Source organism: Triturus cristatus, chromosome 6, assembly GCF_964204655.1.
Source record: "Triturus cristatus chromosome 6, aTriCri1.1, whole genome shotgun sequence".
NCBI classification, from domain to species: domain Eukaryota; kingdom Metazoa; phylum Chordata; class Amphibia; order Caudata; family Salamandridae; genus Triturus; species Triturus cristatus.
In genome coordinates, this window is record NC_140589.1 from 730045200 (window position 1) to 730333557 (window position 288358).

General features: G+C 44.2%; 1 protein-coding gene across 2 annotated transcripts; it reads left to right on the forward strand.

Annotated features, from left to right (window-relative positions):
* The first annotated feature begins 50693 nt into the window (after positions 1–50693).
* POPDC3 (popeye domain cAMP effector 3) lies at positions 50694–199179 on the forward strand. 2 transcript variants are annotated; one of them, XM_085611251.1, is made up of 4 exons: positions 50694–50913; positions 52500–53366; positions 162620–162728; positions 196818–199179. In XM_085611251.1, exons 2-4 carry the CDS (start codon positions 52726–52728, stop codon positions 197106–197108), a joined length of 1041 nt encoding a protein of 346 aa, XP_085467377.1. In that variant the 5' UTR covers positions 50694–50913; positions 52500–52725; the 3' UTR covers positions 197109–199179. The 2 variants fall into 2 exon arrangements, with proteins under 2 accessions (XP_085467377.1, XP_085467378.1); XM_085611252.1 differs by lacking the exon at positions 50694–50913 and adding an exon at positions 51192–51308.
* The last annotated feature ends 89179 nt before the right edge of the window (positions 199180–288358 follow it).

Consider the following 288358-nt stretch of genomic DNA (forward strand, 5'->3'; position numbering starts at 1 on the left):
CCAAATAGTGATTAATTAATTTATGCATCAATGTTTTAACATTAAAATCCAAGGGCAAAATATTTCACCAAAAGTTTTATGGCAACAATAATAGATATTGTTATTACTAGTAGTTGTAGTAATTCCAGTATCAATGATAGCTATATTATGTAATACTGCTAGTAGAACTAGTCAACTATAAGTGCCAATAATAGTAATGGTAGTAGAATTAATAGCAACACTGTTAGTTTTGTAGAAGAGTAGTACAATAGTGCTCGTAGTAGTACTAGTTATGACGTAGTAAAATAACTAGTAGTAGTGGTGGTGGTAATACTACTACTAGGAGTAGTACAATAGAGGGGCTAGCAGTAGACATGCAATGTAGGGCTAATAATAACAGTAGTAGAAGGAGCTGGAGGAGTATAGAAGTAGTAGTAGTACAGTAGAGGTGGCAATAGAATCTATGCAGTGTAATGGTAGTAGCAGTATATGTTAAAGAATAAAAACTCTTATTAACAAATACTCTGCAGTTAAATGCTGATTAGAATAGGGGATACGATTTGTAACAAGAAAAATTATGAAAAAAGTTATGTAAGCAAAAAAACATGTATGCAACACAATATACAATTAAAAGAGACTGAACGAGAAGGTGTGGCTACATTTGTTTTTTTAACCAGTCATTTTTCATCTTATTTTGGGGAATTATTTTATTAATGGTGTTGCCATGATAGAGGTTCACAAGGGCAGAGGGAAGTAGGACAGTCTAAAGGTGTTACATTCTTGTGGTTCTCCAACTCTGTGCTGGTGCATTTGAAAACACAGGACCTGATGTACAAAATCATTTTGCTATTGCAAAGCCTGCGATTGGCAAAATCACATGGTTTGCAGGTGCAAAGTGACTTTTTATTATGTACTAGACACATTAACATATTACTAAATCGCAAAGTGGGTTTAGAAACCAATAATCCCTATTTGGGGAGGCTTGTTTTGGCGCCACTTCCAAACAGTGATTCGACAATTTTTGTATCAATGTTTTGCGATTAAAATCCAGGTGCAAAATATTTAAATTTCACTAAAATTTTACTTACACCCCAAAAGAGGTGCTATCCCATTTGGAAATGGGAAGAAGTCCTTATAAGACCCCCTCCTCTTGTGAATGTTAAACAAAAGTTTATTTTGGAGTAGGCAGTGCCCCACAGGACCACTGCCTACTCTCAAACAAACAAAATAACCTATTCTTTTTAAATGCAGTCCTATTTCCATTAATGATAACAGGATGCATTTTAAAAAATTAGACTTTCTTTAAAATGTGATCCTAGACGACCACCGTGTCTGTGATTGGCATCCTGCTGTAGTGAGTCATAATTTACTATCTACCTCCTGAATGTTGACGATGTAGGTCGGATTGCAACCCATTACAAATTGAAAGTACATAGGTCGGTGCGCAAAATTCCTTTCCATGCGCAAAACGTGGGTGCACAATTTGCAATCACTTTTTGCAAATGGAAACTTCTTTCATCAGGCCCATAGTTCTAAAATATTGATTTAAACTAGGTTCCTCTCCCTTCTCTTCTCCTCTTATTAGACTATGTGCCCAAATGTCCACACAAAGTGTAGTGGACAAGGCCTCCCTAAAACATCTTCACGTATTTGTCTGCATTCACGCTAATCCAGCTTGTCCCACAAAAAGAGGCTGGGCAGGGCATATTTGCATCAGTAGCTAAAGTAAGATGTGTTAGCAAGTATGTATGATTCTTACCCTTATTGCCTTGGAAGCATACAGGACTGCAAACAAGAACAAAAAAAAAGGTTAAAACAGCATTGTAGTTCAAGAAGGCTGAGTTCAGTGATGATGGCAAGCTGGTCAAGTAAGCATCTTGTACCTTAAATCTGGTTATCCATTGTTACTCCATCACATCAGTAGAAAACATGAGTTGCTTTCTCCAATTGTGACTTCAGCTTGAATTCCAGGCTGCCCCAACAGGCTCTTTGAGAGACTGCCATCAGCAGTATCCTCCACAATCCTACCCACCTGCAATATTGCATTTCTCTTCAAATATCAGCCCTGTGATTCCACTTTAACTCTCATTGCAGAATTGCACTGAGAAGCAATATTTTGGTTTCAATCAATTCTAAAATTATTTTTAAGATAGAACACCAAGGGTCTGATTAGGATGGCGGGCGGACTTAAGTCCACCCGCCACCCTATCAGAGATGGGCACCGCCCGACATGCTGTCTGTGGTCCCACAGTGCAAATTAGGACGCGACCGCCACAGCGGCGGTCGCATTGCCCATGTTTTACATTGCGGCGGGTGCTGCTAGCTGCAGCACCCACCACAATGTAAAAAAGGGATGTTTTACATATCCCTGCACTACGTGACAGGCACCATGAGGTATGTAGGATATGTAGGGGGCACCATAGCTGCCACCCCTGGTCCCATTTCCACCAGCCTTTCCATGGCGGGTGAAAAGGCTGGCGGGGAGGGACATCGTTATCCCTATGGCGGTGCCTCGTAGGGGATGTGGAGCGGTCCGACAGGCAATCGGAATGGTTGCTACTGCCGTAACCGTTGGGGTCGGGCTTTCCGCCCGCCAGTATACCGCCCGCCAGGAAAATCTGGTGGTTGGAAAAGTTGCTTAGAATGGCGGGGAAACCGCCACTGACAGCCTGTCAGTGGCAGTCTCTCAGCCATACTAATCCGCCCCTAAATACTACAAAGGATGACAGAAATCTCTGAACAAGAAGAAGTCACAACATAGCAAATATGTTCTGTCTTAATGCTTTTTATATCCAACAGCATGTGTGAAATGTGCTATTTTGATATGCATATAACTGCTTACTATATCTGCAAAATGTATTAGTAACATATTATTTTAAGATTTGAAACATTTTGAAATAACTAAACTAATTTGCACATTACTGCATTACCCATTCATGTTGAACATTGGCAAGAGTAAGGGGACTGCCTAGCACAGAACAAATAATAGAAAATCGTATTGGAGGCTAAAACATAATAGAAGTGAAAACGGCATTGGCGAAGCCAATAGGTCGGTCTAAAATGTGAAGAAATGTGTGACTATTGAGCACTCCAGTATGCAAAATGTGGGGCTTTACCAAAACATTTGAAAAAACGCCTGCTGAAGTGAAAAAGCAAACATATTAGCCAGATTCCTAATGACTGTGCTGGGTCTTACCCAAAAATCAAACCAACCAGCATTTCTTCTGCAGGGGCATGGCCTGGCATAAGAAGCAAACTCTGAGAGCTCCCATCAACCTGCAGAGGTTGCGTAGCTGGAGTTTTGTATCTCCCACTGAAAGATCAAAGCTTTAGCGGCATTGGAGGACTCTCTTCCCTGACTCACAATCCATCTGTAGTAATGCAGGACTCTGACCGCAGAGGAGAGCAGTGACTGCTGTGGTGTGGGAATTACTCGAAGGCTTGGCTAGAACAGATTTGAGCCAGTTTGGTGCATCCTACTACTGCAGTAGTGTTGGATGTATCTTTGATGAATTGCAACTGACCATTTTGTAAGTATGGTTTTATGTTTGCATGTCCCTTTCCCTTAATCTTCCCTTTCCTTCTCCCACTTTGAAGTACATAGTGCCAATTTTCCAGTCACTTCTGCTTGCTCCTCCCATATTTACAACCAAAATGAGGAACTATGTGTGTGGAGTTCCATGCACTCTCAGCAGAGAACTCCACTTAATAGAAATAGGCAGGGCATAGATCTACGATTGTCCCATCAGGAATTGCAGTTAAGACTGTGCAAAGCATCCCTAGCAGGGCATATACAAAATGACAGCACCCCTCAGAGTGCTTTATATTGTCCAAAATTTCCCTTACAACGTACACCAATCTTTTTTACCTCGCTGCACACACTGAACCGAAAATTTGTGCAGAGGGACCAACAGCCTAGTGTCTCCTTTACCAGATAGTATATGATGTTTTGGTGGGGATTACAGACATGCTTTACCACTGGGCAGTTTAGCTTATCCCCATTAACAATTGACTGGGAGAAACGATCCAGCTAGATTTAGACCTATCCGGGAAGACATGCAAGGGCAATATCGCCGCTTTAGCTAAAGCGGCGATATTTTTATCGCCCTATCAGCAAGCTGTCGCTAACAGCTGTTAGCGACGGCTTGCTGGCAATAGCGCCCGTGTCAATGCCACTTTGCATGTCAGCGATAATAATCACTAATGACATGCAAAGTAGGCATTCCCTAGGCGTTCCCTCTGGAGACAGCCCTGGAACAGTCTCTAACCGCACATCGCGGTATCATCAAGCCGGACCCTGATTCCCATAGCGACATAAAAAAACGGAGCTAACCGCGGTTATCGCCATCAGCTAACGTCTGCTAAATGTCAGACTTAGCCATATTTATAATGGGAGGTGGATTCTAAGCCTAAATTCACATCTCCAAATTAACAAGGATTCCCATAGCTCTTGTACTTGCATCGCTGGATTTTCAGCGCTGTTTCCTCATAAGGCCGCTATCTCTGGAATTTTTAACGCCGTGGAGATAAGCGTTGATAATAACGCGTTATCTCGGCGATTAATTCCGGCGATAGCCGGCGTTATGCAAATTCGCGCTATGTGCGCTCTGCGATGTTTATCGCAGTTTGTTGGTGAAATGCCCCATGGTCTCTTGTTTAACAGTTTCTTACTCACTCCCCACTGTCTCAAATTTCATGCTCTATGCATGGCACGTGGCCTTGAAACATACTGGCTGAGACAACAAACCTACATGTGAAACCCCTCTCTGGCAGGGAAACAGGCTTGTCTGTTTGAAAAAACTGCAGGTATTTTCAGCATCAGACTGTATTGGGATCTCCAAGCTCGCTAACATATGGGATGGGAGCCATATAAAGTAATTTCATGAACTGAAGACAGAATTCACATTGCACAATTTCTAATTGTTCAGGTTCCTACAACTAAGACATGAGTAGAGCCCTATCAAATGTGGCTAATACTGCTCCCAGAATTTGATCTACTGGAGGAAAACCTGGCAGTGGTTTACCAAAATATCGAGTTTGAAATATTGCCTTGCCATAAAATTGTTGCCTTTATATCCTGATATCCAAAATATCGTCATTTAGAATAGCACAGGTAAGAATATTGTTTTATAGTGGTGTACCTAATATTGTTGTCAAAAATATTTTTACATAAAATATAGATATTTGTAGTATCATGTTTTTTCTGTATTATTGCCATATTATAAATGTTATATATAGTATATATTTTTTATTTTAAAATGTTTTAGGAGCAGGATGTTGATTTTATAGGGATAAAGGTTGAGTACTTTTTTTATAGTTTTAATTATGTTTTGATGTGTTTAATTTTAATTTTGCATTATTATACATTTTTAAATATTGGTTTAAGTTATATTAATATGTTTAAATTATTTTATTTTTTGTGGTTGTTTTTAGTATGGGAATGTAGGGGCTCATTACAATGGCGGAGGGATTGTCATCTGTATGCTCATTTACCCCCGCCAGATTAGGACGGCGGGGGGAATCATTCCGCAAGCATGGCGGGCGCAAATCCCGCCCGCCACACTTCTGCCATAGGCAATTGTAACGATTGCCTGGCGGAGCGGATACGGCCGTGGATATGGGGGCGGGGCCTCAAAGGCACCGCCAGCCCGATCACAATGCTGGTGTTAGCCAGCCTTTCTATGGCGGCTTTGGGGGGCCCATTGTGGGCCCCCGGGGGGGTGGGCAGATGTGCACCGAGCGGTGCCTGCCACGTTGTGCAGGGAAATACACAACATGGCCACTTAATATTGCGTCGGGTACTGCAGCCAGCAGCATCCGCCGCAATGTTAAATTGCCAGATGCGACCGCCGCGGTGGCGGTCGCATCATGATTAGGGGTGCGCTACCGCCGCATGACAGGCAGGTGGTCCCGTTACCACTAGGATGGCGGGCGGACTCAAGTCTGCCCGCCATCCTAATGACCCCGTTAGTATTTGTATAGAGAAAAAGGGTGCATAGGGTTTTAATATTTAAATACTCTTCACAATACTTATAAATATATATTTTTTTAAGAAATTATACATTTTCATGTTTCATTTTATATTCATGTAAATTAGTTTTGTTTTTTCATTATATTTTTATAAAGGCTAAGGGGTTGATTATGATGGCGGACTGAGGCACATCTGCGGTGCTGGCGGAAAATGGCCTTTTCTGCACTCCAGCGCGTTCCTCGCGTCCACCATATTACAATGGGCAAACATAGCCCATTTTCCGTCCGGAGCGGAGTTACGTGAACCGCCAGAAATCCCCTTCCGCACCGTTAGCGGACGGAGCCAATAGAGAGGGACCGCCGTGCGGAATGCGGTTACGACCGCCGGACATATCACGTTGCCTCAAACAGCCCATCACACCGCAGCGGAGAATCCAATGCTTTTCCGACCGCCATCGTAATCAGCCCCTAAGTATTTAAACCTAATTTTGTGTTCGAAATATGTTTTAAAAAAATGTATATTTGGTTTATGAAATTTATTTTTCATGAAAATATGGAGTATGTTATTATTTTAAGTTGTATGTTATTTTTGTTTTAAAATTAACTGTAAATGTAAAAACCATTTTAACTATTTCAATTTAATTTTATGATTTTACTTATTTAAGCCAATAATGTTTAGTTGTACAGTTGATGTTAGTTGTTTAAACATTTGAAAAGTTAGTTTTAATATACATTTTTGTAAATTTAAAATGGTAAAATTACAAAATTAAAAAAGGCTTTTAGGCATTTTAACACTGTTTTAGTAGTAAAAAATATTCTCTAAAAAGGTTTATTGAAACTTTTAAAATGTATATTTATTTTTACACTTTCTCCAATGTAGCTTAGATTGGAGTTGGAATAAACAGTAAATCCACCCAGCCCTCAAACTCCAGTCATTTCTTCAATTTAGTTCAGATTGGAGTAGGAATAGTAAATCTATTCCCCTACCGCAAAGTCCAACATTTTTTCCCAATGTAGCTTTACTTGGAGTGGGAACACCAACTTTTTCCCAATATAGCTTTGCTTTGAGTAGGAACAATAAATATACCCCCCTCAACATCCAACCTTCTTCCCAATATAGTTTAGATTGGAGTGGGAGTAGTAAATCTACTCCCCTTAATGTCCAACACTTTCCCCAATATAGCTTAGACTGGAGTGGAAATAGGAAATAAAACCCCCTCAATGTTCAATATTTTACTTAATGTACTTTAGATTTGAGTGGGAATATGAAATATAGCCCCCTCACAGTCCAACGCTTTCCCCAATGTAGCTTAGATTGGAATGGGAATAGTAAATCTACTCCACTCAAAGTTCAAACCTTTCTCCAATGTAGCTTGGATTGGAGTGGAAATAGCAAACCCACTCTCTTCAATGTTCAACGCCTTCCCCAATATAGCCTAGATTGGAGTGGGAATGGTAAATCTAACCCCCTGAATGTCCAGTACTTTCCCTAATGTAGGTTTGGGAATAGTAAACCTAACTCACTCAATGTTCAAAGTCTTTCGCAATGTAGCTAAGATTGGAGTGAAAATAGTAAATCCAGCACATCCAATGCTTTCATAAATGTACCTTAGGTTGCAGTAGGAATAGTAAGTGATCCCCTACTCCCTAAAGTCCAACATTTTCCCCCAAAGTAGTTTAGATTGGAGTGGGAATAATACATACAACCCCTTCAATGTCCACCACTTTCCCCAATGGAGCTTAGATTGGAGTGGATATAGTAAATCCAATCACCTCAACATCCAATGATGTGCCCAATGTAGCTTAGGTTGGAATCGGAATAGTGAATGAGCGCCTCTTAAAGTCTAACACTTTCCCCAATGTGGTTGAGATTGGAGTTTGAAAAGTAAATATAAGCACTCTCCACAATGTAGCATAGATTGGAGTGGGAATAGTAAATCTATCCCATAAAAGGTCCTACACTTTCCACATTGTAGCATAGATTAGAGTGGGAATAGTAAGTCTACCCTCCTTAGTGTCCAATGCCTTCCCCAATATATCTTATATTGGATTGGGATGAGTAAATCCAACCCCCCATCTTTTTAAAAAAAACAACTTTATTTATCATTTTCTAAAAACAAGACAAAGACAAAACCCCAAAGGGACGGGTGTACATCAGTACAGTCAAATTGAAGTGATTTGGAAGGGTTGTAAGCATAGACAATACTTGCAGAAATATTCAAACAGAACATGTTACGTGTGGGCGAGGCACATATGTACAGCCATTCAGGGGCAAGTCTCAACAGTTGGTTTATAAATCCTAAGGGTACAAGACGTACAAGGTGTACAGTAGTGTGCATTCAGCAGCTAAGTGGAGGTGACAGAGTCAAGTGTTAAAAGATAGTCTCTGAGAGGCTGGCAGATATCCTTCAGCCTGGAGGTAGGGGGTTGCAACGTCGCATGCACTTCACTTGTGGTGTCACAGTAGATCATATTGTTTAGCCAAGCCTTAACAGTTGGGCAATTACTACTTATCCAGTGCAGTGCTAGCTCTCTTTTAGCCAACAATAATGCCATACCAATAAATCTGCGGATTGACTTTGGGACATCTGCCACAAATACCAATAGTGCCATAAGAGGGTCCGGGTGGAACGCAGCATCTACCTTCAAGGAAAGATGCTCTGCTATTTTTGCTCAAGTATGCATAATAAGTGGGCACGACCAAGTGAAGTGTGCAAAGTCTGCACCTGGTATGTTGCTTTTTGGGCAATAGGAAGATCTGGTGGATTCTATTCTGGCCAGTGAACTAGGGGTTATTTATATACGCCCTGTACAGAAATTTAAAGTGAAGTAGTTTGTGCCAGTGATTTGGGGACACTAATTTAGTCCATGCACAGCAGTAGGTCCATTCCTTATCAGAAAGGCACAGCCCAGATCAGTCCCCCATTTCTCTCTAGTCTTCCCATGTTGAGCAGTTTTCATGGACATGCTGGCTTAGTGGAGTTTAGAGATCAACCTCCCACCTTCGGAATCAGATATGAGCAATGTCAACGGGGGAAAGTCATTGGAAGCAATGGGTTTGAGGGAATGCATACGTGCAAAGCACCATGAAGGCAGCGCAGGAGAAAATGGCCCATATGAGTAGCGTGTTCAAATCTGTCATCAGTATGTGTGAGGACAAGGCAGTTTGGAAAAATATCTCTCACTGTGTGTAGTCAAAATGTACTAAGTGTTTGCTGGCCCACCCTCTCTCGGGTCGGGGGAATCCATGTATAATTTGCAAATGGAAGCAGTGGTGAGTAAAGAGGATCCCTCCAAGGAGACAACTTAACTTCCTCCACGTCCAGCTCATCGTTGGTAGGTTATATATATCGGTGGGGTCTAACTTGATTCCCTGCAGTGGGATTGGTGGTTGTGGCACATCTTCAGCCTGGTCATGCTCCGGGATACCATATGGCAAGGGAGAGTCTGCATGAAACCAGTGAGACGCAAACTGGGATTGTGCAGCTAGGTAGTACATTTGATAATCAGGAACACCAAATCTGCCTCTGTCATAGGGAAGCACAAGTGTATCCCAGCGAATTCAAGGCCTACGGTCAGCCCAAATGAGTCGTAGCAGCAAACCTCGGAGGGTAAGTAAGACAGTATTGGTCAGGGGAATAGGAATGTTAAAAAATAAATAGAGAAAGCAGGGCAGGACCACCATTATAACAATGGCTATACGACCGGCCATGGAAAGCATAAGATGCAACCACCTCTCGATCTGGACTGTGAGTCTGTCAATGGCAGGGCCGTAATTCAGATGGATTATCTGCTCCTTGTCACCATGTAGCATGATGCCAGATATTTAGTAAATTCCTCGGACCACTTAAGCGAATATTGGCATGTCAGCATGGAAGTAGACTCTGTAAGGGGAAACAACTCCAACTTCACCCAATTGATGTTTAGACCTGAGAACCTCCGAACCAGATGATCTCTTAAATAACAAGAGCAAGATTTTCAGCGGGTTGACGGATAATCAGCAAAATATAAACCACGCACATGAGCAGGGGCCCTGAGTAAAAACGGAGATCACGGTGCATATGTTTTTTGGGAGCTAGCACACTAGGGGGTCCATGGCAATTATAACAAAATAACGACACTAGGAGGTATCCCTGTCAGGTTCTCCTGGCAATCACGAAATGATCAATGAGTGTGCCATTCACCCGGAGCCGCGCCCCCGGTTGGAAGTAGAGGAGCATAATCAAAGTAATGAAGTGCTGCGGAGGCATTCGTTTTTTAACACCAGTTTCGTGTTTACAGTAGCAGTTTTTTTTTAGAGAACCTAATGCAGTTTTACTAATTTTGCTATGTTTTTATTTATTATAAATTCTTTATAAGAATTTTTTACATTCATATTTTTAAACAAACATTTAAACATTTGTTTTCAGATTTTGGTGGCGTGTTCGCATTTTTACTTTTTTATATGTACATATACGTTTTACATTTGTACATGTTGTACAACTTTTGTAATATTTTTATACAATGGTTTTGTAAAAAAGGAATACATTTCTGACAAAAACTTTTCTACACATTTTGACAGACATGTTTAGTTTTTCTATATTAATATTATGTCAGTAGTTCTTAATATATTTTCACTTTTGTAATTTTCTACATTTTTGGTAAATTTTTAAACATTTTATAGCTTATCTTCATCATAGAAAAATAAATATTAACAAGTATTTACAATGTGGTGTTTTCTATGGATAGTCTTCTTTTATGTTCATTTAGCAGCTATTTTTGCTATTAGCTTTATTTTTCAGTCTGTCAGCCTCATTTTGGGTCGTTCAAGCGTCCATCTGGCCATGATTCACCGCTGCTGCTCTATCAATCAGGTAAGCGTCATATTGAGTTACCTTTTGGAAATGTAGTAGTTGAGGGTCTGTTTAGGTTTAGTATATTTAGTTTAGGATAATGGTTTGTTGTTATTTAGGGTTAAGTGTTAGGCTATAGTTTTAGTATTGGTTGTGTTGTGGGGTAGGTCTTAATGTATTATGTATGCTTACTAGTAATGTTTTAGTAAAGTGCATTAAATGTATGTATTTGTAGAGTTATTTTTATTTGATTTATTATGTTTATGGGGCTATTTGTCTTGTGTGGTTGGGCATTTTGTGTTTATTTGCAGGTCATTCATAGGACTTGTAGATTTCTTCCTGTTTCTGGATGCTTTTTTATTATAAAGGATATCAGATTGGTTTTAAGTTAACCACTGTTATTTTTAATGTCATTTAGTTGTAGTTTTTCCTGGAGTGTTTTCTTGGATGACTCCCGAGCATTATGATTTTTCCCTGGGTATATCTTTTTTCATTCACTGGTTTTGTTTGCATTTTTGGATGATTTTTTAATCTATTTTGTGAATGTATTTATGTGCATTACTTCGAGGATCATAGATGTCAGCTACAGAGCTGTAAGTTATATTTTATTTGAATTTTAATGGGTGAGAAATGTTTAATTGCTTTCAAGTTGCTTCTGTTACTATACTGTTTTTATTTTTTGTTATGCACTTTAGTTATTGCTAATTTGTATTAGGTATTGTGTTTTAAGAGGTGTTATTTCAGTGATCTACTGTTTAATAATTTATTTACTCCTATTTATTTCAATAATTTTTACTTTGAAGTTTGAGTGGCTTTTTGTTCATAATAAAAGTTTGACTGAATAGTAAAAGTATTAAAATAATATTTATAAAGTCATTAATTTATAATGTTTTATTATTTAGAGTTTTGTTTTAGGTTTAGTTTGGATTCTAGGGTAGTGTTTTTACAATGGATTCTAGGTACTGTGGGCTTTGACTGTCGGCAAATACTTTTTATTGTAGTATTTTTTACATTTCTTTCCCTGTTTTGATACATAAGTTTTAGTTGGGTTATAGATTGGTTATAGATTGTTTAATATTTATAGGAATTGGAAGAGTCCAGGGTGGCTTTGCCTAATGTCGCTTGGAAGGACTTGTGCCACCCTTCCACTGCATCATTTGTTTTTGCCTGCTGTGTCATGGTATAGTCATAAACGTTCCATCATTCTATGTGATACTTGGCTTGGCATCTGTGACCAGAATGGGGCAGTCTGCTAACCCAAGTATCTCCAAAATTGTCCATTAGGGGATTTAGTTTGTCTTCCAGTCTTTGGTAATAGGGTGTTTCAATTAGGAGGTTGTAGTGGTTAGCTACTTTTGTAACTGGGACATATGCTAGGGCAATTAATGTTTTATTTCATATGAAAAGTCAGCATTTGTTGAGTACTCAACACTAAGTCAAATATTACTCTGGTTGAAATGATAGCAACAGCCCTGTATAGTAAGTAAGTTAACTTTATTGTTTGGTTAGTAAAGACCATAACAATGTTACATGGTAAACATTTGAAATATTTAAATGTAAAACCATATAGTACATGTTTCCTTCATGAAATATGGTTAAAAGAAATCATTTAAAAAGTTACAAATTGCAACTAAATATGTTGCAAACGTTCCATTTGTGATATTGATTATGCTGGGGGGGGGGGGGGCTAGGCCATTTTTTTTTTAGGGCAAGTTCTTAGAACTTTAAAAACTTTAGCAGCTTACAGTTCCATTGGGGATCCGATGGATAGAGGCACTGAATGATGGCGGCCCTGCATGTCCTGATCTTTCTAGATTTAAAGACTGGTCTCAAAGAGGTGACAAATGCTTAATAAGAAAATTTGCAATTACAGAACAGATGAGTAAAGTCCTCTTTTTTTGTCCACAGAATCTGCATGCTATGGGTCCATTGTATTTCCAACTAGGTTTGTCCGCTGTTGGTGGTAGTTCACCAAACCGAAGTGCCATCAACCGTTTCTTTAAACATACAGAAAATGTAAGGCTTAAATAACATGCTTATTTTAAAGTGTCATAGTTGTTAATAACCATCCTTGCATGTGTTCACTGGTTAAACTGATTGAAGTCAGCGATGAAGTCTTGCCATTTGGTTGGTAAATCGCCTAAAAGCTGGGAAAGACACGTTCTTGTTCCACAGATCTCCCATCTTGGTGGTTTGGAGCGTTTTGTGTAGATATTTATGGTATGAAGATTTTTGTTCTTTTTCCGCTTCTATCTAAAGTGCTTTAGTGATTTGTGAGTGTTCTAGATTGAGTTTTATGTTGTAGCAGCTTTTAATGGTGGAGAACATCCTTCCTAATGATTCGTTAATTAGTCCAAATTCAAGCCACACCTGTGCTGGTGATGCTCTTTTGGGTATCTGGAAGGTCTGTTTATAGGTGATAGTAAGCAACTTGTTTAGGAGCGGTGAGTCTTTTCCATATTGGGTGATGCTACAATACGATAATGTTGGCAAGAGCCTTGCAGCTATCATGGATAGCAATGATTTAAAAGACGGGCATTCCAGTTTTTTTGCTAGTGTACTGAAGGCAAATGTTAGTGCGGCAGCACTTTTTTCATGCAGTTCCTTTATTCTTGTTGGTTGAATCTATTATCTATGTAGACTCTTAAGTATTTGTAGCTTGTAACTTCCTCCAGCATCTTAACGTTCAGCCAGATCTTAAGTTTGCAGCCAGGTTGGTTTGGGATCAGCAAGGTTTTAGACTTACTGGAGGCCGACTTGTGTGTGTTATTCATTAATACCACATCATCAGCATATGAGAGGTGTGACAAAGATGAGCCTAGTCGGGGCAGATAAGAGGATAAGAATTAGTCTGTTCCAGCCTTTGTGCTAAATCAGACGTGACTAGGTTAAATAAATAGCACACATCCTTGTTTCAAACCCCTATTTGTTAAGATCTTGCTCGAAACCCTCATGCCATCGACCAATTTGCATTATTCCTTGCAGTATGTGTTTGGGGATATTCCAATCTTTTAATTTTATCCACAGCCTGTGTCAGTCTACGCAGTCAAAGACTGCCTTTAGATCTATAAAGCAAAGGTGTAATCTTTTCTGTTCCCTTTTGCATTTGTCGGCGAGACTGCTAGTATGTTTGTCGTTGTTCTGGTCCATTTCTGAAATCCTGTTTGATTAACTGGGATCAGGTTTAGCTTTTCTGACCACTTCGATAAAGTGTGCCAGAATCATTGATTCGTAGTATTTTGCTTTGACATCAAGCAGTGCAATGAGTCTCTAATTTGCCGGGTTTGTTCGGTCTCCCCCTTTATAAATTGGGTTTATTATTGAACCTAGCTAGCTTGGTAAAGTGCTGCCTAAAAGATCTGCTTCATTGAATAACTTAGAGAGATGAGTCCCCCAATTGTTGTATCACCTTCAAAGATGGCTTGGGGGATGCCATTTGGTCCTGGTGTCCCACCTCTTCTTCCTCTCTTTATGGTGTTGATGGTGTCTTCGGTTAGCTGTAGGTGATATATTTTTCTTTTGAGGTAGTGCTAGCTTCCCTGAGGTCTTGTAATACATTTCTAGCTTTGATATCTGTAACGTTAAGTGGGTGATTATGCTCTCTAACAAGTCCCACAATTTTAGTTTTGGTGGGATCCCTACCATAACATGCATTAGAATTGCACTTTGTATGTTTTTAATGTGTTTTTTAAGTCCTTAAACTTTCTTGACTTTACGTAAATCCCTTGCGAGTCAATAACAATATTCCTTTCTGAAATTTGATGTATGTGGCTATTTCCAAAATTTTAACTGCAGGTTTTAGAATGATACATTAATTATATGTTTATAATAATTATATTTTAGGTAGCATTACTATTTTAACATGCATTGCATTTTATTTATAATTTATACTTACAGATTTGACGTCTGTATTTTGTAGATATGTTTATTGAGGTTTTCATTTTTGTTGGAAGGTTATGGTAAAAATCAATTTTACTTTGTTTAGGATTTATTTTATTTTTCTTTAATTTTTAAAGTATACAATGTTTTCATTTATCTAATAATAAGTTATATTAACCTACTTTTTAATTATTTTTGTCCAGTTTGGACTTTAGAAAAGATAATATTCTTTTTTTTTTCTTGTAATTTTCTAATTTGCTTTGATGCTGTTTGCTATATTAAGGAAAATATATATAAAGGTTTATAATAATTTTTTGGTTCAAATTACAAGTTTGGCTGAAGGTATTAATTAGTTTTTAGTAATTTGTTTTATAATAATTACTTTTTTTAATTTATTTTCTTTTTGTTTCAGATTACATTTTTTGCTTCTTCTGTGTAGAATCCGGCAGAGTGTCACATTCTTAAAGTGCTGACCATTTTGTTATAAATTATTGCACATTTTTGTTTCTTTTTATAGCACATTTTTGTTTCTTTTTATAGTATTTAATATGCAATGTGTTTGTAATGGTTAGTTTGTTTTATATTTATTTTATTTGTTGTTTTGTTTTTGAATTTGTTTAAGTTTTTTTCCTTATTGTGTGTACCCTAATTAGTTTATATGTGTTAATTTTATATACATGATCAAGACCGGTAAACGCGTCATGGCAGATGTAGCTCGAATAAATGGAAAAATACTTGCACTTATTTGCGGTCTGCACTTTCGACGAGAATTGTGGATATATATATATATTTCTATCACCAACACTCTCCGAACCTCCGCACCGGCGAACAGATAGAATATATATATATATATATATATATATATATATATATATTTAGGTCATATTTATTAAAGTGTATTCATGTATAGTTAAAGTTTAAACAAATAGTTATTTTTTTATAGTTGTTGTGTTGGTTGGGCTATTGTGTATTTTAAATGTAAAGTTGCTTTAATGTTATTTTTTGCTTAAGTAGTTTAATTTTACTTTGATATATTTTTATAATATTTAGAAAAAATGTATTTAATATCTTTGAGTCACCCTTTCAGGCCCCTTGATGCTGCCTTCTGTAACAGAAGTCCAGCATCTTGCTGATCTTCATGCTAGCTGGATCTAAAAGCTCAAAGAGGCCCTGTTTTCCTTATCTGCGCCATTTATGCTTGTAGGACGACACTCCAGATTCCCCTGAGGATCAGACCACCTGTATGGATTTTTTAAACAAAGTTTAGACTGCATATAATTTTATCGTATACTAATGACAGTCAGCTAGAGATGGCAAACTGCATAGAATGATATACAGCTTCTGAGTGAATGGTATGGCTCTTCCACTAACGGAATACAAATGTGTGACTGTTCATAATTATTTAAGAACAGTCAGACATTTGTAATCAGTTAGTGGCTGTGAATAATGTATTGTGTGTAACATGAGCAACCACTGTTGCATACATTTTTCTCTTGTGATATTTTGCGACTTTATGGAAATATGTGATTTTCATTGTTTGATTCTCTTTATTGTAAATATATTTTTCTAAGGTGTGATAATGTTGTTCTTTTTGTACAAAAATAACTTCAATTTCTGGACATTTAACCTTTATTTTAACTGTGTTTATAGCGTTATACTGTATCTACTTTCAACTTTTATGCCACCCCTTTTTGAGAGACCCTTTGACAGCTTGATCTATCTTCCTAGGAGAATCAAAGAGGTTTGAAAGGCAAACCTTCTATTCCAGATTGAGTGCCATATACCCTGATTTGTGGGAAACACTTGTGACCTTCTATTTGATGTTGTATGTAGCCACTGTTACTGCAAGGATTAAAGAAAAACTTTTTGACAGTGGGGAAGGCTACAAGATTGAACAGCCTTTGCTTGGTTTCCTTGTAAATCCACAGAACATGGTGCTCAGCCTCCTATATATAAAGAAACATTCCAATCTTGGTTGTGGAGAATCTAAAGGCTTTTAGTCTGCTGGAATATCTTTAATGTGGCCAGGATACTTTTTAACTTCAACGTTTATTCCAGCATGAATAAAATTCCACTTTAATTTGGGGTGATTAGCACAAAACACTTCCAAATGCACATATTTTTACAAATAGCAACATGAGTTTTAGGGTACTGAAAGGATACACCCCCTGAACTTTCAATACAATTATCTACCAGTTAAGTAACCCTCATTGGCCCACAACTTCCATTAACAGGAACAGAAATGTGTTGTAGTGGTGGGGAGCTACAACAACTGTAGTAGAATCAAGAAAAACAAGATGACAGTATTGGAGTTTGAATCAGTGGTATTGATCTCAAATACACAAAAACACACATATATACATACTGAATATATATATAAAATGTATGTCCATTGACATCAAATATTGCACTGTTATACAGTGTTAGAAACGGGGTCTCTAGTTGGCAGGGGTATGCACCCTAGTCCAAGTAGGAACCGCCGCGTCCGACAAGGTAGGGCCAAAAACACCCTGGACCACCCTCTGGTAGCTTGGCGCAGACCGGTAAGGCCTAACTCACGAGGCAATGTTTAAAGTATTCGTGTGTCACACACCCACAATAACACAGTGAGACACCACAAATGAACACCACACAGGTTAATTAGAAAAATATAAATATCTTTATCCAATTTTTAGGCAATATTAAAACAACATGAATCCAACATACATAAGTAGATTTCTCTTCAGGATTGGTCTTTGATAATGTTAGGAAAAAGGAAAATCAGCTTGCAGGTATTGTAGGGATGACCCCTGTCCCAGACCTGGGGAAAGTCACGGGGAAAACAAGTTGCGGGCTCTGAATAGGGTGGTCCTTAATGTCGGCGCTGATCTCTAGTGCGCAGGACCCCTTACACTCCTCGATAGATTATAGCCAAACTATGGAGCCCCCGGTTGCGCCGTCAGCTGAAATGCTGACTTCGCCGTCAGCGGTTGTTCCACAAGTTAAAAATATGCCCCAGATATACTTTTGGAGTACTTCGATCACCTTGGTGCACAGGCCCCTGTGTTTATTCCACAAAGGCAGGAGGCTCCGAGCGCACTCCCGCAGACCCGCACCCCACACTAGATGGTAACACCACATGCTCCCTGGACTGTCCCGTGCGGGTCGGGACGCCTCGCGCTTCCTGGGCTCCACCGCGGCTTCTCTGGACGGCGAGCCCCTCGTTGCCGGGCAACAACCCGCGCTGGCTCCAATCCCAGCGCGGCCCCCTTCTGACATCGGCGGGAAAATCCGAACAGTGCTCACGAGGCTCCCGGGCTGGCGGTGGTGAAATGGGCACACACAGTGCTTTCCTCCAGTCACGGGCCGGCAGGCACATGGCGCTTTCAGGCTCCCGGGCCGGCGGCGGTGAAATATGGCTCAAAGCTCTTTTCTCTGCAGCGCTTTCAGGTTCCCAGGCCGGCGGCGGTGAAATTTGGCTCACAGCGCTTTTCTCCGCAGCGCTTTCAGGTTCCCGGGCCGGTGGCGGTGAAATTGGCTCACAGCGTTTCTCAATACTGCAGTTTACACGTAGGTCCCCAAAGGAGGTGCAGGTACCCACGCACAGCGTTGCAGGGGCAGTCCAAAAGTTGTGGAGACACTCTGGAGATGTTCCTTCAGGTCCCTCTGGCAGGGCAAGATCAGCAGGCAGTAGGGCAGCTCAGCAAGCTGAATAGGGTGGTCCTTAATGTCGGCGCTGATCTCTAGTGCGCAGGACCCCTTACACTCCTCGATAGATTATAGCCAAAGGCAGGAGGCTGCGAGCGCACTCCCGCAGACCCGCACCCCACCCTAGATGGTAACACCACATGCCCCCTGGACTGTCCCGAGCGGTTACCTGGGGGGGCCGGGCTCTCTCCTTCCTTTCGTCTGCAGCAGCTGGTCGCGGGGACGGGTCGGGACGCCTCGCGCTTCCTGGGCTTCACCGCGGCTTCTCTGGACGGCGAGCCCCTCGTTGCCGGGCAACACCCCGCGCTGGCTCCAATACCAGCGCGGCCCCCTTCTGACGTCGGCGGGAAAATCTGTACAGTGCTCCCGAGGCTCCCGGGCTTGAGGTGGTGAAATGGGCACACACAGTGCTTTCCTCCAGTCACGGGCCGGCAGGCACACGGCGATTCAGGCTCCCGGGCCGGCGTCGGTGAAATATGGCTCATAGCGCTTTTCTCTGCAGCGCTTTCAGGTTCCCAGGCCGGCGGCGGTGAAATGGGCACACACAGTGCTTTCCTACAGTCACGGGTCGGCAGGCACACGGCGCTTTCAGGCTCCTGGGCCGGTGGCGGTGAAATATGGCTCACAGCGCTTTTCTCTGTAGCACTTTCAGGTTCCCAGGCCGGCGGCGGTGAAATTTGGCTCACAGCGCTTTTCTCCGCAGCGCTTTCAGGTTCTCGGGCCGGTGGTGGTGAAATTGGCTCACAGCGTTTCTCAATACTGCAGTTTACACGTAGGTCCCCAAAGGAGGTGCAGGTACTCACGCACATCGTTGCAGGGGCAGTCCGAAAGTTGTGGAGACACTCTGGAGATGCTCCTTCAGGTCCCTCTGGCAGGGCAAGATCAGCAGGCAGTAGGGCAGCTCAGCAAGCTGAATAGGGTGGTTCTTAATCTCAGCGCTGATCTCTAGTGCGCAGGACCCCTTACACTCCTCGATAGATTATAGCCAAACTACGGAGACCCCGGTTGCGCCGTCAGCTGAAATGCTGACTTTGCCGTCAGCGGTTGTTCCACAAGTTAAAAATATGCCCCAGATATACTTTTGGAGTACTTCGATCACCTTGGTGCACAGGCCCCTGTGTTTATTCCACAAAGGCAGGAGGCTGCGAGCGCACTCCCGCAGACCCGCACCCCACCCTAGATGGTAACACCACATGCTCCCTGGACTGTCCCGAGCGGTTACCTGGGGGGCCGGGCTCTCTCCTTCCTTTCGTCGGCAGCAGCTGGTCACGGGGACGGGTCGGGACGCCTCGCGCTTCCTGGGCTTCACCGCGGCTTCTCTGGACGGCGAGCCCCTCGTTGCCGGGCAACACCCCGCGCTGGCTCCAATCCCAGCGCGCCCCCTTCTGACGTCGGTGGGAAAATCCGTACAGTGCTCCCGAGGCTCCGGGGCTGGCGGTGGTGAAATGGGCACACACAGTGCTTTCCTCCAGTCACGGGCCGGCAGGCACACGGCGCTTTCAGGCTCCCGGGCCGGCGGCGGTGAAATATGGCTCACAGCGTTTTTCTCTGCAGCGCTTTCAGGTTCCCAGGCCGGCGGCAGTGAAATTTGTCTCACAGCGCTTTTCTCCGCAGTGCTTTCAGGTTCCAGGGCCGGTGGCGGTGAAATTGGCTCACAGCGTTTCTCAATACTGCAGTTTACACGTAGGTCCCCAAAGGAGGTGCAGGTACCCACGCATAGCGTTGCAGGGACAGTCCGAAAGTTGTGGAGACACTCTGGAGATGTTCCTTCAGGTCCCTCTGGCAGGGCAAGATCAGCAGGCAGTAGCGCAGCTCAGCAAGCTGGGGCAGCAGTTCCTGGGAGCAGTCAGCCTCATCAAAGTGGCAATCCTCCTGGCGCAGCAGTTTTTACTCTAGCAGAGTTTCTTCTTGATCCAGTGGTGTAGCCAGGCCCAGCCTATTCAGGTGGAAAGGTGTGAATCAGCACTCTCTCCTCACAGCCCAGGGAGGGCATCAGCATACAGATGGGAGGAGGGAGTCTGCAGTGCACAGACTAAGTGCAGGGCAGGAAAATGACTTTCTAAAAGTGGGATTCCTAAGACAGTAGTACCCAAACCCAATATCCCACTAGAGAGGACTCCCCACTACCATTCTAACTATACCAAACATGACATACTTATTATGTCCCGGTTAGTAGTTATCCCATAAGGGGGGTTCCCAATGTTAGCCTATGGATGTGTAGGCCTTACTGCGGTAGCAGGGGCCTGCGGCGGGGATGTCAATGTCACCGTGTTTTTAGGGGAGAGCACCTGCACCTTAGCACTGTTGAGCAGTGGTAAGGTGCCCAGAGTCCTAAGTCCAACAAAAATGTACGGTCAAAGTGGGAGGCAAAAAGGGCAAAAATGTAGGGGGAGACCGCCCCAAGGCTGACAGATCCAACAGACAGTATTCAAAATGTCCTAGAGTCCTTGTTTGGGTCTTTACATAAAGACAAACAGCCAACATGTGTTTATGGGACAGTATTTCCACTTCTACATTGCTGTATAGTTATATAATGTGTGGATAATCAAATGCAACGCAAAAAGAATACTTGAGAGATATTAGCATGCAAAACATAAAATTCAGGGAAAAGTGTTAATAATTGAGCTGTGCTGCCCTTTAAGGCTTCTGATAACGCTAAATGATTATCCTTGTGGTGCATGATTCAAAACGCCAATTTGCAGAACGGAAGGCAGAAGTAAAGTATACTGTGTTCTGAAGTTGACTTTTGACAACCACTTCTAGAAATAGAATAGTTGAGCATTATAACAATATAAAAAATATATTATCACACTTTGTTACTTGCTGTGTTCTCAAGAGTTGTAATGTTCAAGGCACCACCCACCAAGTGTGAAATATGGTAAGAGATTTTATATTAATATTTCATGTAAATGTTTTAACGGTCATTGTTTAAGCTACCAATGTTTCAATATATATATATTTTATGTTAAACATTTGTGACTGCTAGCTCCTTGTTCCTGCTTTTTTATTTTCATTGCTCACATGTATACATTCACTCTTTTGCCAATTTGACACTAAGGGCCCGATTCCGATCCCGCTCGGAAAACCCTCCGTAGGGCTCGGATCCGGAGGGCTTTCTGACCGACTCGTGCTCCGAGCACCCGAGTACGATGCGAGTATGCGCGGACGGACTCGGGTCGCTCGGAACCCCATTGAAGTCAATGGGAGCCTGTTGTACGTAGCGTACATAGGCTGCCATTGACGGAAAAGGTACGTTGTGGAAAAGGGCGCCCCCTGTCGTGGGGACGCGTCAGTACCACCCACACCGTACATGCATGTGTAGGGGGGACCCTTAGGTCCCCTTCTGTGACCGACTCGTAAGGCTACGGGGGAAGGGGGGCCCTCTACAGCCCCCCAAAGTCCGCTTCCCAGAGGTTTTGCAGGTTGGAGGCTTCGACTCGATCCGGCTGTCCGAATGGTGCATCGTGCTTGCTCGGTCAGAAATCGGCTCAATTGCACAGCACGGTTTGGCCACAGATGAGACATACGGAGCAGTTCGGTCCCGGATACGATTCGGTCGGCAATTACACAATTGTCGCATCGTACTTGCTTGCTCGTACAGCTGTACGTATCGTTCGGAAATCACGCGTACAGCTCAGACTTTTTCCGGCCGGATCGCATTCGGAGCCCTTTCGAGCGAGATCAGAATCGGGCACTGAGTGTTGATAGATTTTCAAAATTATGAATTAAGGGCCTCATTACGAGGTCGGTCAGAAAGCATTCCGACCGACTCCTTGTCGGAATCGTTTCCGACCGACTCGGGTTCTGGGAGTCCGACCGATTACGATGTTTCCGAACACCGTTCGGTGGAACTCCCATTGACTTCAATGGGAGCCTGTGTTCCGATCGACAACACAGTGTCCCACTGAAGAAAAAGGTGGTTGCGGAAAACCTTGCACACTATGGGGGGGGCACCCCATGGTGCCTGTCACACTGTGCATGGTTGAAAAGAGGCGTCTCGTGAGTATCCCCACAGGCCCCAACAGGAGGCAGCCGGGTGAACGGGGGCCTGCTACGGGGCCCCAAAGTCGGTTTCTGACAGCTGTTCCATGTCGCACAAACTGAGTCAGAAAGGCTGTCCGAATCCAACTTCGTAATACATCGGTCGTAAAAGCGATCCATAGACCTGTATGATTCAGCTCCAACCGATTTGGTTTCTCCGAATGCGATTGAAATGAAACCGACTCGGAAACATTGCATCGTAATCAGTCGGTCAGAAGAGTTTCCGAGTTGGTTGGAAACATGGGTTCCGACACGGATTAGGACAAACCGAATGCCGTTCGGAGCCTTTCCGACCGACTTCGTAATGAGGCCCTAAGTGTGAATATCCTTCACTGACAGTCTTTTGAGAAGTCTGGAATTTTAGAATTCTAAAGTTGAGAACACATCTTAGATTCAGATGTACTAAGATACAGATTGCATAATTTGGTCACAAATTGTGCACCGACTTTTTGCAACTGCCTCTGATTCTGTGAAGTAAGCTATGTACTAATTTGTTGCATCGCAAAATCTCCAATCACAGTGGTAGCAGAATGATGTACCTAATGAATATTAATTAGGCAGGTCATTATTTACGACCCCCTGTGATTGGTTTCAAATACTGGGATGGTGGTCTGCACAGAACAGGAGGCCACCATACCCGCGTTTGTCTTCCCAAATGGTGAACATTTTTTTGTTAAGAAGCCCATGTTTGTTAAAGGAACCAGGGCTAATTTTTTGTAATTGAAAATTCCCCTTTACCAAAATTTTGGGAGAACAGGCAGTGGTCCCTTGAACCACGGCCTTCCAGTCTCAAGGTCACCCAACACTATTCACAGAGCAGAAGGTGCCTCATGGGGACACCTTCCCTATTACAAATCAGTTACCAATTGAGCTGTTGGTAACTGATCAATGCTTTGCAACCATAATTGCGGTTGCAAACCATTGATGCATGAATACAAAATTGAAATTAGGAGGGGGATGTGCCTTCCTAATTGCAATTCGGTATGGACCTCTTAACCTATTTTGCCAATCGAAAAAGCTTTTCCAACTCGCAAAATGAGATTAATACAAACCTAAAAGCCCATTTGTTGTTGTAAATGTTGTGATTTTACAAATTGCATGGTTTGTTATCCCACAATGGCTTTGAACTTCTGCCTCTTAGCCCTTATGACTGTAATTGTATCCTTAAATCATGAAAAACATTATGCCAACACAGTATTTTACAGTATTGTCTCTTTCTGCTTCTTGTAGCTTATTGCACTGGAGACTTCTTTACATAATAATATCATAACAGCTGATAAATGAAAGATCTGCAGTCTTAGGACCTGATTTAGACTTCAAAAATGGTATTTACTCTGGGCAATGGAGTAAAATACCCATCCTCCGAATTTAGAGTTGGCTGGCCCAGAAGGCAAATCTAGACATTGACAGAAATTGCTGTCAAGGCGGTTGCTGTTAATGAGTTAAATGTTTGAAAAACTGCTCCGTCAAACATGATGGACACCCATCAAACTTTAAACCTGTTTTTATTTCTTCGAAAAAACAAAATCTAATGATTCCCATGCCATGGAAGTTTTCTCCCATGATGTGAGGGTCACTTAAACGATTTTACTGTCCTGTACCTCCAGGTTTATCATGGTGGTAAGGGACAGTAAAAAACTGGCCATTTGAGCACTGACTCTCAATCGAATGGGCAGTTGAATGTCCAAACCTCCAAGGGCCTTTACTCAGTTGGGCAGTCGGAGGAGTATATCAGTGACAGAGACAGGGTAGGCTCCATCGCTAATCTACTTAAGGCTACCTGACTGTAAATAAGGTGGGCAGACCTTCAGTTCAGCCTAGCGGGTACTCTGTCACCATTGTGACACAGTACCCTCTCTGCAAAACCCTAAAGCAGCCCTTAAAATTCCTTCTCTAAAAAACAATATACCACTGTATTTTAATATTTTTATAATTATGAGTTTAGTATATTTAATGTTATCTTAACTGAGAAATCCAAATTACAAATACATTTTAAAAACAATAATTAAATTACAATGTTTCTTATTGAGGAATATTATTTATTTTGCTCTTGTGATGGCACTGAATAATAATGAACACACTAATTTTTTGGGGACCAGCCTTCAATCTTTAATCAATATTTAGTTTTTCTTGATTCTATTGCAATTGTTGGTGCTCTCCACCACTGAAAGCACATTTGTGGATTATGCTAATAAAAATAGATTTTTGGTGTCACTCCTTGGGCCAGGGACGCGGGGTTAGAAAACAAACCAATGCGAGTCGAACATGGATGCTGGACCACCTCAGAGGTTAGGGGCTTAGGGCAGGAATGTAGGGGCAATGATCCTGAAATAAGACAGTGACTCTGTTACTCAATGATTGTTGCACGCAGACTCCAAGAAAAATGGCAAAGTACATACAAAAATCGTGTGGAAGACTACAACCAAGAAGTGTTGTGTTTGAGGATGCTCAGCCACCTGGGTGCCCAAGAACCATGATACTTTATGGGATCCTGTGACTTCCGGAGCTCAGACGATGTGGTACAAAGCCCACAGCTGCAGGCTGGGAGAGTTTCTCACCAGAGCTGCTACCTTTTTTTCTCCTGGACCCCTGTCTGCTGTTCCTTCTCTTTTGAAATCCAAAAATGGCAATCGCCTGCCTCATGGTTTGCAGCTACCTTTTATGATGACTCCGCACGCAGCTAGTCCCCTTCAGGTTTTCATTCTCTTTTTATTTCTTTTGACTTATTGGTTTCTTCCTGACTTTCCCAATCCATTAAATTTCCTGTCATGTATGTTTGATGTCATTTACTTTTTATGTTCTTTTACTATTTAAAGGCACAATTCTGGTGCATTGCAACAAAGCCATGTTCCTTTTCTTGTTTCCTTACTCTTTCCACTTGCTGATCCTTACTCTTCGCTCTTGAGATTCCTTGCCTGGATTCCTGACTTCAACCCTATGAAGACTTCATCAGCAAAGAGGTTTTTTTTATGCCTTTGGCATTTTCCTCCTGAGAAGGTGGTGGTTTCTCAAGGACACATACCTACCACATATTCCAGTGTGTTGTGACATTGTGGCTTCTCGAAACAGTCTATCTTACCTCGGACAGCAGAAGGCCTGGATCTGGGTTACAGGTAAGCCTCCAGAACTGAACAAGAAGAAACACCTGAACACCGGCCATGGAAAATGTAGGACACTTGTGGCTTTCATGCATATCACATGGACTGTTAGGGGATACCAATTCTTGGTAGTTTCAAAAATACACTGCAATTTCCAAACACCCAAAGCAAGCTTTCCACTCAAAGCACACCTGTTGGGTTTTGCTAATATGTATGGTGTCCGACTTCACAGAGTGAGGGAGCTTTGCTCAGACATAGATATTGGCAAACTCCAGAGACTTTGCAGTTCCACAGTATGCACTTGTTAGCCATTGCCCAGGTTTTAAAGCACATATGCAGTTCTTACATTGGACCACGAAACATTAGTGGGTGAAATGCAAAATTTCTAGGTGGTAGTCTCAATGGGTTCAGATTACAGGTGCCATGTGCTAGTCTCATTAATTTGGGTACACAGATGCCAAGAATCACCAATTGTGCTGCAGGGAATGAACATGAGTAACTGGCCGCAGTCACTCCTACATTGATGCTACATTCAGTGAGGGGTTGCTCAGGGGTTGTATTGCTCAGTAGTTGCTTCCTTGACCCAATCACTACAGGGTCGGCCAAATAATGGAGGTCTGTTAAAAAAGTCAGAACATTACATCTTGAAGAGAGAAGTCTATTTAAATGGGCAATGGGAATTTAAAATGAGCACAGAACCATTCTTAAACACCTTCCAGAAAGTTCCTTAGTTTAGCCTTCCTTCCAGAAAGTTCTGGAACATTCTTAAACCTTCCAGAAAGTTCCAGAGCCTTGTTTTAATTTCTAATCTAAGATGAAAGAACTTCCTGTTGACAAATTCCTGTTTTCTGTTCCAGACCTATATAAAAAAAACTCTAGAACAGCTTACAGTTGAAGTTCCGATCTCAACAGCTTCCTCACCTTGTTCTAGAATTCAGGACTCTGCTGGGAATCCAGGTTTTCAAGTACATTATTTTCTGCAGTCTACTCTGTCCATTCTGAAGTACTTTCCTCCCTAACTTCAGTCCTTTGTCAATCCTCCATCTGCCTAGCCTGGTATTTTTTTTGCCCTCTGTTTTTTATGTCCTATTTTGGGAATTCCCTCTAGCAGAACAGTAGTTAACTGAGAGTGTCACTGGTAGAAATGGGGTTTCTGGTTGGCCGAGATATGTACACTGTCCAAGCAGGAACCACCACTCTAGTCAGGGTAAGTTAGATACACCCAAAAAGATATGCTCACCCTCTGGTAGCTTGGCACAGAGCATTCAGGCTTATCTAAAGAGGCAATGTGTACAGTATTTGTGCAACACACACACACAGTAATACAATGAAAACACCATAAAAATACTCTGCGCAGGTTTAGAAAAATAGATGATTTTATGTCTAAAACAAAAACAAAAAAAGACAAAAATCCAATAAGTAGAACTGGTGTGGAAATCGCAAATAATCTCTGTTAGCATAATCTGAAACCATCTTGTTTGTGGCATCCATTTTGCTATGTAATTCTTCCATCTTCTGCTGCTTGTCTTTTTCCCTGCCTGTGCTGTCTATTTTAGTTAACTTCCTGACTCAGCTAAAAGCAATATGCATGCTAAAGAGTTTGTAGCTGCCAGAACACCTGGTGTCAGACTCAACTGTCAATCTCTTAATGCTGCCATAAGCACTCCTGCTCCCCCTCCCACTTTGCTGACTAAGTGATTTCCCATTTGCCCATGTTTGTCGGTAGTTATTCCTGTATAGGCCTGTACCTTCTATTTGTAACTACATGCTTACCAGTGCAGAACACTCAGTATAAAAGGCCCATGGTCTGTGTATTCAAGCCACTACCTCCTGGAACACTTGAGGGTGTTGTATGGACGTGGTCTCACTCGTGAGTGAATAAACTTGTTATTTGATATTCCAGCTTCCGTGCCAATCTCTATTTTGTTGGTCTAAGGACCTGTGGACAGATAAGGGTGAACCCCTGCACTGGTGGGCCCCTAAAAAGGCTCATTTCCACAGTTTGGCACCCAACTCGTGGGGCTCATCGGAGACGCGGCCGTCCGAAGGAGTGGTCTTCATGGAGGACAGGAATCTTACTGAGGAGGTACCCTGCACGAGGAGACCCTTTGACTTTGCAGACCAACGTGCTTTTCTGGTTTTCACGATCTGACCCTCCAGGTGGTGGCCGGTCCCGACTGAGATCTCCTTTGGCGTATGTTTTGCAGTGACCATTAGGTCGACCCAGAGCTTTGCAGATGGAGGTTGGAGACTTTGGTTTGGTAAGGTCGCTGAAGCGACACTCCTGTTTTGGATTTGCTTGGCCAAGATTCTGGTTTTGTTTGTTTGTTTATTGCAATAAATGAAGGCAGGCAATGAGGAGATTTTTCTCTACTTTTGATATATTTGGGATAAGTACTATTTTATTATAATATTATATTTAACTATAATATTTTTGGCATGCTTGCTCCTAGCACACTTCGTAGAATGTGTTGCTGTCTTGGTGGTACCAATATGGATCTTGAAAGTAATCAGCCGGCTCCCCTAGAGGGGACACCTAATAGGTTTATGTATATTAAATATGGTATTTTTCCATAATGTATTATACACTGTGGAACAAATATACGAAAAAGGATCCTGATCAACGAAGGCCAGTAAATGGGCCATTTGATTTTAAAAAGATTCAGTATGTTGAGCAGTGTCTGTTTAAACGAAAGAGTCGACAAGATATGTTTGATTGTGTACGAATGTGGGAGAAAGAAGTGAATGAGAGAGTGAGGAGAGAAGAAGCTATAGCAGAAAAAGAACAGTGCAAAACAATATATTAAAAAGCATTGGAATTGAAAAATAAGGAAATGAAAGAAATAAAAGAAAAAGAAGATAGGGAGCGTCATTTAGAGGTAACTGGCCAGTACGCTGTTAGGCACCCCATTTATCCCATATTTAATAGACCTCAAGATGATTCTATTTTGTTAGACAGACCTCCGCCCTCGTATAAATTCCCTAGTGCCCCTGAGAATGAAGGTTCTGATGAGGAGCATTTTTCTCCAGAAGAAAAAGATGAAGATAAGGAAGTGGCTGCTGATACCCGTGAACAGTGTGAAGAAGGAACACTGTCATTGCTATCATTTCTTGCATCTCATCATCACAAAGTCTCTCGAAAGAAATTTCAATATTGTAGGCAGCAGGTTACCTACTTAGGTCACCTCCTGTCTAAGGAGGGACGTACACTCACACCAGACCGCATTCAAGCTATTTTAGACATGCCTGTGCCCTGTATTCAGAAGGATGTTCGTGCACTGATTGGTCTTACTTCTTTCTGTAGGCAGTGGATCCCTAGTTTTTCCTACATTGTTAAGCCCTTGTTAGCCCTTGTAACTAAAGACACTCCAATGCCCCTCCCATGGACTACTGAATGCTAGAATGCTTTTCAACAGTTACGTCAAGCTCTTTGTTCTGCACCAGTAATAGGAACGCCAGACTACACTAAGGCTTTCACACTCTATGTACATGAGTGGACGGTTGCGCTCTCTTGGTTTTAACCCGGATACACGGTGATAAGCAGCACCCTTGTGCATATTTCTCAGCTGTCCTTGATCCAGTTGCTCGTGCGTTGCCTGGGTGTTTCCGAGTGGTAGCGGCGACAGCTGTCAAAGTGAGGGAATAGTCTTGTCACATAGATTGCTTGTGCTAGTGCCCCATTCAGTTGACTCCCTTTTAAATCAAACAAAAACACAACATTTGCCTAGTGTTCGCTTGACAGAATGTGAATTGACACTTTTGACCCCTCATATCACACTGAAAAGATGTTCGACTCTGAATCCTGCTACACTATTGCCATTTCCAGCAACTCAGTCCCAGCCACAAGAGTCACATGATTGTATATCCCTTGCTGAAGAACAAACAAAGGGTTGTGTTGACCTACAAGATACGACCCTTTCTAGTGTTAATGGGGAATTGTGGGTCGACGGGTCCTGCTTGAAATTGCCCGATGGCACAACATCTGCTGCCTATGCAATTACAACACTTCAGACAGTAGTTGAGACAGCTCGTATTCCACAGAAGTCAGCTCAGGCAGCTGAGTTGATAGTGCTAACAGGAGCATGTGAGCTTAGTACTGATCTACTTGTTAACATCTATACCGATAGCCGATATGCTTTTGAAGTGGCTCACGATTTTGGGCAACTCTGGAAGGAAAGAGGCTTTCTTAGTTCACATGGGACACAAATAGTGCATGGGGAATTAGTACACAATCTCCTTACTGCCTTGACATATCCTAAGAAGGTGTCAATTGTCAAGTGTAGCGCACACAAGAAAGTGACTGATAAAATAGGACAAGGCAATGCCTTTGCGGATCACACAGCCCGTGAGACTGCAATGCAGCGAAGTACTTCATCTATGTATGTGGTCAAGTCACAAGCTGAACGTTGGCATGCTGCCAGGCAAGAAGTACTGGACATGCAACGATCTGCTTCTGTTGATGAAATAGACCAATGGTCTAAGGAGGGAACATTGTATGATGAGGGCTGTTGGAGGAATAAAGAAATGACAAAATGGAAGCTACCCACAGCCTATTTACATCCTATGATTCACATGGCACATGGGCCGGCACATGTTGGAGTGTCTTCAATGATGAAGCAACTTATGCAAGTTTGGGATCATCCAGATATTGCCGGCACAGCTAAAAAGATAGTCCAGTCTTGTCTGATTTGTCTCCAGTACAATCCTGGAAAGGGAACACGAACTCCAACAGGAGGGTTTGCCATACCTACTGCACCTTTTGAGGTTCTGCAAATGGATTATATCCAGCTTGAACGCTGTAATAATCTGAAATATGTCTTAGTGGTGGTCTATGCCTTCAGTAAGTGGATAGAGGCAAACGCTATGAAAAATAATACAGTTCATACTACAGCAAAGGTGCTCCTAAAGGAGTTTTTCTCTAGATTCGGCATTTGTCGAGTTTTGTGGAATGACAAAGGACCCCATTTTATTGGGCAAGTTGTTGATTACCTCATGAAAGGATTGGGAACTAAGCAGAAGTTCCATGCTGCTTTTCACCCACAATCAGCAGGGCTAGTGGAACGATACAACTCTACCTTCAAACTTATGTTGGCCAAAATACAAGCTTCCACAACTCTGAAATGGCCTGATGCACTGCCCTTGGCATTGCTATCCATACACAATCTGGCCTCACACCATATGAGGTAGTTTTTGGGAGGCCAATGAATATTTGGGGGATTCCTAAGCCACGCCCTATACATGATGTACCTTATGTATTGATGAACGACTATTTGTCTCAGCTGACTGACAGTTTGTCTTCTATTTATCAACAGGTTCGGGAAACGCTTCCAGACAGGGTGAGGGCCATGATCTACGGCCCGTGTACTTTGTGGTGACAAAGTCCTTCCAGAGAGCCAGCTCCCTAGCACCGAGGTGGCGTGGACCTGAACAAGTGCTTTTGGCTACCAGGACTGCAGTGCGAGTGACCATCCAGAAGAACTGGGTCCACGCAATACATTGCAGGAAAGTGTTGCAGGACCTAGTAAGCCCAGCTGTGTTGGGAGATCATCGCGACATCCTGGACACAGAGAGAGGACAAGCCACGTCACCTGAAGAAACTGAGGAAGTCTTCTCGGACCTGGTATATCACGATATCAGCTGCAACCCCGGAAGAGAGACACGTTGTTGCTGAAAAAGATTGTTTGAGCCACTATCCTGGGTAGTGAAAGACTGAGTTACAAAGGGGGGCATTCTCTTAGTGGTTACTCGTCTCAACCTCTGCGAAGAAACCAACGTCTGCCCAGGACCTTAGGGCACCATCTGTTCTGTTGTTCAACGGCAAGATGAACATGCCTGCGGAGAAGAAATCAACTGCCGCAAGACTTTGTGATCGAAAGAGTATATTCATTATTGGACTCCCTTCAATTGTTGTTCTGATTGCTACAATCAGGTGGGTTGTAGAGGGAGTAACTCTTGCTCGAAATCTATTGATATTACTACTCCTGTCCCCATTGAGCACCACTATTTCACTCTTCCCTATCATGAGCAACAGCACAGGATGTCTTACCTCAACAATACGTTCATTCAAATGTTGCATCACACCCACAATGCTACGAACATCACCAACTGTTGGGTGTGTGGAATGATGCAAGCTCATCAGAAAAAGGAGGGAACGCCTTTCATTCCTCTGCCATTTTCACACAATGGCTCTTGCAAAGCCTGGTTTGCGCTACTATGAGCATCTGAAGTTGCTAATATTACTTATGCTGATGTAGGTGGACTGAATGCCCAGCTGAATAGAGCCTGTTACCCTGATGAGGAAGGAGATCCGCAAGCTAAAGGAACTGTATGGGAAATGGAGGAGTATCGCTGAGGAAATTCCTCCACACACTATGTTTTCACAAACACTCGAACTGTCAAGGGTAACGGACCTCCTGTTATAGCTGTTACTAGAGCTCGAGCAGACCTTTGTGTGAACAGTATTGGTAGCATCCAAGTGGGAAAAAGTAACTGTATTTGAACACTAAATATTACTGGAATAAACAATAGCAGTTGTTGTCATCACACAACACCTATTTTATTTGTGGAAGTAAAGGGTATTACCACCTACCTATTGAGTGGTCTGGAAGCTGTTACGTGTCCTTTTTGCTACCACCTGTGATTTTTGGCACCTGCATCCTACTATAAACTATATAATGACATTTCTAAGAGCCGATATAAGAGAACAGTAAATCATGATGAGGGGGATCAGACTGATACTGCACTACAGCAATATGTTGACTTTAATTTGGGGCTGTTCTTCTTTGTTGGTGCAGCCTTAAACAGTAGGAAGATCAGGCGCTTAACACGTGTTGTAGAGGCTGTAACCAATCAGACAGTTTTGGCCCTTGGGAATATCATGGAAGAACTGCAAATTGCGAGGATTGTGGTGCTCCAAACAGGATGGTTTTGGATGTAGTCCTTGCGGACCGTGGTGGAGTATGCCGCATCATCGGGAGCAGTTGCTGCGTCTACATCCCTGACCACGCCCCTTCAGTTTTTGAGGAAATTTCTAAGCTGCACAAAATAGCCACTGAAATCCATCAGGATTCAGGAGCATGGACTTTGACTGGATGGCTATGGACTATGTTTACTGTCTGGGGCTGGAAACTAATATCAGCCCTACGTATATTTGTTGCGATCCTTTTTACCTGCTGCTTATGTATTCAATGTGGCCCGATGCTCTGTTCCCTTTGTGCTTCTAGCTGTACCTCATTTATACCAGCTAAACGAAATGTCACAAATGTAAATGCTCGCTTGGCAATGGACCAAGAAATTACTAAATTAATGCAGATAGATGTGCACGATGTTTACCGTACTCCCTCGAAAGTATAGAAAGATGTCTTCAGCATATGCTAAAAGGAACGTCTGTGTAAATCGCAAATAATCTCTGTGAGCATAAGCTAAAACCATCTTGTTTGTGGCATCCATTTTGTCAGCTATGTCATTCTTCCATCTTCTGCTGCTCGTCATTTTCCCTGCCTGTGCTGTCTATTTTAGTTAACATCCTGACTCAGCTAAAAGCAATATTCATGCTAAAGAGTTTGTAGCTGCCAGAACACCTGGTCTCAGACTCAACTGTCAATCTCTTAGTGCTGCCATAAGCAGTCCTGCTCCCCCTCCCACTTTGCTGACTAAGTGATTTCCCATTTGCCCATGTTTGTTGGTAGTTATTCCTGTGTAGGCCTGTACCTTCTATTTGTAACTACATGCTTACCAGTGCAAAAAACTCAGTTTAAAAGGCCCATGGTCTGTGTATTCAAGCCACTACCTCCTGCAACACTTGAGGGTGTTGTATGGACGTGGTCTCACTCATGAGGGAATAAACTTGTTATTTGATATTCCAGCTTCTGTGCCAATCTCTATTTTGTTGGTCTAAAGACCCGTGGAATGATAAGGGTGAACCCCTGCATCGGTGGGCCCCTAAAAAGGCTCCTTTTCACAGCGGCATCATGAATCTTTAAAGAATACATCCAAATGTAGTGCTTGGATTCTTAAAGTGCCAACCTGGGATATCTGGTCATGCTAGACCGGGGTAAATCCAAACTTCAGGCCAACCGTGATTGAGGGCAGGCCGGCTACAGAACTCACACAGGTCCCTCTGAAAAATTACTTGGATGGAGGAAGCATCGACTTTGAAGACTCGATGCGAGGAGCAGAGGAGGCGAGGCGTCATCTCCGATCCCATAGGTGGAGGCGATGCGTCATCGAACCGCACTGTCCATCGTCGTAGAGTTGTGCAGTTCGTCAAAGCGATGTAGTCAATCACCAACTGTGTTGGCGTCAATGGGCAATGAGTGGTTTCCGATTGGCGCAAAGTCGTCAATGCATCGGTTTTACTAGATCAGCACAGAATAAGCTCACTATCAAGGGCCCAGGCCTGGATTGACACCACTTGGCAGGCCAGGGCTCACAGATGGCAGAGTCCAGGTGCTGTTGCAGGGTTGTAGGAGGTCCTTGATGTCCCTGAGACTTTAGAACAGGGGGCAAGTCAGCAAGCCCTTGAGGCCACTCTGGGTTCAAGTGAGATGGGTCCAGTCCTTGTTCTCAACATGCAACTCATCAGGGTAGAAAAGCAATTCCTCCAGATCAGCAGTCCCACAGAGTGGCAGTCCTTGTAGCAGCACAGCAGTCCTTCTTCTTAGCAGAGTTATTCACAGGTCCAGAAGTGTACTGTCTTGGTAGGGTCAGAGCCCCAGTACGTATACCCAGTTGTGCTTTTGACATGGGGGTAACCTCAAAGCAGGCCCTTGAAGTGCACAGGTCCTCTTTCTTCCCAGCCCTGGCTCCAGACTATCAGTAGGGGGTAATCTCTGTCACACCCACCCTTCCTGTGTTTGTGGCTCTCTAGAGGGAATGCATGAAGTGTAGCTGTCACCCACCCCAGACGTGTATTGGAGACAGGCTGTAAGACACACAGAGCAGTACGAGCAGAAAAATGTCCACGTTCTAAAAGTGGCATTTCTAAAACAGTAATATTAAAACAACGTTACCAGTAAAGAGGATTTATCATTACCATTCGAAAGATATGAAACATGATGCAGCTACTCCTTTCTAATCAGCAATTACAGATTTAAAGTGTTTTAAGGAATTCCCAAAGTTAGCCTATAAGAGAGTAGGTCTAATCGTGGTGAAATACAAATTTAGCTGTTTGTCATTACTAAGACATGTATAACTTAAAAGTACATGTCCTAACTTTTATTTACACAGCACCCTCCCCTTAGGGCTTCCAAAGGCCTACCATAGTGGTGACTTATGGGTAATACAAGGGGAGTTCAAGGCTGGCAAGTGGTTTTCAATGCCAAGTTGAAGTGGCAATAAACACGCACATACAATGGCAGGCCTGAGACAGATTTTAAAGGCTACTTGTAAGGGTGGTATAACCAGTGCTGCAGGCCAACTAGCAGCATTTAAAATACAAGCCCTGGCTATTTGGTATACCACTTTACAAGGAACTTTACTGAGTAAACTAGATATGCCATTTGGGTATAAACCAATGTCACCATGTTTAGGGAAGAGCACATGGACTTTAGAAGGGGTCAACAGTGGTAAAGTGCGCAAAATTCTAAGGTTAACAAAAATATAGAACAAAAGGAAGATGACAGGTCTAACACACAGATAAAGAGGATTCTATTGAATTTGGTAGAGAGGGAGCCCTGCTGTAAATCATCAGGCACACCCTCCCCCCAACACACTAAAATTCCAAGTTCCACTGCCTCATTTAGATGTGGAGAACCACTAGGTTTCTGGTGGTGCAGCTGACCATACTGTGGGAAACCTGTAACACAGCAGAACAGCTGACACAGATTAACTGAGTTAGTATGTTGGAAGGCCGTCCACTTTATGGTGACCTTCTGTCATTGCACTGGCATACAAAGTTTGGTGGACCATGCAAGAAAATAATCACTTGCCATCACCTACTCAGAGAAAAGTCCCTGCATGTCATGGCCATTGATTTTTTGTTTCAACAAACTGAGTAATGCCGAGTGGACAGCCATGACATAGAGACACTCCCAGCATTACAGTTTCACCAAAAGTCCTCCCACCACTTCGGTGATTTGGGTGGGCTGTTCTATGCTGGGCAACAGAAGATAAGGGCCTTGACTGCACTGGCATGCTGGTGGGCCACCCACAGAGTATTCTGTAGGCTCCATGTTCTTCAAAGGGGCCCTATGCAAGAAAGAGTAATGATTCAAATAGCAAAATGGTATTGATGGAGCAGGTAAAATAACATTTTGTATACCTCCTCTTTATTGCATGAAATTAATTATTTAACCATATTAAGTATTAAGTTGTACTAACTTGTGTGGAGTGGAACGACTAATCAACCTTTGCACTTTGATAAACACGAGATACACATGGGACTAAAATGCTAATTGCATGGCAAAACAATTAAAATTATTAACTGTGGTGCGCAAACTAACTTTAGAACGTGGTGAAACAGAAAACTGCATGATTCATGTTGCTTTTGTGATGGTTTGTGCTTCCAGTGCTGCTGAATGGTGAGTATTATTGCTTTAAATGTTGCTACAAGCTAGGAAATACTAATATATACTGGGATTAGTGTGGGATTAAACATTAGAATCTTCATTTTTATATTCTAATTACTGTTGGCATTCAGGCCTGCTAGGCCGCAGTACTTAAGATGGAGCTCCGAAGGTGCCGCCGTCATGTGAGCACGATAGCTACTGCGCAGAATCAAATGGCTCTGGAGCTCTCCAAGTGACCTTAACCCCGAACCAGAGTGTTCCTTGTCAAGGATAAGAGCATGGAGGACTGCCAAATGATGAACAGTGTGAACTACCAAGGGGACAATGAGGGACCTGTACGAGGAGGCTTGCTTATTGTTACTTCGGAACTTTCGCCTGTGACCCGCATTAAAGGATATACATTTGTTCTCTGCCATGCCCGGTCTCATGGGAAAACAGGCGAACATGAGAAAACTCCAAGAACTTACCAATTGAATTGAATTAGCCAATCAGAACACTGTCTACCACAAACATTGTTGCACATTGACCTAAAGTAAGGGGGAAAAGGGTATAAAAGACCCTCGTCCGCGAAAGGGGGTTGGCTTGTTGGGCTGATCGTCTATGGCGTTGGGTCTGCGTTGAACTGACGAAGATTTCCCTGGTTCACCTTGGGTTTCTTTGAAATTTGGGAAAGCTCTTCCATCTGATGCTTTATTATTACCGTGGGTTGGACAGTCAGTGCGGGAGAGTGCAGTCGTGATTTTGGATATTGTATCCCTGTGATCAGAGAGTCACCAACTTGAGATTTTTGGTAAATATAATGAAAGGTGAAATCGATGCTTATGCTCTAAAGATTTGATGTCGCTGTGAAATAAATGAAACCATGTTATTCTATATTGCCTGAATGTTAAATTAATATTAGATAAACAAAATTTGGATTAATAAGAAATTATTTTGCGGTTCTTTAATTAGGTACTGAGGATTAACCAAAGGGTTCCTAGGCTTTAATTATGTTTAGCGGGTTCTAAATCACCATCAACCAGTCCAACTAATTGGTCCATCGACCAAGTGGTGGAGTGCCTTGATATCAAAGTTAGGATTCTATAGGTGCAGATGTATATAATGTATATAATGTAAAGGAATTACTCCCGATAGGTAACAAGGTACCCCCATATGTCCAGTGCTTTTTCTCCTGTGTACAGATTCGAGTGAGACGTATGAGTGTTGGTGTTATGGGCCCCACCAATGAATGAATGTATGAATGAGTTAGTGTGATGATGAGTCTGTGACATAGGGAGAATATGTAAATTTGCCCTTTTCCACTGGAGCAGAATTATGCTCTTAACTTCTGCAAATGTGCCTCTGCTTTTTAGGCTCCATATATACACCTCCACTTCAACCACTGCACAGAGGAGTATGTGCTTTAAATTCAATGCCAGGCACCAAAACTTTCTTTAAGTTTATCCAGATTGTTCTCCTAATTAGCAAAACAATAAATAACATCACACCCACACACTTCTGTTGTGAGGCAAACAACATCAAAGTCTCTAGGTAAAATTTTAGAATAGGTTGCAAGGGTTGCAGAATACAATACAGCTTTGATACAGAGCATACTCCATGTACTGCCTTCGAGCATTACCTCTTCAGGTGCAGACGCCAGAATAATTCCTGCTTCGGTAAGACGCCTAAGGAGTTCAAAGCTGTCACCTCTTCCGACTTGCTCTTGTGTACTGACCAGGAATACTTTCAAGCTTTATTCACTAATTTCATGATATGTTTTCTTTTCGTATTCATAGTGACAGTATTCGTCCATGAGTATGCACTTACTGTATTGTTCACTTTTTAAAGGCATTAGGGACAGTAAGGTCATATCAATGGCACACAAAGGTACAGGCAAAACTAAGCTACCCACTCTTGGTCCCAAACAATTAACACATACTAAGTAAACTGATAAATCTGTCAGAAATGTGTTAACCAGACAAGTAAGGTGGCATATCCCTTCTCGGGCTATGTCCCTCCATACGCACTGCCCAAAACACAAAAGTTCAAAGGAGACTTTTTTTAGGATAGTCAATAAAGTTTTGATAGTTTCAAAAATGAATTTATTCAAACAATTCTTCGTGAGTCAAATCCTCATTGTATTCATGAGTTACATGAAATCCTTAAGAATGCGTTGGATGGGTTATTCATAGTTCATAGATACATCATTTGAATGAAAAAACCCCAATGCATTTCGGGAAATAAGCACAAGCATAAGAGCAACCCACTAAAAACCATGGTGTTAGAATAAAAAAGGAGCATGTGCTTGCTTTTTATTCTAACACCATGGTTTTTAGTGGGTTGTTCTGCAGTTTATTTTCTGCAAAATAGGTCGCCTGCTTATTGTCTATCTTTATTTTCTTTAGAAAACGTATTCCCTGACGAAGAGCATGCTTATTGCCCGAAATGCATTGGGGTTTTTTCATTCAAATGATGTATCTATGAACTATGAATAACCCATCCAACGCATTCTTAAGGATTTCATATAACTCATGAATACAATGAGGATTTGACTCACGAAGAATTGTTTGAATAAATTCATTTTTGAAACTATCAAAACTTTATTGACTATCCTAAAAAAAAGTCTCCTTTGAATGTTTGTGTTTTTGGCAGTGCATATGGAGGGACATATCCCGAGAAGGGATATGCCACCTTACTGATTCTACGACGCCTTGGTTTAGAGGACGCCACCTCCTTGCACGCCCACTGAAATAATACATATTTCTATAAACTCCTTATCAAACTGTATATAATTTGGAGTGCGTGATTTGCAAACCCTATCATTAATCAGACAAGTGTCAATTGAGCAACAGTATATCAGGCCATCAGGACTCAGAATCATTGTAGAGAAGTCCCTCTCCCTTAAACCTGCAAGCGGGTCCAAGTAATGGAATACAGTACTGTAAACACTAGGATCTGTCTTGGTGCTGCGCATCTTCTTCCACGCCAGCTCTTTGAAGACCTTGCCACAATTTCATGATAGGTCCACAGATCACATGCAAGTATTCTGATTCTTCCCAGTTGTGTAACAAGATGGTCCATGTGTTAGTATTGTCCCTGCATTTTGGAAAGAAATAACTCCTCTAAACCCAATTTGAGCGAGAGCCATATTGATAGTGATATTCACGGAGGTCAAACAATAACCTCAGAAATTTGGCAAACAGTTCCCTATACACTCTAATATAGTAATACAATGAGGCTCCATCAGTTCCTCTTTTGTGAAGGCAAAGGGTGGGAATACCATTCCAAGTCTCTAGAATGACAGCCCATTTTAGAGACTCATTAAATAACTGGGAAAGTAAAGCGGCCCACCAGGATACATTACATTTGAACACAAGAATCTAATTTTCAATTTTTCTCTACCGATTTGGAATGTTTAGCTCTATGTTACATTTTAGCTATAACAGCCAGAGTCACATTCACTATGGGACTCTTTTAAATTCTAGTGAGGGGGCATAACATATAACTTACCACAGATACCACTACGGAACATGCGCAAGGATATAAACGGACATTATATATTCTGCTGATCTTTTGCCCCCCGATAGATAAGTATAGTGGTATTTTCCTGCGAGTGGCTCTTTCCACTGGCTCTTCAGGCTCTTAGAAATCAACTGCCAATGCAACATTGCATTTTTCTGCATTATTGTTTCACAGGGCAAGGCAAATTTCTTCTCATAAACCTTCTTAATCCAATCATTTCTGAAGACGCAGTAAGGCTCCATAGTTGGTTTTCGTTGATTTTATTAATCAACCATGTGTTTGGCACTTTTATATGAGTATGTACCGCCAAAGGACATGCATTTTGACTTATCTGCATTTATCCATAAATTGTTGCCCCAGCAATATATTTCAAGCTCAGATAAATGACCACGCATTCCCATTAATGCACACTTATATCAGTGTAAAATGAGACTAGTAGTGTGATAATGCATATTCTAGCCAGTTGGCTATTAACTTGTAGGGCTATGTGATCCAAGTTGGCTAAAAAAAACTTTCAAGAGCAAAGAACCCACCAAACTTCCTTGCTTGACTCAATGATTTGAGGGTGCTGTTTTGTCAGCTTAGTTTCGACTTTTTTTCCTAGACTTATACCCGGGTTTTGGCATAAAAAAGATGTGTCATCTCTAATGGTAGTGCTGGGAAACTAAAACCCATCAATTTTCTTCACAACAATTAACTGTCAATAGTGTTGAACAGCAGATTGAAATAGATAAAAGTACAGCAGAGAATGGGGTTATTCTAATCCAGTGCATTTCTGCCAAAAGCGCTAAGAGTTCAAAATGTATAAGGCGTTGGCTGGTTTAGCCTGAACCTCAACTGCGAAAGAAGCAGGATTTCATTGAACTCAATGCTTTGAAGCTGATTGTTAATGTGGAGATTTTGTTAGGACTTATTGTTACCTGGTTCAACCCCCTTGTTATATATGAATACCAGTCAGCCTCCTCTCCTGGAGTCAGGAGTAGTGCCTACCTGAGCAGCTGAAATGCAAACATTTGCCCACTATATATTGTAGGCCACTACAGCCGAGCTACTGGACTTTTGAAGATTTAACGAAAGAATATTTTTTTCAAAACTGAAACTAGAAATGGATTTGGAATCATGGGCAGTGGCAGTATCAGATGACAGTTCATCAAGGTCACGATACAACTTTAGCAAATGGTTCACAATTCTAGGAGTATTGGCACTGCTCCAAGTCATTTTCCTAGATCATTATCAAACTGAAAATCTTTCAATCAGTCATGAATTGAAAACAAATTTAGCATAGAGAACTCGTCATATTCAAGTCTTTAATACTGTTTTTTTTTAATTCTGTCTAAATACTATATAATCTGTTGGGCCTTTATAGTTCAGTCCATTTTTTTTTAATGTAATCTCTTTCTGTATAAGAAAAATGTGATCAATGGCCATACACTTTTCACAATATATAAATTGTGTTTTGTTCCAATTCTGTCCCTTTGCACCCAATTACACGCTGCTATTAGTAAAAGATTTATTGTGCATTTTCTTTAGTGCTTAATGGATAGTTGGACAGTAATGTAAGTAAGTTACATAATTGCACAGCAAAAAAGAAAAAAACAATTCTGGTATAATGCTAAATATGTGTAGTAATGAATGGTTTGAACGGTTACGTCTGAGAATAGGAGTATGTTCGGGATGTCGCTCATTAGCTAAACCCTCAGAGTTAAGAGTTCAAAGACACTCCCCATAAATAGCTTTATTACCATCAAAAGAGAACAAAAACCATTATCATTAAATCCGTTCTAAGCTGACATTTTTCTCCCTTATACAGAATGGAAAAAGTTGGGAAGTGAGGTTGACAACCATGATTAGAGCAAAACAAGAAATTTTAATTTTTAACTGAACTTTAGAAATTCCTTGTACTCTTTAACTCCTACTACATTCCAGGATAATAAAGGCAATTTTAGTAAACTTCGCTAGGAATGACTGGCACATCATTAGTAAGCTAGGCCCAATCATTTGCTAACTCTATTCAATAACAGCTAATTATTTCTTAGACTCGGGGATTCGAACTCCTCACTGTAATATTTAGGATCATGCTTGCCATCTGCTAACTTGAAAGAAGTCAGCTAGCATTCAATGAGAAGTTTCCTAGTTGGATTAGGGCATCCCTTGATTACAAAAGACCTAGTGGCAATCACAGGAATAACATATGATGGAAACTCCATATGTTTCCTTATACAGTCCAACCTATGTCCAGAAACGGGGAGAAGAGGAACTGTTCAACTGGAAGCTAATTGTAACCATTATTTTGTGATGTTTCTCACAATGTCAGAAGCAAATAATACTTTATTGATTTCATAGAATTCAGATGCACTTTATTAAATGTTATAAGACTAATATCCGACAATAAATTGACTCTCACCTGGATAATGTGTGGCACGATTGATGTGCCTGGCTACGATTCTAATAACCTGTGCATCTTTTACGCAGAATAATGTGGGCAAACAATCACTGGGTAGAACCTACATCAAGATTTATTTTAATATTGGTATGGGTCCATGGGGAATTTTTCTACCAATATCTTCTGCATTTATATATTGTGGGTATGATGTTGTTGAAGTAGAGACGCTTTGTTGCATCTTAGGAGCCTCTGTCCATCTCTACAAGACTAGCTGTTTTACGCTAAAGACACAGCTTTAATTGGCCCCCTGGGTGCTTGAGTGTCCACACTCACAATGAATTTATATGTACATTTTTTCTATTTCCTTTCCTATTCTTACTTTTGTCCTTTTCATTACATATGGGATAAAACTTGAGTAATGTTTCTTTCTTAGATCAGATCTCCCCCACTTTCTTCACATTATTATAAGTACCCTAACACATGTCTCTCTCTCTTGAATCAGGATGTGGTCACTCTGAGCTTTGCCATTTTTCCCTCCATCTCCTTCAGACACCATGGGTTGTCTCTGAGCTCACTAGTATCAGATGCAACTGTGCTGCAGAAGGATCATTAACTAAGAGAGGCTAGCAGTGTACCCCTAGCTAGACCAATTTTGGAAGAGGATTGTATAGCCTTTAAATAAAAAGTTTCAATTCTAACATCCCCAGTACTGACAATGTTAAAATGAATCAACATATTCAGTTGGGACTTGCTGCTTGTGGTAATTTGTGCAATAGTGGAAGGATTTAAATATTCCAGGGCACGGGTGTGGTGGAAAGGGGTCTGCCAAATATTGTGCATTAAACTGTTAAAGTAGACAAAAAAGCCATAAGTGTGCTTGAAAATATGACATGTAATAATGATGTATTTGAACAATAATGATGGCCTGTTATACATATAGCAAATGTGTACGGTGATGTAAACAGTGGCTTTACATTGATATGGTTTTGTTGATTTTTATTATTGTGATACAATATGAGATGTATTTTCTATTTGATAATTTTAATTTTAAATCCAGGCAATTAAGCAACGCAGTTGCAAAATACAGAGTGGCCTAAAAACACAGAGGTATTTTCAGATTATCAACCAGTTCTCCTTTTGAGCTATTTCAGCTCTGATGTGGAGCTTTGTTCCTATGACAGCACCGGATGGATGCCCGTGTGTTCATTTTAATTAAGATACCCTTTAGACCCATTATCTAGGAACGAAATAATCAATTTTAAGAATGTTAAAAAATACATTATCTTCACAGGAACTCGCAACATTCCAAAGTTTAATGGATTTTCATCCACATATTTGTGATGAGAGACCCATCATAAATAAGGTTGATCTAATATACATTTTCTGCCAAATTTTACAGATTTACTATTATTTTGTTAAAAAACACAACTCTGCCTATTCTTGGTGTAAGAGAGCTGCTATGAATATCGATTGTGGCACGAGCATTCGACACAAGCAGCAACAATGGTTACATTGTCTACCCAACTTTTCAAAATTTCAGATAAACGTCATTCTGTGTGTTAACAATGAGTTGATCCACAGGTTTGCCTATTAAAAGTAACTGAGAGAAGATACATTACTAACATTTGCCTGGTGAAAATTCAATTTGATTAGTTAACAATATTTTTAATGGATCGAGTTGCAGGCAGCAATATTGTATCTACTTAACTGCTATGGAAAAAGTGGATTGCTGATTCCACTTGCATCTAATTGTTCCTTGTCACGTAATTGTGTGATTTGGATGTTGGTATTTAACTAGTGGGTTTTTCCTAATTTTTAACCGGGCTTCAATCATATAGTGTCCGAAATCTCACATAATAGAACATGATCTAGCACAAAACAGCTGTGATTGGTCAATAGGAATTTTCACCAGGGTCTTCCCGTAAAACTGAACATTTGGCTGCTGCATACATTCAAAATATAATGTAATCTGAAGAATTTAGATTAAATATTAATAATTAGATTCAGTTAGATTTTGTTTGCCTTCGGCCTTACAGAGGTCTTTGTGTACACATTTTAAGGGGGGACCCAGGGGGTGCAGGGCGCGAGCCAGGTCTCCCCCTGGGTGGCTTCGCACAATGGAGCGGCCACCCAGGTGTAGGGCAGGGTTTTAATTAGGAGGGCGCGCGGCGCGAGGGAAGGTATTAAGTAGTGGGAGGCAAGGGCGGGAAAATCACTGTGCCCTCGGGAGCGGGGAGGAGGGGCTGGTCGTACTTTTTGTCGTGCTTTGCTTGCCGTTGGAGCGATGACGTCGCAGGAGGCGGTGCGAGAGGCGGTCCGGGTGCTTTGTGAGGCCGGTAGAGGGGATTTGCTCCAGCCTGGTGTTGCTGGTCAAGCCTGGGTGGGCCTCGAACGCGCCCCCCGGAAAGCAAGAAGTGGCGTCGCGAGGGCGGTGGCGGCCTGTATGTCCCCGAGGCCCCAGGCGGCGGAGGAGGTCGCGCTGACATCGGAGGAGGGGCTCGACCAGGCCCGGCTCGTGGGGGAGGAAGCGCAGGCTGGCCCTGCTGACGAGGTGCACGAAGATGTGCAGGTATGTGGGCCCGCTCGTCTAGCTGTGGGCGGGCGGTGTGTGAACACGGGAAGAAGGAGGGGGCGGTCCTTAGCTTCGTCCGGTTTGCGTGGGCGAAGTGCTGGGGGGCAGGACCGGTGTATCGGCTGAGAGTGCCAGGCGCCGTGGGCGTGCTCAGAGTGTGGAGGCATTGGCAGCTCCTTTGCAGTGTAAAGCTCCCTCCCCGGCTTTAGGGTATATTGGTGTGTTGTGGCAGGGCAGCCCCCAATTGGTGCATGTCAATGGGCAGCAGTTTTTACTGAGCCCAGCACCTTCATTGCCAGAGTTTGTCACCACAAAGGCCTGTGAGGAGTCACCCCAGGTGGGGAAGTTGGGGGTTTTGCCCAGTGGGAGTGGTGTGGGGTTCCTGGGTGCGGACGGGGCAGGTGCAGCACATGCAGGAGGAGACAGTTTGGGGCTGAGCAGTGCGCTGGGAAGTGCGGACTACACACCGCCGCAGGCTGGTGCTTCCCAATTTTTTGGTACATGCCCACTTTTGTCTCACGACGAGTTCAGCTGCCAGGCAGCACAGGGGTTCCCAGGCACGTCATTGTTGCATGGACCATCGGGAACATGCTTGGAAGGGACGTCACAAAAGGGGGCACAGGAGGCACAGGCAGGTCGGTGGGTATGGGTGGGCAGTGAGGGTGCGTCGGTCACGGCGCAAGGTAGCAGGTTTCCGGGCCGCGGGCCTGCAGCAGGTGTGGCGGAGCAGTATGGCTTGAGCGGCTTTCAGGAAGATATGCCGGTTTTAATCACAAGGGCTGCGGCCGGCAAGCGCACAAAGCGGACGGGGCACGATACGGCTCTGTCTGGGGGGCCTTCTGAGGGAGGGCGATCTGGAGCGGATTCCCTTTCACAGATAGGTCACCCCTCTACTATTATGTCTGCTCAGTGGAATTTGGTTTCTGGACGAAGGGGGTTTTTGGATGTGACGGGGGACAGTGGGGCACCTTCTGGTGATTTTGGTGTTGTGGGGTGTCCGGATATGGACAGTGATGATTTGGAGGAAGGAGAATTGAGGGATGGGGACATTGGGGAACAGTTGGGGAAAGCTGAAAGGGGCACGAGGGGTTTGTCGGGGCAACAAAATGTGCTTAGTTTTTTGCAGACGTCAAGTGCGGACAATGCAAAGGCGCGGGCTCCAGCATCTGTCAGTCGCCCACAAGCAGACCGGGCAGTCATCAACAAGCGAACAGCTCCTTTGCCTACAGGTACGGCTGGGTGGTGGTCGGTTTGGCAGCCAGGGGGTCACCCGCAAAAATTAACCAGGTCTATTGGCATTGGAGGGGATACATTGGGGGACAAGGTATCTCCCGAGGTGGGGCAAGGTTCCTCTACGGGGAATGTGAGGGGGGGGTTGCCCCCGTCCCTGTGACACAGGATATGACGGCTCCGGGTAAAGGGGTCCAGGATGCAGGGGAGGAAGATACAAATATACACAAAAAACTGCCTTATATGGGGATTGCTATGCCGCTGGGCTCACATTTATCAGAGAAGACAAAAAGCAGGATTTGGCGTCATGAGTTTGTGGATGTTTTTAAATTGTTACACCGTGACATTCAGGCAAAAGAGGGGTCTAAGGAGGAAGAATGGGAGCTAGCTAGGCGCCCTAGGGTCCCCAAAACTATTGAGCACTGGACTTCCGCTTTTCTGATCTACGCCAGCATATATTGTGAAAAATATCCAGATAGGGCGGTAGCGATTTTCAAATACATGGATATTATTAGGAAAGCTCAGAGTTACTTTGGGGGTTTTGCATGGCTGTCATATGACGAGGAGTTTAGAGCTCGATTGAGCGTGTCTCCGGACAGACCCTGGGGTGATGTGGATTCTGAGCTGTGGCTACAATGGATGGCGTCTTCTCAGCCGCCTGCTACCACTCACACGGCTAGTGGGTTACCTATTGCTAATCGGCCCTTTCAATCTCGTCCCGCCCAGATTGGGGCGGGGTTGGGAGGCAGAGGTCAGGCAACCAATTTTGGGGCCTGTTGGAACTTCAACAGGGGTTTCTGCAACAGGCAGTTTTGCAGATATAAGCATGAGTGCTCGCAATGTGGTGGCAAACATCCCCTCACACAATGCTTCGCTCAGAGGTTTGGGGAACAGGGCAGGGGACAGCGGGGAAGAGGCCATGTTTTACAGTTTGCAGCAAAAGGGTCCTACCCCAGTTAAGTTTGACATTTTGGTGCAATGGTTGGAGGAGTATCCGGATGCTGAAGGTGCCAGCAAACTATTTTGGGGTTTCAAGGATGGTTTCAAAATAGGTTACCAGGGTCTGAGACTGAGTAGGTGGTCTGATAATTTGAAGTCAGCTAAAGAGTTCCCACAGGTGGTTCAGCAGAAGTTGAGAGCTGAAGTGGAGGCAGGTAGAATTGCTGGTCCCTTTGTATGCTGTCCAATGCCTAATTTGATTGTCTCTCCACTGGGGGTGGTACCCCAAAAGAAAGCGGGGGAGTTCCGGCTGATACACCACCTGTCATGGCCTTAGGGTTCCTCCATTAACGATTTTATATCGCCAGTAGATTCAGGCGTGTCCTACGTTTCAGTGGATGAAGCTCTGCGTTTGGTTAGATCGGCAGGGAGAGAGGCGCAATTGGCAAAGAGTGATATCCAGTCTGCTTTTCGGCTGCTGCCCATTCATCCTTCCGACTTTGAACTGTTGGGAATGCAGGTGCAGGGTGTTTTTTACGTGGATAAAATGCTTCCGATGGGATGTTCTATATCTTGTGCCCTTTTTGAAACTTTCAGCACGTTCTTGCAGTGGCGCTTTACGCATGTTACGGGTCATGCACTCGTTTGTCATTATTTGGTCGATTTTCTGTTCATTGGCGTTCAGAACACAGGTCAGTGTCAGGGGGCTTTGCTTTCTTTTCAGGCAATGGCACAAGAGTTGGGAGTGCCTTTGGCCCCGGATAAGACTGAGGGGCCGAGTACAACAATGGTGTTTTTGGGTATTGAAATCGACACAGTGGCTATGGTAGCACGGTTGCCAGCGGTGAAAGTTCAGGAGATTTCAGAATTTTTGACATCTGTGATAGCAGAGCGCAAATTGGAGCTCAGGAAAGTGCAGAAACTCTTGGGCTACCTTAATTTTGCGTGCCGGGTGGTCCGGGCTGGGAGAACGTTTTGCAGGAGGTTAGGAATGTCTATGTCTGGGGCTTTTCTTCCTCACCACAGAGTGCGTATCTCAGCAGCTACTAGGGCTGATTTGTCTATATGGTTGACTTTTTTGGCAGATTTTAATGGTGTGTCTTTGTTTTTTGCGGATGAAGACATGATTTGGCAAGTGCAGATCTACTCGGATGCGTCTGGTGCGCAAGGCTTTGGTGTCTTTTGGGAAGGGCGTTGGTGTGCAGAGAGTTGGCCACGTCATTGGCTGTTGAAAGGTCGCCGTATTGCTTTTCTAGAGTTTTTTCCACTTTTGGTTGCCCTGTATGTTTGGGGCGATGAGTTTCAGAATCGTTCAGTGCTTTTCCACGTTGATAATTTAACGGTGGTACAGTTGATTAACAAACAGAAAGCCAGGGATTTGAGAGTTTTACGCTTACTGCGCGCTTTTATGCTCAAATGTTTACAGCTCAATGTTGTTTTTAAGGCGCGTCATATCCCGGGAGTGCATAACGGTATAGCAGACTCTCTGTCTCGTTTACAGTGGGCGAGATTTCGCAGGTTGGCCCCTGGGGCGGAACTCACCAAGACTCCAATCTGGCAGTGTGTCTGGGAGTGGGGGGATTGAGACTTGTCGCCTTCGTGGAGAACTCCATAGCGGCTTCTACAAGACGGAGCTATCAGCAAGCGTGGAGAGAGTTCTTAAGCTATGGTAAACTGTGTGCTGAGAATAGGCGGAGTTTGACCGATGCTCATTTGGTACTAGGTTTGGTGTTACACTTGATTGACAAAGGTCTCACACATACTACTATTTCTGGCAAGTTGGCGGGGATTTCTTTTTACGGGCAGTTGTGGTGGGGGAGGGATCTGGTACAGGGGGTTTTGGTGAAGAGGGTCCTCAAGGGTTTAAGCAGGGTGCAGGCAGGGACGAAACAGTTACGCAGGGCGGTGACTTATGATTTGCTGCGAAGAATGCTGCTGCAGCTACCATTGGTATGTTATGATGAGTCTGAGTGCAGGCTGTTTAGATTATGTTTCCTATGGTTGTTTTTTGGGGCTTTCAGGGCGTCGGAACTGCTTGGGCTGCGACATAGGCCAGGTATCCGCAGTGATGAAGTTTTTCTCGAAGGGCACAGGTTGAGCCTTTGGTTGAGATTTTCAAAGACGGATCAGCTGGGCAGGGGTAAATGGGTTTTCTTAAGCAGAAGTGAGGATGGTTTCTGCTGTCCTGTAGGGGAATGGGAAAGTTTCAAGGCTTCTAGTGGTTTTGCTCTGGGACTCATATTTTGCCACGCCTCGGGCAACCAATTTCCGTGGCCCAGTTGCTGGCGGTGATGAGAAAGGTACTCATTATTTTGGGGGAAAACCCTTTCTGTTTTGGAACACATTCTTTTCGTATCGGGGCAGCCACAGAGGCGGCCAGGTTGGGGTGGTCCTGGGCAGACATACGCCGTATTGGGAGATGGAAGTCCAAGTGTTGTGAGAAATATGTTAGGAAGGTCTCTGCATAGATCCTCGTTTCTTTGGTTAATCATTGTTTTTCTTCTAGGTACGGCGCCGGGGCCCGTAAGTTCAACAAAAAAAAAAAAAAAAAAAATCAACATGGATAGTAGGACACTCCTTCGTTAAATGGGCTGCAGTCTATGCGGAACAACAGAGGTGCGGGCGTTCCCTTGGACTGCGCAGTGCCAGCCACGAGGTGGTATGGAAAGGCAAAGGGGGAATGCGTTGGGAGGGTTTGTTTCCGGTGCTGGCCACGATGTGCTCTGGAAGGGGACCGCCGAATTTGCTAATTATTCATTTGGGAGAGAATGACCTGGTTGATTTGTCAGGGCTGTCGCTAATAAAGTTGATGAAACATGATCTGGAGGTCCTCCAGGCTACCTGGGAGAGCACCCAGCTGATCTGGACAGAGTTCATTACGAGGTTGCACTGGAGAGGAGCACGCCATCATGCAGGTATGGAGAAAGCGAGAAGGAAGGTCAACCGTACTATGAGACACTTTTGTGAGGGTCATGGGGTGCGGGTCCTCGCTCATCCCAACATAAAATGCACCGAAGGGTATCTGTTTCGTGAAGATGGGGTACATTTATCTACAATGGGGCAAGCGTACTACCTTCTGGAGTTAAGGGATTTGATTGCGCAAATTTGGAAGGAACAGATATGGTGCTCTTGAAGAGGGGTTTGTTGCACTACCAAAAATTTTCATGGGTGGGGCAGGAAAACTCTGTTGGTTTTCCTGGGTGGCGGGGTTTTTTCTGGGGGGGTGGGCAGCCTTGAGCGGGTTAGCCTATCCTCCAACGGGGGAGGGGGGGGAGCAGTCACGTGAACAGGAAATGAGAAGTAGGGGAAAATGCACACAGGGGTCAGTATTCTGGTTAGGGGTGGGGTTTTACATTGGGGGTAGGTTTTGGGGAGATTTGAAGACAAACTTTGGAAAGTTATTTCATTGCAGAAAATTATGATTTGGCACCTGTCTTAATAAAGTGGCCTTTTTTGCTAACAAGTAAGTGGTGGTTGGTGATTTATTGTGCGAAGGCATGTATACGGTGCGAAGGAGCATTTGAGACTGTCAGGAGGGTTGAGTAGTAAGGAATAAAGGTATGGGCGTAAAATGGAAATAGTGATGAAACAGTTAAAATGTGGTCTGTGATGAGTGAAGATCCACCCAGTATTAGTTACTAGTCGACACGTGCATGTGTGGGACCCCCATATCATATGCATACGCGACAATGATGCAAGAAGAATAACACGAGAAGCACGCGGTGACGCGCTTGGGTGCCTACTGGGTCCCGTGCGCAGTTCTACGTTATTACTGTTGGTACAGTTCCCGCCGGTTCCTGGGAGAGGCAGGTATTCTACACCTGAGCTCCTTGTTTACTATCCGTGGCGTTGGTTCGTAGTAATTAGAAAGCTTGCTTTCGGCACAACTACGAGGAGATACGCCATCAACAATGAACAGTGAGCGGAAACTCGATCATGGGACACGCGTGTTCGTGGCGAAGGGGCTGTACCGTCAGCGGTGATGTGTGTCCCTTATAGCAGCAGCAGCACCGGGTCTCTTTCACCCAATCTCTCTCGGGACTGGTCCAGCCAGCGTGCGCGTGCTCCCTTCCTGCCTCTGAACGCGCGCTGCTGTTGGCGCAGGGGCGCGAGAGAGAGACTCAGGTGGAGTGCGCGCGCGACCCCGTCCTGCTCCCCTTTGAGCGCAGGAGTTCCTGCTGCTGTCAGTCCTGTGCTGGCGGAAGGTGCAAGATGGGACTCACACATCCTGGCACCCCATCATCTCTATAGAAGCCCAGCCAGTGCCGCTGCCGCCGCCGGGACAAGAGGAGAGGTGAGAAAACGGAAGCATCAAAGCGGAGAGCTGGCTGCGTTAATAACCACCCCAGTGTTTGCGGGAGATGGGGGAGGTGGTAGCTAGCGGCCTTTAAAGTTAGCATAGAGCGACAGCATGTATCCGGGGAGTGAGTGTACCAGCTCGCCTGCGTGTACTAGGTGCACCGAGTTGTTTGCGGCTCGCTCCCGGCTTGGCCAGAAGCGCCGCCGCCCTTTCCTCGCGCTGCTCCGCGCCGTCTGCAGGTGTCCGGTGTCCGCCGCTGCCCCTCGTGCAACCCTAGAACTGCGCGAGCGCGAGGACCCCGGGCGCACGTGGGCAGAGCTGACAGCTGCACTGCTCGGGGTCTGTTACTTGCAGCGCGATCCGAGCTCTTGGGATCTGCCCATGGACTGGTCAGTATGCGAGGCTGGGGCATCATAGATGTAACTTTATAATGGAGATGGGCGAGGGAGATAAGAGGGCAGTGCCAAGGGGGGTCAAAGTTGGCAAAACTCTCGTGAGGAGAATCCGGAAACTACATGCAGCAGCAGCTCCCGTGCCAGCTTGAAAGCGTGGCCACATGCACGGATAGCGGGGTGGCGTGCACCGCCTGGAGCTTTCCAAGGTGCTTACTTCAGACAGGATGGCCGCACTTTCAAAGTGGTGGGCGCCCTGTTATTAATCCAGTCATTTTTTAAATATAAATATAGAAGCGTAGGTATTCACTATTAAGAGTACCTGTTTGCTCCTGAGAAGTGCCAGATATTACACAACACCAGTACTTCTCCGACTCTGTGGCGTTGTCCCGCTCGCAAGCTGGCCCTCTTTAACGACGAGCAGCATGCCCGGTCGCCGAGCTGCACCCATTTCTGTTCCCTAAATGTCGCCCATACGTCCGTCACTGTCCTGGCGCCACCGCGCCTACTTCTGTCACAGGGAGAGCTGTTGCCTACCTCAGTTTTATATTTAGGGCTATTGGCCTCAGCCGCGTTCAGGAACCGGACCGTCAGTTTACCTCAGTAAAGGGACCCAATCCCACGAACCAGTGTGCACCATGCCACGAGTCCGTGATTGTGTTGGACACGACTTAATGATAATGAATCATTGTTGGTATGGATTAGCCGTTATGAACGTGTTCAAAGAGGGGGTCCCGGCCCCCTCCTCAGCCCCCTATCCTCAAACAAGATGGAGACTTCAGCAGTTCATGGTGGGAGCATACATGGACTCTCAGGGCTCATGGTCCGGTTCAGTGGCGCACTGGACCTGACCATATCATAATTTCACTGAGGCATAGAATCTGATTTATAACACTGCCTCCATGCCCCATTAGTATTTGAGGTTCAACTCCCTAATATTATTACAAGCCGGCTGCTTCTCAAGCATGGTTTTATGCTGTGTCTCAGTTATCCTAATAATTCGATGGGCATCAATTCTCTTTAACCTTCATTTACCCTGACCTTTGTACAGCCTATATTCCACTGACAACATAAGGACAACCATAGACTCAACTGGCCTGTTAAATGTTCAAGCAGCAGGGTATTGAACTTTGGTATACTCTTGTAAATCTAAAGCGCTTTTAATGCTGTTGCCTTATATGTTTTCAGATTCATCAAGCAGACGCACCTTGAATGCTGGATCCGCGTGAGGACGCCATGATGTCAGAAGTCAAGCGCGCAATGCATGGACTTCTTTCCTAGGCAGTCATCATTTTTGTTCTTTCCTCTCCCGATGACAAACTCAAGAGTGCGAACTCCCTGTCATCCAGACAACTTTGAATATTTACACACACTGAAGCACTCTCCTACTTTTTGTCAACTGTGGCCATCATAAATGCTGACAATCTTGTCTTATTCAGCATCATGTGATGTAGCACCATACACCAAGATAGGAGCATGGCGCATTCCCCGCATCCATTACAGAGAAAAAGCAGCGCAAGATAAAAGAAAACATGGAGTGAATACTGCTTCAAACAGCCCAGCCATGGGAGAAAACCTAACGTTTTGGGAGAGTTTAATAGTTGGACACCCGGTGTGCTCAAAGTGGAAACCTGAGGCTGAGGGATCTATTTATCACCTTGCTAGTGTTATGTTCATTTTGGGCTACATGGGAGGGAGCGGTTACTCCGGCCTCCTTTACGTCTTCATTTTCATGAGTTTTGGTTTTCTCTGTTCTTCGATCTGGGCTTGGCTGGACGCCTGTGCCGCAGATGTCTTTTCCTGGAACTTTGCCCTGTTTGTGATATGCATCGTACAGATCATCCACGTGGCGTACCAGCTGCGGAACATCTCCTTCGATAAGGAATTCCAGGAGGTATACAACTCCCTTTTTCAACCACTGGGGATCTCCTTGACTGTGTTTGGGAAGATCATGTCATACTGCAATGCAGAAGTGATCTCTTTGGAGAAGGAACACTGTTATGCAATGCAAGGAAAAACTCCAATCGACAAACTCTCCTTACTTGTATCAGGAAGGTTTGTGAAAATTTACTGTCTATTTTGATTGCTGCCTTAATCAAACCCTTGCATGTTTTCTCTCAGTGTGCAGAGTTTTCAGATCCAATGAACATATCAATCGCACAGTAGTTCTGCATTGCATAAGAGTAGAGTTGCACAATCATAATAATATGAAAGGTTGAATTTTGAAGCACAGGCATTTTTCATTAGAAACATTTTTATACATGTAACTCCTCATTCTTAGTCTGGTGGAAATCCAAAATTGGGATCTGAGTTTTGCAGAATTTACAGCACATCTAAATTTTTTCCTTTCTGTTTGCACCAGGAAAAAACTGAAATAATGTGTAAAGCAAAAACTGTTGAAAAAGCGGTAAAATCTGCAGTGTTGGAGAGACACAACTTTGATACTACTGTCATTCCAACCATATAATCTCAGTATTGGGACAGAATAGCACAGTCGGTAAATACTGCAGTCTTCGGTATTGGCATTTACCGGTTCTACTGCCCCAAAATCCAGGGTGCTTGAAATATGGCCTTCAGGTTCTTAAGCATTATTAACTGGTACTGTAGCTATTTTCTATGCTAATTGCCCATTATCCTAGTGAGCAGAGGCGAAACTAGAGCCAAATTTCGGGGGGGGGGGGGGGGGCTAAGAAATTCTTTCGGGGGGGGGCTGAATCTTTAAGCAATAGGCAGAGTGGAGCTGATTTCGGGGGGGGGGGCTGAATCTTTAAGCAATAGGCATTTTGGAGCTGCAGGTGCTCTCAGAAGGGGTGAAACAACAGCAAGACCTCATTAACATGCAAATGGTCTTTTAAAGACCTGTGAAGTGCTCAGGTGCGGCTGTGTGTGTGCCCGGGAAGCTGTCTCATCCCGGGCTGCCACACATGACGGGGGGGGGGGGGGGGCTGAAGCCCTTTGAGTCCAATGGGTGTTGCGCGCCTGCTAGTGAGGGTATATAATATGAAGACAAACACCCCATCAAAGGTGAAGTGCAATTATCTACATAGTAATGCCCGTTGTACCAGTCACTAACCCTATTACAACAGGTTCCCTTTGGGACACAGTGACTGTCACAAGACTCCTAAAAGTATGTAGTGCCTTTCTGTTGTAGCCCCAGTCACTGAATGGTGTTAGGAACATGAGTTTCTCATGATGGCTTGTGGTTCTTCAGTAACTCTGCACATGTCTTTTGATGTCATCAGCTGTGGTTGAAGGAAGCAGTTAGCTGACTCATCTTGTAAAAGGTCCCTGCAGATGCTGAACATTCACATCTCGCAGTTACAGTAGGAGCTATTCTTGCCTTGCTCCTGCTCTGTCATTCGATGACAGCCGGAGCCAGGGGAGAGAAAATAAACGCAAACATACAACTGGAGTCGCCTCACCCAAGACGGAGTGCTTAGAATGCTATTGATTAATGTCAATGACCATTCTACCGGGCATTACCATGATATAATTGACTGCCACATGGATCAAAATATGTCAGTATTGTGTATTGTCGAATAAAACATTTTTCTTGATATTTTTATAGCGCTAGTGTACGTTGTTTTAGGCTGTGTAATAAATAGTTTTATAGGAAGAAGCAAAGAAGTATCACCTGGAAACAAATTGGTATCAAGTGTACCCCAACATTGCGTTCTAAAAGTGATAGCCAAGGCTGACTGCTTCTCTTAACACCGGCGTGGACAGCTCTCACAATGAATGCATTGTTTTGTCACCAGTGCTGCCTTTACCGTCCTATAAATGATTAATGCTTGGGTAATCACATTGTTAGCTGTAACTGAATCTGTATCACAGTGAAAATAATGGATTAATGCAGTGTATACCCAAGTTATCCTACACAACAATTGATCCCCACACAGATCTTTTCCTAAAACACTGCGTGGAGTTGGGATGGGACCCGGAAATTACATATCTGCATATCCATGGCATTGGGATAACTGTTTCAAAAGAGAGTTTAAGTACACGCCTCGGTTTATTTCAGCATCACAGACATGGTCCATTTTTGCACCATGTTCTCTTATGCAAAGCAATCAGTCCCTCCCCCTTTCTACTTCTATTTCACTCCACAGAGAGCAGGCAAGCTCCAGGAGACGGTTGAATGAATGAATGCATATGTATCACACTACACACCATGCAATGGAATTTGTGAGTTCTCTCCAGGAATTCTAGGTAACCTAAGTGTGCTGGGGTGTATTTTTAAGCACACCAGAGAGTAACGTTGGTGAAATCCTGTTGGCACTTGAAACGGGGATTTTTAAGAGTTTGCCAAACAACTGTTTGAGAATTATCGTCGTAGAATACACATAGGATATTACATAAGGGGTATTTAAAGACCAACTTTGTTGGGGCTATGGTGGTGTGTCGTTTCCAGCAAGCTTGAGGGAACACTCCTAACTTTACAACATAAGCTTTGAATTTGTCTAGATTTCAAATGACCATCATATGTAGGATTCAGTTATCATCTTTAGTCACAAAATGAACAGGGCTCTTCTAGTCATGCGTATACGCAAGAGGCACTCAACAAACCATGCTGTTTTACTGGGATTGAGGCCTGCGACCTGCGTGCCCCGCAGTATGCCTCCGCAGTTAGTGCCTTAAACCAATGAGCTGTCTTACCGCTATTGGAATCAACAAGCTGGCGTATGCACATTGATCTGTGGAGCAGAGAGAGACACATATTCATTCTGTTCAGTGCCCATGAATGAAAAGTTCCATTTGAATCAGCATTTAGATGTAAGACTGATTTGACAGGTTGAGAGAGATGCACTGCTGTCAGTGACCTCTCTGGACTCATAATTTTCCATGCCACTTTCATTATACATAAGCGGTCAAGTGAACATTCTGCTCTGTGCCTGTCATGGCTTTTCAGACAGCAGAACTTTACTTTCTGGGATGTGTCGCTTCATGTTTACTATTACAAGTATTGGTTTTAACATTCCACCGTTCAGAGTGCTTTTTATTAGAAATGTATTGTACGGCATGTGACAGAGGGCCACATGGCAGCTGTGAGTGAGTTATGTCAAAAACAGATACGATAAAATCTAGCCCATCGCTATAGCTGGTAATAAAAACTATACATGCTACTAAAACGATGACATTTTAAGTGCTGAAAGTAGTTACATTTGATGGTTATCGATCGATATGGGCACTGTGACAAGCGTTTAGCTACTTGCAACAAAGTCAGTTATCTATTACTTTGTTTCTGTAACTGCTACAAGAGAAACAAGCATTGGCAATGGCAGTAGGTCTGGTTTATAAGTGACAGTGAAAGTGCCTTTTAATACACAAGTTAGATTGGGCACTCCTTTACTCAGTATACATGTACGCTGTTGCTCATCCTTGCTTTCATGCATCTGTTCACCCATCCATTGACTCTTTCTTGCATTCAGACACTCACCCATCCAAAGTTAAATATAGACACAAAAACTCAACAAGAGTGTGCAAGCGGAAATGGTGGAAAGACTATGCCCTGGAAAAGAGAGCACTTTTCAAAAAGCATCTTAAGGATTAATAAGTCTTGTTATTGCAGGCAAAGTCTTCCTTTTTTTACTAACAAGATAGTACAATCTGCAAATAAATCAAAGGAAATTTTCAAAATTGTGTCAGAATTATCCAAACACGACAGACTATCTATCGCTTTCCTTTTCTACTTCCAGAATTTGTGCGATATGTTAAACTCTTTCTTTTTTGAAAAGATTAAAACTATAAAGGACAGCATCCCTGTTGGCAAGGACAAGACGTTTATTAACTCGGAGGACAGGAACCATACTATTTTAGCTACTTTCCCTTCTGTTAGCGAAGAACGCTTTTCCGAACTGCTGTCTAAGATCAAATAATGCTCTCCAATAGACCGTTGTCTGTCTAGGGTTCTTAAAACAGTTTTTTCAGCCATCCCTGGTCCCTCATTGTGCTTACATAACTCTTCTTTTTCCCAAGGATGTGTGCCCAGATCCTTTATGGACGCAGTTGTAATCCCTCTTCAGAAGAAATCTGGCAAGATCCTTTATTGTTAAAAAATCATCGTCCCATCTCTCCTTTACCTTTTTTGGTAAAGCTGTTAGACACTCACGTAGTACAGTCTTTGTTCACATTTAGAGGAGTCACAATTCTTAGGTGTGTGTCAAACTAATTTTCAACCTGCACAATCTACTCAGGCATTTATCTTGTCAGTGGTGGATGATATGCATTAGAGTGTAAAGAAGGCTCCACTTCTGTGTTGGTTCTACTGGATCTGTCAGCTGCGTAAGACATGGTCCACGATAATATATTGGTAGACCGTGTCAAAGCTGCTGGGGTTTGCAGCGCAGCCTTGAACTGGATTAAATCTTTCCTAGATGCTCGGACCCAGTTAGTCTGGCTTGCCCCTTTTAGGGCACCAGAAATAAATCTGGATTGCAGGCTACCCCAAGGCTCCTCTTTAGCCCACACCATTTCAACAGCTGCATCCATCCTCTCATCCAAGCATTAAGAAACATGATCTGCACAATCTACAACTACACAGATGATTTACAGCTACTCTTTATGCTTGATGGCTGTTGGGCCTCTAAGGATAATTTCCAAAATAAGATGCATTTCCTACATGATTGGATGAGTAGCAATTATCTCAAACTAGATGCGGATAAAACAGAGCACTAAATTGAATTATTGGAATGACTCCATTTGGCCCATCGACATGAGGGATCTGCCGTACCCAAAGAAATCAGCCAAAAGTTTGGGAGTCATTATTGATAATGAGCTATCCTTAAGATCTCAGTTATGAGCAGTAATCTTGTCCTGTTTCTTATATATCCGAAGGATTAAAAAAATAGCCAGATTCCCTACTTTCGAAGCCTGACCCCAGTGATCATGGCTTTGGTTATTTCCCGTTTTGATTATGATAATTCTCTATATATTGGCTTACCAAAATTATCACTTATTGGACGTCAGATTGTTTAGAATCAAGCAGCACGCCCCATCTAGAAACAGCCTAGAAACTGTTACATTCCTCCTCTTTTGAGAGACCTTCATTTGCTCCATCTGAAGCAAAGAATTATCTTTAAAATTGGTTGCATTACTTTTAAGGCTCTTGCTGAAGAAGGCCTCTCTTTTATTAAATCCAGATTCAAGAAATATACTCCGAGCCTTCACTCTTCTTCTCAGAATCTTAAGTCCATTCCCAAATAAAAAAAGAAAAATATGGGTGGCATCAGATTCTCTGTGCAAGCTCAGCGGAAATGGAACTCCTTTCCTCTCATAATATGGCTGTCTCCAGACTACTTGAAGTTCAGGCAGGCGCTAAAGACCTGCTATTTTGGCAAGCGCATTGTTAGTGCAATCTTGATGGAGTTCTTTGATCGTGTTCCTTCTCTGTACCTTGGAGCCAAGAAACCTTGTGGTGTACGTGCGCTGAACAAGCTCTTACAACAGAAAGATTCAAACAATACAAGTATAAAAAACAAAAATGCCACTTTCTAAACTTAGTGAAATGAATGAAATGAAAAGAATTTTTATAAAGCGCGATGGCTACCCTAAGGCGTCCCAGCGCTAGCGAAACTGAGTATGCATGAATGGGTGAGGGACCTAGTCAGTGGTGGTAAACAGCAGCGTTTTTAACCCTTTTCGGAAGGAGAGATGGTTGGATTCTGAGCGCAGATGGAGAGGGAGGGAGTTCCAAAGTTTGGAGGAGTTATAGGAAAATAGTCGTCCGCCCGCTCTGGATCTCTTAATTTTTGGGACTCTAGTCAAGAACAGAGATGTTGACCTGAGATGTCTGGTTGGAAGATAAGGGGAGATCAGTGAATGGTTAATAGTGGCGCCGGTCTTCCAGAAGGCGCGATGGGCAATACATAAGCTTTTAAAGGCAATTCTTTCCCTGATTGGGAGCCAGTGCAAATTCCTAAGGCCAGGTTTCATAGAGACGAGACGGGGGACTTGCAGAAGCATTCGTGCTGCACAGTTTTGGATGATCTGCAACTTATTGATGGTAGACTGAGGGGCCCCGAGATAAAGGGCATTACCGTAGTCCAGACAGGAAAGTACTAATCCTTGTGTCATGATCTGTTTGGCTTTGAAGGGGAGTACGGGGAGAATTTTTTTGGTAAGCCTGAGCATACCGACACAGGTGGCTGAAAGCTTTGCCGCCTGGTAAGAGAAGTTAAGGGACTTATCCAACCAGAATCCCAGGCTTTTAATTGAGTCCTTGGGAGTGGGAGTGGGTCCAAGGCAAGATGGCCAGGGGAAGCTGTTGATGGCATTTGAATAGTTGCCCAAAAGCATCATCTCTGTCTTATCTCCATTTAATTTAAGACAAGAGGAGGTCATCCAGGAAGCAACTGCTTCTAGGCAGTCCCTCAAGTTACTGGTAGTCTGTGTCAGAGTTTGGTTAAGAGCGACTACTAACTGCGTGTCGTCTGCATATGTCACAATCTTTATCCCGAAAGGGCGGACGATTGCAGCCAACGGGGTCATATAAATATTAAAAAGTGTTGGACTCAATGAAGAGCCCTGTGGTACTCCACACCCTAGTGGTTTGCGAGGGGAGATAGCGTCATTCTCGAAGACCTGAAAAGAGCGGTTGGTTAGAAAGGATTTGAACCAGTGAAGAACATGGGCGGAGACTCCCAGATTAGAGAGTCTCTGAAGAAGGATACTATGGTTCACGGTATCAAAAGCTGCGCTGAGATCAAGGAGGAGGATGGCAACGGTCCCTCCTTGATCAATAATCCTCCTAGCCTCTTCCGTCACTGCGACCAGAGCGGTCTCAGTCCCGTGCAGGGGCCGAAATCCAGTTTGGGAAAGATCTAACAAGTGATTGGTTTCGAGAAACTCTGTCAATGCCTTGTTGACATGTTTCTCCAGAATCTTACTTATCCAGGGTAAGAGAGAAATTGGACGATAGTTAGAGGGATCATTACTATCCAAGTTAGGTTTCTTTAACAGGGCCTTTACCATCGCTTGTTTCCAAGGTAGCGGGACTATGCCGGTGGTAAGGGAAGCATTGAGAAGGTCCATAATAATCGGCGTAATGAGTGGGCTGACCAAGATCAAGGAACGCGGGGGCGCAGGGTCATTAGGTGAGCCTGACTTGATCTGGGACATCAAAGGCTGCAGGGTGGGCAGATTCAGAAGAGGGAGTTTTTCCAGAGTGGCTCGTGATAGTCCTTCTGACCCAGCATCTTTAGTAGGTGTTTGAAAAGACTGGGTAGTTGGGAAGGTGGAGTAAATCGTTTGGATCTTTTTATGGAAAAACTCTGCCAGATCGTTACAACGACGTTGGGCATCAGCAGGGTTGGGTATTTTTCCTGGGAGTTTGAGGAGGGTTTTTGCAATCTTATATATCTCTTTTGGCTTGGAGGCTGCTGCATTGATTTTAGTTTCGTAAAAAGCAGCTTGTGCAGTTATGATTTTCTCTTTGTAGGATTTTATGGCAGCTCTATAGGTCGTTTTTCTGGAGGGTGAGAAATTTAGTCGCCATTTCCTCTCTAATTTTTTACAGTGGCGCTTGCTTTCTCGCAATTCTTGGGAATACCACGGGGCAGTTCTTGTAGCACGTTTAGGCTTACTATATTGTAAGGGAAGTACGGCATCTAAAGAGTTCTGAATCCAGTTGTTAATATTGAGATTGGCCAGGGTAGGATCCAAAATAAGAGGTGGTCTTGAAGACTCAAGGGCTAATGTCCAGTCCACTAGGGAAAGTTTAGCCCAATTCCGCTCTGCTCGAATAGCAGTGAGCGGAAGGGGGGGTATGTGCGCAATGAGCAGCTTAAAAGGGATCAAAAAGTGATCTGTCCAGGGAAGTGGTACAGGGTTTTCCACCGAAAGGTCAGAGCAGTTGCTAAAGATAGGGTCCAACAAATTACCCCTACAGTGTGTGGGTTTCGTGACTAACTGTAGAAGTTGTAATGCGGCGAGGTTTTCGGACAGATCAAGGGCATTGTGGTCATTAGAGTCGTCAAAATGAATGTTAAGATTAGTTAGCCGAGCTACAAACTGAGTCGGCTAGTAGAGAGGAAAGATCATGAAGAAAATGTCCTATAGGTCCCGGTGGACGATAAATTAATGTCCCAGAGAAGGTGTAAGTGGCAGAGATGTCTAAAGCGAAAGTTAAGCTTTCACAATCAGGTAACGAGTTGTGCAAGCTCCGACAATTGAACCCTTCCTTATAGATAATAGCCAATCCACCTCCTCTCCTAGTAGGACGATCTACCCGCAAAATCAGATAGCCCTTGGGAAGGGCGTTAATAATATCGGGGTCAGAGTCAGAGTGGAGCCAAGTTTCCGTCAGAAATAAGACATCAGGTTTGTCATCCTCTAGAAACAGTGATATCTCCGTACTATGTTTAGGGGGAGACCTGCAATTCAGTAGGTACATGCGGACACGAGTGGTTTTGTTCGCAGGGGCACCCGGAAGTTGAAAGCCACAGTGTAAACATGTTGCGCCTTGATCTATGGGATTGCAGGAGGGAGCACACAGAGGAGAAACCTTCCCTCTCAATGACAACAGGGCTTGGGAGCTATACCTCCGTATCGAGGGGGAAAAAGGAACAGGGTTCCTGGCCCCGTGCCCCGGTCGGCCGCGGACGGGCGCAGACGGGCTTGCCTTTGGCGCGCCGCCGGCGCGCCCGCTGCGCGCCCGCACCATGCCCCTCCTTTGAAGCGTGAGGGGAGCAGACGCTAGACTGCCCCCTGCGCTACTACCAAGATGGCGGCCGGGCGAGGGATAGAGAGGTACTGGGGGAGCGAGGACTTGGAATGTACAAGAGGTAAGTACAAACAAGCAGTGACAGAAATTAAAAGAAGATTTCCTTTAAAAACACAAGTCACCAGAATAAAAGTAAAAATCAAGAATTAAAATCTGGATTAAAAAGCCACCAATTAAAAGCACTCTTGTTGTCGCTCCAGCCCTCACTTACACACTGTAACGCTGCAGCGACTGACTCCCGGCTCAAGCCTCAGGAGTTTACATATACTTGCAATAGAAAGTAAAAACAATTAAGCATAGCAGACCATGACCATGTTGAAATAGGATTATATATAGTGTATTAATGTATTACAATTCAAACTTGGTTCACAGATGAAATGTGTCCGTTATTTTGGAAAGGTAAAACAGTGATACATTATGACAGTGCCATTCCAGTATGGCCGTTTATAAAAGAGCACACTGGGTGGCCATCTTTGAAATGTATAGTGCATATTGTATCATTGTTATACTGATCGAAATTGGCTAACATGTTGTTTCTAAACATGGCAACCATTTTGGAATTTAACACAGTGTAAATATAATGCACCCAAATTTCTATTGGCTTTAATATATGCCTTTCACAATAAATAAGTCAAACCTACCGCCTTTGTCTCAACTTTATATAATAAACAGACCAGACCAATGACATCTGCCAAAACGTTTCCCAACTAACCAATGAGGCCTATTGTCTTGATTATGGACTTGCACCATAACCTACTTAGACCTACCGTTCTTAGCATACACTTTTGGAAAATGCAAACATATTATTCCTTTTCAGTGAAAACACACACCTAGTGCCTAATCAAAGGATTGCAGAGAAGAATACCATGTCAGAGCTTCAGCCCCTCTCTCAGTACTGCTTCTTAAAGCTCCCTTTCTGGTGACCACTTAAGTGCTGTCAAAACCTAAAAACAGTGGCATAGTCATTTCTAATGTGGATGTTTTAGTAGCACCAGGTAGCAGGACGTTTCTCTCGAGTATTTATTATTATGAAATCTGTTTATTGGCATTTCTTTGTTTTAAACAAAATACACAGTACATTTTAAGATCCGGATGACTTACATTTGAAAGAGACTCAATGGTACATATCTAGTCAGGTGTACATTAATTAATGGGAGCGGGCTCGTCACCTAATCTCTAATAAAAGAAAAACATTGTGGGCCTCTCAACTGAAACTACTAACACAACGTCCCCTTCGTTATCCTGTCACTGAGGGGCCTCACCATGGCAAGCCGCTAGTATTTCGCCCGCTCACCTTCTTCGCGCTTCCATTATTAGCTAATCTGTACATTGGCATTTCGTAGATATAATCACAGTACCTAGTACATTGGAGCAACCTGATGGCTGATGATTGAAATAAGACCAATGATACATCGTTAGGCATGAGCATGGTAACAAACAGGATCAAGTGCTACACGCACTTACTAGGGAAAATGCACATTATGGGCCTCCCAGCCAGCACCATTATCTCAGCATTCCCCTTTGCTCTCACGTCGCTGGGGGGCTTCCCCTAGAGGAGCCACTCATAATGCACCCGTACTTCCCTATTGCATTCCTCTAAACAGTTCACTTAAACAGCAAGAAGAGAGGGCAGAACAACAAGTGCCTCAACATAACAACAGCAGCAACTTCGGCATTCACTGTAACATCCCCATGTTCCGTCCCCCGGCCTGACCCCCCCCCTTCTCTCAAGTATTTATTAGCAAAATATTCAAGACTGTCACAGGGCACTGCACAAAAACAGAACTCTAGCTGTAGGTGGCAAGTTCACTTTCACTTTTTGCCCATTGGCGAATTCCTCTCTGGCACCTCACCATGGGCGCAACTACCACTGTAATGGGATAGTTCACAGCACAGTACCAGTAGTGGGCTGTGGGTGGGCACCTTTTTGTTTGATAATGTTGAAATCGAGCAAAGTGCAGCGAGCGACAGGTTCGAAGAGGAATGAGACATGAAAGAGGGCAGCAGTGCTGGCTTCTTTTCTAGGTTGTGGCTAGGCCAGGTCACCTCCATTACTGTGCAGTCTGCTTCCACAGCCCATCTGTCACTCATCGCTTTCTGCACGTTTTTGTTTTTAAAGGTTTGGGCAGGTTTACATTGATGAAAAGAAAAAGGAGCGGTCAGGTCAACATGTATGATAGAAGCATGCAAGGGACTTTAGTGCATGCTCCCATGTATGCTATAGAGACACCATTTTTGTAAAACATGTAAGCACCTGTGAGGAATTCACTGCAGGAACATCACCAACAGGTGAAATTAAATGTTGTCATTCTTCCAGTGAATTTACCTGGAACCAACCGTGACGAAACCAGCATTTACTATCTTTGTGTTGACAGCAGACTTCTATTACTAAAATGCACTAGAGCATTGTGATGAGCAAGTGTGCAACAAACATGCCTTCCCCATCTATCCATGCTTTGCCTTCCCATTGCTTGGAGGTATATGGTACAGTGCTTAATTAGTTAAAAAATGTGCCTAGGCTCAAATATTTTTTTATGTTCCCACCCTCAGTGCTCCCAAATGCTGCCATTGCCAAATCCCAAGCCTACCTACTTTTGATTCAACCTCATGCCTCTTTCTTCCATCATTCTATCGTTCTTGTCTTTCTATCTCACTTTCAGGTTCTTTTTTATCTCTGTGTCACCGTTTCCTATATGTCTTTTTTTTTGTTTCTTAATTCTTTATTGAAAATTAAAGATGAATATCTCAACATAAGTTATGCACAGTATAATTGATTCACAGGGTATATTGTCATCACAGGTGTATGTGTGCAATTGAGAAATAAAACTGTGCAGAACCAAGGTAGGAAAGGAAGGAGATTGAGGGTATACAAGGGACCAGGAACAAGTAGAGAGACAGAGGAAAGGAAGGGGAAGGAGGAGGGGAGAAGAAAAGGATGGGGGGGGTAATTGGTTATATATCAACATGAAAGAGGCAGACACTGTTGCATCCTTGTTCATTTTCTGCCTTTTTCTTCTGCTCTGGTTCAAAGTCTCATGATGATACATAAGTTCCGGTCCCAAAAACATGAATCTGCAGCCACATGCACAAACTAAGCATTGGTGGTGTTGTCCTTGGAGGACGTACTGCAGCTTGGCCAGGCCCAGCAGTGCAGGCCAGTGCTTGCAAGTAAATCATACCCAAATTGCATATTGCTACTGTAAATTGGATAAGGTTCCCACCAGCGCTTCACACTGTCTGGGCCAGGGATGGAACATGTTGCAATTTGCAGCTTTCTTATACTTGCTTAAAGCAAACGAATTCCTTTGCGCGCGCTGCATCGCAAAATGTGATGCAGCGCGCGCAACGAAATTCGTTTTATTTATTTAAATGTGTACTTACCTCCGTTCATCCATATTCCGGTGTTTACATTTCCCCACCCTGCCCCTCCCCCGCCCCGCCTCATTGCCCCATCGAACTCCCTCCACGGACCACTACTGGCGGTGGTGCCAGATGGGAGGGGGAGGAGGGGATTTCGACAGACAGCGAGGTAAAATTAATTATTTATTTAATTTCCCGTTGTCGTATGTCGAATTCCCCCCACCCGACCCCTACGCCCCACCGCTCTTACCTGCACAGGCCGCGGCTGATGGCGTAAAATGTAAACCTACATACTTGTAGCGCCGTGGCTAAGCCATCATAGCTTATAGATGCTTCTGGCTATTTAGCATTATTATTTGGAAAAACGTTAAGGAAATAAAACTGTTTATATACATCGGTCCTTGAAAGGCAAATGGTAGCACCAAGTAAACATTACCTTTTGGTCATACATTTAAAAAGATGTTCAGTTCGTAGAAATTACCCACTTTAGAGAAAAAGGCTCAAAAGGGGACAAACACCTTCGTGCAGTTGATTGTGAGACAGTCCTTGGTTTGTTTTCGGAGTTGTCTGACAGAATGAGGTGACTCAGCTGTCTCTGGAGGCTGCGCTCTAGCCCAAGTCATTGCATAACTTGAATGAAATGCAAATTGATGTAAACTGTGAAAATTTGGTAAAGGAAACAGATATAGAAAATTCAATTGTTCCTCTGCATTGCTAGTATCCATGCTCGTATGCATCTTACGACTGTTGCATTAACATTTCCCTCTTTTAAGAGTTTATTTCTGTGCTTCTTTGCATTACCTTGCTTTAATACATGTATCAAAATGTTCTCCCTTTGCCTGCTGGTCAGGTGCTCCTGCGCCCTATCAATGTGCACGGAGTAGATCACCAGATTCATTCGCTCGCATTACGAATGAATCATGAAAGTTGGATAGTAAAGCACTTTTGAAAAAAACTGGAAGATATTGCAGTACTAATTTGATCGAAGTAAATACAGTCAAGTTTTGGGATGAGGGCCTACTTCCTAACTGGAGTGTTAAGGCTTGTGGTAGTCTTTCTGAGTTCTAGTCTCATTCCTATCATGACCACTGACATTTATTGCAGACATTGTAAAATCTTCTGAGCTTTGCTTAAATCTACTCTGACTACTACACAGATTTATTAACTTGTTGATGTAGCCATATAGTCTAATGTTAGTACTTTACTAATTTTCACTACAGTTTCATGGTTTGACTTTCATTTTGTAGTTTGAATACATTTTGATTTTTAAAGCCTTTATCTGAAAAGTTTTATTTTGTTACAGCTTTTTCTTGAGAAAATGTAAAACATTATGCATATCCAACAAAATACATTTGTGTCAATTATGCAAATTGCATATTCTCATTAGAATCTATTTACTGGGCTGCTCCAGGATTTTTGAAACCCGTCAGCCCCAATCATATTTATCAAATTGTCACCCAAAATATATGAAGAATGTTTGACATATCAGTCTCAATTTGGTGAAAAGATTACCAAAACAACACATGACCTTTGAATATACGTTGCTAGTTTCGTATATGTTTTTAGTTAAATTACTACCCCCTTTTCTACAGTAATTAACTTTCCCTTTAATTTTGAATAATTGAAATTACAATGTGAGTTGCACCTTGGTTCAGCAGCGGTGCTATGCTAAATACTTTCACCATCTTTGGTTTCTGGGAGAAAGGGATATGACAATTCATTCAATAGGGCATAGTTATTTCATATTGTAACGAAAGACACCAGTGCAGCATATATTGTGTATGTTTGAGTACAAGAATTAATGAACAGATATCAATTATTGGACAAACATAACCATCCCTACAAGTAAAACTAAGGTTATCCACTTCCTTATGAGTATTTATGCAATGGACTAGATTCACAGAAGCACACACATGTGTGGCTGCGATTCTTTTGAGCTCAGATCCCTATTCCCTGTCCAGACTTGCTTTCACGGGAGGTCCAAGCTGGCAGAGCAGGTGCTTAGTCACATGGGTATGGTGAGATAACCTGATGCTGATTTCAGCATGGTCTCGTGCCTGTGCTCGCATCACCCATTTGAGTGCATTGCCATGTACCAGCCTTTAAAGGTCTACACGTCAACACACTGAATTATATATGTACCCCTCGGACGGGGGGGATACTGCAATTTAGTATTTCACGAGACGAGAGGTTTAGTCAAGGTCTTTAGTGAAGGCAGAGGGCATTCCTGTTCCCTGTAAGCATAGCACCTTTCTGAGCTAGTTTTGGAATGCCAATGGTGATCAGAAGGGGTGCCAGCTGCAGATCAATGTGCTTCATTCCGTGGATGGGGGATGTATTGAAATCTTTGTCTTCACTGCCCCTCACCAAAAAGAGGTACTTTTCTTGATTTGGTCATTAGTGAATAGAGGCCAATGAATTTGCAAGTGTAATCAAACCACACATACATTTCTGAAAGCAGGCTAACTTTGAAAGAGTAAATGCAATTCCCAATTCCTATGGCTCTTCCTATTTAAGAATGCATTCATTCTATGGTAATGAAAGAAAAACTTTTGGTCATACATACAATTAACATAGCATGTATTAACAAATGTAGTCCAGTTCCGTCTTTTGGGGTATTCACTATTGTATTGAGCTTAATTTTTATAGCTTCAATTTTTCTGTTCCTCTCCATCCACGGGTGACCACATATATGTCTTGCATTCTGCAAGAGTACATTTTACAAACGTTGCTTATAATCTGATTTTTGTTCTTACAAACAGTCCTGAAAAATCTATACCCATACATGGATGCAATTTAGGTGCTTAATGTTGTTTACTCTATCAAAATGTGCCATAAAATAAATATTGCCTCTAAAATGCGTCTCCTCCAGAATTGCACCTTGCAAACCTGCCCACAAATTGTCAGACTTCTTGGAAGCATTCATCAGAACTCAGCTGCTTTACTCATTTTCAAAAAATTCCTTCACATTTGAAAACTGGTTCTTTATGGAAAACACTCTTGGCCTAATTTCGATGGCATTGTTATGCAGGTGTTATCCTTTATCTCTATTTTCTTTTGCTTTTCACAATTCTTTATAAAAGTTTTCCAGTTAGCAGTAACCAAAGTATCAATGGAAAAATTAATGAATACAATCAATGTGCAGTAACGTCTTCTTTCTTTTCTTCACAACACAACCACATAGCGCTCAAGTGATATAAATCTGATTAAAGATTACATGTTAAATATACATTACAAAACTAAAGACAACATTTCAGCAAATGTCATCGCATACAGAAATCTAGTAGATGATGTCAGGAAATACTATTCACCTATTGCCCTTGGAAGGACGCAAACTTAAAAGTGTTTAGCAAAGGTCATCTCCCACAGTGAAGTTAAACAAGGTGTCATGAAAACGTGTTCACCAATTCCACTTTTAAGGAAGTGCACTTTATAATATTTGTTCAGTAAAGGTCAACTCCCACAGTGATGTAGGACATGTTGTCTGAAAATTCTGTTCACTCATTCCACTTTGAAGGAAATTAACCTACTAATAGTGTGCTAGGAAATTACGCATATCTCACTGATATAATCTAGTCTGCCTCTTGAATAAAGGTTACTCTTTCCAGTCTGGCAAGTTTAGAGAGCTCCTTTAACCAATCACCAATGCAATGCTACTGATTAGTACAAACTCAGTATCCAGGCTGTCATGATCAATCAATCAATCAGCGGTTTATAGAGTGCGGTTACTCACCCGTGATGGTCTCAAGGCGCTTGGGTTTTGCTGATCCGTCTGGGTGTAGAGGTTCAGTCGAAGGGCCAGGACTTGAGATCCTTCCTGAACTGTGTAAACGACACGGATTGCCTGAGGTAGAGGGGCAGGGTGTTCCAGGTCTTGGCGGCAAGGTAGGAGAAGGACTTTCTTCCAGTTCTGGTCTTGTGTATCCGTGGGACGGAGGCCAGGGCGAATTGGGCAGAGCAGAGTTCTCTAGCAGGTGTGTGGAAGGTGAGGCAATGGTTCAGATATTCTGGTCCTGCGTCGTGGAGAGCTTTGTAGGCATGTGTGAGGAGCTTGAACATGATTCTCTTGTTGATAGGGAGCCAGTGGAGTTGTTGGGGGTGTTGTGTCAGGTGGTCGCGGCGGGGGATGTCGAGGACCAGTCTGGTTGCGGCATTTTGGACGTTCTGTCATTTCCTGAGCTGTTTCTGTGTGACGCTGGAGTAGAGAGCGTTGCTGTAGTCCCGTCTACTGGGGATGAGTGCATGGGTGACCGTCTTTCTGGATTCTGTGGGGAGCCATCTGAAAGTCTTTCGAAGTAGGCGGAACTTGTGGTAACAGGATGAGGTTACTGCGTTGATTTGGCATTTCATTTAGAGCAAGGAATCCAGTATGATGCCAAAGTTGCATGCATGGTCCGTACCAGGAGTCGTCTCAGGCTGAGGGGGTGGGTCCAAGATGAGTACTTCGATTTTGTCTGAGTTGAGCTTGGGGCAGCTGTCTTGCATCCAGGTAGCGACTGCCTTTATTCTATTGTGAAAGTTGGTTCAGGCAGTTGTGGATTCGTTAGTGAGGTAGATGATCAGCTGGGTGTCGTCGACGCAGGAGTCCATGTCTTCTGACGATGGCTGCGAGTGGGCCATGTTGATGTTGAAGAGGCTGGGGGTAAGGGACGAGCCATGGGGCATTCTGCAGCTGATCTCTGTAGATTCCAAGAAGAACGAGGGCAGTCTGACTCACTGTGTTCGGCCGGTCAGGAAGGAGTGGATCCAGTCCAGTGCCTTGTCGCGGATGCCGGCCTCGTGGAGTCTCATGATTAGGATGCGGTGGGAGACAGTGTCAAAGGTGGACGAGAGGTCCTGTAGGATGAGGGCTGCGGTTTGTCCCCAGTCGAGGAGGGAGCAGATGTCGTCAGTGGCGGTGAGGAGTGCGGTCTCTGTGCTGTGGTTGCTTCGGAAGCCCAATTGGGAGGTGTCAAGGACGTGGTTCTCTTCAATGAACATTGACAGTTGGGTGTTGATGGCCTTCTCAATGACCTTGGTTAGGAAGGGGAGGAGGGAGATGGGTCTGAAGTTCTTGAGGTCTGTCGCGTCAGCAGACGGTTTCATCAGAATGGGGCTGATCTCGACGTTTTTCTAGTCGTCTGTGTAGGTGGCTGTTTCTTTGGAGCAGTTGATGGTGCGGCAAAGTTGGGGGGCTATGGGGGCGGCTGCTCTGTGAAAGATGTGGTACGGGCAGGGATCCGATGGCGCTCCTGAGTGGATGCTCTTCATGGTCTTGAAGGTGTGGTCTGCGGTGAGCGGAGTCCAGTTGAGCACGATTTGTTGGGGTGCGGCGCAGTTGCGTGCAGTGGTGGTGGGCATGGTGGCGGGCATGGTGGCAGGGTCTTGGGTGTTGAAGCCGTCGTAGATCTGCATGATCTTCTGGTGGAAGAAGGTGCCGAGTTTGTTGCAGAGGTTTTGGGTGAGTGGGACTTCCATGGTCCCGCTGTTGGGCCTGGCGAACTCCTTGACAATGACGAAGAGTTCTTTGCGGTTGTGTGTGTTGGCATTTATTCGGTCTTGGAAGGCTGTTTTCTTTGTGGTTTTGAGGAGAAGGTGGTATGTGTTGACAGCGGATTTGAAGGTTTCGTGGGTTTCTGGGGTTTTGTTGTTCCCTCATCTCTTCTCGAGTCATCGGCAGGTGCGTCTGGACTCGTGGATGGCAGGAGTGAACCAACTGGCTTTCTTAGTGTGTTGCGTGCCTGATGTCTTCTTGAGGGTTTCAAGAGTGTTGGTGCAGTTGGAGATCCATCGGTGAAGGTTGCGAGCTGCAGTGTTGGCCTCTGTTGGTGTTAGCGGGGTGGTCGTGCCAAGGAGAAACGGGGTTGAGTGCGTGTTCTCCAGTAGGGAGGCGGTGTTCTGGTCACTGGGGTTTTCTAGGTGGAAGTTGAGGTCCCCAAGTAGGATGTACTCAGTGGATGCGTAAGCCTGGGGTGCAATGAGGTCTACGATGGCGTCGGTAAACGGCAGCCAGGCGCGGGGGTGGTCCTGTAGAGGAGGGTGCCGTGGAGGGAGGTCTTAGGGTTGGTCTGGATCTGGAAGTGTAGATGTTCCATGGTTGTCGTTGGGTTGTTTGAGTGCTTGGTCATTCAGAGGATTTTCTTTTGGGCGATGGTGATGCCTCCTCCTGGTCAGTCGGTGATAGCTCTCCATAGCCATAACTTTGTTAGTGGACCTTAAGTAGTTGCGCTGTTACCTTATTTTATACCACAAAGGTTTTATGTGACATATGCAACTCAGCCAATCAATCAATCACTTTTTATTGAGCAACTATTCACCAGAGAGGGTATCCAGGCGCTTGCAGGGCCAGAGGGACTCAGTCGAATTGCCGGGTCTTGAGCACTTTTGGAAGGAGAGGTCCAGAGCTGCAGGGGTAGGCCATTCCATGTCTTCGCTGTGAGGTAGGAGAAAGAGCATCCTCTGCTCGTGCTTCTGTTGATGCGGGAAGTGTGAGCGAGCGAGAGGGAGGCGTAGTTTAGTTGTCTGGATGGTAAGGTAAGTTCAGGTGTTGGTTGATGTAGGTCGGTCCTAGGTTTTGTAGGGCCTAGTATGTGTGGGTCAGCAGCTTGAACTGGCATCTCTTTTGTACAGGGAGCTGGTGCAGTTCCATGAGATGAGTGGTGATGTGGGTCCATTGGAGAAGGTTGAGGACGAGTCTGGCTGCGGCATTCTGAATGGTCTATAGTTGCCATAGTCGAGTCTGGTGAAGGTTAGTGAGTGCTTGTGTCCTGATGCGTCAGGGGAAGCCACTTGAAAATTCAGGGGGAGCCACTTGAAAATCTTTCGTAGCATGCATGGAGTAAAGAAACAGGCAGAGGAGACTTCATTGACCTGGGACTTCATGGTGAGCATGTTGTCAAGGATCATGCCAAGGTTTCTGGCATGGTCTGACGGGGAGGTGTTGGTCCTAGTCCCGCGGGCCACCCGAAAGCGTTCCAGGAAGTGTTGTTGTTGCCAAAGATTAGTACTTCCATTTTATCAGTGTTGAGCTTAAGGCAGTTGTTTCTCATCCAGTTGGCGATGTTTGCCATGCACCTAGGGAAGCTGTTTCCAGTAGTGGTGGGGTCCTTGGAGAGGGAGAGGATGAGTTGACTATCGTCTGCATATGATATGATGTGGAGTCTGTGGGATCTGACGATGTTGGCCAGCGGTGTCATATATGTGTTGAAGAGGCTGGGGCTGAGCGATGAGCCCTGCAGGACCAATGGCTCATGCAAGAAATGCACCCATGCATGTTTTTTTTAAGTTGGATATAAACTCTAGAACTGACTCTGCAACTTAAGATAATTCCTCAGAAATTCAGTTTTGTGTTGAACAAAGCAAGTCGGTCGGCACAGGTCTGGTTTAGATGGGCACTTTTGACAGTAGTACCCATTCTCACACCTCCCTCCCTGCCAAGTACAAACTGCATTTTCGATATGGATGTCTCTAATTTCAGTTGAAGCAATGCAATCAGCAGATATTCAACCCTTCCCCCTCACTATCTCCCCCAAAATGAATGAAGTGGAGGCTGTTTCCTTTTCAGCATTGGGCCAACTCAAGTCAAGGATGGACATTATACTTCCAGTTGTACTATGTCGATAGGCAACATATGCATTGCGCATTGCCAGAAGCATCAGGGGGACAGCTAACTTATGCAAATTGCAGGTTTTACATGCTGCATCCTTTAGTTTGAGCAACTGGTCATTTTTGATGTACTCTATCCATGTTCTTGCTGTAATCAAGTGTAAAGATGGGCTTATGTGCTTCTGTCATCTGACCCCAAGCCCTGACAGGAAGTGTTTTAATCATGTACTACAATGAGCACATGTACTTTCCGCGTTATAGAATTTCAGCACTAGCAGTTCATTGTAATACCCTTAGGCACTACACTCACCTTTTTATAGTTTTTTTTAACAAATAAGTTCATGAGGTTGCAGTTGTTTTTAATTGACCCACAGTGCCAGAATTGTACAGCACAATACACAATGCTTCATCTTGCAAGACACAGACATACAGCCACACACACACATCGTGATCAGCATCCTCAAAAAAGGCAAATCGAACATCAACAAGCAGTATTAACTTTTAGTTTTACACTGTATGCTTGCTACAAAGAAAAACGGGAATACAACATTATTCACAAATTACTGACAGATATTGAATGAATGTGTTTCTGTTGCTTCCAGATCAGAAACTGAAATGTAATTACATTTACAAAAATAGAAATAGAAGCAACTAAACAAAACTGCACAGATCATGCAAAGCTCCTAAGACGCAAAACATTAGATTTCTGTTCCACTAGTTCTGGTTCATACTAATCGTATTTATACGTGCGCTTCTTTTCCTTCCTCAAATGTTCAAGTATAAAAACCAGAACGCAGAGTACAAAGGCAGAAACTGCAGTGGTCAATCTGTTTAGTCAAGACCAGCTGCACATCTCACAAGTGTGTGTTGAATACAAAGATATTAAGTAAATGTGATAGAGTAATTCTAGATGATATTTCAGCAAGACCAAGATAAGTGCATCCAGTTTTCATTCCACACTGTTGCAATCTCTTGACATGCCAGAAAACTGACTGTTTTGTAAAGTTTTGCACAATGCACAAAATAAAGGCGGGTGGCAGTTGGCAATCTTGCCATAATGCGAAGCAATAAATTCTCTTGCGTGATATCCCACTGCAAAGAGAAGCCCCTTCCCTTTCCAGTGCTACCTTTCCTTCCTACGGTTCCTTTGTGCTAAGAGTGACTAAGTGCCAGGGAATTATTGAAACAATTCAGCATCAATGATCAAGTCACAGATTGCTGCACTTGAGACAGAAATATGTATGGGAGAGGCAGCATTTAAAAGAGGAGCCTCTGTGCCCATCTGGAAAGGATTTTTGCTAAAGGACTGACACCCGAGCATTTTTCTTTACAGGAGGGCCATTAGTGGGCCTACAAAAGCATACATGTTCAGTTATCGGTTGTTGCCATACCACAGCATGTATTCTTTTCATTGGAGCACTGTGCAAGCGTCAGGGGTCTCAATGAAGACCATATTAGGACGTGACCGCCACATAATTACTTTTACTGAGATAGTACAGAGAACAAGTCAATCGGATCATCCACATTAGAAGAGTCAAAATAATTTTATACTTGGGTCCTCCTTATGATCGGGCCACACATTTTGTTGTGGGTGGAAACTTCTGTTTGTGCTCAAAACACAATTATCCTCTTCGCTGCGGCGCAAATTCCGCCGTAGCGCTGCCGCAGTGCTGGACATTCCATTTGTGGGCGTGGTCATGACGTCCCCCCCGGCCGTCGTCCACACACGCCCATCGTGACTCATGACGGCCGGGAGACGTCATGAGCATGGAAGAGGTTATGATTCGGGTGTAAATTTCACCGAACACTGAAGTTTACTCCCCTGATTTGCGGGAGGAAAAGCCTACAGCAAATCTAAGTGAAGAACAAAAAGTGAACATTTGTACTCCCAGTAATGGATAGAATCGTGCACAAATTACATCTGATTCCCCATTGCAGAATTCACAAACCATAAACCGATGCAGATTTCACACCTGCTAATGCTTTCAGTCCATTCTATCAAAAATGTGTGGGTCTGCAGTTTGCAGCCTTCAGAGCCCAAGAAATTCAACATGTTTATGTTTTACTGTCATTGAACATGTTTGTGCATTACTCTCATTGAATGTGTTTGTGCTTCACTGTCACTGTTCACTCATTTGTTACTTTTTTGCTTTATTGTGTCCTTTTTATTGGTTAATGCTACATTAATTAAGTGTACAAAAGAAACTGGGAGAGTTGCTGCCCAAACCATTCAGAAGGGGTAGAACTGAAAAAGGAGACTCTCACTTTTCCTCAATTACCTATCTTATCTCTCTCGCTGTCCGGGAGCGGCATTAGGCCCCCATGTACCAACCTCATAAAAAATGGCCACCATGACCCAACATGAATCCCCTGGTGTCTAGTGGGATTTTCACATCCCTGAGGGGCTGACTCGGGGGTGATACCCTCATCCCAGGAGGGAAAAATGCTTTGGCAACATTATTTATCCCATGGGGAAACCAGGCCCTTTGTCTGGGTCGCTGCCTCCAAAATGCCCATATAACACAAAATGGGAATGAGAGGAATATTTTAAGAGCGTGAATAATTGTCCTCCAAAAATACAACATATCACATGCTATGGAACTGTCAAACCCTGATGCGTGCTACACATAGACTAGTGTGGTTTAACTGGTCATGATCATTGTGTTCCCTAATGATGACTTGTGTATCAAGTCCTGTTGGGATTTCTCTTCAGGTTGAGTGAAAACATTAGTATAAAATTGGAAGCGCCCCTCACCCACCGACAGTGGCATGCCATCAGCATCTCCAACACGAGCAACAAACATGGTGCTCACCAGGCTCTAGGTGAGCTCTTGGAGATCTTTCATTTTGATATGTATTGAGTGAGATAAGTAGGGTCCAGAATTGATGGAATAAAAATTGCGTTGGGTTAGGGATTGTAAGTGTGTATGTTTCTTGAAGTAATAAATAAAAATCCTACCCTCTACAAGTTTAAAAGCAAACACCGAGAATCAGGATGTTGACTATTGGTCAATTGGGAGTCAGAGGAAAAAACCCTAGTAGTGTCTACATCCTGCCATGATCCCTGAGTAGGAATCCCTCAGGAAGGGGTATCTTTAGAAAGAGGAGACTTTCCCCTTAACAGTGGTGCATCTCCTGTCTTTTTGACTGCCCAGAGGTGGTGTTACGCCTCAGGTGTGGATAGTATAAACAATTGCTTCCCGCTCAAACACATCCTTGGTGTCTAGTGGACTTGTTCCTTCCCTGGAGTGCTGGGCTTCATTGCCCTCAAGGAAGTAAAAGGTTTACAGTAGGGTTGGTCCTTGTGTATGGGGTACTGCCCTACCATTCCAAACTCCATGTTGCCCCAGTGGATGGATCAAAAATCATTCAGTGGTGTCATTTCCATGTTCTTGAGTGATGTTATGCCCCCAGGTAGGATCTTATTAAAAGAATTGTGTCTGCTACACATCACTGGTGTCTAGTGGACGTTTTCCTTCCCTTGGGGGCCAGTCAGGAGGGAAAAGGCTTTCACTTAAGTGGGGGCTGGGGGATGGGTTGGCCCCATGCTTGGGGCAGCACACTCCAAGTCCATATCCTCTATTAGTCCAGCTAATCGATTCCTGCTCAGCTATAACAGTTCGGCAAAAATCCTGGAATCCATTTGAGAGGATCACCGCTGGAAAAGGAGAGTTTCCCCCTTCATAATAGTGCTTCTTCCTTCTTCTTAACTGTCCCAGCTTGGGCTGAATAAAAAGAAAAGGTAGGATCAATGCCTGATCAGCCGTCATGGGAAGGGAACATTTCAGGCTCAATGGTCCTACATTCCAATTACCATGGTGCTCCAGTGGTTAGATTCCTGCTTGGCGATTGTAGCCGTGTCATAATCCCCAAACAGCAGTCTATTGAGGATGGGTACCGATGCAAAGGGGTGATTCCCTGCTTTCCAATGGTGCCACTCCTTTGTTTGGAGATGCTTGGAGCTAGGACTTAATTTATTTCCCTCAAGGCTCACCATGTCTACAGATGTCCACATCATCCTCAAGTTAATGACAGCAATGCACCTTGACCAATTTAATGCAAGCATTAACCATTGGTCAGTAATATGAATATGGCACATTTGTCACCAATTATACATATTCTGAAATTTCCAAAGCCTTCATGGACCCATCCTGCAAATCATTTACATTAATTATTTTGTCAGGGTTCTTAATGTTGACGAATGTGTCGAAATCCGAACCAAACAAAACTTGGTTGCCTCTAGAAACGTCCATGTTGCCTACAATTTTAACTCCTTACAAATACTCACTTTAGGAGTGCTTAAAATGTTTCGAAATTGATCCAAATATTACCCATATTACAAAAAACAATGCAGAGGACGTTTTTCTCTCTCCCTAAACACATTCTAAATTGTCGACGGCTTTTGTTCAACCAACCTGCAAACGAATGACATTAAGCCCTTTTTCAGATCTATTTCAAGTTTGTGTGTTGGGATCCACATGTTTCCAAAACACTTACATATCCTGAAAAATGGCAATGCTTTCAGCTGCCCATCCTGCTAATATATCATATTTTGCACGTTTCGATCTGCTTAAGGTATGGTCATTGCCCAAAACATTAATCATTTACCATGAAATTTGAACAAGCCTTCCTTCCTCATAGTGCTCTGGGGACCCAACATCCATTTTTCGACAGCAATTTAACGTATCCTCTAACTCAGCTTTAAGCATGGGAAGGTCAGTTGTTAAAGAAGGACAGGTCTGAAACATGCAGCAGGTGTAGTTATTATCCAGCGGATTAATTTGACTGGGTAACAGTATCCCAAGTTGCATTGACCACCACCAGCAGCATATTGCAGTCTGTGTCTGCACGAATACCAATTTTTACAATGATCTCGTTCCCAAATTGTACCTCTTCAATGTGCAGCGAGTGAGTAACTTGTTCTTGCAAATCTGTGTTCCGTCATTTGACACAATAGGCTACAACTAGGGTCCGGAAAAAGCAATGAATGTAGATAACATGCATGTTTGGCAACCAAATGCTTGGACTATTCCGAATAGATTGAGGAAGAGAAGCCATGTCCTGGGGAAAGTTATTTGGCAAATGGCTGATTTTCGTAGCACTTTTGACACTTTAAGCAATATTGAGCTCTCTAAAACGTGCATAGTGTACATCACATGGTTTAAGGATGTCTTAAGAACGTGTGAAACATATTGGGGGTCAATATTTGGAGGCCATGTATTTATGTATGGTTTTAGTTGGACAAGTTAAGCGACATTAATGGTCATTAAGGTCTTGTTTGCATGATTCCCTTTCATCCTGATGGGGGTAGTAAGAGCTGTTTGATCCAGCTGGTACCTAGAATGTTCAAGGATTAGGACCACTGGTATAAACATCCCTGGCACACAGAATATGATGTGCCTATAAACAATCATCCTCCAGACCTTCTGCATCATCACACACTCCTACAAAACAGAAATTCTAGATCTAAATGCACTTCGAGCCTAATTTACTCATATACATACCACACGTGACAACAGACAGCCCACCACTTGGGAAAAACTTCATGTTCATACACAGATTATCAGGTAACAATACAATCTTTACCAACGTTACCAACCATGTTACTACCATGTCACTAAATAACACAGGTTTCATCCATTTGAGGACTTCGCATGCCTACAGTACACTACCATCTAGAAAAACAAAGTAGTCCTGTTCAGTCTTCTTTCCACCGAAGTTCACCCAACCTCCCACCAATCTCACACAACAGATTGGACCTGGCCGTGATCTCCAGCCGCTCATTTCATTGCACACACTTCACATCTGTATGGATCAGCCCTCTTTGCAATCCAACTCTCCATCCTCAACACCTCGCCCATGGCCAAATAGAAATCCATCAAACAGCCTTTATTCTCTTTTGAGATTTTCCTCCTTGAAGTGCGAGCTAGGATCTCACCGCCGAGGCACCTTCCTCATCTAATTTAATCAATATGGATATCCTGCTAGCCCAAATTAACTGCATTGTAAAGGTCTAACAGCGACAAGCACCCAACCCACAAATTCAGAGTTGGTAAGCCCACACCCTTTTCTCCAGGATGTAGGAACGAGGTAAATGAATACAAATGGGGTGTCCATAAATAAATGAAGCTAAAGGACAATTATCAATCAGTCACTGATCAGAAAGTGCATAAAAGCCCCAGAAAGTCAACCACTACATACAAAGTCGCTTGCTATCAGTTCCAATGACAAGAGCAGGGAACTTTTCAACACTTTCAAATCCATCTTTTCATACAGAAAACAATACATCATATCAGCAAAAAATTAATTACCACTGATGAATTCTTCATTAAGAAGATTAGCGAAATTCAATATAATTATACATGTAGCGTTCCAACCAACACAATTTCAAACAATCCTCCCCTGCAACAACGAGAGTTGGACTTCTTTCAAGCATCCTACACTAAGCCACAGTCACAACCTGCTCCATGATTACCAGTGAGGGGTCTGGCCTCTCTGTAGCATGGAAGCAGCCACCATTCATGTTACAGATGAAGGCTTTTCCATAATGAACTATGGTCACCAAAGTGCCATGGTACTGCTAGATTCATCAGCAGCTTTAAACACCAAAGACCAAGCAACAAGCTTAGAGCTAACCCAAATGGGGCTTCCCAGATTTAAAAGCGGGCATCAGACATGTCACGGTCCCCCATTTCCCTTCCTTGCCCTCGAATCTTCATCTTCCAAATAAAACCCATTGGCATCTTCCTTCATAACCACAGAAACCTATGAAATTGAACTGGATGTGAAAGTCTGGGTCGATACTGACATATATTGACATATGTTCTGTTTGTCATTCATCTAATAGTCTATGTCCGAAGGTCCAGGGTCCACACAGATCAGAGGAAGTTGGAATGCAAAAGAAAAATGCCCAAAACGGGACAGCTGATGCAGTTAATCAGAAACTTTCTCTCTTGGCAAAAATATTTATATAACTCCGATTTATGTTCGGGCACATTCAAATATAGAAGGAAAAGTAAGTGACCTGTAGAAGTGTTTAATTAGAAAAGTTTACAATTTGGAAAGATGCAAGCATTAGAACTTTGCCGATAGATTTAGAAAGGGAGAAATATGGTGGTACAAAAATTCAGTATTTTGCTATTTCCAGGATGACCAACTAAAAGCCATAGAATTAGGGAACTTTTTGAATGCTTCTTTAGAACACAAGTGGCGTTTATATTGGATAAGTTCACACATTAGGTCTAACTAAAAAAAAAGGGCTAAAGTGCCATAAGAAGCCATGGGATTTGCAGGTTGGGTCTGGAACATAGGAATGCGTGGAAAGTGCCTAGTCAAATGAGTTGTCTGCGTTCATTAATGCATATTAGCAGCAATCTAAAAAGTACTTGATGTGGATAATCAGCATTGTAGGTCACAAAAGACCTTTAGAATTTATATGAGAGTTGTAGTAATTGGGGCATTTTATCTACTGTGTCATAAACTATATTACGAACTTTGCATATAATCATTTTTCTTATTAATCGTTTTAGAGTTTCCTAACATTGCTTAATGTAAATTGTTTCCAGTTTTGGGCACCGAAAGCCATACACATTTATTTTGTGTTGAATTAACTTGTGCCCTGTGCAAAATGTAGAAGCAAACAAGTTTAGAGGAGGTGCATTTTGTCACATTACGTTTTTCCACATTAGGTTTGTTTTACATTGAACGTTTTTAAAAGCTAAGAAGTCTAATAATAATAATTCTCAATATGTATGGCCCAAAGCCCAGATTTTTTTCAGGATTGGTTTGGAGAATGGGGAACATGGTGGAGACAATATTTGCAAACAACATATTCATGTTCAGGCACATTTGCTTACATTAATCAGCAGAATGACGATTCTCCAATTATTATGCAGAGAGAATCTTGATTTCATTAAAGACAGACGGAGGCTAACATTATGCAAATACTTTTATTTGCTGCCCAAACATGCAGACCTTTAAAGAATGTTAATGCATCATAAAAACATAGCACGTTCATAACATCATGAGATAGCAGTGCACACTCCCATCTCCATCTTAGGCTGCGATGACCACAAAGAATGGAAATAGTGTGACATCCCGATTGCTCCTAAGCATTGTTATCTGAGGGTCAAGGGAAAAAACACTGTATAGTCAAAAGGTATAAAGAAAGTCAATACTGAAAGAATAATAAGAAAGCACAAATATATTAAATGTTAAAAATATAAATGTAAACATATCACAGAAAAACATTTCCAATGAGTAATAAAATAGTACCAAAGCCATGCTCCTCAGGGAGAGGAGGGTGGGATAATGTTAGCCTCCGTCTGTCTTTAATGAAATCAAGATTCTCTCTGCATAATAATTGGAGAATCGTCATTTCATGACAAGACCGGAGGCTACCATTATGCATGTTTAAAGCCATGTACGGCCACACTGCTTACATGCTCTATTGGTCTCAAATAGAACTTTGAAAAGGTACTTGCATTTGACCAATCAGCAGCTTTAAGTATTTCGGGCAGAGAACCACCTGCCCAAAATAATGTACTAGCCATTGCTCCTCTAGAAGAGTGAGCGCCAAATCTAGAGAGATCTACGCCAGCTTCATGCATAAACAGACGGACCCATCTGGCTAAGGTGGCTGAAGAAACAGGTCTAAAAGGACTAACATATGAAAGGAGAAGTTGATCAGTGTTAACAGGTCTGAATGTTGAAATTTTATTCTCATAACACTTCATACAATTAACGACACACAATTTTTCACACTCATGAAAAAAGGGATAAAAAATTGATTCTGAGATTGTTTTTGGTCTTTTCCAAATATCAAAGTGAAAACCTTCAGAGGAATAGAATCTATTAGAAAGTTCTAAAGCTTTAATGTCTGAGACCCTTCTAAAATTGATCAGACACAAAAGTGTCACTAATTTCTTGGAGATTTGTTTAAGGGAGAGTAAATGGTTAGTAGGCCAGGATAGGAAGAGATTGAAAATTAAGTTAACATCCCAAAGGGATTCGTAACGAGCTTTAGGGGGTCTCCTTAGTCTAACTCCTTTCATAACTCTTTTGATTAAAGGATTGCTACCAATTGGAAGATTATTAATCAAGGCATGACCCGAAGATATTGCCGATCTGTAACAAGTGATAGTTCTATAAGAGAGACCTGACTCAAAGAGATAGGCTAGATAATTGGCTATGTGTTGTAGAGAACTTTGTACGGGATCCAGATCCCTTTCCATGCACCAACAACACCATTTTCTCCAAACACCTCTATATCGTTTTCTAGTTCCTGGTGCCCATGAATTTTCCAAAAGGCTTTTAGCCTCTCCCGAAAGATCAGAATATCTGTCAGAACCCCTGAAATCTTCCTAACAAGACGGTTCATCCCCCCTTTAAAAACCAAGGATGTTCTTCTCCTAAGAGTAGACTTAATGATGATGGGATTAGCAACGGAAAATCCACCGCCAGTTCCATTACCCCGGGAAACCAAACCTGGGATTTCCAAAAGGGGGTTACAAGAATGATGGAGCATGACTCCAGTCTCACTTTCCACAACAGTCTCTGAATCTTTGAGAAGGGTGGAAAGGCGTAACCCATGATCCTCCCCCAAGGTTGGAGAGAGGCATCTACCCCTGATGCATTGGGACCTGGTCTCCATCTGAAATACTTCTGAACTTGGTAAGTTTATCTGCTGGCGAACAGGTCTACCAGGACTGGACCCAATAACATCTGGATTAGAGTAAAGACCTCTGGATTCAATTTCCAATTGCTGGAATCGTGGAGGAAACGAGAATTCCAGTCTGTCCGTAAATTCTGAATTCCCGGTATAAAATCCTCTCTGAGAGTAATCTTTTGATCCCAACAAAGATACCATATCTGTTTGGCAATATCTCAAAGAGTCTTAGATCTCGCGCCCCCTAGACAGTTTATATATGAGACAGCAGAGAAGTTGTCTAAGCGGATCAAGGTATTGGAGTTCTTTAGAAACGTTTTGAAACTCATAAGGGCATTCAGAGCTGCTAATATGTCTAGACAATTTATGTGTAGGGATTTTTCCTCTAAGGACCACCTCCCCCCGGTTTCTAGATTGTTTAGGCATGCTCCCCAGCCACGGTTGCTCGCATCTGAATCTAGAGTAAAGTCTGGAACATTTTCGAAAATAGCCTTCCCGTTCCTTGCTTGAAGGTTCTTTAGCCACCGGTATAGATCCTCTTGTGCGTCTTCTGAGAGGGGAACTGAGTCTTCGTACCATAAACCCTTTCTCGGATCTAGAGCCTTTAGTCTTTGAAGACCCCTGTCATGAAGAGGGCCAGGCGAAATAGCTTGGATAGAAGATGACAGAAGACCTAGAACCCTGGCAAGGTGTTTCAGACACATTGATTCTTTTGTTAGGATAAGAGAGACATGTTTCTTTATCTTGGTAACTTTCTTGTGAGGCAGAATTAGATTTGAAAGGATAGTATTTACCTGGAATCCGAGGAATTCTAACTTTTGTGTCGGAACCATGATAGATTTCTCTATATTTATGATGAATCCCAGATTCTGAATAAGATCTACAGTCATTTGTAAGTGTTTCTGAATTTCTATTTTGTCTTGAGACATAATGATAATATTGTCTAGGTAAATAATTAAACGAACTCCTCTCTCTCTGAGGTAACTCACTACAGGACGAAGGACTTTGGTAAAACACCAAGGGGCTGAGGATAGGCCAAAGGGGAGACATTGGTTCCTTTCCAAGTAATTCTCATGCGTTGGCTGGACACAGGCAACGTCCCTCTGGGCACACCATTTCAAGCGAAAGCTGAGAACGTTTTAAACCATCTGAGCGCTGCATTGAGTGGGGATGCAGTAGATACTTAGAGTCAGAATTTTTATTGAACAATGATTCTTTTCAAAGTGCTTCATGCGCTTTAGATGCAATGATGATGATATTATGTACACTCCATATCATCTGATTAACATGATCCCAATGCATTTCGGGCCCATCTGGCCCTTCATCAGGGGAATCTAAACAAAGAGATACACATATGTAACTAAACATTTACAATGGGAGATTATGCGATAAAACAAAAGCCGAAAGAGGACCCTGCCAATGAAGTAACAATTAGTGCCAAAATACTATAGTGGCCACTCTGTCATGTGCTACGATAGATAAACACAATAAAAAGCGGAAAGAACGTGCCGTGTGGAACGAGGGTGTATTACTTGAATTGCAGTGATCAAAAAAAACATAAAACATAAGGTGCCGACGGTAAGAGAAAAAAACATAAGGTGCCGACGGTAAGAGAAAAAAAGTGGACCCAAACAAAACCGTGTTCAGTGATCGTTAAAATGCAGGAGGAGAAAAGGAGAAGAATATTTGCAACGTCTATGCGCCATGTGCAAGTTAATCATATACAAACTACGGGCGGAAAAGTGAAATGAGTGATGTTAACAATTCGTGATGCGTGAACTGAGGTGAAAACAACTAAACGCACAAGTGCTCCGGTTAAAACAAGCATTTACCTTGTGCCGGTAGTCCAGCGTTTCGTGCTGTTTAATACAGCGATGCCGGTCAACGGTCTCGGGTTGAGTGTGTAGCTGCTCTAAATAAGGCACGTATATAAAAAGCAAAAGAGCCGGCGCAGACCGGAAGTGATGTGAGGTTGTTAGACCGCATAGACGTCTTACACCGACGGGAATAATCGGCGCCATGTTGCAAGGGGTGGTGAAGGAGCAATATAGATGGGGAAAAGTCACAACATATTATATAAACATGGTCCCACCATGCTTAATGAATGATACAAGAAAAGATAGAAAAGAAAAGATAACAAAGAAAGGATATGGGGGAAAGATAAACAATAAAGATGAAAAATGGTGAAATAAAGAAATGCAAACATGCACATGAAAGTGTCCTAATTCATAGATAACAAGCGAATTCCAAGCGGTCATTGAGACCCTTAGGTTTCAGAGAATCCAGTTTGTAAATCCAATAGTTCTCACGTTGTAGTAAGAAGGTGTCATTGTCTCTGCCCTCCATCTTTGTCACAGTTTCCAGGACCAGAAATTTCAGTTGCGCAATGTTGTGTTGTTTTTCAAGAAAATGAGTAGCCACTGTTGATTTCAAATTGCCAATACGTATATTACTTTTGTGCTCAAGTATACGTGTCTTGATCTTTCTTATGGTTTTGCCAACATATACCAGGCCACAAGGGCATTTTAGTAGATAAATGACGTTGTTAGTGTCACAAGTGGCATTGACATGTAGTTTAATGGGAGTACCTCTCATTGGATGTGCAACTGAATTCCCCTTGATAATACTATTGCAGTTACTGCAGTTTAGACAGGGGACTGTTCCTTGAAATGGTGTGATGGGTGCTTCAATCCTAGGTCGGATTAGCTCTTGAATGTTTTTGCTCCTGGTATATGCAAACATCGGTGGATTGCTGAAAATGCCATTGAAATCAGTTTCAAAAGTTAACATTGGCCAATGTTTTCTGATGGATTGTTTGAACTTATGGCTCATGGTGGAAAACCGGGAAACCATTACCATGCGATGCTGTTCTTTACATACAGTGGGTTGTAACAACCTTCCACGTGGTGTGTTGGCCACTTTTGTGATGGCATTGGAAACAACCTCCTGAGGATACCCACGGGTGGTGAAACGATGTGCCATGGCCTGAATTTGATCTTGTGATTCTGAATGATCTGACACAATTCTTTTCACCCGAAGTAGCTGTGAGAATGGTAGATGATTCTTCAATGCAGGTTGATGAAAGCTGGTGTAATGTAAAAGGTTGTTACGGTCGGTGTTTTTCCTGAACAAAGTGGTAGTGAGTTGATTATCACGTATTGTCAGCTGGACATCCAAATATGTTATAGATGCATCATGGAAATTGAAAGTGAATTGGATACGGTCATTGATCTGATTTAGGTTTGTCAAGGCTGTCTTGAGAGAATCTAGTGTGCCAAACCATAAGACGAAAATGTTATCAATATAACGCAAAAACAGGCGTGCATGTTCCTTCCATGTATCCAAACTCAAAATGAATTTGCTTTCAAATGCATGCATGAACAAATTCGCGTAGGTGGGCGCGGCACAATTGCCCATCGATGTACCGGTGAGCTGTAGATAAAAATTGTTATTCCATCTGAAATAACTCTGATACAGAGTGAAGGTGAGAAGTTCCATCAAGAACACTTGTAAATCATGGTTCAGATCAGAATGAAGTAGTACCTCTTCAATTGCTTCAATCCCTAGGTCATGAGGGATTGTGGTATAGAGTGACTTGACATCAATGGTGCACAGCCACACTTCTTCATCATTGGGCAGTGTAACCTGATTGATCTTGAGTAAAAAATCTGTGGTGTCCTTAACGTATGTGTTCATACGTGAAACAAACTGTTGAAGATGAGCGTCCAAGAACTTACCAATTGTTTCGTGTATGCTACCTCTTGTGGATACTATTGGACGTAGTGGAGGATTCATGAGGTCCTTATGAATCTTAGGTAACATGTGGAGGGTGGGTGTTCTAGGGTGCTTGGAGATCAAGAATCTCTTGGTTTTCTCATCGATGGTCCCGTTTTCCACAGCCTTATCAACAATGGTTTGTAGTAGGTTAGAGAAACTGACTGTAGGATCTTGAGATAAAATCATATATGTGTTACTGTCATTCACATGTAGATCTACTTGAGTCTGGTAGAAGGTAGTGTCCATTATGACTAGGGCCCCGCCCTTATCTGCCTTCTGACAGGTGATGTTCCGATTGTTGGCCAAATTATCCAAGATTGCTCGCTCCTTATTGGTGAGATTTTGGAGTTTGGAACGTTTCCTGAAGTTGAAAGAAAGTATGTAATTTTTTACCAAGTTCTCAAAAAGGTCCAAAGTCTTATGAGAGATTGGTGCTTGGAAAGTGCTCTTAGGGCGGAGATGTTTAAGTAGATGAGGTTCAGACTTGTGTTCGGATTGTACCACGTTTTCAAAAAAATGTCGCAACCGAAGGTTGCGCATGAATTTGAACAGGCAAATATCCAATTCCAATTTGTTGGTGTGGTAGGTTGGTACGAACGACGTGCCTTTTTGTAATGTTTTGATATCCATTTCTGTTAGTTGGTGCTTGGAAATGTTAATGACTAGTTGCTCAGGATTCATGGTTTCTTCCCTTTTTTCCGTCGACCTAGCGCTGGTAGAGACTTCGGGCTGGGCATGGTTGGTGGGACGTCTTTTGCCCCTCCTGGGTCTAGTTGGTCTTTTTGGCCTATCTCTAAAAAAGGAACATTGGTATCGGATTGAATCGGGGCGATGCTCACTGAATGTGTGGTTGCCAAGGGTTGGCTCGTCGTACGTCTGTCACTATCCGAGGATGACGTGTCTGTCTCGGTATTGAGATTGGAGGGTCTGTTCTGTCGTCGTCTTGCATAAACCTCTGCCCAGGAGTAAACCTCCCCTAACTTATAATCAAGAGTGTCTCGTTTGTACTTGCGGATTTTCCACTCGCTGATTTCTTCAGTGTATCTGTTGAGTTGTATGTTGATATCTTCCAAAGTTTTATCCCAATCCTCCGATGCGATTAACTCTTGGAGTTCTGTTTTAGTCTGGGCATTATCTTTGTTGAGTTCTTCCAGGACTCTAGATAACTCTTCAATGATTAGTAAGATCAAGTCTAGCGAACATTTGTTCAAAATGGCGTACCAGCGTTCCACGAATTTCGGACTGTTTCTGCATAGTAAAGGTTTCAGTGGTACTCGAAGGCCTCTCGGAATTCGCTGGGCACGGTGATATCTGATCAAAGTGCTGGCGTGGAGTCTCTGATTGATCTCACGTTTGCTGAGAAGTCGGCGTAAGCTGTTTTCTTTGTTTCTTTTGTTAATAAATGGCGTGCTCTCCTCATTGATAAGTGCATAAATCTTGGAGGCGTCATCATCTGCAAAGGCAAATGTGTCGGCCCGTAGGTCTGTTAGACGTGTGATGTCATCATAGGCCATTCTGCTCAATTCTGAAGGGGTCGTGCTACGAACCAGTGGGTTAGAAAAATTTTGAAGATCCAAAAAACGGTCGGGTCGTGCACAGACCTGGCAAGTGGTAAAAATGAAGGATTTGTTGGGTGGGTGGGTGGGTGTTCTAGGGTGCTTGGAGATCAAGAATCTCTTGGTTTTCTCATCGATGGTCCCGTTTTCCACAGCCTTATCAACAATGGTTTGTAGTAGGTTAGAGAAACTGACTGTAGGATCTTGAGATAAAATCATATATGTGTTACTGTCATTCACATGTAGATCTACTTGAGTCTGGTAGAAGGTAGTGTCCATTATGACTAGGGCCCCGCCCTTATCTGCCTTCTGACAGGTGATGTTCCGATTGTTGGCCAAATTATCCAAGATTGCTTGCTCCTTATTGGTGAGATTTTGGAGTTTGGAACGTTTCCTGAAGTTGAAAGAAAGTATGTCATTTTTTACCAAGTTCTCAAAAAGGTCCAAAATCTTATGAGAGATTGGTGCTTGGAAAGTGCTCTTAGGGCGGAGATGTTTAAGTAGATGAGGTTCAGACTTGTGCTCGGATTGTACAACGTTTTCAAAAAAATGTCGCAACCGAAGGTTGCGCATGAATTTGAACAGGCAAATATCCAATTCCAATTTGTTGGTGTGGTAGGTTGGTGCCCAGAGGGACGTTGCCTGTGTCCAGCCAGCACATGAGAATCACTTTGTCTTTTCACACTCCCAGGGTTACGAGAGTGATACCTCAGTGGCACCCAACAAATCCTTCATTTTTACCACTTGCCAGGTCTGTGCACGACCCGACCGTTTTTTGGATCCTTTCCAAGTAAAACAAAGGTACTTTTGGCTGTCCTTGTCCATGAGTATTGTAAAATAGGCATTTTTGAGATCCAATTTTACCAGCTAATCCCTGGCTTGTAAAATGTCTCTCTAAAGATGGATCCCCTCCCTCTAGAAATGTCTGTAAGTTAAAAACTTGTTTAGGTATTTTAGGTTTATGACAGGATGCCAACCTTTGTCCTTTTTTACTAGGAAAATAGTACTTATAAAACCCTTTGAAATCTCAGATAAAGGGATCTTTATGAGGGCTCCCTTGTCTAACATCTGGGAAATCTCTAGTTCTATTAGCTTTGAATTTTCTGAGTCTAGAGTCATCTCTCATGGGATCATGATTTGAAATGGTTGTTCCTAAAATTCTATTTTGAAGCCAACTATAGTTTCTAGAACCCAAGGGTCTTGTGTAATGCTTGACCAAGTGTGTGCAAAGTGTTTCAGTCTTCCTCCCACCTTTGAAAGGGAAGAAGAAGTCGGGCTTACCTTGGTAACTTTGATTTGAAGATCTGGGTTTCCCGCCACGGGATCTTGAACTCCTCCATCTCTGGGGGTAGAAATTTGAGTTTGATCGAAAGCCTCTGTTGAAGTGAGAGGAGCATCTCTGGTCTTGGGGGTAGAAATGGGACCTATAGGTGTTGTGGATGACAGCCAGTCCCCTCCTGTCGGCCCTTTCAAAAAGTGGGTGACCCCCAAAGACTCTCCGCATGCTAGACTGAGTCTTGCTGAAAGCATTGAAGGTTGAAATATATTTGCCCAAAAATTTCACAAAGTTATCTCCGATTAGGAGTACCTTGGTATCACTCATGTCTCCCTTAGAGGACAGGTCAGCAAGTTTAGGATTCATCCTTAGCAGGACCGCTGTACGACGTTCCATAATTAGATTTGCGTTAGCATTACCAAGAAAACAAATCGTACGTTGCGACCAACCCCTCAAAAGATCAATATTGACTGGAATGTTATTGGTCCTTGCCTCTTCAGTCATATCCAGTATCTTGAATAAGGGTCCAAGGACATCAATAAGTTCATCTTGGCACTGCTTCAAGCATTTCTCTATCCCTTGCCTGGGGTCCTTACCAAATTTGAAAAGGAATGTAATCAATTCCAGATCGAGATTGGGGTTGTTGCACACCTTGTCCTCTGAGGAGGGTCTAGGACACTTGTTACGAAAAAGGTTGTGAGTTTCTCTGTCCTGAGATTTTCTCACCCATTGGGATAAATATTTGCTAACGTGGGCCATTGGCCACCATTCAGAACTGTGGGGATGACGGATAGATGTAGGATTAAACATTCCTCCTCCGAGGGGGTCCTTAACGGAAGAAGAAGTGGAAGGTTGTTTCAAATCTTCATCAAGATTATCAAGGGTATCTTGAGGATCAAAAATAAATTCATCCGTGTCTAAGTCCTCATAATCTAAGGATTCAGAATGGGAATTAAAGGAATCCTCAAAATCATTTGTACCATGAAGGTTACTTCTCTCTGTCATGCCGCTACGGGCAACATTTCTCAAGGTCCCAAAACCGGCTCAGTGGATTAATGCAACCACTGCAGGGGCCTGTGTTCGACCTCATGGTCAGAGGTTCAAATCCTGGCGGGTCCACTCAGCCTTTCATCCATTTGTGGTCGATAAAATGAGTACCATTGAGTTGGGTAACAATATACATCTGTTATTCAGTGCCAAGATGCCCCGTTGCTGGGGTGAACGTGTGCTTTACAAATACATGTTATGTTGGGATTTATCATTTGTGCTGCTATGAGCACCATTATCTATTGTAGTGCGAGGGCAACCAAAATCATTAGCATGGGTGAATGCCTCCTTCAAATGTTTCCTCTTCTGGGAAACATTTCCTCTTTTTAGAGGTCCAGAGGTAGTGACACCCTCTCCCTCTTAGTTAAAGCTGCGTCAACCGCTTCCTTAATGGAAGATTCAAGCTCTTCCTCAAGGAACCTCCTAAGGCTCTCACCCATAAGCACCTCCTTAGGGGGCTGTTGTGGGTTATTAATATGCATTTTCTTAAAAAGGTCCTCTTTTTTATAAAGCAGTTAAAATAGATGGGAAGAAAGAAAGGCCTCAGGGCTTTCTCACAGTTAAAGCTGGCTTAAGGGAAGTTGTACACCCTTATAATCAAAATGCAGGGAAGTTGTACACCCTTATAATCAAAATGTAAGGAAATTATTTCCCCTAAATCAAACTCCGATTCCTTTACTGGAATAAAATCCTTTAAAAGGACAGTTATGCCCAAAAATGCCCACCGGGTGGCGATCGATTAGTTTTAAATGAGGAAACAAGCAGGAGAGCTCCAACTTGGCCAGGCACCGTTACGCGATCGAGTGAGGAGCCGTAACCATAACAACGTGCCCCCGAGCCGGAAAAGTCCATGCTTCGCGTCACAAAGGGCATGACTGGTAACCAGGCAATGACTCGCTCACGCGTCTCCCAGCAGGTTGCTAGGAGATGCGAGCAGAAACGAATCACGCAAGCGTGATTCCTTCAGTTTTTTTGGGGGGGGGGAGAACAATAAATAACAAGATGTAGAGAAGCCACAGAACGGGCTTAAATTAAATAAATCAGACGGCAAAATGTGCGTGTCGTGGGGCAGAGCCGACAAGCGGCATAACATGTAAGATTAACCAAGAAACATAACGCGGGTATCCTGTGAAGAAAAACAAACATAAAAACGATCGCTAAAACAAATAAAGATACCTACCATAAATTGGACAGGGTAAAATGGAGACTGAAAGGAAAATGGTTAATACAGGTGTTAACGAAATATTAAAAGCAAGACAAACTATATTAGCTGAAAAAGAATGATATAATAACCATAATACTAAGGAGATAAATTGTATTAGAACAATACAATAAACAAGCAATCGTTCCACGAATGTAAGAGATGCTTAGCTGTGTCAGCAGCAGGGAACAAAAGAGGAAGATGTTGTTTTGTAAAAATTGCATTTACATATACATAAATAACTATTGTTATTACCAAATATTGAGTTGTATATGGTTTTTCGCCTTTAGCTATCGACTTAATCCTTACCTGCATTGCGATTGCACATATTAGTATCACCATTTATTATATTTTTCCACAGGAACCACTGTTTCTGTTTATATAATACTTACCCTTGTTCCTTGTGAGTAGGGTTTCCCTTGTCTCTTGTTCTCACCTGAACATATTTATGTCAGATGGTATTGCACAAATGATCTTAGGTGATAGGTTTAGCCAGACGCACCAATTCCTAAAAACAGATCTGCTACCATTGTGTTTTGTTATTATGTCTTTCGTTTCTAGTTTTTCTAATGGTATGTAGATTGTAACAACACCTGAATGAATTTCTGTAGTTTCATTTTCCATAGAGGTCACCCAAACTGTAGGTTTGTGCTCCGCAGAATCATATGTTTGAGTGTACCCTAAGTAGAGAGACCATCCCTGGGTCTCCCCACCTGGAAACCCTGTCTCTGCTGTTGGGGTTCGCTGATCACAAAAATGTACTTTAAAGTAAGAATGGAGGTTATAGAGTGGAAGATGAATGCAGCCGACAAAGGACAGCTCCATGTCCCATGTCTTGTTCTCCTTCTTGTGCTATCCCAGAAGTCTCCCAGATTAGGGTAACCCTCCCTTATTTTGATGGCTGACCCTTTCAAATTGAATTATGCACTGGACATTGATTTGCGGAAGGCACTTGTCTAACTGTAGAGTTTTGGAAATATAAGCCGGAGCGGCCCTGAAGCTCACGGAATGTCTTTGGACTAGGACCTGCATGTGCCCCATAATGGCATATACAGGATGTGGATCCTTAGTTTGCCCACTTCCTCCTGAACAAGTCTAAGCCTCAAGGCTCTCTTTGCAGAACTGCCATGCTGCCAGTCCTGCCTCACCCAGAAGAAGCCCCCAGCCAGACCAAGGAGAACAAAGGACTGACATAGTACCCTGAAAATAGCACCACAAGACCTGAGTCTAGCTGCTGAAGAATTGACCTCTTGACTGGAGGTGGGCTGACTGAGAGACTGTTTGCTTCTTGTACAGGTAAGACAATGGTGGCTGCCTTGTGAACTCACCCTTTCCTGCACTGACTTTTATTAGCTTTATCATTTAAATGTAATGCTTCTTGACATGCTGAGTGTGGCAGTCCAGCACAGGGTTTGGTAGGTGGCTGGATCCATAGATCCCTCATGGTCTGTCCTGGGCCCAGTGTGCTCTTGGACTTGTTGCCATGTGTCTATCTTGAAAACCCGAGGTCAGCATGCCCTCCCATAGTCCATAAACTCAACACACACACATTCTGCCCCCTTCTTTTCCATGTACCCATGCACAGTACCATTTGAGGTGTATTCTGAGCTGTGCAAACTTTAGAGTTTTATGAACACTAGAAGTTTGTGAACATTATAGATTTGCGTACACGATACAGCCAGGATAGCTGGTTTTATTGCTCTGTTGCCATTACTTTATTTTGTGTTGTGATTACCATTTTCATTTCAAATTACTGGTTTCTTCGTGAAATTACAGTACTCATTGAAGCCTTCCTGTTTCATTTTGTGATTATCATTTCATATCAGGTATTGTGGGTTGCTTTGTGTTTTGTAAATTGCCACTATTCTGATTAACTGATTAAACTGTGGATATGATTTTATATTTTTATATTTTATTAAAAATGTTGTATTCTCATACAACCTTGATTGGACATTCACACTTTATTGTAACTTGTGTGCCTGTCTTGTAGTTTACCTAGATTCACCCTACACTTCTCCCTCGAGTTAAGCCTTAACTGCTTATTCACATCTATCCTCTGAACCAAGGGGTTTAAATAATGCCGCTTTCTGTAAGGACATTAGTTTCTTTAGCACTGGTTACCAGGAACCCTCAGCTTTTGGCCGTTAGGAGAGCAGAGTAAAACCCCTGTTACTGTCTATCTTGTAGAAACTGGCATGACAATTCCTTTATGTTGTTATAGGCTTTGTCAGTTTTGATAGAATTGAGTCTTTAGTCCAAGATTTCCATCCAGCTCTGTAACATTTAACTTTTAGTTTAATATTCTTTTTTTCAGTCTATATTTGTTGGTTGATACCATGACTAGTACAAACATGTATCTTAACCTGAACTTCTACTGCTAGTTGTAAATATGCGTTTAATGCCCATGCAGACCTCAACCTCTACCAAAACCTAACGATAAGTTACATTTCCATACATAGAAACTTCAGGACAATATTATTATCTTTAGAGTTCTAGGGTGTTTAAGAAACACCTCTAAATAGTGACCATTCAATTGTTTTTTAAGAAAAAGTTTGTTCCCCCTATCATGCAAAGTACTATGCCGATGAGGTTGTATTATTAAATAAGACCTAACATTCATGACAATAAATATTTATTCTGGGTACACCATTAGGCAAAAAAAGTAAACCATGTTTGAAAAATGACATAGCAAAGTTTTTTAAAATGCTTTTGACTCCGTTTTTCAGAAGCATTTTGGGGCAGTTAAAATGTGCCTTTAGTATGACTAGACAAGACAGTTCTGTGATAAGTGCTCATATTTTCCTAAACCTATGCTTACTGAACAGTGTTTAACTATATAAACTTTTCAGCTGCTGTTTTTTTACACACAATTTGGGATATCACAGTAAAGTTAAAAAAAAGTCTCATCCTGTAGATTGAAGGCACTTACGGCAGATTTGTGTTGGTAAAATCAATCTCAGTGACCTTTCCAAAAAGATTGAGCAGATCACGTGCCAATGCATTCCCTGTTCTTTCAATTATCTTAACTAAAAAATTTGACCAGTGTTGGACTTGGCCCTCTCTATAAGTCACCCCCAAACCTTTTGCCTTCACCCCTCCTATTTTCTGAATTTCGTTTTTGTTGGGATTAGGACTCTGTGCACTTTCCCACTCCTAACCAGTGCTAAAGTGCTTGTGATTGCTCCCTAAACATTGTACAATTGTGTTACATCCAATTAGCATATTTAATTTACTTAGACATCCATAGTATATGGTACTTCATGTATCCAGGGCGTGTAAATTAAATGCAACTAGTGAGCCTGCAGCAATCATTGTGCCACCCACTTACATTCCCCTTTGAAACATGTCTTTAAAGCATGTTAAAAGATGTAATCGGTCTTTGCAGCCTATGGTGCTGTTTTAAAATTACGACCTGGCAAAATAAACCTTTAGCTAGGTCTAAACCTTCCATTTTAATGCAGATCAGTCACCCCTATGTTAGGTCCTAACATCCTATAGGGCAGGGTGCATTGTATTTAAAAAGTAGGCTGTGTCTACTGTAAACTTATTGCATTTAATAAGGGCTAACGTTTGATGGGAGCAGGTGGAGCTATCATGTTTGAACTCAAATGAATTGTAATTTAAAATCCTCTTTAATAGTAAAGTCATATTTTAAGTCGCCATTCTGGAAAAGGCACCTTAGGAAGTTGACATTTTCTTGCCCTAACAATTTGGTGCCTGCTGTCAGTGCCCTGGGTCACATAACTGACTAGCTTAGCTGTTGGCCTTTATGTATTACTTCCAGACAGTGAGACAAAGGGGGACTAGTTATTGGCAGGATGGGCCATCCTGTCATGATGGTTGGGGCAAAGCTGTTCCCTGCTACACTTATATTTCCTAAGGCTTGCCTTCAGCACACACAAAAGACCCTGACACTAGTCATTTGTCGCCCTAGCTTCTTGGAGCCTTGGCAGGGGAAGTGACAGTCCTTTCAGAACAAGATGTGAAGGTAGTATAGGGAATCCCCCCACTTCAAAGGCTGGCACCAGGTATATATATATTGGACCCTAAGAACAACTCTTCGGTACACTCTTGAACCTGTGAAAGACTGCTTTGTCCTCCACAAGACTGGTATGCTGCTTGACCCCTGCCTTGCTGCTTGAAGGAGAGAGGATCTTCTCCTGGAACCGGGGACTACCAGAGTGACTCCAAGAGGTGTTTGGCTAGCCTCCTTTGTGCGCTAGTGACATAACAAGCTCAAGAGACTTTGAACCCTGCACCTGGCCTCTACTGGAGTGAGTCCTACCCACCCCCACAAGTGGTATCTGGCCTCATTGAGTCCTCTTCGCTTACGGTTTGCAGCTTCATCCCACTTGATGTTCTTGACATCCAAAAAGCTGCCTAAGTCCGAAGGTAAAAATCGAGGACGATGACATCTTCGGTCTGGAAATCCAGATTTTCCCTCAAGGAGTCCCCCCCCCCCCCCCCCCATATCGTCAATGGTTTCAGCAACACTTCATCCAGCAGCTTCCCTATGACACCTCCTCTGACACAACCTGCTGCCTTGCCCTACTGAACTCTATCTTCTCCTAAACTTTTCTTCAAAATTTCGTCTAAGTAAAATGGCAAGCCAAGACCAGACCCAATCCAACTTGTGTATCTGATCCGCACTCCATCGTGGTTGACCTTAAGTTTTGACTTTGCCTCAGTCTCACGCAACCAGATACCCGCGGTTGGCGCTTGGATCTTTTAGGTGCCAGATTTCACCAAAACCTTTCAAGATTTCATAACTCCGGTTCTACTGATTGGATTCAATCTGTTTAGTGTCATTTGATTTATTAAAATGTACCCTATTTTTCTAAATTGGTGTGGATTTTGTCTTGTGTTGTGTTTTTACTTTATTACTGTTTCTGTGCTGCATAAATACTTAGCACAGTGCCTCTAGGTTAAGCCGGACTGCTTTTATGCCAAGGTACCACAGTGTTAAGCCCAGGTCAATTTAGTGACTTTTGTGGTTCACTCTGACAAGGATTGTGGCTGTCGCTTGAGTAGGGTTTTCACCTCCTCAGTAAAAAACCCAATTTCTCACAACCAGAATGTGGTCACATTTGCAATATGACGGTCCATTTTGTTTTAACCTTTTTGGGTGAGTTACCACAAGGAGATACATTTATAAGTAACTTCTTCAGAGTTGACCCTGCACCGCACAGCTTCTGCCAAGTTTACACATCATTGACCATTCTACTTAGATAACAAATCTTCTGCTTTGCAATGATGTACCTGTTTATAGGTGTTGACGAGCAGCTACCTTTTTGATCCTTTTGCTCATTGTTAAACATGTCTTTTATTGATTTTCTCCACATCTTCAAGTACAATGCAAAGAAAGGTTGCTTGTGATTCCCTTTGAAAATGAATAGACAATGTCCTGTTTTTAGGATATTGTTACGGAAAAGAGCTATAAGATATCACAGCATGTGCTAATTTTATTATAACTTCGGTTGATAGTTAACTATGCCAGTCAAAGGGCCTGATGTAGAGTGCAGAAGAGGAGTTACTTCGTCACAAGTATGGTGGATATCCATCCGCCCCAGTACAAGTGTCATAGAATATAATGCACTTTGTAGAAGGTGGCCGGGATAGCCAATACATTTGAGACAATCAAAGCTATCCACCAAGCACTAAATCAGGACCCAGGTTTTCAGCAGAGACTGTCGAACGTCAGTGAAGAGGTCTCTAAGAGGGGGCCATTTCAACATCTTTATGTAACCCAGCTATAAAGTAGGGTCCATGTGTGCACCATCAGGACTGTTGACTGGGCCGACTTTAGACGTTATCGCTAGCGGATGCCCTAATTATGTTGGGATGTCTTCTGTTGTTAGCCATACTCAGGTGATAATATCCATTTGACTGGCCCATCTAAATGTGGCCCATCAAGCACCTCACAATTGGTGGCCATGTCTTCATGCATTTTTCACTGTTATAGGTCCATAGTATTTTTTTATGTATGATGTTTCTCTGTAAAAACCAGTCTCTCTTTTAAGGCCTCGGCCGGTCTGTTGTGGTTAATACCTGAAAAAGCATGTCCTCACACTGAAATGGTTCTTTCCTAGCTGTTGGATCACAGTGTAAACAAAGCATCATAACTTGCGCTTCGGCCTATTTTAAACGTGTCTAGTATGACTTGCTGCTGCTGCTGCTGCTGTTCAGGCCATTGCAGTTTGCCTCTTGGCTTCCACCGTTTTGAAGTCAATAACCTGATATTCTGCATGTGCTTTCTTGGGTTGTAGCATCAACTAAAGAGACAGATCTCGGACAAGACCAGCTTAGGTCTCCTTGTTATAGTATATACTTACTGTTACCTCCCTCCATAAGGGTGTCCCCTCGGTTTTACCCTTGTAGGAAAAGTTGGCTGCTTTCACCCCACATCTAGGGAATTTGCCAGGTACCTCACCATACATTCTGCTAAGGCATTCAGGGGTCAGTTAGGTATGTTGTAAGTAGTTGAATTGTAATAGTTTGAAACTTGTGTTTCTGGACACTGAAGGTCTGTAACTCTAGGTGTAGTCCCAATCCTTTTCAACTGTTTCCTTAACTAAATCTCTCTCGCTCAAAGGCTCTTATCCTACTAAGGTCAGCATTGTCTTGCTTGCACATTGTGTTTTACAGTTAGGTTATCACTTTTCGCCCATGTCCTATCTTTAGGAGTGTGTGTGAGCTTCTATTGTCTAGTGGCTCACTGTTTTCACAGCCCCATGTGCATCTCATGATGGCAAAAGGGAGACTGTAGAATATGTGTTTTCCGACGGGATCGTAAATTTGTGTCTACGGTCCTCCAAAGGGAAACGTGTGCTGACTTTGGGAACGTTGCCCACCCTAGATATGCATGCTGTTGTCCATTTTCCTTCCTTTGGTGACCTCCCATCTAGTTTCAATTTGGGAAAACACCACAGCAGTAGCTCTGGTGCATATGCTTTTTCACCTGACTCTGAACAAAACTTCTTTTCCATTATTATCATGCTCTGCTCACCAACAATAGGAGATTCTTGTTTTTGAGTACTGTGCCCCGCATTCTGGCTATGGTACTACCGTCATGCTATTCCCACCCAAAATTAGATCCACAAGTTGCAAAGACTTGTGCTTACAGACATTACAAGCATACGGCATGACAGAATGGTGTATTTAGCTGTATATTTAGCTGATATATTTGGTCTCTGAAATAATTGGAAATTTCTGGCCCCTATCATAGTTGGATAAGTGGGGAGGACTCGTTGACTGTTCCATACCTCGCCCTAGTGGGAATAGGCATGATTTGCTCTAATTTACCTTTAGGCCTGACAGGTCTACCAGACATTTCGAAGGAGCGAATTGCCGAAGTCACTTCTCCTGCAGGATCATTTAGCTTTTGAAGTACATCAAGTGCAGAGAGTGAAATACGACCCCTTCGTCACAGTTGGTCTCCCTCACATGACAAGCCAGTGCTCCATTGCTGGAGTGAATAGTAAGGCAGACGACGTGCATCCTTGTTGTGTGCTCCTCTTTACTGAACAGTAACAGCAGGGACAAATGTATTCAGCAAGTATTCCAGGGAGGAAGAGTTTTTAGGCAAACCAAAGTGCGCCTAGAGACACTACCATCAGTTACCAGTGTCCTGGTGAAATTGATATAAACCAGCGGCGTAACACAAGCCCCTGCGGCCCCTGCAGCCCAGGCCCCCCCAACCCTTCAGGGGGGGTCCTTGAGGGTAGTCCCCATTTATCCAAATGCCAATGAATAGCAGTGAGATATGGGAGGTTCAGTGGCCCCATTTCACATTCTACAGGAGGGACCAATTATGTTTCTTAAGCCACTGCTATTAACTCAAAGATGTCAAACACGTCAGCCTTACATAAAACAGGTATGCACAGTATGAAAAAATTGTTTTTTTTAAATATGTGCTTTAGCACATCTTAATAAAGCCAATTAGTGTTAAGACACTTTTTTTAACCAGTTCCACAATTGCCATTTTTAAGTTTCGCCAAAATAGTACATGCGCTGACTTTGTGAGACATGATACATCCCAAACCAGAGCTTACCATTTGAGCTACTTTTTCTTTTGCACCCAAGCACTCCACATGAGTGCTTGTGCCTTCCATCTGTCTCCACATGTGTGTCCATGTAGCTACTATACCGTCCCACATGTCCCCCTTCCATGTTGCTTCTTTTGTCGCACACATCTACCCTGTACTCTATGCCACTGCACTTTTATGCCACTGCACTGTATGCCTTTGCACTCTATGCCACTGTTCTTTACTCTGCGCTACTCTACGCCACTGCACAGTATGACTGCACTCTATGCCACTGTACTCAACTCTCACCACTCTACTCTATGAAACTGCAGTCTACTCCACTGCACTCTATACCGCTGCACTTTATGTCACTGTATTCTACCCCACTGCACTCTACTTTGCACCTCTCTTTGCCACTGCACACTGCACCACTGCACTTTAATCTGCACCACTCTACTCTACACCACTGCACTATACGCCTTTCTACTCTGCTCCTCTGCACTCTTCTCTGCACTACTCTATTCCGTTGCACTCTGTGCCACTGCACTCTACTCTGCACCACTCTACAACACTGCACTCTACGACTCTATACTCTACACCACACTACTCTACGACACTGCACTCTCACCACTGTGCTCAACTCTGCACCACTCTACTCTATGCCACTGCACTCTATGCCACTGCACTCTACTCTGCACTGCTGCCCTCTACGCTACTGTACTCTATGCCACTCTACTCTACTCTGCACCGCTGCACCCTTTGCCACTACACTCTATACCACTCTACTGTGCACCACTCTATGCTAATTCACTCTATGCCACTCCACTCTACTCTGCACCACTCTACTCTATGCCACTGCACTCTATACCACTGTACTCCGGACCACTCTACGCCACTGCACTCTATACCACTGCACCCTACACCATTGCATTCTACTTTGTGCCACTGCACTCCATACCACTGCACTGTAGACCACGCTACTCCATGACACTCCACTCTACAACACTTTACACCAGTGCACTATAGGCCATTCTACTCTACTCTTCTCTACTCCACTGTACACCACTCCACACCACTCTACGCCATGCCACTGTACTCTATGACGTTTCACGCCACTCTAGTCTACCCCACTCCACTCTACTGTTCTCAACCCTACTCTATGCAAATGTACTCTACGTCACAACCTGCTACACATCTCTACTCTACTCCAGTCCACTCTACTCCATGCAACTCAACTCTACTTTAGGCCACTCCACTGTATCCCACGGTACGTCACTCCACTCTACACCAATGTACTCTCCGCAACTCCATTCTAATCTCTGCCACTCCAAGCCACTCTACACCACACCACACCATTCTACTTTACTGCATTCCACTCTAGGCCATTCCACACCACTCTATGTCAAGCCACTTCAGGCCTCTCTACACCAAACCACTACACGCCTCTCTACTGTATTCCATGCTGTTGTATAACATGGCTAAAGACATTGGCAAAGCCAATAGCTTTTTTCGTAGGCAAAATCTGTTGGCTTTCCCAATGCTTGTTTCGTAAGTTTGAGAACAGACACAACTCCACAGTCTGACCCCTGTCTCCCACCCAAACTGAGGTAGAGAAACAGTAATAGGATAAGAATGTAAGTGGCACACCACAGTTACTTTACAAAGAACAGAGAAGGGTGACCAGGGAACAAATGCATGCCCATCTGGAGGTCAAGAAACTTTCTGGGAATCCAGAGAAAAGGGAGCACACCAACAATGAGAAGCCTAGGACATTGGTATAAAGAATTACATTGGTCTCCCAAGGAGCTCGAGTCTGAAGTAAATACAATCTAGGGATTCAGAGTAATAGTTGAGAGCTGTCAAGTTAAAAGCTGATGCACTTATTTACCAACTTGCAAAGTAGAAAAAATGTTCTCCAAACGAGCAACACAAGCCTGAGGGAAGCAAAGTTCACCTACGCTCCAACCAGTTTTATTTTGTTGTACATGGACTTGGAAAGAGGGTGCCATTCGTTCAATCTCTCATACTCCTTTGTTGGACAGTGGATTCTTTCTTAGCCTAAGAAAAATTTCAATAAGCGCTTGGCTCCTTATTGGGTCTCAGAATGATGTGTCACAGATATGTATAGTGACTTTAGTTTATTCCAAAGCTCACAATGCCCAGAGTTTACAATGGAGCTGTGGTTTGCAGTGGTTTTGTTTTCACTCTGTACTCACCAGGTATTATTTGCTCAACTCTAATGAATACATTTTTTTTCTGCCCAATGTACAAAGACTGCTTATCACCAGGATCGCATTTTGGACCATGATTTCCAAATCACTTTGGCATATTGTTTTGATGTTTAATAAAGGCATAGATTATGTATATGTGGTGAACAAACACATACCATGAGATACAAAGCACGACTGTAGCAACAGAGCATTTTGTCATCTATAGAAGATAGTGTGCTGTGCTCAAGATCTTAAGTTTCCTGAACAAGCAGCGGAGTGAGAATTAGGGGGGTGCCATGTTGCAAATCTCAGTATCCCAAGTCTAGTTTTGCCAGATGTAGTACGCCACTACAATTTAGGGGTTGGTGCGGTCCTATTGTTCTCCCATCATTTTGGTCATATGCAATAATTTGTTCATTTACCTTCCGCTTTAGTTTTAGGAGGGTACAAGGCCTGTGAATAAAGCAGTAACAATAAGAACATCTTCCAGATTGTGAGGTCCTCTTTTATCCATCTCACTAGTTTAAGGTCATGTATTCTGCGCTGGCCAATTTATCTATGTCCATTAATCTATCCTGGATACCCGGGCAGTCTGGACTTTACAAGGAGACTGGCCTTTTTGTCAGTGTGAGGCTACAATTGTCACCGCCTTCACATTTGCTTTCTATGGGTGTCAGTGAGATATCTAGAAAGCAGGTTTATATACTTTTAGACACCTGTCATTCAGTGAGTGTTACTTGCCTGCCTATAAACTGCTCCCACTGAAGATGTGTCCCTGGGTAGTCCAGTGTCATGTGTGTGGATGTGTTCACGGGTTGTGTTTCGTCTATACTGTGCATACTATGTGGAATCATATCTATGATGCAGGAAGTTAAATTGTGGCAGTGTAAAGCTGTCACCCTTAGATGCTGTAGTGTGCACATGCTGTAGACCATTCTTTGCTAAACAAGTCAATCCCTCACTCCATGACCATTTTTCTTCAACACGTCATTTTGTTTGCCGCTATATGTCCTTGAAGCTTTTTGTCATTTGTCACCATATGTCCAACATGCATCCGATATACAGTACCGCGGGATCATTGAAAAGATAAAAGAGACATTGTGGTATTGTTCGGAGAATTCTTTGTTTTAGAAATACAGAAGGGATCTCCGTGCAAGATAGGGGTACTTCCCCTCCTTTACCCAGATCTCATTTCGAATCCTTCTAACCCTGATCTATTGTGCATGATCTTGATTCATGTTTTTCCTGATTCCCTCTAAACTAGTGGTTCTTAACCTTGTGACTTCTGTGGAACCCCACTTAATCATTACTGGAATCCAGGGCCCCCGCTGAGTCACAACTGGAAGCCGAGGACCACGGCTTAATAACAAGTTCGATGATTTGAACCTCAGAACAATACATAAAATACTTTAACAAGCATTCATCAAAAAAATACACAAATGATTAAATATTTTATTTAACTCAGAAACAAATATAGTCAATTAAAATGTTCATTTTAATGGGAAGGTTGGGGCTTTTCTAAATTCAACTGAGGCCACCCATTGTCGGTGCTATAGTCTGTTTGATGCATTTGCACTGTTCCCACGAATCAATCTGTGGGCACTAATTACATTTTTTGTCTCCAATTGCAAGTCCTTTCACATTTACAGAACGTTTTACATTTTAAATGTTGCTTCTTTCTTTATATTAACTTTATTAATCTGTTAAAATTAATTAATTGTCTAAGCAGTTGTGGACCCCTGGGTAGGCGTAGTGGACTCCCAGGGGCCCCAGACCACAGGTTAAGAAATGCTGCTCTACACCACTCTGATGCTTTCTATTGAAGCCCACAATATAGGAATTTGACACACACATTTGAGTTTTACCCATGTTAAGTAGTTAAAACCGTGAATGAAATTGAGCTATGCCACTATTTCCCTGAGAGGCTTTGTGCAGGTTGTTGACGTTAGAACACATTCAGTTGCAACGCATGCCTTTATCACGCATGCATTACAAAGCGAATGTCATTACCATGCATCAACTTTCCCACAAATATGCCTTTACCACGCATACCTTTACAACAAATTTTGTTGCAAAAGCATGCATGTTCAGGCCATATTCATGGGTACGGTTTCCCCCGTCCCCGTGCCCCAAGTCCTAAAACTGGTCCCCTGCGGTCCTCCCACACCCTCCCAGCTGGAAAAAAATGATTAATTAATTTAAAATCCCCCTTACCTCTCTGCGGCGTCACCTCTCCAGCTCTTCTGAGGCGCGACACACGTCGTACAGAGGAAGCGGAAGGGTCCGTTTCCTCTAACGACGTCGATAGCCTCCACCACCCTAACCACACACATACCTTTACCACACATACCTTTACAACTTAATTCGTTGCAAAGGTATGCATGGTAACGGCTACGGTGATGCATGTGTGGTAACGCATGCGTGGTTAAGGTTATGCGGGGAAACAGCTGCGTTGTAATGGCTGTTTCCCCGGTGTGCAAGGATATACAGAAGATGCACTTGTGTTTTTACTTTGCTTCTGACTATTCAGATCAGATTCAAGCTTAAGATCCTTTTTGATATATGATCCATTGTGACCAAATCTCCAAATGTGCATCGGCAAATACCTTTTATGGATACCTACAACTCAAGCATTAGCAAAAATGACATTTGCAGTCTCTTCACTTTACTAGACTTTGTGTGTAGGCAACAGGGTATTATCACAGTAAGAGGTAGAGAATCTTACTGCAAGGTAGGGAATAGTGCATGGAGAGGGTACAGCTGGTAAACATGATCAACTCATACTTTTAAGCTCAAGCGTGCTACTTTAACCACAGCTGGCACTGCCACTGGGCACAAGCAAGCAACAATTCATTTCAGGTGTCCAGGAGGTTTAGATGATTCCTTAATATTTATCTTTTGCTTTTCTTGTTCTGCTTGCGTAGTTTATAGGAGGGTGTAATTTGAAACTTACTGCTTATGTGGCTCATAGAATAGTGTAGTTTGGTGGCATAACAGCCTGTGTGGTTAATAGATGGGTCTAGGCAGGCATCTTGCTACTTGTACAGTTTATAGGAGAGTATAGTTGGGCAGCTTACAACTTGTACTGTCTATGGGAGGGTATAATTGAGCTACATATGCTTGTATGGTTTCACATGAGGCTGCAGTAGGGCAGCTTGCTGCTTTTGTGGTTTACAGGCGGGTATAGTCTGGCGGCCTACTGTTTGAGTGGTTTATAGGAAGATTTAATTGGGCAGCTTGATTCTTGTGCCGTTTATAGAAAGTAATAGTCAGGGGATTGCTGCTGTATGGTTTTTAGGAAGCCAGGTGTCTGCTCCTCACAGCTCCACATCATAGCCTTCTCTTCCATAGTGATGATTGAATGGTTATTGAAGTTGTTCCCTTCCGTGCTAATTGCATTGACTATACCTAAAGCAAATATCTTGTGGGGCCATGAGCAGCCTCCATGCCAATTCAAATGTCCTTTAGGTTTGTTCACAATAGAAAGCTGTGTTTAATAAGAAGGGTGATCACTCGTGGCTGGCAATATATAATGCATGAATTTCCAATAAGCAATGAAAGACTTCTCAGTTGTTCGCTGATATCTAGAGGCACGCACTTTGGTATTCAGCTTTAGTCCCACATGAATCGCTTTTCAATTTTACAAGGAATTTCTTAGCCATTTGTTTTTGTATTGTGACTGCAATCGAATGTACAGGCTGCTTTTCAATCTCACACTGGCTCATGCAGCTCCATTTTCAGTACAGACAGTACTTCACAATGCATGCTTTCTTCTTCAAAGGTCTCACAATTTTAAAGCAGAGCTTTTAATATCATTCACTTTTTTCTTGGTAGAGATTTCACCGCTCCTGCTCAATAACTGTTTTTAAACCTTTTTTGCTCCCCTAAGTTTGTGTGCACGAAGAAGATCATGTGCATGTAGAAATGGACCTCTGATCTGAACGAGAGGGCTATCTAGATATTGTGGTTAGGCATGACTGCAATATCCAAGAAGCACCGTCATTGAAATGCTGTATCTAGATACTGTTCATGGTTGATTTATTAAAGGATGTTGCAGCAGGCAGTTCGTAGTACTCAATAATAAGTCATACATTCCAGCAGGTCACCTGTTTAGTTCTTCAGACATGCATCACAGGCATTGCATCTAACCCTGTCTCTTATTTCAGCCAGGACCACAATGCATGCTGCACTTTCCACAGCTCCTTGAAAGGTCTCAGCATGCACTTGCTGGGTGCACATCATATAAATGTCCATGCACAACCATCCCAGCACTGGGTAATCCTTACATTACCAGCCTGTTTCCCCAAAAGAGCTCTGACATACCACACCCCCTCTGAGTGGACTGACAATCTTATGCTGCTATCCTAGAGTGTTTCTTGGGTTAATGGCATCATGATGTACTTACTACATCTTGCAGCACCCACCAGCCCACATGCTGCTCATCTTCTGTCCTAGGTTGATTATCATCATTATGATTGATGCTGGCAAAGGCAAACCTTCTGTTGTACATGCCCTTCCTTTAAACGGGGTGTGGTTGTTCCACGCACAAATCTATAACAGAGGCCAGGGTGTTAGGGGCCGGATACATCAGGAATGCCTAAAGGTGGATGTTTATTTTTGAGGTTTTTTTATATATTATAGAGCTGATCGAACCCAAACAAAGGGTAATAGGATACAAACTTGCACAACATCTGCAAATACAAGAGAAATGTAATATTATTTACACTGGTGTGGCAAGTGTGAGCTATATTAATCGTTGGCATCAGTTTAACCCTAGAACATTTAAAAGATATATACATTTGTGGTTGGAAGCGATTAAGCATATATAGAAAAGAGCAGTACTGCAGCAAGATATGTAAAATATGTGTATTTTTAATATGCAGCTGGTGTTGGAAAGTGGCCAAGCGGGTGTGGAGTTAGCGCTGCTTGTGGTCCAGGTCTGTAACCATACACTTTATTCCAGGCAAGCTCACTGTGAGGGCAGATTTTTACCTAGTGCCAGGCTGCACAGTCCAAGCCTCCTAGTACAGAGAATGTGCTACTAGGCTGGATGTTGGGCTTTTCCTACTGTTGTGTAGGAGAGGGGGGTGGATCCTGTGATCATTGGGCAAAGCTTTGTCATTAGTGTGTGTAATTGGTCAGCCTGGGATCTTGTCGGACATCTGGCTGCTTGGGTAATGTGCTTCCTAGGTGTTTGTGAAGTACTTGTGTGTGTGAGGGGGGACTATCATGCCTGCGTATCCAAGATGTTTAAGTTGATTCAAGAGTTAGATTGCTGAGTTAATGGTCTGTTATATATATTACTAGAACATAGAGCAGAATGTTCCAGAACAAGATGTGGGGTAGCATAGAGAATCCCCCCACTTCAAAGGCTGGCACCAGGTATACATATTGGACCCTCAGAACATCTCTTCAGTACACTCCTGGACCTGTGGAAGACTTCAGAAGGACTGCCGTATACTCCAGCGAACTACCCTGCTGCTTGAGGCCTGCCTTATTCTCCAGAGGACTGCCGTGCTGCTACCAGATGACTGCCTGCTCCTTGAGACCTTCCATGCTCCCAAAAGGACCGACCTGCTGCCTGAGGCCTGCCTTGCTGCTTGAAGTAGAGATGATCATCTCCTTGAATAAGGTTTTCCAGAGTAACTACATGGGCTATTTGACTAGCCACCTGTGTGAGCTACAGCGACATTCAAAGCTCAAGAGACTTTGAACTCTTCACCCAGCCTCTGCTGGAGTGAGGCCAAACCCCCCAAGTGGTGCCTCAAGGTCCTGGAGCCTTGGAAGTGGTGTTAGAGGTGCAGCAACTGCCTAGCCTTAAAACTTGGGACTTGGAAAAATGTTCATCAAAAAGTGCCAGAAGAGCCTTTAGAAAACTGAAACCTACCTGCCATGCAATACCCCCAAGGTACGATCCATGGTCAGCCTGACTTTGCGGTAGCTCCCACTATGTTCTTCTCCTCAGCAGTAAATCTTGTTTTGCTGGACCCCCAGCGATAGTAGCCCTCTTTGCTGGCAGCTTGCAGCTTCGACCCCCTGGAGGTTTTCAACATCCAAAAAGCTGTCGAAGTCTGAAGGTAAAAATCTTCATTCTCCTTCGACAAGCTCCCCATCGAGGACCTTATCAGTATGTAAATTCAGCTTTTCCTGTGTGGAGCTTATTCCCGCCATCATCAATAATTTCACTGAAACTTTATCCAGCGGCTCGGACACAGCCTGCTGCTGTGCCCCTGTAAACTATCTTTTCCCGAACTTTTCTTTAAAATTTGATTTAAGTCCGAAGGTAAGCCGAGACCAGGCCCAATCCAACTTGTGTATCTGAACCACACTCCATCGCGGCCGACCTTAAGATACCAGATACCCGTTTTTGGTGTTTTGATCTTTTAAGTGTTAGATTTCAGTAGGAATGCTTTAAAAAAATCGTAACTCTCGTTCTAATGATTGGATTTAATTTGCTTTTGTGTCATTTTATTTATTAAAATGTACCCTATTTTTCTAAATTGGGGTGGGATTTTTTTTGTGGTGTGTTTTCACTTTGTTACTGATTGTGTGCTGCATAAATACATAGCAAAGTGCCTCTGAGTTAAGCCTGAATACTTTTGTGCCAAGCTACTGGAGGGTTAAGCACAAGTTAAGTTAGGGACATTTGTGTTTCAACCTGACGAGGATTGTGGTTGTCGCCTGAGTAGGGTTTTTACCCCCTCAATCAAAAACCCATGTTCTTACAACCAGAATTTGGTCACATTTACCATATGGCATTCGTTTTGTTTTAACCTTTTTGGGTGAGTTACCACAAGGAGACACATTTAAAAGAAACCTATTCAGAGTTGACACTGTGCCTCATAGCTTCTTTCAAGTTTACACATTATTCATTGACCATTCTGCTTAGATAACAAGGTTTCTGCTTTGCCAGGGTGTACCTGTTTGTAGGTGTTGAAGAGCCACTACCGTTTGGTCCTTCTTTCCTTTTTAAAAATGTCTTTTATTGATTTTTTGATTTTCTGCTTGTGTGGTTTAAAGGAGGGTGTAATCAGACAGCTTACTGCTTGTGTGGCTCATTGGATAGTGTAGTTTGGTGGCATAACTGCCTATGTGGTTAATAGATGGGTGTAGGCAGGCGTCTTGCTACTAGTACAGTTTATAGGGGAGTATGGTTGGGCAGCTTACTGCTTGTGTTGTCTATAGGAGGGTATAATCGAGCTACTTATGCTTGTATGGTTTTACATGAGGGTGCAGTAGGGCAGCTTGGTGCTTTTGTGGTTTACAGGAGGGTATAGTCTAAGAGCATACTGTTTGCATTGTTTATAGGAAGGTTTAGATGGGCGGCTTGGTTCTTGTCTCTTTTATGGAAGGTCATAGTCAGGGGCTTGCTGCTGTATGCTTTTTAGGAAGCCAGGCGTCCGCTCCTCTCAGCTCCACCTCATAGCCATATCTTCCATAGCGCTGATTGAATGGTTATTTAAGTTGGCTCCATTCCGTACTAATTGCTAATACCTAAAGCGAACGTCTCGCCGGGCCATGAGCAGCCTCCATGCCAAATCAAATGTCCTTTAGATTTGTTCACAATAGGAAACTGTGTTTCATAAAAAGGGTGATCACTCGTGGCTTGCAAAATATAATGCATGAATTTCAAATAAGCAATGAAAGACTTCTCAGTTGTTCCCTGATATCTAGAGGCATGCACCTTGGTATTCAGCTTTAGTCTCACATGAATCGCTTTTAAATTTTACAAGGAATTTCATAGCCATTTGTTTTCATACTGTCACTGCAATCGACTTTCTGTAAGAAGATTTGTACAGGCTGCTTACTGTTCAATCTCACACTGGCTCATGTAGCTCAGTTTTCAGTACAGGCTGTACTTCACAATACATGCTTTCTTCTTCAAAGGTCTCACAATTTTAAAGCAGAGCTTTCAATATCATTCACTTTTTTCTTGGTAGAGATTTCACAGTTCCTGCTTAATAACTGTTTTTTAAACCTTTGCATGTGCTCAAAGCCAAAGTGATTCGCCCATCAGAGGCAGAGACAAGCACTTAATACCACAACTGCTCCCTTAGGTGTGTGTGCACGAAGAAGATCAGGTCCATGTAGAAATGGACCTCTGATCTGAACGAGAGGGCTCTCTAGATATTGTGGTTTGGCATGACTGCAATATCCAAGAATCACCTTCATTGAAATGCGGTATCTACATGCTGTTCGTCGTTGATTTATTAAGGGATGTTGCAGCAGGCAGTTCAGAGTACTCAATTATAAGTCATAAATTCCAGCAGGTCACCTGTTTTGTTCATCAGACATGCATCCAGGCATTGCATCTAACCCTGTCTCTTATTTCAGCCAGGACCACAATGCATGTTATGCTTTCCACAACTACTGAAAAGTTCCATCATGCAATTGCTGAGTGCACATCATATAAATGTCCATGCACAACCATCCCAGCAGTGGGTAATCCTTACTTTACAAGCCTGTTTCCCCAAAAGAGCTCTGACATACCACAGCCTCCTCTTAGAGGACTGGTAATCTTCTGCTGCTATCCTAGAGTGGTTCTTGTGTTAATGGCATCATGATGTGCTTACTACATCTTGCAGCAGCTACCAGCCCACATGCTGCTCATCTTCTGTTCTGGGCTGACTGTCATCATTATGCTTGGTGCTGGCAAAGGCAAACCTTCTGTTGTACATGCCCTTCCTTTGAACGGGGGGTGGTTGTTTCACGCACAAATCTGTACCAGAGGCCAGGGTGTTGGGGACCGTATACATCAGGAACTCCTAAAGGGGGATGTTTATTTTAGAGGTTTTTTATATTGCACGGCTAGATCCCAAAGAGTAGAAGAGAGCTTCACCACAAAGTGTGATAGGGTACATACTTGCACAACATGTGCCAATAAAAGAGAAATGTAATTTTATTTACACTGGTGTGACAAGTTTGAGCTATATTAATCGTTGGCATCGGTATAACTCTAGAGCATTTAAAAGATAAATGCATTTGTATTTGAAAGCAATTAAGCATATATAGAAAAGTACTGCAGCAAGATGTGTAAAATATGTGTATTTTTAATATGCAGCTGTTGTAGGAAAGTGGCCAAGCAGGTGTGGAGTTAGCACTGTTTGTGGTTCAGGTCTGTAACAATGAACTTTACTGTCAGTGCGCTAACTGTGAGGGCAGATTTTTGCCTGGTGTCAGGCTGCTCTGTCCAAGCCTAGTACAGAAAATGTGCTACTGGGTTGTATGTTGGGGTTTTCCTACTGTTGTGTTCTGAGGGTGGATGGGTCTTGCAACCTGCCAGCCAAACCTATGTGGTGGTAAAGTGTCTCAGGGCGGTCTCTGCAGGTTGCATTGGCGAGGGGGGTGAATACTGTTATCATTGGGCAAAGCTTTGTCATTAGTGTGTGTAATCGGTAAGCCTGGGATCTCGTCAGACTTCTGGCTTCTTGGGTAATGTACTTTCCATGGTGTTTGTGAAGTTCGTATGTGTGTGTGTTGTGGGGACTATCATGCCTGTGTATCCAAGATGTTTAAGTTGATTCTAGAGTTAGATTCCAGGAGACACGGTGAGTCAGCACAGGGCTGAATAGACCTATCTGCATGTAGAGTGGTGGGAGGAGTAGCACCTGGGTCTGAATAGGGTTGTGCCTGCCTTCCAGAATGCTGGCTCCACCTCCTGTGGTGCGTCTGATGTCCCTGGCCCAACCTGCCGAAAGAAGGAGTCCTGTAAACAAAGTGCTCCAAGACTGCACATAACTGGTTTGGACTAGGTACAGGCCCCTCTGACCTCAGAGGACAAAGGATTTAGTAGTAAAAATATGGGGACCCAGATCCCAAGATTTTAGATCACTTCTGGAACAACAAGACAAACCTCTGCCAAGGAGAAGAACCAAGGAAGCTGCAGGAGTTGGACTGCCCCCCTGCAAGTGTGCTGTGTTGCTGGGTTGGCCTACAGTGGTGTCTTCAGTGCCAAGGAGAGGAGAAGGAACTTTCAAAGAACTTTCATCATCTTGCAGAATATTACTCCAAGGGCTTGAACTTGTGCTTGCCTCCTGCTGAAGTCTCAAGGACAAAAGATTTCACCACCAGCTCTCCTCTGAATTTCCTTGCTGGGAATTCAGCCTGCAGAACCCTGCGTGTCACTGGGAGCTGGAAGCGCGACTCAACGAGAAGAAGTGTGTCGCAGCTGTTGCTGTCGCATTGCAGGAGAAGCGTGTCGCGGCCACAGAGGTCGCCGCCGCATCACCAGAGAAGCGTGCCTTCGTCAAAGCTGTTACCGAACACATCACTGGAGAGGCGTGTTACTGCCGCAGAGGTCGCCGTCGCATCACCGGAGAAGCATGTCGCAGGGCCTGTCGCGGGTCCAAAGTTACAGAGTTCGCCGCACGGCTGCCGGGCGTGCACGCATCGTCTTCATATCGTCGCATCAAGGGCGCCATCTTATCGCATCGCACCGGATTGTTGCATCGCATTGAGGCGCCAATTTGTCGCATCGTAACTGGAACGCAGTACGAGAATCAACGCATCACCTCCTCTCCAGTAAGGACCAAGACGCATCCCCTACTCTGCGCAAGCATTGAGGCGAGACGCATCGTCTCCCCCGAAGTAAGGAACCAACGCATCTCCATCCCTGCGACCTTTTGTTTGTTTTGCATTACGCAACCAGGTACTTTTGCGAGAACTTTGTCGCATTTATCATCAACTTGAACTAAGTGACTTATACCATCTTTAAGTCTATTTTGAGTACAGTATTGTGGATTTTTGTCGTTTGTGGTCTTGTGTTACGTCTATATAAAGAATACTTATTTTTATAAAACCTGTGTGGTGTCCATCGTGAGTGTTTTCACTGTGTTACTGTATGTGTTCACAAATGCTTAACACACTGCCTCTGAGATAAGCCTGTCTCCTCGTGCAAAGCTACCAAGCGGGTGAGCAGGGGTTATCCAGTAGTGTAATCCCCTTTCCCTGACCTAGAAGCAAGGGTCCTTATTTGGTCAGAGGTACCTACCTCTGCCAACTAGAGACCCCCAGTTCTAACATGGAGCATGCAAGTGTGGTTCCCCGGAGTAATGGAACTAGCTGTGGAAGTTCCCTGAATGATACTAGGGACTCCAGGCCTTTTAGAAAGGTTAGAAATGAGAGGAACATCATTAAGTGCTAGAAGGAAACTTAAACCTTCTTGTCTGGAGGATTTCAGGAGATCTGATATATACTCCGGTCTTTCAGGAGAGACTAAGAACCTATTGGATACACCATGTGCACCAGGTACCAGGAAAAGATATACAGAAGTATGGAGAAAGTGGTGTGGTTGGTGCTTGGAAAGGAATTTAGATCCTGTGGAGGCTCCTACTATAGAAGTAGCAAATTTCCTAGCAGAGTTGTTCAAGTCTGGCCTGTCTTATAGAACTGTTAACAGTTTCAGATCCTGTGTTTCAGAAGGGAATTCCCTGGCTAATGGTTTTTCTATTGGTAGTGATCATTTGATCTACAGAGTAATGAAGGGATAACACCTAGGCGTCCACCTAGAGCTAGGTGTGAATCCTAATGGAATGTTAATCTTATTTTTGACCTGTTTGTCTCCTGGCCTGATAATTCCTATCTTTCCAGGACATAGCTATCACAGAAGTTGGCAAATTTACTCTGTCTAAAATCTTTTAGAAGAGTATTGGATGTTAAGGTATTAGAGGCTTGTTATTGGTTTTATTCCCCGTTTGGGGTCCACTTTGAGATCTGGAAGAGGACCAAAACTGTGACTGAATACATCTTGTATCCCTTTTTCAAAGGTTGTAAGAAATTGTGTGTGGTGAGTTGCATGAAAATTTATGAACAAAATATGCTGGAATTTAGACCAGATGGTGAGAATCAGTTATTTATTTCCTATGTTAAACCCTATAGGGCAGTTTCTACAGCTACTATTTCATGATGTGTGAGGGCAGGGATGTCTGAGGCAGGAATTGATTTATCCAAGTTCAGAGCTCACTCTTTTAGGGGTGCAATGGCCAGTAAAGTATTTTGGGCAGCTGGTAAACTTGCAGACATTCTGAAAGCGGCAGACTGGTCAAGTGCTAACACATGTGCACGTTTTTATCTTAAGCCAGTAGAGCATGTGGGCAGTGTGGTGTTGGGGAGCTTTAAACTTGCATAATGGTAGCCTACGGTCTTGTAGTGAAATGACGATTCTCCGATTAACATATAGAGAGAATCTTGATTTAATTAACCACAATGGAGGCTAACATTATCCCACCCACCACAAACATTTAATTATCTTTCAATGGTGTATTTGAAGTAGTTGTTTACTATGATTTATGTAAATATGTCAATAATTTGATGTTTTTCCTTATAGGAGTGAAGGATATACATTTTAGAATTACGTTTTTGGTGGGATCACTTGGTTTCTTCTTTTTAAGATAATTCTTTGCAGCAAGAATTTTCTGATTCAAGCCAAATGAGCATTGTTTGTTTCTACGCAGCTTAAAGAGGAAGATGCATAGTGACATGTAGTTATATATTGTATTGAATATTCTTAAATCAAATGTTTTATTTATGATGTAGTTTATGTTTTTTAAAGGGCTGCATGTTGGGGCAGCAATAGAAGGTTACTGCATAATGTTAGCCTCTATTGTCTTTAATGAAATTAAGATTCTTTCTTAATTGGAGAATCGCCATTCCCTCTACACCATTGCTTCTTAACCTTGTGACTTCTGTGGAACCCTACTTAATCATTACTAGAATCCAGGGACCCCGCATTGATTTGTTATAGGAATCCAGGGAACACCGCTGAGTCTTTTCTAGAAGCCTGGGCCCCGGCCTAGGCAATATTGATTATTTGAACCTCCGAACAATCAAAAATATGGAAACAAGCATTCATCAAACAAATACACAAATGATAAATTATTTAATTTAATTTACAAACAAATATAATAGATTAAAATATTCAGTTTAATGGGAAGGTTGGGGCTTTTCTAAATTCAACGGAGGCCACCCATTGTCCGTGCTATATTCTGTTTGATGCATCTGCACTGTCCCACTAATCAATCTGTGGGCACCAATTTATTTTGTCTCCATTTTCAATTCTTTAACAATTACAGAATGTTTTAAAATTTTCAATTTTACATTTTGCATCTTTATTTATATTTACTTAATTAATCTGTTAATATTGCTTAATTTGCTAAGCAATTGCAGACCCCCGGGGGCCACCGGACCATAGGTTAAGAGCCGCTGTTCTACACCACTCCAGTGCTTTCTATTGAGGCCCACAATATATGAATTTGACACATACATTTGAGTTTTGCCCATGTGTAGTAGTTAAAACTGTGAATGAAATTGAGCTATGCTACTATTTCCCTTAGATGTTTTGTGCAAGGATATACACAGGATGCCCCTGTATTTTTACTTTGCTTCTAGGTGTTCAGATCAGATTTAAGCTTGAAATCCTTTTCAAGCTATGATCCGTTGTGACCAAATCTCCAAATGTGCATCGGCAAATGTCTTTTATGGATAACTACTACTCAAGCATTAACAAAAATGACATTTGCAGTGTCTTCAATTTATGTGAGTAGGCGACAGAATTATCACAGTAAGAAGTAGAGAATCGTATTGTAAGATAGGGAATAGTGCAAGGAGAGGGTACTGCTAGTTAACATGATCACCTCTTACTTTGAAGCTCTACTACTTAAACCAGAGCTGGCCCTTCCACTGGGCACAAGCAAGCAACAATTTATTTCAGATGTCCTGGACATTTACATGAATCATTAATATGTGAATCTATTGTTCTTATGGCTCTGCTTGTGTGGTTTATAAGAGGGTGAAGTCTGACAACTTACTGTTTGTGTTGTTCATAGGAAGATATAGTTGGGTGGCTTCTTGCGTGTGTGTTTTATAGGAGGGTGTAACCTGAGAGCTTACTGATTGTGTGGCTTACAGGATAGTGTAGCTGGGTAGCATAACTGCCTGTGTGGCTTATAGGATAGTGTAGCTGGGTGGCATAACTGCCTGTGAGGTTTATAGGATAGTGTAGCTGGGTGGCATAACTACCTGTGTGGTTTATAGGATAGTGCAGCTGGGTTAATAGGAGGGTGTAAGCAGGCGTCTTGCTGCTCGTACAGTTTATAGGAGAGTATAGTTGGGCAGCTTACTGCTTGTGCTGTCTATAGGAGGGTATAATCTAGGTACTTATCTTTGTATGGTTTTAAAGTAGGGTGCCATAGTGCAGCTTTCTGCTTTTGTGGTTTACAGGAGGATATAGCTGGCGGCATACTGTTCGGTTTATAGGAAGGTTTATTCGGGCGGCTTGATTCTTGTGTCGTTTATAGAATGTCATAGTCAGGGGCTTGTTGCTGTATGCTTTTTAGGAAGCCAAGTGTCTGCTCCTCTCAGTACCACTTCATAGCCATATCTTACATAGTGATGATTGAATGGTTATTGAAGTTGGCTCCCTTCCATGCTTATTGCATTGACTATACCTATAGCGAACGTCTTACAGGTTTATGAGCAGCCTCCATGCCAATTCAAATGTCCTTTAGGTTTGTTCACAATAGGGAGCTGTGTTTAATACAAAGAGTGATCATTTTTGGCTTGTAAAATATAATGCATGAATTTCCAGTAAGCAATGAAAGCTTCTCAGTTGCTCCCTGATATCTAGAGGTACGCACCTTGATATTCAGCTTTAGTTTCACATGAATTGCTTTATATTTTACAAGGAATTTCATAGCCATTTGTTTTCGTATTGTCACTGCAATCGAAATTTTGTAAAAAGATTTGTATAAGCTGCTTTTCCATCTCACATTGGCTCAGGCAGCTCAATTTTCTTTACAGGCAGTACTTCACAATGCATGCTTTCTTCTTCAAAGTTCTCACAATTTTAAAGCAGAGCTTTTAAGATCATTCACTTTTTTCCTGATAGAAAGTTCACAGTTCCAGCTTAATAACAGTTTTTTTATCCTTTGCAGGTACTCAAAGCCATTAAGTTTCGACCACCGGAGGCAGAGACTAGCACTTAATACCATAATTGCTCCCCTAGGTGTGTGTGCACGAAGAAGATCATGTCCATGTAGAAATGAACCACAGATCTGAATGAGGGGGCTGTTAGAAATGGCATTTCTGGTTGGCTAGGGTGTGCACCTAAGCCAGGCAGAACCCACCACTCTAGTCAGGGCAAGGGAGTTACAGACCGAAGATAATCCTTGGTAGCTTGTCAGAGCAGTCAGGCTTATCCCCGGGGCAATGTGTAAAGCATTTGCACAACACACACACATGTGACACACTAGGCACACCACAAAAGAGACTCCACCCAAGGTTATATACAAATACCACTGTATTATATAAGACACATAGACCACAATCATATGAATCACTTTGCCATAGGCAATTGTCATAACCAGACATAGATCAGAAATCACTTTGCCCTAAGGCAGTGGTCATAAACATAACATTTAGTGCACTTATAAGTTTCACATGTCATAAAGAAAACATCATAAAAACAACACTCTACACCATCACTGTACATAGTGGACAGTTTCTGAAAAGGATGCTGGTCATCCTATCATTGGCAGGTGTAAATGCCATCACGCATAACAATAGAGCATGAAATGCTGCAGTTATTGGTTCATATACATCCCCAGATCTTTTTCTGCTAGATCACCAAATTCATATCATATACGCACCTGAAGCAACATCTACGCTCCTCCTACAAGCTCTATGGTGATATTGTTCCTCATGCGGCTGGTACTGAGCCACCGACCCCCAAAGTAGGTGTAGAAGCAGCCGCTTCCAATACAGTAAACAAATGCCCAGGTGATCTCAGGGTATCTGGGCCTCCGTCGACCTTTCACCCGTCCTGAAGACCAAGGTGCCGTACCCCTGGTCTGGGTCCAATCAAATAAAAGGAGGGGGAGGCACCCCCAATGGCCACATTGACTGGGAGACCCCCTCCCTCGCAAGCGACTGGTGGTCCGCAACCTTGTGGTGCCGATGCAGCCTCGAGCTATCCCGCTGCAACCCCAACACCAGCCTCCTGGGGTTTGTTGGAGGGCCACGTTACCCTCTGACCGCAGGCTCCGGGGCAAGGAGGGGGCCCACATTAGGGACGTCTCCCCTTTCCTGCCGGAGGGGCGACACCTTCCTTGCCAGCCCCGCCCACTGCAGGACGACAGCAGAGCTCATCCTCTCCCTTAGGCTACACACAGTGCGACTTCCTTTCCCAAGGGAGGGGGCCACGCTGAAGGGGGATTTTGTGGTGCAGTGCTGGAGCGACCAGCCCGCACTCTGTTGCAGGATTAGCCCACGCCTTAGCGCAGACTTTTAGCACCCTGGTAAATCGCTCCACATGCGATGTGGTGAAATAACCAGGGAGAGATGGCCAAATACGGCGCTCCACGCACTGGGAGGCAGTCAGCTCCCAATGCGGGCTATCTTCATGGAATCCAGTGCTTCCTATAGGCAAAAAACACTTTTGCAGATGAACAATACAGTGCTCACTACACAATGTATGGCAAATGCCGTAAGAACAGGCCAGTCCTTTCTCCTACTCAAGACAGGAGCAGCAACTGCAGGCCGTACAACCCCCACACACCTCCGGGGCAGCTCTCCTCACACAGTTCTTAGCTCTCCTTCCAGGGAGGACACTTTTAAGATCCAGCAAGGATCTTTCTTGGAATCTTTTATCTCCCCGGGATTTCCAACAGGAGGCCAGAACACCCAAGCCCTTGAAGAGTCCTTCACAAGCAGGATACCACAGCAGAGCAAGAACAGTCAGTCCTGTTCCTCCACCACAGACAGAAGCAGCAACTGCAGGCCAGCCCAACCCTCACTCAGAAAAGGCAGCTCTCCTCACACAATTCTTCCCCTCTTCTTCTTGGCAGGGACCTCTTGTGTTTTTTGAGGTAATATAAAGTCCTGGGGTTTTAGGTCCACTACTTATACCTCATTTTGTCATTGTTCTCTTTATGGCAAGGGTCTCTGAATCCAGTCTAAACCAGTCCTGTCCTCTCTGGTGCAGCATGACCACAGGGGGCGGAGACAGCATTGTGAAAAGAAGACACAGCCTATTCAGGTGCAAGCGAAACTCCTCCCACCACTCTAAATGCAAATCAGTTCTGTTCAGACCAGCGATGAGTCACCCAGGAAAGACAGGGCACACATCAACAACCCCCGTGACTTTCTAGAGTGAATGCACATCCCCAACTCCTGTCACTCCAACACTAGACGCTGAATACACAAACACTGAGAGGCACACAGGATGGTAAAGTAAGAAAATGTCCACTTTCTAAAAGCGTCTTTTTCAAACACAGAATTTAAAAACCATCTTCACCAAAAGGTGTGTTAATAAATTCGGAGTTCAGAGAGCCTAAACCCCATTTCTCTATCTTGTCACTATGGAAAGTTATACTTGTAAGATGTTACAAAGCAACTCCCATGTTAGCCTATGAGACAGATAGCCTTTCAATAGTGAAAAACGAAATTGGCAGTATTTCTTTATCAGGACATGTCACACACACCTGTACATGTCCCACATTTCACATACACTACACCCTGCTCATGGGAGTACCTAGGGCCTACCTTAGGGGTGCCTTACATGTAAGAAGAAGGAAGGTTTTGGCCTGACAAGTGGGTGCAATTGCTAGGGCAACATGGCAGTAAACAACTGTGCAAGCAGACACTACAGTGGTAGGTCTGAGACATTTCCAGGGCTACTCATATGGGTGGCACAACCAGTGCTGCAAGCCCACTAGTAGTATTTGATTTACAGGCCCTGGCACACATACATGCACTTTACTAGGGATTTACCAGTAAATCAATATGGCAATCATGGATAACCAATCATATCACAACGTAAAAAGAGAGCACATGCACATTAGCACTGATCAGCAGTGGTAAAGTGGCCCAGAATCCTATAGTCAGCAAAACCAGGGTCAGAAATATAGGAGACAAAAGGCAAAAAGTTTGGGGATAATCCTGCGAAAAGGGCCAATTCCAACAAGGGCTCTCTAGATATTGTGGTTAGGCATGAATGCAACATCCAAGAAGCACCTTCGTTGAAATATAGTGTCTACAGGCTGTCCTTCGTTGATTTATTAAGGAATATAGCAGCAGGCAGTACTCAACACTAAGTCATAAATTCCAGCAGATCACTTGTTTAGTTCATCAGTCGTGCACCACAGACATTGCATCTAACCCCATCTCTCATTTCAGCCAAGACCACAATGTATGCAGGGCTTTCCACAACTACTTGAAAAGTCCCAGCATGAACCTGCTGTGTGCACATCATATGATTGCCAATGCACAACCAACTGAGCAAAGGGTGATCCTTACTTTACCAGCCTGTTTCCTCAAAAGAACTCTGACATACCACAGCTCCCTCTTGGTGGACTGATAAATCTTATGCTTCTATCCTGGAGTGTTTCTTGTGTTAATGGTATCATGCTGTACTTACTACATCTTGCAGCGCCAACCAGCCCGCATGCTGCTCATCTTCTGTGCTAGGCTGACTGTCATCATTTTGATTGGTGCTGGCAAAGGTAAACCTTCTGTTGTACATGCCCTTTCTCTGAACGGGTTGTGGTTGTTTCACGCACAAATCTATAACAGAGGCCAGGGTGTTAGGGACCGTATACATCAGGAACTCCTAATGGTGAATATTTATTTTAGAGGTTTTTTTATATTGCACTGCTAGACCCCAAAGAGTGGAAGAGCTCTTCACAACATCGGTAATAGGATACAAACTTGCACAGCGTTCTGGAAATTAAAGAGAAACGTAATGATAATTACACTGGTGTGATAAGTTTGAGCTAAATTAATGGTTGGCATCAATATAACTCTGGTGCATTTAAAAGATATATACGTTTGTGGTTGGAAGCGATTAAGCATATATAGAAGAGATCAATACTGCTGCAAGGTATGTAGGATATGTGTATTTTTTAATATGCAGCAGTTTTTGGAAAGTGGACAAGCAGGTGTGGAGTTTGCGCTGCCTGTGGTCCAGGTCTGAAACCATGTGGGTTATTGCCGGCCAGCTCACTGTGAGGTCAGCTTTTTACCTAGTGTGAGGCTGTTCAACCCTTGCCTAATACAAGGAGTGTGCTATTGGGTTGTATGTTGGATTTTCCTAATGTTGTGCATACATGCCAACCCTCCCGATTCAGACGGGAAACTACCGATTTCAAGGCTAGTCTCCCACCTCTCGATTCCTGCATGCAAAAACCCGATTCCTCTGCGGGCTTCGGCTGACGGGGCCTGGCAAGGGCGTAGCTAGACCTTTTGTTACCCATGGCGGCAAAAGGCGTTTGCCGCCTCGCCATTTGGATACAAAGCAGAAAATGGCGCTTCTTTTTTCCCCGTAGTCAATAGAGTGACTACATGAGAAAATGAGAATTTAAATATGCCGCTACTGTTTGAATAAGATTGGACTTAGTTACATCGGTCCACATTCAGTCACAAATGAGTTTAAATATCAGAGACGGTAAGCTTACTAATGGACACTATTTCAAGGGCTGTTCTGTTGGAGGGAAGGGTTTCACTGGCAATTATAGAGGTGTAGGTGGTATTGATGCTCTGGAGGTTATATTTTGTTCACAGAAATGTGGGGCTCACAATTATGAGTTGTTTCGTTTTGTAAGAAGGATTCGTTTTGGGCTGGGAGATAAGTAGGTTATAGAATGTTGGTTAGGGAAATGCATGTGCTTATGTATACGCAGCATTTTTTTTTATTTAAAAACACGAAAAACATTGGTCACAGAGTCTGTATGTGTAGTAAGTGTCTCAGAACAGTCAAGGATGAATTGATCACACTGTTGTTTTTTTTTTTAAATGATTTTTTTAAGTTTAGATACCCTTGAAGAAGGGAATTATCCCGAAATGCATTGGGTACTTTTATAGAAGCCATGACAAGTGGAAATTGAATACTTTCTTATGCTACTGTGGATAGCATGGAAGGGCAATATGAATGTGAAAAAAGAAAAGAAGAAACGTGATAATTTGGGAAAACATATGGAGAAAAAGTGGATATAAAGTTGATTAAATGGTGATAAACTGTTGAAAAGATTTTGATTCATTTGATTCATGTATGGATTTGGCTGTGCAGCTTGATTGGAGTCCTAATCAGGCTCCATTTTTCTTACATTTAATAAATGCGCAAATGGGCGGAGGGCGCATCTAGCTAGCACGCCTCAAATGCCTTTGAGCATCTGTTGAAGGTTGGAGTACTTTGGAGTGCAATCTACCATTCTTGTTTGACATTGAATGATTTCTCGATCCACTGGTTTAATTGCACTCATTTCAAAAGTGGAACCATGGAACATTGGAAAGGGGAAAACGTAAAGCAACGTCAGTGTAATTAAAATCAGTAACAGGCACCATCCTGGAAGCATAATAGTACTACCACTGCATATGATTTTTCTGGTGTTAAATTCTGCATGGGTCTGTACATGCTGCTTTAACTGACAGGACAACAGATGAAATGTTAAACTCTTATGTTTATTTTTACAAGATTAACTGTTTATTTACACGATGAACTGTTTCTTGATTATTAAGTTTGTGGTATGTTTTAGTTGGGTATGTGGGAGCCGCGAACACCATGCAGCTAGATGGCTCAGGTATGCTGGGATATGTAGTACGAATGGGGGGGTTTTGAGAAAAACAGCATACCATGCACGGCATGCACTAAGTCTGTTGTTTGTTTTTGGTAAATACAGGTGGTGGTGCGCCTGGAGATACTCGAAGGGAATACAAAAACAAATCGTTCACATGGGAATCCATTTGGATACAATCGACAACGGGCTGCTTTTTTCCCTTAATCGATAGAATGACGACATGAGAAAATGATAATTTAAATATACCGCTACCATTTGAATAAGATTGGACTTAGGGGCTCATTACTATGTCCACCATGGTTTCGAATTTGGGACCGGCCGCCTATGAGGTGGCCTCCCCACAATCCGAAATACGATGCGACTGCCACCACAGCGTTCGCATCATCTATACTTTGCATTGTAGCAGGGATGCGGTCTGCAGCCTCTGCCGCAATGCAAAACAAAAGGCACTTGCATATCCCTGCACTATGTGGCAGGCACCATGTCATGCCTGCCACATGGTGCAAGGATATGTAGGAGGACACCATAGGTGCCCCCCAGTACCCTTGCCCCAGGCCAAGGGATGAAGGGGGAGCTACTACGGGCCCCCAAATATGTTCCCGTCTGCCTTTTTGTGGCGGGTTGACCACTGCGAAACAACCTGCGGAAAGGAATAACAGAATCCCAACGGGGGTGCCTGCCACATGGTGCAAGGATATGTAGGAGGGCACCATAGGTGCCCCCCAGTACCCTTGCCTCAGGCCAAGGGAAGAAGTGGGAGCTACTACGGGCCCCCAAATACGTTCCCGTCTGCCTTTTTGTGGCGGGTTGACCACTGTGAAACAACCTGCGGAAAGGAATATCAGAATCCCAACGGCGGTGCCTAGCAGACACTGCCGCAATGCTGCGCAATGTGAGTGCTTCGACAGGGGGTCGGAAAAAGACCGCCTGTGGGAACCATGGCGGTCGGTCTTTTCGTCCACCACGCTTCCCCAACACTTCCCCCACCCTTATAATATGGCGGGCGGAACAGCGCAGTACGATGGCGGAGGGCCCACCACCGACAGGCTGTCGGTGGCGGGCCTTTTGCCATCATAATCAGGCCCTTAGTTACATCCGTCCACATTCAGTCCCTAATGAGTTTAACTATCAGAGACGGTAAGCATACTAATGAACACTATTTCAAGAGCTGTTCTCTTGGAGGGAAAGGGTTTCACTGGCAATTATAGAGGTGTAGGTGGTATTGATGCACTGGAGGTTATTTTTTGGTCACAGAAATGTGGGGCTCACGATTATGTGTTGTTTCGTTTTGTAAGGAGGATTAGTTTTGGGTTGGGGGATTAGTATGTTATAGAATGTTGATTGGGTAAATGCATGTGATTATTATGTATATGCAGCATTTTTTTATTTGGAAACATGAAACACATTGGTCACAGAGTCAGTAGGTGTATTAAGTGTGTCAGATCAGTCAAGGTTATATTGATTACGCTGATGGTTTGTTTTATGAATTTTTATATTTTTCAATACCACTGAAGAAGGAAATTATCCCAAAATGCATTGGGTACTTTTATAGAAACCGTGACATGTGGAAATTGGATACTTTCTTATGATACTGTGGATAGCCTGGAAGAGCAATATGAATGTGAAAAACAAAAAGAAGAAACATGAATATTTGGGAAAAAAATGGAGAAAGACTGGATAAAAAGTTGATTAAATGGTGATAAACTGTTGAAAAGATTTTAATTCATGTATGCATTTGGCTGTGCAGACTGATTGGAGTCCTTATCAGGCTCCATTTTTCTTACATTTAATAAATGCGCAAATGGGCGGAGCGTGCATCTAGCTAGCACGCCTCAAATGCCTTTGAGCATGTTAAAGGTTGGAGTACTTTAGAGTGCAATCTACCGTTCTTGTTTGACCTGGAGCAAGAAACTGCCATCTTTCTAAAAGTAGCATTTTCAGAATTGTAATAAAAAATCAGATTTCCCCATTAAAGAAGGCTTTCAATTACAATCTATTAGGCACCAAACTCAAACGGTCTACTGGCTCCAATTGGAAGTTACAGCTTATTAAATGTAATAAGTTAACTCTAATGTTATACTATGGGAGAGGTAGGCCTTGCAGTAGCAAAAAACAAATCTGGAAATGTTTCACTACCAAGCCATGTAAAACTTAAAAGCACATATCCAACTTTTTAATATACACTGCACCCTGCTCTCTGGGGTGTAGGGCCTACCTTAAGGGTGACTTATTTGTATTAAAAAGGAAGTTTGTGCCTGGCAAAAGGTGTATATTGCCAGTTTAAAACTGCACACACATGCTGCAATGGCAGGCTTGAGACGTGTTTAAGGGCTACTTAAGTGGGTAGCACACACAATCAGTGCTGCAGGCCCACTAGCAGCATTTATTTTACAAGCCCTAGGTACATGTAGATCCACTTTACTAGGGGCTTATGAGTAAATTAAATGCTCCAATTGAGTATAAGGCAGTGGTAAAGTGCATAGAGTCCTAAGGCCATCAAAAACGAGATGAGCAAAAATAGGAGGGATGACGGCAACAAGTTTCAGGGAAGACCGCCATAAGGCTGACAGGTCTAACGGGCATTGCTACAAAAAGGAATTCAGAAGAATAAGAAACCAGATTGAGCATGTTGCTGGAGGCGTGAGTGTGCTATGTAACAAGTTGCTTGAGACTAACTTCTAAGAGCAAATCAACCAGCAATGAACACTCAGGTTTTGATGGCATGTCAATTCAAATATTGACATTGACTAAGACTGTGAAATTAGTAATACATAGTAGAAGAGAGGAGATGAAGGAATTAAAGTCAGGGCCAAAATTGGTATCAGAATAGAGAAAAGATAAATTGCCACAAAGGGCTTAGCGTGACTGGCATTGATGTGGAAAATTATTATTTCAGCAAAGAAAACAGACTTACAAGTGATCGCTGCTGCAGGGGACTGGTGAATAATAGCTAAATCTCCATCTAATTTATTCTGATGGTAAAGGCAGATAATCTTGTAATCTGGATGAACAGCCAAAGGAACACCAGAGCCTGAGAAATCACTAAATATCAAGTTAAAATAAATATGTCACACCCACACAGGGACAATATTGCATCCAAGCCACGTGAACAACTAATCAAATCTACTAACTAAGCAGTCAGCATAATTGAATCAGTCAAAAATCGTGCACCACAAAAGATCAAAACAAAGCCAAAGTCCTGAGCACATGCTTCATTACACATAATGACCTACACAGATCCATGGCAGGATAGATTTAGGCATCACTAGAGTCAGAAACTATTCAGTATGATTCATTACTAAACAATACATATCACAATCACATATAATGTCCACAGACCACCTTGCCTCCGGTCTACAAGCATCCCGGAATTGTGATTTTCTAGAGAACCATAAGCAATTCAAAAGTGCCTTTAGTCAGAAGCCGATTTCTAGTTCAGAGAGGAGCATGTTTGAATGCAAACAGTTGACTGTGCAAGTTCACAACAATCCGCTACTGACTATAACTAGCAATCAGCTTGTGATTAATATATTTTTTAAATGCCTATAGGTATTTTTTAAACATATCTTTATTTGATTATCTATCTATCTATCTATCTATCTATCTATCTATCTATCTATCTATCTATCTATCTATCTATCTATCTATCTATCTATATATATATATATATATATTATCTACTGGCGGTCGCCAGTAGATAGTTATAGTTAGGACCGTGTTTCCATAGGAAATCCGCAACATTCTATTTGGAATAACTCTGGCGCCGGTTGACGAATCCTCGCGAATTTTTCAAAACTAATGGGGCGCTACGCTCCGCTCCTACCCTGAAAGTCTCGGGGGGATTCGTCAAGCGGGGGCTGAGAAAAAAGGGGGGTCCCAAAACGCGTTTTCCCCATGCCCGAACGGCTGAACAGAATTACTTGAAATTGGGCAGAGAGGTAGGCCTCAGGTCAGCGATGTGCCTTTTGCAGGTCTGGTGTAAATCTGTTCAGTAGGTCCTGAGAAAATAGCATTTAAATCAATATATATATATCTGTAAGCGCGCTCCGTGCGCTTACGGTAAGCTTACCGTACGCGTATGGTGCCGTGCGCGAGCTCAATTCTGATTGGTGGTTACATGACTGTAAACATTCGAATCGGTCGAAATCAGAAAGTATCGGCCGCCATTTTCTGTCTCTCGCACTGAAAAACAAAGGTTGATAACATGAAAAGGGGGCAACGAAGAAAGTTGCAGACCCCCTAGCGTTCGTCAGGGGGTTCACGAAGGACCAAAAAGCATGAAAAATAAATTTAATAATTTTAAAAAAAAATCGCGGAGTGCGCGTACGGTAAAAAAAAATAAACAATAAAAAAAGAATTAACAATCACATTTAATATATAAATCTAAGGACCCCCAAGGCAGAAAAAAACAATTGATATTTTGTTAAAAATGGCGAGGCGTGCACGGTACGAAATGTGTAACGTGGGCGCTCGGTGCGCAAAGCGCACCGAGTGCCCACAGCGCACGCACGGTGCGAGAAACGCACCGTGCGCGCAAAAATTAAAAATAAATACATAACTTAGCATTTAAAAAACCGTACAAATTCACTGAAATAACCATAGGTTTCACACACGTTATAGTTAGGAATTAGCATTTAAAAAACCTTGCAAATTCACTTAAAAAACCATAGGTTTCACACAAGTTATAGTTAGCTGTACATTTCACTCGTAAAAAACCAATGAAATTCCACGTTATAGTTAGATCAGGTAACTATAACTTGCGCGACCGCAATGCACAATGTGTCATTTCAGATGTCATCATTGATGTCATGAGTGATGTCACTGACCATGTCATAAGTGATGTAATATGTGACGTCATCAGCAGTTTTTTTGTGGGCGCGCAAGTTATAGTTACCTGATCTAACTATAACGTGGAATTTCATTGGTTTTTTACGAGTGAAATGTACAGCTAACTATAACTTGTGTGAAACCTATGGTTTTTTAAGTGAATATATATATATATATATATATATATTTTCTCTCTTATATATATATAAATATATATATTTTCTCTCTTGGAGATCTCCAGTGGTAGTCAGAAGCATATGAATAGTACCACGGGAATCCGGGAGCACTTCTTCATAGAATATCTTCTTAAATGTAGACATTTGCCTTTCTTCTGGAAGGCCTGTAGAAACACTTAAGAAAGAGCATATTATGCAACCTAAACACAGGCTACAGTGGTGGAATAATTCTTCAGATTATACTCAGAAATGGGACATTATATATGTATAATTTTAGGTCAGTGTTATTACAAAACAGTTTAAATCTCTTTCAGAAACCCTTTTCTGTAAAAGTAAAAGATGAAGGATAGCAGAACAGAGGCACACTTATAGGGGGCACTGAAAGGAGGCAGGTTTTGAGGGAGGGGAGGCGTTGAGTGGATCTTTCTTGTTGAGCTGCTAGTGGTCAATGTTTTATACTAGGTAATAGGCCGTAAAAGAGCCACACTCGATGTGTATACACCCTTTGTTCTTGACATAGTAGATGTTTACTGCTGTAAAAGACAAGCGATATTATAAGTTAATTTCCTGTACATGCTGTATGATGAGAACTGTTTCAATAAATAGTGTTTTTTTTAAACAAATGATAGTAAGACAATGTAGCCCCATAGGCTGTCATGTTTGTACCTTTAAGGACCCAGAGACCACCAGTATCCCATCATGCCTAGCAGGTGGCAGTTGACTCATTTCTTTTTTCCACCACCTTTTGACAGGATCCTGGAGCATTGAGCTCAGCCTTTTAGACTTTGTAAAAACTGATTCATTTGAAGTTGTTCAACATTCTCTCACTATTACTGTCTTTTTCTGGTAGAAAATTGTGGCATTTTGTCAATTAATATGCCTTCTCTGTTTGATAAGTGTCCTGCCTGTGGGAGGAAGAAGGCCAAATTAGACGCTCACACCATCTGTATTCTCTGCCTTCCATCTAGTCATGTTCCAGAACATTGCCAGCACTGCAAGAAATGTTCACTATGCACCCCTAGAGAAAGGGAAAATATTTGTCTTCATGGCACGGAGGAACAGCGCAGACAACAAGTACAGTCTCAAGGTGAGACCCCAGAGCGAGGAGAGGGTCAGTTCTCTACCAGGACTCTGCCATCTATCTCTGAGGGACATGGAAGGTCCAAAGAAATGATTCTAGCCCAAAAAAAGACATCTTTCCTGGTATACGTCTAGAGGGTCGCTGTCAAGGCAAGGTAAATTGACGCCTAAAGTTCATACGCCATCGACGCGCACAGTAAGATCAATGTAAAGGTCTGCAGACTCATCGACGCCGAGGAGCAGTTTGACATTGAAGCATCGAAGGTGATCACCATCGTGGAGCAGATCATCGTCAAGGCGTGGACGGAGATCGATGTTGAGAAGCATTTCGATGTCGAGGACACAGTAAAGGAGGAGAAAGAGGAGACAAACCTATTCTTCTCCTGATTCTGAATACTCAAGGGTATACTCCGTCTCTTCACCGATAGTAATACCGGATTCTCCACCACCAACTCCTCCTCCCCCTTCTCATCTGCCTCCACCTCCACCACAACCACCCCTTCCTCCACAACCTCTCATGCCTCTTCTACCAGCGCCAATTCCAACGTCCGCGGAACCGCCAAGACCTGGATCGCGCAAAAAAACAAGCATCTTTCACACCATCACAGGCTTCATGTTAGGTGTTCTCGCCATCAAAGCCATAGATCTTGTTCAAGAACCAGAACACACACAAGATCTAGGTGTCGTTCAAGACATATAACATCCTCATCTTCTTCTACAGGGCTGTGTTCGCTAACATTGTCGGATTCTCCACAACCTCGCATTTCTCCAGTGGATGACATCACTACCTTCCAGGAGGTCTCGGTAAGAGGAGCTGCAAAGCTCAATAAACAGATGTCAGTCCCCACACCTTATACATCTGTTATTTATGAGACGCTTAACCAATGGTCAGCGTCAAGACCATTGCTTCCATTAGTGCCAAGACTCTTATATCCAGCAATGGAGCTTTTTCTGATCCCCGCCTCACATAAGACTGCTCTTTCAAGGCTACAAAAAAATATAGACCTCCTGAGCAAGATCCCCTCTTACTCCGATCAGATCCATATCCTGACTCAGTAGTCATATTGGAAGCCAAGAAGCACCTTGCTACCTCTCCTGCTTCCTCATTACTACCTGATAAGATAAGCAAAAAGCTGCACTCTGTAGGCCAAACATTTTGTAAAATGGCAGCAACCACCATGGAAGCGGCTAGTGCAACTGCCCCCCTTGGCAGATAAGATAGAGCACTCTGGGACTCTATTCAACAATTTTCAGACGATCTTCATAGAGACAAATGGGAAGACTTCCTGGAAGTAGTCAATGAAGGACTCATGGTATCCAATCAGGCCATCAGTAACACTGCTGACTCTTCCTTGTTGGCGGCACATGAATACTGTCATTGAATAGCCTTAAGAAGACATTCTTGGCTCAGACTTACAACTCTCAAACCAGAGTCTCAACAAAGGATCCTCATTCTTACGTTTTCTGGCTCTGCCCTCTTCAGCAGCCATACTAATGACGAGATGGCTTGCCTTAAATCGGAGACTCTTAAGGTAGTGGGTCTAGAAAGGCCAAAACAACAAAGACATTCGTTCAGGCCCTACCAACGCCGGTTCTACCCTCAGAAGGTTCAAACCCCTTCTTGGTTTCAAGGTCCCCAGCAACAACAGCAGCAGTGACCTTACCATCAGCAGCAGCAAAGGCAGTCTGGAGGACGATCCTTCCAACAGCCTGTCCAAGGGGGTAAACCTACAACAGGCACCAAACCATGAATCTTCCCTTCCCCCTCTTCCGTAACCCACTCTGGAAGGGATCTCTCATTTTATGGCAGAGTGGCAAAAAATCACAAAAGATGCCAGGGTTCTGAATATTGTTCAAAATGGGTAGTCTCAGATCCACAAATCCTTCTCTGACAATACCACCATAACAATCCAATCAACATCTGCACATGCTTCGGGCAGAAGTCAACATCCTGCTGCAGAAGCATGTGGTGGAGGTTGTTCCCCACAAACAACGGGGTAAAATCATCTACTCCAGATATTTTCTGGTGAAGACGAAAGACGTACAAATTCAAACCCATTCTTGACTTGAAAATAGGGAACAAATAGATTTGGGGAAAAATATTTCAGATGCTGGCATTGCATCAGGTCTACCCCCAATCACACCATGGAGATTGGCTCTGCTCATAGACCTCCAAGATGCGTGCTTTCATGTATCCATCGCCAAGAAACATTGCAAGTTCTTGAGGTTTGTAGTGGGTCAGGATCATTATCAGTTCCAAGTTCTTCCATTTGGCCTCAAGTCAGCTCCCAGAACATTCTTGAAGTGCATGGCAGTAGTTGCTTCTCACCGCAGGAAGCATTGAATCTTCGTCTACCCCAACCTAGATGAATGGTTAATCAAGGCGTCCACTCCACAGGAAGCCTAGAGGCTTTTCAACTGGACATGCAAGGTCCTTCAACGATTAAGTCTTCACATCAATTACAACAAGTCTATTTCCACTGTGGTTCCGACTCTGCAGTATTTTGGGGCTACCATGTAGGCAAGAGTGTGTCCTTCGGAGGAGAGACCTTTATCGATCTGTTGGAAGTGTCACTCTCTAATGAAAGCCTCTCATCCCATGGTGAGGTCAGTGTAATCTCTTCTCTGCTGCATGGCCTCATATATCTTCCTCACCCCAAATGCACGTCTCCACATGCATCTCCCTCAGGAACGTCTCGAGGACCAGTGGGACCAAGCAACAGGCAACTGGGAAAACAAGATCATTCTCTCCCTTCATGCAAAGTATTCTCTAACCTGGTGGTGCTCTCCAACCAACCTGCTTCAAGGAATGCATTCTCCCTAACAGGTTCCCTCTCAGACCATAGTGAAAGATGCATTATTACTGAGGTGGGGAGCCCACATGGATCATCTCCAAATTTAAGGCACATGCTCTACAAGGGAGATGACATATCTTATCAATCTCCTCAAGCTTTGGGCAGTCCCCCAAGTGCTAAAAGCATAAGACCCAGTCCATTTTTGTCCAGATGGGCAATGCAACCACCATGTACTAACTCAACAAGCAGGTGTGAACGAGGTCAGACCCTTATCCTACGAAGCCCAAGTAGTTTGGAAATGGCTCATAGCCAGGAACCTGGGGCTCAAGGCAAGTCACCTCCCAGGTGTACAAAATGTGCAGGCAGATGCCCTTATCAGGGATCTGCAAGAAATCCATGAATGGGTCATTTACAATGATATGGTGCAAGACATCTTCAGGCTGTGGGGATTTCCACACATCGACTTGTTCGCCACAACGGAAAATGAAAAATTGCAAAACTTCACCTCGAGATACTTCCAGCCATGGACTCTGGGGAATGTCATATGGATCGACTGGTCCAGCAAATTTCTCTATACCTTTCCGCCGATCCCACTGATCCCATCAGTCCTCATCAAGTTGTTCTAGTCAAGAGCCAGTCTCATCTTGATAGCCCCCAAAGTGGCCACATCAATGGTGGTTCACGGACCTTCTTCATCAGTCACAGCATCCACATCTCAAGCTGGCATGCAGACCAGACCTGCTAACCAAGTTTGGAAGCTAAATGGTTCACCGCAATCTCTCCTCCTTTCATTTGACAGCATGACTCCTGATCTAGTGCAAATTGGACACCTGAACCTGCCACAATACTGCATGAACATCCCGGAAGAGGCTAAATAGCCATTAAACCATTCAGCATATGCCTTCAAGTGGAAGGAACTTTGCCTTTGGAGTTCCTCCAAGAACATAGACCCTACATTTTGTCAGGAAGATGTCATTCTTCCCTGTCTTCTCCACTTGGCAAAATCTGGCTTACAATTCTCTTCCATAAAGGTTGACAGCCCTTACTGCCTACAGAAAATCTCCTTCACAATGTGAGAAGTTGGCCTGGTATATGCTGTCCACTAATTAAAGAGGGCACCTTGCACCAGTCCAAACGACCCTTATTGATGATAGGTTAAAGACAGCCTTTATTGACAGCTATCCTAGTGGTAGCTATGGAGAGCAGCCTTCAGGCTAAGTCTTGAAGGAATGTAAAGCAGCTTGGTTTACCAGTCTATAATCTCTTGAATGACCAAATGAAAGGAGAACCACACCAGGTATATATATAAAATATATGTATTTTTTTCTAAACACTCCCTACTAATCCCTTTATGAGATTAGAGGTCAAAGCACATATGTTACAATCAAAATATCAACAGTAAATAGCACAATATACAATAGGCCCCGGGGGGGGGGACCAAACCATATACTAAGTAAGTGGTATAAGAACCACGACTTGACTAGACATGGTGCCTAGAGCATGTAGAATTGCTGGGACCCCACGGAACCACCCAAGGTAGTGACACAGGAGACCCACGGAGGACGCGTGCAGTGTATGAACACAGGCGCAAGCCCCATGCAATGCTATGGGAAAGTCGCGGTTGGGAAATTAAAGATTAAGGACACTTACAGGAGGACTTGGAACAAACCCTTTTGGACTTAGAAGGTTCTAGGCCCAGCACCCTCAGGAGCACCAGAGTACTCGTGTTATCTAACCCAGGGAAGCCAGGTACATAGGTGTCAAATGGTGTCGGGAGTCTTCGTCCATTTCAATGGTGAGATGCTGCAAAGTGCTGCTGCCGTGAAGAGGAAAAGTGTCCGAGGAGATCCAAGCCTGGATCAGAGATGGGAAGAACCTGAAAGCAGAGGCGACCGAGTCTAGGTCACTAGCCAGTGACCAGGGGCACGATAGGCGAATGCCCACTGATGTCGGGTGCCTCAGGTGTGAAGAGGTGAAGCTTGACTCCGCTGCCACGAGGACCAGGAGACGTCGACGATGACCAGGATCTAAAGGCGAGCTGTCCCACGAAGGATGTCGAGTGCTGAGGGGGTCAGTTCCTGGATTGGAACCAATAAGCCATGGCAAATGCACCCATGCGGTGAGAGTAAAAAGGCTTCGGTGTGGACCAGCAAGGTCCTGGTGACTCCCAAAGTGATGGAGAGTCAGGAGTCTGGCGCAACCAGGAAAGCCCGCTGAAAGTACAAGTACCCTTCTCAGGGACCCACAAGTCGACGAACAAGGGATCGCGAAGGGACCTCGAGAGGAAACACTTGGAACCAGCCCACGGAACACTCGGGGAGTGTAGACCGGTGATCTTCGGTGGAATTACTGCTCGGGATCTGGACTACAAGCAGCCCAAAGCACAACCTCGGGGAATGCCGGGAAACGTGTGCAGCTGCAAATGGTCACGGTGTCCAGGGGTTCGGGTTGCACGGTCCCCACGAGGGCTACATGTCTCAGGTTCTCTGAGAACACGGGTCAGCCTCGGGTACACTTGGAAACCCAGCTCCTGTGTGGCAAAAGTCTTCAGAGTCCTCAGGAGCTTTGGAGATGCCAACCGGACAGATGCGTCTTTGATGCCTGCCAAGCAGGGGAGTCACTCCTTTACTCCAAGGGAGATTCTTCAGTCATCTAGCGCCTTGTAGATCGTCGAAGTTCCGGGATTACGTATCAGAGTTTCGTCCAGGTAAATCTAAAGTCCTGTAGTCAGGGGTTCCTACTTTATACCAAAGGAAGGGGTGGGACAAACTCTAGGGACCCACCTATGGGAGCCTCAGGACAGAGGGGTGGCTACACCCATGTCCTTTGTCCAGTTACGTGCCAGAGCAGGGGCCGGTAACCCCTGTAACCGGTTTGAACTGGACTATGCACAGGGACACCAAATGTGCCCCCAGTGCAGACTTCAAAGCACTCTCAGAGTCCACCCACCCATCCCCAATACACTAAAGCCTGTCTGGGAGGCGGTCACACCTCCCTGTGACAGGAAACCTATTGTCGAACCTTCCCCTGCCAGAGTTTCGTCCAGCAGCAGGAGGGCAGACTCGTGTCTGTGGCTGGCAGCAACCATTTTGTGGTGCCCGGGTTCTGTGCAAGCTGGTACCGGTGTACCGGTATAGTCATGTTTCTCCCTCTAGTAGGGTGGAATCATACCTCTCACGCCAGTTACTGGTGGGGAGGTATGATTCCAAAGTGTTTGACACCAAACACAACATGTTTCTGTGCAGCCGTTTGAAAGTTAGCATTTACAGCGAGGTTATAATGCACTTGAGCATATATGGTATGGCTGCATCACATACAACCCCGGAGTATAGATTCTGAAGGCTACAGAGGGGCTCTGCTCATGCATGGGCACCCTCTCACATGAAAACCAAGCATCCCGCCTTCAAGATTGTTAAGACCTGCCATAGGGGTGACTGATAGGTTTATATGTGTAGTGATTAGAAGAGATATAGTGAACCTATATCTCAGTAAGGGGTGCATGCACCACCTTACCCAGGCTGCAGTAGCAGACCCGTGGTGTCATTTTGGAAGGCTTCCCAGGGGTGGCATAATACATGCTGCAGCCCCTGGTAGGCCTCTGGGGTACCTATGCGTTTGGTATATCATATACCATATACTAGGGACTTATAAGGGTACCCCAGAATCCAATCTGGAGTGTACCTTAAGTACATGGAATCAATTTAGAAGAGAAAGCAGATAGGCTGGGGTCCTGATTAGCAGGATCCCAGCCAAACTAAGTCAAAAAACATCAAAACACCAGGAAAAAAGTGGGGGCAACCATGCAGTCAGATTCCACCTTCCTACATAACCACCCCCAAACGAAAGGAGATAAGGCTAACCTTGCCCAGTTGAGCCTTTATTGACTAAGTGGCCATATAAGGAAGAACCTGCACGACCATGGTTACCCCCTGTCTTATGGTCCACTAAGCGATCCCTCACCCTAAGGGTATGAGAGGGTCTCCACCATGGGGAATTACTACCTGTGGTGTTACATATGTTGTGTTATTAGCATTTGTGTAAAAAGAACAATTGATGGACAGAATGCAGAACAATGTCATACATTCACCCCAGTACAGAGATCTGGGCCTAAATCCATCGTTTTTCTGCTCACCCTGCCATTCCAGTTTGAACCCAGCCATATGCAAATCAGTCTTGACCCTGTGCCTCATGGTAACAGTCCAGCCCGAACTGCCAAGCCAGGTCCTCCCTGGTCTGGAAACAAGCATCCTAGGACCAGTTTTGGGGTTTAACCCCTCTTCTGGCAGGATAGCTTGATTCCAGTGGCATGGAGAGCACGGGACCCACGTCTGGGCATACCCGTCCCACTCGGGGTGACAAACGCAAAAACAACAGTTGATGGACAGAATACAGAACAATGTCATACATTCACCCCAGTACAGAGATCTGGGCCTAAATCCATCGTTTTTTTGCTCACCATGCCATTCCAGTTTGAACCCAGCCATATGCACATCAGTCTTGACCCTGTGCCTCATGGGAACAGTCCAGCCCGAACTGCCAAGCCAGGTCCTCAATTGTGTGTCTTTTACTTAAATTAAAAAGGAGGGATTTGCATGCCCATCTAGGTAATGGGGAGCCCACCCCGGGGTCGCATTCAATAGGAGGAGGAGGCAAGTGGCTGGAGTTTCAAAACAAGGATATGGACGTTGCTGTTAAAGATTTGACATCTTTAAAAGGCTGTGGTGACAGAAGGGATCCTTAAGCTTAATGTGAGGCTTCTGCAGTTCGATAACCTATGGAGAGGGTCGCTTCTTAGTGTTTGGGAGTCTCAGCAACAATACATTGAGGCCTTGTTGGATGAGATGTGCAAGTGTTTTCAGCATTCTTGAACTTAGATGATGACAATGTAGGACATATGGTGCGGTTTGCATTTCGCCTCCATAAATAATCATGAGGAAACAGTGTGGAGGCAGGCGACACAGTGATGGTTGCCCTGTGTTGCCCTCAGAGACGACATGACATTTTAAAAGATGCCATCGCAAAACAAAGGGGTTCTCCTGGGGGATCAACAACTCCTGATGTTCCCTGACCTACAACTGGAGACGCTGGTGAGCATAAGGGCTATAATCGAAGGTTAAAGAGATCTGGTGGCGAGAATCCTGGATGCTTCTGTGAGCTTCCCTGCACATGTGAGGAGGACATAGAACAAGAAGCAGTTTGTGTTTTCCCGAATGGTAACTTCGAAATTCTTTTTAGACAATTAATCTGTGGACATCGGGCAATGATGTGTTAAAGTCAGGCAAATAGGCTCCTGATTCCCAAAGGTAAACTTGCACTTTTGATTAAGTTACTATTTTGGCCATTCAAAAAAAATGTGCGGAGTTCTATGATTCCCCCCTCCCAAACTTATGTGTGCAGAGTTCTCCTCGCAAAACTCTGAATACAGAAGTATAGGGAGTGCGAAGTCAAAACACTTCGTACATAGTATGTGAATACCTAACAGTAGTGAGGGTACACAGATGTGAAAATGTACCTTTGTGAATCAGGGCCCAAGTGTTTGGCTGCTGATCTCTGGGTCTGGGACCTGAGTTCAGAATGGCCAGGGGCACTCCTGCAGCAAGAAGAATGCAGGAGCTGTAATGACTAAAATAATTCTAACTCCGTAGCGGCTGGCAGGGAATGAGGGTGGAGGGGTGGGGGGAGAAGTAGGTGGGGGTGGGAGGAGGCGGGGGTAGGAGGAGGCGGGGAGGGTCAAAATAAAAAATACCACTTACCTCTTCGACTGACACTTCTCTCCTCTGCTTCTCCTGTGAGACCGGAACAAGGAAGCATCCAGGCTCCCCAGAGCCAATCACAACTCTGCAATGCAGCGTTGTGATTGGTCTGAGCGCTGTGGATCGGCGCTCAGATTGGGACTGTGGTCCTGGGCATGTTCCCCAGGCTGTGTGACGGGCTGGCCAAGCAGTCAGGTGCACTTGGAATGTGCAAACCGCTCCTCCCTATCTGTCTCCTGCCCCGCCCCAACTCAGCCCCGAACCTGTTAATTCTTTTTTTCCTGCTCAAAGAGCTGTGGGGTGATGCTCCTCCACCTTAGCGTAGGAGCCGCCCCTGTTTTAACTCCCCATTATCTGTTCTGTCTCTGCTATTTTCGGTTCCACATTTTTCGGAGTCTCTTGGACTCGCTGGCACTGTATAGGCTTGGTTCCATATGTTTGAAGTGTGAGGTGTTGTCTGTGGTTTTCACATAACTTGTAATGTATAGAATCTATAGATTATGTTATGTTATGTTATGTTATTGAGTTTTATAGCGCGCACAGCTACTCCTAGGAGTGTCCCGGCGCGAGCCTGTAAGGTTCCAGAAAGGGGGAAAATTAAAACAGGAAAGTTTTGAGCTGTTTCTTAAACTGACTTAGGTCTTTAATAGCGCGCAAAGAGATGGGAAGCAAGTTCTAGGCCGTCGCAGCCCTGACAGCAAGTGATCTACCCCCCATTCTTTGGAGGCGCACTCGAGGAATTTTTGCAAGCAGCTGAGAGGACGATCTCAGATGCCTAGAAGGCAAATAGAAAGCAAAGCGTTTTCTGAGATAGAGCGGACCACCAGCATATAGGGCGCGATGAGCTATGACCAAGGCCTTAAACTCAACATGCTTCCTCATCGGGAGCCAGTGTAGCGTGCGCAGATGATGCTCCATACTCACCCTCGCTAGAATATTCAGCACCAGCCGGGCTGCCGCGTTCTGGACCACCTGTAGCTTTTTAAAAATGTAGTCAGGAAGGCCCAGATACAACCCATTGGCATAGTCAACCCAAGAGAGGATCAAAGCCCGAACCACTGTTTCCTTCGCTGATCTTGGCAACAGTGGAAGAAATTTCTTGAGAGACCTAAGCATCCCAAAACAGCTCCCCGCCAGTTTTTTAATCTGGGTTGAAAAGGACAGCTGCTCATCAAACTGGGAGGCCTGAACACAGGGGCAAGGGAAAATCAGATGGCCAGAGTGATTCCCTAAAACGAGGGGGAAAATTGCATAGAGGAGGATTTCAGTCTTTGCCTCGTTACATTTAAGTTGGGCCGCCGATAGCCATTGAAAAACGGCTGTCAGGCACTCCTGCACCCTTACGGTGGAGAAATCCGATTTGCCCCAGGTGAACAAAAGCTGGGTGTCGTCCGCATATGCAACGATCTTGGCACCTCGTTCCTCCGCCAGATGGACCAAAGGGGTGACATATATATTGAACAGCAGGGGGCTCAAAGAGGACCCCTGCGGAACTCCCGTGGTAACCGGCTACGGGGGAGACGAAAACGGCGGTAACCAGACCTGCTGCGACCGTCCCGCAAGAAAGGATTCCAACCACTTCCAGGCTCGTCCAGTGATACCAATGTCCGCTAGTCGGGCCAGGAGCAGAGCATGAGGGACAGTGTCGAACGCTGCAGACAGATCCAGCATTATGAGGGCTGCACTACCGCCCGAGTCCAGACAATCGCGAATAGCTTCCGAGACCTCAGGCAAGGCGGACTCAGTGCTGTAGGCAGCTCTGAAACCTGATTGGGCTGGATGCAGAAGACTGGACCCCTCCACAAAGTCAGTGAGCTGTTTGTTAACAGCCTTTTCGCAAATTTTTGCGAGTCAGGGGAGCAAGGAAATAGGGCGATAGTTCCCTGGGATCCCTGGGTCAAGCGATGGCTTTTTTAGTAATGGGAGGATTTTGGCCTGTTTCCACTCCAGAGGGACAACTGCCTCTTTAAGGGAGAGATTACCATATTTAAACATAAAAAATATAGAAATGCAGCACCAAGAGACATTTATATTGTGCTTTGTAGAAAGAAACAAGCCATCCATCCATATTAAATGGCCACAGGATACAGATCTGGTATGGTTCACTGTTCATGCAGAGATGATATTTCGCGTTATTCATCCGATTAACTATCTGGATTTCTGAAGCCTCCACCCTGCTGAGGCTTGCACATTTTTCATCAAGCTTTTCAGACTAATCTCCGCATCCTAGGACGTTCTGTATCTGCCGCTACGAATGTAATATTCAGGCAGGGTCATAAACCTAAGCATCCTTTCCTAAACGAATATCCGGGCCTACACAATACCCTGTACCTTTAACCCTTCCACTGTCCCTCGCATGCCCCGAAGCACCGATTCGCGTTTCTTTTGTCTGTATTCACCATCATCACTCTACCTGACTGGTTCTTTTTTCCCTCACAGTAAAATGGCAGCATGAATAGTTTTATTTTCTCATTTTCTTTCTTACTGGAGAGCAGGTAGCACCCAGGCTTCCCTGCCATGCCTTTGCTGCCTCTTCACAAGGCCCCCAATTAGTGCAGTGCACGGGAGAGTTCAAGAGTTCCCTAACCTTGTTTAGAATTGGTCTTCACTCACTTGGATCTGATCAGTATGTAAATTAGTATTCGTTCTTTGCTTTGCAAACATGACTTTTTGACCGCCTCTTAAAAGTGCGCATCTTTGTGTATCATTTCTGAAACCTTCTTACTGTGCGCAACTCTCTAGTTCGTTTTTTTCAGCCTCTGCTGTGTGAGTTTCTTTATTTCTGCTTTTCTCAATGCCACAGGGATGAGGGACATGTGCCACAGTCACTGTGTGTGTGCTGGGTCCGTGTCCATCCATGGTGCTACGCAGTTCGAATTTTTGTTTTGTTGCTTTTATAGTGCATTTTCACGCATGACGCGTGGGAATTGCAGGCCTGTAGCTGGTTTTCGCTGATTTTGGTATCGCGCTTTGGGGCATCTCAACATTTTGGGCGTTCTTGTTTCGCGTTTTTGCGGCGTGGCGTTGGTTTTGACGCGGCCATTTGACGCGTTGTCTGGTGACTATCACATGGTACGGCCTTGTTGTGAGTACTTGGTTAACAAGGCGTAAATTTCCCGCGATTGACTGCGATGTTGTAGGTTGCATTAAGTTACTTTTGCGATGATTATCACACGTTCTTGATAATATGCCCCTGACTGTATTATGGCTAGCAAGACTAGTGACCACGTAGCTGAGAATGGTGCCCAGAATGCTGCACCCAAATCAAGCCCTAAAGGAGACTCTGCAACCAGGATAGCGTAATCACCCCAGAAACGTATTCATGGCTTTATCTGGAATGATAATAGAGCCAGGTTCCTCTACAGACAGTCACCTTACTAATTAATGAGTGGTTAGTTGTACTAGATCTCATAAGATGCTACAAGGTGGACCAAGTTAGGTCTCCATTTAACTTGGTTTCATAAGGCACAGAGAAACAGTGGTGCTTTGTGGATTATATATCATGTAACCTCTCTGGGAAGGCCTTTTCGACCTGGAACCTGAGTCTGAAGAATGTATACAAGTCTCCCAATAACAAAGTTCACTTTGCAGGAATGGTCTAGAGAGGAGGGAAGATGAAATTAGCATGCTTCCCATCCTCAGACACACCGTTTTTCAGAAACCCATATTTCCTTTCAGTAGTATGTAAGGAGAAGTTCATTTAATGGGGAAAATGTAATTATATTAAGACAGTTCTCCTAAAGGAAAATTTAATTCTAATAGAGTCGTTTCTAGTAATCCCAACTGAAACACTAGGTAATGCAAATACCATCAAAAGGTACAGTGAGACTGATTATACAATTTGAAAAATTGCATACAAAATAGGAAAGTTTAGAGTCATCTGGTCTTAATGCTATATAAAGCGGCAGGCAAAGGGCCATTCCAAAGAACAGGAGAGAAGGAACCAGGGACAAAATGAATGACAAAACAAGGTCAACCTTAATTATTATAGCAATGCACTTTGCATGACATACTTAAGGAAAGGCACTTATGCCCAAGATCCTATAAACATACACTTTACCCCTTCATAGGTTGACGTAACTGGGGATGCATTTTATACCCATAAGATTTCAGCTAGCCATTAAGGCACTAATTACAAGTTTGTGGGAATTCGGGGTGTGGATATAGTTGGTCTGGAAATAACAATTCCAGCCAGTATCCCCACACCCTAATATAACTGTTCTGAGTGTGTGGTCACCGAGGTGCAGACACAAACTTACTAGGACCCAAATCCCTCATGGAGAGTCCAGCTTCGCGCAGGTGGCAGACTGGTTCTGGGGATCTGTGCGGGAGGGATGGGGAGCACGTTAGGGCAGGAGAGGCTGCACTTACAACCTGATCCGCACATGATTTTACCGGCTGAATTTCTGGCTACTAAAAACAGGCACAAAGTTCCTGAAACCAGAAAAGCTGGGGTGGAGGGGAGAGAGAGAACACCAGGCCTCTTGTGATTGGGCAGAGCAGTATCCCACCTAGGAATACCACTCCACCTAACAGATAGTCCCCCACCCCATGAATTATCTATCCTTTGTGAATTATGAGAATGTTGCTTTTTTCATAACATTTAATTGACTGATACAAACAACTATAAAATGATGTTATATATTGTTTTATTTCCACAATTTCACTATTCAGAATAAAGACAGTTACTTTCAATATCAATAAAATATTTGCATTGTTTTCACAGTGTTTTAGAATAAATGCACCTTGTTCTTACCTGCAATGGAATGTTAAGTACACGAGGGGAAGGTTGTCCCTTTAAGAAACTGGTTATTGATTTTCTGCTTTATCAAGTAGTATTTTTGTCTGCAGGGCTAATCATTTTACAGTTTATGAAAACTGAAATAGCGCTTGACAGGTAGATTTTGAATGTTAACAAATGGAAGCACATTCAGGATATATGTGTGCAGCCGTGTGTGCACTGAGCCCTGCAAATGAAAGACATTCATCCTCGTCTGTCAGGGAAATTAAAAATTAGTCAAAGTACAAATGATTATTGAATCCAAAACAGGGAATCGGTGGTGCAAAAATGAGACATTACATACTTCCAAACATCACCTTTTTTTGACACATCTGCCTCCCCCACTCCCTTCAAAGATACACACCTTACATGTTTATTTCCGCAGCTACATATCTGACACTCTAAATTAATCCGTGCAAATGTCTTGTGATAGATAACTGAGAATGGTCTGCTTTGTTGTAGATAATGGTCATATTTTCTGATTTTATAAACTGGGAGAGTGGGGAAGTTGAGAAAAAGGCTGTGGAAAGTGACTGCTGAACATATGTGGCTTATAACGACATGCACATGCTTATTTCTGTTATTCTTACTAAAATATAAGGTTCAGTCAAGCAGGCACATGACTCTAGGCCACGTCCCTTATAATGTCGGCCTCATCAGTTATAAAGGCTGCTTAGACATGCTTTTTAGATAGTGGCGATCGTCTTTTTGGAGATTGTCCAGTCCCCATTTCAGACACCACAGTTCTTCATTAAGGCGCCTGATCATTGCTTTCCAAACTTCATTGTATTTAATTATTTCCTCTAATTGAGTTCTGAGCATTAGATAGCTCCTCAATGTAAGTGCAAATTCTCCCTCAAATTCTTTGAAAGGACATATGATTTCATCTGTTTTCCATTAATATTTGTTCTGTTTGTATACTTTTCCACACTGTAGTTATGCTTAACACGCTCAGTCCTGTTTTTTTCACGATGCAGTTTCATTTTAACAAAAGGTGGTCAGTTGATTTTTATTAGCTCTTCCTTTAGAAACTGTGTAACGTACATCACTTACGTTTTTTTAACAGTTGCCATCTTTTAAAACATATCTGCATATGTATTGACAAGATTAGTTGTCTCTTGTTCATGTTTGAATCAATTCTGTTCTTCCATTTTATCCAGTTTTCAGATTTGTAAGCATGGTTGCACCTAGAAGTCAGAGCAAAAAGTGCCATCTGTAAACCTAAATAGCAGACCCTTATTCACAGAATTCGTAGTTTCCAGATATTTGTGTGTGTGCATATTGCGGGATACTTTACATTATCTTTAGTGTGGGAGAGGGAACTGGCTGTGGCAGAGTTTTGGTCCTGAGGAGACCCACTATATGTAAAACTGTGGGTCGAAATCACCACCAATAGTTTTGGTTTCTGGAAACAGCATTTAGGCTGGACTGATATGTTTGATTTATGGATACCCATATTGTATGTATTTATCATATGTTAACTACCACACTATTGCACTTATGAGCACTGTGCGTCTGTACTTTTTTAAATTTCTTGATCAACACCATTAATTCATGAATACAATAAAATTGTGAACTTTGTATATGATCCATAGTACTAACATGGATTTTTGCCTCATGGGATGACTGAAGTGAGTCCCACAAAACCATCTTGTCTTTATTTTACTTCAGATCTTTGGCCGAAAGTCTTTCAAATCTTGAAAACAAACGTTGGTCTTTTCCAAAGCAGCTTGACCTACATACCTCTGTGGGGCTTCACTGATAGAATATCGATGGTAAAAATATCGATCTTCAAAATATCAAGAAAAAAATACAGACTACAAAAATATCGATGTAAAAAATATCGATGTAATTATATATATAAAACAAAATAATATATTAAATATTAATATTAATTTTAACAAAATAAATTAAATTTAATAAACATTTTAACAAAATATAACACATAAACTTAATCAAAAAAAGATAAACACACAAACAATAATTTATACATATATATTTATATTTAATTTAAAATAATTAATAAACTATTATCTTTCATTTATTTTAAAACTTTAAATTATATACAAATAAAATATATATAATATCAATAATTTAAAAATATAAAAAAACATTCTATAATAAAATAAAACATTAAAGTATTAAAAATTATTTAAACTTAAATTTCCCAATACAATCAGTGCAACAGTAGGGAAAGTGTTGGATAGCAAAATAATTAAATTTACTATTCCAACTCCAGTAAGTGCAACAGTAGGGAAAGTGTGGGATTAGCGAAGGGGCAAAAATGACTATTACCTGTTAGATCTCACGCTTCCTGCACCCTTAGCTGGAGTACTTAAGCCTTCATATGCCTGTTCTGTAAAAGGCAAGACACTTTTTAGAGGATCCCTTACTTGTCAGGAAAGGTGGAGTTTATACACGCTCCCTGGGTTTAAATTCAGATCAGCTCAGGGAACCGGTGCTTTGCTTTCGGTATCTGAACCTGACACCACGCCCCTTCGCTTCCCTAGTTCCTGAAATCTCTCCTTCTTCATTTTAGTAGTCATAAGCCCCCCCTTCACTTTGCAGGAATGGTCTAGAGAGGAGGGAAGATGAAATTAGCATGCTTCCCATCCTCAGACACACCGTTTTTCAGAAACCCATATTTCCTTTCAGTAGTATGTAAGGAGAAGTTCATTTCATGGGGAAAATGTAATTATATTAAGACAGTTCTCCTAAAGGAAAATTTAATTCTAATAGAGTAGTTTCTAGTAATCCCAACTGAAACACTAGGTAATGCAAACACCATCAAAAGGTACAGTGAGACTGATTATACAATTTGAAAAATTGCATACAAAATAGGAAAGTTTAGAGTCCTCTGGTCTTAAAGGTATATAAAGCGGCAGGCAAAGGGCCATTCCAAAGAACAGGAGAGAAGGAACCAGGGACAAAATGAATGACAAAACAAGGTCAACCTTAATTATTATAGCAATGCACTTTGCATGACATACTTAAGGAAAGGCACTTATGCCCAAGATCCTATAAACATACACTTTACCCCTGCATAGGTTGACGCAACTGGGGATGCATTTTATACCCATAAGATTTCAGCTAGCCATTAAGGCACTAATTACAAGTTTGTGGGAATTCGGGGTGTGGATATAGTTGGTCTGGAAATAACAATTCCAGCCAGTATCCCCACACCCTAATATAACTGTTCTGAGTGTGTGGTCACCGAGGTGCAGACACAAACTTACTAGGACCCAAATCCCTCATGGAGAGTCCAGCTTCGCGCAGGTGGCAGACTGGTTCTGGGGATCTGTGCGGGAGGGATGGGGAGCACGTTAGGGCAGGAGAGGCTGCACTTACAACCTGATCCGCACATGATTTTACCGGCTGAATTTCTGGCTACTAAAAACAGGCACAAAGTTCCTGAAACCAGAAAAGCTGGGGTGGAGGGGAGAGAGAGAACACCAGGCCTCTTGTGATTGGGCAGAGCAGTATCCCACCTAGGAATACCACTCCACCTAACAGATAGTCCCCCACCCCATGAATTATCTATCCTTTGTGAATTATGAGAATGTTGCTTTTTTCATAACATTTAATTGACTGATACAAACAACTATAAAATGATGTTATATATTGTTTTATTTCCACAATTTCACTATTCAGAATAAAGACAGTTACTTTCAATATCAATAAAATATTTGCATTGTTTTCACAGTGTTTTAGAATAAATGCACCTTGTTCTTACCTGCAATGGAATGTTAAGTACACGAGGGGAAGGTTGTCCCTTTAAGAAACTGGTTATTGATTTTCTGCTTTATCAAGTAGTATTTTTGTCTGCAGGGCTAATCATTTTACAGTTTATGAAAACTGAAATAGCGCTTGACAGGTAGATTTTGAATGTTAACAAATGGAAGCACATTCAGGATATATGTGTGCAGCCGTGTGTGCACTGAGCCCTGCAAATGAAAGACATTCATCCTCGTCTGTCAGGGAAATTAAAAATTAGTCAAAGTACAAATGATTATTGAATCCAAAACAGGGAATCGGTGGTGCAAAAATGAGACATTACATACTTCCAAACATCACCTTTTTTTGACACATCTGCCTCCCCCACTCCCTTCAAAGATACACACCTTACATGTTTATTTCCGCAGCTACATATCTGACACTCTAAATTAATCCGTGCAAATGTCTTGTGATAGATAACTGAGAATGGTCTGCTTTGTTGTAGATAATGGTCATATTTTCTGATTTTATAAACTGGGAGAGTGGGGAAGTTGAGAAAAAGGCTGTGGAAAGTGACTGCTGAACATATGTGGCTTATAACGACATGCACATGCTTATTTCTGTTATTCTTACTAAAATATAAGGTTCAGTCAAGCAGGCACATGACTCTAGGCCACGTCCCTTATAATGTCGGCCTCATCAGTTATAAAGGCTGCTTAGACATGCTTTTTAGATAGTGGCGATCGTCTTTTTGGAGATTGTCCAGTCCCCATTTCAGACACCACAGTTCTTCATTAAGGCGCCTGATCATTGCTTTCCAAACTTCATTGTATTTAATTATTTCCTCTAATTGAGTTCTGAGCATTAGATAGCTCCTCAATGTAAGTGCAAATTCTCCCTCAAATTCTTTGAAAGGACATATGATTTCATCTGTTTTCCATTAATATTTGTTCTGTTTGTATACTTTTCCACACTGTAGTTATGCTTAACACGCTCAGTCCTGTTTTTTTCACGATGCAGTTTCATTTTAACAAAAGGTGGTCAGTTGATTTTTATTAGCTCTTCCTTTAGAAACTGTGTAACGTACATCACTTACGTTTTTTTAACAGTTGCCATCTTTTAAAACATATCTGCATATGTATTGACAAGATTAGTTGTCTCTTGTTCATGTTTGAATCAATTCTGTTCTTCCATTTTATCCAGTTTTCAGATTTGTAAGCATGGTTGCACCTAGAAGTCAGAGCAAAAAGTGCCATCTGTAAACCTAAATAGCAGACCCTTATTCACAGAATTCGTAGTTTCCAGATATTTGTGTGTGTGCATATTGCGGGATACTTTACATTATCTTTAGTGTGGGAGAGGGAACTGGCTGTGGCAGAGTTTTGGTCCTGAGGAGACCCACTATATGTAAAACTGTGGGTCGAAATCACCACCAATAGTTTTGGTTTCTGGAAACAGCATTTAGGCTGGACTGATATGTTTGATTTATGGATACCCATATTGTATGTATTTATCATATGTTAACTACCACACTATTGCACTTATGAGCACTGTGCGTCTGTACTTTTTTAAATTTCTTGATCAACACCATTAATTCATGAATACAATAAAATTGTGAACTTTGTATATGATCCATAGTACTAACATGGATTTTTGCCTCATGGGATGACTGAAGTGAGTCCCACAAAACCATCTTGTCTTTATTTTACTTCAGATCTTTGGCCGAAAGTCTTTCAAATCTTGAAAACAAACGTTGGTCTTTTCCAAAGCAGCTTGACCTACATACCTCTGTGGGGCTTCACTGATAGAATATCGATGGTAAAAATATCGATCTTCAAAATATCAAGAAAAAAATACAGACTACAAAAATATCGATGTAAAAAATATCGATGTAATTATATATATAAAACAAAATAATATATTAAATATTAATATTAATTTTAACAAAATAAATTAAATTTAATAAACATTTTAACAAAATATAACACATAAACTTAATCAAAAAAAGATAAACACACAAACAATAATTTATACATATATATTTATATTTAATTTAAAATAATTAATAAACTATTATCTTTCATTTATTTTAAAACTTTAAATTATATACAAATAAAATATATATAATATCAATAATTTAAAAATATAAAAAAACATTCTATAATAAAATAAAACATTAAAGTATTAAAAATTATTTAAACTTAAATTTCCCAATACAATCAGTGCAACAGTAGGGAAAGTGTTGGATAGCAAAATAATTAAATTTACTATTCCAACTCCAGTAAGTGCAACAGTAGGGAAAGTGTGGGATTAGCGAAGGGGCAAAAATGACTATTACCTGTTAGATCTCACGCTTCCTGCACCCTTAGCTGGAGTACTTAAGCCTTCATATGCCTGTTCTGTAAAAGGCAAGACACTTTTTAGAGGATCCCTTACTTGTCAGGAAAGGTGGAGTTTATACACGCTCCCTGGGTTTAAATTCAGATCAGCTCAGGGAACCGGTGCTTCGCTTTCGGTATCTGAACCTGACACCACGCCCCTTCGCTTCCCTAGTTCCTGAAATCTCTCCTTCTTCATTTTAGTAGTCATAAGCCCCCCCTTCACTTTGCAGGAATGGTCTAGAGAGGAGGGAAGATGAAATTAGCATGCTTCCCATCCTCAGACACACCGTTTTTCAGAAACCCATATTTCCTTTCAGTAGTATGTAAGGAGAAGTTCATTTCATGGGGAAAATGTAATTATATTAAGACAGTTCTCCTAAAGGAAAATTTAATTCTAATAGAGTAGTTTCTAGTAATCCCAACTGAAACACTAGGTAATGCAAACACCATCAAAAGGTACAGTGAGACTGATTATACAATTTGAAAAATTGCATACAAAATAGGAAAGTTTAGAGTCCTCTGGTCTTAAAGGTATATAAAGCGGCAGGCAAAGGGCCATTCCAAAGAACAGGAGAGAAGGAACCAGGGACAAAATGAATGACAAAACAAGGTCAACCTTAATTATTATAGCAATGCACTTTGCATGACATACTTAAGGAAAGGCACTTATGCCCAAGATCCTATAAACATACACTTTACCCCTGCATAGGTTGACGCAACTGGGGATGCATTTTATACCCATAAGATTTCAGCTAGCCATTAAGGCACTAATTACAAGTTTGTGGGAATTCGGGGTGTGGATATAGTTGGTCTGGAAATAACAATTCCAGCCAGTATCCCCACACCCTAATATAACTGTTCTGAGTGTGTGGTCACCGAGGTGCAGACACAAACTTACTAGGACCCAAATCCCTCATGGAGAGTCCAGCTTCGCGCAGGTGGCAGACTGGTTCTGGGGATCTGTGCGGGAGGGATGGGGAGCACGTTAGGGCAGGAGAGGCTGCACTTACAACCTGATCCGCACATGATTTTACCGGCTGAATTTCTGGCTACTAAAAACAGGCACAAAGTTCCTGAAACCAGAAAAGCTGGGGTGGAGGGGAGAGAGAGAACACCAGGCCTCTTGTGATTGGGCAGAGCAGTATCCCACCTAGGAATACCACTCCACCTAACAGATAGTCCCCCACCCCATGAATTATCTATCCTTTGTGAATTATGAGAATGTTGCTTTTTTCATAACATTTAATTGACTGATACAAACAACTATAAAATGATGTTATATATTGTTTTATTTCCACAATTTCACTATTCAGAATAAAGACAGTTACTTTCAATATCAATAAAATATTTGCATTGTTTTCACAGTGTTTTAGAATAAATGCACCTTGTTCTTACCTGCAATGGAATGTTAAGTACACGAGGGGAAGGTTGTCCCTTTAAGAAACTGGTTATTGATTTTCTGCTTTATCAAGTAGTATTTTTGTCTGCAGGGCTAATCATTTTACAGTTTATGAAAACTGAAATAGCGCTTGACAGGTAGATTTTGAATGTTAACAAATGGAAGCACATTCAGGATATATGTGTGCAGCCGTGTGTGCACTGAGCCCTGCAAATGAAAGACATTCATCCTCGTCTGTCAGGGAAATTAAAAATTAGTCAAAGTACAAATGATTATTGAATCCAAACCAGGGAATCGGTGGTGCAAAAATGAGACATTACATACTTCCAAACATCACCTTTTTTTGACACATCTGCCTCCCCCACTCCCTTCAAAGATACACACCTTACATGTTTATTTCCGCAGCTACATATCTGACACTCTAAATTAATCCGTGCAAATGTCTTGTGATAGATAACTGAGAATGGTCTGCTTTGTTGTAGATAATGGTCATATTTTCTGATTTTATAAACTGGGAGAGTGGGGAAGTTGAGAAAAAGGCTGTGGAAAGTGACTGCTGAACATATGTGGCTTATAACGACATGCACATGCTTATTTCTGTTATTCTTACTAAAATATAAGGTTCAGTCAAGCAGGCACATGACTCTAGGCCACGTCCCTTATAATGTCGGCCTCATCAGTTATAAAGGCTGCTTAGACATGCTTTTTAGATAGTGGCGATCGTCTTTTTGGAGATTGTTCAGTCCCCATTTCAGACACCACAGTTCTTCATTAAGGCGCCTGATCATTGCTTTCCAAACTTCATTGTATTTAATTATTTCCTCTAATTGAGTTCTGAGCATTAGATAGCTCCTCAATGTAAGTGCAAATTCTCCCTCAAATTCTTTGAAAGGACATATGATTTCATCTGTTTTCCATTAATATTTGTTCTGTTTGTATACTTTTCCACACTGTAGTTATGCTTAACACGCTCAGTCCTGTTTTTTTCACGATGCAGTTTCATTTTAACAAAAGGTGGTCAGTTGATTTTTATTAGCTCTTCCTTTAGAAACTGTGTAACGTACATCACTTACGTTTTTTTAACAGTTGCCATCTTTTAAAACATATCTGCATATGTATTGACAAGATTAGTTGTCTCTTGTTCATGTTTGAATCAATTCTGTTCTTCCATTTTATCCAGTTTTCAGATTTGTAAGCATGGTTGCACCTAGAAGTCAGAGCAAAAAGTGCCATCTGTAAACCTAAATAGCAGACCCTTATTCACAGAATTCGTAGTTTCCAGATATTTGTGTGTGTGCATATTGCGGGATACTTTACATTATCTTTAGTGTGGGAGAGGGAACTGGCTGTGGCAGAGTTTTGGTCCTGAGGAGACCCACTATATGCAAAACTGTGGGTCGAAATCACCACCAATAGTTTTGGTTTCTGGAAACAGCATTTAGGCTGGACTGATATGTTTGATTTATGGATACCCATATTGTATGTATTTATCATATGTTAACTACCACACTATTGCACTTATGAGCACTGTGCGTCTGTACTTTTTTAAATTTCTTGATCAACACCATTAATTCATGAATACAATAAAATTGTGAACTTTGTATATGATCCATAGTACTAACATGGATTTTTGCCTCATGGGATGACTGAAGTGAGTCCCACAAAACCATCTTGTCTTTATTTTACTTCAGATCTTTGGCCGAAAGTCTTTCAAATCTTGAAAACAAACGTTGGTCTTTTCCAAAGCAGCTTGACCTACATACCTCTGTGGGGCTTCACTGATAGAATATCGATGGTAAAAATATCGATCTTCAAAATATCAAGAAAAAAATACAGACTACAAAAATATCGATGTAAAAAATATCGATGTAATTATATATATAAAACAAAATAATATATTAAATATTAATATTAATTTTAACAAAATAAATTAAATTTAATATACATTTTAACAAAATATAACACATAAACTTAATCAAAAAAAGATAAACACACAAACAATAATTTATACATATATATTTATATTTAATTTAAAATAATTAATAAACTATTATCTTTCATTTATTTTAAAACTTTAAATTATATACAAATAAAATATATATAATATCAATAATTTAAAAATATAAAAAAACATTCTATAATAAAATAAAACATTAAAGTATTAAAAATTATTTAAACTTAAATTTCCCAATACAATCAGTGCAACAGTAGGGAAAGTGTTGGATAGCAAAATAATTAAATTTACTATTCCAACTCCAGTAAGTGCAACAGTAGGGAAAGTGTGGGATTAGCGAAGGGGCAAAAATGACTATTACCTGTTAGATCTCACGCTTCCTGCACCCTTAGCTGGAGTACTTAAGCCTTCATATGCCTGTTCTGTAAAAGGCAAGACACTTTTTAGAGGATCCCTTACTTGTCAGGAAAGGTGGAGTTTATACACGCTCCCTGGGTTTAAATTCAGATCAGCTCAGGGAACCGGTGCTTCGCTTTCGGTATCTGAACCTGACACCACGCCCCTTCGCTTCCCTAGTTCCTGAAATCTCTCCTTCCTCGCCGGCTTCCTGTTCCCCAGACTTTAGCTGTGTTTGTGAGCTTTGGATGAACTCCTTTACCTCTGAAACTCCCGGTTGGAGTGTCTTTTCATAGGAGTCTCTGCCGCGTCCTGTCTTTTGTTCGAGAAAGCGGTCGTAAGACTCCTCTTAGTTCCTGGAGTCTTTGGCTTTTGTACTCGCGCAGTGCGCGTCTAACTGGCAATTGATTTACACGCGCGAGGTACGTTTCTTTGAAGTTTGTATTTGATACGCGAGTTGCGCGTTTGACTAATTTCAGTTGTTTGATACATTGTTTCTTCGTACGCGCAGAGCGCGTTTAGTTTAACATCTTGCTGGATACTCTGTTATTATACGCGTGGTGCACGTTGATGAACTGTTTGTTTATTTGTTGCTTCTGTGTACACTGTATCCTTCGCACTCTGAGCGCATTTGCTGACCTATTTATTACAATACAAGCGAGAGACGCTTTTTTTTTCTTTCTCTTAAACAGACTGTGACATTCAGTTAAACAGAGAGACTCCCAGGCAATCCTTTAATTTTTGGGGGGATTCTGTATTCACTTTTCCACTGGCTCCTGACTGATTTCCCCCTCTCTTGACTCCTGACTGATTTCCCCATTTTGACATATATTCATGTACTGTGTTCATTGCCAGTTGAAGAGCAGTCGTTTCTTTTGACCAATCAGCGGAGTCACAATTCTACAAAGCCCCTGCTAAGGGATTGTCTTACTTTTATAGAACAGGCATTGTATTCTGTGAGGTGGGAGGGGACTTATTTCATAGTTGTTTGTCTGTCCCTTTCCACAAGTTATCGCCTTTCCCGCTTTCTGTCCTGTCCTGAGTACTGAGATAACCAGCTGGGGGATTGAGAGTAGTCAAACCTGAGTCTCTCTCCCCACATCTCCTGGAGTCAGCTTATTGGTATAAAGGGGATTACTGCTTTGTCCAAGTGCTAGCTTGGGGAGTGTCGCACCCGTGGCCTGGGCCCTGCATCTTGTTCAGGTTAGTGGTATCGGCAACATTACCACTCCAGTGAGAGCAACAGTAGGGAAAGTGTTGGATAGCGGAGGGGAAAAAAATACTATTCCCACTCCAGTGGGTGCAACAGTAGGGAAAGTGTTGGATAGGGGAGAGGAAAAAATTACTATTCCCACTCCAGTAAGTGTAGCAGTAGGGAAAGTGTTGGATAGCGGAAGGGCAACAATTATTATTCCCACTCCAGTGCGAGCTACAGTAGGGTAAGTGTTGGATAGCGGAGTGGAAAAAATTACTATTCCCACTCCAAAGAATCCAACAGTAGGGAAAGTGTTGGATGGCGGAGGATAAAAATTACTCTCCCTGACTTTGGTGCTCCTTCAGTCTCTCTGCCAGATTCTTCTGATGGTAACCTATTAATTTCTTTTTTATTTCATTTTTTTGTTAGGGTTTTGCATGCATTTCATTACATTGAACTTTTGCTTATATATGCTCCAATCATTTTATTACATCATCATCAACCTTTGTGTGATCTATAGTGAGTGGGTGCTGTAGTCCGTTAGTTGCCGAGGTTTCCTGTTATAATCAGTAAGACTTGTCGCCCCCTAGTGCGCTCTGCTTGGTCCCCGTGTATGTCAGCACGGTAATGCCTCCAGCGTCCGTCTCTATCGGGGTCAGCACTACCTCCCCAACTTAGTTTATGCAGCGTTCCCTTCTTTCCCAGATTCACTGTCAGGTCATGTATCTAGGACCACGGTGTGTGAGCCGTCAACCGGTGCAACTACCGCCTACGGGGCGGTTTGGAACGGGCCCTAGGGAGGGGGGGGGGGCCCTCGAACTGGGAAAAAGACGGGGAGGGGAGAGGAAGGGAGTAGGAGGTGAAGAATGGAAGGGGGGGTAGGGGTGCGGGACTGGTGAGTGCGAGGTTCTCGTGTCAGATTGTGGGAGGACTGATAGCTAGTGCGAGCGATCCGTCCTGAGGTCTACTCAGGAGAGGGGGGGGGGGTCGAGCCTATCATTTGTCACTTGTCGCGACACAGGGGGCCGGGTCCGCGCTCGCTCTCGCACCTAGGTGCGCTGCCTGCCTACGGAGTCGTCCGCGACCTCCACCAGGTCGGGGCGGCCAGGGGAAGCCGTAGAGGCGTGAGGGGTGGGCTGTGTCGCGTCCGGGGCGTCCCTCGACTCGTATTTTTGCTTAAAAAGGATGAGGAGCTGCGCCCATTCCATAGATATCGGGCGTTTACGGGCGCCCTTCGCCTCCTCCTCCCTCAACAGTTCCTCCTCAGCTGCTCCCCATTTGAGCACTGCTCCTGCCCATGCCGGCGTGGACGGTCCTCCCGGGGCCCTCCAATGCATCGCGATGTTCCTCTTCGCGAGGAGCATGGCCAAGGACATAAACTTCCATTGCACCTTCGCGGTTTTCTTCTTCGGGGATATCCCCAGTGCACATCCCTCCCAGGTGGCGGCAGCCGGGAGTTCAGTTGTAGCTCGAACGGTTTGGTACACCTCCCCCCAAAAAAGGTGTATGGAGGGACAGGCCCAGAACATATGCTTGAAATCGGCGTCCACCAGGTGGCATCGAGGGCAGTCAAATTGCGTATCGGGGTAAAACCGGTGGAGTTTGTCTGGAGTAAGATACGCCCGGTGGAGAATGTTGAATTGGATATTTTTAAATCGCGCGTTCCTGGACACCTTTTTGGGGGACTCCAGGGCTTTACGCCACTCCGCATCGTTGAATACGCGGCCTGCATCGTCCTCCCACGTTTCCCGGAGTTTGTCCAGGGAGACGTCCGCCAACTCCCGAATCGCTTTGTAATGCCAGGAGACTAGGTGACTGTCAGCTCCCATATGCAGCACTGCTGATGGTAACCTATTAATGATGGTTCTGTCAACCTATTATAATCTTTGGGCACATTTGATATCATTATTTTCTGGTGTTCAGCCCATGAGTAGTTTGGTATAATAAGTCTGCTCTACGTTTTTGCAGTCAAGTACTTCTCATTTGTTTTACGTTTGTACAAATACTCTTCAGTCATGCTGTGTGTAGAAGTCTGTAAATTCTCCTTGTGGTAGCTGAAATTAAACTTAGGCCCGAATTTACTAACTTTCACTCAACACAACAACTGAACTTTCTCCTCTACATTGCCTGTATGGGAGAAAGCGGAAATGTGCCATATTTTCAAAAATATATTGTGCTTCTGCTCTCTCCCTGCACTGGTTTTCTTGTTGCAGCCTAGCATCAAGGCAGCCACCCTCTGCAATGTCAGTCTTTCAAACCACTGCTATCTGTGATAGCTGAAAGGCTCTTGCCAACACTATCTATGGTAGCTTCACCCAATATAGAAAAGACTCAACGCTTCTAAACAAACTGCTTGTTACCACCTATAAACCGACCTTCCAACTACCCTTAAGTGCATCACCAGCACAGGTGTGGCTTGAATTTGGACTAATTAACGAATCATTAGGAAGGATGAACTCCACCATAAAAATCTGATACAAAATAAAACGTAACTCAAAACAGTCATAAATCACTAAAGCACTCAGGACAGAAGTGGAAAAAGACAAAAAGTCCCCATATAATAAATATCTATATAAAGGTCTCCAAACCACCAAAACGGGAGGTCTGTGGAACAAAACCCTATCTTTCTCAGCTTTTAGACTAATTACCAACAAAATGGTAAGACTTCAAACGCTGGTAGAAGATAAAAACACGTTAAGCCAGCAAACACATGCATGGATGGTAATCAACAACTATGGGGCTCATTAGGATGGCAGGTGGATTTGATCCGCCTGCCACCGTAGCCGTGATTGGGTCCGACCGCCATGCGTGCGGCGGTACCACCCATCCAAATATGATGGGACCGTTGCGGTTGGATTCTGCACCCTTAACATTGCGGCGGTGGCTGCTGACAACAGCACTGCTGCGATGTCAAAAAGAGTATGATGTGCATTTCGCTGCACTATGTGGCAGGCACTACAATGTGCCTGCCACTTGGTGTAGTGAAATGTAGAGGGGTACCCCCCCAGTGCATCCACAGCTCCCCCCAACACAAGGGGGGCACGCAACGGGCCCCAGAAGACATTCTCTGCCAGCCTTTCAATGGCGGTTCAACCTCCACGGAAAGGCTGGCTTCCGCCGGCATCATAATTGTGCCGGCGGAGCCTGCTTGGCTCCGCCGCCATTGTGAGCATGCTGACCGCCCAGCCGGGCAATCGTGATCCTAACTGTTAGTAGTCACCAAATGAGTCCAGCAAATTTCACTCCACTATTCTCATGGTAATGATCATAGTCTTTTTTAAATTAACTGGACATTTTTTCGTGATTGACATATTGTAGATAACAGAACGAGCATTTCATTGTGATGCCACCACACAGCAACATCATGCATGTTGTGCATTATATACAAAGTATGCGTGGTGTGATAGGGCCGAGCAAACAGTGGAAGTACAGCACAGCTGCCTACTTTGTGTATGTAATGTTAAGCACACCCAACCAAGCAAAGTTTCTCATCATCCATGTGATTAAAGGCAATAGACCTGCTGACATCCTCGTGCCCACTTTATGATTTTGGTGAGTACCCAGATGATTTTGATTAGCTAGATATATTCTGCACTCATGCAGTGACCATGAAGGTACTCCTATAGGATGCAATATAGGACTTTTCTATTACAAAAGCATTATCATTATCCTCTATGCTTTGTCCATTTTTACTTAATTTATGTTTTTCTGGCAAGAATATCATCAGTCATCAAGGCTTAAGCCTCTATTTGCTAGTCTCTTGTTTGCATCTGTTTATTGGTATTTTAAAAAATCAACTTTTTCCGCGTTTGATTATTTTCTGGCAAACGAGTGGCATTGCTCTCAATCTTTCTTGACAATAACGCGGTGAAAAATAACTATTATATGAAATAGAAATTGTTTCCCGGGACAGTTCTGGCTTTTGTTTTGAGGGCTCATTCAAAAATTCAACATCAATGGCCATTGAATATATTCAGGAGTTTGAAAGTGGTAATTTAATTTGGTAGATTATTGCTACTGTACCAAAATTACCACACATTCTGATATGGCAAGCTGCAACCAATGCTAACAATGCATTTATTTATTACATTTTATCATAATATTAAACGCTTTATGTTATGTACTAGCTGTCTCTAGTGCCTACCTAGTAATGATAAATGACAATATGCATTTAAAAAGCCAGTTATAGCTAACTGGTGGACACAAAAATTCATTCTGTAGCAATCGGTCAGTCTATAGTACAATGTAAGGTTGACAGGTACTGCTGTTTCGAAGAGCAAGGATACCACTGACGTAGTGGATAAGTATTTGCAAGGTACCAATGGGCACAATTGTCAAAAAATGTACATAAAATAAAAAGATGACATATTTGTATGAGAAATTAGGTCACTTGATCCAGTATAAAATACGAATAGTTTCAAATGCAAGCAGCACATACTTTTTCAGCTTGTTGGAATTGGTAGGATGAATCTGACGGCAGGTAATAATCCCACATATCACACACAAAAGGGAAAGCACAGTTTAGGGTCCTAGTGTTAAACCATCCACACAAGCACTCTCTTAACATATGGACCCTGGCTGCAAGAGTATACAAAAGGCACAGTTCTGTGACTCATTAGGTAGGTTTTCAGTCATCAACCTATGAGGGGGAAATCTTGGGGGGGGGGCTTATGACTACTAAAATGAAGTTGGTGTGCTCAAATGGATGTCATAAGGGCAAGGTTACGTAGTTGTATGGCCACTGCATTAATTCGAGCTTTTATTTCTGTGTCACTTTAAGTTCTGATGCTGTTATGTGCATTTATACCAGTGAGGCCACATTAGTGGAAAGATATATGCATCTGATTGAAGCTTTTACTATGAGAGATGCATAAGGGAAGAGGTGAGGCGCCGCGGCCAGGGTGACTGACGCTGGAATCTGAGGCTCACGGTTCGATCCCTGGCACCGGCGCCAGGTCAGCCCAGCACCATGTGACTCTGGGCAATAGCTTGCTTAATCTTCCCGACGGACCCCAGTGCTGGGATGCCTTCGGGTAACTGTTCGTGCTTTACAAATACTGGATTTAGTTATTTATTTTTTATAATGCCATCATCCTTGATTGTTGAAGGGACTTGCTTGGTAGCAGCCGCGGACCGTGCAGGTTACAGTGGTGGGGGTGGGGCCGTGTAAGGGGGGACTTCGAGGGACGATGCAGAGGTAAAATTAATTATTTATTTAATTTCCCCTCGGCATCATCCCTCGAAATACCCCCTTACCTGGCCCCACCGCCCACCACTGTTACCTGCATAAACCGCAGCTGCTTGGTAGGAAGAACAAAGATTGTTATATACACTCACATGCGTTCTGTATGGTTTAGAGCATGCCTTCGCTGCTTCTGGTCAAAGCGGTTTCTTACCTCACTTCTGAGGATTGAAATATGTTCTTTCCCAGGATCTTTCAGATTCTTTCAATGGCCATTTAAGTCTTTATCATTTCACAGTACCATAGAACTGGAGAGGAAAGAGTTGCATTTTGGCTGAACATTATACATGTAAAAGCTAAGTTAGATATCTGTATCAGAATCACACCTAATAGCCATTTGGGTGATTTGATTGATTGAGGTATAAACCTTTCTGTCGATATGTAATGTATATTCTCATTCTCTTTACATTTATATTATTTTTTAGATTAAACTACCATTAAGACTATTGAAGTGGCAGAGGGAGCCAGTTATTAGCTCTAGGTTAATTTTTAGTTTATCTCGAAAGTTCATCTGTTGCCAACTTATTATTATCAATTCCTTAAAGTATTCATAGAGTGGGCTTTTGCTCCACCCAGAGGAGTATTTTTCTTCCTTCTCACAATATTGGCTATTTGGTGCATCAGTCCACTTTCTATTTATTAGTTAAATTACAATGCATTATTTAAATAGAAAATATGTATTATCCTATTTAATATGTTATTATTGTTAAATTATTTTTCAAATACAAAATATATTAAATGTTAGAATTATTACATAATTTTTTTAAGCTGAAGTGGTTTAGTAAAAATATTTTATAATTAAATGTGTACTGTTTATATATTTTGTTAAATATTTATTTTTATTTATTTATATTTCTAACAATTTTAAATAATGTAATTGAATGTAACATTATTTCCAGTTGGGTTTTATTTTAAGTCCCTACCTCCATTATTTTCTATGGGAGGGTGTTGCAGTACCTTTGGTTGACCATGTGTAGTGTTGAACCTACTACAAAAGTGTAAGGTACTACAAAAGTGCAGTTTGTGAATACTGAAAAATCGTAAACTTACTCAAAAATGTAGTTGTGCATCAGGCCACTCCAATTTCACTCTAAGGGCCTGATTACGATGCGGTTAGGAAATCTTCCCAATCTAATCGGTTTGGAAATGGTTTCCGACCGCCTCGGATCGGGAGAGTCCGACCGACCGAGTATGATGAATCCGGATGCTTCCAGATACGATTTGGTTGGACTCCCATTGACTTCTATGGGAGCCTATGTTCCTAACCTCATCGTAATCTGGCCCTCGTTCGGGAAGACACCATCCCGATCCCATTCGGAAGGAGCAAATGCCAATAGGGGAGGCCTTCCTAACCACATCGTAATTAGGCCCTAAGTGTCAGTGAACTATTCACAGCCCTGCTGATGTTATTTAGCCTTCTGCAGTTTTATATATCTCATACACATCAACTGCACAATCCTCCTCAGTTGGCAGAGCCTCAATTGCTCAAACTGAGGTGTGTCTTCAGCTCTTTCTAAATCCCCACTCGAACACAGCAATAAAGACTGATCAAATATTACTTAAGTTCAAGTGTACTCCATTGTGTTACAATTAACCTCTTCCTATAGCCCCCAGTACACGCTTCTGAATCTGTAAGGAGGGGTACTGTTGAGAGGTAACCCATTAGACCCCTTATCTGTTGGTTAACCTCAATAGCAATGCAAGTTGCTGTTAAACCGGCTGATTCAGAAGCGGTGTGGAAAGTGTGTAGCTACAGTATTGGTTCTTTCCACAGGATTCATGTTCAAAACGACATTGCTTGGCACATGAGGTTCCATGCACCACAATGAATTTGCTAATTAACTTTCAATCTCCCACAGCTTCTGCTTGCATTACAACCTGTGTACCCCCCAAACATCTCCCCAGACCCGGGATCTGAGGCTTCCAGAACTGGCCACCATCACTCACAGACTACAAGGGAGGTCTCTAGATAGGGCGGGTAAGACCACATATGTTTATAAGTCTCCAAGTGTCAAAATAATCAAGCCTGACACATTAGGCTACTGTATCTTTCTTCCACTTTTAAGGGGCCGATTACTATGTAAGTCAGAAAGGCTCTGAATCGGATTCGGGTCTGCCGAATTCGATTTGGAATCTATCTTTCCAAATGACCGATTACGATAGTTGGATAGCGTTCGGACTTTCCGAGTCGGGTCCGACTCAGTTCCGAATGGCATTCAGAGGAATGGAGTTTGTCTGAGCCGACTCGTACACGTCTATAGATTGGGCTTCTGACCGAGCAAATACAATATCGCATTCGGACAGCCTTTCCAAATCGGTTGTTCCGGCATGGATTGGCTGTCGGAATCTGACTTTAGGGACCCGTAGCAGGCCCTTCTTCACCCAAAACCTTCCAAATGTGTCCCGTGGACACCCGAGGAACCCCCCTTTCCAACCATGCACAGTTTGGCAGACACTAAGGAGTGCCCGCCACAGGGTGCACAATGTTCCCCAGACACCCCTTCCTTCAATGGGAGCTTGTGTATTCGGTCGGAACTCAGGCTCCCATTGAAGTCAATTGGAGTCCGAACGAATCGTATTCAAAAGCATCGTAATCTGTCAGTTGGATTCACCAAATCTGATTCGGGCGGAAACCACTCAGAGACCGATTCGGTTGGAATGCTTTCCGACCGACATCATAATCAGACCCTTAGTCAAGGGGGCATCATGGGTATGGGTTTTTATGCACTTATTTGGAGCTCATGATGGCAATTTTACATAGTTGAATGATCAGTGAATTAAGCTTACTTTCTTTTCAGTCACATGCAAGCACAATATCTCTGTCACTTTTTTGTGGGTGTGGATTGACAATGAGTTTAAGGTAATCAGTATATCTCCAAAATTTAGCACATGTAGTGCCACATTACTTTTAATGGATACAAGCAGGTTAAAGTCAGATTTAGAGCATCAAGGAGCCAAGTGTCAGGTTTATGGTCCACGGAAACACTGAACCATGACTTCTAACAGGATATGTTATACATGCAGGCTTAATAATTGTGTTTGTGTATTAAAGCTAATTGAATTAAAATGAGTGCTGATTGTTCCACTGTGATGCCTTCCTCTGCACTAACACTACTCTGCTTATATCAAATTTCATACATTAAGAAGGTAGCCCTTAAGATTGCCTCATCTTGATTTGACTAAGCTGTTAGTTATTAATAAATGATTTGAAAGCACCTGGGCAGAACCCAGCCACTTAATAAAAAAACAAACTCAGACCTTGGTTTTAATAAAGCTTTTTGAAATTGTATAATGTAGTATTTCATGTTAAAACACCTTCATTGGAAAACAAATCATTGAATCAGACCCTAAAAGAATTTAATCTATCTATCTAGACCCTACACTAAGAGTTCGAATTCGATGTCGGACATACCTGAGCCCGTCTGACATCGATCTTGAACTGGGACCGACGACCTCCTGTCGGCTCTCCCAAACCAACAAGTAGGATGCGACCGAACAGTTCTTTACAATGGGAGCATGCATTCTTGTAAATAGCCGAGGTGCTGTTCATCCCTGGACCCCATGGCAGGCACCTCAAGGTGCTTGCCACTGGGTGCAGGGATCAACGGGGGGCACCATAGGTGCCCCATAGGCCTTGCACCCATGGGGGCCCTGCTGGGGGCCCCCAAAGATTACGATGCCGTAGAAACGGCTCCGACCAAGGGTCAGAGACATTTCCCACGGCATCGTAATCTGCCCCTAAAAAGGAAAATGAGCTACATAGAAGTAAACACCTGATCTGCGTGGCCGGTGAGAGTAATAGAAGAGTTGAAGCTATGATACATAATGGGAGGTTGCATGTGGTTCAACCTTGGAGCAAAAAAGTATGACTGAACGCTGCACAAAAGGAATTTCGGCAAAGAATTGAAAGCAAGGCACTATAAAAAAGTACAAATATTAATAATTAATGAAAACATTTTCACAACTATAAATGTAAACATTTGTAAAGATTCAATGTTTGAAGAGTGTATGCTAATTAAAAATTAAAGATGAAAATCAGTATTTGGAACCGCAGCATGGCATTGTGATATTGGTATCACAACCCCCTAGTAATTGTTGTTTTGTTGCCCAGAGTTGGAAATTCAAGAAAATCTATAGACACATGAAGGAACATTACAAACCATAGAAATTCTGATACACTCAGTACATAGCTTCTGAAGTAAAAGTGTATCTATTGCTCCTTCAGTTGTGTTGGAATAAAGTATGATTGGTACATGGGAACTTATTGAGGGGTGCATGTTGGGGACGGAGGCTCGCAATGTGCAGAGGAACACATTAACCATGTGTCCCATCCTCTGTCCTGTCTCCAGGATTTTCAGGCATTTCTAATGCCAGGTGATCTTAAGGTCTAGGATTTCCAGGCTTAGCTTGCTGAGTAATTTCTCTTATCCTAGAGCGGTTTCCTTATATAAATGTCCTGGTTTGGATGATTAGGACTTTCTTAAAAGAAGTGCACGGTGTAAGCCGAGATAACCTGTTATCATTTCTGAAGGATGTTAAATGAAATGTTAGACCATATATAACTATACCACAGTCATTTACATTGTCCCATGATATACTGCTAATCCTGACTACTTTGTTTTCCTAGGATCAGAGTGACAGTTGATGGAGAGTTTCTGCATTACATATTCCCACTTCAGTTTCTGGATTCTCCCGAATGGGATTCACTTAGACCATCAGAAGAAGGAATTTTTCAGGTAACTTATGGGTGGTGCATTGAGCTTCTGGTTTCTAAGTTAGTAGTAGTTGTTGAAATGGAAAATTATATATAGAGAGACTGTATAGAAGGGGCATATGTCTTAAAGGTTATACCATAATTGAGAACATTCAGTCCTAAGTCGTGTTCATCTTCACTTGTTTACTTGTTCAATAATTGTTCTGTTGTGTCACCTTTAATAACTGCATGCACTATTGTGTTTTACGTTTATGCATTTTACAAATACAAATGTTAAAAAGCAAGATTAATCCTTTTCAAATATACTCAGCCTAATGAGAATACAATTAGAAAGTAGTAATAATGAACAAACTGCATGTTTTTATTATTTTTCTAGTGTTAACAGTGTGTACCTGCTGACTAAAGGTTTCAAACTAAACATTCAGTATTAAGAGTTTCAACTACTGTCACTGAGTCTACATAATAGATTTGTCAATAGTTTTGTTTGGTCAGTGTATTTTATTGTCCAGGAGTGATATAAGGACGCAGTAAAATCCTATTTATAATATTTGTAAGAAACTGTTCCAGCTTCAAGGTTTTACAAGGCACTAATTTAAATGGGTCTCTAATGTGTTTCATCTCTGCTGGATATGTCATACATATAATGGTAAATTGGTGAAAGACTTGGGGTTTTCCCAAGTTAAATGAGCCATTTTAGCAAGCAGGCCTGCTCACACTCAATAAAAAAAAATGTCCTCCTTTTCATCCACATCGTATCAGACTTTCAATATTCTCTCATTTAAATTCTTCCTCTAACCAATTTAAGTTGGTGGCTAATCAATGAGTTGTTGACAAATGTCTCGTTGTTGGACAATGTGTCCAGCTATTGAACACCCAGTGCTACAGTAGTTGGACCGTGAGTCTGGCCAGATTTTCAAAGTTTTATAAAGGTCAAACATTTTTATGGTATATAATCTTGGGAGCCGGGGTTTACTTCAGATGTTCTGGGAGTCTAAAACTGTGGTGGATTATTATCAGTATTTGAAAGTAAAATGTCAGTTGCTAAACTAAAGGAATCAAGGCGTGACTATGAGTAGAGCAAATGGGCTCTGTGATCTTGCTGGACCTAACTTTAATTTGTTCGCAAGAATAACAGCAACAAAAATATTTTTGGCTTCCAACTAATTTTACCATAAAATGGACAATGCATACCACCATTAAGAGACAAAACAAAAACCACTGCCTATTGGCATGCTGCTTTTCGTAGTGGGTTCCTTAGAAGATAGGTTTATCTATTTTGGTACTGACTATTATGAATAGTTCTGCTGTTATAAGCTTTCGTATTGTGTGAACTGTATTCCGAATGTGGACAATATCTGCTGTGATGGCATGTCAGAAAATTCATATAAATAGGCAATGCACTCATGATCACTGCATTAGATACATCACACACAGTCTGTACATTATGCATCTAGCTTCATAATGAAATGTTCTTGAATGCACCCGCTTGCCATTAGCAGACAACCATTAGAAGGGCTGATTTTAGAGCTGCATGCATACTAAATTTTAATGTGCATTAAGTCTGAAAGGATCACAACCAGCCAACAAATGGAAAACACAGGAAATATTTATGTTAATTGTCACAAAAGTCAATTTAGAATACTGACAAAGGTTTTCCCTATTGGTTATATTATTAACGTTCAAATTTGCATGTCCCAATTTTCTTTGTTACGGTTGTTTTGCCAGTTGAGACCTTTTTGTTTTTCTAAGATGCAGTAATTTATTAACAATTACAGATCACTAAACAGAAGTGCGACCAAACTATCCTATGGTACACATCCGCACCTCATCTCCCATCCACAGACAATCTCACCTATTAATAGCTAACCTAATGTACTGGCTGGCACAGTGTGTATACTGATTGTCCCATGAGGATCCCAGGCAGAAGTCCATGTCCAACCTGACCACTCTCGCCAAGCAGAAGGCCAGTGCCACACAAACTTTAGTCATTGCCATCGATCTAGTCTTCCCATGGGTCATTGTGGGGGCGTTAGTAGAGTCTACCTTATTGGCCAGGTAAACGTTTATTTATTTGGAGTTAATATAAAATGCCACATGTTGACATATAGCCTCTGCAAAGCAATGGGGGTGGGGTAGTTGAGAGTTTAAAAATCTCCGGTTGAATGCAAGGTTTATACCCCTTATTGTTATTGACTACCCTAGTAATCTCATCTTTTCAACAGTATGTCAGCCAAAACAATTCTGTTTCCGGACGTTTCCTAAATAAGAAATGGTTGGATTCTGCTCTGAAGATGGGGTTCATAGCATTCCAGGATGGTTTCACATGGAACAGTAATACCTTCCCATTCTGCAATTTCATCTGAAAATGAGATTTCTATACACAGTTCTGGAGTACACAACAAGCGCAATGAAGATTGCTCACCACAAAATACAATGCAGGGCACTTGGAATCATGCAGCAGTTCAGCACCTGCTTTTGATGGAGGGTTTCTAGAATGATGCTACAAGTAAAGAAGGCTAATTGTGCAGTGCGTTGTGCAGCAATGTGTGATCAGATTGTGACACAGGGTGTAATGACAAACCTTAGATCTCCCCTGGACCAAGGAATGTACCGTCACTTTCCCAGGGAGAGAATATCAGTTCCAAACTTATGGAATATAACATAAAACAATATATACACAGACTGTGCACATCACTTGCCAGGATTAGATTAGACCAACTTCCTATAACACAATTACCTGCTAGAAGGGAATTCACCCATCCTTCTACAACAGAATACTTGGCCAAGAAGAGTCCACACCTCCTGCTACAAGGAAAAGACGAATTGGTATATCTGGGATGTATTTATTTGTAAATAGCACCACACAGTAAGCCAAATGCACCTAACATAGCAGACTCTAACATATCAATAATATGATTGAACATACAATCAAGGCAAATATATATATGAGAAATATATATGTATGGATATAAGAATCAGAAATAAGAAGGAAAGGAAAGAATTCAGAAAAGAATCAAGAAACAGTTAGTAGCAGAGACACCTCACCTAATGCTCCATCACTTCACCCCGCTTTGCTCAAGGGGAGTCCATTGCTTGAACCGGGTGAAGGTCAGAGGTGACACCACCCTCTACTCTTCCGTGACAGCACATCTGCTCCACGGATGAACTTCCACCAAGCCAGTGTAGACTCCCCTTTTTAATACACATTCAAAATACAGCGAAGCTTCTAGCAAGCCACGCCCCCTAGTTCTCATGAGAGCTCATACCAGCTTGCATCAAGGTAAGAGCAACGGTTGATCAGGCCCCTGCTATGACTACAAGTCAAACCATGTACATTCCTCTGATAAGAACCAGTTCTCTCTAGTCAGTAAAATGCGAAAAACAGGAGGAAAGAGCAGACCATGCCATCCCCACTTTGCAGCTTCGTGCAGGCACAGAAAATGGCTTCAGGGTTAGTTAAGCCATGCACACAAAGGCCCAAAGCAGGATGGAATTGAAAAGCAAGATGACATGAGACCATGTCAAAGGAGCACCTATAATTCTCATCCACACAACTTACAAGCACCACTGTGCACACAGAAATGTTTGAAGCAAAGTAAAGTCAGAAGGCAGAATGACATTAGACCACGTCAAAGCCAATAGGTCAAAGTCATAATTCACTTAACCCAAATAACATTATACACTTAATCCCTCAGTATACAACATTGAGCACATGTGTGCACCACCACCCACAAGACTGCACCTCAATATCCCATACCTTCTATTCTTGGAAAGACTATTCCACTAAAAGGCAGAAGAAAAGCAGGCATATGCAAACCCATCCTACATTAAGGCTAAGGTAACATAACACACTTAAGTCAGTACAGAATGGTGGTGGTTGAGGGTCATCATAGGGTGTCAGACCACAAAAGTGGCTGATTCACTACACAGGGTAGACAGGATTTTGTTGAGTTATGTTGTAAAAGAAGCAAATCATGTGATACAATCTATGGCATTGTTATCTAGCTATTATGACATTTGAACACACATTGGCTGAAAGATGTGAACCGTAACAGGTTGGAAACCCAATTTTTACCCATTGCCAGTCACTTGGATTCAACTCCACTGGCTTCTCTTGCCCACCAACACTATCTTCAAATCCAGCTGCATATTTTACAAAGCCACCATGATCAGCACTCTTGCCTACCTGGCTGATAAACTCACCATCTCCATTGGCTTTTTAGCTACCCGCAGCAGGGCCTACTCCTTAGTATCTGCACCCCTGTACCCATCAGGATGCTCTTGACCCTGCTCCAATTCAGGAAAGATACACCATTTTATTGGTTAAAAAATAATCCCAATGCAGAAAAAACAAAACTGCTTCATAAAGGATGTCTCAGCATCTCTGTAGATGATTTGAAGCATTTGTTTAGAAGTGATAACACATTAAAAAACATGCTCAATCCTCATGTGAACAGACTGTGAGTATTATATGTGGCAAACATGTACATTTATACATTAGCCCAATAAAGTATTCAAATGCAAAAAGTTGAAGTACAATGATATTTTTTATACTTATGTTTTTGTCAATGTTTCAATACTTCTGAGTATTTTACAGCCATCATCCAAACAGATGAAGGTGGAGAATTTCCAAAAAGAAAAATAGGGAAGTAGTATTTCAATGGATGAGTAAAAAACTAATAGAGTGACAAGTGAGCTGAAAAAGTAAGCATACACTGTTTAATGATGTTCAGGAGTGTGCCAATAATTCACACAGTAGTAGGAAAAAATATAGCAGTGAAACTCATAAATTGTGCACAACCACACGTAAGAGTCTGCTTGCGGCGTGGCAAAGGTTTGACATATCAGAAAAATTGACACAACTCAACAAAAAGATGCTCGTAAGTACAACAAAAAGGTGAACCTTAATGCTCATTTCTTTCATCTAAGGGACAAAAAGGTCAACAAAATGGTTGATGAGTCCATTGCCAATGTTTTGTCCAGATAAGCAATTTAACTATATGTTCAGTGATTCAAAGAGTTAGGTATATCAGATAGAATGGGTGGAGTGTCCATTACTAATTACTAAAAGAAGTGAGCTTATTGATGCTGCATCAATAAGCCAATTCAAAGGGCTGCATGAGTGAGCATTACTTCCACAGTCTAGAACAGGGTTACTCATAGTACGGCCCGCGGGCCGCCAGCGGCCGGGCAAGCCTTCCTTAGCGGCCCCCGGACCTTGCAGACATCCTACCTGTGTTTAAAAAAAAAAAATTAGCAAACACTGCCGGGTGCAGCAGCCCAGACTCTGCTCTGTGGGGGCCGGGGGATTCCAGTGATTGTCAAAGTGGAGATGCAGGGGCCTAAGAGGTGAAATGCAACAAAGCTTTATTAACATGTAGATGGTCTTTTAAAGACCTGTGAAGTACTTGGGTGTGGCTGTGTGTGTGCGCGCTGGGAAGCTGTCTGAGGCTGAGGGCTGACACGCAAAGGGGGTGAGATGACAGAGGGTGACGGTGGGAGAGAGAGGGAGGCAGAGGGAGAGGGAGGGAGACAGAGGTTGACAGAGGGTGACAGAGAGAGGGAGACAGAGAGGCGCAGTCTGGAGGAGACAGAGGGAGGGAGGCAGAGGGAGGCAGAGAGGGAGGCAGAGAGGGAGACGGAGGGAGGGAGACGGAGGGAGGGAGACGGAGGGAGACAGAGGGAGACAGAGGGAGACGGAGGGAGATTGAGGGAGAGGGAGGGAGAGAGACACAGGGAGAGGGAGGGAGACAGATGGAGGCAGAGAGATAGAGGGAGACGGAGGGAGACGGAGGGAGAGAGAGAGACAGGGAGAGATAGAGGGAGGGAGACAGAGACAGAGGGAGGGAGACAGAGAGAGAGACGGAGGGAGGGAGACAGAGGGAGGGAGACGAAGGGAGGGAGATAGAGGGAGACAGAGGGAGGGAGGGAGACGGAGGGAGGGAGACGGAGGAAGGAAGGGAGACGGAGGGAGGGAGGGAGGCGGAGGGAGGGAGGGAGACAGAGGGAGACAGGGAGGGAGGGAGATGGAGGGAAACAGAGGGAGGGAGGGAGACAGAGGGAGGTAGACGGAGGGAGGGAGAGAGACAGAGGGAGAGAGACAGAGGGAGAGAAACAGAGGGAGAGAGACAGAGGGAGGGAGACAGGGAGGGAGACAGAGGGAGAGAGACAGAGGGAGAGGGAGACAGAGGGAGAGAGACAGAGGGAGAGGGAGGGCGACAGAGGGAGGGAGAGAGACAGGGAGGGAGACAGAGGAAGGGAGACGGAGACAGGGAGGGAGACAGAGGGAGATGGAGGGAGAGGGAGGGAGATGGAAGGAGAGAGATGGAGGGAGATGGAGAGGGAGGGAGACAGAGGGAGGGAGACAGAGGGAGGGAGAGAGACAGGGAGGGAGAGAGACAGGGAGGGAGACAGAGGGAGGGAGACAGAGAGGGAGACAGAGGGAGGAGGCGACAGAGGGAGGGAGACAGAGGGGGAGACAGAGAGGGAGACAGAGGGAGGAGGGAGACACAGGGAGGAGGGCGACAGAGGGAGGAGGGCGATGGAGGGAGGGTGACGGAGGGAGGGAGACAGGGAGAGAGACAGGGAGAGAGAGACAGGGAGAGAGAGACAGGGAGAGAGAGAGAGGGAGGGGGAGGGAGGGAGAGGGAGGGGGAGAGAGGGAGGGGGAGGGAGGTGGAGAGCGGGATGGAGAGGGAGGGGGAGGGAAAGGGTAGGGAGGGGGAGAGGGAGAGAGAGAGAGAGAGGTGTGTGTATGCCGGGTCTGGAGGCTCAGTGGACGAAGGCTTCTGCTGCAGGGAACTGTGTTCAGCCTCATGGTCACAATTTTTTTGCTGTAACCCCGCCCCTCCCCCTCTGACCCCGCCCCCACCGGTGTGGCCCTCAGCCACAAACAACACTGTAAATTTGGCCCCCGAGAGAAAGTTTGTGAGTACCCATGGTCTAGAACCACAACATAGTGTCCTGACCATCAGAGCCTCCTAAAAAGGCCGGTACATCAGCCTAGTGATGTCCCCTGACATATGGGCTGCTGTCTGAGTAAGCAGTTTGCATTTTGGAAGTACATGTTCAGACTTAGAAGGAATTTCAGGGAGGGACAAACTTTGAATCCAGTAATTCAATCGTATTGGGTCATCAACTAATATGTTTGTTGACATTGAAACCCAGAACGAACATGTTATCATTCTAGAAGTGAACATCTAACCTACTTAGAAAATAAAAAAATAGAAAACCAACAAATAACTTGAAAAATCAAACAGAGAAGCCCATCCAAAATGAAAATTATTTCATGGGATGAACTTGGAAATTGACAATCAGTGACGTAAAGTCAGGCAGCATATATGTTGAAGACAAGGCTCGGAAAGGGGTCAGTGCTCTAGATTTCAGAATCTCTGACCAAAGTAACCCTCAAGGGGACCCAACTACTGGCATAAAGAAATCTATTCAAGGAAACCAAAAAACAGGAACATGTGGTAAAAATGGTTTTCAGTTCAAAAACTATTCCAAGCGAAAACTACATCAGAAATGTCAGCATGTCACAGACGTACCAGGTTTGGACATACATGCTGACAGAAAAACCACAAGGGGGACTTTAATGGGTAACGGTATAGATGTAGGCGTTGGGATCAAAGTAAGGATCAGCATTCATGAGTTTCTAATTTGTACAGAATAAAGATATTTGTAAATATATGTAGCCATTTTAAACTACCATGCACAGGATTGATTTGACAATTTCATATGAGAGGAAACAAGCAATCCTGAGGCTCAAAAGTGGTAAAATGTGATTTTAATATGTTTGATACAAATATATTAAAATGACGGAAAACCATCAATCTGAATCTAAATTAAAATGTCTTAGTTTAATTAAAAGGAAATACCTGATGACCATCTTATGTTGGGGGTACAACAGGGCCTGAGCACAAATCGCCCTTTTAGTTACACGTTTAAAATTGCTATCTTTTTACACAGTGACTTTTAACATGCTTTGAACGTACATGATAGCATACTCAAAAATGGTTCTGCAGGCAACACATTTCTTAGTAGGCACATTATCAAGTTGCGTGATACACTCCATCCAAGGCTAGGAACATAGAGCACAATACTCTAGTTTTTAGTTGTCCGGCTGAAGACAGTCGAAAAAACAAACACATCTGCACTGCAACTCTTACACAGTGCAATTGCAACAATGGTTTTATTATATAAATCACCTCTGAGCTTTATGTGCCAGAGGAGCACTTCTATAGATTATCATGGATGCTGTGACTGAGATACAGTCCCGCTGATTCCAATCTCTATCCTGCAACGGTGGCACCTTGTTCTACACCAGACTGGCTTCCTGATACATCAGATACAGGTATGGGGAGTTTGGTTGTCCCAAGAGGTCTGGCAGATGGTACTTTCACTGTGCTCTCGATAGTGTAGGTCGGATTAGGGTAGGAGTATTCATAAATGCATTATCATATAATCATGCAATAATGTCATGATGGTTGAATTGTTCATCTTTACCATTCTTGTAATGCTGGTAACAATGCTTGTTTCCTTCTGCTAATAATTGCAGCTCATGTTTTTTACACAATATCAATAATAATAAGACTATTTGTAAAGTGCTTGGTCGTGCCTAACGGCGTGTCCCAGCAATGCAAGAGAGTAACCAGATCAGGAGATATAATGCCATATGTCTATCTACTTGCAGAACCGAGATTCATGACTATGCTGGTATTTAGGGGACATAGAGATGTTTTTAGTCTCCTTTGGAACAAAAGCTCTAAGGCTTCCATCCTCAGATGGAGGGGTAGGGAATTCCATGTCTGAGCAGCTAGAAACGCAAAGGAGCAACCACCCCATCTAGCTGTCCTTATCCGCAGAATAATTGCCTGGTTTGTTCCTGGGGATCTGAGATTACTGCTTGGTTTGTAGCATTTCACCAGAGAGGCAAGGTACCCTGTACCTTTATCATTAAGTAAGCAGTGACAAAAGCACATGGCTTTAAATAAGATTCTCTCTTTAAGTGGCAGCCAGTGTAGGCTGGCCAGAGCAGGCCTAGCAGCAGCACGTCTCAGCAGATTTAGTACAAGGCGGGCCACAACATTTTGCACTCAATGTAGCTTCCGCAATCTCAATTTAATAGCTCCCAGGTAGAGTACATTACAGTATTCCAAGTGGGAGGTGACTGATGCCTGTACGATGATTGTCCTTGCAGAGAGCAGAAGGACATCGAAAATCTTTTTTTACTTTTTCAGTGTGTTGAGGCACTTTCCCACCACAGCAGCTATCTGGTGTTCAAGTGATAGTGCCGGGTCTATCCACACTCCCAGATTTTTTATTTTTTCCTTGGGGACAGGGGGGGAGACCATTACATCAGGCCACCAAGCTGATGACAATATAGAAGGGCTTTTTCCTACGATGAGAACCTCAGTTTTGTTGCCATTTAATTTGAGACAGCTATTGGTCATCTATTTATCCATCTGTCAGGCATATCCCAAATTGTACAGCCCCCCTGTCTTACTCCTGAGATAAAGTCACTATTAGTTGAGTGTCATCCGCATAGGATACAATTGTCACATTATGACACTCGACAAGTTCAGCCACAAGAATGCAGTTGCTTCAGTAAGTGTTTGTAAAGCCAGTTTGTACATTTCTTGTGTCTCCCTCTGGGCATCTGGGCATGCCTAAGGTACAAATGAAAGGAAAGATCTGTTTCCACGATCTGGTATTCAGTCATGGTTAGGGTTCTAGACGGGGCATTATGAGCTAGCTAGGTATTGGGCAGCACACTCTGATGGTATGGATGGACTCAGTCTACATATTCTGATGTTTATGTATCCGGACACACAGTCCTACTTAATTTGTATGAACCGTATGACATTAACTAACGTTTAAGGTCAGGTACTCGTTTAATGGATCTCCTGAGTAGTTCTACATGTGCCCAGAGCCCCAAGTTACCTTGTACAGAGATGTCCAAGATGTTAGGGAATAATCCTCCTCAACTAAATAGGAAACCCTATTTTTGTCTGTAGGTTGTTCAAGCTTGAACCTTTAAAAGGATCACCACACTATAGTTTTTCCCTTCCTTGAATTCTATTCATTAAATGTGGCACAAGTAGTACCTGTGGTTATTCCACTTGATTGCGGACATGCAGTAACACAAGTGTTAGAAAGCCTAGGTCTCCCTCTCAAAGGGGGAGATGTTACCTTCATGGTAGAGACCCATGATGCGTACAAAACAGAGGCATTTAATTCTTGGGTCACATTTCCTGCAGCAGGTGCCAATACACCAACATTTCATGCTGTAACATGAGGCCAATACAGAGGTAACCTTCGAAGATTTAGAAATACCATTAACATTCCAGGAACATGCAAATTGGTTCCAAGGCACTCTACCACATGTATTAAATAATGTAAGACTGGGTCCCCTCAGCAACGAGGGAGCAACATGGCCAATCCTAGCCAACTATACACCATACTCAACATTAGGTTCATTATCAGTTGTAGACCTCCGTGCTCTATACTCAGGTCTAGTCAGACTATACAGATGTCTAACACAATTTGTTATGCGAACAATAACAGCAGCCCCAGATAGGGATGTTCAAGCTGCACAGCTGCATGTGTCAGTGCCTGTAATTAGTCCAGTGACTATAAATGCAATTATGGGTAAGGTTCCCACCAGACAGGAGGAGATTCCAGTCCAGACGTGCTAAAACAGATTAAAAATGAATACGAGGTAACTTTATTCTATGCTCCATATAACATTGGTTCTTTTGTGTCATTCAATGTAATGCCTTACAATGGACATTTGCTGTGAACAGATACCAGACGACGCTACAATAAACTATCCAATATTATATGTCAAGTATTCATGCGTTGTTTTTTATGTTGTTTTTTTGCTATAACAAAATAATAATAAAAATATATATTTTCTAAATGAATATGAGAATGCCCCTGCCCTGGACTTGGAGATTAAACTTATTGGCAACTATGCCACAGTCACCTAAATTATTTTAAGTAACTTTAAAGGAGAAGCAGCGGCATTGGCAGCACGCCAATGCCTCACGCAGATTCTTTTAGTGGATCAAGAGTGCGAATTACCAAGAAATTATTGCTGAAACCTATACATCTATAGGTTGAGATAATTTGGGAGCCGGATCGAACAAACCATAACTTAAGGGTCATTCTGAAAAGGATAACTTGAAACAGGCACCTGAGTCTTCTAAAATATGCTGGGATAAACAAAAAAATAAAGAAGTAAACTGATACACATCCTTTTCGTTCCTTTCGGGTCTTACCTGACAAATACTTGGACAGAGGAGGCAAACCAGAGCTCAGACCAAAGGACTATGTGAAACCGAGAAAGTGCTCACATCTGTCGTCAGACATCAGAAAAAGTGAAGAGAAACTTCCACAAAAAAGCAGCAATCCAAAAAGAAGAAATTGGCAAGTATTTCTGTCAAATATGCCAGACATATTGAGGACACTTCTTCAGACCAAGAGTGGGCACTGACACTGCTAGACAGTGTGACAGAGGACACAGTAGTTTGCCAAACTCTTTAAGAGTTTCTGGTGGCAAGAGCAAGTGCTGATTTTATTTAGGTGGAAACATCAGATCAGCTGATTAGCCCTCCAGACAGATTATTTGATTTGGACATCCACGTTTTTGAGGAAAATGTAACACTCGCTTCCGAGATTCTCCTGTCTGAAATAGATTGGCCATCTGAGTTTGTTTGGACAGTCCCACATGGGGAAGATATAATAATACTATCTTTCTCCATCCTAGTTCCTGAAGCAGTTAAACAAGCTCCTGCCATGAAGTGGGTTCTTGCACAAACCCCGGCATCATACCGCAACCATGTAGGCTGGGATAAAGTTTCATCTTACCACATAGTACTTACATGGTCCAGCCCGCAAGTGCAACCACAATACCCAATAAAGCATGAAGCTAATTGCCCAGTTAGCAAAATTCAAACACAACTAGAATATCAAGGCATTATTGAGCCTTGAATCTCGCCAATTAACAATCCTATGTTCCCAGTCGTGAAACCGGACCACTCATACCGCTTATTCTTAGAGTATAGCCATTTAAACAGTCATAATCGCACATTTTCAGTACAAAATGCACACAGTGCAGACTAATGAAAAACATAGTACACAAAAAATACAAAACAATTCTGGGCATTTCAAATGTCTTTTTCTGCCAAAACATAACTCCTGAAAGCAGGGTTTTAACTGCATTCAGCGCATTAGGGTCTCAAAAAGATTCTGTTGACTCCCTCAGGGGAATGAAAACAACCCTGGTCTGTTCTCTGCCTAAGTAACATCAATTTGACAAGAAACTGACACAGTAGCATTGTCCTATGTCGATGACATATACCTTACAGATGATGACTGTAACACACATCTAGCAAGAGTAAATCACATAGCTGTGGGATTTGCTGAGCAAGGCTACAAATTCAACTTCCAACAAAGAAAAATTGCCTTCCTCAGTGTCCTGTTCTTGGGATAAGAGTTATCAAATGAAGACAAAAGTTTATCTCCACATTTCTTTGAGAAATGTGCACTCCTGCAACCACCAAATCAACAAAAAAGCTCCAATTACTTTTGGCTTTCTCAACTTTGGAAGAACATACATACCATACTATGCCCAACTGGTGAAACCATTTTATGACTTAATATGTCCAGACTTCTCAAGCACACATTGGACACCAGAACACACACAGGTTCTGAGAACACTGCAAACAGACATGCTTGCATTCAGATACGTACACACACTTGTCAACATCACAAACGTAGGGATCCGCATAATTCAGGGGGCCACAGGCTGCACAGATGTCACTTTCAATTAAGGTGATATGGTACCGATTGCATATAAATAGCATTTATATTCAAATGCTGGAATGTGTTTTGCACCTACAGAAAAAAAACTGACTGCAGTTCAGATGGCTGTTTTAAAGGAAATATTGTTGGCTCAAGGGGAATGCATAATTGTGGTTACTCCCATCCCAGCCTTAGAGGCTGTCACCAAGGCTAGTGCTCCTAACGTAAAAGCCTTACATCCTAGATGGAGACAATGGGCCACCTCCTTAACAGTTACTGATGTAGACTATCTCTTTGACCCTAGACTTCAAACACAAGAATTCCTCCAATATGAACAGGAATACCCCGTGCCCACTGACTTTTGCCTCTTGACCAGTATGTATGACTTTATAGTCTATACTCATGGTTCAGCCCAGCCCGCTGTTGGAACTAAACAGCAGTACTCTGCAACTGGCGCAGCAGTGCGTAGAGTTATAAAGAATGGAGAATTCCACCCTCTAAAAACATCCTTAGGGGATTGTGCCGCTCAGCTGGCTGAACTCAAAGCTCTAATTCTAGCACTAGAGAATACTGATACTGAATTCCCCACACTCATAGTGTGTGATTCATAATACTGTCTCCAGTCTTTTAATGAGCACCTACACTATTGGCTCTTAAATGGATTTGCAGACTCAAAAGGGAATGCTATCAAGCATAAATTGCTTTGGGAAAAGGTGGGCATCTAAAAGAATGCTTGTCACAAGCTCATCTAATTCATACATTGAGTCACCAATGTGTTGGAATACACGTTGCAGGGAATTTAGTAGCTGATGAAGCTACAAAGGCAGCAATCCAGACTGCTGTGATAGCTGCAATTAATCGTTCTCATACGAGAGTGAACAGAAAAATCAGGGTAGCTGTCAATGCTTCATGCACTGGCGCACCATTACCAAAATTATTTCCCACAAAATATTCATACCTACCGAGAGCCTAAAGCATACCTTTTGCTCGTATTCCCAGAGTGGAGGATCAAGTGATACTAAATTCAGACCACAGGCTAGAATTAATCATAGCTGCTAATGAGGGGTTAGCTTGTGCTCATTCTGGTGTGGCGGCTACAGTTATCACTACAGCAACTCTATAGGTGGCACCGTCTCTAAAACAGATAAAACAATATGTCCTTAGTTGTAAAATGTTTCAGCAAATTAAAGTTCCACTGCAGCTCGCCCACCGCAGACACATCTCCTAGTATCAAACAAGCCATTGGCATGCGTATATATTGACCACTGCGTCCTCTAAACTCAGACACTTCCTTTAAATTCACCCTTTTGGCAGTGGATTCATGTTTTAGATTTTTATGGATGTGGTCCCAGCAATTGGCTGATTATAAAAGATCTGCAAGTCTTTATCAGGACTTATTTAGTAGCTGCATTCCAGCTGGACCAGGGATCACCGTTTGCCTTTAGGGCTCACTGGGATAACATGAGCACAATGGATGTGACTATGCATTATTCCTCTCCCTATTATTCTGAGGGAAATTTGATAGTAAAAAGGAAAAATAGGTACTTAAAGCAGTCTTTAACAGCTAGGGGATTATGTGCAAGTCGTAGTTGGATCCATCATCTGTATGGTGTCCAGAGAGCTTTCCATAATCTATCTAGAAGATTTTAGGGCGGCCGGACTCCATATCAAGTCCTCTTCAGCGTCCAGACCTTGAGAATCCTGACACAAAGGCAGCAGAGTTGCCATTTGACATCAAAGGATGTTTTGCTGTCTTAGACGAACTACAAGAATTCCCAGATGAGTGCTCCAATGAACTAACTAAACGTTCTGCCACTGGAGAAGTGAAGGTGTTACCGCGACTCCTTTCTGGATTACAAAGATTGGGGGATCTAGATTGAGAAAAGATTGTCGACAAAAAGGAGTTTGGACCATAATACAGAGTGCCGGTCCTGGCAGTACAAGATACCATAACACCCCTTTCTGGTTGTAGAAATAAACAATTTTCTCAATAGATCTCGTGAAACCACACCATGTGCAGTCATTAACTAATACAGAAGTTGTTACTCCCTAGCTGAGGACTTCTGATACTGAAGTTCTTTCATATGTGAATTCACAGTCTTCTACTGCCACACCTAACAACAAAGTTGTTTATTATCAACCACCTTTGGATGTGGCTACCGGTTCTACTTTGCTCCGTGCGGTTCCTGTATTTGCATAGACTGCCTCTGGCTATTATGCCGATATTGATTATTTTTCCTCTGATACATCACACACTTCATTGCATGGGATTCGTGCATTTTTTTGGGGGTGCCTAAACAGACTTACTTATTTCCACCATGGTCCGATTTATGGATTGCCATTTCATTACTTTTCTTCTTCATTTGGATTGGGATGGATTTGTGACTGGTTTCTTTGCCCCTAAATGGACATTGTCTCCCAGAACACTCTGCTCTTGAAGTGGTAACTGAGGTTATGAAGCTCCATTGTTCTTCTCATAAAGTGCGAAGAGATCTGTCACTTGTGAACATTTCTGCATTTCCCGTCCTGGATGGAATTGTTTGGGATACGGTCCCATTTAATATTTTTGGTCCCGCAGAGTCGTTACAAATAACGTATGTGTTTAGGATCAGTATGGATGATGTTATTATTATGAAATCTGTTTATTGGCATTTTGTTAATATAGACATAGCACATAGAACATATGAATTACCTTACGGCAATGAGTCAGCAAATCTGTTGATACACCCCCAGTCATGAGCATGGTAAACAACAGGATCAAGCGCCGCACCCGTGTGCTAGGAAAGATGAATATTATGGGTCTCTGAGCCAACACCATTATCTAAACAGTTCCATTAAACAATAAGAAGAAAGAGGCAAAACAACAAAGGCCCCAGCATAACAGCAGCAGCAGGTTCGGTCTTTTACCATAAGATCCCCAAGGTTCCTCCTCCGACCCGACCCCCCCCCCACCTGTTCCCCACCCCCTGGTACAAACAGTTCCATTAATGGCAATTTTCAGTTTCCCCACACCCCCCCCGATTCAGCGAGGACCTCCGCGACATTCCCCATGCTAGACCCCCGGACCTCACCTCCGCTCCCCCCCTCCTCAGTGAGTGCCTCCTCAACGCGTGTCCCACAGAGCCCCAGGGCATCCCCATCTAGCTGCATCAAGATCTGCAAATGTGTGCCCCACTGGTTCACTATAGGTGTGCACCTGAGGCCCAGCGTTTCCTCCCGCAAAAGGCCGTACCCTCCGCCCCCGCCCACACCAGCAGGGAACTTCGCCATGCTTGCGCTCGGGGGGGGGGCTCAGCTGCCTTCCAGCGCTTGGTGAGCAACCGCTTCGCCACCACCAAACCCAGGTCAAAAAAACGAGAGGCAACCTTCGTGGGGGGGGTTCTACGAAACAGGTGCAGCAAGCAAGCCGGCCACTCCCGCGGCGCCAGTTGGCCGGCGCATTTACTTAATGCTCCATGCACCGTCCGCCAATACGAGTCCAGCGCCGGACAGCTCCACAACATGTGCACCAGCCCAGCATCCAGAGCCTTGCAGCGTGGGCAGCTTGCATCCGCGCGATGGAAATATCGATTTATAGAGTCGGGAGTGAGATATGCTCTGTGTAGTATAAAATATTGAATTTGGCGAACCCGCATGTGTCTGGGAACCCGCGTCGGCCCCCTTAGCGCATTACTCCATTCTTTGTCAGCCATGGGGCGATCCAAGTCCGCTTCCCATTTACGGCGCAATGGAGACAAGTCGGTCGCCACCTGGGTACGCAGGGAGGCTGCGAACTAACGTATCATATGGCTCCCCCGTCCCATGACATGTAGGTATTGCATCATGAGGTGCTGTGCCGGTTCCTCCTGAAGAGCTCCCCACCGGCTCGCCAATGTCGTTATTAGTGAGCGGTGACAGAGAAATTGGCCGACTGGTAACCGCGTCTCCTCCGCCAATTGGACAAATGGGATAAGCGCACCATCGCGGTAGAGGTCTCCCAATGTGCAAATATCCACCGCATGCCATTCTGCAAGTTCCGCCGAGCGTAGTATCCTCCGCCCACTAGGGGAACCCTCAATCGGCATGGCGGGGGCGTAAGGGACACTCAACCGAGTCAAGTAAAGGGCACGCCGATAACATTTGTAGGCCACTGCCACAAGGAGGGGCCCCGGCTTGACCACTCTGGCAGTCGGGTGGAACGACGCAATGATATCCGCCAGAGGGAGAGGTGGCTCCGCGGACGCCGTATCGTCTCTCTCTCTCTATCGGCCAACCACCTGGCCACTCACTGTAGCTGTGCTGCTAGGTAATAGTGCACAAAGCACGGCATCGCGAGGCCCCCCTGACCCGTAGGAAGGTATAACTTGGATAGTGCCACTCTGTGGCGCGCAGTACCCCACACAAAGTCCCGGAGTGAGCGCTCCAGGGTGGCAAAGAAGGATGCCGGGATGTAGACTGGCAGGTTAGCAAAATAGTAGAGGAGCCTGGGTAGAGCCACCATTTTGACTAAGGCAATGCGCCCTGTGACCACGAGAGGGAGGGTACACCAAAAACGCATCTGGGCTCTGACCGCCGTTACCGCCTTGCCCAGATTGCCCTCCACCAGGTCAACTGGTTGCCTATACACTTGGATGCCCAGGTAACGGAAGGTGTCCGGTTGCCACTTGACAGGCACACCCCCCAGGTGATACTGGGGATCCAGAGCATCAGCGCGGAACGGATAAAGGCACGATTTGGCCGCGTTCACCCGTAGACCGGAGAGCGCAGCAAATTCCGTTAGGACTCGCTCCAGGTCCCCGGAGATGTGCGCCACATCTTTAATGACGACCAGGAGGTCATCCGCATATAAGGAGACCTGGTGCGTTGCGTCGCCCATGGGGATGCCGTCTGTCAAAACCCTCCTTAGGGTGGCCGCTAAAGGCTCTATGGCAAGCGCAAAAAGGAGAGGCGAAAGAGGGCACCCTTGCCTGGTACCACGGCCAACTGGAATGGCATCAGAAATGTATGGGCCGGTTCTCACCCGATCCTCATGGTTCTTATAGAGAAGCGCCGCCATTTGGAGGAACCCGAGGCCTAGTCCATAGTGCGACAACACCGCCACCGGATACCCCCATTCAAGGCAGTCGAAGGCCTTTTCGAGGTCCAATACTAAACAGCCTGCCCGTGGCCAATGCTGTGCACCATGTGCGGCAACGCGGAAGAACCGATGGAGGTTAAGTGAGGTGCTGAGCTTCGGTACAAACCCATTTTGGTCCTTGTGCACCAGCACAGGTACAGTTGGGGCCAGCCACTCCGCTAGGACTTTGGCCAGAATTTTATAATCGGTGTTGAGGAGGGCGAGGGGGCGGTAGGACCCCAGGCTGGTAGGGTCACGTCCTGGCTTGGGTAAAGAAATCAGGTAGGCCTCCCTCATGGAGGTAGGCAGGGTAGCCTCCTCAAGGGCTGTGAGATATAACGCGTGCAGTCTAGGCACCAGGGACTCTCGATATGCTTTATAATACTCCGCCGGGAGACCATCCGGTCCAGGCGCCTTGCCAGAAGCCAGTGCGGCCACCACTTCCCCTATCTCCTCCAGCGTGAGGGGACCTTCTAATGTTTCCTGGTGGGCACCCGGAATCGTGGGCAGGCAGGCGGCCTCTAGAAACTGATCCAGATCCTGTGCCTGTCTGCGCCCCGTTGAAGTGTATAGGGCCGTGTAATGCGCTGTCAGTATCTGATGGATCTCCTGATGCGTATGCACCAGCGTCCCATCCGATCCACTAATAGAGGCTATTGGTGCGTAACCGGACTCCTATCTAATTAACCAGGCCAGCAACCGCCCCGCTCTATCGGACGTAGCATGAACACGAGCCGAATGCACGAAACTCCGCGTCCTCAAGAGCGGCCGGCTGCAGTCGTCATGTGGGAATGGGGGGCCTCCCCAAGTCCCAGCAGAGGCGCAGCCAAAGAGGGTTGTGGTCCGAGTGGGTCCGGCCCAGGTATTCCGTCTGAGCTATCAGCGGGGCCAGCGAGGAAGAGCCCACCATCCTGTCAAGGCAGACGTGAAGGTCATGTACCGCAGAATAATATGAATAAAGTCGATCAGCGGGGTGTAAGGTACGCCACACATCATGCAAGGCCCATCGCGACAACCAGTCAGTGAGGCTCCTCGCGTTCAAGACTGCATGTGTGCTACGGAGCGGCGGGTAGGACCTGTCAAGGCGAGTGTCTAGCACTGTGTTAAAGTCCCCACCCAGTAACCAGGGAAGACCCACATACGGGGTTAAGGCCACCGAAAGTTGATCTAGGAACGACGGCTGGTCGATGTTCGGGGCATAGATGGATCCCAGAAGCATAGAGTGTCCGGTGAGCCTCCCCCGAACCAGTGTGTATCGCCCACCAGGATCGATCCCTACTTCGGAGCATGTAAAGGGTGTACCTGCCCGTACCCAAATCAATGTACCCCGGGCATGTGCAGAGTATGTGGTCCCAAAAAGTTGCCCCCTCCACCGAGCGCGCAATTTATCCAATTCTGGCCTTGTCATGTGTGTCTCCTGGAGAAGGGCTACGGCCACCCCATGTTCTTGTAAGTAGGCAAAAACAGAGTACATACAATGTGTACATTTTTCTAGCAGCAAGCCTTTGAACCAAGAGTCTTACTTTAATTAACCCCTTGCCCAGCAAGGAAAAATATGCTCCTCACACTAAATTAATCTATTCAGATTAATTTATTTCTCAACTGTCCATACAAGGTTAGGAATTTTGGATGGACAAAATTGATTTAAAATCTATTTGGGGAACACGCAGTTAGCAGCTACAGGGCAATGAGGCTTTATTTAGAGCTTGGCTAATTCCTAGACAAATGATTTTTCTGAACAAAACAGTGCAGAAAACAACCTTCCTGGGTTTGGCTAAAATTAAAGACACAAGTGCACCAAACATTCCTTCAATTGCACATTTTGACAATTTGCAACACTTTACAAATTTCACTGAGGAACAGCTCAATAAAGTGATACACAGTGGTACATATAATTCAACATTTGCGCATTCTGAAAGATATTTAGTGTGGCCAACAGACAATAATGGCTGTCCCACATGCTTTTAAACACTACAAAGGGTTTTAAAGAGTAGACCAGATCCACGTTATGTGCAGACACAACACTCCGAGGTAGTAACTACCTACAGTGTGGGGAAGTTATGCCAGCAATGGTGGCAGCATTCTATATTATCTTTAGTTAAGGAACCCTTGACTCTCCTCTCCGATGACATGGAATTACAATAATTCTTGTTAGGTCCTAGATCACCATGGTCTAAATGCTTTTTATACGCCATTCACAATGAACTTTGGAAAGCTTCCCAGCAGGAAGCTGCTGAACGTTTACGAGAAATTAATAGGGCGAACTTGGAAAAGAGTTTGGATGTGGTAGAGAACAGCATGACAACATTGTCAACTTGCGTTTATTCTCTGAATAATGTTGTGTCCCCTGCATTCGATATAATACAAAGTGACTTGTCCCTCTTACAACACGGGCAAAGTCAGCTAAGATCAATTATGTAATGAGTTAGATGGTGCACATCTTAAAATCGAATTGCGTGCCCAGGAAATACCTGAACGTGACTGATTTATTTTTGCTTTATGATTTAACACGTTCTCAAAAAATTATGGTGAAAAAACTCACAACTTATACAATGTTAAGCATTGATCATTTAGAAAAATTACCTTTCTCAGTGCCTGAAACACCATCTGCCTTGTGGTTAATACACAGATTTATTTCACTACAAATTTCTAAGTTTCATTTCACATCTTGTCTGAAAGAATTTTCAAGTGGGTAGATATGAGGCGTTAGCTCAGAGATTTGTAACCGAGACATGGGTCCTGCCTTTCGATTACAGATTGGAGAATGGAGAAACTGAAGTCTTTCTTAGTAGAAGCGAATGCAAAGCGTTGTTTGCCCATTCATTACTCTGTAAATAGGTACCACTTTATGGCCCCTGTAATGCAGCCTTGGCCAATTTGGCATGTTATCTGAAGGGTGCCCCAACTGCCTTGATTCGGCCAGTTTTAGAAGGCTCTACTTGCAAATTGGAGTTATTTGATTCTCAACACAGAAGGTTTTTGTGGGATGAAACCGGGAGTGCCTTATGTGGTAATGGTTCTAGGGTTGTGACCTGCTGTGACAATGTATTGTTTCTGCCCACACACACAGTCATGGAGGTTACAGTATGACCTTCAATAGCAATTTTCTTTGCATGAACTTTGATAAGCAGAGCAGACTGAAAACCTTATTGTTTCAAAAGGACGCTACATTGACCTCAGCTTTTGGTCTCCAGGTGGTAAGGTCTTCTGCTGAAATGCAATTGCTATTGTGCACAAATCTCCCTTAACATTTTGGAGAGCTTGTGCACCACATATTTAATGCTTCAAATAATGCAGGAGTAGTCCACTCATTAAAGCAATTTGGTCTGGCTTTTGCAGCATGTTCCAGACCGTATTTGGAGTGTTTTCATCCTTCATACATCCTGTTTTCAAGTGTGTTTGGAGGCATACCGTTGGTGTTATTCCTCATTGCTGCGATTTTGGCTTTATTTTTTTTGCTTCGCAATGGATGTTCCACTTTGATGCCAAATGGGAATGAAGCTGCCAAACGTCTTGGTGTGTTGTGATCGTATGATACAGTATTTTGGAGTGTCTTTGCTACAAGAACTGAACAACAACGTCCTTTTTCTTCTGACCTATATGGTTAAATTGCATACAGCCTGCAGTCCTCTATCTGCTGTGCACTTTCAAGTGTGCACTGTATTTGTGTCTTGGAATACAACTGGTTTGATCTATGGACATGAATCTGCTGATGCATCTGATGAGGATTCATCTTGATTGTTGTCCTATATGACTGCCTTTGCTACAGGGCGCATACTATGAGCCTTTCCTGGATGCTTAAGCTCCTGGATTATTGGATCATGTCTCCTCCTCTCTGGGTACACCGCTGTTTGGCAAACCATCAGTGGCTGCTGATTGCTCTAGATATGACCATGTTTGTTATTTCGAACTTGCAGCCCAGATTACTGTGGCAACATTGTATGTGGCAGCGGGAACCTTTCTGGATCCCATGTACTCTCATATAAATATTTTGGGAGCCTCCTGCATTCTAATTGGCATCATGTTTATATTTCAAATAGTATTTTATTTGTTTTATCAAATTGCATATTTTTAAATTGCCATTTTTAAACACGTTAAGGCTTTTCATTTGCTTCTATTATTAAAGTTCATTTTCTAATTATTTTAGAACAATTAGATAAATATATTAGTATTCTTGATTGTTAGATTAGCTTTTAAGTTTAATGTGATGAGGAAGTCTCCCTCCGGCCAAGAAGTAGGTGTTGTGGCGTTCATTAGAGCCTGACCACAAATCAACATTTTAGTTACACGTTTAAAATTACCATCTTTTTTACACTGTGACTTTTAACATGCTTTGCATGTACATGATATCATACTTAGAAATGGTTCTGCAGGCAGCACATTTCATAGTAGGCACATTATCAAGTTGTCTAGTATACTCCGTCCAAGGCTAGGGACATTGAGTACAATACTCTTGATTTTAGTTGTCTGGCTGGTGACAGCTGGAGTCGAAAAAACAAAACACATCAGTGCTGAACCTCTGACACAGTGTGATTGCAAAAAGGGTTTACTATATAAACCACCTCTGAGTTTAATGCGGCAAAGATGCACTTCTATGGATTATCCTGAATGCTGTGTCTGAGATGCAGTCTTGCTGATTCCAATCTCTGTCCTGTGAAGGACGGTGGCCTGTTCTCCCCAGACTGGTTTCCTGATACATCAGACAGAGGTATGTGCAGTTTGGTTGTCCCAAGAGATCTGGCAGAGGGTACTCTCACTATGCTCTTGATAGTGTAGGTAGGATTAGTTTAGGAATATTCAGAAATGCATTATCATATAGCCATATAATCACACAATATTGTCATGATAGTTGAAATGTTCACCTTCTTCACATTTCTTGTAATGATGGGAACAATGCTTTATTTCTTTCTGATTGTAATTGCAGCTCAAGTTTTTTACACAAGAATACAATTGCTTCAATAAATGTTTGTGAAGCCAGTTCATCCGAAAGGGTAGATCTGTTTCCATGATTTCCTTGAGGAACCAGAGTGGTCATGTTCCGAGACTGTTGACACCATCTGGTATTCTTTAATTTTTAGGGGTTCGTTTGGGGCATGGTGAGCTAGCTAGGGATTGGGGCAGCATACTCTGATGGTATGCTTGGACTCCCCACATTTTGCCATTTATGTTATCCGAACGCACAGCCCTACTTAATTCGTAGGAACTGTATGTCACTTAGTCCATATTAATTAAGAAGGAAATCCGCATAGCCTAGTTCTATCCATGTTTCCTTAAGAGAAGATAATGTTCTAATCCTCTGTAGAACTCAACCCATGATAAATAGAGTCACACCAATTGATCCCTTTGCACTCCAGGGTGCATGGCATCAATGACAAATGCTGCTTCTATGAAGAATTTACACCAGGTCACTAATTTGCCATCTGATATCATTTTCATTCTGATTTAAGGCATCTGATCCTGCTCCTAAAGAAAATCATGAGAGGTGGCTGTGGATGAAGGAGCACACATTAGAGTGTCATCATAGTTCACGGTTTTAATTTATCAACACAGAGTAGCAATAATATTGGGTGCTCAAGAAGGAAGAGAAGCCACCAGTTCCTCTTCTGTTGGTGCAAGTCCAAGTCATCAAATTGAAGTTTCCGAGCGCTCCCAAATAAGTCCTTGTAGAGCTATGTTGTTTGTGACCGACATTGTTTATTCTTTTCAAACAGAAGTATACATATTGCTCTGCCTCTGTCAACATTGGTTCATCTGAGCTGTACATATGCGTCAGACTTCATCAGGTTACAAATAATCACAAGCATATAGGGCCAGATTTATGACCATTTCATTTTGCGACTCTCTAGTAGCGATTTTTTGCAACTTGCAATTAGGGATTCGCAAATAGCAATGTACTAATGTGTCTCAGACACATTTAGTGATTCCTAATGGGTCCACAAATGACCTACCTCATCAATACTCATGAGGTAGGCCACAATGTGCGTCCCATTGGGAAGGGCCTGTAATCACAGGGACAGTGGCCTTCTGGGGTCAGCAGACCACCATGTCTGTGATTGCTTTTCAAATAAAGCTATTTTTTGTGAAATGCAGCCCGTTTTACTTCAAGGAAAACGGGCTGCATTTAAAAAAAAAAATGAAAAGTTTACTTTTCAGCTTTTAGGAGTACGCAGTGGTCAGTGGGCACACTGCCCGATCATAAAAATGTTTGCCGCCCACATTCACAAAGGGCAAGGGATTCCTTGTCGACCCCTTCCCATTTGCGAGTGGGTTACCACCTCCTTCACGGAGTCGGTGCAAAATGAATGTTTTGCGGCTGTATTTCAGTCGTAAAAGAAAAACATCCATGACCCTGTGACTCTCTATTAGGAAGGGATGCCCTTGAAACGCCTCTTCCTAATACCAACTTGCAAACCCTATTTTGCGAATCGGTAATAGTTTATTGACTACCAGACTGGGGCTAGTACATGTGAAAAGGCTATTTAGTGGTCACAAACGGGCCGTTTTTCCACTTGCGACATCCTAAAGCCATCGTACATCTGGCTCATGGTTTTAGAAGTATTCTCCAAATCACAGGATCAGATAGCCGTAACTATGGCCAAATTCACCGAATCTGCACAAGCAATAATTGTGAATAATCAAGACGGGGAGGGGGGCATTTCATGCTGTTAATTAATGGTAAAATTGATCCAGTACAAAGCCTTGACAAATTGTCTTCTACTGTATAGAGTCATGCTATTCCCCAGGCATGTCAGGATAAAAAAACAAATCTTAAAACTTAAGTGAAAGTTTTCCCAGTAAAAAGAGCTGGTTCATGTCAGGGGCTCACCTTATCTGGTATTCAATAAAAATGGTAACCACCAACAAAAGTCAAGGTGATTGGGCGTATTCTTTTGGAGAGGCTATCTAATTGGGCTGATTTTAACAACGTTTTATCCGAGGTCAAGTATGGATTTCGTTCTTGGCAGTCAACAGTAGATCAATCCCTGAATTTCTATTTGGTCCTTAGCAAATACACCATCAATCAATCAGGGGTTTATAAAGCACGCTACTCACCCGTGAGAGTCTCAAGGCGCTGGGGGGGTGGGGTGTGTAGGCAGCTCCGGCTCAGTCGAAGAGCATGGTCTTGATGGCTTTCCTGAAGATGTGTAGGTTAGGGGAGCTCGTTCCAGGATTTGGCTGCAATGTAAGAGAAGGCCCTACCTCCTGTTTTGCTTCTGCGGATGTGGGGTGTCTCCGCTAGGGTGAGGTTGGTGGAGCTGAGAGTTCCTTTGGGAGCGTTGAAACTGACTCCATCGTTGAGGTATTTGGGACTGATGTTGTGGAGGGATTTGTAGACGTGGGTGAGAAGCTTGTAGGTTATTCTCTTCTCGACTGGGAGCCAGTGTAGGTCGCTAAGGTGTTGTGTCATGCGTTTGTGCCGTGGGGTCCCAAGGACAAGTCTAGCTGCAGTATTCCGGATGGTTTGGAGCTTGTGTAGGAGGGTCCTGTTGATGCCGGCGTAGAGGGCGTTTCCATAGTCCAGTCTGCTGGTTATGAGTGCGTGGTTATGAGTGCGTGGGTCACCATCGCTCATCCATGTTTCATCCACCTGGCGATTATGGCTCTCTCATCAGCGTTCGACCGTGTCAATAGATCCAAGCTCTGGCAGATCATGCGGTCTATCGGGGTGGACCGGGACATTGTTTCATTTTTGAGAGATCTCCATAGAGATACCGTTGCTACGGTACCCTATTCTACACAAGATTTTGAAATCCAAAGAGAGGTGCGGCAGGGATGTAACCCGGCCCCCTTTCTTTTTATTTTTAAAAAAAAATTTTTTTTTTAAACCGTTTATTACAGAATCCAAAAAATGTACAAAGATGGGCCTACAACCTTCAGGCCGGCCGCTAGCAAACAGGAAGAGCATATAATACAAGCAGTAAAACACACGCTGCGGCAGAAGAGAGGTCACAGGAGTTGAAAGAAGCGTCGGCAGCCACACCATCCGGACCCCACACAACGGTTTCATTTTTATATAAGAAACGAAAAAACAAATCCACAAGGCAACCGTCGGGACGGAGACAAAGTGAGCTCAATGCCCAGAACCAGGGAGACAAGCAGGCTAAGGAGACGGGGCCGGTGACAGATCAGGCGTCAGCGGCGGGGTACAGATTCCCCCACGGTAGGTGTTCCAGGGGCCCCACACTTTCACCCATTTCCCAGGCTTACCTCTCGCAACATACACTACCTTTTCCCGAAACATACACCAATCCATGTTGTCCTTCCACGCCGAGACAGTTGGCAACCTCTGGGAACCCCACAATTGCGCAATATCACGCTTGGCCACCATATATCCCAGAGTCACCCACCACGTCTGTGGCACTGAGTAGTCGGTTGGCTCCCACACATTTAGGAGACATCTCCTCGCCTCGGGCAGCAGCGTCACATGCGTGACTGCCTGCAAAACCGCATGCACACCACGCCAGAATCGCGCCACCTCCGGGCATTCCCACAAAATATGGAGAAAGGTCCCCAAAGCACCACACCCATGCTTACACAACCCGTCCACAGCATAGCCCATACGCATCAGACCCGGCCCCGTAACATAGACCCTATGGAGTATCTTGAGCTGGACGAAGCGAAGGCGAGCCGGTATGGCCACCTCTTTCGGGAAGGCCACCGCAGACACCCAGTCCTCGTCATCCAGCTCCAGTCCATCAGCCCCCCACGCCTCACGAAGGCCAGTCAGCAGTCCCGAGCGATCATTGATGAGCTTTTTGTAAATTAATGAAATCGTGCCGTCCGGTACATGCCCATCTAGCACTCTATCTTCCAGAGGGGAGTACTCCGGGATGGAGGCAACATCCGGGAATACGGAGCACAGCGCGTGACGGACCTGCATATATCGAAAGTACTCCCTGTCCTGCAACTGGAATTCCGTCTGCAGCACCTCGAACGTCTTAAAGCCCCCCTTCGTCCAGAGATCGCCCACCTTGCTGATGCCTATCATGTCCCACTTCTCAAAGCCCTTCGAGGTCCACAGGGAGCCCAGCCGCTCCGATGCATACAGTGGCGTCGCCCGGGTCAACCGGTCCTTCCATCGCCAAGTTAGCCGCGTGCCACACCCGTACCGCGACCCACGTAGGGCCCGTCAGACGCGCGTCAAGCGATCTAGAATACAGCGCCCGATTATAGTCGCCACCCGGCAGTAATAGTTTATCCATTTCAAAGGCCGGGTTAAGCGCGGGCCCATAAAGGCCGTGGTTTATCGCAGCCAGCTGGGAGGCCCAGTAATACCGTTTGATGTCTGGGAGGGCGACCCCCCCGTCGTACCACGGGAGCGTCAGCTTCGCAAGGGCGATACGCGGCCTACCCTCCCAGAACAGGCGTCGCTGCAGACTCTCCACCTCGCGAAAGTAGCGCGCCGGGACAACGTCCATCGTATTCTGTAAAGCGTACAGGAAACGTGGCAGCGACATCATCTTAAACAATGCCGCACGGCCGAGCGGTGAGAGCGGCAAGCGCCTCCAACGCGCCACGTCATCCTTCAGGCGCTGGAGGGGGGGGAGCAAGTTCTGTTTATATCGGGCCTCCGCGTCCAGGGTAATGAAGATACCCAGGTACTTAAATCCCTGCGGAGCGATCTGGATCGGACAACCCCGCGGAAGGATAGGAGCCTCCCCGGCAAGGACATACACACAAGATTTAGCCCAATTGATGACTAAGCCGGAGTTGCGGCCAAATGAGTGCAAAACATCAACTAGTACAATCAGTGATTTACGCGGGGAGGCAAGGTACAAGAGAATATCATCCGCTTAAAGGGATACGCGATCCTCATACTCGGGGGTCCATCGGAGACCACGGATAGAAGGATGCCACCGCAGCCACTCCGCCAGGGGCTCCAAGGCAAGCGCGAAGAGGAGCGGTGATAACGGGCAGCCCTGCCGCGTGCCCCTACCCAGCTCAAACGGAGCCAACACTCTACCGTTCACCGCCACCTGCGCCAGCGGTCCGGAATACAACAATTTCACCCAACCGATGAATCCCGGGCCAAAACCAAACTTTGCCAGTGTCGCCCAAATATATGGCCACTCAAGCGTGTCGAACGCCATAGTGGCGTCCAGGGACGCCAAAATGGCCGGCTCTCGTATGAACCCCCTTTCTTTTTAATTTATATATTAATAAACTGTCTATTTCATGGGTTAACTAGATCTCTCGGTGAATGACTAAAAATGGTATGTGATGGTGTTGGCATGTCCTCTACTAAATCATCTACATTCAAGGTTGGACCTCCTCCTGTGCTAAAAACTAGAGTGTTTTCCTATCTGGGCTTGTTGTTTGATTCTGCCTGAAGTTGGCGTCCTTTGGTTAACAGGAAGAGGAAGGATTTTGTTTGGGCAAACACTGCTGTTTTTAACTTTGCATATCACGGTTGGGCAGCAGACCCACCGGGGTCATCTCAAAGATTTATAGGGCTAAGTGTATCTCCAAAGTAGCATGTGGTAGTGAGATCTGGGGCTACATCAACCTTGATGAGCTGCAAACGGTAGAGAGCGCTCATCTGAGACGCTTTCTGTACATTCCACAAAGTGCCCCCTCATTTGTGGTACACAAAGAAATGTGCCTGACCTGTTTATCTGACATTTTATCCTTTCGTCCTTGCATGTCTCTTGATTACTTTCTTTATATCTCTTGGTTTAAATATATTCATGACTCCTTTTTGAACCTAGGAATGGCGGAAATATTTGATAACCCATACAGGATCAGTAAGAAGGACCATTACCTGGTGAAAGATCACTTTTTTAAACGGAGACTGTCAGCCAGCGAAAAGGGCGCTTTATAGAAGCCCAGTGTTCGTTGAAATATTTTGATGACAACTATGCCCTCCATGAGCCCTACCTCATGTGTGTTAAAAGTTGTCATGATTGGTTTTTATCAACGAGGTTTTGGCTGGATCTATTGCCTATTTTGTTAGCCTACCCTCACCATGGGAATTGGGGCCAAAAGCATTTGTCCTGTGGCTGCGACAATAGGTCTCCAGAAGACTCCTTACATTTTACCATGTTTTGTAATTTTGATGCTGTCCCTAGCAATTTATACCTTCTCCCCATACTGAAAAGGGTCAATTTTTCTCAGGTCCGCCCCGTCCTTATTTATTAGCAGATGCTTTCAGGAGATATCATTCTCAACAGTCTCAGTTTTTAAAAGTTGCTGTAGGGTTGAGGAACATCTGTGATAACATTTTTGTATGGGGTTACTTTTAAAGATTGTGGCTAAATAAGTATTTAAATTTAGTATGTTTTTAGGATGGATTTTATTGGATGTGTTATTCTATATCTGCACTGCTTTCATGGTTTTTATCCTGAAAACCGAACAAAACTTATATTGATCGATTGATTGATTTAATGTCTCTACTAACTCTAATGTAAGTAAGGGTTGGGGAAGCTATGTTCTTAATTAAAAACAAATCAGTATATTTGCTAGTTGGTTCTAAGATGGAACCACAACCTGAAAAAATAGCTGTCCCGGTGGTTGATCAGGAGTTTTGAGAAGGGTGTAGACTATCAAGGGATGTGGGTGTGGATTCTTTGATCGCAAGAGGCTTTTTTTTATTGTTGAGGGTTCCACCTTGTTTAGCCTGAGTTGTGAATCATAGAAGCTCTTTCTTCAAATTGTGTAATGGATTCTTCACAAGCTTATGGTGATGAGTTTTATTGCATACTTGTCTAAGTATTTCCCTCTTATGTTTTACTGTGTCCTGTATTTGTGTTTCAGCCTCTTATTGGATGGTTCGATAATGATTTGGATATTGTTTTTAAGGGCCTTGGGAACTTTTCTCTCTTCTTTACTAATGTTGTAGGATACAATTCATGTAATACTTTCTGTTTTGAAATTTTCTTGATAATACAGTTTTCAAAAGTCAACATTTTAGGTTGACAAGCAATGATAGGAAGGGTAAATGTGGAAGGGGACCTAAGGCCTTTATCATGATCACAAGTGGTACTACGTTTGGCTGCAAAAAAAATTGGAATATGGGTTTCCTGAAAAAAAAAAATATATCTTTTTGCTAACTGAATACATCTGTTATTTCATTTGTTAGAAAAGATAACTCTTCCCTAAAGATACAAATCTCAACTGAGGACAAAATCCGTTTCGAAAATTAAAGATGGCAATTGTTTCTTATGTATTTCCTATTGTCGTTGTGAAACCCATGGGCATTAGTTTTCTACTGATGTATTCCAAGGGGTTAGAATCAAGTTCGGAGCAAGTAAGAAATCTCTTTTGTTTGGATTTGCCCCAGCTGTGGGCTGTACTCAATTGCTGTTATGCTGACTAGTTTGGCAATAAATTGCTCAAGAAGGTGTGAGTGAGTATGTTCTTTACTATAGTTCTTTACCAACATAGTTTTCTTTCTGACTGCTCGAGTCATCAGCAGTTGGTTTCCCTTTAAAGGTCACTGTGCTCAGACATTCAAATTTCTAATATACTGACCGCCCTTTCGGGCCTTGAAGTCAGCATGTACTTTGTCTGACTTCACTACACTGACAGTTATTTATTTCTGATATTATCACTTGTCGTAGTCTAGGTTTGATCCCTGAAATGACTTGCATTTTGGATGGCCTCCTCTGTTTGATTATTTACATTACTAATTGTTTTTTGTATTTATTTGTGCCCTTTTTAGGTTAGATGTATACTTTTAGAGCCCTAATGTGCCCTTCCTAGGTTTTCAATATAAGCCTACATTCCATGTGATATTACTGGCTTCCAGGTTTATCCTGCCGGATGTTATTTTTGAGACTGTACATTTACATCTAGAATGCTAATTACTCCCTTAAACGTCTGCACAAATGTTCGGGCACATCGCTATGCCCACTTGGCCCATTTCGGTGAGGCTCTGATTCTCAGGCCACATTTTTATGGTTCCAAACTGCAGAGGCCACACCAACTCACGCAGTCTTTTTAAACTGCCTAACTGATGCAGGATCAGTAAGCACACTTTCTTTTAGTAATTAAGAATGTGCAAGCAATCCTTTTTATCTAGTATACTTAATTATTCTTACCCTTGATCCATTCAGTTGCCATTTCTTATCTAGACCACACATTGGCAATCGACTCATCACATTTTGTGGAACTTTATGTCTCATAAATGTAAGTAGTGAGCATTGTGGCTCCCTTTTTTGTTGTACTTCCACCCATCTTTTTTATTATTTTGTCACCTTTCTCGTAGGTGCCCCTCCTCCGCCATAATGTAAGTTGGCTCACACATGTGGATTGTCCACTTGCATGAGTCTTGCTGAGTTTCAGACATGTATCTTTTTCCTAGGACTATGTGAATGGCTGTCACACTTCTTTATCCACACCAAATGGTATGTGCGCATATTTCTTCTCATTTCTCAACATATTCGTTTTTTATCATCCATTGAAATACCGCTTCTCTATTGTTTCTATTTGGAGTGTTGTGCTAAGTCTCCACATTTTTCAGTCCTGATTATGGTCTGTAAATTCTCAGCAAAGTTGACACATCATCAACATTAAAACATTAGTATAAATTGACATTGACTGAACTCAAAAATATCATTGTACATCAACACTGTATATGTCAAAAATGTATTGGTCCAATGTTTATTTTGTAAGCACATTTGGCATCTGTCACTCGTTATATGGTAACATGAGCACTGAGCAAGTTTCTTGTTTCTTTAAAAAATATGAATCCTATGACCTCAAACTAATTTATGAAGCACGTTTTTCTGCTCTAAATTAGGATTTTTTATTAACCCATAAAATGGTCTATCCTTTGTCACAGAAATAAAACCTCCACCAGGCACTGTTGTTCATATGGTATGTTTGCCTAAAGATCCTGATAGGTTAATTTTAAGTTGCTCCTGTTTTTAAAATAAACGACACATGTAAGAAAGAGCTTCTGAGGCGCCTCTTTGAAGCACATTATAATACAATGCAATGAAGTAACACCCCACTTCTGCCCCCAGAACCCAGTTACATATTCAATCATTTGTGGACTGTATCATTGTCTTTGTGCTATGCACATATCACATACATACATAGAACACAAATAGGTATTGATACATAAGGGTTCAGAATGATTTAAAAAATAGGATGGGTCTTAAATTAGAACAAGTAAGAGATCCCCATTTATAGATCTTCAACTGCCTGGTGGTGATCTGTTTACTGAAAGTGCATCCACAGGTGGCATTTGAATGTTGAGCAGCTTGCCTTGATGTTGCAGCCCACTCAGCATTATTTTTTATTTGTGAGGAGAAGATCCCAAAATTAAGATATCTTCCTGTGCTTCAGGGACATTCTTCTATTTTCTTGCCCAGCACTGCCATGCTTCACTTGGCGGTCCTGAGTAAGACACATCAGTGGTGGAAGTCTGGCAGATCCAGTAAAGTGACCTGGTGGCCCAATGAAAAGTCAAGAATATCTGACAGCAGAGCCAGCTGATGCTCCATTATCAGAAACATGGTGGCTTCCCCACCTCAGAATGATGCAGAAGGACCACAGGTTTGTCAGGGAAGGAGCCCCACCAATTTCAGGTCAGGAAGCCCAGAAGCATCCTTTTGGAATTTCTATCCTCTCTCTATCCCACAAAGCAAAATACGTAAAGAAAATATTGCCAGATAGATTCCGCGTTACACAAATCTAAATGTACACTAATGTAACAGATGGTATGCCCTTTTTTTATTGTCATACCGGTTATGATTCAAAAACGATATCTTGGAGTTTACTTTGTTGTTTACACTAAGGAGCTTCTGGAAGAAGTTGCAAATTAGAATATGTTTACAGAAATATTGTCTGACTTAACATAATATATACTGAATATCATCTATAAAGATATCTAATAATATTTAGGATACAATATGTATTCAAGAAGTCATTCTGACAACTATATTTTGATACAACACCTCAGAGAAATCCCTTTTCGGTCATGGAAAAACCGTGCAGAATAGTTTTGTGTTTCAAATATTTGTTTTGTTCTTGTTGTAATTAGAAAAGACATTGTAAGATTCAAGACCTCTGATAATAGGAAGAAATGCACATTTTTGGAATTTTTTAAAATAACAAGTGCCTGTTTGAAACAACTGCTGCTGTGGGGGCTATACGATGCAAGCAGGAAAAGGGATCTTTTCCAATATTGTAAAAATATATGCAAATGTGTACACTTTTTGATTGTGCTGCCAGAAAAAGGCACATTCTTTCTTTTGTGAATATATCCCTAAACCTGTATCTACCAGAAGAAATGTGATATTAAAGGGAACTCGGCATTCATATGATAGTGTAAAGTATTAAACACCTTTGAGTGAAACAGAGGATAGGTTACACTGAAACAGGTACATTAATTATTAGATTAAAAAGCGTTTCTCCACAGAAAGAATGGTGAACATTTGGGTTGGTCTTCATTTTAGGTGGTGATGTAAACAGGCATGCTTGAATTAAAAGTTGATGGAATAATAATACATTTGGGCCCCAACTACAAGTTTGGTGTACTTAGGTGTGGGGATGCCGATTGGACGGTATACCTGCACTTAACTATGCCTACCACAAGTAACTCCCCATTAAATAAGGGACAACCGCTGACCATGTTTTCCCTGTGGATTTGACACGGAGTAAAATGCGGGGGATAGTGGCAGAGGAAAGGGTAGGATGTGACCTTGCATGGGGGAGCACTAAATGCTCCGCCATGCCTTATAGAGTTGGGCAGGGACCTGGGCCAGACTACACTTTCAGCCCAATCTCAAAGTGAATTTAACAACCAGTAAAAACATGTCCGATTTTCCTAACCACCCAGAGGTACCATCCTGCTCAGCTTGTAATCAGGGCCTTGTTGCTGAAATGGCACATTCTGTCTCACCCAGATGCTCAATATCCCTTCTAATTTGTGACCCACAAATCCTGCATGATGAAGGAAGTATTGTGGTAGGTAAGAGGAGAACATGAAAAAGGATTACATATGTTTAGAAAGTGAAATGAGCCAGCAATTTCATTGAGAAACCAGAAAAACATTACGATACAAGCTATTAGAGGTTTGCAGCTAGGACCATAACATCAAGCACTGTAAATAACCATGTTCAATATTTCAATGTTTCAAACACATCTTGATTTCTTCAATTCTTAAATCCAGTAGAGCACATATGAACTTTAAAAATTATCATTCTTAACCATGTGGCACTGCATTAAAAATAATTCAATGTCTAATATCCTGTTTTGCAGGTGACCCTCATAGCAGATACAGACTGTCGATATATTGCATGGAGGAGAAAGAAACTGTACTTGCTCTTTGCAAAACACCGCTACATTTCACGGCTTTTTTCAATTTTGATCAGAAGTGACATAGCAGACAAACTTTATGCCTTGAATGACAAGGTTCACGTGGGGAAGGGACTACGATTCGACATCAGGTTACCCAACTTCTACCATGTAGCAGTACCGGATTCGATTGATCATCACTTAGAAGGACAATTGCACAACAATTTACCACAGCAAAGCACACCCCTTCTTTAACTTGCTGCTCTTCAGTTCTGCCACGATTACCCCCAGCATTTTATGGGAAACCTGAACAACCAGCATCATTGGATATTAATTCAGGGTGAACACAATGCTGAATTGAAGTGTTATTTGCCATATTCCTGGTTGGGATATGCTTGAACGTACTGTAAATTAATTTACTTTTCAGTCTATCCACTGTTTACCCTCTGAGATAATGTAGCAATTGAGTACAATTATTGATTTTAAATTTCAGGGTTTGTCCCTGATAGAAAGATATTCATGAAAAACAATGAGTAGAGCAAACGTTAATGTTAAGGTCATGTTTACTGGGATGGGAAAAAGACATGGATTTTTATTATTCTGAAGTTCTGAGTGAAGTAATGCTGGCTACAGTAAGTCTTAACCTCACAAAGATTGGCAGATGCTGCTCATCTCAGGCATCAGTGCCAATTTCTGCACATTTCATTAACGGGAAAGTTAGAGACAGTTATTGAATGCAGAATATTATACAGTTCCATAAAGAATTGCTCTGTGACTTTGTCATGGGTAAAATAAGGAATGAATTGGTTATTTTTGCTACCACCTTTCTAAATTGTGTAGCCTTTTCACAGGTGTGGCAGATTTTATTTTTGCACCGAGAGGATATCGAACAATGAAGGTGATGAAGTATCATCTGTATGAATATTTTTGATTGCCTCATTTTCATCACATTGACAACTGAAAAATGATGGACCATCATAAAGAAGCCAACTCATTGTGTACTTCTGTCATACAAAGTTTTGTAAACAGTTGCCAGTAGTGGTACATTGTTAACACGTTAAATATTTATTTTGGTATAGCAAGCTCAATTTTTGGCAGACCAATGACAGGAAGAGACATACAATGTTAGAGTCTTTATTGTTTTTCTGGGATGCTTAATCAGCTCAGATTTGAAGTCATTGTGCCTGGTAATACATCTTCAACTTCTGAAAAATCAGTGGCTGGGACAAATTCATGAATTTGCTGCATCCAAATACCTGACAGAGATAGATAGCACTTGCCATCTCTATTTCTCCTTTTCAAGACAATCAAAGCTGAGTTTTGAGATGTTCCACTAACGTAGCAGTATGGCTGAGGACTGCATTAAGACTGAACCTCTTCATTCATCTTCATGTAATTTTGTATTAACTAAAAGGCTCGTCTTATGTGCCTGAAAGTCATGGCATGGTACCATACCAGTTTGATGGTTTCTCTCTTTTACTAGTAAAATGTAGCCCCTGGAAAGATTTGGATGCTAAGGGAAACAAAGTCATAATATGTGAATGGTGAGCATATTTGAAATCATCCAATCAGAAATCATCATTCAGAACATGTCGCTTCACATTTATTGCTGGACAGAATTGTACACGGAGATTTGTTTTAGGAGTTTGCCCTCATTTTATCGATGCATTTTGTTTTAAACAGGTAATTTCAAGGGTGTGCACCATTTTGCATCTGGTGATCACCTGAAATTGCGAAGATATTACAGAGAAAGATAGATGCAACAGACAGAACACAATGAACATCAAATACAGGAATTTGCAGAAATAGTATGTGCATACTGCCAAGCATTACCTACTGTATTTACCACATTTTATGATATTTATTTGTTTTTAGAGGCAAAATCTATTTTTCCGATGCGCATCAGTACGCACTCATCAGACTTCAAACAAAAATCTAATGAAATGGTACTAATTCTGCAGTAGTAAATACATCCTGAAATACAATATATTTTTCAACGTGCTTGCCAAACCAAGGTTTTAAAATCATTCATTTCAGTCTTAACATTATTGAAATAATATTATGCCACCGACTTTATGCGAAATCTAGTGCTGCAGGACTTATTTCGTGTTCATTTTAACATCTTAGATTTGTAGCAAATGAATTTGTTGTTCTTTCCTCTAGAGGAGGAATGAGTTTGATAAATTGCATTAGGATGACCCATTCATATCAATAAAGTGAATTCGAAATGTCATCTCTTATTCTTCATTGTATTTTATGATCCATCCCCTTTTGATAAGCTGTTTTTGCATCATGTTAATAAAACCGTAGTACTATCACAGTCGAGCTTTTGTGTTATTTTGCATTTTTATCATACTAGCTCAAGCAAGAATACAAATCTTAAACATTTCTGTCATAATGCACCTTTATACAGGAATGTATTGACTTTTTCATTGTTTAGAAAAGAAACTCCTCCGGAAAAAAGTGTCTGAAAAGGTTGCCATAATAATTTATCATAAACTATGCGATAATGGAATGACAGCTTTATTAATGTGTTCTAACCTTTTCCTTTTTCAGAATGTGATTGTTAGTGGACATATCTAAAGGGGAATGGAGGAATTTGAGTAAGAAGATTTTCTGTGAGGATCACTTACATGAAGAAGCCATTGTTGTCACATTCCATTGGCTTGCCACTTTGCTGCTTGCTTCTGGTGGTTGTTGGTCCAGTGCCAACCAGTGCATCACATAAAGCAATGCCACCTTTGCATATAAAGATTCTTATTTTTGTTTTTTGTCACCCACAATGATGATTAAAAAAAATATAAATTGTGTAAATGTGGTTCAAATGTGAAAAGGCTGAATGGTTGGTATATTTTTTAAACATGTTTTCAAATGAGCTTTTCAGAGGTAAACTTTATTGTGAAATACTTTTTTATTTGTTTGACGTGACTTCGTATGCACTTTAAAGCCCTTGGTGCTACAAAAAATGCATTACGACTATATAGCTTGCCTTTTCTATCGCCCCTCATAGAAGATTATGACTAGTAATTGTGTGCTGAGGACAGTAGATAATGCCACCAATCACCCTCCTTTATTAGACCTTGTATATTTGTGGGACATGGTTCTGCTAGGTTTGAAAAGGGAATGTGACCGCTTGGTAATGACAAGCTAGGAGTACTATTGCCTCCACTCCTTTTGATTACACTTAAGGGCTGTAGAGAAACATATTAGATATCTAGAATTTCTTTTATCACCCTTGCTTTGATATCCATTTAGGGGACCAGCGAAAGGCACATTTTCATTCTGCAAGGAAGCACTTGAAACACACCTCAGCTTCCACAGTGTATATATATATTAACATGTCTTGAAAGGCATGCTAGGCATGCACAAGATCAAAGCCACACTGGTATGGAATGTTTTTTAAAGACAATGACTAACATGTTTGCAGACCATCAGTTATATTCTTAAAGTCACTTCCTATCTCGAAAATCTAAACAATCCTCAAAAATTAAATTTCAGTGGAATCCTTTTTTCAAGTGTACACCTTAATCAGATCGTATGTTTGGTTTTACTGAATAATCTATTGGATTTTGTGTGAACGGTTGTGGTGGTACATGCTTCTGTTGGACATCCCTGTGAAACACACCATCACAATCTGGATGGATGTTGGGTGTGCCTCCAATTGGCAGAAAGAGACTGGCTATATTTGCAAGGCGTATATCAGCTGGGAAAGAACAATATTTTGGCCCGAACGTTGACTCAAATGCCCCAGTGAATCAAGCCAGATATACTTTTGAGATATCCAGGTACCCACAATACCCAAAAAGATGCTTTCCCAAAATACATCACAATATTTGGAGGTAACATTGTTTTTCAAAAACAGATGGACTGTATTAATGGGTGCACGCTGGCGGTATGAAGGACCATGCAAGTGGTAATTGATTCTTGCTCTTCTATGACTTGCAAGCACTTCTTGAACCTGCACAATGTGTTTCTCTCCAGACTGAACCTTTGGTCTGTGATGGTATAAATGCGATCATGCTCTTGGCATAAGAGAAGCACTGAGATGTAATATTACAGCTGGAGACACATTCATGCTAAGAGTAAGTTTGAGTTGCAGTGATCTGGACTAATACACTTAAAGGCTTAACCCAGGCTTGCAATGCATGAAAATAGTACATAAGAGCAGGCACCTAGCCTGGGAGTTTTGTCCCTTTTCAGACTTAAATTGTATCCTTTTGTATTAATGCCACCTCTCTGCTCTTACGGTCTTCTCCTGAACTGGACATCAAGTGCCCAACAGTAAAAAGATTGAGTCCATTTGTTCAGGGTCTAAGGTAAGACTTTTCCCTTCTCCTCAGAGGGCACAGGTATCTTGAGAAAAACTTAGCAGCCACAAGTTATGGGTTCAGGCCCACTAAGGGACTTAGGTTTTAGTAAGGGGTCCATTACATTTGGCCAGTGCTACCTGGTTGTCAAAACTTCTTAGGCGGCGCAATCTTAAAATATTCGAAGACATTAACATGCAACAAGTTTAACAAAGCTTACTTTTACAACTGTAACATATTGTGCCCCGAAAAGCACCAACTCAGCAAACTGTGTATTAGCTTTGTGTTTTTCCCTCCTCTTTTCTCATGCATTATGTTCACACATCTGATGGGCTGGAAAGCTTCATTCATGTCCCCAGATAGCTAAAATGTTATTCAGTCGTTTATTTTTCAGTTCAAATGTTTTTCTGTAGTTTATTTGTCATTTTGAATTCATTAAATTCATCAACATACATTAAAAAGCATAGCAATGAAAACAAAGATTAAGCGAATAAAAACAAGAAGTTAAACACCCTTACATTCAAATTTCAGCAGTAATTCCTCAAAACTTTAGATACAAAGTAACAACTTGGCCAGACAAGCAGGCAAACAAACAAAGTGACTAATGCAGATGTTAATATGAAAAGTGCAGATCAATCTTTGCACTGGGCTATTTAGATGTTATAAACCAAGCCGCTTGCGAGACATTTAGACACAGCCAACACAGCCATATGGTTAGTATCTGTTCTATAGATCCTCGATGCTTCCCAGAAATGCCTAATCCCCAGTGTTAAACAGAGGCAAAGTTGTTTATATGCAGGACAAAAGAGTACATGCTCCACATTTTTATAGCTTCTGTCACATGCAGGGCACATACTAGATTCAGACCTACAATCTGACCAGCTGCTCATAAAAGATGCCAGTGGAAGAGTGCCCAGCCTTAATTGTACATAATATTTCCTGCAAAGTGGAGTTTGGAGGTAGTCAGACTTTATATTTAGAAAAGAGTTTGTTAAGCTCCCCAGCAAAGATGAATTTATTCTTTTTTTGGACGCAGTGGCAAAAACTATTTTTTTACTATAGAAGATGCATTAGCTAATGACTCTTTGATATGCCTCAGCCACGGGATGTTTGATGCTTGTGGTCTACTAATAGCATCATACAGCCCTTATCTAAAGTGGTCTAGTTCTTTAGTAGAACTGACTCTGACGCAATATAAAATTGGTCTCAATCTAGTGAGCTGACTTATTGGTTGCAAGGCTAAGTCTAAGTGCAGGGGCAGGAGGGGAGTGCTCTGTGGGAGCCTTAACAATGATCTTATGTAAGCATTCTGGGTAGAAAGTCTTCAACATGGTTGTACGACAGAGGCACGCATGGCTGAACCACTCATGCCTCTATAACGCGGTCCCAACCATAAATGCGTCTTAACCGCACATTCCTATACCATGCATGGCTTTACCACGCAATTTTGTTTTAAAGGCATGATTGTTAAAGGGATTTGTATGGTAAAGATCACCACTACCCGACCCCCCTGCCATAATCCCTAAAATTCAATCCTCCTACCTGGCCCCCCATCCTGAGTCCTAAAACCTACCCTGCCCTTAAAACTACCAATTCCCCTCCCCCTGCCCTGAGCCCTAAACCCATGCCACCCACCAAAAACTACCCCGGCCCTCCACCCTGAGCCCTAAAACTTTCCTGAGCGCTGCCCTTAAAACTACCTCACCCCTTCCCATGCCCTGAGGCCTAAAACCCTGCCCCTCTTTAAAAAAACCTACAGCGCCCCCGCCCTGAACCCTAAAACAGACATCACCCCTAAAAACTCCCCCGAATCCAGCTCTTAAAACTACTCCAACCCCCACCCCCCTGACCTGAGGTGAAAACTCTGTCCCCTTTTAAAAAGACTGCCCGCCCTGAACCCTAAAACTGACCCCACCCCTACGAACTACCCCCTAAACCTAGCCCCAGCCTTTAAAACTACTACCCCCAAACCTCCCCCCCACCCTGAGCCCTAACACCGACCCCCACCCCTAAAAATTACCATCGCCCCAAACCTGGCCTTAGCCCCACTTACCTGTCCGGAGCTTCCTGTTCAAACGCTTCCTCTTCCTCTCACCGCCCATCCGAACACTAGACCGCAAATGGTTAAGGCAGATGTGAGTTCAGGCAAGCATTTATGCTTGTGGGGAAATGGCACACGTGGCTCAGCCCACTTTGTAATGGCGGTTTCCCCTTAAACATCACAGTGGCCCCATAATTCTGCTCCATAAATTGCTGTGTTAACAGTTTGTGCTCTATAAATCTCCAATGCAGCAGAAATTGGATTTCTCGTAACCCCCCTAAAAAATGTTATTATGACAGACACCCTGTATTTTTGCAATAATTGCTCATTACAATTTGCTCACCCCATCTATCAGAGTCAGACAACCTAATGCTTAAATAATCAACGTCCTTTACTCTTTCCAGTGCAGTAGCACAGAGTTATTCTGCACTTAGTCAACCTTTTTTTTATCCCTGCAAACTTGGGTGAATCATTCTCACAGTTAGACAAAAAATCTTGGCAGCCATTTATAAAGGAAAGGAATAATGTTGGTGCTAACACATAACCCTGGCATGCTCCTTTTTTTATTTCAAATTTTCCTGTGAGTTCCCCTTTATGGCCATTGCCTTCCTAAACAAAGTTGTCTGAGTATAAGAGCCAGATAATGGCTAGCACGTCAGGTGGAATTCCCAGATCTACAAGGACTTGCAATAACTTGTCCCCTGGGACCATATCAAATGCTGAAAGCAATGTACAAACTACCCACACTTATTTTCACGATCTTCCACCTAATCAATAAGAATAGGACAGCCTGTCCATTGTACTTATTTTGGATCTAAAACCAGCTTGGAATTGGCTTAATATACAATTTCCTATCATCCAAGTGGTGAGTTCATCTAATATCTACTTGTAGAATATTTTTGCAGATTATCAATTAGGCTTATAATTGCCTGGTTCGTTGCGAGATACCTTTTCAAATATGCGTACGGTTCCACTTATCTGTAATTGGACCTTCCTGCAAGATTGCATTACATATGGCATTTATATATGGTATCCATATGTCAAAGTTAGATTTAAAAAGATCAACTGGAGCTTTATCAAGGCTGGGGGCCTTCCCTGGTTTCTGAGCTTCAAGAGCTGCTGCGGTGTCAGCCATGGAAAAGATAAGTATGGAGGGTTAGAAGCGAACATTGAAGTCTCTGCCTACTATAATTGCACACTTTTTGTTGCATGATTTTAACAGGCGATCCAGGTGTCATAAAGTAGGAGATTCTGTAGAGTTTTTAGTTGATCTATTATATACATGAAACAACAATATAACTTTACCATCACATAAAGATAACTTTACGATAAGTATATCCTGGCATGGGCTAGAAATATCCTTTATTATACACTGGAGAGACGTTTCTACCCATGTACGTAGGCCACTGGCTGCCTGGCCTGCCAAAGAGTTTCTAGCCACAATGTAAAATCTTTTAAAGCCTGGTCTAAATACGCAAGTAGTCATCCAAGTCTCTTGGAGCAAACAAACATCAAAGGCACCAAATCGCTATTCAAAAATGTAGATTCTAAACCTGCAATTTTCCAGTAGACAACCGAAAGATTTACAGAATTGAATACTTCTGGTTTCTTTGAGGCTTCTGAAGCACACATCGGAGAATCTAGAGGAAGAGGGGCGGCGCAGCGGCCAGGGTGGCGGACTCCGGAACCCTGGGCCTCACGGTTTGATCCCCGGTGGCGGAGTCAGCCCAGCAATGCACCATGTGACTCTGAGCAATAGCTCGCCTAATCTTCCCAACGGCCCCCAGCGCCTTGACGCCCTTGGTTACTTGTTCGCGCTTTACAAATATTGGACATTTAATAGAAGTACAGTTAAATGAGGTAAAAGGAACATGCTTGTTTAAGGCTGGAGGCTCTATTGTATAAATATTATTGGAAAAAGGATTGAGTTCTCAAGTCTAACATTTTCATTTACATGAGGAGCTGATTCCAAATTAAAAACCATCTTACAAAGAGTCTCAGTTGTTAAAGACTGGAATTTTTTAGATGTCTTCTCTTTTGACGAGAGTCACTGAGAGCTAGATGGCAAATCAATTGGGTTAATATTGGAGGCTTCAGCTATCCTTTCTGTCTCAAGAGTAGCTATTTCCATTGGGCGTTCTCAAGTAAAATCTGCAGGAGGCATCGGTTTGAATTGAATTTCCACGGCTAACAGTGGATCATATCTAAGGCCAAGTGATCAAAGTCCTGTTGCTAAAGCTGCACTGTTTAAATCAATTTTAATATAGTCGTCTTTACTTCTCGGAAGGAGATAGCGCTCTAAGCCTATTTTGTCATTGCGAATAATGGAATAGCAGTGCCACACACGTCTAATCCAATGGATTATTGTATTTGTTAAGGATTCTGTATCTTAATGGGTATCTTGTTTCAATTCCAATTTAGGGACTTTGACTATGAAAATTTCTCTCATCAGAGACACGTGCATGATGGAGTAGCTTACGTATATGCAGGTTATGGATGGTGAATGGTGCACTGGTCTCAGAAGAAATTACCCTAGTGACACGAAAATATTTAGTTGTATGTTGAAATGATGTGAATCTGTTCCCTTACTACTACCAGCCATATGTCTCCTCAAAGGGGTGTCAATAGACGAAGATCTCTATCTTCTATATTGACTTGCTTTTTGTACAGGTTAGCGGAGTAGATAGATGAGCCAGGGTAAGAGGCATGAAGACTGGACGCCCAGGCCCTGAAAGGATGTAAATGCCCAGGGTTTTTGAGAAGCATGAACAGAGCAAGCATCATTGCTAACCTGCAAGTCCCCTGCTAGCTGCACAGAGTTCCTGGAGTTGAGGCAAACTATGATGTCCATTAATTTGAAAACCTTAGCTTTGAAGTCTTCCATTTCAGACTTCAGTTGCAAAAATTGGGTTTCTGTTACCCCAGAATTAGCATCAAGACATCGTTGTATTGAAAGGTCAGTTTGTGTCTTTTTAGAAGAATTGATCAAATTAGAGCATGCAAAATGTTCTGGGGGCTCGAGTGGTGCATATCCTGTTACTGCAGACAACCTGTGGCACCAATGTAAGAGGGGCAACTACTGGCATGTCGATAGTTGACTGATGTTCACTGCAACTAGATGTACTTAGCAGAGATTTGTTAAGCTGTTGTGCTGGAAGGTCGCTCCTCTTTTTTTCAAACCTTTTACCAGCTTTTGTAATCTATGGCTTCCCCAAGCCGCTGGCGAGGCCATATCCCCCAGCATAATCTCCAGTTCCTCAATCAAATTGTTTCTATCTTCTACAACAAAGTTTTCTGCAGAATGTGTCACTGGCCTCTTGTTCCTTTTCTCCCCCTGAGGGCTTAGAGCAGCTTTCCTCTTTACTATTTTATTAGTGATTAACTTCTTGAAAACAACACTCCCCAAACAGTCAGGGAAAGGTTAAGTCAGCAGCCAACAGCTTGCTTTGGGCCGATATAAATTCAAACGTAAAATAGAACAATAGGCATGAAAAAGAGTCAAATGCGTGGAGCCCACAAATACCTTCTTCTCATCGAAGTATCTGCACGTCGGGAACAGGGACACTTGTAGCAAAACTAAGAGGGGTGGCCCAGCCTCCTCCAGGCAATGACGGATAAAGACAGGCCTGCCCTTGGTCAGAGCTTTGCCGGACGCGCCCCGCACAGCGGACAATTGGTTCACACTATATAGTGCTGCAGCAAGGTGGGCCCTGGTTCTTCCACCCCCCCTTGTCCTGTGGAATACTCCAGCTTGGAGTCTCTGGCCTGCGTGTCTCACGGAGCAGGCAATCGTCTTGTGCTATATAGTGCTGCAGCGAGATGGGGCCTGCCTCCGCTACCCCCTCCTTGTCCTGTGGAATACTGGTAGTTGAAGTCCCTGGTCTGCGCATCCGTGATTTCAGTACATTCAGCACATGTTTGTGTCATAGAAAAACACTGGATGCCTTTCAGTGGGTGGACACCTCTTTGGTTCTTTGACTAAACTGTTAAGGAGCTACTTTGTAAAATTAAGACTCTCAATTATAATCTCTGAAAGACTTAGCTCAGCTGAACTCCTTATTTAGGTGACCACAAAACCCAGCCTTATTAAATAAATATATCAGAATAAGAAGCCATCACTTTTTTTTTTTTGTTCTCATTTGCCTCAAAACGCCATTACACTTGCACCTTATCTGGGGTGTCCAGCCCTTTTGCTGGGAACAAGAAAGTGGGTTCACACTGTACCACCCTCGGAATGTGAAGACCCCTTCTTCAAAGCACATTTTCTGCAAGTAGCCCTGCTCCTTTGAAAAGTGCCAGCCGAGGCAGAGTAGGCCTAATCATCGGACCCCTGATCCGGCCTGCTTCCCTGTTGCTCAATCCATCTTAGTAAAGGTAAGGTAAAGGTAAGGTAAAGGAAGCCATCACTCTTGTATTAATGACTCAGGACAAATATGAGACTATGTCATCCCTCGGTACTGACCTCTGATTTAAAATGACACTTTCTGTTCACAAATGTTAGAGTGGAAAGGTTAATAATGCTGACCTTGCAGGCCTTAAAACAATGTTAAAGTCGGGGGCATGGCCTAGCAAGCCATCATGGCGGACATGTGCTAGGCGAGTTCTGTCCAGCCTAAGTAAATTTCCTGCAACTATCCTGCTTCTCTAATCTCTTCCATACACCCAGATCGTGTCCCAGGTGGGGCGTGTGTGGGGTCTGCGCTCCTCGCCCCATTTTGGGTGTGAATTACTGCCCGGAGCGACGTGGTAGCGGCGGCCCGGAGTGCAGCCTGAAGGTGGCTGTGCTGCGCCATAGCCTGGCGGACTGGTGCGCCGGCTGGTGAGTGGAGTGTGCCGTGCCTGAGGCCCCCGGCGGAGTACTGAGATGGCGCCGGTGGAGACGGCAGGGGGTGAAGCTGCATATTTGGACCGGCAGCTGCCTTGTTGTTACTGGGCCGGTGTTGGGTCCGGGGCCCCCTCGGCTCTTCGACACCTGGAGGGCCGCCATCTGCTCCTTTCTTCATCGGCTGCACTCCGCACTCGCATCGGTGCCCATTTCGGGTCGCGCGAGTCAGCTGCAGTGCGCACGGCCTGCGGGGTGGCCGGGGGCCTTCGGTCCTCCTTGGCCCCTGCGCACCTCGGGGGCTGTTGGTAGACAATCAAGGGGGCAATGAGGAGTGTTTTGGTGATTCCCCTGGCTCCCTGACAGAGAACTCCATCAGCTGTGGGCACCCGTAGGTACGTAGCCGCCATAGGAGTCAGCGCAGAGGGGTTTTGATGGAGTGGTGTGGCATTTCAGCAGTGGGCAGCTGCCTGTGGACACTGTCTGTCCGGTGCAGAGCGCCCCCGAGGGTCCCCTCTTTCTTTGCTGGCGGTCCCATGGTCAGCGGCCGGATCGGGTCGCGTGGGCCGCGTATCTACGCCCTTGCGGACCTTCCTCAGTTTGCTTATTTTCTGGACTAGGGGGCTGTCACAGATCAACTTGCACAAGGGAGCGTGCTTCCCCTCTCCCGGACACTGGCGGGCCCTCAGGCCCCTGACGAAGTTTCTTGGTGAGTCGGCTGAAGCTATCCTGGGAGCTGGAGGGCTCGGTGGCCGCCATGACGAGAGACAAGGCCAGTGGGGGCTCGGCCGAACAGAACACACTCGACAAATTTACAGGCCCTGGTACCCATGTGGCGGCGCCCAGGGGGCCCTAGGAGGCCAGGCAGAATATGCCGGACAATGCCGCGCTTATGACTGCTATCACGCAGTCCAGGGATGTTCTGGACGCTAAAATCGGAGCTGTAGGATGCAGTGTCATGCTTCTACGACAAAATCTGCGGAATGTGGTGGCACGCATCACGGAGGCCGAGTCACGGATCTCTGGAGTGGAAGAGGAAGTCACCACCCTACAGAAGCGGGTGGCCACACTAGAGACAACTCAGCGGGGCTTGCGGCACGAGTCGAGGATGCCGATAGAAGGGCCAGGTGTAACAACCTCCGCTTTGTGGGCTTCCCGGAGGGATGTGAGGGGGGAGATATGGAGCGATTTCTAACTCAGTGGCTGGAGAATTGGCTCCCCCCGGAGTCCTTGTCTCGTTGTTTTGTGGTGGAGCGTGCCCATAGGGCTGTTATGCAGAAGCCTCTGCCAGGGACCCGCCCGAGGCCGGTCATCGCAAAGTTGCTGAACTAACATGACCGTGACGTTATCCTCAAACAGGCCAGGCCCAAGGAACCTCTGCTCTTTGATAATGCTCATATATTGATCTTTCCCGACTACACAAAGCTGGTCCAGCAATGGAGGCAATCTTTTTTGATGGCCGAAGCTAGTCTTCGAGACCTTAAACTTCCATACGCTCTGCTGTATCCGGCATGGCTGCGGGTGGTGTACCGGTCCCACAATCACTTTTTTGACTCTCCAGAAGAAGTTTTTCTGTGGACAGATGAGACGGTGAGGCTGCGTCCCCACATGCCGCCCAGATGGGAATCGGACTCTTCGTCTAGTGAGGCAGCTGGGAAGCAGCCCCAACCGAAGCTTAAGGGTCACAGACGTTCCAGATCCAGACGTCGGTCTCAATCCTGCAGTGCATCCTCCCGGCCGGATCGGTTTCCCGGCAGACTATATCGGCCTCATAATTGAAGGGGGCAACCGTAGTCCCGTGTGACTTCGACACTGTCGCTTTGAACGTAGAAGCCCGTGTGAGGGTCGGTTTCTCAGTTGGACCTTCCCCGATGGAGAGAGTGCTTGTGGACAATGGGCTGTAAGTTGGGGATCCATTGGTCGGGGTGTGCCGGGACCCCCTGTTGGGGTCTGCAGCCACACCCGCCGCGACAGATACTTCATCGTTGTTGAGGTATAGGGTGGGGGGTTGTTGGGTTGTTATTGTTTCTGTCCCCAGATTGCACTTCTTTACACTAACATTAGGCCTCCATGCATGCACCAAATACCTTCCACTGCACCAGCATTTGCTATCAGGGTCTTTCATGGCAGCCCCGTTCGATAGTTCACGGGTGCCCTCCGGTACCCTTCGAATAGTACGTTGGAATGTCAGGGGTGCTCTAGACAAAATCAAACGTGGGGTCATACTTCAACAGGCTAAAAGGGCCCATGCCGACATACTCATGCTACAAGAAACACACCTTATGGAATCGAAGGTACTTTGCCTTCAGCGCTATGGTTACGTTTCACTCCGGGTTTGTGAGGGGCTATCTTAATCCACCACCGAGTTCCATACACACATGTCAAGATGTGGGCGGACACTTAGGGGCGGTATTTGTTCCTGCAGGGCATGGTCTGGGTAAAAACTTGTGGTGTTGGGCTGTGTCTATGCCCCCCCTCCACTCTCGTGGAGTCTGGTAGAGCGACTTATGATGTTATGGACAGATATGCCAGATGACCTGTCCGTGGTTGGGGGGGACTGGAATGACGTGATGGATGTGACCAGGGATCGTTGGAGGCCTGGGGGTGCCTGGCTGTTCGCCAGCCCACGAAACTATACTCTCTGACGTTGGGGCTTGACTGGATGGACCCGTGGCATCGGTTATATGGGAATGCTCAGGTTTACAAATATCTCTCGGCGGTTCATGATTCCTATTCCCGCCTTGATTATCTGTTTGTTCCCCGGGTGGTGGCAGACAGGGTTGTCGAGGCTGATACTCTTCCGCGGGGCCTTTCTGATCACTTGCCGGTTGCCCTTACTTTACAGTTGGGACGGGCGAGACAGCCTTTCCATTGGCGCCTCTCGACTTTGAACCTCCAGAAGGAAGACTATAGGGAGCCTATAGAGAGTGCTATTGATCAATACCTGGCACTCAATGTGGGGTCGGTTTCGGAGGCCAAACCCCTGTGGGAGGCATTGAAGTCCACTCTACGGGGTGTCGACATCTCCTTTTGAGTGGCAGCTCGCAGAGCACGTAGGGAGGCCCTGCTACAAGCGGAGGCTCATATTACGGAACTTGATCATCACAGTAGGGGGGACGGGGGTAATCAGGTCTGTCAACAATTGCTGCTGGCGCAACAGAACTATGCCGCTCTCCTATTGGACGATGCCCACCTCGCTTGGCTGGCAACACGCAGTAGGGTGTACCAGTGGGGAGATAAGTTTAGAAAGATGCTCCACCGGTTGTGTCAAAGGATGTTTCACTCCCAGGCTCTCCCCGTCATAGCAGTTGCGGACGGGGAGTCCATTACGGACTCCTCTGAAATTGCCGAAAGCTTCGCTACATATTATGCGGAGTTATACGCCCCCAGAGAGTGTCTCACCGAAGATGTGATAGGTCGATTTTTGGATGTCCTCCCGCCTAAGGCTTTGTCGGATGAGGCGAGTGCGCTCACAGAAGAGGAGTTGGGTGCTGCCCTGGGGGACCTTAATTCTGGGAAGGCCCCAGGGTCGAACAGGTTTCCCTCTGAATTTTTTAAGAAGTACTTTCTGCAGCTAGGGCCCCACTACCTCGGAGTGATGGAGAAGTACTGCGAGCGGGGCTGTCTTCCTCATGACTGGAGACACGCGGAGATGGTGGTGTTCCATAAGCCCGGCCGACCTCCAGACCAACACTCTTCATATTGTCGTATTTCCCTCCCGAATGTCGAAGCCAACATTTTGGCCAAGGCACTCGCTTATCGCCTGCAGTCCCATATTACTACAGTAGTACACCCAGATCAGGCTGCGTTTATGCCCCAGAGGGCGACCCAACATAATATTCGACGAGCACATGTTGCTGTTGCGAGCATTCGGTGGCTAGGTGAACGGGCGGCGCTATTGCTGGCAGATATAGACAGGGCATTTGACTCCCTTAGTTGGGTGTACATATTTGCGTTGCTGCACAGGCTGAACTTTGGACCGCGCTTTTTATCCCACCTGACTTTACTCTATACTGATCTCACGGCGTCCGTGCGTGTCGCCGGATCTACCTCCTTCACTTTTTCCATTGGACTGGGTACCCAGCAGGGCTGCCCCGTCTCCATACTTGTTTGCATTGGCAGTGGAACCCCTAGCCGCCTGGGTGCGTGTTGATGCGCAGGTAACTGGCTTTGAATGGGCGCACGGATTATCGGATCGCATCGCATTATATGTTGATGATGTTTTATTTTTTCTTACCGATGTGGATAGGACGGGCCGAGGCTGCTTCGTATCATGCAGATCTTCGGGGAATCGTCGGGCCTGTACCTGAACCCCCGCAAGCCCACCTTGTGGGTTCTTGGTGACGCGTTGGGTCTGGGCTCCTGGGCTTCGTCGGTCTGAGTGGTTACAGGGGGAATTAAGTATTTGGGAGAATTTCTATCGGACTCGCCTACCGTGTCTTGGACAGGAATTTGGTTCCAGTTTGGGAACACGTGCGGGCGGATCTCAGGACTTGGTCCCATATGCCACTATCCATCTATGGTACATCAGCCATCTTTAAGATGGTCACGCTCCCCCATTTACTATATCAACTGCAGAATCACCCCTACCCGATTTCTCCCAGATGGTTCCGGCAGGTTAATGCTGCCTTGGGTCCGTTTTTATGGGCCGGGGGAGCGGTACGAGTTGCCTTATGGAAGTGCTTCCTCTCTACGTATTGTGGGGGGCTGGCAACTTCCGACATTTTGTCATACTATATGGCCTCACACTTGCTCGTTTTGAATGAATGGTGGTATGGGGATAGGGACGACCCAGCTTATGCTGTTGAGCGGCGATGTATGGGGGATTTCTCCCAACACACGATACTGTACTCTGCACCACTACGCAATTCATTACCATCAGCGACAAAGGTAGTTTTCCAAATTTGGCGGCAGGCCCTACGGAAGATGGGATGGTGGAATAAACTGACACGGGAGACCCCTATATGGAACAATGGGCGTCTGCCACAATTAGCTACTCTGTCGGGGTTCCGTGGATGGGATAGCATTGGTATCTCTACCCTGGGAGATGTAATGCGGGGACCGGTCCTGAAGTCCTTTCAGGACCTACAAAAGGACTTTCATATGCAGAGAACCCAATTCTATAAATATCTTCAGTTCCAGCACGCCCTCTCTCCTAGCCTGGAGGGCAAGGAGTCACTGGCGGAGTTCAGCTCGATAGAAGTAAAGGTGTTTATGGGAGATCTTCAGGATCATAAGATCTCTAAGATTTACTAATCCCTGGTTACTCACTGTTCTCCTATGCTGCAGAAGCTTAGAGGGGCCTGGGAGGGAGACATAGGCCCACTTGATGAGGAAGATTGGACGGAGGCCCTGGCCTCCCCGCGGGATGCGGCCTTAGCAGTACGTCTGCGCCTTGTCCAGTTTAAGTATCTTCATCGGGTCTAATTCACACGAGTTTGATTGTGGAGGGCGGGATTAGTGGCCTCCCCTGTGTGTCTCAGGTGCGAGCAGGAGGAGGGTACCCTTATGCATACAGGTTGGCACTGTCTTTCCTTGGCACGATTTTGGAGGGTTGGGTTGGGACCATCCCCGGTGACCGAAGCTGGTGCTCCTACATGTCATGGATGGGATTGGGGGTAATAAATATAAACGCCATCTTATGTTGCTTGGGTTTACTCTGGCGAAGAGAGACATTGCTAGGGCATGGAAGGCACTGGTACCACCTGGAGTGTCCGCATGGAAGAATGGCCTGGATTTTTGCATGGGTTTGGAGCTTTCCATTTTTACTGCAAGAGGGTGCCCGCATGAACATTTTAAAATTTGGAAGTGATGGGTGGACTATCGAGGCTTGCTGCTGGACCCGGTTTCTACAGCAGGGCCCTTCAATCTAGCTTAAGTCCTGTTGGTGCAAACTGTGGTTTACTGTGTATTCGTATGCAGCAATCATTTATTGTGGTACATTTTCTATTGCTGTGCTGCTCCTGGGAGGTTGTTAGTGCGACGGGGGGAGTTGTTGGGTTACAGTTCCCATATGGTTTTTTTCATCTGTATCGCACTTCATTTTTCCTTGATTTCATTATGGAAAAGTCAAAGTCATAATGTTGTACGCTTATTATGCAGAAGTCTCTGGGTCTCAGAGCCCTGCTCTATATGTGCTATTTGACAAATAAAATCTGTTTAAAAAAAAAAAAAATGTAAGTCATCATGAGAGGATATGGCAAAAATTCAAAGCTGATTTTAAGAAAGGTAAACAAACTGACTTGACCTAAAGTTAAGGAGATTTGACAAGCCTTTCAGTATTTTATGAACCCAACTTGTTTGCAATCTGGTCTGTTTCCAACCATGAAAATCTAACACCATGTAGCTCTTCTTCATTAATAATGTCCATCTTGTACCACAGTCAATCTGGGGCTTTCAGGCAATTAATTATGTATCACTTCAAGAAAATATATCTTTGTGAAAAAAACAATAAAACTGTTCTTTTTTCACAAAGAAGGGGATGCGGAAATAAAACAACAGTGAAACTCTCTCAAATACACCTCACTAATGTATGGTGTATTACTAAGTTTGATGAAGAGTAAATCAACATCATTAATTCAATGCTCATATTTGTTAATTTGCATTCGACTGTGTGTGTGCCCCCAAATTAAAAACAAAACCCTTCATAACTCACATTTTAAAGAGATGAACTTTAGAATTGGCAGTGCAGTGGTAATAGGGGAGGTGTACCCTTTCACGGAACAGGAAGATCTTTTAAGCACATTTCATTCATGATTTTGACTCTAGCATGGGAAAGAGGCTTTTCTGGCCACAGTGACAGATAATATCTTAGCACAAACGTTTGTGTAAGTACCAGGGCATGCTATCTATGCTAATTTTGTTTGGCCTGTGGAAGTCCTTTGACATGGTCGTTTGATGAACCATTTGCCATTAGTGGCAAGGAACCACAGGGTGGCAGTGGTATGGTTCCATTCTTCTATCAACATATGTATTTTTAAAGGTACCACTCATTCTCAAGATAAAGTAACTTGGTGGTATCAGTAGTAAAGTATACCAAAGTCAGTGCCTGCATGTCGTTCAGGATGCCATAGACAGTGTAATCTTTAGTAAATGCAAAAAAGGCTTGAGGGCCACCTTGATAAAATATGTCTGTATAGAATTCAAGCTGTCATGCTTGCGCTTTAATTGCTTACATTATTTGATAGCATCATATCCAAGTGAGAGACTTGTGTATTGTATGCTACGGAGGGCTCTGCGACCTATAGAGCATCTTAGATTGCATGTGCTTAAGTTCAGAAAGTTATAAGCTTCCCATTATGTTTTTCCTATTTCTTAGGGATGTTTTTTCAATAGTGCTTGTTTTTAACCAAATATGAATAAAATAAATAGTACAACAAAAAAAACAAGTCTTATGATCCTTGTGTTTTAATATGCGCTTTAGCTCAGAAGGTCATAAGCTTCCCTGTATGATTTTCCTTTGTCTGTGAGGTGTTTATTTCCAACAGGGCTTGCTTTTAGCCCATTTAAAAAGTGCAGCAAAAAATAACAAGTCTTGGAAATAGGATCCTTGTGTTTTACTAACTCCTGTATTTTAGATATACATCAAACATAGATAATCTACTGTTTACTTGTAGCTCCTTTGGTGCCAATATATCATATCTGCATTTTTATTCTGGCAATCTCTGTACTCCACTGCCTGCAGATCCCATCTGCGGCAAGTGATAACATAAATTTGTTTTCATAATCATTGGCTAACAGCTGAAGCAGCAGCCCTGACATTTTAGATTAAACTAGTAAACTCAGGGGGTCATTACGATGACGGACGCACTTCAGTCTGTCCGCCATAGTATAGTATTTGGGACCATCCGCCTACAAGGCGCCCGTCCCACAGGACAAATTACGATGCGACCGCCACCGTGGCGGTCGCCTTGCCCATGTTTTGCATTGTGGCAGGTGCTGCACTCTCCAGCACCCGCCGCAAGACAAAACAGACACCCCACACATATCCCTGCACTATGTGGCAGGCACCATGCGGTGCCTACCACATGGTGTAGGGCTATGTATGGAGCACCATAGGCGCCCCCCAGGGCCGGTTTTCCTGGCCGAGGGGGGCCCGCTACGGGCCCCCAAATCTGTTTCCACCTGCCTTTTTTTCTACGATTTGACCACCGCAGAACTACTGGCAGAAAGGGATAAGGTAATCCTGACTGGCACCGCCACCAGTCCGGGAATACGGGGAGGTCCGACAAGTGGTTGGATAAAGACCGCCTGACAGGACCGTGGCAGTCGGTGATTCCGACCGCCACACGTTCAAATGCCATAATATTATGGCTGATGGAGACCCCTGGTGAGATGGTCGAAGGACCACCACTGACAGCCTGTTGGTGGCGGTCCTTCGGCCATCGTAATGAGGCCCTAAGTCTGATCTGCTCAGTTTACCCATCCGTGACGTTATTCCAGAAGTTGCAGTGATGTTATCAATGATGTTACAGAACATGCCATGAGTAATATGTGGGGTAATTAGCTGTGCATGATGAGGGAGAGAGTTATAGTTACTATAGGGCACGAGTTATAGTAACTAGACATAACTATAATTTGATTGGATAAGGGACCCATTTCTCCCACCAACCCTTTTGGACACATAGTTCAAAAGTTGGTGAAGTGCATCCGAGTGATCTGATTTGATGCTCCTAGAGAAAGATTTCTTGTGGCTGCAATTTCAGGACATGGGCCACAGTGCATGCATCCTGAATTGTTTTTTAAAAAACCATATAAGAGGACAGGGTGATCACACCTGACCCCAAAACCATTGCAGGGCTCACCACCCCATATACTGTGTCCTGGGTAGCTCACCACCGGGACGCCGAAGTTTCCCTGGATAGGTGCGGGTGATATTATAGTTAGGTGAAAACTTCAGTTGCAATGTAACCTTTTAAACTGAAAAAAACACTGAAATTCCTTTGGTTTTTGAATTTGTGGAGGATCTATAAATCTCAACTGTTCTATACCAAAGTGTTAACAGTGTAAAGCACGCTCTGCAACTTTATGAAATGCTTGTATTTCAGAAACAATTGATTTCCACCAAACCAAACAAAAAGCACACTTTCTGAGTAAAGTTGTACTTTCATGCCAGGTTTGGTGTCTATCTGTTCAGCAGTTTGCTGTAAGCACAAGAAAAGTTGCCCATGGAAGCTAAAATGGAACACCAATTTCTTTCCTTTGCATGGATCTGTATGAAAATTGCATGCCATACTTTAGCTGACTACACCAAGCAATTGCCAAATTTGGTGCAAATCTTTCCAAGGGGTCAAAAGTGATAAGCAAATAAAAAATGCCTTTTAATGGAAAGTATGGCTGAACAATAAATATAAAGTGGCACACACATACACACTCAAGATTCTTTAGTAAATAGAAAGAGATCACTCAGTGCTTTCAGTGTATTTCATAGCAAAGTACTGTGTTCCTTCATTTCTACAAGATGAAAATAGATTCAGTTCATCCTTAGATAGATCCTAAATTGCAGAAGTACGGTCAAGACCTGCATTGTGAAGCACAGCAGGGTGGCTGTGCATAACTACTTCCTTCTATTCTCTTTCAGTATAAAGAAGTTGCGAGCATGAGGAATGCTGTGTTTGTGACTAGGCAACATGCTGGAGATAACTTCCATTTCTCTGTTAGTTTTTTTCCTTTAAGGGTTCCTATCTGTGACACTGTTGATCTGAGGTTATTTTTATTCATTGTTTTGGGCCACTATCCTTGTTCGCCTCATCTGTACGGTACCTCCACCCCCTTTTGTTTCCTCTGACCAGTCTTTCTTTGGTTTTTTGTCCCTCTAGCATCATACTAATTGAAATCGTTATGCCCTCGGCCTCCTAGAATGTTGCCAAATGTGGCCCCTTAGTCCTTCTTGACTAATATAAGCTGGGACTACTTTCTGCTCTAGTCTTTTATCCTGACGACGGTCTCTACTCCTGTGCCTCTTCATTTGCTTCACGATGGTCTACCATCATAACCAACAGCCTTCTCATAGATGCAGTCGGCCAGCATACATATCAAAGTACACGGAATTGCAAATGGAGGTGGCTTCTATATTGCAGTAAGTGTTCTTGGAGGTTAGTATATGGCTTGTATTTACTGTACTTTCAGGTCCAATCCCTCCTGCTTCCTCTGACCAGATGTGGACCTCCACCTGTCAACTCATTTCTTTAGGACTGTGTTGGCTGCTCACCTGCTGTGTGTCAGTCATGTAACCTCCAATGTGTTATGTTGTTGATGGCTGGCTATGCATTATTTTAGTTGGTGTTTAGTTTTGGGCAATGGCTAGGCACATCTGATGCTAGTTCTTCGATGCCACTGAATATATGATGGACAAATTGTATTTCCATGGTTTGCAATTCACTTTTTTGTTGGTGGCTCATCTCATTTTCTGTTGTGTAATTGGAATAAGAGCAGGGACATTTTAAAGATTTTAACAGCCCTGGGACACATTTATTTTGTGGGCCCCTGTTCAGAACAGCTTTGAATTTATGATCCAATTTTAGCTCTTCCATGCCCCCTTTGGCCAGGTCACTGACAGTGCAGAGGCACACTCCTCCAAATTCTAAATGTGTTTACATCTAATATTCAGGGATAGTAACCTGTGTTTTGAGTACTGTAACACAGCAGCAGTTCACTAATATTACTGCAAATAATCTCTGACACCCTATATCTCATACGCGAGGTCCTGTTTTGATCTAAAAGAAACCTATTTTATGGATGTTGCATGAAACATAAACAGCATTTCTCTGCAAAATGTGTGTAACAGACCTAAAAAATAAATCAAAGGAGAACGGTATATAAAACAATCTGTTAACGAATTATTCTAGGTCATTCGGGCAAGAATCTTTGCAGAACATAGCTGGCTCTATCAGGGGGGCCCTGAAAGGCTGGGGCCCTGGGCCACAGCCCATTTTGCCCAAGCCTTAAACCATCTCTGTATAAGAGGAAGTCACTGACCTGGTAATGGTGTGTGAATAAGTCATAACTCCTTTTACACTAGCTTTAGCAAAGCCTAGATTTATGAAAATAAAGGAGCCAGTTTTCCCTGAAGTATCTTTGGCTTACGGTTTAGTAGACTGACAAGTCATGGTAGATCCTTTAGGTCGGAATGGGCATCCAATAGTCAGCAGAACGCAGTGCAGACTAGCACTGAGAATGTAAGACTAGATGCTAATTTGGCAAGATAAAATTGTATAATAGTTAAATTTATTTACAATGGTTGTAGGAGAGTGGAATCTGACTAATGGTTGCCCCCAACTTTTTGCCTGGTATTTAAGTGGTTTTTGACTAGTCTGGCTGGGATCCTGCTATCCAGGACCCCAGCCTATCTGCTTTCTCCCTAAAACTGTTGTGAGTACTCTAGGTACAAACATAATTGGATGCTGGACATGCCCTACCAGTCCCTTGTAGATGGTACCCTAGGTACCCAGGGCATGGGTCCCCCAGTAGGCCTACCAGGGCTGCAGCACTTATTGTGCCCCCCTGGGACAGCCACCCAAACTGACACCACCAGGCCACTACTGTAGCCTGGGTAAGGTGGTGCTAGCACCCCTTACAGGGATGTAGGTACCCTATGTCCCATACCATACAACACATATACTCTCATAGGTCACCCCTATGGCAGGCCCTGGTAATCCTACAGGGCTGGGTGCTGAGGTATGTGTGAGGCGGGACCCCTACGTGAGTAGGACCTCTCTGCAACCTTCGTAAAATCGTTACTGGGTTGTTTGTAGTGTAGCCATACCATATACTCTTAACCGCATTATAAGTTATTGCGTCATCGCTGTAACTTAGGAATGGCTACACAGAACCATATCGTGTTTGGTGTCAAACATGAAGGAATCATACCCCCAGTCCAGCCATGGGCATGGGGGCACGATTCCCCCTTGCTAGGAGGGTGATATGGGAAAAGCGGTAGAATTTGGACACCAATTTAAAAGTGCACATGTACCACAAAATGGCTACTGTTCGCCACCTACACGACTCTGGCTGTCTGTTGCTGGGGAAAACCCCAGCCTCGCCATCTGGACAAAAGGGCTCCTGTGGCAGGGAGGTGCCAGCACCTCCCCAGACAGGATATGTGGATTGGAACAGGGTGGGTGCACCAAATGTCCTTTCAGAGTTGCACGTAGGCAGCTGCAGAGCCCCAATTCTGCATACACCGCCTGGAACCGGTTCAGGGGCGTCCTGCCCCTCGCCCAGGCGGGAAACACACAAAGGGGAGTGGGTGTAGCCACCCTTTCCCGCCTCTACTCTGATTGGTAGGCTCTCTTTTGGACCATCCCCTAATCTTGGGGATATATGGGAATAACTTTGCCCTAGAGCCTTAGATTCGTACAGGACTTCACAGAACTGACCTTCGACGAGCTGCTGCCCAGCTGACTGAAGAAATCTCCCTTGGGATAAAGGAGTTATCCCCCTGCTTGGCAGGCACCTAAAAGACTACAAGATACCCGGTTGGAACTTCGTTGCTCTCACGACCTTCGACGCCTTCCAGCAACCTCGAGGTGGGTCTCCAGTGCATCCCAGCGTCCTGTGAGTGTGCCCAGCAAGTCTGAGCACCCTGGACCACGTGGGTGTCGAGATCCCCGCATACCCCAAGACACCGGCCACCTCTTGTCCAGCACATGACCCCGACCAGTGGGGAAGTTGTGCTTTGGCCCATTTTTGAGCCAACCATCAAGCAGCATTTGTGCCGACTCTCAGCTCCCTGGCCCACTCCGGTGGCCCGTGGGAGCCCTTTTACGCACTCCATTTTGCTGCCTTCTGCGGTCCCTTGTCTCTCGACTTGTGGACCCTGACGGAGGACAATCTTCTTTTCCAAGAGTTCCCCTGGTTGCTCCAGGCCTGCTCTACGCTCCCTGCAAAGGAGAGCACCCTCAGATCTCGTGGGTCTGCACCAGCAGCTGCTTTGTTCATCTTGCAACGGTTGCGGTTGCCAATGCTTAGTGGATCCAATCGGGACACTAACACCGCAGCGACCCTCAGCCAACGTGGGACAGTCGCCCTCCAGAAGCTGGCCTTCCTTGAAGCCTCCCGGAGCCCGTGACTGCAGAGCCCAGCTGTACCTTCCACACCTGAAGCACCCGACCTCCACGAGTTCCTTCCTGTGAGCTCCCTGGTCACTGTGCTGTGACCCAGACTCTGTCCCCTCTGCTTTCAGGTTCATCTTTGTCTTCTCTTCAACTTTAATCTTCACGACTTCAACGACACTTTCAGCTAGCAGCAGTTTGGACTCCTTTTCCATAGAAAATCAGCCCGCGACCCGACACCAGAATCGACCTATGCACCCGGCTTCCCTGGGGCAGGTAACAGTGGTACTTCGGTACTTCCGTGGTGGTGGGCTCTCCAAAGCCTTAAGTCTCAAGTCTTAACTTTGTACTGTTGTTAGAAGTGTCCTTAAACCTTAATTATTCAACCGCGACATTCTCCATAGGCTAACATTGCGATCCCGATAGCAACTTCTCGCACTGCACACGCCTCCCGTGGGTCCCCTTCTTCTTAACTGTGGGTGGATTCTGAAGGGGCCAGCGATCCTGAATGCCCTAGGCATTGCCTGTAGAATTGTCGTGGTTCTTATACCACTATTTTAGTATATGGTTTGGTCCCCCCTGGGGCCCATTGATTTCTGTGCTATTTATTGTGTTTATAAATGCTTGTTTGAAGTGTAACTTTGCCACTAGCCACATAAAGTGACTGTGGGATTCTGTCTAGAATAAATACATATATTTTATATATATACCTGTGTGGGCTACTCTTTCATTTGGTTATTCAAGAGGTTATCATGGTAAAACAATAAGCTTAACACTCCTTCAAGACTTAGCCTGAAGGCTGCTCTCCACAGCTACCACTAGGATAGCTTTCTTTAAAGGTTGTCTTAAACCTATCATCAATAGGAGTCGAATTGGACTGGTGCAAGGTGTCCCTATAACTAGGAACAGCATATGCCAGGCCAACTTCTCACATTGGTGTGCAGCGGTTGGATTCAAGCTTGCCATTGTTTTACCAGATAACAAATTGAATTTCTAAAGTGAAAACCACAAGGTACCAAAGGTACATATAAATTCAAGCTAGAATACAATAAGTTCTACTGAACTTGGAGTTGTGTGTAGAGGGTTTAGCACACCTTGACTACAACTCAAGAGAGGGTTCAGTAGGCCACACTTAGTGTAGGTAGATACATCACTACACTAAACATGTCTTCAGGTGCAGGTGGCACTAAGGCTATGGAAGGACCCCAGAGCGTCCCAGTAGATAAGTATGATAATTTCTCCTTTGCAGAGCTCAGGGAAATGTGCACCCTTAGAAAACTGAAGACAAACAAAGGTGCCAACACACAACGTCTCAGGGAAATCCTGCTCATAGCAGACTTTATAGAATCCATAGGGTCCAGAGGGACAGACAGAGTGGGTGGGCATCCTTCAGAAGAGGACACTCCCAGAGTGGACTCTGATGAGGAACAGGAAGAGGATGAAAATCCTGACCTGGAAGAAACAAACCACTCACAGCATGGAGGTGATGGCTCAAGAGGCACTCCCTCCACCCTTAAGAGGAGAGTGGTGGATCCAAGAAGGAACAGATCCCCCTCAGTGGGATCCAACCATTCTAGGAGATCCAAAGGGTCCTCTGCCTCTTCTCAGAGAAAAGAATCCTCTCATGAGAGGAAATGCAGACTGATCAAATTTGAGCAGGCTAATCTTGAGCTTAAAAGAGAACAGTTAGCATTGGACAGGGAAACCCTGGAGCTTCAGAAAGCTTCAAGAAAGTGGGGTCTAGAGATCCCTGGTGGCAGTAATGAAACCCCTAGAGTTAGAGAGAAAGTCCCTGACAATAGGAACCTCCACAAGATTGTGCCCCCCTATCAGAATGGGGATGATATCCACAAATGGATGTCTGCTCTTGAGAGGGCCTGTAGAGTACAAAGGGTCCCAGTAGAGCAGTGGGCAGCAATCCTGTGGCTCTCCTTTTCAGATAAAGGTAGAGACAAGCTCCTCTCTGTAAGAGAAGAGGATGCTGATGATTATTATATCTTGAAAGCTGCTTTAATAGATGGGTTTGGCTTAACCACTGATCAATACAGACTTAAGTTCAGAGACACCCAGAAAGCACAGAATCAAGATTGGGTAGACTTTGTGGATTGTGCAACCAAGGCACTGGAAGGTTGGTTAAATGGCAGTAAAGTTAATGATTATCAAGGATTGTATAATCTCATAATGAGGGAGCAGATTCTTAATAATTGTCAGAACCAACTTTTACACCAGCACCTGGTGGACTCTGATCTGACCTCTCCCCAAGAATTGGGAAAGAAGGCAGACAAATGGGTCAGAACCAGGATTAGGCCTAAGAACCAAGTTGGTGACCAGAAGAAGGATTCCACTAAGCCCAAAGAGAAAGGTGGGGATGATAAACAAGAAAAGTCCTCTGAAGGGCCCCAAAAACCCAGTGCTGGGGGTGGGTCCCAAAATACTTCCTCTAATAACAAGAAACCATATTGCCATGTGTGTAAGGAACCTGGCCACTGGAAAACTGTCTCCAGCTGTCCAAAGAATGGCAATAAAGAAAATGTTCCTCCAAAACCAGCTCCAACACCTCCTGTTGCTACTAGTAGTAATCCCCCAGGTGGTGGGAGTGCACCCAAAAACTTAGTTGGGATTTCTTGGGGAACTCAGGGGGACTCTGGCCTATCCAGGTCCCCTACTCAAGCAACTATGGTCTGTGATGGTGGCATGGGGTTTGCCAACTTTACCATGAGCCCCAGTATTCTGGGCAGGTACAGACAAGAACCAATAATCAATGGTCAGAAGGCTGTGGCCTATAAGGACACAGGGGCCAGTGTCACCATGGTGACCAAGAGGCTAGTGCCCCTAGATCAGCTTTTACCTGGGTTTAGCTACCAGGTGACCAACATAGATGGAATCAGGACAGATCATCCCATGGCAGTGATAAATCTCAGCTGGGGAGGGGTCACTGGCCCCAAGAGAGTGGCAGTGTCCCCAAACTTGCCTGTAGATTGTCTACTGGGGAATGATCTAGAAATCTCAGCCTGGGCTGAGGTTGACCACAAGGCCCATTTGAAAATGGTAGGAATCCCTGAGAAAGTGGATGAGACCCTGAGGGCCTCACCTCCACCCCAGGAGAAAATAGAAAGAGTGAAGCCTGAAACTATGGATCACTCTACCCAAACAGAGAGCATAGGGGAGGAGGAGCAGTCTTCCCCCCACCAGACTACAGGTAAAGGTCCAGTTTCTCAGGGAACTGATCCTGCCCCTTGTGAAGTAACTGCCCCAGAAGTGGACAGGCTTGGCCTGCCCACCTCTCTGATGGCAGGGGACCCTTCCAAGGTGGTACCCAGTCTGGAGCAGGTATCCTGCCCCTCTCTACCCTGCCTCAGTCAGCCCAGGGCTGCAGAGGTCAGGGAGGTCAGTGGACCCTTATTGGGCCCCTGCCCAGAGGAACCCCCTCATCAACAGATTAGGGACACCCAGCAGAGTAGTTTCAGCCAGGTGAATATTCCTCTACAAACTGAGGGATCCCCCTTACCCCTAGGTATAGGCACCCCTCAAATGGATGTTGTTGAGCACAGGGAAACCTGGGGCCTAGCTGCCCCAAACCTTCCAGTGCCCTCCACTATTCCAGCCAAAGGGATCCAACCCCCAGCTGTAGGCAGCCAGAGGTTGACCCTTAGGGCCAGATATGACACAGTCATGGGCAGAAAGGCTTCCATAGTGGCCAGTGATCTGAGGAGGTTGAGACCAACCCAAGTAGGGTCTCACTTCCAGACTCAGACACCCCACCAGCCCACCTCTGACCCAAAAACCAATACAGGTAATTTCCCTAGACTTTGGAGAAACTCTAGAACCCCTTGGGGTAGGATTTCCCAAGTGGACCATGACACAGGGAGCAACCATGTTAGTACAGGTTCTTCCTTATATGGCCACTCAGGAAATAAAGGCTTATCTGGACAAGGTTTGCCTTATCTCCTTTCGTTTGGGGGGGGGGGGTTATGCAGGGGAGTGGAATCTGACTAATGGTTGCCCCCAACTTTTTGCCTGGTATTTAAGTGGTTTTTGACTAGTCTGGCTGGGATCCTGCTATCCAGGACCCCAGCCTATCTGCTTTCTCCCTAAAACTGTTGTGAGTACTCTAGGTACAAACATAATTGGATGCTGGACATGCCCTACCAGTCCCTTGTAGATGGTACCCTAGGTACCCAGGGCATGGGTCCCCCAGTAGGCCTACCAGGGCTGCAGCACTTATTGTGCCCCCCTGGGACAGCCACCCAAACTGACACCACCAGGCCACTACTGTAGCCTGGGTAAGGTGATGCTAGCACCCCTTACAGGGATGTAGGTACCCTATGTCCCATACCATACAACACATATACTCTCATAGGTCACCCCTATGGCAGGCCCTGGTAATCCTACAGGGCTGGGTGCTGAGGTATGTGTGAGGGGGGACCCCTACGTGAGTAGGACCTCTCTGCAACCTTCGTAAAATCGTTACTGGGTTGTTTGTAGTGTAGCCATACCATATACTCTTAACCGCATTATAAGTTATTGCGTCATCGCTGTAACTTAGGAATGGCTACACAGAACCATATCGTGTTTGGTGTCAAACATGAAGGAATCATACCCCCAGTCCAGCCATGGGCATGGGGGCACGATTCCCCCTTGCTAGGAGGGTGATATGGGAAAAGCGGTAGAATTTGGACACCAATTTAAAAGTGCACATGTACCACAAAATGGCTACTGTTCGCCACCTACACGACTCTGGCTGGCTGTTGCTGGGGAAAACCCCAGCCTCGCCATCTGGACAAAAGGGCTCCTGTGGCAGGGAGGTGCCAGCACCTCCCCAGACAGGATATGTGGATTGGAACAGGGTGGGTGCACCAAATGTCCTTTCAGAGTTGCACGTAGGCAGCTGCAGAGCCCCAATTCTGCATACACCGCCTGGAACCGGTTCAGGGGCATCCTGCCCCTCGCCCAGGCGGGAAACACACAAAGGGGAGTCGGTGTAGCCACCCTTTCCCGCCTCTACTCTGATTGGTAGGCTCTCTTTTGGACCATCCCCTAATCTTGGGGATATATGGGAATAACTTTGCCCTAGAGCCTTAGATTCGTACAGGACTTCACAGAACTGACCTTCGACGAGCTGCTGCCCAGCTGACTGAAGAAATCTCCCTTGGGATAAAGGAGTTATCCCCCTGCTTGGCAGGCACCTAAAAGACTACAAGATACCCGGTTGGAACTTCGTTGCTCTCACGACCTTCGACGCCTTCCAGCAACCTCGAGGTGGGTCTCCAGTGCATCCCAGCGTCCTGTGAGTGTGCCCAGCAAGTCTGAGCACCCTGGACCACGTGGGTGTTGAGATCCCCGCATACCCCGAGACACCGGCCACCTCTTGTCCAGCACACGACCCCAACCAGTGGGGAAGTTGTGCTTTGGCCCATTTTTGAGCCAACCATCAAGCAGCATTTGTGCCGACTCTCAGCTCCCTGGCCCGCTCCGGTGGCCCGTGGGAGCCCTTTTACGCACTCCATTTTGCTGCCTTCTGCGGTCCCTTGTCTCTCGACTTGTGGACCCTGACGGAGGACAATCTTCTTTTCCAAGAGTTCCCCTGGTTGCTCCAGGCCTGCTCTACGCTCCCTGCAAAGGAGAGCACCCTCAGATCTCGTGGGTCTGCACCAGCAGCTGCTTTGTTCATCTTGCGTGGGTTGTGGTTGCCAATGCTTAGTGGATCCAATCGGGACACTAACACCGCAGCGACCCTCAGCCAACGTGGCACAGTCGCCCTCCAGAAGCTGGCCTTCCTTGAAGCCTCCCGGAGCCCGTGACTGCAGAGCCCAGCTGTACCTTCCACACCTGAAGCACCCGACCTCCACGAGTTCCTTCCTGTGAGCTCCCTGGTCACTGTGCTGTGACCCAGACTCTGTCCCCTCTGCTTTCAGGTTCATCTTTGTCTTCTCTTCAACTTTAATCTTCACGACTTCAACGACACTTTCAGCTAGCAGCAGTTTGGACTCCTTTTCCATAGAAAATCAGCCCGCGACCCGACACCAGAATCGACCTATGCACCCGGCTTCCCTGGGGCAGGTAACAGTGGTACTTCGGTACTTCCGTGGTGGTGGGCTCTCCAAAGCCTTAAGTCTCAAGTCTTAACTTTGTACTGTTGTTAGAAGTGTCCTTAAACCTTAATTATTCAACCGCGACATTCTCCATAGGCTAACATTGCGATCCCGATAGCAACTTCTCGCACTGCACACGCCTCCCGTGGGTCCCCTTCTTCTTAACTGTGGGTGGATTCTGAAGGGGCCAGCGATCCTGAATGCCCTAGGCATTGCCTGTAGAATTGTCGTGGTTCTTATACCACTATTTTAGTATATGGTTTGGTCCCCCCCTGGGGCCCATTGATTTCTGTGCTATTTATTGTGTTTATAAATGCTTGTTTGAAGTGTAACTTTGCCACTAGCCACATAAAGTGACTGTGGGATTCTGTCTAGAATAAATACATATATTTTATATATATACCTGTGTGGGCTACTCTTTCATTTGGTTATTCAAGAGGTTATTATGGTAAAACAATAAGCTTAACACTCCTTCAAGACTTAGCCTGAAGGCTGCTCTCCACAGCTACCACTAGGATAGCTTTCTTTAAAGGTTGTCTTAAACCTATCATCAATAGGAGTCGAATTGGACTGGTGCAAGGTGTCCCTATAACTAGGAACAGCATATGCCAGGCCAACTTCTCACAATGGTCCAACCGGAAACTAGAATAAGAGTCTGGAAATGCAGGTTGTGTCTGCAAGGTGTTATGACACCAAGTTCCTCAAGTATTTTCTGAATTCAGAGCCATATTCTTGGGACGAATCTCACCAATTTTGACCTGGACAGATTTTTACCCGAAAACCATATTACCACTTTACGTGTAACAGCGATTTGGGTGGAAACTCTCGTTTGCGCCCACAATATCGCTCGAAATAGGAACCTGATTAGATTTACCTAGTGTTTACTTCTAGTAAGTAATGCATCGCTTTATTTACATTTTTATGACATTAGCAAATGAGAATTCATTCTTTCCACTGTCCCCTGAGCAGGGGAGCTTCTACCTTTGATAAAGCATGGGCAGAGGCACTGAGACTAGTTAAACCCTGATATTTGCTTTATTTACTACCCCTACACCAGGGAAAGGGGTAATTTTCCTTGCTTGTTCCAGGGCCCATGGCGTCATTGATACACTACTGCCACTCAGATGACACAATGATGTCACACTATTTGGATATGCATGATACTATGCAGCTAGGGCCCAGTGTGTTCGCAGTCGCAGTACAGTGATACCACCCCTTCTTTCTTAAGGTCCGCCTACATATGTTAAGTGTGTTCTGGTTTAGGATTACATGAATAAACTGCACCTTTGGGAGTTTTGGTGACCTGCTTTCAAAGTCTGTTTCATGCCTTTGCTCACTCTGGACATCCTAATGCCATCACCTCCTGAAGTGTTCCTGATAGGAAAAAATATTTCCTGTCATATTAAGCCCTGTTTTTCTTTGAAATGCTGTAAACACCTACCATATTTTTCCACGTAGCAAGTCTTTGTTGCCTTTGAGATCCTCGGCACTTATTCTTTTAATGTTGATCTACTGAATTGAGAGACTCATTAATGAATTTAAAAAAGTTTGCTGACCATTTTCCAAAATGTTGAGATCTTTAAATGAAATTTCAAAAAAGGTTCATCTTTGCGCTTTCTTTAAAACAAATGACTTGGAACAACCCAGCCACAGAAAAAAAGAGGTTTGACCTCTTGTTATAAAAACAGTGGCATAGCAAGGTCAGGTGGGACCCGGTGCGGAAAATTTCTTGTCACCCCAGGCTTGACCAATTGGCAAAAATATGTGTTTAAAACACATATTTTTGCCATTTTGTCACCCACCTCATTGATGACACTTGTCACCCCCAGCTTGACAAAATGGCAAAAATATGTGTTAAAAACACATATTTTTGCCATTTTGTCACCCCCCTCAGTGATGACACCCGGGGAGGCCCGCACCCACCACACCACCCTTCCTACGCCACTTTATAAAAACACATAGGCCTGGGGTTTCTACAGTGCACATGTTGGAACAAACTAATGTCAACAACATCCATATTCAGAGGCAATTTTATCATAGTGTTGGGTCGCCCTTGCGCTACGCAACGGTGTACACAACACTAAAGTTAGATTATTCAAGTAACACAAGGCTACATTGCGTGGGCCGGACTACTCATAAAATAAAAGTGTAATTCAGCGCAGCGTAAATCGCTGCGATATGTCACTCTGCCTCAAGGAGATGTTCCATGGGTGTTTCCCACACATCGACCCATGGATTTTGGCGCATTCACAAATTTACCATTACTGGTAGACCTGGAAATACGTGAAAATGCTACGAATACCCAGGGGCGTAACGAGGAGAAATATTTTTATTTCTCCTAATTTTTTCTGCATTCTGCAGCACACATAAAAAGAGGAAAATCGCTCAAAGGATTGTTTTTGTGCAGGAAGGGGCACCTTCCTGCATAAAAACAATCCATAGTGCAAGGGTTTCTGAGTTGGCGCTAGGCAGCACATTGTGCACCAGCACAAGGAAAAGACATGTATGCACCATATAATGGGAAAAACGGCACATTCCTGCCCTTTCACGCAGTGGCTTGCTGCGCTGCGCTGCGCTGCACTGCTTGAAAGTTTGATAAATCTTCCCCTCAATGTAGAACTATTCCTCAACTTTTGGATGTCATAAAGGTTTTCTGTAGTGCATTTGTTGCACAGGCATGTGAGATTTCCGTAAACATGAAAAAGTTGCACATACTAGTCAAAAAGGAAAGAAAATTATTTTGTCAACATTAACATAAATAGCATGCACTGCTGGTCACAAGCCATGTTTGGTATTCAAAATGGCACCGTAGAAGAGAGTTTATAATCCAGCATCCATCATAGGTCCCAGCAGACAACAGTAAGCAAAGAACATACAGTACAAGAGAGCAGCTCGCGATGACAAATTACTCAGGAACTTATCATATGAAGATAAGGAAAGAAGGCCAAAAATACAGATTAAGAAGAAAAATAAAATACAATTGGAAAATAATGCTAGGGAGTACAGCAAAACATATTCTGGGTGGATGGTGATAGAATTCATACACACATTCCTTGAGTCTCACAGAACACGTCCTAATTCTACCCATCTGCATGACCCGTGAAGCGTTGGTAGTGCACAGGGCACTCATGTCAGTGAGAGCAGTTTGTAAATCTGCATGTCCACAGGCACCTCTATTCACCCCATGGTCATCAGCAATACATTCAGTACTCTTCTCACTAGCACCCTGCAACACTGAATTGGTCCTAACTTTTAGCAAGGAATCATCCTGGGCCAATACTTGTTTACCTGAGTAACACCACTCGCATTTTACCACCTGTCTGACATTTCACATCCTAACCCAGTAATTTTCTTTGAAATACGAAACATCCACAATCCTTTTGCATTCTTTTGCATTCATATTTGCTTTTGACCTTCTTGCTGCCTGACAATCCTCTCTGCTACAATTTTACCATCAAGTTTCTCACTGGCCTTACCACACATTTCCTCTTAAACCACCATGGACCAAGTTTAGATATAGGATCCCTGTATTTACATGACATGAAAGGGCTCACTTCTGTGGTGCTGTAGGTGTAATGTAATGTAAATAGTTTTTTGGGATAATCTCCCCTTTCAAAAACCTTTTTAAGAAATGATACCATTGGTAGCGGCATGTCCAGCAAACTGTGCCTCAGGCCATTTCCAATGGAAATCAACCAAAATTAGATCATAACATGAATCAATAAGTAGTTTGTTAAACAGTCAAAATAATATTTTCCCCAATGTTGCTTGGGTCAAACCACTGGAAACAGATCTGCAGACTTAGGGACTAATTATGAATTGCAGCTCCATCGGAAAATCAAACTCTCATTAGAGGTGCGTGATGGTCAGGGACTGCCGCACCCTCGTTCCGACTGCCGTATTATAACTACGGCATTCGGACTGCCATAGGACCGCCACAACCGACAGGGGACCGAGAACCCTGGCAGTGTCGCAGCAGTCAGAGGCTCCAATATGCTTGGTGGTGCCGCTGTGGCACCGCCAAGCATATTTGGAGTTCCCTCACCGGCACAGTTTGAGGCGGTGAGGAAACAAAGGGGCCCTACAGTGCCCACTATTGCCTCTGGGCCATGGGATGCATGCAGGGGGGCACATTGTATGCCCCCTGTCTGCATGCACCCCCTTTTCTGCATAGCATGGACTGCACAGTCCATGCCGTGCAGGAACAGGCTTTGGCGCTCCCATTGCGGTGTCTTTTTAATAAGCACTGCTGTGGGAACACCAAAGGACAGCCTGCCAGACTACAAAGTAACTTGTAATCCTGTGGGTGGCCAGCGGTGAGGTTTAGTGGTGTGGGAGCAGGGCAGTGGGTTGGCGGCCCATTCCCACAGGGCCAAACTCATCAAACTCATACTCAGGCCCCTAGCGTTTAACATCCTCTCACTGCCACTACAGACAATAAATTGCCTAACATACTTGTCAGTCTTTGTATCTAATCCAGTCACCAGAAGATTGTTTTGATTAACTACTTAATAGACTATGTTCAATATTCTTCCACATAAAGGAAAATTAGGAATTAACTTCCCTTACTTGACCAGCAGATATCCTTCAACCCCAAGCTCATACGAATTGTGCCACTAAGGTAGAGTTTTCTAATTGGTCCAACCTTCAAGTACAAATTTCTTGACATACTTGATCATTCTCCTCCACCATTCTCCAGTCTTTCTCAGCAATATCGCTAACCTGTTTGCTTTACCATCTGTGACAACAGCATCCAAATAACTACACCTCATACCATTATCCACTGTTGATTCATATGGAGTCTTGATAAACAGTCAGCGTTGACATTTTTCTTACCAGGAACACACTTCACCTTGAAGTTATGCTTCTTGAGTCTTTTGGCCAACCCAGCAATGCATGGAGTCAAGTTCCACTCCCCATCAGGAGACAAAATGCTCACCAGTGGTTGATGGTCTGACTTTAGCACACATTGCGGACCCAAATGTAGTTCCTACAATGCTTGATGCCTCCCTGTGAGACTTTGGGTTGTTGGTTGACTGGTGTGTTAGCCCTGGTCAAGCAACAGCCACAACCCCTGGCAGTGTGAATCACAAAACATCTCTAAATTAACCTCTTCTGAACCATGGCAACCTTGGCACAAAAAGCCATGAGGATTAACTTAGAGGCAATGTGTAAAGTATTTATGCAGCACTCAAACTATAATAAAGTGAGTGAAAACAAAACACAACATAAAGCCTACACCAATGTAGAAAAATAGAGTGCATTTTAATAAATTATTTACCACCAAAAGGACAAAATCCAATCAGTAGAACTAGATTGATGATTTTTAAAAGTTTTTAGCAAAAACTAGCTCTTAAAATATCAAAGTGCCAACTACAGACATCTAGTCGCGTGAGACTGGGTCAAAGTCGAAAAATATGGGTGGATACAAGAACTGGATTAGGCCCATCAGTGTTTATCTTCAAACTTAGAAGACATTCTTGAAAAATAATTCTGAGAAGGTAAAGTTCAGCAGTGCAAGCAAGCAGGCAGTGTCCGAGGAGGGAGTGTCATCATCAGGGAGGCTCTAGACGGATATCAGCTTTTCTCTATTGTCTTGAGCTCAGAATAGCCTCCAAAATAGACTTCTTAGGCATGACTTTGTGTCATGACACAGTGTGACAAGAATAGTCTACTTTGTTGAGAAACAGTTTACATTTGTCTTTTTTCAATGTCTGACCATAAGGCTCCTATATTTTACAAATCTCCATGATGTGAAGTTTATGATCTTGTTCATTCCTTGACCAAATCAAAATGTCATCTTGAAAACACTAGACAAAATTCTCCAAATTTTCAAGATATGATACATGGCCATCTGGAAAACTGAGGCCACGTAGACCAGTCTAAAGTGCATTCTCCTGTACTGGTACAACACTTGAAGACTAAATAATGCAATTAAAGGTTTTGAATCTGGAAGTAACACAACTTGATTATATGCAGAACGTAGTTCTAAAGTTGAAAAGAGTTACACCGTAGCTACAAGTCCTGAGTTATTAGGAAGTGGTTGACTGTCAACCGCCACAGTAGCAATGAGAGTCATTAAATACACACAAAGTCTCAAGCGGTTGCCAGCTTTTCTGGCAAACACAATTGGTGACACATACTCTGACGATTCTACCTCCGCAACGATCAATTTTGTAAACAACTTTTCCAGCATTCTTTCAGTTCACTCATCACATTTATTAGTATCCCTGTTAGCTTTTTTTTTAACAGAATCTGACCCTAGAAACTGTTTCACAATGCATTCTTCTCCACCAGATTTAATCACCACCAAAACGTGTTCCCTATTCCAGGGATTATGTTAATATCTAACTTCCATTGACTCTTTTAACCCAGAACATTTAATCATTTGATAGCTGCTTATGTCAGCATTCTTGTCCTTAAGCACAAGCTTCACTTTATAAAATCCAATCATGTCAATGCTCCGCCCATCAAAACCTTCAACCTCAATGTCGAAGGTTCAAAATCCTCCATTATCACATCTCCAAATTTTTCCAAAACAATTCCTTAGTGACAATAGTCCACGGAGATACAGAATAGGCCAATAACAGTACTTTGCTACCAAGCATCATTATTTCACACTGGGAGATCTTCTAGCAACTTTTTTAGAGATTTCCCTCATTGCCGTTCAAGGCTAAATTTATTAATTTTGTTTACTAACCTCTTTCCTACATTCACAGCTGTGGAAGAGACTGTGGACTTGATATTTCTTTATTCTTTCGTTACATCCATACAGAGGCATGTGAAAGGCCCAACTCTGCCACAATTCTTTCAATCCTTGTCAATTGTAGGGGAAAAATCTTAGAGCAAGTCAAATAAGTAAGAACTACCACACCTATAAAACTCAACAGCCTTTTCAACCTTATCACCGTTCTTGTAGTAGAAGTCATCCTTGTGTCAGGAATAAGGGAGGGACTTCTATCTTTTAGTTTCTCCTAGAACGTGGCCAAGAAGAAGTGTGAGTGGACCAGCCTGTAGCGGTTGGGCACAAAGACTCCCAGACTGAATTTAGGTCATGGGGTGGGACTGCCAGGGCAAAATTGGTAGTATTTAAGATGCTAACTTTCACCAACAATGTGCTTGGCAACTTACTGCATTCTAATTGCATTTCTGCTTGCCAACGGAGTTCATTCATTGTAGTTACATTGTTCACTTTAGTTTGAGGGGGGGTTACCGTTTTACGGTTCTCTTTTACTTCTGACTATTGCTAAAGACATTGATTACGGATTGCATTTTGGCTTTGTTGTTTCGCTTTGCCTTTGTCCCTTTAACCACCTTAGCTCCAAGATTGCTCTCAACCAAAGCTCGTATCATCTGTTACTCCAGTTTCCTCATTTATTGTAGCTTACGTTTTCAGCGGCCCACATTTCTAAAGTTGGTAAGCACATCCTATTGTTATATACATTTAATATGTATGCCTTCATGTCTAGTCGTAGTGCTAAAGATATCTGTGTTTAGTTTACATTTCAGTGGGTGCAAAAAGTGCATGAAAACATCAGCTTGTGAAAAACCAGTATCAAAAGACCTTGAAGAATAGAAAGTTGTGCTGAGTATTCCTAGCTGTTTTCTGTGTTATAGCACACATCTGTATACCACTTCTGCTTCTTATCCTAATTGACCGACTTCATCCATTTCTCCAATTGTTCTATTGCTTTGGCAGTTGCTATGGCATCCCAAATCTTGGGGTCCCATCACAGAGTAACCACAATTGTTCTTATATCTCTGTACATCTAACATTCAAACTTTTGTGCTATCTTATTTCTCCTGCCATTGTACAAAAATTGCAAATTATAAATAAAGCCATGAGCACTGTCAGAAATGAATTTAAAAACTGTTCCTCACTTAGAGTTTGAGTATAAAGTGTATATCTTTCAAGAGCTAAACCACAACTAAGTTAAACTTAGCCTCCTTCCCCATTAACGTCTCATTGAATTCATTAAAGACTCTGGGTGGGTCCTTGTTCTTCTTGTGTGACAACTGGTTGTAAAGTGGTAAACCTACCTTCCTTTCTGAGCCAAGGCAAAGGAAAATATTATTTGGCAGCTTCAATGGCATGCATGTGTCACAAATTCCTCCTTCCATCTACCCCATTGGGCTTGGCAGAATTTGGGAAATGGATCAAACTGCTTTTTTGCTGACCAAATAAAATTATCAACAGTCAGAAAAAATATATCCACTGAGCACAACTCTGTAACAGAGCAAAAATAACATATAGCAGATAAATGTAGTCTAAGTCAATTTTGCACGTATAATGTACAACATAATTTGGAAGAAAAGGGGTTGTTATAATGTCAGCGATGATCAACTAAGAATGTGCTCCTGAATATGTAGACAATTACAGCAGAATCAATGAAGAACTCCTTAACCACTGACTGCTGCTTCAATTGACGGTCCTTGAGGTTAAATTTAGGCTTGCCACTTCTCCACTTTCCACTTAGGAAGATAAGCTGCGACCTGGAAGCACTGACAAAAATCCTGTAATCACCACACCTGTAGAAAAGGGTAGCATCCGATACTCCATGAAGATGCTCTCCTCTGCTTACTACCCTGACTATGCAAGCTTGCAAGACCAGAGCACAGTCAGTGTGAATGGGCCTGCGACTTTCTGAAAAGAGTGAGCAGTGTACATAAGGAATCCCCTCCCTTTGTACGGCCAAACTTAAGCAGCTATGATCTTTTGGGAGCGTGTTTGATGCCGCGTACACGCAGCAACAAACTGTTGTGAGTGTGAGGGGTGCGCGCTGAGCACAAGAATTCACCACTGTTAATGTTCCTTGCTTGCTAAGCGTGCGCGCTGAACATGAGAATCAGTCACACATGTGGCTGTTAACTGATGTGTGCGATTGATGCGGTGCATAAGCAGCTACGAACTGGTGTGAGAATGAGGGTTACACCACCGTTAACTTGTTTCGATCACAGCACACTGAGGGGAATTCAGTGTCCAAAAACCCGAAGTAGGGTCTCTCTCCAAAAGGACCACTCACCTTTCTTAAATCTACCTTCTTGGGTGCAATTGGCTTCCTTGTTTCTGTGAGGTACTGCGGGAGCCCCAAGGGAGGAGCATCTGCTAGAAGTTGCGGGAAGGATTTCTGTGGTACATCACCTACTGCCAGGCGATTGCCACATTTTTCCTAAGCCTGCAAGGAACACTCACCTTATCGATTCGGGGCTTCAGAGCCCTCTCCTCTCTAAACAGAGCCAGCACCTTCTAGAAACAGTTGAGTAACACCACAGTGATGTTGGCAGTGATAAAAAGAGAACAGTAACTCAGTGTGTGAATATATTCTACTCTACCATATACCGCAAGACCTTAGCCCCTACTTGAATGCAAGGGTTGGAGAAAGTGGGGTAGGAGATATTTTATGTGACTTCAGATATAAGAAATTAGTATTCAGGTTGTTAATCCTCGCCCATTCTTTTTAACATTCCTTGGGGAATAACAAATGAAGTAGGACAAATGGAAAAAAGTATTTCATAATTATCCCATTGGTTGAGTGTCCAATTTGGATCTAGGGAGGAAGATTGCACTATTGCAACATTGTCTAGAAGCAGAGGGACACAAAATCCTAGACCATCTACCTGATCTGAGTGCTGATGAACCCAGGGGCTTAAATTAATATGAAATAAGCTTTAAGAAATTAGATTATCATTTCTTTCCTAGGATCAGTACAATCATGAGAGTTATCATTTTGAGAAGTGCTTACATAAGTAAGGAGAAACAGTAGAGGAATTTGTGTCTGAGTTATGTTGTAGTCTCAGGCAAGTTTGAAGAAATAAATGATGAACGCATCGGGGACCAATTTTTGTTGAATTGAAAAACTGAATAGATATGGGAGGAACTTTGGCTAAATAACGATCCTCCTTTGGGAGATGTGTTGACTGTGGCAAAACAAGTAGAGCAAATGAGACGTGTGAAAGAAATTAAGCTAGAGATGAATAGTGAGGAAAATGGACATATGTTTAAGGATGAGAAAAATGAGGTACAAGTAGTTATGGGCACTCTGATGACAAAAGGCAGGAGGAGTGTCGGCGCCTTGAAGGGGCAATGCTAGGGATGTGGGAGGGTTGGGCATATGATGAACAGTAAGGAATGCTTAGTAACGAAAGCCGTATGTAATAAGTGTGGGAGGAAGTGACATTTTATGACATACTATAGAATTAGCTCTGGTAGCAAGAAACCTGACAAACTGTAGAACATACCAGAACATTTTAGAATAGACTAGAACAGTAGAACCGTGTGGTCACAAAGTTCTATAATGTAGATTGAGGAGCCTGTGTGAAGAAAGTGTCCTGAGATGACTCATGGAGGGTCCAGCAACCCCAGAGATGTGGTAAGGATAAAAGACCTCAAGGTTGAACTCATGTTTGGTTCAAGCTCTAGTCTAACAATAATCTCAGAGGAAGTATTTAATAGACTGTTGAAGAAACAGATTCAACTGCACAAAATGAATATATACCCGGGAGGGTATAGTTGCCTTCCAATAAAGAAACTTTGTGAGAAAAACTGAGTACAAAAGCAGATAAACAGTAACAAAGTTTATGTTTCATGTAAAGAAGATAATATTTTAGGATGGCTAGCACAAAAAGAGTTTATCTGAATCCCAATGTTGAACCTCAAATATTGATACAGAATGTTAACAAGGATGTAGAGGGGAGATCTGATTTTGAGAAAGAATATGCTGAAGTATTCAAAGAAATGTTAGGATGCCTCAAGCAACATATGCACAAGATAAAATTGAAAGAGAAAGCAGTTCCGGTGTCAGCTAAAGTATTGAGTCTTCCCTTAAGCGTACATAATGCAGTGAGTGAAGAGATAGAAAAATTGTGGAAGCTGGATGAAATAGAACTGTGGAAGTAACTGAATAGTCTGCACCAATTTTAGTTGCAATAAAAGCAGATGGCAATATTTGCCTGTGTGTTGACCTTGGGGCCCTCAACAAAAACGTAGTTGTTGACAAGTTCACTTTGCCAAACATAACAGAGATGATCATAACTGCACCTGGAGCAAAACTCCTCTGAACATAAGATCTTGCATCCGCCTATTTCCACATCCACCTATACCCCAACTCTCTATTGCTCACTGCTTTTATCACGCCCCTGGGAGCCATACAAATTTAAACGCATGCCGTTCAGTCTGGTAATGGCGGTATCGGTCTTTCAGAGAGCCATGCCTAATATACTGTCTGGAATCCTTGGGGTGTTCTGTTATCAGGACAATGTGCTGATATTTGGGAACTCTCAGGCACATTTTTTTTTAACACAAAGTTTATTGGGTTTTTTAAACATACTAAATGTTACATACAATAATGTGTATATGATCCTGGATTAGAGATGGCTTATTATTTTAGGATTCTGGATTGTAACATCTTGTTAAAGTACTGTGTTATATCATAATCATGCCAGGAGAAGTAAGGCAACCCCCTAAAACAGTTGACTTAGAGGTCAGGGAAAAGGGGGAAAAAAGCAAAAATTGTAAATAAATAGTATCCCTCTAGACCTATATTTCTTTACATAAGGCTTTTATAAGCTCATATATAGGGTACAAAAAACACTCCTATTGTACACATTTATTGATGTTTCTTTCTTTCATATATTTTTTTTTTCATCATTTAAAAAAAAAAGAATATGTCACATTTCTGTATGGTTTTGTATACATCAATATATTTAGAAAAAAGAGATGATTTTTTTTTTTTTTTAAATGATGAAAAAGAAATAAAATATGAAAGAAAGAAACATCAATAAATGTGTACAATAGGAGTGTTTTGTGTGCCCTATATATGAGCTTATAAAAGCCTTATGTAAAGAAATATAGGTCTAGAGGGATACTATTTATTTACAATATCATAATCATGCGTCATGTATTCCCCTCCCGCAGCTTATAAACTGATCGAAGTCACTATTTGTATAGGTTACGTGTCTATGTATGGTAGGGTGTGTGCGCCTTAGGTGTTGCGGCTTTTCTAGCATGATAGATAAGTTTGACATGCGTGTCTACAGTTTGCTGTGCGTTTCGTGGACACTCCACTGTGGTTATTTCATTACTGGCATAGTGTTTTTAACCCCTGCACGGGAGGGAACATTATACAATCCCGAGTGTTCCAGGAGACATTTGTGGCCTCAGCTCAGCCTGAGCATTGGGCCCTAGTCATCAAATACCTGATCCTACGCTTTGAAGTTCTTTAGTAACATATTCCATTTGGTAGAGATAGGTATCTTGCGCAGGCCTCTTTATTCTTCCGTTTTGAGGGCTTCGCGCTCTGCCAGGCCACACCTATCGCCCTGTTCACGCAGTCCTACACCCTGGGGGCTTTCGGGGACTTCCAACAAATAGTTATTAGCCCTTTAGCTAGTATGAGCGCTTATTTCGTGAATCCGGTCACCAGTTTAGAGCCCCTGGGCCTGCGGGGGCAATCCCAGAATGCACTGCACTGGTGTATCCCATTGTGGGAGTCTTGTCAGTTCCCCCAGAGCATCTGCTATGCCCTCTCAATAGGTGGACATCCTGCGACAGTCCGACAACATAAGTAGGAAATCAGCCTCCTGTGCATGACAGCGAGGACATTCAGAGGATGCTGACTCAAATATTTGATGCAACCTATGTGGTGTTAAGTATGCTCAATGTAAAATTGAATAAACTTAAATCTAGCATTGCGTCAGATTTTCTTTCGATATTCTAGGACCCCGCCCAGTCTTTATCTAGATGTCCTTGCCAAGGTCTACCTCCCATTTCGCCTTCAAGGCCATTAACAGTGTCATGAGGTGTTCTGGGGACCCACTGTACCGCCACTGTACAGGACGATGCCAATGTCCCATGGTGTGGAGAGCACTCAGGAATTCCTGTGCCTTGGGTTCCTATCCATTCACCATCCAGTACCTACAAACATAATGAACTATGCTAGCATGCATAAGGAATAGGGTTTCAGGCAACTCGTGGGCATGTGCAAAGTCATTATGCGTCATCAGTACTCTGTTGTCAATTAGGGCCCCCACCGTTGATACTCCTGCCTTCTACCAGGGGCCAATCCTACGTGCAGTTAAAGTACCAAAAGACGCAGTCAGGCCGCATAGTGGTACATTCAGTGCAAGTGTGGCTGTATATTTTTTCGCTATTTCTTAATATGCCAATGCAGTACGTAGTAGTAGTGTATCAGCCTGTATTGGTGTGTTATTGGGACAAATCAACCTGTGCAACTGGCCATGACTAAGTTGAAGCACCTTATAATCTATTTCGACCAAATTATATCCTGCTAGCCAATAGGACAGCCATTGTAGCTGGCCCGCTATACAGTAAGCTTTGAAGTCTGGGCCACCCACCCCACCGCTATCTGAGGGCAGCGGCAATTTCACAAAGCTAATTCTGTGTCGTCCTGACCCCAAATCAGGTCCACCAGGACAGCATTCAGCATCCTGAAAACCCACTGTGGTACAAATATTGGCAGATTGACAAGATGATATAGTAGGCATGGCATCATTACCATTTTCGCTAATGCCAGGAAAGGGTCAAAGTAATCCAAAAGGTGACCTGTGTCTTGAGGGCAGCGACCGTCCAAATCAGTTTTTTTTTTCTTCATGTTTTCTGACTTTTCTCTATAGACCTGAATCCCAAGGTATTGGAAGGTCCATGTAGCCACCAGTATCCGCAGTACACTTAGGGTACACATCTGTGCCATTTATGTGTCGGTAAATGAGTAGGCACAGGACTTTTCAACGTTAATGCACAGACCGGACAGTTGGCCAAAAGAGGTGAGTAAGTTGGCCACAACTGACTACCCTCCCGTAGGTCTCTGAAATATTATACCATATTGTCTGCATACAGCAATATTGTATGCACTGCTGTGCTGATTGGAATGCCGTGCTGTCTGGCCTTCTGGTGGATCCTCAGTGCTAGGAGCTCAATAGCTAGAATAACAAGCATTGGTAATGCATTGGTTTTGTCTGTGTGATGAATAATACGCTGTTTTTAATCAATCACTGTCCCGGGCGAAGGAAAGAGCTCCCTAAAAAGCAGTAGGGGAGTGGACAGGATGTGGTGCTGTAACCATAGCTGCTCACTTGTGAGCTGGGGATCTCAGTGGCGTAACGAGAGTTGAGGGGGCCCCCCTGCAAGGCACACGGATGGACCCCCGCTCTGGATTTAATCCGGAGCTCTCAGGGCTGAGTACTGTGCTGAGGGCCCCCCTCACAGCGCGGGGGATGCGGAAGCCTGTGTTTCGCCCCTGGTTCAGCCACATCACACACATGCACCTTGCGGGGAGCTGCACCTCGTGGGCTACACCAGAACAGCTTTCCTGCTCTTCCATGCCTCGGTGTCTGCAGAGGTCATCCTCACCAACTGCCTCATTTTGTTCACGGGTCAAAGCGCAGCTAACACCCTGGACTGGCTGTACTCAAGACATAACTGTATCCTCAAACAACCCACCGTGCTTGTGGGTAGAGGCAACCTGCAGGGAATGTGAATCATCTTGCAACCCCTGTGGAACTGCTCATATGAACTGGGCCCACCATTATTTTTGGTGAACTGCCTGGGTCCTATGGATGTGTCTGCAACCTGACTTAAGAGCCTAGGTTTAAGTCCTGCAAGATTAAACTAGCATTTCAACCTTCCAGTGTCAATAAACTGAGTAGCACTGAGATGGCAATATTAACATAGAAATGTTATTGTTGCAAAGAATAATGGATTGAATGCTCTAAAATGACAGACACACAAATATTTATTTTGTAACCACAGTGATACAGGTTGTACTAAATGCTGTGTCTCAAAAGGAATATTGTTAAATCACCACAAACCACAAAAGAGACATTCAGAGGTGTTATGTTCGTTGGCCCCACTTTATATTTCATCGTAAAGCAATTTGAAATATCTGATCAAGCTTGGTTTTAGTTATAAAATGCACGTTATTTTATTTGAACAAAAAAACACAACTTACGCTTTAAATTCACTGAAAAAACCATAGGTTTCACACACGTTATAGTTAGGAATTAGCATTTAAAAAACCTTGCAAATTCACTGAAAAAACCATAGGTTTCACACAAGTTATAGTTAGCGGACATTTTACTGATAAAAAAACATTGAAATTCCCCCGTTATAGTTAGTGCAGGCAACTATAACTCACGCGACCGCAATCCTCTGCTGATGCTAATACTGTATTTAGACACTTATTTACCCATGTCTTCTTCCATAAATTTTTAGCTATACATATATTACAAATATTTTTTTTTCATAAAGACACATATGTCATCAGCAGAGGATTGCGGTGCGCGCACCGCGCGCCCACTTTACGCAGTTAGTGCCGTGCACGCACGGTGGGCACGCGGTGCGCTACGCGCACCGCGTGCCCACGTTACGCTAAATGGGCCATGTACGCACGATGCGCTTCGCGCACCGTCCGCACACGGAGGCCGTATTAGGCACATCATTGTTAATGGTTATCTACAGATTGTCTTTGGTAATTATATGCCATGCACAAAAGGTGCACTTCGGGCACCTTTTGCACACGGGGTGAGGAAAACGTGGATATTGGTTTTTTTTAAAAAAAAATTTACCGTACGCGTACGGTAAGCGTAATCGGCGATTTTTCGAAAATAAAAAAATTTACATTTTTTGCCTTTTGGGTTCTTTGGGGACACCATAACAATGACTGGGTGGTTGGGAGCTGTCTATCAAGCCGCTTTTACTGTTTTCGGACTTTGTTTTTCCTCCACTCCCCTCAGAGTGCGAGAGAGAAAATGGCGGCCGACACTTCCTGGTTTCGACCGATTCGAATGTTTACTAAGATCTAACAGCCAATCAGAATCGCGCTCGTGCACGTCACCGTACGCGTACGGTAAGCTTACCGTAAGCGCACGGTAAGCGCACCGTAAGCTGGCTCAGATATATATATTGATTTAAATGCTATTTTCTCAGGAACTACTGAACGGATTTACACCAGACCTACAAAAGGCACTTCCTTGACCTGAGGACTACCTCTCTGCCAAATTTCAAGTAACTCTGTTCAGCCGTTCGGGCTGTAGCTGTGTCTAAAGGTCCTATGGAAAAATGCATGGGAAAAACGCATTTTGGGACCCCCCTTTTTTCTCAGCCCCCGCTTGACGAATCCCCCCGAGACTTTCAGGGTAGGAGCAGAGCGTAGCGCCCCACCTATTTTGAAAATGTCGCGAGGATTCGTTGACCGGCGCCAAAGTTATTCCAAATAGAATGTTGCGGATTTCCTATGGAAACGTGGTCCTAACTATAACTATCTACTGGCGACCGGCAGTAGATAATAAAAATTGCCAAGGAGTCTTTCACGTTACAAGGGAACAGCTTTTCACACTTTTTCTTCTCAAACACACCGGTGTGCCCTGTTAGGACACCAATACAATTGCATTTAATTCACAGTTCAAAGACGGCCAGCGTGTTTGCATTCACAGGTCAAAAGCATTTGAATTCCATCCTGTTCCTGCTTTCAGTCAGTAAATCAAGTAACCCAACCCCTCACCTCACTGTTAAGAAGCATATCGGCAGGGCACGTCAGTGTCATTGTGGAACACATGGTATTTCCCTCGGGATGACAAATCCAGTTGTTTTTTTTCTCTTCTTTACTTATCACAGTGAGCCATATTTGAGTTTTTGCTCCCTGGAAAGGGTGTGCCAAGAACTCTAAACCTGTTTGCTTTTCATTGAGTTTATTATAATTTCAAAGCTTGCCACGTACCTCGTGGCTACTTATGACAGTCCAACAAGTGGTATTTTCGTGTGCTTGGGCAGTAGTGATCTTCGATAAGTACTCCTCACTCTCTATTAATTCCAGCCAGGCTGCACCAAATACAGTCACGTGGTTTATACAAAGCTTGCGGAGTTTAAAACACACTGCCTGACATAGCTTGCAGCTATGCCTACTTGTGCCCCGGCCCGCTGTCACATGTAATGTGAGCAGCGAAAGCAACGTGCTCTTGATGGAAAGAAAAAGCACACTAAAAATGGGAGGTCCTATACCAGTGGGCACATCCTGCAAGTTCCGGCTTCATAAAAAGCATCATGGAAAGAAAGATACAGTACTAGATTCCTTCGTTTCTGAATATCCCTGCTTCAGCGCATGCTGGGAGCTCTCTCCAAAGGATACAACTTAGATAAACAAGTGCAGAGGGTGTGAGAAGAACGGGGGCTGCAACACGAAGAAATGGTCATCACAGCTGCCAGCTTTAGGCTCCAAGGAACAGGGTTCAAGTCTCCGCCTCGACTCGACATTCTGTGATTCTGTGCAAATCACTCTATTTTCCCAGTGCCTAAACGTGCAAAAAAAATTAAAGTATGTATGTAGAATAGAAAATACTGGATCCCCAAAGCATGAATACGTGGCTCAGCAGTCCGATCTTCAGACTTCGGAGCTGGGGAGGCCTCCCTGCACGGTATGCAGAGGGCCCCCTCCGGGCTCATCAAGGAGCTCTCCGGCCAGAGTGCAGTGCCGAGGGGGCCCCCTGGAGCTTGGGGGAACCCCGCACCGCGGGGGCTGCGGGGGGCTGTGTTACGCCCCTGGGGGATCCCGGTTTGAGTTTGGGGGCACAACTTTGTGTGATTCTGGGCAATTCACGTAATCTCTCCCAAGTTGCACTGTATAATCGGCTGCAAGATAAAAAAGCAAAAAGCAGAAAGAGGCAAAACTTTATGAAAAATAGTTCCACCAAAGTGTATATTAATAGTATTTTGGTTATGGAAACCGATAAGGGAAGCAGACGAAGAACAAGAATTGGTAAATGCAGGAAAATATGCTACAGCCAACAGAAATGGAAGAAAAGTAAGTAGCAAGCACAGGAACCAATAAAAAGCCAGGAAAGATAGGGGGCAGGATGTAAGCCCCTTTTAAGTGTATATTAAAAACAATAGATTTCACAAGCACAGCACAAGCGCTATGCAGGGAAAACCTCAAAAGGAGTGGAGATAAAGGGCGCCCCTGACGAGTACCCCACCAGATTGGGTCTCTCAGTCACAACATAATGAAAGATTTAGGTTTTGTACAGATTCAAAGAGTATGGTTTTACTGTGAGGAAAGACAGATGTAAACTTAAATGTACTGAAATAAACTATCTTGGACATAAATTAACTTCTGAAGGGGTACAACCCAAAACAGATCTGGCTAAAACAATAACAAAATTAATGGTACCCAAAACCAAAGACGAGTTGAGATCCTTTTTAGGAATGATAGAATTTTATAGTAAATTCATCAGCAACTTATCCAGCAGAACGTGCCATATGCGCAAATTGTTCAAAAACAGGGTGACTTGTGAGTGGGATGGACATTGAGAGAGAGAATTTAAAGATGTTAAGAATGTCATGACCACTGCACCAGACTTGAAAGAGTTTGTTCCAGGAAAAAAAATCAACATTACAACAGATGCCAGTTCGAAACGGCTAGGGGCTGTACGTCTACAGGAAAGTGGAAAAGGTGAAGAAACCATTGCGTTTGCCTCAAGAACACTCTGTCAGGCTCCCCGAGCTTAACCTGTGGTCCATAAGGAAATCCTGCAGAGACGATGTGAATCACCTTACCCGTCCCCCTCCTTTTATTTACTCAAGTGAATCTATAGAAACAAGAAAAAAAGCTGGGGCCGGGAGAGGAGATCCCGGATATCTGTAACCGGTATAATCCGCACATGACCTAAAAGACAAAGAACAAGGTCAGAAACTGAAGGAAATGACATAAGGCCCCCCCCCCCCCCCATCCCCTGTTTTTTTTTACAATCACCTTAGTATCCCTTTTGTAGGTACTGCAGTCATAAGCAAGACAAGAAAAGTAAGAGATGGAGTGCAAAGGTGCTGGGAATATTGGCATGAGTTGGTGGCCAGGAACTCCTCAAAGAAATATCCAGTTACGGTATCACTGAGTATTCAGAATGATCATACAGTTCTGGGCTATGAGTGTAATGGAAGGAAATCATAGGTAAGCGCTTCAGCAAGGCTAAGCGAAATCATAGACAAGCTACAGAACCAGCTTACGGTAGTACATATGTCTATGCAGTTCAATGTGTCCCCAGATTACTTGTCTCAAGCCCAATCTGAGTTTGAAAGAAATGAGAGGGAGTCAGAAAGGAATGACGATTTGATGATTGCATGGTTGTTTGATAACAATGAAGATGTTGAATCAATCACAAAAAGGAATGGATGCAGACTTATGAGTTAAGCAATAAATTGGAAGTGGATGGCCTCACATAAGAATGCTTAATATGAGTTTACAGCCCTTTTGGAATTTAAAAGGAGAGTTTACCAGCGAAGAAGATGTAGTTCTGCATCAGGATATGTTGGTTCCCTCAATTGTACCCAAAGGTAAATTTATCACCCTATCCCACTAGGAACATGTGGGTATAACAGGCACACTGAAAAGTTACATATGGCTTACTGATGGGTATCTATGAAACAGATGTAGAAATGTATGTATACCAATGTACTATGTGCAATTATGCTGACACAACTGTCAAATTATGTAAGTATCCCTAGACCGCTGTAGAATTACCAGAAGAACCTTAGTTGAAGGTGGAAATTGAATTTATAGGACTCCTTAGTGCCCTGTCACTTGAAGCACGTTATGCTCATTGACTATCTTAGTAAATGGGAGGGAGTTTAGTTTGTATCCCAGCCAAACATTAATGGAGGTTCGAAACTTCCTACGGAAATATTTCCGTCATAAGGGTTTTTCTTCACCACTTAGTTAGTGACAATGAAGTTTTATTCACCTCACAAGAAATGCTGAACTTTTCAAAGGTTAATGGTATTGAACACATCAAATCTTCCTTATACCACCCACAAAGCAATGGACAGGTAGAAAGAGCCAATCATCTCATCAAGGAAATCAGCCAACTGGCACTTAAATCTTGTGTCCATGCGGAAGCAGCCTTAACCAGTTTGTGGCCATACCGTGCCACTCCCCATAGTACAAAGGGTAAAAAACCATTTGAACTATTATGAGGCAGACTGGCCATTACCAGGTTAATACCTTATTGGTCTAAAGAATGAGAAAAATGGGCAAAAAGTCCTCAGGCAAAAAAAAGGAATCAAATGAGTAGAAAAGTAGCTAAAAGTCAATACAAAAGTGCTGTAGAAATAAGGTTAAGAACTTGCCCATCCAGACAGGTGACCATGTAACAATCAAATATGCTGTAAAAATAGAAAAACAGCAAATGAATTCAGTGATCCTGTCAAAGTAATTATGAAAAGAAGTACAGCTCTCCTTTAGGAAAGCGGTCAGTGTTGGAATAGTTCCCATGTAGTTGTGTCTAAATCTGCAAGCTCTCAAGTAACTGGTCTTACATCTAATATCTCACCTTCCATTTGTAAAGATAATTTGAATGTTGCCAGTAGTAGTACCAATGCACACATGAGTTCAAATACCAGTGGCAACCTTACCAAGTCCGGTTGCCACTTTAAGGGCGGTAGTCTGGGTGAGATCATTCCTTTAATTAATTTGAATAGTTCCAAATTAAATGCTGCACCTCCTACAAGACGTAAAGACTACATACTGCATTAATGTGTTAGCAAAGAGGGAGAAGATTGTTACGTGGCGAGGTTAGGCCCAGGAAGAAACACTGCCATTTTACATGTACGCTTTTCTAAAGCTGCATTTCTTTTCCACACAATTACTTTTGACACACATTTGCTTGCGTAAGAGTGCAGGATTTCTCTGAAACCACATTGCTTCGACAAAGAAGCATGGAAGCATGGATGCTGTTGTTATAAGCACACATGTTCTTCTGTGCTCGAATTAGAGGAGCACTCTGCAGTCATTGCGAGGTCATCGCTATTTTCTGCGTTTCAGCACAGCTGATTCATGTTTACCCTCTGTGAGGAGGGATGTCCAACTTTGTGATCAAGACGGAGACCTACAAACCTTGCCTTCAGGTAATGGGTTTAGATCATCCAGCAGGGGATTCCAAGGAGAACACCCGCCCTAGGCAATTACGTTAGGGAACGCATAGTAAGAGTACACTGTATACAGTACATAAATACCAGCATATATACGCTGTTTTATCCGCTGTTTTAGGACAATGGAGGAATCGTTCATTCTTTTCACTGTCCTTATTTTGCTAATCACATTCGTCTGCTTTGGTCTATTAATCACTGCAGCATATATATTTTATACAAAAATCAAAATGGTTCAATAAATATTGAAAACGCCCCTTTGAGCATTTCTTACATAACCCTCTGAGTGAGCACGAGGGACTGAGTGAAAAGGTTCTAGATCTGCTACCACGTTTCCTGGGGAGTCAGGGTTCTCATGTTCTGAGGTTGCCCAAACCGTTTGTTACCTTGTCAGGTTTAGGGGTGCATAGGGTGGCACTGTGAGCTAGCAGGAGTATAGGCCAAAATATCCTGATAGGGTGCACGGAATCAGTCTGGCACCATCCCAACATTTATGTTGCCCAACAAACGAACAGTTCCTACTGAAAAGTGGAAACCGTACGACAAGATGTAGTATTCTCTATTAAGATGTAAATAGATTTTATTCATATTGATATTTGCATTGTTCCTTGTCTTGCGTGTAAGGCACACACGCTTTTATGTTTCCCAACGATCCATGACAGTTAGAGTCAGTCCTTGCCTGAATAAAATATCAGTTTGTCATCGCCTCATGCTCGTTACCTGAACGGGTTCGCTAGACAGTCTGTACCCACACCAGTGCTAGAGTCGCTGTGCCCGACTAGCACCACTGTCACTCGACACCACATTTGGTGTTCAAGACAACACCATAGATGAAAGAGAAAGCTTTTAATCCACTGGACAGCACAGTGCCCAACTGACAATGGTAAGTAAAGAAAATACAGCACAAGAGAGCAGCCATCAATATCAACCACGCAGGAACTCTCCAGGTGAAGACAAAGGAAAGGCCAGAGAGTATTAGAAGCAGAAAACTAAGCAGAAATGAAATAAAGAGTAAGTTAAACCGCCATGCTCACAGAGTGTGTACATCCATTGATGTCAATCTGCAGCAGGACGGTGTGCTACTGGCCATTCAGTGAATAACCAGGGTGATGCTTTGGAGTTTGCCAAGCATTGCAGGACTACAAGTAAAAATCCAAAATGGTTGTTGTAGCTTAGGTAGTTTGACATCTAACTGGTCTGTTAACTATAATTACATTGCCTGTCCCCCGACAGCACTATTTTTGAAACCGCACAGTCAGGGGAATTACAGAACGACACTTAGTCATAGAAGCATACATGGCCTGTCGCCTGAAGAAATATTCCCCTCTCTTTCTGCTACTGTTTCAAATGTTGAGCAGAAATCAGACATCGTTTGTTCTGACATGGCTGTAGGGTTATGACAGATGCATCAGAGCTGGCTGCATTTTTCAAATTAAGCACTAGTAATAAATACAAAGAAACAATCCAGGGGATGCAGAAGGCACATTCCGAATAAGCTATTGGGATCAGAGTATATCAAGTTGATAGACATACATTAACAATCCCACTATATTTCAGACTGCCTGCCTTCATAGTTAAAGCAAATACATTAATGCATTATAGTCACAAACCGACATATTGTATTGTAATAATTTTTAAGGCGCACATGCACAAAAAGGTTTTGGCTCTATATTTACTATTTAAACACACCTTTCGACCTTTTTAAACCTAGAAATATTTAAACTCACAAAACACACATTTAAAAATGTTACACAATTCCTTCTCAACACTTTTATAAGGCTTTGAACCACTAGTTTCTAAAGTTGATTTGTCATATTAAAATGGACATTGGAGACAGTTCAGCCCAAAAAATGCTGCAAGTACTTATACAGGTTATAAAACAATATTGCATGTTTTCTGACATCACCCCTTTGTACGAGCAATCTTTTTCACTCGCCATCTTGCCCTCATTTTCTGTCAGTGTTAGCAGGCATTTAGTTGTGTACAATTAGGGAAGAATATTATTTGTAATGAGGAGACCGTTTTAATGAATCCAAAAAAATGTTGTATGTATATCTGCGTAGTTATTTATCGGTCCTGGGCAAAATAAGTTTAATTGTTTTTTTCACCTTATTTTTACCTACACGGACCCAAAAAGAGCAAAAAAAACCCATTAGTTTTGGCTTTCCAGTGCTCATGCAAGCAAACAGAATATTTGCTTGTGTTAGCACATTAAAGCCAGACCTATTGGCTTTGTAAATGTTTGTTTCTAAATTGCTGCCTTGTGGCATTTTCAGGACGGCATGGTTTGATTTTGCCTGCTCTCACCCTTAAAACTTTCCAGTAAGAGACATTCACTTAAGTCACACACTAATTCAAGAGTGGTTTGAAAATGTAATGCCAATATGGAAATTTTAAAATACAACACGTATGGCACACTGAAAATGACATTTTGTGGTTCAAGGGAGAATGATTCGCATTTGTCTTTTGGTTTGTATTGCCCCAGTGGCATTTTATGACAAATGTTTTAAATAAGTCTAATGCATAGATAGGTGTATTGTGTACTTTCTGCTTTGTGTGCACTGAAAAGGAGACACAACACTGCACCAGAGGCGAGTAGCACCTTTATTTATAAATCTTGGAGGTAATAGATCGCATTGCCGGCTCCCCGATAATCCTTTCCCCAACCGTCGTCTCAGAATTATTCCTCCCACAACGTTCTACGTTCCAACCCAGTCCTGCCTAGGAGCCGCGCCAACCCAACATACCCCGTATCACTGTGAAGTTATAGGGGGTTGCTTCCCTGCTGCCTCTGGTACTGGAATACAAGAACACAAAGGGATCCAGCTCTGGATCCACTCTGGGCCCCACAGGCACCACCACTGCCAAGTCAAGTTAATCTAGTCAAGTACATTAGCAGAAGTGCATTTGAAAGCTCTGGCCCAAATCCTCCTAACTACATTTTTAAAGGCAGAGTGTTGTAAACAACTAACCACTTAACATCTAGGAGAGATACAGGAATAGTTGCCAGGACAAAGCACAGCCTTCACACTACCGCTTTTGATTTGGACATGCTAAATGGAGGTGATAGCATCTGCTCCCTTTCTTTCCACAGCCTTCCAAGGCTCTCTCACTCCAGTACCAGCAGAGGGAAAACGTTCTTAGTCACAACAGAAGGAAGAGACCTCTTCGAAGTAAGGGAGTGGTTTAGGAAGAGCAAGAGACGCTTCTGATGGAATATGTACAGTCAAGTGAAGAAGATGTTCTGCAAAAGTAGGTGAGCATAGGCAAAATAGTACATGGGATTGAGTGGAAAAAAATTCTCCTATCACTGGTTCGTGCTCAGGATAAGACTGACATCTCACCACCACCTCAGAACAGTCCTGAATCTGAAAGCACTACACCCGAAGAAGGAATACCCTGCTGGGAGAAAATGACAGAAGTGCACCTTTGGTCCTGGCATCCGGGCCTGTAGCTGCTTTCAGAGTGTTGTAAATTGAAACAACGATGTGATTAAGCATTTACTAAAGACATTAGTTCCTCTGTTATAGATTGTGTTTTCTCTGTTATGTTGACCGAAGCTTGGACTCCATTTTGTATTGTCCTGCCTCCACGTGTTCCCCACGAGAAGAGTCCAACCTCTGTGTTAGTTGCTCTCGTAATCTGCCCAGTAACAGTCTATAAATAGCTCCTTTGTCCATCTGGCGCATGCCCAGACTTGACCACATCTGTTATCAGTTAGCCTTGCTTGACCATGTCCTCGCGGGCTCAAGGAGTGCGTTAGCTCCGCCCACATATTGATTCAGTATCGAAAATGACCATAAATGGTAATGTTCTTCGTCTTCATGTTGTATCCACCCACATGAGCCCCTCTATTGTGTATAAAAGGGGACCATGTACGAATGTTCTTTGTGCTACTCTATGCAATACTGAAGAGTGTTGTGTGGATTGTAGAACCACCCTTAAGGGTTAATAAATGCTGTTTTTGTACTTTGCAGTTTCTGTGCCAACTTCCTTATAGATTCCATTACAGGAGAGCGAACCCTTGTGTCCTGCGGGCCTAGCTGGGGCCTGTATTCATCAATTGGCGCCCGTCACGTGGGGCTCATCGGCGACTCGGATGCTCGAAGGATTGGTCGCGACGAAGGTGAGGAATTGGGCCGGGGACGTGATCACTGCCAGCGGCGTCTTAGCCCTGGCATCCCAAGGTTTTTCTTCCTTCCCTTCCGAGCTGACCGTCTGGGTGGCGCCGGTCCTCGACTGAGACCTCTTCTGTCGGTCTTGCCGTGAAAGCCGTTTGGGCGATTGTGGAGCTTGGCAGTTGGAATCTGGACTCTTGATTGGTAAGAACCGGTGTACGGTACTTGCTCCGAGTTTTTGAAGCCTGATCTGGCTATTTGAGTTTGATTTGTGATGACTAGTCATATTTTGGATTTGTCTTTGTGAATATATATGCGTTGCAACACATATAGGCAGGTAATGTGGAGAGATTTCTCCAGAGCTGTGTAACTTTGAACGGCGCAACGATTAAGTGCCATTTTTTATAATATTGCATATTTTGCATTATTTCTGAGCATGCCTGCTTTCAGCGCACTCCGTAAGTGGTGCTGCTGTTTTGGAAACCGGTTGAACCTCGAGGAATCTGCTCCAGCTCCCCCAGAGGGGACTCCTAATAGGGATATGTACGTGAAGCATGGTCTTTCTTCCATAATGTACAGCACAGTATGGAGGAAATATACAAAAAAAGATCCTGAGTTGCGATGGCCTTTGTATGGATCGTTTGATATACGTAAGATTGAGTATGTGGAACAGTGTATGTGTAAGCGGCGTGCTCGTCAGGATATGTTTGAGTGTGTGCGGTTGTGGGTGAAGGAGGTGCGTGAGCGAGAGAAGCGTGAGAAAGCGCTGTTTGATAAAGAGCAACGAAAGAATGATCATGTGCGAGCACAGGAAGCGAAGCGCCGAGAGGACAGAGAGCAGACGGACAGGCAAGAGAAGGAGCGTAGGCTACAAGTTTCGGGTCAATACGTTGTTCGGCAGCCACTTTATCCTGTCCTTAATAATCTTGATGATGATTTTTCTTTACTAGATCGCCCTCCGCCCCCTTATGTCGGCGCATCTGCTCCGAGGCCGCAAGATTCTGGCCCGGGTCCGGGTAAGGTAGATACGCGGTCCATGCTATCAGCCGACCAAATGGCTGAGCTTCGGCAAATTTCCTTCCGTGCACTTAACGGCAAGATATCTATAGAGGAATTATTTCATACTTGGGGGTCGTGGCAGGAGAGAGATAAATTGTATTTTCTGGGTCATTTCGCGGATGAGGTGATTGATGCTTTCCGGAAACGTTCTGGTATTTTTGAGCCCGACGAAGTATCATCGGATGCTAAAGCATTGCGTAATGGTGTTTTCTCTTTTTCTAAGGCTCCAGATACGATTCGGCGGCTGTTCGCCTTGCGGGACGAGGTGCTGGTCTATAAAGAGACAGCGCGCCAGCGAGCAGGGAAGGAGAAGCAGTCGGATTCGTGCACAGCAGAGGGCCACTCATCCACCTCCCAGTCAGATAAGGATGACATAGTGCATGTTAAACCAATGCGAGAGGCAGCGCCTTTGTATGTTCCTCCTAAAGGAGCAGGGACTAGCTCGGACATTACCTCCGCCGATGCTAAGGGATATTTCGTGTATAATTGGGTTTACACTCCGTGGCATAGGGCTGATGTTATGGCCTTGAAGAATGCGCTGCCCGACCCCCGCAAGAATCCAGCGGCCTTCTATGAAGAAGTCGAGGGGGCCTTGAATTCTTGCGTTATGACTTTAGCAGATATAGACCTGTTCTTTGGCCTTATTCTACCACCGGATATGTGGCGATCTGTACGAAAGGTAGATGATATAGTTGCCTTTAAGGCCCGGTGGTCTGACCTTGAGGATGAGGATAGGGAGCGGAAGCCCGCGCAGAAACCGCCGCAGAGTATTTTAGATCTCCCTGCTGCTATTGTGACTAAGTTGAAGACAATTATTCCCCCTAAAAAGATTGACTGGAATATGTTAGCTGCCTGTAAACAGAAAATTGATGAGTCAGTTGCGGACTTCTTTACGCGCTTTGAGGAGACGTTTCATGATTTTAGTGGCCAGTCGCTTACTGACGATACGGGACGCCACCTTTTTGCGGATAAATATGTGGCTAATCTGCTGCCGGCAGTTGCGGCCCGTCTAAAAGCGAGTGAAAGTTCTTGGTCCTCCGCTACGCCGACGGCCCTCCTGACTATCGCCCAGTATTATGAGCGTCAGGAGCAAGAAGCAAAGGGCCAGGAGGAAAAGAAATCGAAAGATTTGAAAACAAAGGTGATGTTGGCGCAAGTCTATGGCCCGCCTCGACGAGGTAGTAATAGAAGTAGGGGAGGATCTTATGGTCCTCCCACGGGCCGGTCTGATTTGAATAGGAATCAATGTGCGTATTGTAAGCAATCGGGTCATTGGGCTAGGGACTGCCCGGTGTTGCATGCATCGCGCCAGGGGCATACCCACGGTGGCCCGCGAGGTAGAGGGGGTTTCTCGAACTTTCGAGGGAATTCTAACGAACAGGCTCGTCTTGAGTCTGCTGGGCAGCACCGAGATAGATCAAATGTTTTCGATCTTCAGCATCAGTATCAAGCGTCGGGAGTTGACCGGTCGGGGTACCATGACTCTCAGCATGCATAGGATTGCGTTGGATGGGGGTTAGAATCAGTTGAGGTGCCGGTCGATCAGAAGGGCCCTTATGTATCGGCTGAGGTTTTGGGCTCTACTGATCAGTTTCTAGTGGATACTGGAGCGACACGTAGTGCGCTATCTAAGCAATTGGTTCCGGGGGCTCCCCCATCCGGCTTAATGGTCACATCGGTAGGGTTTGATGGTACACTCTCCCGAAGCCCTCTTTCACAGCCCCTCATGTTTAAGGTTGATTCTTTTTCTGCACCCTGTCCGTTTCTGCTTGCCCCGTACACACCGGACAATATTATGGGTCTTGATATGTTAAAGCATTTTAGGGCGACTATCCGCTGCTCCCCTGCTGGTGTGCGAGTAATATTGAATGACAATTACCCCCGATCTGAACGGATGTGTACGATGTCAGAGGATGCGCTGTTAGCTACCCTCCCTCGTGCTTTGTGGGCAACTTCGGATACTGATGTGGGACAAATGGTGATTCCGCCGGTCCACATTAGCGTCCAGGAGGGGGCGGTGTTACCACGCCTCCCACTGTACCGTATTTCCCAGGAGGGCGAGGAGGCTCTCCTACAGATAGTGCAGGATTTGATAACGGTTGGGGTAGTCGAGGAAGTCCCCTACAACATTTGTAACAGTCCGATTCTTCCCATATTGAAAAAGGATACGGATGCCAGAGTTTATCGGTTTATCATTGATTTGAGAGAAGTGAACAAGATCGTGATACCTCAATACCCAGTGGTTTCCGATATCACGACGTTGCTTACCTTGGTCCCGCCTACGGCGACCATGTTCTCAGTGATTGATTTGAAAAATGCCTTCTTTTCCATTCCCATCCACCCTGATAGCCGATATCTTTTTGGGTTTACACTGAATAATAGATCTTATCGTTTCTGTAGGATTCCCCAGGGCTATACAGAAAGCCCTAGCATTTACAGTCAGGCTTTGAAACGACAATTGGATTCTTTTGTTCTGCTCGAGGGGGTCGCCCTCATTCAATATGTCGATGACATCTTGCTGGCGGCTGACACCCTGGAGTTGTGTGAAAAAAGTACGTTATCCTTACTTTCCTTTTTGGCATCCCACAATCATAAAGTATCTAGGAAGAAATTGCAATTCTGTAGACCAAAGGTGACTTATCTGGGTCACCTTTTGTCTAAGGAGGGACGTGCACTCACACCGGATCGTATCCAAGTAATTTTGGATACACCAAGACCATCCACACAGAAGGATGTGCGTGCATTTTTGGGTCTTGTTTCTTTTTGTAGACAGTGGATATTGGGGTTCTCGCACATAGCGAAGCCATTGTTAGCCCTCTTGACAAAGGACACGCCTATCCCAATCCCTTGGTCAGATGAGTGTGATACTGCCTTTCAGCAACTACGACAGGCCCTTTGTTCAGCACCAGTGTTAGGGACCCCTGATTATGCAAAACCCTTTTCGTTGTATGTGCATGAGAAAGATGGATGTGCATTGTCAGTTTTAGTGCAGATGCACGGTGATAAGCAGCGCCCATGTGCATATTTTTCGGCTGTACTTGATCCTGTCGCCTGAGCATTACCAGGGTGTTTTCGCTCGGTTGCGGCGACAGCTGTGTCAATACGCCAAAGCGAGGGAATTGTGTTATCTCATAAGTTGTTGGTATTAGTCCCCCATGCTGTTGATGCCCTGCTTAATCAAACAAAGACGCAGCATTTGACCAGTGCCCGTTTAACGGGATATGAGTTGACGCTTTTGGCTCCTCATATTACGTTGAAAAGGTGCGTAACGCTAAACCCGGCAACATTGCTGCCATACCCCGAAACCCAGCCTGAGGCGCGGAAAGCGCATGATTGTATTCTCGTGACTGAGGAACAAACAAAGGGTCGTATTGATCTCCAGGATACGCCCTTTCCAGATGTAGATGGAGAACTGTGGGTGGATGGATCCTGTCTGAAGCTACCAGATGGTACGGCTTCAGCAGCATATGCAATTACCACACTGCAAACAATAGTGGAGACAGCACGCATACCACAGAAATCAGCTCAAGCAGCGGAACTGATAGCATTAACACGAGCATGTGAGCTCAGTACAGGATTATGTGTGAATGTTTATACAGATAGCCGCTATGCCTTCGGAGTAGCGCATGACTTTGGCCTACTCTGGAAGGAGAGAGGGTTTTTAACGTCACATGGAGTACAGATAATGCATGGAGAGTTAGTTCATAATCTTTTAACTGCATTGACGTACCCAAAGAAAATTGCTATTGTTAAGTGTAGCGCTCATAGGAAAGTGGTTGATAAAGTTGGAGAAGGGAATGCGTTAGCGGATCGAGTAGCACGGGAGACTGCGATGCAGCCCGGTACTACTGCCATGTATGTAGTGAAGTCACAGGTGGAGAGATGGCATGATGCGAAGGAGGAAGTGCGAGAAATGCAAAGGACCGCTTCTGACAAAGAGCGGGAACAATGGGCTAGTGAGGGAGAACTGGATGATGAGGGTTGCTGGAGAAATAAGCAGATGGATAGATGGAAATTACCCACGTCCTTTGTACAACCTATGGTTCAGATGGCACATGGGCTAGCACATGTTGGAGCTTCCGCAATTGTGAAATTGCTTACCCAAGTCTGGGAGCATCCAGAGATTGCTAGCACGGCAAAGAGGGTGGTGCAGACCTGTATGATCTGCCTGAGGTACAACCCAGGAAAGGGGACTCGAACTCCAGCAGGAGGGTTTGTGACACCCACTGCACCCTTTGAGGTTCTGCAGATGGATTACATCCAGCTTGAGCGCTGTAATAATCTGAAGTATGTTCTAGTAGTGGTCTGCGCTTTCAGCAAATGGGTTGAAGCGTACCCTACGAAAGACAATACTGCGATGACTACTGCGAAGCTGCTGCTGAAGGAGTTTTTCCCCCGATATGGCGTTTGTAGGCTTCTGTGGAGTGATAATGGCCCTCACTTTGTAGCGGATGTTATAAAGTATGTCTTGAAGGGTCTAGGCATCACCCAGAAGTTCCACGCCGTGTTTCACCCTCAGTCTGCAGGCCTAGTTGAGAAGTATAATGGTACACTGAAGCTTAAGATCGCCAAAATTCAAGCTTCGACGTCTTTGACTTGGCCAGACGCTCTGCCACTGGCGTTATTGTCAATTAGATCAGTACCGCACTCTCGAACTGGCCTTACGCCGTACGAGATTGTCTTTGGACGCCCAATGAATATTTGGGGTCCACCAAGACCTAAGGCTGTGTATGATGTACCTTGTGTAATGATGAGCGATTATCTGGCACAGTTAACGGATAACTTGGTTTCTATCCATCAACAGGTCCGAGAGGCGCTCCCTGATCGGTCTACCGGCGAAGGACATGGTCTCCGGCCTGGGGACCATGTCATGGTGAAAGTCTTCGACAGAACGAACAGCTTGGAACCGAGATGGGTGGGCCCTGAGCAGGTCCTCCTCGCAACGAGGACGGCTGTGCGAGTCTCCAACCGAAAGAACTGGATCCACTCTCTGCACTGTAGGAAGGTGCCGCCCGGATTGGTGGAACCTGCCGTGCTGACCGATCAACGAGACATTTTGGCTGCAGAGACAGGTCGTGCTGCGGAGCCAAACGCCACTGAGGAGCTCTTTCCGGACCACGCGACTTCTGGAGGAAGGCGATATCATCTTCGACCACGGAAGTGAGTTTTCCAGTACCGGGACATACTGTCAGAACGGCCCTTGGGTTAGTGAAACGGAGAGCCGATGAGGCAAGGGGGGGGGGATCAGCCCTGCATTAGTGTAGCGACACCCGTCTTGGCCCGCTGGTGAAGAAATCAACCGCTGCCCAAGGGGAAGAGTTCTGACAGACTTTTAGTTTCAGGAAGATATTGGGTTTTATTTGTTACTTTGATATGGAGAAAAAGAAAATCCTTTGTGCATTAGGGTTCATGTTAACAGTAGCCATTGTTGGGATAACCACATGGTTCGTGGAGGATGTAACTCCCGCTCGGAAGATTCTTGTGTTGACAACTCCGGTGCCTGCGGAGCACTATTTTTATACATTACCGTATCAAGAGTTGAAGCATCGACAATCCTACTTGAATAACACTTTCATCCAGATGCTGCATCATACCCACGTTGCTACGAATGCTACGAACTGTTGGATATGTGGGATGATGCCAGCTCATCAGAAGAAAGGAGGAACGCCATTTATACCACTCCCTTTCTCTCATAATGGCTCTTGTAGAGCATGGTATACTTTGCTTTTTGCCACTCGGAAACCGACAGTGGGACGATTGCTTTTTAGACTCAATAAAGAATGCCATCAAGACAAGAATGGGTATCCACAAGCGAATGGGACAATTTGGGAGTGGGAAGAGTACCGACCAGACAATGAATCCATTCCCTACATCTTTACGAACACCAGAGACACTGTGGGAAAAGATAAATTTGTAATTCAAGTAGCACAAGCTCAAGCGGACCTGTGTGTCCAGAGTGTGGGTTTCATCCCTGTTGGTGTCAGTGATTGCATTACTGTTTTGAATATCGATGGGTTGAACAACAGTACCTTTTTAGCCTCCCATAATACGTACTTTGTGTGTGGAAATAAAGGTTATTACCGTCTCCCGGCTGGGTGGTCTGGGGTATGCTATGTATCATTTCTATTACCTCCTGTATTCTTAGCTCCTGCATCTTATCATAAGGATTTGAAATTATTGAATAATGTGACTGTAAATAGGTATAAACGTACTCTATCAATTGATGATATAGATCAGACTGACACCAGTCTGCAACAGTATATTGATTTTAACTTAGGACTGTTTTTCTTTGTTGGAGCTGCCCTGAACAGTAGGAAGATCCGAAGATTAACAAGAGTGGTAGAAGCTGTGACAAATCAGACTGCTGCTGCTCTTGGGAATCTTACGGAGGAATTGCAGATCACAAGAATTGTTGCATTGCAGAATCGTATGGTATTAGACGTTATGCTAGCTGACAGAGGAGGAGCATGTAAAATTATTGGAAGCAGCTGTTGTGTGTTTATCCCTGATCATACGCCATCAGTTTATAATGCCATCAATAAACTGCATAAAATTGCAGCTGAGATCCATACAGAAAACGGCACTTGGTCTTTTTCTGGATGGTTTTGGGCGTTAATTACTGCCTGGGGATGGAAGGTTCTAACTGGTCTCTGTATTATTGTAGCGGTTCTGTTCTCATGCTGTATTTGTATTCAATGTGGTCCCTTACTCTGCTCATTATGTGTATCATTCTGTATCCCTGATAAGAAAGCTATTGCCGATGTTGCCCACCAAAAACGTTTAGCTGAAGAAGTTGAAGAAATGATGACAATTGATATACATGATGATTATCCTAACAAGCCGGATGTCTTCAGTAAATGCTGAAAGGGTCGTCTGTTGTAAATTGAAACAACGATGTGATTAAGCATTTACTAAAGACATTAGTTCCTCTGTTATAGATTGTGTTTTCTCTGTTATGTTGACCGAAGCTTGGACTCCATTTTGTATTGTCCTGCCTCCACGTGTTCCCCACGAGAAGAGTCCAACCTCTGTGTTAGTTGCTCTCGTAATCTGCCCAGTAACAGTCTATAAATAGCTCCTTTGTCCATCTGGCGCATGCCCAGACTTGACCACATCTGTTATCAGTTAGCCTTGCTTGACCATGTCCTCGCGGGCTCAAGGAGTGCGTTAGCTCCGCCCACATATTGATTCAGTATCGAAAATGACCATAAATGGTAATGTTCTTCGTCTTCATGTTGTATCCACCCACATGAGCCCCTCTATTGTGAATAAAAGGGGACCATGTACGAATGTTCTTTGTGCTACTCTATGCAATACTGAAGAGTGTTGTGTGGATTGTAGAACCACCCTTAAGGGTTAATAAATGCTGTTTTTGTACTTTGCAGTTTCCGTGCCAACTTCCTTATAGATTCCATTACAGGAGAGCGAACCCTTGTGTCCTGCGGGCCTAGCTGGGGCCTGTATTCATCAAGAGGCTTGGGTGGCTGACCTCCTGTTATCTAGAACAAAGAGGGAGTGGCCCCACTTACCAAGAGACAGGGTCCAAGGTACAGAATATGTAGAAATAGAAGTTTCTCTTGGTATAATCACTCAATCATACACAAAGTATTCTACTAAGTATGAAAGCAATAAAAGCAGCCCATAAATCAATTTTAAATTCAACATCAAACAGGTATGATTCTGAAATATATTCCTTTAATTAAAAAAAAGGTTTTTCTGTAATTAAAATCGATAAAAGCGAATCATATATATACACAAATATTTTACCAAATTGCTAATACAATACAGAATTATTTTTTTTGATTGTTTCATTTAGTGTGGACCAGAGAAAAGACAGGTGACAGAAATAAAGATCATCATAAAATAGGTTAATTCGACTGAATCAAATTCATAGAGATCTATCCCTCTATAGGTTCTTGGACTTGAATGTTCCTCGAACTTAACAATAAAGAAGTAAGGTGTTGAGAACTAAAAATGTGACTAAGTCTGAAAGTAAAACCTTGGTAAGGGTGAGGTGGTAGATTTATTCTAAATATGAAGCAACCTAGGTGGCAATGAAATTTAGCTTTGTCCTGCTTGGAGTTATCGGCCCCAAAACCAACGGGTTCAGTGGGAGCTCATTGACAAAGTATCCAACTTTGAGAGAATCTCACCAGCCTCAGTCTTGGACTTTGACCCAGATGAAGATTCTGACTTCAAAAAAGTAGACTGTGCCTGATTACAGGTTTGGCTGCCAGGTATCCAGTCCGCTGTATTAGAATTCCATTATATCCTATGGAACTTGTCATACAGCGGATGCGATATCCGTCACGGCTGAAATGGAGTATCCCATCCACTATACTCGTAATCAGGCCCTAAGTCAAAAAGTAAAAAAGTTGGCCAGGACAACTCTTTTGGTTTATTCAACCTTTGCTCTATTTCGAGCAGCCTGAAAGGATACCTAGGTCTGGGTCAACAATTTACTAATATTTTTCAATGGCACTTTATTTTTTTTAGGCGCTTTTAGCCTCAAAAATCCAAAACCAATCTCCAGTTAACCTTACCAGATTTGAATTGTTTTGGCGTCTGTATGCTTCTCAAATGTTTCTCTATTTTTCTAAATTGGTTTGGGTATTTAATTATTGTTTTGTTGGTTTAAAAAATGTTGGTAGTGTTTTTAAATCTACCACTTATTTCGCTGGGACATTGTCTGTTGCTTGTACAATAGCTACCAGGGGTTGAATATTGTCTAACTGAGACTTGTGTTGAGATGTAAGAGGGTGTGTTTACTAAGTTGGTAAAGGTCATAGGCTTACATTTTAGCACTATATATGCTTTTTCACCAAAAACTAAAAAAGTTAAAGTGAAATTATGGTTACCTTTGGTTATGTGCCATTAACATACAGTTAAGAAAACCTCAGAAACTCACAGTAAAAAGTGCAGTTAATGTGCAGTCATGGCTACAAAACCTAAAAAACACTGACATTCACCAGTTGTGGGTAGGTTAACTAACCATAAGTAATGTCCTGTCATGCACTATTTATGAGCTTATGCATTACAACGCTCATGGCATGCTAAATCAAATTATTGATTACCTGTAGCCAGCCATGCACCCAGCCCTCCACGAATGGCCAATCCTCTCTGCCCACAACCATGGATTCTGTCCAGCAGTGAATGGCCATGGGCATTGCCTATAGCCAGAACCTGCATTGAAATGTTAATGAGTGGCTAGTCACTCTTGCACATGATTTTGAGCCGTACACAGTAATGGTTAGCTTACAGACAGGCCCAGCGCACCCAACCATTTGCTCCCACTGCATATGGCCTTTGGTTCAGTGGCGTAAAAAAACTTGAGGGGGGCCCCTGCAAGGTACATGGAGGGGCCCTCGCTCTGAATTTAACCAGGAGCTCTCAGGCCAAAGTTCTCTGCTGAGGGGGGCCCACTGCAGCTCAGCCCCCACCGTACCACGGGGGCTGCAGGAGCCTGTGTTACGCCACGGATTTGGTTGTGTTTAAGGGTGGTAGGTCACCTATTCCTCCATAGTCAACGCCTGCTGCATATGGCCCAGTTTTTCCCTATTTTTTGTTTTTACAGTTTACAGTCTAATGTCAATAGCACTAACAAAGATAATTCCATGAGAGATGTCACCAGTGATGTCTTCACTGTCAGCCTTGGTTCCATGTAGCCGCAGTCCCATGGATGACAGGAGAAAGTCAATTCTTGTAGGCACGGACGCATATTCTGTGCCCTATAATTGAGAGCATAGAGTACTGCGGTTTGGTGGGAAGAGGTTGTCCGGAAACTAGGGTTCACATCAGAGAAGCTGCCAGGAGTGGACATTATGCCGTGCTAGATATTAGGATTAAAACATATATTTTGGACTATGAGAGGGAGTGAGCTGGGGTAGAAGCAGGCAATCTAGAGGTCATGTTTACTTCGGCTTACATTGATAGGCAGGTGAGAAGGACAGAGGGAAGCGGTGGTGGATCTGCCTATGACACTTCTGCGAGAAAGCAAAACACACACAATTGATGGACGGAATGCAGAACAAATCAAAACATTCACCCCAATCAAGAGATCTGGGTTAAATCCATCATTCTTTTGCTCACCGTGCCACCCCAGTTAAGACCTGGCCATATGCAAATCAGTCTTGACCCTGTGCCTCATGGGAACAGTCCAGCCCAAACTGCCAAGCCAGGTCCTCCCTGGACTGGAAACAAGCATCCTAGGACCGGTTTCGGGGTTTCACCCCTCTTCAGCCAGCATAGCTTGATTCCAGTGGCACAGTGAGCCCAGGACCCACGTCTGGGCATACCTGGCACACTTAGGGCGAGAAAGCAAAAGACACACAATTGATGGACGGAATGCAGAACAAATCAAAACATTCACCCCCAGTCAAGAGATCTGGGTTAAATCCATCATTCTTTTGCCCACCATGCCACCCCAGTTTAGACCTGGCCATATGAAAATCAGTCTTGACCGTGTGCCTCATGGGAACAGTCCAGCCCGAACTGCCAAGCCAGGTTCTCCCTGGACCGGAAACAAGCATCCTAGGACCAGTTTCTGGGTTTCACCCCTCTTCAGCCAGGATAGCTTGATCCTAGTGGCACAGTGAGCCCAGGACCCCCGTCTGGGCATACCTGGCGCACTTAAGGCGAGAAAGCAAAAGACACAAAATTGATGGACGGAATGCAGAACAAATCAAAACATTCACCCCAGTCAAGAGATATGGGTTAAATCCATCATTCGTTTGCTCACCAGGCCACCCTGGCCATATGCAAATCAGTCTTAACCCTGTGCCTCATGGGAACAGTCCAGCTCGAACTGCCAAGCCAGGTCCTCCCTGGACCGGAAACAAGCATCCTAAGACCGGTTTCAGGGTTTCACCCCTCTTCAGCCAGGATAGCTTGATTCCAGTGGCACAGTGAGCCCAGGACCCACGTCTGGGCATACCTGGCGCACTTAGGGCAAGAAAGTAAAAGACACACAATTCATGGACGGAATGCAGAACAAATCAAAACATTCACCCCCAGTCAGTTAGGCCCAGATCTATGTACTGACATTGTTCTGCATTCTGTCCATCAACTGTTGTTTTTGCATTTGTCACCCCGAGTGGGACGGGTATGCCCAGACGTGGGTCCCGTGCTCTCCATGCCACTGGAATCAAGCTATCCTGGCTGAAGAGGGGTGAAACCCCGAAACCGGTCCTAGGATGCTTGTTTCCAGTCCAGGGAGGACCTGGCTTGGCAGTTCGGGCTGGACTGTTCCCATGAGGCACAGGGTCAAGACTGATTTGCATATGGCTGGGTTCAAACTGGAATGTCATGGTGAGCCAAAAAACGATGGATTTGGGCCCCAAGCTCTGTACTGGGGTGAATGTATGACATTGTTCTGCATTCTGTCCATCAACTGTTGTTTTGCATATGACACTTCTGCAGCTGTACCATCGCCATCTCCACAAGGTGCAAGTTTTATGACTTTGTGGATAGCTTTGGTGTGACAAACATGAAAATGTATGAAAGTAGGGGAAGATGAATTGCATTTGCAGGTATTTATAGAATAAGAAACTTGTACGATTAGGATAAATGGGGACTTAGTACCAAAGCAGTGTATATTTTTGCATATGCTTACAGTGGTCACCAATACTAATCAGTGCCTTCTATTTATTTCCTCCTTTTAGCACAACCAAAGAAGACTCAGGGAAAGGGAAAAGAGAAGTCCAAAGAAAAGGGAAAGGAGGATGACACTAACACCACCACCCCTGCATTATGTTAAATTACTCTTCCTTGATTTGACAAATATTAATCTAATCATTCTTGTACGGCATGACCAATTTTGTTTGTTGATTCTTTTAATTTTTAACCTCTCACTTCCCCTCTTATCTTTTCCTTATTCACTGGTTTCCTGACCATTCCCTACCAATTTTCCTTCTTTTTAAAAAAATGTTACTGCTTTGAATGTTTGACTTTATAATATATAGAAGTAAACCTTTCAAAATTATACTTAGATTAGCAATGATTTAAAATCCTGATATAAAATTATCTTGGTATTAAGATTTTTGTGTGTGATTACTAAAATTGGTAGTGATATTACTAAATAAGTGGATTTTTTACTACCAAGCCAAGAAGAGCACCAGACCCAGAGGAACAGGGTGTGACTGCTGGGACGAGTCATAAGTTAAGTTCTTTTCTTATCAACAATGACTGCATCCAGTAATCCTAACAGATCTTCCTTACAACCCCTGTAAACTCGGTCCACATCCCTCTTAACCACATTTCTATGTTTGTATCCCTGCCTCATTCCTTTAGTGGCTAGAAGATAGTGGAGAGGTGTGGCTCACTAGTTAGAGGCGGCAGACCCGTAAGCAGAGAATCGGCCAGGGACCAGGGTTCAATCCCCGACGCGGCAGGGTTGTGGACCAGGGTCAAAACGGACTCGATAATTCTCGCCTCGGTACCTACTCTAACCAGGAACACACTCGGCAACTCTGGGCATTAAGCTTGCCTCATCTCTACAACGGCCCCCCACAGACGCCGGGGATGCCTGGTTTCACCTTGGAGATACCCAGAAAGGGACAATCTCACAGGGATAGCCAGGACGGGTTCCCCAGCGGTCTACAGCGCCGGGACGCCCCGGTGTTGGGTAGCTGTGCGCTTTACAAGTATACAACATTTACATTTACATTTATAGTGTGTGGCCTCCCATAGACACCGTCTCCAATTACTGCATATGTCACACTTCTCTCATGCCTTCTTCCTAAGTTTCTTCTTATACCATCCCTTACACCAGTCAGGCTTCTGCCTTCCTAACATTAATCTAATCCATTCAGAACCAAACTAAAACCAAGTTGAGTCCTAAACTCATCCTTCAAACATAAAAGCAGCTGAAGGGGACTAAAGAAGTACCAGGGGCGCCCTCCACTCAAAAAACCAATCAAAACTCTTAATACTTGCCACACCCAACACAAATAAAAATAAAATATATATTAGGGCACCACCTTCAAGAAAACATCATTTATGGGATGAGATCAAGCTCCAATAGCAATTCAGAGTCAGACCCAGTGCCCATGTGTGATACTTTTTCCGTGCCCATGCCCAGGGACCGACAAATCAAGAATTCCTAAAAATATGTATAGGAAGTGCCTCACGTAAGTGGTCACCAGGAGCCGGCTGGCTGTTGTTCACCGACAGCCTTCCTATATTATCATTGGCCACTTTCCTATATTAACAGGAGGAACCAGCACCATGTCAAAGGTTAGAGGTGCTCGCTGTGTATAACTTTTCTACAAACAAAAACCATCAACCTCCTTTAGGTTCTCATTAAGTAAGAACATACAATGCTATCTTCCTCACAAACAAATGACAAAAAAATGGGTCAAATATGGCATATCACATACATCTTTACTCTATGCTTAAGCTCATGACTAAAAACTAAATTACATGTTTAGACCATTTTGTTGTGAACAACCAACATGTTTCATAGCCACACAAAAACTTTCTGGCAAATTCATCAGGACATGAGGACCAGTATTCACCCAATTGTGCACAGGACCTGCATAAAAAAGAAGTGGACAGACAACAAGGAGTGAAACAAAACACCTACAAACCACATTAAGGTAGGTCTAAAAACATCTCACATCCCATCGTTTTCTTTTATAACATTGAAAAATATATTTACCATATGACCCCCCAGGGGAACGCCTAAAAGTAGGCCTTAGGAAACAGTTTTTGAGCATGAATTGTGGTCGCCTAAAAAAAGGGGCACAATCAATGTGATTTGGAATTGCAAAACACGAAGGGGCCGATTCCGATCCGGGTCGGAAGGGCACCAAATGCGATCCGGCCGTAAAAACTACGAGCCGTACGCGTGTTTTCCGGCCGACTCGTACAGCTGTACGAGCGAGCAAGTACAATGCGAGCTGCATGAAATTCACGACCGAGTCGTTTCCGGGTCCGAACCGCTCCGTACGTCTCGGTCGTAAGCTAACCGTGGCGTGCAATGGATGCGATTCACGACCGAGCCAGTACTATGCATGCGTCGGACGGCCTGTGCGAGCCGGAGTGTCCGGCTCGCAAATTGTCCAGGTGGTTGCTTTTGGGGGTCCGCGTTGGACCCCTTGTCTCCCGCAGCCCTACGACTTGGACACAGGGGGAGACCCATGGGTGTCCCCAACACAGGCATGTACGGTGCAGATGGCACCGATGTGTACCCACTGTGGGGGGCGCACTTGTCCGCGACGTACCCATTCAGTCAATGGGAGCCCATGTACGCATCGTACGACCAGCTCTCATTGACTTCTATGGGAGTCCGACCAAACCTAGTCCGGCAGCATACGGCCGCATCATACTCGCTCGGTTGGACTGCAGGACTCCGGCTCAGTTGGAAAACACTCCGGATCCGGTTTGGTCGGAGTGCTTTCCGACCCGGATCGGAATCGGCCCCGTATTGGTTTCAAACACAGGACTGCACTAGCAAACACTTCCCTGCGATATCAGCTCGGTGTTACAAACATCTCCTAAAAATGCATATCAGGGTATGAAATAGCCAAACTACCTCTGCCTTTAAATGTGGTGTGATAGGCCCAGAGCATCAAGCTCACACAAGCATTTACAGCATACATGACCAGCCCACGTCTTCACATCCCATGCAGGGGAAAAGAAGCGTCCCCGATTTAAATCATGTCATCTCATATCAGGTCATTCCTACAACTCACTGCTGGTGCTGGCACAGCGCATTAATGACCACAAGACCAACGCTAGCACCAAAAGGCAAGTAAAAAGGTTCTGACATCCTTCGTCACTCCAGCACACCAACTAGGCCATCAACTATTAAAGCACCATATTAGGAGAAGATCAAAATGGCCCGACCTAAAAATGAGCACCAACTTTTAAGGATACTCTGATGTAGCACACATAGATCTTATACAGTCTAAATTTTGTAACAAATACCAAAAGCTGGGGACTTTATTTAATGATGCAACGTCAGTTGTATGTGATATATAAAAGAAAGTGAAAAGGAACAAAATGGCGCTGCAACGTGCCGAGGGCACAGAGTACTAGGGACCAACAAACAGTCTGCACTATCTCAGCAAGAAGTGCAGATAACACTTCTTGCCCATATTTACACAACTCACCTGATATAACACATAAACCAAAGTATATACTGGCTGAGTATCCAGGATTAACTGCCTTCCCACGGGTCACCACCGGACAGCATATTTACAACAGCAGCTACCTACACTGTTGAAACACAAGGAATATACAAACATGTATGTATCGCACCTAAAAAGGCATGTCATGTATATCATGAAAAGATGTCACGTATTTCAATGCATGCACTTTATGAGTTGTGTGGTTAAAAAAAATAGGCCGACACATATACCCACACAGGAGGGACCACAGGTACATGCTCAGTGGCAAGATGGGGGTTGGCAGCCTACGAGACCCCACACAATTGACCAGACGTGACCTCAATAAAGAATTAGCCACAAATCTTAATAAATGACATTTGCTTGAGGGTGGTGCCCTACATATACTTTTCTATCCTTTTGGTTGGTTGTGACAAGTATTAAGGGATTTATTGTTGGTATTGGATAAAGTCATCATTACTTTACATCCATGTGCTCCCTAACCCAGGAACAATATTTGTTCAACTAACACTGAATTAGCAGGAAGATGTGGAGTGGGTTGGGACTACGGTAGGGAAGAGCAGGATCACTGGACCACTTATTATGTGACAATAGCTGTCCAGAGGACATGCAGCAGGTTAGGTCAATTTTTTATTGTCAGACTTATGGATTTGGAGAGAGGACTTGTTGATAGACATGTTTTTCCCATAACCTTGCCCAAAGTGAAATTGGAACACTCTGATGTCAGAGGTTGGGGAAAAACAGAGAAAAGGGAACAGACGGAGAGAGACACAGGGGCCAGTCTGTCATGCTTTCTCTTCGGAACACCTGAGCGAGACTTCAAAATACCAGGACACATCGTGAACACTCTTCAAAATAGGACTCTACACACTTTTGAATACCAAAATAATAAATAAAGCTCAACATTAATTTGCCAAGTAAAGGGTGATTTATTGCAGCATGTTCCCATATATGAAATGGCAATAATGCACATGTAAAATAACTGCATATAGTGAATGTATATACACAAGAATAAATGCATAGAAAGATAACTGCATGTGAACAAGAGTAAGTAATTAGAACTTGAAATACTTCACCGGCTGTCTGTTTAGCATCATCCTTGCCAGCACAACTGGGGAACCCGTTGACAGTCTCAGGCAGGAGGTCTCAACCGGGCACAAAAGCCCTGGGCAGCGCATCCCCTCCCGGGAGAGTTTTTGTCAAAGTTCCAAGAGGTCTTCATCTTTATGCTCTTTCCTAACACAGAGAGAGACTTCTAGAAGCCCCCCCTCCCTTCATCTGTGCTGTAGGTGCTGGCTACACTCTCTGCATCGAGGTCACTCAACAGAGCTGTGCTACGCAAACAAATGATGGACGGAATGCTGAATGAATCATACATCCACCCCCAGTCAAGAGATCTGGGTTAAATCCATCGTTCTTTTGCTCACCATGCTACCCCAGTTTAGACCCAGCCATATGCAAATCAGTCTTGACCCTGTGCCTCATGGGAACAGTCCAGACCGAACTGCCAAGCCAGGTCCTCTCTGGAACAGAAACAAGCATCCTGGGACCGGTTTCAGGGTATGTCACCCTTCATCAGCCAGGCAAGTTTGAATCCAGTGGCACAGTGAGCATGGGACCCACGTCTGGGCATACAAATCCCACATAGGGCAAAAAGTGCTACGCAAACAAATGATGGATGGAATGCTGAATGAATCATACCCCCACCACCAGTCAAGAGATCTGGGTTAAATCCATTGATCTTTTGCTCACCATGCCACACCAGTTTAGACCCAGCCATATGCAAATCAGTCTTGACTCTGTGCCTCATGGGAACAGTCCACACCGAACTACCAAGCCAGGTCCTCCCTGGAAAGGAAACAAGCATCCTAGGATGCTTGTTTGCGGTCCAGGGAGGACCTGGCCTGGCAGTTCGGGCTGGACTGTTCCCATTGGGCGCAGGGTCAAGACGGATCTGCATATGGCTGGGTCCAAACTGGAATGGAATGGGGAGCAAACAAAGATGGATTTAGGCCCAGATCTCTGTACTGGGGTGAACGTATGACATTGTTCTGCATTTGGTCCATCAATTGTTATTTTTGTATTTGTCACCCCGAGTGGGACGGGTATGCCCAGACAGGGGTCACGTGCTCTCCATGACACTGGAGTCAAGCTATCCTGGCTGATGAGGGCTGAAAGCCTGAAACCGGTCCTAGGTTGCTTGTTTCCAGTCCAGGGAGGACCTGGCCTGGCAGTTTGGGCTGGACTGTTCCCATTGGGCACAGGGTCAAGAGTGATTTGCATATGGCTGGGTCCAAACTGAAATGGCATGGTGAGCAAAAGAACGACAGATCTCTGTACTGGGGTGAACGTATGACATTGTTCTGCATTCTGTCCATCAATTGTTCTTTTTGTATTAGCAGAGCTGGCCATGCCCTGATGAGAGCTGACGGGATGGTAGAACAGGGTGTGCCACGAGGGGACTGAATAGAAATTATTTTCCCCTTGTTCTAGGTTGTCAACACCCTCAAGTAGGATATGCATCCCCACCCTCCCACAGGCAGGACAGTAGACATGTGTCTTTGAATGAGCAATTGTCCGCCTTGTGTTTTCAGTGCAAATGCAGGACTGATTTAATTTCAGGCTGACACACATAATTTATGGATGTTTGTGTTGTGATCATTGATTTGTTGTATATATTTTTGTCACAAATAACGTTTGGTATTATGTATGTGTTGTATATATTGTCTCACAAAAGAAATGGTTCTAAATCACGCATACAAATGTGTGTCAATTGTGTGATTTACTAATGTGGTGTTTCCTTTTAAAAGACATGTCCAATTGATTTATGAATGTCTTTTTGAATTATCAAAACTAAGCAGAATAAATGCTGAAAAACCTCAGAATTCGTGGTCTCAGGTTTATCGCAAATATTTAAAATAAACATCCCTTGACACCTTTCTGTGATTTCAAACTGATGAGAGCTGAGGCAGAATCTTCATTTTCTCATCCTTGTACACTGTACGCATCCCCCACTCTCTCTGCTTGCAACTTATCTCTCTTGCTCAGTGAAGTGAGAAAACATTTTTTTTACATACTTTATTGTTTTAAAAAAGTTTACATCGTTTATAAAGATAGGCACATATATTTGCTGTTTTTACATGTTATGCAGTATAGGTACAATTATAGGACGCTTAGGGTTTACAGTTTGTGTCGCTAAACATAACTTATAGCATATTGTACCAGTAGTAGCCAACTTGATTGGAACTGTAGTCAGATTTCCAATTGCCTATATGGCTGTTTTAACAGTATTACAAAGAAGGAAAAAGAATAACATAATTTGTCCCACCCCTCCCACCCAACTACCCAACTCTGCTGGCCCTACCCCATCACATAATGTTGTCAATCGGTTACGACTCATACCCGTCCTCAACACACCTAGAGACAGTATCTATTTGTTTGGTAACTTTGTTCAGCAGAACTATGCTCAAGTTTGCTTTGTGCGGGTGAGGGGGGACTGGCCTATTAACCAAGTCTACACTTCCTGTGCTGCAGGGACAGGTGCAGGCTTGAGCACCTTAAATGCTTCAATTATTAGGTCCCAGTCCATCGAGATTATTCTTTTATGTAATCCTCAGGCCTCTTCTCGCCGGACAGCAGCCCTCTCCGCACAACCCAACCTCACCACCTCCCTGTGCCATGCGTAAATTGTTGGGGGGTTTTCCGATTTCTATCTCATTGTTATGGAGCGTTTGGCTATAAGTAGTGCTAGATCAGTGAATCGGAGTTGCACTTTACATGTTTTTGAACGCCGAGTCATACCCAACAGCTGCCAGCTGTGTCTGGTACTGATAAACCGGTTGCCACATTAATGGTTGAGATTACTGTTTTCCAGAATTCTGTGAGTACAGGGCATAGCCTTAGCATGCGCAGTATATCGGTTTCAGCCTTCTTACATCTGGGGCAGTGGTGTTGTGTATTCTGAAACATTCGCTGTAGTCCGTGTGGGGTGAGGTATGCCCTATGCAATATCATATATTGAATGAATTTGTATTTGGCATTGCGGGATACTTTATTGGGGGTATTCCACTAATATATTCCATTCTTTATCAGTTAGGTCTTTCTCAAGGTCCGTGGCGCACTTAGTGCGTGTGTCTGTAAGGACAATCCCTGTAAGTGCCCTAATGCCTCTATACAACCATTTCGTAAGATGGCGTCCTACCCCCATTAGATACATTGCTCGCACCAATTTGTGTATTGAGGGTTCCACCCTAAGTGGGGCCCAGTGTTTTTTGATATAATGGAGAATTGCAGCGTGTGTTCGGTATAGATTTCCTGGTACCCCATTTTGCCTGGTGAAATTTTCATGGTCCATTAAGGTACCGTTGTTGAACAGCGCTCCCACTGTGGTGACCCCTACCTCATACCAAGCAAGGATTCTCTTTTTAGTGATTAGGCCGGTGGGTGTGGGGATACCCAATAATGGCATGTTATCTGCATATGGGGGCATCTGCATGTGTAGTGTAGGGTCTTCTTCCACTAGGTAAGCGCAATATGTAGGAGTGTCGGGGCACCCGGAGGTATTGTAGACCGTGGTAGCAGTAATTTATGTAGAATACGTTTGTCAATATCTCGGGTCGTGTATCCTATTTCGTGCAGGTTATGGCCTGCAAGCCAGTATGACAGCCATTGAAGTTGGCTCGCATAGCAGTATGCACGAAGATCAGGTGCGCCCAGACCACCCTTGTCTGTGACTAGTTGAAATTTGGGCAGCCCCACTCTGCGACGGCCATTTGCCCATATGAAATCCAATAGTAATGTGTCTAATGATTTAAGTACAGGAGTGGAGATTACTACCGGCAAGTTTGTAAAGAACTATAGCAACCGCGGGAGAACCACCATTTTCGATATCGCCACTCGTCCCATCACACATAGCGGCAATGAGGTCCAGAATATTGTCTGTGATCTAAGTGCCCTTATGGCTTTGTTTAGGTTACCATCTATCAGGTCTTGCGAGCTTCTATAAATTTGGATGCCTAGGTACCTGAAGGTGTGATGTGCCACCGAGAGGGAGAGCTGCCCAAACTGGATCGCATTTGGACGTTCACCAGGGCAGAAGAAAAAGGCTTGAGATTTTGTCTCATTTATAGTGAGACCTGATATTTGTGCAAAATGTGAAAAAATCTCCAGTGTCAGCGCTAGGGCATGGGTCAGGTCATTGGCATAAAGGATTATATCATCTACATATGCGGATACTACGTGCGTGGAGTTACCCAAACGGATGCCCATCTGCTCCGTACATGATCGTAACTTAATGGCTAAGGGTTCCAGGGCAAGCACGAACAGTAAAGGGGATAAGGGACAGCCCTGCCGGGTGCCTCTGCCAATCAGGTATGCGCACAAAATGTGTCTGCCAGTGCAGGCCCTCGCTTCAGGAGCAGAGTATAATAATTTTACCCACTTTAGGTAGATTGGTGGTATGCTACATTTTTCAAGCACCTGGACCATATAGTCCTTCTGAGGGAGTCAAATGCCTGCCTTAGGTCTAATGTAATGCAGCCGGCACTATGATGACCTGCAGGGATAGATTCCCTTACATGGTAGAGTCTCCTGATATTTAGAGAAGTGTTACATGCTGGTACAAAGCCACATTGATCTGGGTGGATTCGTTTGTGTATGTACGGGAGTAGTCGGCGCAATAGGATTTTACATAATATTTTGTATTCAGTCGCCAGAAGTGATAGGGACTTGCATCATTGTGGGGGGAGAATTCCTGTGTCTAGCACAGATTTATAGAGTCATTCTAGCTGCGGCACCAGGGCTTCCGAGAAGGTGTAAAAAAATTCTATTGGTAAGCCATCAAGGCCTGGGGCCTTGTTTCGTGGTAATTCCCGAATGGCTGCTTTAATTTCCGCCTTTGTGATGGGGCCTGAAAGGTCGTCTTGGGCTGCTCGGTTCAACTATGGGAATGTTAGGTCAGCCAGGAATGCGGTTAAAGAGTCCTCCGCCAGTCGTGTAGGCGATTGATATAGTGCTTGATAATATTCACAGAAGGCATTCATTAATTTCCCCCTGAGTATACACAGTGTCCCCTCCCAGGGTAGTTATCTCATGTACTGGTGTATGGGGGGGCTCAACCGATGTTATGCGCGCTAGAAGCGTGCCTGCTTTGTCAGCTTTGGCATGCTTTGTTGGGTGTATGATTTGTAATCAATTTGTCCAATTTGTTCATGGTGCTTTCGACTATTTTGAGATTATTATGTATATCTTGCCCAGCCCCGGCTGTGGCGCTTATGGCTATGCCCCTTATCACAGTCTTGAATGCGTCACATTCTATGTGGGGTGTAGAGGCTGTATCGGCATTTTCTGCAAAGTAGTTTGTGATACCCGTAGACAATGAGCTATGAAAGACAGAGTCTTCCAGCATTTGTGGCCATCATTTCCAGGTGGGACCGGTGTGGGGATTCTGCCCCAGGCGAGGGTGATCTCTAGTGGGTTGTGGTCCCAAAAAGTCTTACTTAGGTATGTAGCATGTGTAATCTGGGTTGTAATGAGAGCAGAGCAGAGTATCCTATCTATCCGGGTGTGGAGTTGGTGTGGCGGGGAGAAGAATGAGTACTCTCTGCTGGTTGGGTTTTTCAAACGCCATACGTCTCCTAATGCTCAGCCTTCTGTCCATCTGCATAGTGCCTCTGCTTGTCTTATAGACCCTGCGCCTTGGAGTGGGGGGTGTGAGCAGTCTATGTTTGTATCCATAACAGCATTATAGTCCCCACCTAATATGCTGTTTAGCTCGCTAATACAGGGTTGAGGCTCATAAGGAACTTATCCTGTTCAAAATTAGGGGCATAAAGGCTACCCAGTACTACATGTATGCCGTCCAGTGTGCCTCTCACTAATATGTATCTCCCTAGTGGATCCGTCCGTTGCTCCAGCGCCTTAAAAGGGACCCCGCTCCTGACCCAGATTGTAGCACCTCTGGCAAAAGCTGAATATGATGTGGAGAATACCTGGCCTCTCCATTTCCGGCATAATTTAACAGCTTCAGCTACAGGGAGGTGGGATTCCTGTATAAACACCACCTGTGCTTTGCGCCTGTTCAACTGCGCTTGTATTCTATGGTGCTTATGTATGGACCCCAGTCCCCACACATTCCAGGTGATTACATTGTAGTTAACCTGCATATGTACATGTTGCTGTATTTGCTATTTTTGTGTATTGGGTGTGGCAAAGCCGATGGCTTCAGATGTGGTATATGGGGTGGGCCATATTCTAAAGACTCCCTAACTATAACATTAAATACTCGGTCCAGCATTAGAACGGTGCTGGTCCAAACTTCATTCACAACAGAGCGAACATTTAACAATTTAACAGTTGCTTTCACCATTAGGGGGGGTTTTCTAGTGACCTAACTAGTGAGGTGAGTACTTTGCAGACTCGCCTTTTTGGAGATCGAGGGATGCCTTGCGAGGAGGGTGCAGATTCCATTGGGGGGAACATGATCTCTAGCCATTCCTCCACTTCTTCTGGAGTGTTAAAGAATTGTGTTTTTCGGTCATGAATGACTTTCAGTCTGGCTGGGAATAGCAGGACATATTTGATATCCAGCCTCAGATCGACCCAGCCTGTCCCATCGCAGTATTTGGGCCCAGGGTGCTCAGTGGCAAGCACACTGACGTTGGCCAAATCACCTGCAGGTGCGCCCACTAATATAATTAAACTCTGCTTCAGGGAGAGGTAGTGGGACAACCTCTCTCAGGCCGCCTCAATAGTACTCCCGCACCGCTACTCAATTTTAGTCCAGCTGGGGGCCTTGCTGTAGGCCACGGCACAACAAGCAGTAAAGCAGCATCACCAGAGGTATGCACTGGGGTTCAGACATCAATTTTAAGACGGCCGGCGTTTTCCACACATTACAGCGCACATTCTCCTCCTACTTTGTGAATCGCGACCCATCTGCTGCAGTCAGGACCTCCAGTCACACCGCTTGCACACCTCATCAATGTCTTGGGTTGAGGCTTAGTCAGTGGCGGAAGGGGGTCTCATGATGCCCCGCCGCAACAATGGAACTCGGTGAAGCCTGCCAGAACACATCCAGCTGCGAAGGCCCTGGGCAGGCCGCCGAACACGGGCCCCGCCTGGCGGGTCCCAGGCCACTGCAAGCAGCAGACGGTGTTTACCGGGGGTGAGTAGGGAACACTGCTGTGTTTCCCCGCCCTTGCAGCATGTTGTGTTCACTGCACAGCGCTATCACTGCGGCTTCCAGACTCGGCAGCACACTCTGCAGCAACCACAGCCTCTGCCCAGGGTCCGGTCTTTACTTCCTGCTCGGCGATACAGAGGGCCCCAGGAAATGTAATCTGCAGGCAAACCACGCGTCCGTGTCAGACAGCGGCACAGATGGAATCCGATGAAATAGGGTAATGGCAGGATTTACTGGTCCGGGCGCGGGGCTTTCACACATTGCGACCGCCATGTTTGGCAGATAGCCACACCCCCTTAAGTGAGAAAACATAAATAATCTGTGTGTGCAAGTAACCGGTGCCTGCCTGCATTCGCAAATAAAAGTCAGGGTCAGACAGACACAAGATGTAACCGTGCTCACAAAATGTAGTTAGAGTAAAATGGAGTCAAGGGTCAATACATGATCTCACAATGTATAACTGCCTCTAACATTACACTGTCGCAGTATCGGTACAGCGCTGCGCCATGTCTGGTAAGCAGACTGCAGGATACAGTTACCACAGTAGCTTTAAACAAACATAAACAATAAATTTAGGATTTGAGGAAAAAAGTATTAAAGATTGATGTTTGAATATGTAAGTATGATGGAATGACTCACCAGCGTCTAATATATGGTATGCTATAACCAGTTCCACGACCCAACAGGATCCAGGCAGGGAACCTAGGAAACCCCAGAGACCAGATGATCTGTAACTGAAGAGGCAGGGAGGAAAAGACCAAGAACTAGGCACAACAACACTGACACAATTACTAAGAATCTATTCATAGGGGAATTGTGATGGGCAGAAAACAATAAAGGAGAGGGGATGCAGCACCCAGATATGAAATATATAGAAGAGAAATTCCAGAGCAACTCAGAAAGCTTTGCCTAGAAAAGGAGCACTTAGTAAAATGTCTTTTTCTGCTGACTCTAACAACTCAAAAATTGAAACCATCTGACCCAGAAGTCCGTCCCTGTAGACTATGACAGACCAGCCGCCATAGGTCACTTCTCCACAACCTCCAGTCTTGCAATCTATTAATTCTAGAGTATAATGCTACATTGTATGAATTGTATGTGAAATGTATAAGGTGTTGTGGTGCTTTAACTGTTGTGGTAACTTATGTAACCTTCATGTTCCTTGTTACATCCTGAGCTTGAGGCCTGCCAAATATGTTGTATGATTGAAAACCCAAATAAATTGTTCTGCATAACTTAAGGTACAATAAACAGGGGATAACCCTGTTTCCCAAACCTGGGGTAAATAAACAATATTCAAGCTACAGTGGTTCAAGAATTATATGGAAAAGAGTGGTACATTCACAATCAACAATAGATACAAATTAATCACATGGAAATATCACAAATAAAGAAATCAGGACAAAGAAGATCTTAAAAGGGGTACCCAACACAAAAGTTATTACGAAAATATATTCTTTACTACAATAACAAGATATGTAAAGACAATTACAAAACCATGGTGCTCACATAATAACACAAAAAACATCATTCATCACATAATATACAGTGTAAGACAAAAAACAATGGCAAAAAGGAGACACAATATTAAATCAAAAATCCTTCCAATCAAATAACAGGAACAGAAAATGGCAATCAAAGCTTCCTTAGAACTGTAAGCCAAGAGTGGGCGTCAATGGCGTTTCAACCTTTATTAATCTAAGGTCATCATCAGGACAAACACATAGAAAAAGGCTATTGTGACAGGCTTCCACCGACTGGGGAATTAGGAGGAGGAGCAGGAGCAGGAGGAGCAGGTCAAAAATCCTCCCAGATGGATGGTGAGCATCTCAGCTTCTACAAGCAGCCAAGCAACATGACCACCCTTCCCCCCTACATCAGCCAATTATCACTCTCTTTCCTAAACACCCACCAGGGTTCCCTTCTGCAAGGTCCTGGAGGGCATGCAGACCAAGCCCAGGTCATACAAAACAGAGGGACAGGATGAACAGATGGGATAGATCCTTTTAGGGATAGGGGTGGGTTTCTGTTGCGGGCGGTGTGGATGGGACAAGTTGGGGAAGGGATTAGTTTCGTTTTTTTAGGATTTAGGGTAGAAGGTTCTACTGTGGGTGGTGAGGGATAAAGAAGCTGGGCAGGGTTGTAGTTTTGCTGTTTCTTCTCAAGGTGGGTTTCTGTTACAACGTGTAAGTCATTGGATTTTTTTCTATAAATCAATATCGTTTTTTTTTTGTTGATAATCAAGTTTTTATTGTTTTAAGTGACACAGTAGAAAAACATTGAGCCTGTCGAACCACCAGTTTACAATCGCACAGCACAAGACCGCGCCATCTCCCCGCCCCCTCCCGAAGCCCTCCCCCGCCCCGCCCCCCCCGAACCGCATGTTCATAATATATTGCCCAACCATTTCCCCCAGACCGTACGGTATTTCTTAAGGCAGCCCCTTGCCTGATAGAGAGTCCGTTCCTGTGCCGCACACCAGTCCACTCCAGTACTCCACTTGGCCAAGCTAGGCGGCCACGGACTCTTCCAGGCCGCTGCAATATCTCGTTTCGCCACCATTAATGCTGTCATAAGGAATAGCTTCTCTGCGCGCGTGCCATCTAGCGCGTCAGTGATGCCCAGAAGGGTGTGTCTAGGGTTATGTGGCACCGCCCATCCCAAGACCTCCGTGAGATCGGCTTCTATGCCCCTCCAATAGCCCCCCAATTCCGGACAAGACCACACCATGTGGATGAAGTCGGCAGGATCAAAACCGCAGCGAGGGAAAGCTGCGTCAACGGAGAGGCCCGCACGATACAGACGAGCCGGCGTGAGGTAGGCGGTGTGAAGGTAATAAATTTGAATGAGCCTCAGTTTGGCGGAGGCCGTCACCAGCCTGGGGGCCATAAGGGCATCCCGCCAGTCGACCTCATCCAGGGGACCCACCCACACCTCCCATCGTTCCTTCAGGCCTTCCCGGGCCATGGGGGTATTGTTAATAAGAGAACGATGTATCCGGGATATACCCCCCTCCCTAGGTTGCCCAGCAGGACCTGAGCCTCCGGGGGGTTGTGGTCCGGCAGCCTAATGTCCAGAGGGGTGTAGATGCGTATGGCGTGCCGCAGTTGGAGGTACCTATAAAATTGAGATGAGTGGAGGGAGAAGCACGCCTGCAGCTCCGAGTAGGAGCACATGCGTCCACCCCGCCAGACATCTCCCAGCTGGGAGATGCCAAGTAGGTCCCATGATTTAAACCCCTCCAGTTCCGCGACGTCCCGCAGCCATGTCCCGTGCCAGAGGGGAGTGGCGCGGGTCAGTCTCCCGGTCCACCGGGTGTGGCGAAGCGCCGCTTGCGAAGCCAGGAAGAACGCTTTGGTAATGTCCGGGCAGGAGGCAGGGATGGGGGCGCCATACAAGCGGTCTTGAATGCAGGAGAAACCCAGGTCCGCTAACTCCACCCTGTAGGCCGGATCAGACCATCCCCCCCCAAACCAATCATGGATGACCAGGAGGCGGGTGGCCAAGTAGTAGAGGTAAAGATTGGTCATGCCCAACCCTCCATCAAAGGTGGGCAGGCGATATGTCGACAGGGCAAACCGCGGTCTCCCACCACCCCAGAGAAATCTGGTCGCCAACCCATCCAACTCACGAAACCAAGGCCTTGGGAAGGACACAGGAGTATTTTGTAATACATAAAGGAACCGGGGGAGAATCATCATTTTGTATAGTGCCACCCTCCCCAGCGGATTGAGCGGGAATGATTGCCATCGTGCCAGATCTACCCTGGCTTTCTTGACCAGGGGGGTCACGTTAAGAGCCCAGCTCAGTTCCGGGAGAAGGGAGACCCAGATGCCCAGGTACTTGAAGGACAACCGGCGGAGGGGAATGGTGTCCTGCCAGTCAAAACACTCCCGGGAGGGGTGCAGAGGCACAAGGACCGATTTTCGCGGGTTTAAGTGGAGACCAGATGCGCGGCCAAAGCGGCCCAAGATATGGAGTGCGCGGGGGCCCGAGCGCGCCGGATCACTAAGGTACAACAGAACATCGTCCGCGTAGAGGGCTATTCTGTCCGGCTCGAGGCCCGGCCACTCCCAGCCCCGAAGGAGAGGATCCGCTCGGATCAGGGCAGCAAGGGGCTCCATTGCAAGCGCAAAGAGGAGGGGCGACAGCGGGCACCCCTGCCGTATTCCCCGGCCGATCTGAAATGGTCTCGACAGTGCCCTGTTGACCAACACTCTGGCACGGGGGCGCGCGTAAAGGACCCACACCATTCCAACAAACTTGGGGCTGAAACCCAGATGGGTCAAGACATCAAATAAGTAGGGCCACCCAACCGAGTCGAAAGCCTTCTCGAAATCGGCAAGCAGGAGAGTGAGATATGGAGATATGCAATGGTGGTGAGCCAAGGCCACGTGAAGGCGACGAAGGCAGTGGCGAGTGCCGCGGTCCGGCATGAAGCCGCATTGGTCCGGATGCACCAAGCACGACAAAAAGGGCCGGAGCCTCTGGGCCAGGACCGCCGCGTAAAGCTTGATATCAGTGTTAATAAGAGAGATCGGCCGGTAGGCCGACCTATCACAGGGAGGCAGCGTAGACTTGGGCAGGACCACAATCGTGGCTATGTCGGCTTCCGGAGGGAAGGAGCCTTTTTCGACCGCTTCACCATAGAGGGCACCTAATCGTGGGACCAGGTGTTCCTTATAGGTGGCATAAAACTCCTGGGGGAAGCCGTCCGGTCCCGGGGTCTTCCCCGCGGACGTACACCCTATCGTATCCCCAATCTCCTCAGGAGAAATGGGCACCTCCAGACTCTCCCAGTCACCCGCCCGAAGGTGGGGAAGTCGTAGGTTACTATCGGCAAGCAGTGAAGCCAGGGAAAGATCCGACGCCCTGTCCCGATATAGCTGCGAATAATACTGAGCGAAAGCTTCCGCTATTGCCACGGAGGAAGATTGGAGCCGGCCATCAGAGTCGGCCACCGCTGGGATAATGCGCGATGCTCTGGGGTAAGTAGCCAGCCGATGCAGCAGCGCACCATTTTTATCGCCCCACCGGTATACCCTCGCCAGCGAGGATTGCCAGAGGAGCTTAGCCGCATCAAGCGACCGTTGATGAATCTCCTCACGCAGAAGTCGCAGTTGCCGAGTCCCAGCCAGATCACCGGACTCAGAGAGAGATTGCTCCAGTCGCAGCGCACGGGCCTCACAGGCAGTGAGCTGCTGGAGTTGCGTCTGGCGATGCCGTACCACCTGTGCTTTGGCCGCCCCCCTAATGGTGGCTTTACAGGCCTCCCAAAGGGTGCCCGCCGAGTAGACCGACCCGTCGTTGTCACCGAAATAATGCGTCAATGCGGACCCCACCTCCCTACGGAGCGTCTTATCCTGGAGGAACCAGGCATTGAAGCGCCACATCTGGCGGGCCCCACGGGGCGGGGGACCCAGACCCAGGAGGACCGGCGAGTGATCAGATATCCCCCTGGGGAGGATGCGGATGTCCTGGATGCCGACACAGTCGGCCGGGGGGGACAAAGATCGCATCAATATGGGCATGGGTGTGGTGGGCTTCCGAAGTATGAGTGTATTGCCGCGCGTGTGGGTGCCAGACCCACCACGCATCGCACAAGCCCTGAGCCTCCGCCCAACCCGCCAGCTGCTTCGCCCGCGCGGCGCGGGGCACCGAAACTGGACCCGAGGAGTCGAGCTGTGGCGCCGAGACAGCATTGAAGTCTCCCCCAAGAACAATAGCACCCGACGGGAGAGTTGCCAACAAAGAGGCGACGTGGGATAAAGCCTGAGACAGCCCGGTAGGCGGCGCGTAGAGTGACAGAAGACTGAGCGGCCGACCCTCAAGCGTGCCGCAAACAGCAGTCCCCATCCCGTTGGGGTCGTGGGTCACCCGGGTAAACACAAAGGGGAGGGAACGGCGCAGCAGGACGGCAACCCCCCGCGATCCGCGCGAGAACCCGGAATGCCACACCCGGTCGTACCCGTAGCGCGCCAGAAAGGGGCATTTCTCGCCGAGCAGGTGGGTTTCCTGAAGCAGGAGCACATCTGCCTCCGCGCGCTGGGCATACTTAAGGACGGCGGTGCGCTTGAGTCTATCCAGTAAGCCGTTCACGTTCCAGGACAGGACGCGTACCTGGGCCCTGGAGGCTAGGTCATCCATGGTAGTGATGGGAGCGGAGCGCGCCGGGAGCGAAGCGGCCAGGGGAAGCCAGGACTACGGATCTCGTGCTAGGGGAAGCCATCGGACAGCGCGGGAAAGCGAGCGGCGGCGGAGCCTGTGTGAGTGGCTGCAGGGAGTAGCGTGGAGACACGTGGGGCGTGGCGCTGCGTAAGAGGCTCAGTGGAGAACAAACCCAAACCAAACAAAACAGTCCCCTGAGGAGGAACAACCAACGATTACCCAACCCCGACCCCCCACCCCCCACCCTACACTTCAAGAATGGAAGCATCTGTCGCCCCAACTGAACCAACAATTACAAACCCCAAGCTTGAGCGCTCGGGTGTAAAGAGCGTGGTGGACCCCTCCTGAAGCACGGATTCCAGTGTCTCGCCCTAGGTTGCTACGGGAACGCGTGAAACAAACATTAAGTCATATAGCAGGGCTGCGGGACAGGTCTGACAGGTCAATTTGCACATTGAGGGGGGTTTGAGACCCGTCCGGTCGAGGCGACAGGCGGCGCTGGGACCCCCCAGCCGCATGAGTTGATGTTCCGGAGGAGGCCGAGGAGTCCCCCACTTTTCTTCCAGAAATGCTCGCAGACCGGGTCCGAGCCACCGCCGCCCCTTGGCGTTGCCGTGATTGCATGCGCTTCCTGCGCCGTGGACGTTGGGACCCAGCTGCATCTTGGCCCCGGGGTACAGTAGTGGACGACACCCCTCCGGGTTGGCGCAGAGGTCTTTCCTCAGTGAGCCAGGTCCAGGCTGCCCTGGGAGTGTCAAAGAACAGTGTCTTGCCCTGGAAAACGACGCGTAGGCGGGCCGGGAACTGGAGCTGATACTGGAGGCCCAGGGAGCGCAGCCTCTGCTTTACCTCCGTGTAGGAGCGGCGTTGTTCCTGGACCTCCCGGGTATAGTCTGGGAAGATCATAATGTCGTGGTTGTGAAAAGTCAAAGGGCCATTCACCCGCGCCTCCCTCAGGATAGCGTCTCTGTCCCTAAAGTTGAGGATCCTAAGAATAAAGGGGCGCGGGGGGGCTCCCACAGGAGGTTTGGCTGCCAGCGACCGGTGCGCCCTCTCCACCACGAACCAGGTCGACAGACCGGCCGCCGGCATCCAGGATCTAAATCATGCTTCGAGGAAGTCGTCTGCTCGGCCGGATTCGACCCCCTCCGGAAAGCCCACCAGGCGAAGGTTGTTGCGGCGGGCGTGATTTTCGGCATCTTCTGCCCGTCTGTGCAGTTCTTTGGAGTGGGTCGTGAGCTCCCGGACCTGGTCCTGTAGCAGGCGAATGTCATCCTCCGCCGTGGAGATCCGGGATTCCGTTTCCGTAATGCGGGCAGTGGCGTTGCGGAGGTCCTGCCGCAGGAGTGCGACATCCACCTTCACTTCCCCAACCATCCCCTCCAAGGATGTGCGGGAGGCATCAATGGCCTGGAGGATGACGGTCAAGTCCTTGTTCGGGGCCGGCGCCGCCCCTCCGCCCGCGCCCGGCGGGTCCGAGCTCGCGAACTGGTCAATCTTCGTCTGGTGGGACGTCGCCGGCGGCCTGGGGCCTTTTTCTTTGCCCATGTTGGACCCAGGGAGCACGCGCCGGGTGCGAGGGCGGGCGCAGTGGACCGGCAGGCGGCCCCCACCTGCCAAACGAAGCAGCTCCCCACGCCGGGCCAGGGATGGAGAAATCGGGGAGAGGAGAGGGGCGGAGGCGCGTCCTATCCCCGGCGATGGAGGGCCCAGAGCCCGTCCGGCACGCACCTCCTCAGACGGATCCGGGCCGAGCCGCCCTTACTTCGCTGTGGGCCTCACGCTGTAGTCCGCACCCGTGAGGGTCCTCCGTCAATGCACAGCGCACAGGCCGCCGAAGCGCCGTCCCTCGCCCCAGCCCACAGGCTCGACCAAGTCAGCAGGGAACTCCGCGGCCACCCCCGGCCCGGGGCCGACAGCCGAACACCCCCGGGCGCAAGGGTCGGAGGGCGCCCCCGCCAGTCCAGGCACAGCGCCGGGGAGGATAGACAAGGCTCGACTGTGGGGGGTGGCCCCCCACCGGCAACGACTCCCGGGTAATGGTGCAGGGCAGGAGAGGTCAGGCACAGCTTCTCTCACAAGCCGGTGCCGCGGGTGCCAAGAAAACGTCCCCGCTCCGTGCGCGGCGGCGGTCCGCAGGGTCCGATGGGGCCGTACTGCCCCAGGGCTCGCCCGAACAGGAGTCCACCAGGACAAGTTGACAGGGGGCCAGGGGGAGCCGTCCCCCTCGATCGGCGTCAGCCCAGCGCAGGGAGGGAGCGGATGCCAGCAAAGGCAAGACCGGATCCGGCCCTTCAGTCGGGCCCGCTCAGCTCGGGCCGATCCGCCCGCCGGACAGAGCCTCCTCACCACCGGGGGCTCTAACCTTCCGCCGCCCCCTCCCGGGTCACTTGAGGTCTTGGCACTGGCTCGGGCTCCACTCCGGAAGGTCCTCCGGTCACTGGCCAGCCGCTGACAGTCTCGCGGCCTTCGCCCCTCGTGGTGCACCGGGGACACACGTAGATGACCCTGCCGGCAGGGGGAACCGGCCGGGAGCGTCCCGAGCACCGGTGCAGCTCACGGGCCGCCTATCTCGGCTCCAGCGGCGCAGAATCGGCCAAAATTTGCACCGGAGGCAGGGCAGCAGCTCTTCAACACTCGTTGGTCAGTAGAGTGCACCCAGGGCAGCCACAGCGGATGTAGGGCGGATGCGAGGGGTCAAGCATCCAGGAGCCTCACCTCAGTGCGGCCATCTTGGTTAGCGCCACCTAGCGCTCAATCAATATCGTTTTAATATACACAACAGACAGCCTTTCTTTATGAGAGGTACCTTTTACAATGAACATGTAGGCTTAATCAAGGAAGCCTGTCTACCTACAGACAGAGGCTCAAACTTGGTCCTTCCCAAGAACAGAGAATCCCCATTGTCCTCCCTCTCTTTTGAAATGAGCTCCCTTGCCACTACACCGCATGCAATCAGTGTTGGTAGTCAGACCATGCCCATGACTCCTTCATGACTTGTCTCTTCCCATTAGTAACAGATGTGTACTGTCCTTGTATCTGAAGTCACCAGTAAGTGATAGTACCCCTCCTCCCCCCCCTCATATGAGCAGCCATGACAGTAGACTCACCAAATACCTCATAGTAACTGCTACTCTGGGGTTTCTTTAGCCCAAGTGACTTACTAGCTGCTCTAAAATGCCCAAACAGAGAAGGGCTCCCATTGACCTCGGTTTCATCCTTTCCTGTTGAGGTTACTAGGCTTAGCCACACAAGTGGCACAGCTTTTTTATTGGTTCAAGTGGGGTAATGTAGGGCGGTAGGACTTTTTGGCAATCCTCCAAATTATGGAAGCTTCCTTCACAGAAATGTAAGGAAAATAAATCCAGGCAAAGTTTGAGGTGTGTACAGCATTGCGGTTAAGAAACCCACATGGAATCCACACAAAGCACACCACCCTGGAATCTACTAGCTTTCTAGTTTAAAAAATGTCTGTTATTCGTAAGTTTGCATAAGTGGCGCCACAACACTGCCCCAAATATTGAAGCTTTGCCTATTGCTTATCTCTTATCAATCAATCAGGCGTTTATTAAGCGCGACTCCTCACCCGTGAGGGTCTCAAGGCACTGGGGGTGGGAGGTAGCAGGCTCCAGTGCCTCGGGGGGGTCCGTCGAAGAGCCAGGCTTTGAGGTTTCTTATGAAGGTGGGGAGTGCTGCTGTCTGTCTGAGGTGGAGCGGAAGGGCGTTCCAGGCCTTGGCTGCGAGGAAGGAGAAGGAGCGGCCTCCCGATCTGGTTTTCCTGGTGTATGGGACCACGCGTAGTGGAGCTGGGCTGATCGCAGGGCTCTTTGGGGTGCGTGGAATTTTAGTCTGCTGTTCAGGTATGCTGGTCCGGTGTCGTGGAGGGCCTCTTGTTTCGATGGGGAGCCAGTGCAGTGTGTGAAGGTGCTTAAAGTAGCACTTTAGGGTCTTTTGTGTGGCAGTCTCTTGGCCCACCCACACAAGTGGGGTACTGTTCTTATCAGGAGAACTTGTGGGAACTCTGGGTGATAGGAAATTTGTGATTCCCAGCAGATTCCAGAACTTTCCATGACAGAAATGTGAGAAAAATGTGTGTTTTTAGCCAAAGGTTGAGGCAACCTTCTATGTACAATTACCAGGTGAGAGGAATACAAGTCCTGCAACCCTGGACTCCCCTAGTTGTCTTGGTTTCATAAACATGCAGGTTTGCTGGGTTTCCCTAGTTGCTGGCTGAGCTATGGCCCAAAATCCACAACCGCCCACTTTGCAAAATAAAGGGTTGGTTTTCAGTGGAAAAATGTGATGTTTCCATATTGCATTTTGGACCTTTTGGGCAGGCACTAGGCCTACCCACATAAGAGAGTTAGCATTCATATCGGATGACTTGGGGGAATGCTGGGTGGTAGGAAATTTGTGGCTCCCCACAGATTCCTGACGTTTTCCTCACAGAAATGGGATGAAAATGTGTAGCTTATTGAAACTTTGAGGTTTGCGCAGGCTACTGTTTAGGAAAACCTGGTGACAGCCATGCAAGTAACCCTACCCTGGACTCCACAGGTTGCCTATTTAAAAAAAATAATCAAGTTTGCTAGGTTTCTTTAGGTGCTGAATGAGCTAGGGCACAAAATCCACAGCTACCCATTTGCAAAACAGGGTCAGTTTTCGGTGTAAAAATGTGATGTGTTCATGTTGCATTTTGGGCCCTTTCCTGTCACAAGCACTAGGCCTACCCACATAAGTGAGGTAGCAATATTATCAGGAGGCATATCGGAATGCTGGGTAGTAGGACATTTGTGGCTCCCTACAGATTCCATGCAAAAACAACAGTTGATGGACAGAATGCAGAACAATGTCATACATTCACCCCTGTACAGCGATCTGGGCCTAAATCCATCGTTTTTTTGCTCACCATGCCATTCCAGTTTGAACCCAGCCATAGGCAAATCAGTCTTGTCCCTGTGCCTTATGGGAATGGTCGAGCCCGAACTGCCGAGCCAGGTCCTCCCTGGACTGGAACCAAGCATCCTAGGACCGGTTTCGGGGTTTCACCCCTCTTCAGCCAGGATAGCTTAATTGATTTGATTTGCTCAAACGCTCCATCCATCATCCCCTTTGGTATCGCTTTGTTCGCCCTAAGTTGGCAGGGTATGCCCAGACATGGGTCCCTTGCTCAGTTTGCCACTGGATTCAAGATAGCCTGGCTGATGAGGGTTATGAACCTGAAACCGGTCCCAGGATGCTTGTTTTCTGTCCAGGGAAGACATGGGTTGGAAGTTCGAGCTGGACTGTTCCCATGAGGCACAGGGTCAGACTGATCTGCATATGGCCATGTCTGAACTGGGGTGGTGGAGTGAGCTAAAAAATGATGGTGGATTAAACCCAGATCAGTTGACTGGGGGTGAGTGTTTGATTTGCTCAAACGCTCCGTCCATCATCCCCTTTGGTATCGCTTTGTTCGCCCTAAGTTGGCAGGGTATGCCCAGACGTGGGTCCCTTGCTCACTTTGCCACTGGATTCAAGATAGCCTGGCTGATGAGGGTTATGAACCCGAAACCGGTCCCAGGATGCTTGTTTCCGGTCCAGGGAAGACAAGGGTTGGCAGTTCGG

Excerpts from the sequence above, each read along its gene's own strand:
- POPDC3 (XM_085611251.1), top strand. The coding sequence starts at position 52,726 with ATGCTGACAATCTTGTCTTATTCAGCATCATGTGATGTAGCACCATAC. Across the intron at positions 53,367-162,619 it reads TCCTTACTTGTATCAGGAAG|GATCAGAGTGACAGTTGATG; the intron begins GTTTGTGAAAAT and ends TTGTTTTCCTAG. Across the intron at positions 162,729-196,817 it reads CAGAAGAAGGAATTTTTCAG|GTGACCCTCATAGCAGATAC; the intron begins GTAACTTATGGG and ends CCTGTTTTGCAG.